The 288358-nt window shown below is 39.1% G+C and overlaps 2 protein-coding genes across 5 annotated transcripts; one reads left to right on the top strand and one right to left on the bottom strand.

The window, feature by feature from the left end:
- Positions 1–56016: 56016 nt before the first annotated feature.
- On the bottom strand, positions 56017–115384 carry TUBGCP3 (tubulin gamma complex component 3). 2 transcript variants are annotated; one of them, XM_072849854.1, is made up of 22 exons: positions 115062–115383; positions 103205–103312; positions 101331–101398; positions 97869–97946; positions 97017–97234; positions 90969–91141; positions 88148–88266; positions 85340–85465; positions 81699–81767; positions 76781–76913; positions 75265–75431; positions 72734–72844; positions 72226–72334; positions 67383–67572; positions 65950–66085; positions 65064–65132; positions 63693–63828; positions 61018–61106; positions 60752–60883; positions 60144–60284; positions 59453–59569; positions 56017–57148 (listed from the first exon to the last, which is right to left on the bottom strand). In XM_072849854.1, the coding sequence occupies exons 1-22, from the start codon at positions 115135–115137 to the stop codon at positions 56990–56992; spliced, it is 2724 nt and encodes a 907-aa protein (XP_072705955.1). In that variant the 5' UTR covers positions 115138–115383; the 3' UTR covers positions 56017–56989. The 2 variants fall into 2 exon arrangements, with proteins under 2 accessions (XP_072705955.1, XP_072705956.1); XM_072849855.1 differs by lacking the exon at positions 65064–65132 and having other exon boundaries at positions 115062–115384.
- Positions 115385–154307: 38923 nt separating this feature from the next.
- On the top strand, positions 154308–286180 carry ATP11A (ATPase phospholipid transporting 11A). 3 transcript variants are annotated; one of them, XM_072849853.1, is made up of 30 exons: positions 154308–154860; positions 216628–216750; positions 227984–228073; positions 229214–229294; positions 231632–231739; positions 235277–235405; positions 235891–235994; positions 238822–238872; positions 242424–242488; positions 244040–244121; positions 245453–245603; positions 246811–247008; positions 249973–250146; positions 251574–251737; positions 252057–252128; positions 253873–253946; positions 254196–254299; positions 256073–256254; positions 256951–257202; positions 259749–259923; positions 261186–261288; positions 261544–261689; positions 262670–262729; positions 264314–264441; positions 266178–266313; positions 272205–272270; positions 272594–272697; positions 274532–274697; positions 279431–279535; positions 281966–282101. In XM_072849853.1, exons 1-29 carry the CDS (start codon positions 154822–154824, stop codon positions 279518–279520), a joined length of 3417 nt encoding a protein of 1138 aa, XP_072705954.1. In that variant the 5' UTR covers positions 154308–154821; the 3' UTR covers positions 279521–279535; positions 281966–282101. The 3 variants fall into 3 exon arrangements, with proteins under 3 accessions (XP_072705954.1, XP_072705952.1, XP_072705953.1); XM_072849851.1 differs by lacking the exon at positions 279431–279535 and having other exon boundaries at positions 281966–286180; XM_072849852.1 differs by lacking the exons at positions 238822–238872; positions 279431–279535 and having other exon boundaries at positions 281966–286180.
- Positions 286181–288358: the final 2178 nt, after the last annotated feature.

Below are 288358 nucleotides of genomic sequence, written 5' to 3'. Positions count from 1 at the left end.
CAGTCAGGCTTTTGATGGACAGCACTGCTGCTCCTCCTGGGCTAGACAAACTGCCACCAAGCAGCACAATGTTGCCACCGTGGCCCAAATCGTTTCAGCACCTCCCCTACCAGAAGTAGTGCACAGGGAATCACAAAAGAAAGAGAAAGGTGGAAAAACAGAACCTACGCATCGTATACCTGGGATGATGATTTGTCCCGGTACATCCTGGACTTTTGACCAGTCTCGGAGACAGGCTCCTACAAGAAAGGTACAAAATAGAAATCTAGAACCAAAAAAGTGAAATGGAAAAAAAAATGAAGAAGCTCATCTTTAATTTAAAAAATGTTCATAATCATAAATAGGTATTTCACCTAAAGAAGGATGGCAACATTTTACTGGCATGAGGCGGAGGACTGCTAAGCAGCTGTGGAATCGCTGCACCAGAAATCGGGAACCTGAAGTCAAGATCCCCATTCTCCATAATTCATTTTCACACTGTGTTCAAGTGATGGTCCTGTGCATCCCCAGAAACCTCTTGAATAAAGCAGTAGTACAGAAAATTAATGCTGTGCTGACAGTATTTATCCTATTTGGTCAATATTTATTCTGTCGCCCTCATGTCTATCCCTTCTTTATTTATTGTGTGAGATGTCTGTGAAAGTACCGTGGCTTTTGCTTTCTTGTACAAAATTCTGTAGGAACATTTTAAGAAGTCCAAATACTTGTTAAGTGGATTTGTTGGTAATTTTTCTGATTACCTCAGAGGACTCAAATTTGAATAGCGCAATATTTCTTCAGGGAAACCATGCCAGGTTTCTCTATCAGTTGTCAGATATTAGACCTCTGGCATGATGTGGCCTGCCCTTAGCCATTGCCCTGGCAGTACCCTATCTGGTACTGAAGGAAGAACGGTTTACAATTCCCATGGCCCAGTTGAAAGGTTTTCTTAAAAATATATGCCTTTACCATTCTTAGATACATTTTAATGACAGAAAAGCATGGTTTGGTTACCAGCTCAGTTCCCTCCTGTTTTAGTTGCTTATGGTTGCTGAATGCCTGTTGAACAACTCTGTCTACTTAGCGTACTCCAGAATCTTCTCTTGACACCTCTTGACTTGTTTTACCTTTATTATTTGAAGAGGGGTATATTTTTGTAATATCTTCTGGATGGAAGGCAGATACAAACAAATTATTTACCTCACCTGAGATGTCTCCAACCTCCTTAGAAACCTTCCAGCTTCTTCATAAGTCCAGAAGATTCAGCAACTCTCTGACTACATTTGTTTGCTCAAACTTGAAGTAAGGTTAATACATTGTAAATTGTTTTTAAAAGAAAGCGGGAGGGTCTTGGTCAAAACTCCAGATACTTTACATGGTCCCGTAGGCTCTGAACATGTAAACATAACACCAGCCAAGCTGGCAGGGCTGGTGGTGCTGGTGGCACTGCTGCTTCCATTTCTGCTGTGCCTCATGCCACTCATGATTGTTTGAACTTAGATCAATGCGAATTTAGCAGCAAACCACGCCTTCCTCCGTTTACCACACTCAACCTCTGAAATAACACCTTTTGTGAGAGAGAACGAACAAAAAGCCCCTGCCACCTAGTGCGCCCAAGTGCTTCTCTAGCCGGAGGTGTGCACAGTCTGGCTACTGCCAGACTGAAGCAAGTGTGGGTGCTAGCATCCATGCGTGGGGTAGGCATTGGACACCTGGGTGGCTTGTGGGCCCTAATCTCACCGTAGGAGTGAATCAACACCAAAAGTCTCTGTAATGCCGGTATTACGTGAGCCCAGGCAGCCAGGCCCAGGCTTGGCCAGGCATCTGACTGCAGCTTCTGCAAGTCAGAGAGCCCCGTGCCAGCTGGGTCAGGGATTCGGGACAGAAGGGGTGCCTGAGCCAGCCAGGCCACAAAGACGGTGGAGGACAGCAGCCTCCATGGTTGCCACCTCCCAAGAAGACCATCTTTATGAAAAAGGGTGGGTTAGACAGACGTGAGGATGAGACAGCCCCCAGTACGCAGAGGCCTTCCAGGCCTGCACCGATATCTTCCAGTTTACAGAGTTTCAAATCCCTATGGTTTCTTCTGGTCAATGTACTCCTAGCCCACAAGGAAAGGAAAAGAGAGCCTGATCGTGGATGGAGGTTAACCACAGACGGTTAGAAGTGTTGATATTGGACTGATCTTTCTAGCCCTCTAAATCTGAAGAGAAACTAAACTAGACTTTTCAGACTAGTAGTACAAATGCAAAAGTGTATTATCAGTGTGCCAGGCTTGGCTGCGATGTTTCCCCAGTACCCTATTAGAAGGTGGAAAAGAGCTCCATTAAATAAGAAGCCTAGCATTTTTTGTAAATAAATTTTCCTATTGTAGGTTATTTCTGTACAATGAAAACTAAATTTTTGGCCACCGAAGACCACTGTTAAGCTGAATACCATGACACACTCCATTTCAAAGCATTAGGATAGGGAGATCCTAGGCCAGTGGATGACAACGTGACTAAGTTTCTTCAGGGAGCTTAAATGGAACATTGTTATTGAGATGTAGTGCCCTTGCTGAGGGACATCATGAAGGAGACAGCTCCAGCAAACAGCAGAAAAGACTGCAGAAGGTGCTAAGAAAAAAAAAAGACAAGTGTGGAAATACATTAAAAACAAAAATAAATAAAAAATAGGACGTGGAATGGGAAAGACAGCCAAGAGAAAATGTTAATAAAAGGTATTGGATGAAAGCCCAGAATAGACGTACAACAAATACAAACAACTAGCAAATGTACACATAACAGGGTGAAAATCAGAGTCCATCCTCCCCTTGCGTGCAGAACTGAGCAAATAGAGCTACAGGCAATTTTGGAGAATGGCAGCTCTGAAGCATCCAGAGTATAAACATTTATTTCAGGCCACAAGACAGACAGACACCAATGCCACCTGTGAAGTACTGAGAAAAGAGATGATGTACAAAATGGCGACACAATTCAAATATTCCGTGTGCCATTTTTGAGGATTGCTTGACACGGTGGTGTAATAAAAATCTCAAAACCAGCTATCTCAGTTATTAGTACAATGCCGCCTCTCTAAAAAGTTTCATGAAGCATGCAAGGACCTTTTACCCAAGATCACCAAAAGAGTATGAAAACAAGTTTCAGATGTTCTTATGTACCTCATGGAGACGAGTAATTCACAGTCACAATGAAATCTGTTTTTCTATTCCCTGAATATTTGCACTATTTCAGATTTATTTGAGAATTTCAACTAATAAACATTGAATACTATTGTTTACATTTACTCTCAAATATTTGTGAGATCTTTAATAAAATGTTTCATGTCCAATAGTCAGAGTTCGAACCGTGAGTTTTAGTTTGAGTTTGGTCATAAGGTTATAGCTATTTCCTGGCTTGATAAGCATCACTTCTGCAACTGGGCGAGATTTAACAAGTCTCTGAAGAGAGGGTGTATTTATATAGGATTGAAAGTTTTATATAATCGCAATCCTTCTTCTCCAAGCCTAAACTTTGTTTTTGCGAGTCAGAAGAGGTGTTTAAGAATAAGGAGATTATGTAGTCAATGGTAAAATGTATTAATTGAATGCTATTTTTAAAGTAAGTTTTCTCATTCAGAAAAAAAATAAAAATATGCTGATTCAGACCAACTTCTAAAGGATTCGTTACCCTTTTACTTCTTTCTGTCAGAGTTCAGGCTGGGGATTGGAATGCTGCTTCCCCTTGCGGGCCCAGCAATATTTCTCTCACTTTATAAGAAGTTCCACTTCCAGGGAAAATACATGAACAAAAAGTATTAAATTTTTTTATCCTCAAGTATTAAGATGGGCATGCTTAGGATTCTTAAAAAGTAATCTCGTTAAGTTCTTTAAGATACTTAACTTTTAAGTAAGCACACATATACAGAGGTAAATATTCCATCTCCAATTCTCATTGGAGATGGAATAGCTTTAAGTGAAAATAGCTTCTTTTTTCATAGTATAAAATACTTCCATGTGAAAATGGGAAGGGAGGGGTAACATTAAAATAAAAATGGCTAAAGGGAAAAGCTAAATAGGTAGGTAAACACCTATATTGAAAAGTAAATTTAAAAAATGTAGCAGAGAAGAGGATGCAGAAATATTTTGGAAGAGTTTCCTTTTATATTAAATAAAGATTTTAAAAAGCGGTAAGTGGTCCTGTTAAACAATTTTCTGGTTCCCAACCTCCTTCAGGTGTCTCAAATCAGAGAAGCAAGATCTGAGACACCTAAGATGAATCACCACTTTTGAGACACTGGGCCCGTGATAGAAAAAAATAGTTAAGTTCTTCCTACCTTGTTCAAATCCACATGCACTCTCACTGGGCAGCAAAAATCCCCCCTTATTCCCTGGTCATCTCTCATGACAAATTTCAAATACCTGCTCAAAACCATGAAAATGGTCAAAATTTACATAGAAGAGTTGGAAAAGTTCACAAAAACTTTTTCTAACTTTGTTCACAGAAAAGTCTTGCCTCTCTTTACAAACACTCGCCCAGGAAATTCAGGGACTGGCAGAGTGCAAGCAAAGAAAATGTCATCTCAGGTCACAGAAGCTTGACGGAATTATGGATGGAAGAAAATAATGTCATATAGTGGAAAGGATTGGGCAATCATAAGAGGTAATACAGACATCTCTGCCTCATTAAGTGGAATCTGCTCCAGAAGCTGAAACCTTTCTTCAGCCAGTTCCCTTTCCTAACCACCGCCTTCCTTTTCAAGACAGTTTGGGTTAAAAATAATGGCTTTGGGCATGTTTTTAGGCCTATGTAGTCCTGAATTCCCTTTCTTTCCAATCAAGACAAACAAGAGTCCCAAATCCTCCTGTCTCAGGGTTAAACCACAGACCCACTGGCCTTTGCCTGCTGGATCAAAGCAAACAAAATCCCAAATGTCGTTTCTGTTCCTCAAGCTGTATACAAACAGACACCTCCCACTCTTCTTTTCGTCTGGCTGCAAGGAGAGAAGCTCCAGGCATCTTTTCTGAGAGTTTTAACAAACTCACACGTGTCTCAGGAAAGTTCCTCTCAGCAGATATTTCACCTTCCTTCAAGAAGCCCAATAAACCTTGGTGTTGGCTACAGGGATGTTCCCATTAAAGAAAATTTCGTACTGACCTGATTGCAATTTTGGGAGGGGTGAGCTCTGTTTTGCAAAAAGCCAAACAAATGTAGCAAGGCCTTGACCAGCCAACAAGCAGAAGGTTGGCTTCCACTTTGCACAAGGCAACTCAAATACATTTTAAAAGAAATAAAAGTATTATATGAGGTTGCACAATGGGAAGGCCACTTTGAGTATGCAGCAGTTCTCCAAGCACAGCTGTAGTTTCAAGTACCTCGTAACAATGATAGATGTGCTCTCTCTGTATATATATAAGGTGCCTGGGCTTTAGGATCAGCAGATAAGATGGGCAATGAAGGCTCAGAGGCCTTTCAAACCATTTTTTGCTGAAGGAAGTGAAGCTCAGAAATTACAGAGAGGCTTAAAGAACTTTCCAAACAGGTCTTTTAGCAGTTTAAGGTAACATAATGGTCACCATGTTGTTACTGATAATCAAGTCAAAACTGCAGTTACAGAGTGCTTTAACAGAACTTTAAAATCCAAGATGTGGAGATATTTTACAACCCACAATGCCTTTACTACACTGTTACCCACATTTATGAAGTGCTCTAATGGCAGCTTTCAGAGGACTATGTGTACCAATCCTGCTGGTGTAAACCCCTCAACTCACTGAGGATTTAGCAAGCAATGTATGTGGGCTTAAAGGAATAGCACCCCTTTTTACAAAAGGAGACCATGTGTGGGTGTCTAAAACCAAAAGGGCTCTTGAAAAACACTGAGAACAGACATTAACTGATTAAATTTTCATACTGCATGAAGTTATTAGTCAGGCACGAATGATCATGTTCAGGATAAAAGATGATGACGATAAAAGGTTTTTGTTCTTTTTACCCAAAGAATTACAGAAAGTTAATACCAAACAGAGCAGATTTCACATGACTGGAAAAAATACAGATGTGAAAGGAAAAGCAATTATTGGTAAAGTGGTTGGCATGGCCTACTCAATGCAACAGCTTTGTGGAAGCAATTTAAAACTATGCCATTTAGATATTAGGCACTGCTGGAAGAAAATAAAAGCAATGAAAGTTTTAACATTCTTCTCTCCAGAAACATCATGGTTAGATTTTTCCTATAAAACATTAGTTCAGGTTTTACAAAGTAGGTAATTAAATGTTTACAAATACACTGCCCTTACAACTGGAGTGGCAGCAACAGTGAGATTCCCTTTCAAATTATACTCGTGAGTAAGAACAGGGTGTCTTTGGTGCTACTCTTTGACCTTTCAGTACTGATATCAACAAAGTTGTGCCAATTCAGTCTTTACATCCGAGGCCCCAGAACCCAAAATATGGCACATCACAGAAAAAATTATCCTGGTAAGACTAACACATTTTATACTGGTGATGAACAAGCCAATATCTTAGGTTACTCCCAGTTTGAACTATTCATAAATTTCCCTTTAACACAGTCATCACCAGAGGGTTAAACTTTTGGTATGATTGCATGGATGTCATAGGATGCAAGTCTGCGGGGAACTTCCCTGTAACCCTCACCCAAAAGAACAACCTGTTTGCCCTCACTACATGTGGAAATACTTAGCCTCCTGTGAGTAACAATACCATTACTTTTGAAATAAAATCAGACCAGATAAGATGCGTCTCATTTTGTTTCATAAAAAATGGAGAACCCATCACTCTTCTCTTTTTTAAAAACGTGAGAGGTAGTTGTTCCATCCTTTCACTCACCCAGGACATGAACGACATGCTTGAATTTCTTTCTTGGCAGCGAGGAAGCAAATCTATGTGTGACACAAGAGCTGCAACCTGGTAAGTGTCTCTCTGTAATTGAATCCAAGTCACTAGCATGACTCTATAACCTGCTGGCTATGACGCTAGCTTAAAAAGGAGTGTATTAAATAAAGGACAGTATTTTGACCCATATTCCAAGGACCGTAACAGGACACTAAACAGCCACAGAGCAAAATATAGTTCCAGATTAATCTGCTAAGGTTATTGAATAGTAAAGTGCAGTGGGCAGAAAGTAAAAAGTTTTCTCCTTGCCTGTTCTTCATGGAGTCAGACCTCTGATTCCTACTGATACTTCACACTGACAGGGCATAGTTCTTTGGGTTCAGGGGGTTTAGGGTGGGTTTTTTTGGTTCTGGGCTTTTTCTCTTTTCATTCTGACAACATATGTTTACAAAGCATACTTGTGTCTGAGAGGCAAGACCAGAAATAGTCTCAGGAAGGAACAGAAACCAAGTTATATAGGTGTGATTTACAATGATGTCATTTGCCTGATGGACTGTAAAGGACTATGAAAGGTCCTGGTCATTCTTTCCATCTTGCTTAGTGCTGCATTAGGTCCTTGTAAGGAGAACTACAGTGATGACTGTTGCTGGTTATGACTGGTTATGCTGGTTATGACTACTGCAGGTGTGGTCCACCATGACCAGCGCCAGCTTCAGTGGTGAAGTCACTCAGTTCAAAAGGCACTGATAACCACTCTTTAGTTTCTCCAGGTAGCACAAACTTCCTAAGGAGCAAAGACGACTGGCCAGATAACTATAGGAAGAATTCCTTTTTTTTTTTTTTTTTTTTGTCCAATCTACTTTTAGGATCCCTTTATGGCTATAATTATTTGTTACATGTGTTACTGTAGGCTTCCTACTTGTGCAGCGACCCTCTACCAGGAGCTCTGGTAGTTGAATCAAGCTCCCAGTGTCCATGCCTGAGGAAGCTGTATCACCCTGTATCAACTAGACACAGCTGACCATAAAGGAGACCTGGGCTCCTAGACCATATGTGGCACCTACACATATGGTCAAAAGTACAAATATCCTGATTCAGAGCTGAGCTCCAACCCTGCAAGTCTAGGAGAATACAATAGACATGAGAAGTGAATGAGGAGAGAGTGGTCATTTCTGCATCATCTGAGAGATGGTGGTTTCTGTACACCAGCAGCCTAAGCACTTTCAGGATCACTGTAGGCATAACAGAAGAGCCTCAAGAAGAGATCTGATAGAACAAGATGAACTGCAAATTTTTAGGAAGAACTTTCTTCTAAAGTGGAGAGATCAAGAAGATGCTTGTTTGAATGTTGAGTAAGTGAGTAGTAGAGGTAGGAGTTTTTCTGGCAGTGCCAAACAAGATGGGGAATAGCCCTAGAAGAAGGGGCAAGTCAGTGGAGAGACATCATGGTCCAAGAAGCCACCTTTTCAATAGACTGCATACCCTTTGGGATTCTTGCCTTCCACAGTGGGGAAACAGCTCACCTGTTGATACCAAGTCAGGATGTGAGGTTGAGGATGGAATAGCACGTAGAGAGATACTGAGCAGGTCAATCTAGAGATGGTTCCCATAGTGCACTGGAGGCCTCTGGAGGAAATATAGGAAAGGTCAGTAGAGAATCACAGCTGCTTGCCTGCCCTGGAGCCCCCTGGAAGTACAATGCATGCAGCTGGAGCCACAGAGGTGCCCAGCCTCAGACCACAGCCCAGAAAATTGCAGCTGGGGACAAGAACGAAAAGTACAGACTCCACCCCCTGTGAACATTACAGAAGTTTTTAAGGGATCTTTGGGGTGCACACTGGGCCCTGCCAGCCATCTCCTGGAAAAAGCAACCCTACAGAGATCCAACATCACAGCAAGTGCAGATTAGCACTCCCCAGGTAAGACTGCTCAGACTGTCCCCTCCACCATCACACAAGATTGGGTTGCACATCCCTTGCCTTCCTGAAGATTATCCTGAAATCATTCTGGTTCAGCCAGTGGCATTGTGGGGGCCAAACCACCCTGGGTGACATCCAGATGTGACTTTTGGAGGCACAAGCATGCACCCACGTAGCCACTGGCAAACATGCTCTATACGAATGAGCTCAGATGCAGGACCAATAACCACCAATGACCCAGCAGTCTCAGACATGGGGACTGAAGCTCATCTCATAGCTGAGGAGAGGCTGCCACGATGAACAGGAACACCTTGCTGGTGTTAGGCATACTGTCATGTAGCAGCAGTATCTCCATGAGCTGGTCTTGGCAGATGAGAAGGGAGCAATGCACAGCTGCCATGGGGTTTCCCAGAGGCTGGTACAAGCTGGGTGTTGTGGGGTTGATGAGCTGTTGCCAAAGCTCCTCTAGGAAGTGTTGTACGTGTCATTCATACAGGGACAGTGTCACGCACGCCTGACTTCATACACAGGGTTGGCACAGGAGTGAGGACGCCATGCATGCTAAGGACAGCCTAAGGAGGCCTCTGACCACCGATCTTTTGGGCCAGAGCACAGCACTGGTCTCATTGGTTTTAAGAGAACCCTTAGCTAATTAAATGAGGGTGACAGCATCTTGCAAGATGGTTCTGTGCAGAGTCAGCGGTAAGGAGCTCTGTTCTGCATTCATGGCAGCTTCAGGGACACTGAGGCTTATCTTAGCCTGGTGCATAATCCTGAGACAAAGTCCCTTGTCTTACTCTCTAATTATTCACCACTGTGCATTCCTTGTTAATTTGTATACGGAGTGATAATCTCACTGAAGATCCTGTGTCACAGGTAAATCAAGTTATTACTGTGACATGTTACTGTTACAGCTTATAAATTCCTGTAGTCAGTATTCATATTTGCTACACATAACCATTGTGGAATAGCATAGAAAAGAAATAGTTTTAAGATTAAACATGTCAAAATCCAGGATATTGTGTTGCCTATTATTTCAGTTTTATTTTTGCCTCCCGTGTTTGCATGTTTATACAATGCTGCAGGTAAATGCTCCCCCATAGTTTTTTTATCATCGTCGTATTATGAGGGCATGCAATATAATAACCAGATCTGTTAAAGCACCAGTGATGTCTCTATTGGCAGCCTTATAAAAGAGCTCGGTGACCTTGGTTAATTAGCCATGTAATAAACCAGAACTGAAAGAGCCTATTCCCACAAACCACAGCACAGCACCCCTCCACCCCCCGCTTGTCAGAGAGGCTCTGAATGGGAAGTCAGCAGACGCAATGCAAAGTGCAGCCACTTACCCTTAGAGCCCTTTGGAATATATGCAAAGATTCACAAAGACATTTCCTCCTAGCCACTGGTTAAGAAACAGTCTTTAAAACAAAAAGTTTTCTGAATACTCGTGGCAGTTTTTTCTCTTCTTTTACTGGCTAGTACTGCTTAAGTTGTATTTAGGTAAATGTGTATCTTTCTGAAGCCTCACCACACTTGTATTTCAAAAAAATCTTTAAAAATTCCTCTGTTTCAGAAATGTTTTCTATAAATTCTCTGATTTGTTTTCATGTTTATTTCAGATATTCCAAATAGAAGAAAACCCAACCCCTCAATTAATTAATAACTAATATTGTATTCTTTAAATGTAATTTATTTTGTATCTTTACAGCGCAGTCCTCTTGAATTGTAAGTAAGTCATGTTAGTACAAATTATACGGAAAACAGTGTTACATGTATTTCTGTTGCTCACTTGATTTGACTAAAAAGTAAACCTAAAAAGTTAGAACTATACTATAAAACTCAAATGGTTGCCCTTTTATCTGAAGGCAGGAAGTAAAATGAATAAAAATTTTTAGCAGACTCTTTGACTTTATCTTATCAAACTCTTTAGAAAGAAAAGCTTATTTAAGTACAAGCAAGAATCACTACAGTTTTAAATTCACCCAAATGTCAGTTCATAACAAGCATAACCACAATTAACCACACAGCCACAGAGTTGTTAGTATTTTCTTCTGCAAGTGCAATAGTTTTTCTGATTGTTATAGGAGTTAGTTATTTCTTAAACAAACTTACGTGAAGCCCATGACTGCTGTCCTTTCATGGCATGCTCCTGAGTTCTGGCGCAACACAGAAAACAAACAAAAAACCCCAAGACCCTAAGAGAAGCTAAAACTGGTTTTTGTATCATCAACTTCACTTCCTTACAGGACAGTGATTTTCATTTCATAGAAAAAAACCAATATCAGCATCAGTAGTTTCTTTAATTAAACTTATTTTTTGCTCCAGAATGTTTTTCATTTTCCAAGTAAAGATTAAAATTACGGTGTTCCTACACAGTGAAACTAATGAATATCACTCTGGTTTTAAATCCTGTACATCTGTTCATCCATTCAGGATTGTTTTAGCTGCAGTCATTTCTTTCAGTACTGCAGATCGTAGTAAATTCACATGAATAGAGAGTTTCACTGGGTCTGCCAAAGAGTCTCCATTATCCTGTCGAAGTTTTAGAATGTCAAGCACAACAACATCCTTGACAAATCTGAGATTACAGCTGGTTGATAGCAGAGTATCCAAGAGCAAACTTTTTCCTAGATATTCTTGATTGTTGAATCCCAAAGTAAAGTGGGAGATGTACTTTAGGCAAAATATATCTGCTAACTCATTCTCTGTGTTTTCTAATGTGATCTAAGAGATCTCTGGAATGTGTGTAAAGGCTCAGGAAGCTACATAGCTACATGGCTCAGCAGCTCATTCAATAGATAACGTGTGTGTGTGTGTGTGTGTGTGTGTGTGTTCACATTCTTATATCGAAGATTTTGATCCACGTACTATAAATAGAAATGTTAGTACTCATACAGGAATGTGAGCAATCCCCATGACTTGCGGTAAGAATATGCATAACCAGTTCAGGATCAGACATTTCAGCTGAATTTTCCATTCAGTGTTCAGCTTCTAGGGTGACTACAGCCATATAAAAAAAGCCTAATTACATAGGGAGAGGGGTAGGTACATGCTGATACAAGGGACCATTATAGCTTAATGTGAAGTTGCAGAAAATGCCAGCAAGCAGACAAAGAGGAAGAGAACAGGGAACTGAGTTAGTCACTCTCCTTAGATCCTGATAGTGTAAACGCTTCTGCAAGGCAAACCAATGGGACCCTTCCCAGGAACAAAGCTGGGCACAGGTTTAAGAGTTGGTAGGACCAGGGCTCTTACAATTTAAAAATGTTATGCTACCTAAGGTACAGTTTGTTGGTGGTATAACAATCCCATCAAGAACCACAGAATCACAGAATCACAGAATTGTATAGGTTGGAAAAGACCTTTAAGAAGACTCAGTAGATACTGAAAATACACGTGAACTGCGATCTCCTCTGGCAGGCTCTGGTCCTGCCACATCCCACATGTCAGTGCAACCACACTGAGGGCCCAGGAGCACAGTGGTGCCTCCCCAACTGCGATCCAGGGCATGGGGGAGTTGGGCTGGAGGTGTCCCAGCTCAGTCCAGCATATCACTGGGGAAATCCCAAGGGTGCCGCTCCAGAAGCCAGCTCAGTTCCCATGGGAGGCTTGCCACTGCTGCACAAGCATATACCCAGGAGCATGCTTTCCTGACTGTGTAAAGTGTCTGCCCCAGAAGAGAAAAGTTTGGAAACGTCAGCTGCAGGTATGCCTCTCCTCTCTGATTTCCAGCTCCTTCAGGTCTGCAGTTGCTAAGGCTGGAGGAGGATGCCCTCCTCTGGCTACGCATCCCCTTTTCATCAGCCTCGGAGGCTGAAGAGAAATCACTTTGAACACTGAGGCGGGGAGCTGGAGGCAATTACTTGTGATTGATAGCACTAAATATGAAACCGCATGTACCTCATCCATGAAGCATGGAATCAGCAGCATATTGTTAGTGGGGGAGATGAATGGGGCTTGAGATAACCTTGGCAAATTAGGCATATGTTAGCATTAAGCTTTGTCAGTAAGCAGGCTATAAATTACAGACATATTGTAACTCCATAAACTCATCTAATGAATTGAATGACAGTGGTAATTTAAGGCAGAATGGAACTGTTTAACCCTTTTAAGAATTTAGCTGTATTTCTATATTATGCAACAATCCAAACTGTATTAAAAGGTTGGTGTTTCATATATACTGCAAGATACCATAACCATAACAGGGAAACAATTCCTCCATGTTTCATGTACATTTTAACAAACAGTTGGCAACCTGTGAATTATTTTACTTATGAGTTGATTAAAAAAGAATGGAAAAAGAATGGAATAGCTGGGGCGGGGGCGTTCCTTGCACATTCTCTTACTTCATCATTATTTTTCTGTATGATCAAGCTAAATATATTTAAGCTGTAAGGCACAGCATGCCATGCATTTCTGGACTGCTACTGAACACCTCGGGAGGTGTTATAAGACACAAGGCTAAAGGGCAAGTGACTCTAGTCACAAGAGAAGTGCAATAATCCCTTCAAAATGCATGGCCTGCAGTGTCTTATTGCTATTCTGAAATGGAATTTATAAATAAAAATAAGTGGAAAAAGTCAGTCTCCTGCATTTACTGGCTGCTATTGACAGATTTATGCCATCAGTGACAGCTAATGCAGGATTCTGAAGCCATTTTCTATTTTACTGTGTAGTTCAGCCACAGTAACATTTGAAAATCACTGGCACATCAATGGCATAAAATGGCTTAAAGTCTAAACTAGAAAATTTAATGCAATATGTTATTAATTAAAATGCGTTGACATAATAAAAAAGTATTTTTGCTTTTATTCAGTAGAAGTAACTGAAGAAATGAGTATATCAACTACACCATAGGTATAGTCCACTTTTAAGGAAATTTTAGGAAAGCACACTTTTCCACACACTTGATCTTGGCACTCATACAAGCCACGGAAAAATTTCTCATCAAACTTTTGTAGGATTTGCCTTTATGCACATCGTTCCCTTTAAAAAGACACATCAGATGAAACAAGTGGGAGTATTTGTCTCAGTACAGAAATCGGGGGGCAGTCCTGTGGGATGTGAGGTTGGAAGGGGGCCTTGGTGGAAGGGACAGTAAGCAGAAAGTGAAATCCTCAATATATGTAATTTTTTATTAAGTAAATAATCATTACTTCTGCTGCCCACCCATGATAATAAGCCATATAAGAATTAAAATGATAGGATTCAGTGATAGCTCAGTGTGAAAAAAGGAGGGAGAGGTACAGATACAGATATTTTTTTTGTACATGACACTTTGCAGTTAGTCCTTCACACACATTTATTTTTCAAAAAGAATAATCTTTATCACAACATCAGGAAATACAGGTGCATTGCTAACTCTGCTTTGGCCAGTGAAGAAACGGAGCCTCCATGGGGCTCACCTGGAGTTACACAAGGAGTTTGCAAAAAACCCAGGAGGAAGCCTAGTCCTCATCAGCCCCCTTCTTTTAACACATGTAGTGTTAAGCCCATGCTTGGGAATGTGTCTGAGATCAAAGAGAGGCTTGCTGCTGCCTAGAGTTGCAATATAGTAAATTTGAGAGTGCAAGGAAGATAGCAGGATACTGCAACGGCCAACAGAGATGTGAACCCTGGCATAGGTCAGGGTAGAAAGGTGACCCCTGAGCAGCTGGCATGGAGAGCTTAGAGGGAGCCGAGGTTGTCATCCCCAGCTACATGCCCCTTCTTCCAAACCCAGGTGCCTCCTTTGCCTGCGATTCCTGTATGAACTGGGGTTTTCCCTTTTCCAGAGTTCCCAGCCCCACGTTACCCTGGAACAGAGGCAGGGGCCGTAATATGTAAATAAAAATGTAATACGGCTTGTCACCTTGCTGTGGTACCAAATGTAAAAGGATTTTTTTAAAATTTTCTTTCTTTTTTTCTTTCATACAGTGCAATTATAGTACACTTTTCCATTGACACATGTGGAGCAGAATTTGGGAGGGCTTCCTCAAGACCCTCGTGGTTATTACTTTCTTTAGCTCTGTCCATGATGGTTTTTAAATCATGTTTCAATAAATAGGACTAAAACTTAATGCTCATGGTTCAAAAATCCACTGCTTTTCTCTGGATTACTGCTTTCTTCCAAAGGAAAAAATTCTGCAGAAATCTCCATGACTTTCATATATATTTATGAAATATAGATATATTCTATTTTCTTATAATAATAGTGCACAAACTTTTCTCTGTGTTTTGTGAGTGTTCAGCGTGCTACGGGTTCAAGGTTGTTGGCACTCGGGACACAATGTAAGGAGTACAAGGAAGGATATCAGCATTTTGACTGAAAGTGAAAAGGTGTAAGAAACAGCTAAATGAGGCAAAGGGCGTTACACTCAGAGTGAAAGAATTTAAAGTAACAGCAAGTGGGAAATCAATATAATTCCTGTAAGACTGATGGAGCGAGATAGGAATTTACGCAGAAAATGCTCCATTTACTCAGCTCCATTTCTAGCCCTGGTAGCCAACAACACCTTGAGCTACTGGTGACGGATGACTTGTATGAGAGGAGCAAGTAAAATCATTCAGTAGCGAGCGGCCTTTTGTGCGGTACCGCAACAAGGAGGACACTTCAAATACTGCATGTTCTGTAACCACGCTTTGTTAATTCAGAAAGGCTACATCCTTGTCGCCAGAGGATAACAAGCTCCGCACTGTAATAGCTGGTGCTGCAACATCCTTCTTCTGCGTGGCATGGCTGGTTCCAGGCTTTGGGTGGAAATGGTTCACCACAACCTGGATGTGGCTGTGAAGCTCAGTTGCTGCTGATGTTTGAGCTGGTAATGAGATGGAAAGGGAGCTGCTGGCTGCGGCTGAAGTGAATATTGTCTTCTAATACAGTTGTCCAAACTCTGCTCCCGGTGTGGCTGCTCCCGAGCGGTGGAGCACACTAACAGGCAAATGGCTGTAGTTAAGCCTTAAACTAAGTGGATTCTGAAACGCAGCTTTCTGCACAGCCTGACCTCCGGGTTTTGACAGCTCTGACTTGAGGCCGCTTGCTCTCAGCCGTCCCTCGCCTCTCAGCACAGAAGCTCCAGCGAAGGCGGTGCAGGTCCCTCATGCCACCAGGCACCCTGCGCAGCTGAGACGTCCGAGAGGCTGACGGATCCGATCCAGGACCTACTGGAGACTTAATCTCGCCCTTACAGGATAGCTGGGGAGCCAAGTCAGGTACCCTGAGGCCATCTGCAGTGGCTCTAGACCCCTGTGTTTAGGCATCTGAATTTCTCCCAACATTTACATGCTAAGGTCTTTTCAGGCACTCAACAGTACCTTGTGGTTGTAAAAGCCATTCTTTTGTCCGAGAAACAAATATATAACTTTCATACTTATACTGCCTTCTTTTAAATGTGAAAACGCTTTGTTACAACACATTGAATATCTTTCATGTGCAAAAAGAAGAAATTTAAAATTAAAATCAATAAATTCAGTTTATCTCATATAGCAGAAAGTATTTCCTCTAAGTATCCCTGGAGGAAAAAAGTGAGTGCTCAGAAGAAAAAAGTGATTATTTGTGAACTTATAGGTATGTGTCTGAGCCAGATCCAAGGTCCTTCTCCACATCACTGTCAGAGATCACAGGGCCAATACAAACACCTCCATAGGATGAACAAGCACAAAAATGCCTACGGATGATTACCCTGCTTGCATAACGTGGGAAATTCACAACCCATGTGTGGAGGGAAAGAAGCTGCTTGCCACTTTTGCATCTTCTGTTGAGCAATGTTGTGTTTCATAAATGTTGTATATCAACAAAACTTTGTAAATGCTTAAATAATGACATAGTGTGAGTGCTTCAGATTTTTTGGTACAAATCTGACCTCTGAATAAAATTGGTTCTTCATTCTTCATTCCAGAAAAGATTACTGTGACCTTTACTTCTCCATTTTCCTAATGGTTTCTTCACTACAATGACAAAATTGAATGACTATCTATCTCAGCCATCTGTAAGATTTGGAATTAAATTTACCTAGTGCAAATCAATAAAGTGGAAATCAAAACTAAAAGCCTGGGGTTATTTTTGCAATACTCTATGTGTAATACAACTTTGCATTTAACCTCTGGACTAAATGGTGACTCCATAACTAAGTCAGTCACTGAACGCATGCTTTACATACTTCAGTGGGATCAAACTGTTTAGATCAGCAATGATTAATGAGATCTGTTAAAAGTGATTTAGAGAAATGATACCTACTCAATCCTGTGAGTTTGTTAGGCCACCAAGTCAGAAAACCTACTCGAGATATATATAAATACTCCTTTTCCAGTCCGTGGAGTTTCCATGGACTGGAAAAGGGGAAAAAAAAACCCCATTTTTAAAAAGGGAAAAAAAGGAAGATCTGGGGAACTACAGGCCAGTCAGTCTCACCTCTGTGCCCAGCAAGATCATCGAGCAGATCCTCCTGGAAACTATGCTAAGGCACATGGAAAATAAGGAGATGACTGGTGACAGCCAACATGGCTTCACTAAGGGCAAATCGTGCCTGACAAATTTGGTGGCCTTCTATGACGGGGTTACAGCATTGGTGGATAAGGGAAGAGCAACTGACATCATCTGCCTGGACTTGTGCAATGCATTTGACACTCGCATGACATCCTTGTCTCTAAGTTGGAGAGACATGGATTTGACGGATGGACCACTGGGTGGATAAGGAATTGGCTGGATGGTCACAGTCAAAGAGTTGCGGTCAAAGGCTCAATGTGCAAATGGAGACCAGTGACGAGTGGCGTTCCTCAGGGGCTGGTATTGGGACTGGCGCTGTTTAACATCTTTGTCGGCGACACGGACAGTGGGATTGAGTGCACCCTCAGCAAGTTTGCCGATGACACCAAGCTGTGTGGTGTGGTCAACAGGCTGGAGGGAAGGGATGCCATCCAGAGGGACCTTGACAGGCTTGAGAGGTGGGTCCGTGCAAACTTCATGAAGTTCAACAAGGCCAAGTGCGAGGTCCTGCGCGTGGGTTGGGGCAATCCCAAGCACAAATACAGGCTGGGCAGAGAATGGATTGAGAGCAGCCCTGAGGAGAAGGACTTGGGGGTGTTGGTTGATGAGGAGCTCAACATGACTCAGCGATGTGCACTTGCAGCCCAGAAAGCCAGCCATATCCTGGGCTGCATCAAAAGAAGCATGACCAGCAGGTCAAGGGAGGTGATTCTCCCCCTCCGCTCTGCTCTTGTGAGACCCCACCTGGAGTACTGCATTCAGCTCTGGGATCCCCAGCACAAGAAGGACATGGACCTGTTGGAGCGAGTCCAGAGGAGGGCCATGAAGATGGTCAGAGCACCTTTCCTATGAAGACAGTCTGAGAGAGTTGGGGGTGTTCAGACTGGAGAAGAGAAGGCTCCGGGGAGACCTTATAGCAGCCTTCCAGTACCTGAAGGGGGCCTACAAGAAAGCTGAAGAGGGACTTTTTACAAGAGCATGTAGTGATAGGACAAGAGGTAATGGCTTTAAACTGAAAGAGGGTAGATTTAGATTAGATAAAGGAAGAAATTCTTCAGTCTGAGGGTGGTGAGGCACTGGACCAGGTTGCCCAGAGAAGTTGTGGATGCCCCATCCTTGGAAGTGTTCAAGGCCAGGCTGGATGGGGCTTTGTGCAACCCGGTCAAGTGGAAAGTGTCTCTGCCCATGGCAGGGGGGTTGGAACTAGATGGTCTTTAAGGGCCCTTCCAGCCCAAACCATTGTATGATTCTATGATTCTATGATAAAATTATCTTTTCAATGGAAAATAGGGTGAATTTTTTTTCGGCTGTATAACGATTACATGGCCTAGTTCTAGTGAGGTGACGTGCATGGGGGAAGGAATCCCCATCCCAGCAGTGCCAGTGGAAAGTACAGTAAGACTGCAGCCACTTCCCCCCATTCCTGCTGTGGGAATCTCACAGCTGTGGGCTCAGGTCTTCTGGTGACAGCCAGCTTCTCAGTGGCATTCACGAGACCATCTGCATAAGAAACTCCCTGTTCCGAGGGCTACCATTGAGCTGTTTATCAGCAGACCTTGGAAAGACCTGCAAACATCTGATTTTACAGCTGGCAAGCTGTAGATGTTGAATAAGCTGAAATAATTTGCCCAAAATAATGTCAGCAGAGAAGCAGTGTCACTGGGAGCTGAACCCCACTTTTCCCAAGCTCAGGTTCCTGTGTCTGCTGGACCACAGTGCTGCTGCGCTGAGATGCTGGAGGATCACAGCAAACAGGCAGCAGAGCCGAGACCCTCCAAAAAGCCTAGTCTGTGGCACCAGCACTCACTATCCCACTGCTCTTTCACAGTGATAAAACCTCATTTACGTTAAGGGAATAGGGGTCAGGCCCAACAAATACTGAAGGACACCAGGGCATACTGGCAGGTACCACTTAATGGGACTATTTATTATTACCTTGCCGCAAGAGTCAGTAACCTGTCTGACGTTTTCTTCCCCAACCTAAGGTTTAAGTGCATTGGTAGACACTCAGCAGGAGCCAGGGCACAGAGAAGCGATGCCGTGAATCGCGTGACCTGCAATGCCTCATCCGCCTCCCCAGCAACCAACCCCAGTGCTCACTGCCATCCAGGCGCGGTGGCAGCCAGGAGCAGAGAGGTGCTCACCCTTTCGTGATGCTGCTGGGTGCCACGCAAAAATCTGTCTGTTCACCAGCCTCGGGCTGCTTGCCTCAAGCTGCTGGTGCCGGCTCTGCTCTGGTTCTTCAGCAGCACGGGCATGATACGGAGGGAGAAAGCACCTGTGCTCCTGCTACTGTGGCTGGGAGTCTCTCAAGGGCTCTCATCAGCTCACAGGGGCTGGGAGAGCTCCTTAGGCCAGGCAGGTAATGAGCAACCAGCTCCTTGCAGGTCTCTCCCCCTCTACAGCACCAATGTAATTAGCCAGTGTTTTGCTGGAGGTAAATATTAATTAACTGAGATGAGCTTTCTTTTTACCTTAAGATTTCAATTTAATTTTTCTTCTTGCATTCAGGATACGCATCATACAAGAAGAACACATTAGTGCATTAAAACTGAACATTAGTGGAGACTGTGAAAGGATAGGAGGTATAATTAACTTTCAAATAACATACAAGTGTAAGTAGGCAGTATGATAATATACATAACATAATAATATACATAATAACAATAATATACTTCATAATAATATATCACTACTTAAGGTAAAAACACCTGTTTTAACAAAGGACACAATTAAGATGATTTCTAAATATGGTTTTGAGAAGTGCCTGTTCATCCCAGCCTTGTCTGAACCAGCCTACAGGAATGCTCTTATGGTCCAAAGTGGCCACCACGGCCATGTCCCATGCCCAGTCAGGGGTAAGACCTAAACACAATGTCCTCCCTCATCCCACCACCTTCACTTTGGTTTCTCCTGGGAGCACAACTCAGGCAACTGGGTTAAAAGAAAGCCACAGCTTTTTGATGAAAATTATTCTGGTCTTAAGTCTTTGTCTTACTTTTATAAAGAGCTTAGCCTTATTCCCGCAAAATAATTTTTTTACAAAAATGGTGATCTGTGGCACCTCCTCAAGCACTGAATAGAAATGAAGTAAGTTTTTGGAAGTTCTGGATGAAATGACCATTTGCCCAAACTGGTACTGTGGTGTCAGTTTCTAAGCGCAGTTAGGCTAGGCGTAAATCCAAAAACATGATCGCTGACTCCGGCTGCCTTACTGCAGGTGGCAACCTAAGTTGGCTGAGTTTGGCTCTTCTCATGCAGTGCTGGAGTTAGAGGCTGATCAAGCAAAGGCAGGAAGCCTGACCAGATCCCATAGGTGGGAAGTTAAGCCCTGGCTTTTCATACAACTTCCTAAAATTTTTCTTGCATGCACTTTAGGAGTTCAGTCGTGTCTGAGGTGACATTTTGTGGATGGTCTCGTGGTCCCTGTGGACTTTGGTGAGGTCACGCTTTCATAGTGTTTCATTCAGTGAGGAGCAAAGTTAAGCCAAAACTGAGGAGGCATGTTCTGAAAAGTGGAAACAGTCTGTCAATCTTCGATAAGACAGATTTCAGATTACAAAGAGACAAATCCTCTAATTCAAAGTTCATGTGAGTTAAGAATGGTAAAGCATAAAAAAGAACAATATTAAGTAAGTGTTTGTATAGTTTCAAAGTGCTTCACAGGCATGAATTAATTAGCTGTAATATGAGTAAAAACACTAGATGTCAAAATGTTCATGGATTTCATTGGGGCCCAAATGTCATTACAGAGAAGAAAGCCTACAGATAGAATAGCTTGCAACAAGCTCTGACCCCATGGGAGCTTCAAAGGCATTAAAGGGGTCACATTTAGCCCCACACAAGGGAAGGGAAGGGAAGGGAAGGGAAGGGAAGGGAAGGGAAGGGAAGGGAAGGGAAGGGAAGGGAAGGGAAGGGAAGGGAAGGGAAGGGAAGGGAAGGGAAGGGAAGGGAAGGGAAGGGAAGGGAAGGGAAGGGAAGGGAAGAATGGCTTAAAAGCAACAGCACTTTTGAGCATCACAACCAATTTGCAGCATTTATTTTCAAGGAGACAAGTGAAAAAAATATTGCAATTGTTTTAAAAAATTAAGAGGAACAGATGCAGCTAATAACTCAGGAAACAATGATTCATTAATTAAATTAGGGATCAGAGTTCTTGAAACAGCATGTGAGGAAAGAAAAGTTGGTCTGATGGATGACATTAAATGTCAGACAATTAGGATCACATTTGACAGAACAGAGGTTCAGCAAAGAAACCTGAGGTTTATAAAGAATGCTGCAGTAGCTTCTGGAAACGTCTGTATTTCAGTAGATTTTCTTAGTAAAGCAGATGAGAATGGAACTCTATCAGCAAAGGCAAGTTTGAAATTCATACAAATTAATTTTCAAGACTGTTTTAACCTCACTCTATTAAAACACTTCCCATAACAACTTACTGAACTTTGACCAACACTTTCTCATTTGTCTCAAAATGTTTGTTGCCCTTTCAGACATAAATTGCTAGCCAAAATTCATAGACTTGAACGTTTGTTTCCATTATGGTCAGAAAATGATTGTATTTACAAAAAATGTTCACACAGGAGAAAAACTCCACAGCGAAGAGACAAGCAACAGTATTTCTGACCCTGAAACCCTTGTATTAGTGAGAACAGGCCTCAATGGTTCCTTTAAGTGTAGTACAGGCGTAGAGATGGTTTTTCTCATCACTTGAAGATGTCACTCTTTACACTTTCTCCTGTTTTCCTCTTACCTGTGATTATTGCAGCCTGCAAGCAGCATACTAGACCTGTTCATCTTGGGAGCAATTTTGGAGGTAAAGCTCCTGTCTGTTACTACCTCCCTTCTCATAGCAGCCACAGGGGCAAAGTGAAGAGGCAGATGCCATGACCTAAGGCTCTGTATTAGGGTATCCTGACTTCACCTCCTGAGCTCTGTCCCCAGACTTCATGTGATCCAGCCAATCCAACCCATTCTTTTTAATCTGGCCAGAATCACCTGATCTGAAATCACTGTGATAAGGGAAATATTAAAATCTTGCTCTCCGTTGAAAAGTTTTATCTGAACAAAGATTTCAGGCCAACCCTGAAAAAGCGTTCTACAGCAAGCCTTGAGATGTAAACAAAAGGGTCTGTCCAGCAATGTACTCAGTGCACCTTCGCTCAGTGTACCTTCACAAGAGTTCGAAGGGTCCAGTGCTCCACAAGTGCCAGTCCTAACATTTCTCCTTCACATGGGTTCCTAACAAACATCCAGTCACCTTGGGTGAATTCCTCACGTGATCAAAAGCAACAGAAGTCTTTCCACCAACTTCAGTGAGGTGAGAATTCCCCTTTTTGAGTGAAAATAAATTTTACTGTGTATGACAGCATCCCTGTATTAAATCTATCAAGATCTCCCTTCATTTTCCATCCCACTTGCTCCTTTTCAATCCACCTCATCAAATCATTTTAGAAGGGAGTTCCTTTTAGGCTTCAGTGCTATGTATAAAACAAGTGATATCTTTAAATGGTGAGAAAAGTGAGCTAAATGACTGGTAATCATTGAATACTCTAACTACATGTTGTCATGTTAACCATAGGGTGTAGCACCGCTTCTCTTTTCTTTGTCATAGAATGGGGCTGTCCCCATATTTATAGGTTGTGCAACCAAGTTGTGTGGCTTTGTATCCACAGACTGCTTCTTCTCTTGCTTGTGTCCTGTGGATTTTCCCCTCCACTTTCCCTGCCAGCAGCAATATAGCTCAACCCAAGGAGGATTTGTTGTTTGCAACTATGAACAAGTAATACTAGAAGGGAAACAAATTTTCTGGCCTCCGAGTAGTTGGTAGTAGTGTCTAGTAATTAAATACTAGAGGCTTCACTCAGGTGACATGCATCCTTCCTTGTGCAAAGCAAGACCTGAAACAAGGGCAGAGGAGATGAACTCTATCCTCACTGCCTTCATGGACGCTGCTAGCCTTTGATGGGTACCGTAGCAGGTGCCCTATCTCCCAGTATTCCCCCAGCAAGGTTATGGGCTCCTGAATCTGTATACTGGTGTGCTGATCCTTCCATTCTTGACAGCATTCCCTGCACTGGTCTGTCCAAGACCATCTCCACAAAACACTGGCTAAGGAAGGTTAGCTCCACAGGCAGATTGCTCTGCCAGCACTTCCACCTACACAGGGTCAATCCACCACCAGGCCTCTACACTTCATCCTTTGCTAGAACGATGGAGAGGAGCATATGCTTTCTCTTCTATAATATGTGTTTCCACATATTTTTAAAAAACTTTATGGTTTTAATTAAGTTTTGTTGGATGTTAGTAAATAATAACCAGTGTATATTTTCGTGTGTGTGTCAGGAATTACAATGTGTGCATGACTGGTGATCAACTGGGTACAGAAAGGTAACACTGAGGCAAAAATCGACGTCTATGAACTCCATGAAAGAAAGAAGGCAGAAAAAGAAAAGGAAAGTAAGAAGTCTACCTGGGCCCCGGTGCATCTATGCTCACGTCAATTACTAAAGTGCGTAAGGTGAGTCATGGTCTATAAATTACTGTTTTCTGCTGCTGACCATAAAGCAGCCTTGAGTGACTAGCTCTTCAGAAGACAGGTAAATGATATCATGTCCTATAAGTGTGTACAGCTAGGTCCCATCCTTTGTGCTTTGTTCTAATAGAACGATCAGCTTATTAAGAAAATCTGCCCATGCCTCCCTTCTGCACCAGAAATGTATAAGCACAGCAGAGTAGATTTACTAGAAACATGGAATTTTCTCCCTTTGGAAAATAAAAACCTCTGCTTGGAGTGAATATTTTTCACTTGCTTTCTTTTCATTTTTATTGTCTTTTAGAGGCATGGGATGGAAGCTTGGAAATTCAAGGGTTAGTACTAGGGTTTTTGAGTTTTTTTTAGTGGAAAGGCCTTTTCAAAGAGGAAATTTTGAAGAAATCCTCAAAAAGACAAACCTTTATTTGACTTGTCTTATTTGGAAGGCTGTTTCAAACTGAATTGCTTACGCTCATAAGACTTTGGTCTCACCTCTCACAGGGTTCATCCTGGATTTTGTGATGTGTGATGATGTAAAAGAATATGGCTGCATCAATGATTCACAGAAATGTGGTCTCTAGTATAGCAGGAGCTTTACTGGAAATTTTATTCCATTTTTAAGGTTAGAAGCAAAATCTTACACTATGGTCGCAGGCTGCCCAGGCAGAAGGGAGGAAAGCTGCAGTGATCCCAACCAGAGAGAAAGTGTAGGGACCCTTTTTATATCAGATTGCATGCATTACCCTTGCCTTTCCCTTCAGACCCAATCACTTAGTCACTGTAGTCCAGACTGGAAGTGACATGACACAGCTTTAGTTTGAAAGACATGCCACAAACACAATCAGAGTTCACAGAACAGGCAAGAGGGATACTTTTCAGTCAAAAAATAAAATTTAAAAAACAATCAGAGTTTAACTAAGCTTTGGTTCCAAAGAGAGGATGCATACCTACAAGTCAAGTAGCTGTGCATAACTTCAGGGTGCTGATTTACAGACTGGAGTTCAGAGGCCTTCCAAGGATTAGAACCATTCTTCTCATTTCAGATTAAAATAACTCGGGAACAACTTGTACCCATAAGGTAATATGCTGGTGCTTTTCACATTTTCCCTGTTATTTACTCCCCAAAAGGGTGATGCTGAGCACTTGGATTCTTCTCCTGGTCTTCTCCTGGTCTCCTAGACTAAGCAAGCTCAGTTCTTTAGGTCTCCTCTTAACCACACGAATTCTTTATCATCCAAGATCTTCCCTGGTCATTTTTTAAAAAGTGGACACAGATGCATTTGCAGTTACTGCGTCTTGTTTCAGAAACATGCTTAGACCACAACTACCCATTTAGGCTTTCCAAGGGATTTGGACAGAGCTTCCCCTGGAGCTAGATCAGACACAGGCAGGTAACAGGGCCAGGGCAGCTCTGGGTGATATGCAGCACAACTGCAGGTATCTAGACAACTTTCAGGACAAAGAAAGACCTAAGAGTTTGATGAGGAACAGAATTGGTTTAGGGTTTTTAAAGTAACACACCTGAAGTCTGCTTAAAAGTCCTCCTGACTTGTCCAGAACAAGGGCGGGCAATGTTGTCATCGTCATCTGCTGAACTCACAAATTCCCAGGGCCCAGTTTTGATTCAGAAAAACATCTAACACATGCTTGAAGCCATTCCTATTCAGGAACTGATAGGCAAGCTTGTCCCAAATACAGCACTGCAAATGAGCATCTGTCCTGCAGTAGGATGTGGGTCACAGAACTGGTCCATCCAGCCTACCACCTTTCTTCAGAGGAGACGGGAAGGCTGCTCAGAGCCATGGGCTGCCCAAAGTCCTCTCCTATCCCTGCACACAGCGTGGTGCTGAGAAAGCTGTGGATACCTCCCACCTAACTCCGAGCATGAGGCTGATGCCCTGCATCAGAAACCCCCTGAGCACATCCCTCCTCCTGCGCTGCATCCCTGCCCCTGCCCGGCCATGCAGCCGCTGACCCGCACACAGACCCCGACCCGTGGGCTGACCTTGGCCCATCCTCATCACCACAAACTTTGTGATGACCCAGGTCTGGAGCAAATGCTATTTTACCAAGCTCTTCTCTCACTCTGCCGTCACTGTTGAGCACTGGAGATGACTGGGGATGCCAGAGGTTCTTCAGTTTCCCAGAGGAAAGCTGATTAAAGCTCAAAGGCACCAGCTTGTAGCTGTGGTGCCTTCCAATAAAACAAGATAGGAAATAAGATTAATTCATATAATGTATCAAAAAAAAAATCCTGATTTTTGACATGGCTAATCTGCCCTAGTGACACTTTACAAACCTTTGTACAAGACAAAACTAGAAAGGACAATTGCATAAACTGCACGAAGACAAGAAATAGAAAGTAAAAAAGCCAACAACAATATATCACAAACAGCTCAGTAAATAATAGTGCAATTTTCCTAGCTAATAGAATGGTTTAACACCTGAATACACTCACATGGCTGATTAAACACTAACAACATAAACCCATGAAAGAAGATTATAAGTTGCAATATCTCTTTGCAAATAATAGCATATTAGCCACTCTTGCATACTTCTCCAATTACATCCCTTTAATTCTTTTCATCTGGAGAACGGTTCACATTATAATAGTCAGCATCATTTGTGTTTTAAAACAAGCGATTACTTTATACACAGTGTATATTGCCAAATTGCAGGTCTCTTTCTGTATATATCTAAGTATACTCTCGAAGCTAATAAAATCAGTAATTGGTAATGCAAGTTATCTTTAACTTGGCTTTCTACGAAAAAATGTTTAAATTTCAACAAAGTGTTACCCCCTGTCACACTGGCCACTTTTCCCAGGCCTTTTTCCTTTTTCTTACCAGAGGTTGTCAGGAGCATGAACGATACCTAACAGCAGCACCCTCACATTTACCAAAATGCATGAGCCAGCCCAGATCCACGTCCATACAGCTTTGCTTAGCTTCTGTTCAGTTGACTTGAAACAAGTGTGGGGTGGCTTGAAAAACGTGGGAAGCCAAAGCCTCTGGTTTCAGTCACAGCAATCTCTGTTCACCACCTTTTCTAATCAATCGCCTCTACCCCTTCTCTTTGCCATCCACCTCCAGCTATGCAGTTCACTGTCTCTTCTTGCCTAGACATTCAACAACTGTAATTTACTGACCTTCAGGCCTGCCCTCCTGCTTGAGTTACTTGGAAATCCCCACCTAACTTGAAAATCCCCCAAGTGAGGCAAGAGAAGAGAGCCCCTGCAGATTATTCTGCTCCAGAGATTTAAGCTAGTAAACAAGCTTTCCAACCCAATGGCAAAACACTGGAAAGGTGTAACTCAGGGCACTGGAGCATTTCTACTGCTGGAGCTCTTTAAGGACAGGATAAACAACCATTCCTCAGGAACGGTCTGGGTATACTCCATCCTGTTTTAGTGTGCTGGGTGAGACTCCATCATCTGCTGCATTTCTGTGATTCCTTTGGACCACCGAGCGCTGTGGTAAATGTAGCCAGGGGCTGAGCCAGTATGGCAATTTATGTGTTTCAGAGGGCGTTCAAAGTGAGGAGGAAAATCAGTCCAGTCTTTTTAAAGCATGCTGTTTAAAAAGAGGTGATACTCATTCACAAAAGGTAGCCTAGGTGGAAGTATCTGTTAAGAACAAGGGTAGTCTACTTTGCAGATAATTGCTTTCTCTTTTTTCTTGGGATTTTGTATTCCAGCTATTGAGGCATATGAAATGTATGGCCATGATTTATTCATGATCATACAGGGAAGACTGTATTTTGAGATTTTCTCCATGCTCTTCTAAAACAGCAGCTATTGGCTATTTACTGAGACAGACCAAGGATGTTCTGGAGCAGTCTTCACAATTGATATGGCTAACCCCATGCTTCCTACCAAGAAAGTTCAAATAGGTTAGATTTATATGATTTGTTTTCCCTTCCACTTTTTTTGACCCCTAGAACTTTACAATTTGCAGGGTCTTAATTGTCAATCTATCCACTAATATGTCTCTAGTTCATTTACTAATTTTCCGGTGGGTTTTATGACAACGTATTTTCAAACTACTCCCATAACTGAGCCAAAATCAGAAATTACATCCCTGCTATTTCTAGTAATCATTTTTCCTAGACTGTAAACTCTCTCTGGGGTAGATTATCCAGTATTATCCCAATAGCACCCCACACACCTCTTACCAAAGAGCTCTTAGTGTGCTAAAAAGCTTTATGGGACAGTTTCCTTGGAGATAAAGCAGATAAAAAAAAAGAAAGAAGAAGAAATGTAAAGCTCAACAGATTCGTGAATGAAATTAACATGTTTTGGTGGCCTGCAAAAGGGAATTGAACCTGACTCTAGTACACTACTACCACCTCTACAGGAATGAGAGCAATTATCAAAGGAGACAGATTAGCTAGTTTTTCTCTCTTTCTTATAGAGAATGACAGACACTTACTGCAAGTTTATTTTGCATTTTTGTTTTCTTGTGCAGAACACAAGAGATGGTGTTAGAATTGAAAAGCAGGTAATACAAAGGGACAAATAAAAAAAGAACTGAAAAAGTAGGATAAGGCCTGAAAATAGTTGCCTGGTGTATCCTCACACCCAGCACACATCTCAAGAGCAACAGCAACAGCTAACTGAGAGCTGGCACTGTCTGCCAGAAAGCTCGTCTGCCACAAACTTGTAGATGCTCTAGGTTAGTAGGTTAGGAGGGTCTTTTAATTCTTTATTATTATACTTATATTTTATATTCTTTAATAGGAGGGTCTTTTAATATCGTTGTTATTATTAAAATAAGTGGGTACAAAGATAAGACAATTATAGCTACAGGACCCCATGAAATTGTAAATTTTGTTCACTTTTTGCTACCTGCTCAGCTGAGAACTGTTTAAAGCTTCACATTTCTCTTAAAGGCTCTGGATGAATTTATGTTGATTGCAACCATCTTAACATTTATCAGGGTAAGCATAGACTATATACCAATGTACAGACTTCTGATTTAGTGCAGTAACTGAGGACTGGGAGAAGGATGTTTTAGAAATGTCAGTGTTGGGCTGGAAGGTGCCTCAAGAAGTCATCTAGTCCATTTCCCGTGGAGTGCTGTGAGATCAAGATGGGACTTCCAGGCAGACACTGCTCAGGCATGGCCATAGCATATATAAGTGAAGCGACAGCAGGCAGAAGTTTGAGACCGAGTGACCTACACCACTCCAGAGCAAGGTTCAACTCAGCTGTCCTTACCAGCAGGCCACAGTTTGCCAAGGTGGTCTGTTCTCAGAAAATCAACTTGCCGAAATTATTTTAGGAATCTTTTCTTTACAATTAGCCTATAAAGTTTTTATGGCAAATTAAGCTTCTTGACAACTTCCCACAGGACGGGTTAATCATCTGTCCTCCTAAGTACTGCAAGACCACTGTCATGGCACTCTTCCTTGCTTACCTCTTCCTTGAAGTCTAGGGTGCAAAGCCAGTCACGGGACTCCACTGCAAGCTTCACCAGCATCTTTCCACGTGTTACATTTGAGGTTTCTTCTAAGACAACCCAGAATTAGGTGCTTCTGGAAGAGGATCATGTCACTGATTTGATTAGGCTCCTGATCTCCTGCAGACTCATGATCTCTCCCTATGATGCTGCTGCTTTGAGAGATAATACATATTCTCCACATTTGTGCATTGATTTCTGCTTCTTACATGTAGTGTTATGCACTTTGCATTGAATTTTTTCTTTAACATCAGGTCATCTCTTCAGTTTGTCAAAATCATTCTGGATTATGAATCTGTCCTCCAAATTGCTTGACAGACTGCCCAAAATTTCATCTTATGAAGATTTTATACTCACATGATGTCTTTTAATATCAAGGCAGTTAATTGAAATATTGCATGAATGTCGGCTGTGAATATAATAACTGAACTTAACTTGAAAAAGCTGTGTATGTGTGTACTTTCCTTCAGCATAGGAAAGTCTATGATGTGTATCTGTCTGTATAGCTTTATGTAGCAGTATGCAGCATTTAGATGCCCTGAACATTTTCAGCAAATTCTAGCACTTTTCAAGTTGGACTAATTAGTAGTCACTGACATAGAAAAGATGTATGTGAACAGCTTTCATTGAAAAACTCATCGGGAAGTTATTAAATAACAGCAGTGAAAAGGTTAAACTGCTCAAAGATGTTAAACATGCTGAGTACTCACATCTCAGTGATCTGATTTTATCTTAGACCTGCAACCTGCTCAGGGCAAGTCTGTACCCTACAAGAAATCATTTCCTAAACAGGTCTAACAAAACATTTCTGTCTCAAACATAGATATTTAAGACCTGTTCAAAGCATATTGTTATGGTTGTGGCTCAGATGGTTCCTGATGTTGCTACTGTTTTCTTCTACATCAAAACTAACTTTAAAATATATACCTTTAAGATGTACACCTTTTTGTTCTTGCCTCTTTGCTGCACTCACTTGCACTTGTGCCAACATTGCTGGTAGCCTGGATAAGCTCCAAGGCAGATGACTGAAATGACCTGCATTGAAAATAAATTAAGAAAAGAGGTTCACCACATCATCCCAGCGATCTTTGTCAAGAGTCTCTGGAGGAGAGGGCAAAGACGGCACTTCCTCTGCCACAAAGACGGCAGGACCGTGAAGCTGCCAAGCCTTGCACTTGCTGCCAGAACAAGCATCATCCACCCTTGCTACTGGGGGAATGGAAATGCTAGTGAGAATTAAGATCCAGCTGCACCCCTAAATAGTCTTTTAAAAACAACAACATCAAGGCATGGAATCAGAGGCACCAAATAGTAAGTGAGCCGAAAAGTAGGATTAATGATTCTTAGTCTGGGTGATGTGGATGATGTACTCTAGAGCCATACCTGGGACCCAACCGCAGCATCTGCCTCTGCCGAAGAAAAAAACAAAAAAAGAAAGTGCAACCTTTTCCCTGGAACAGTTGCTCCATGGGAGTTACCCTGGGTACGTGGCAGAGGAAGAGTCAGGAAGCAGACCTGCAGTGTCTGAAATGAACCGCTCAAAGTCAATTCATTAAAATAGAAAGCCTCCTGGCATGTTAGCAGCTTCAGTTTTATTCAACTCATTCCTTACAAATAAGCTTTGGAAGAAACACAGTGTAATGATATAAAAAAGGAAAAATACATATCCTTTATTTTTCGTACGTATAAGGCATGCCTCCCTACTCTGGAGGTGGATACCAAGGGAAGGCAACAAGGTAACAGCAAAAATGTGAAGCAGTCACTGTTCACCCAGTGAGGATGTCGTGGTTTAGCCCCAGTTGGCAACTAAGCACTAAGCCCCACCCAGCCGCTCACTCACTCCCCCCTCACTGGGGTGGGGGAGACAATTGGAAGAGTAAGTGAGAAAACTTCTGGGTTGAAATAAAGACAGTTTAATAGGTAAAGCAAAAGCCGCACACGCAAGCAAAGCAAAGCAAGGAATTCATTCACTCCTTCCTATGGGCAGGCAGGTGTTCAGCCATCTCCAGGAAAGCAGGGCTCCATCACGTAATGGTTACTTGGGAAGACAAACGCCATCACTCCGAATGTCCCCCCTTCCTTCTTCTTCCCCAGCTTTATATACTGAGCATGACGCCATATGGTATGGAATAGCCCTTTGGCCAGTTTGGATCAACTGTCCTGGCTGTGTCCCCTCCCACCTGCTCCTGCACCTGGCAGAGCATGGGAAGCTGAGAAGTCCTTGACAAGTACAGCAACAACTAAAACATCTCTGTATTATCAACACCGTTTTCAGCACAAATCCAAAACATAGCCCCATACCAGTCACTATAAAGAAAATTAACTCTATCTCAGCTGAAACCAGGACAGAGGATTTGAGCACCACTTCAAACAGCTAGAATCTCTTGAAATGTATGGGGGTGGTTGCACGCTAGAAGATTGTTTTGCACATCGAAAGGCTGTGGTCCAGCCTACAAACTTCCATGAGCCCTGCTGTCTGCAGCTGTTATGTGCAACGCCAGAGCCCTGGTGACAAAGCAGTTGCAGGAGTGTTCGTGTCCTTCCCGTTCACTTATTAATATTTTTTTTTCCCAAGGCTTCTTATTCTTGCCTTCTGTTCACCCTCCCGCACCGCAGCGGTGTGGCTGGCTGGGATGCATTTCAGGCGTCCCCTCTGCGGAGGTGGGCAGGGCCCCTTGCCAGCCCCGCGTCCCCCTCAGTCCCCGCTCAGGGGGATGCCCTGAGAGCAGCCGGCCGGGAGCGCCCGGTGGGTGCCGCAGCAGTTGGCGTGGGACCGGTGGGGGGGTCAGGCCACACCGTGCTGCTCCCTGCCGCCTGGTTGTTGTAAAATAGAGATGTGTTACAGCGTACGCTCGCTGCCTGCCTCGCACAGTGTTTCTGTTGTAATTTCGGAAAAGGCGCGGAGTCAAAACAGTGTGTCTAACAAAGTGCTCGTGTGATGCAGCTGTATCCGCTCTTAATCCTTCATTAATGCCTCATCAAAAGAGTACTGTACTTTCCGTTTGTTTCATTTACCGAAGGTCAGCATACTTGGAAGCTATTGTCATACAGCATTGCAGACTTTTTACATATTTCTCTGGTATTGTTCCAAGCTATCGTATACGCAAATGAGTCAATTGGTATGCAGATTGTCTATCATTAAAACCATTTCAAAATCAGCTTTGTCGTTGGTTTAGCATTGGAGCTTGCATACCCTTCCTGAATGTAATGCGTTGTTCTGCATGGGTGCGGTGAGGTGGTTGTGCCAAACTCTCATGGGACCGGTCCTGGTTTTCGTATTGGCAGAACTTCCACTGAATTCAAGGGAAATTTTCCCCAGGGCCAGGCCTGCAAGCTGAAGTCCTCTGCTTACACCGCCTTCTCTTTGAGAACCACATAGGCTACATGTAGCCCTATCAGTGCCTGTGCCTTTCCCTCCTCTCCTCCTCTATTCACCAGGTTGTGTTTTGCCTCAGTGTCCGAATACGCTTATCTAAAAGGCTGCAAAAGCTTTTCCTAGCCACCTTGGAAGAGGTGTCAGCCCCGGCGCTGGTCCTGCGTTTCCAGCCAGCGGCACCTCTCCCGCAGCTACCGGCACCGCCTGCGCCAGCAGCTGCCTCGCTGCCGATGGCAGTGAACCCACACCGTCATCCCTACACATCCAAAGTTCACACACACCCATGGCAGAGTGTTCTGCTTTGTTTTTACTATTGAATTTCAGCTTCGAGCAAGAAGTAGTGCTTCAACAAATGAAGGCCACTTGCCTTTTCTATCTATTATCTTCACACAGTTATTTAGTGTCTCCTCTGGGGTTTTATCTGGCAGTTCGTATTCAGGTATCACAAGCCCTTGGTGCAGAACCTGGATTCATTCATCTACAAAAAACATCTTAATACTTCTATGTGAAAAAAAAAGAAGTATTTTTATTTGCAGCTGCATTGTAGATGTGTCAAATGGCATAAAAGTCTTCCCTCTTTAACAAGTGAACTATATAATCATAATCAGAATAAAATGAAAGTAAAAATTTAAAACTACATTTATATAAAAAGATTCAGTGACAGGAAATATTCATTTTAACAATGTGCAATTTATCAGGGGGTTTAGAAGAACAGGAAATGTAGATATACAATTCTTACCAATAGTGGAGGAGAGCTGAGTTAGGGACCATCTGTACAAACCCAGTATTTACAAGTCTATGGGACCTGATGAGATGCAGCTGAGGGAGCTAAAAGAGTTGGCTGACCTCATTGCTAAACCACTTTCTATCATCTTTGAAAGACCATGCAGATCCAGAGTAGGAGTCCCAGACAAGTAGGAAAGGGCTAATATAATGTTCATCTAGAAAAGGACAAAAAGGAAGATCTGGGAAACCACACACCAGTCAGGCTCATTTCTTTCCCTGGGAATGGATCGAGTCCTCATGGAAGGTATTTCCAGGCAAATGAAGGCGACTGAGAAAAGCCATATAGTGGGTGATAGCCTTCTATGATGAAACAACTTGCTTGGTAGATGAGGGGAGAGCTGTGGAGAATGCTATCTTGATTTTAGCAAGGCATTTGACAGCATCTCCCAAAACATCCTTGTTGACAAGCTGGAAACTTCTGGACTGGACAGATGGACCAGAAGATGGATGGAAAACTGCCTGAACTGCTGTGATCAAAAGTGGTGGATAATGGTTCAAAGTCAAACTGGCAGCCACTCATGAGTGGAGTTCCTCAGGAGTCAATACTGGGTTCAACACTATCTAAACTTTTTACAAACAATATGGATGAACAATCTTAAGCACACACTTGCCAAGACTGCAGACGACACCAAACTGGGAAAAAACCACCATACAGATAGACCTCAACTGGCCAGAAGATTGCACCAACAAAAATTGCATGAGATTTAAGAACAATAAATTTAAAGTGCTGCACCTGACAGAATAATCCCAAGCAGCAGTACAGGTGGGGGTCTGACTGGCTGGAGAGCAAATCTGCTGAAAGAACCTGGGGGAAGCAAGCTGGACGTGAGCCAGTAGTGTGCCCAGGCAGCAAAGGCGGCAAACACCCTCCTGGACTGTGTTCCAAGGATGTGATTATTCCACTCCTGTTGGCACCTGGAATATTGTGTCCAGTTTTGGTCCCCCTACTTCAAGAACAACATTGAAAAACTGGGGAGGGTCCAGCGGATGGCCACAAAGATTATTAGAGGGCTGGAGAACACGATATGAAGAAAGGTTGAAAGAATTGAGTTTTCTCAGCCTAGAGAAGAGAAAGCTCAGGAGAGATCTAATCACAGTCTTCCAATACCTAAAACAGAGTTATAGAGGAGATGGAGGTGGTCTCTTCACAAGATGCTCTCTTCACAGGATGAGAGGCAATGGACATGAGTTGCTTCAGGAGAAATGCTGTCTAGATACAAGAAAAAAGCCTTTGCTGTGAGCACAATTAAACATTGAAATAGGTTGGCCCATCACATGGTAGAATCTCCCTTACTAGAAATATTCAAGACTCGTCAGGGCCCTGGAAGACTTAACTGAAGGCTCTGCTTTCAGCAGAAGGTTGGAGCAGATGATCTACAGAACTCTTTTCCAACCCAGACTTTTCTGTAATTTCTATGGTTTCCACCACAGTAATGGCAAAGTAGCATGTAAACTATGCAAAAAAATCTAAGTTAGGCAAATGAACAGCCACTGCAAGTACCATCTTAGGTGACTTAATGGAAATACACTCTTGGAGTTGGAAACCACCTCCCAGTGTCCCCAAAAAAAGCATAGCATTACTTAAGGAGAAGGCTACGTGCAGTAGTCCAGACACCCAGTCACCACAGAGATTCTGTCTGGAGAGATTCTCTTTTCATCCCTGTGGGGGGAAATCAACCAAAATGGGCACATGCTCATAAAATACTGTGAAGGCTGAAGAAGTCATCACTCATTAAGCTAGGAATAATACAATATAATAAACCAATACAATACCATAAACTTGGGATGTTCTGGTCAGTGAGAAAGTATGGGCCGGTCACAGTAATTCTGACACTACACAGAGAAGAAGCTGTGCAAGTGATTTGCCCTGTGTGATGTTGAATAGCAAGGTCACCTGTGTCTTGGTGTCCCGGCTTCTCTCCCAGCTGGGTGCGTTGCTTCCCACACTCTGTTGCTTGCAAAGTACCACATGGCCCTATAGCACTGGAGACATGCTATGTCAGATGTCAGACCTTTGTAGTTCTTGCTTTTTGACCTCAGACACAGTCCCATTTCTTATCACAAGGTTCCATTTTCCTTACACTCCCAAATACCCACTTCAGAATCATGTACAGGGAGTTCTGTGCCATCTTGCCACTCTATTGCAAGCATTTTCACTGGTAATAGCTACCACATGCCCTTGCATTTTCATTAAGTAACATATTTTAGGATTTGCTGCTCTGTCACAGGGGTCTTCCAGATGTACAAGAGACCCATGATGTACCTCACACACATCCCTGCTGCTGTCAGTGTCCACGCTTGTGTTGTAATGCTATTCCTGTAACTGAGGAAACCAGGACGCCATTCCAGGACCATCAATGTATTCATAGGTATTCTAAAGTATCCTCAATACGGCACTATGTGAATATGCAGTCTTCTCAATTTCAGCATTGCAAAGACATTTTTATGCTGTACAATTTACTAAAGTAAATTTACACTGGGAATAATTTCTGTACTTATTTGACTTGGGGCAATTCCACGGTAAAGTAATAAAAAGCTATTTATTTGAAAGAATAAAAATTTACTTTTAAATATTTTATTCAGGTGAGATTTAACTTAAAATGTTCTCTTAAGACACCGAAAGAGCAAATTATGAAGATATAAAAGCAAAACATTCTGAAGTGCCAGCTGAAAGGATGGAGGAGTTCCTGTAGGAATTGGGGAAGGCACAATGGGTCTATTTCAGTCTGTGTGAACTGTAAGACTTTTAAACCTGAGCTTTTAGAAGCATGTATGGATAAACTGCTTACGCAGCAGGAAGGGATCAATCAGAGCTGTGCACAATGACACTCCATGTCACACTTTGTATTTGCTGGCGAGCCGCAGAGCTGTTCCAGTCCCAGTCCAAGCTGAGCCCCAGAGGCTGTTGCTACCCCAGCTTTACAATGACTGCTCAGAGTTGTGCTCTGCAGACATTGGCACCCAGATGTCAGGAACTGGTGAGTGTCATCAGCTCATGCACAAGCCCTTTCTGCAGCTGGGCAAGTTCAAGGCAGGAATGATGTTGAAAACAATACTGGCTGCCCTTTCCTAATGCAGGAAATCGGGTCACAATGCTGACTCTGCAGGCATTGCTGTCGGTGCTTAATTTTCAGTCTGCAAACTGTCATATGCCCCATCACCAGAAATGTGCAAAGTCAGGCGGGACAGGGCTTTGAGCAGCCTGATCTAGTGAAAGATGTCCCTGCCCATGGCAGGGGGTTGGACTAGATGAACTTTGAAGGTCCCTTCCAACCCAAACCCTTCTGTGATTCTGTGATCCTATAATTGTGATGGGACGAATGTGACTGTTGATGGTGATTACACCAAAGTGCACAGGGAACTTGATGAGGGGCCAGCTCCTTATTAGCTGTCATAGGACAAGCAGCCTTCCAGTTGCCAAGGGGAGAATGACCTTGGGCCTCGGAGAAGATGCACAGCCAGGTTTGGGTTGCTGAGACTGGCAGACTTTGCCTGGCCTGCAGGCAGTCTCCCAGCCTGAACGGGAGCAAGCCAGGCTGGCCCAGTCCCCTTCTTGTCCATTACCTCTGAGAACCTTCCACATCAGAACAGGATGCTACCCATGCGCCTGCACTGTGTGGCCCAGGTTAAAGAACCCTGCCATGTCAGAGACATGTGGTCCCCTGCTGTTTTTGTGCTTTCATCTTCTTCTGCATTTGCAGGGACCTTCACACTTCTCAGATGTGTGGTTGTCAGAAAGCAGTGGTTGCTAGAAGGAAATGTCCTACCCATTCCCCCAGTGTCAGGGTCCAGTACAAGCAAGAGAGACAGTCAAGCGCACAGAGCCAGGAGCTGGCTCACCAGACTGGGTCCTGCTCCATGACTCCGTGAAGGTTACTGCCTGCTAGCCTTGCTCTCCTTTTAGCTTCTAGCCTTGTTCCTGGGAAATTAGAGTGTTTAAAACCTGATAAAGTTAAGGGAAATATAAGCTCATGGTACAACTGAAGAAAAATTGATCTACGTCTTAATAAGCATGGAATTACAGTAGTTCTTGACTACTGAAACCTACTGCCAACAAGACATATCTTTCTATCATGGCTTCAAAAGACCAAAGTCAAAATAATAAGCACCAAGTAACTTTCCATTGCTTTTGACTCTTTGTTTTTTCAAGATTTACTGATGCAAGTCAACCATTCACACCGTATGATTTGTCAATGGTCTTTTTTTTTGCCACATCTGAAGAAATCTGTTAAAATAGATGCCCAATCCAGATTGTACTAAAACATTGGCTCTTAGTTGCAGAGAGACTGCTTCCGTCACTCTTTGGTGTCTGGGGGAGAGATGACACTCTTTGACATCACTGTTTGAGGTGCGGGTGGTGGTTAGATGCCCTTGGGGATGGTTTGCTAATATTCCTTGCAGGCAAAGTTTAGCCCAGCCTTGGAGCATGATTTGTGGTCTACTGCAGTTACATGAACTGGTGGTTACTTATCCCCACCGTTGTTGGATTTAAGAGCTATTTGTGCTTTCCCAGCAGAGTAGATACTACGTACTGGTTTAAAAGGGTACTTGCAGAAGCAGCATCTTTTGCACAAGTAATGTTTTGTCTTTTGATTTGTGTTTTAAAGCATAATTGCATAAAAGGAAATGATTATTTATGTTCTGAAAGCACTCTCTGCCCTGGTGTCAGTTAAATTCATGCCAGACAAAATCTTTCCAAACGAATCTTCCCACTAGAGAAAATGGCAGTGAGTTGTACATGGGCATGTGATGCCTAATGGTGCACTTCTTTGATGGAAACTTCAGGAGTGGATGGATGCTGAATGCTAGCAAAGTAGCTGCACCTAAACCATCATTTGAAAAAGGAGGAGAAAGAACTAGCATAATCTACCCTTTTTCCTCCATTTCGCCCTGACAGGCCTGAGCAGAGAGATCTACCTTCTGGTTCTCCAGGCATTTTGAACAACAGGGAGAATGCCTTCTCTGTTTCCCACCAGCAGCCTCTACCTCCCTATGGCAGGGGGAAGAAAGGGGCTGCTGGGAGCTTCTACTAGCTCTGCCTAGTCCTAAATAAAAGCAATTAGATCACTTCAGTGAGCAGCAGCACCCAAACAGCACCCAAACACACACCCAAAAATGTCAATTTATTATTTTCAGCTCCAATACGGCAACCCAGCAACTCTGGAGCCCTAGCATAATGCTAGGCACCTGCTGCTCCTCATCATCTCTTGCCTACTGTGGTGTCCAACCTCATTTCAGGTTTTCAGCTGCGGTATCCAAGCTAAGCAGTCACCAGAGACACCATCAGGTTAATGTGGAAAATAGTCACCTCCAAGCGCAATTCACCCCAACTAAAATACTGAAGTTATTCATCTTCCTTCTGTTTCCAAGGTCGTTCTGCTTGAAATATTCCTCACATTTCACTAAGGATTTCCCAAGGTCATCCAGTCAAGACTGCTTGCATACCAGTGTGTAGACTAATGAATAAACTGAGTCGGTGAACTTCAGTTTGCTCTTCCTGCCCACCTCTGTGGAATGTAGGGTTGTGCAGCTAAACTGAGTCTTACCTAATACAAGAGGGGTATCATTTTTTTGGCCTTGTGGTTCTGTATTTCTTAATTTAGTAAAATACAGCTATACTCATGCTGGTTTCGAACACTTGCTTTGGGCCTCACTGTTGGGTTTTATTCAGCTGAAAGACAGCAAACATTTTTCTATTGCTATATGACCTCAGCTACAGGGCAGATTTTGTTGTTGTTATTGAGTTGTTTAGAATACAAGGAAAAACTCTGGTTAGGCAAGACGTGAGATCAGAATGAGACATTGCACAAAACTGATGGTCTATTTGCTGCATTAATTTTGAAATCCAGCTACGCAAATTTGGTTTGAGAATTCATCAAACAGACCCTAAGAAAACCCTTTACAAATTAAAGCTCACTAATGGGTCTAGCTGAGCAATACTTTTGAGCTGAAATGTATTCTACAGAACAAAGAAAGTTAAGTAAGTGCAGTAATGCTCTTATAATAATAATAATAATGCAGTAAAAGCATATGATACATGATTCCCTCACGCAGCACATCTTCAGTGAGACGCGTACAGTTTTTAGTTTGTAGGTAGGAGACTATGGAGACATGGGCAGGAACAGTGTTTATTACACAGAGGGAGGAGGAGCGCAGGAATGCTGGATAAGCAGGATAAGCAGGAATGCTGATTATCCCAGAAGTCTCCCCCTACTGCATTGAGTTATCTTTGTTTATACTCCTTTTTTTCCCCATAGAGATCCATTTTGAAGCTGATTTTTGGATGCCAAAGTAATATGGTGTGTTGGGTATACATGGCAAGGGGCAGACAGAAGGGGGGCTGCAGGGGTGACCTCTGTGAGGGGGCCACCCTATGCCAGACACAGCCATTTCCAGCCAGCTCTAGTGGACCCACCGCTGGCCACAGCTGAGCCCATCAGTGAGGCTGGTGGTGCCTTGGTGATAATATATTTAAGAAAGGGCAAAAACCACTGAACAGGCAGAGGAATAATAAAAAAAAAAAGGTGGGAAACAGCAGTGCAAACACCAAGGTCAGAGAAGGAGGAGGAGGAGGTGCTCCAGGCAGAGGAGCAGATATCCACACCGCAGCCTGTGGAGGGAGGACCCCACAGCAGGGCAGCTGGGTATTGCTGAAGGAACCTGCAGCCCATGGAGAGCCCACACTGGAGCAGAAGAAAGATGTGGGAGGAAAGGAGTGGCAGAGAGAAATCACTACCTGCTGGCCATAAACACACCCCTTGCACCGCTCGTTGCCTCTGAAGGGACTGAGCGTATCTGCAGTGCTAACAAGGGCAGGAGGAGAGGAGTCTGAAGTGAAAGAGTGAACTTGAGCATGGGAAAGGGGAAAGGAAAGGTGTTGTTTTAATACTTGTCTTTTTGTTTCTCTCTACCTGATTCAGTAATTAAATATTTATTTTATTTGGCAATAGATCCATTTTCCACGACTCGAGTCTGTTTTGCCTGTGGCAGTAACTGGTTAGTGATCTCCCTGGCTTTATCTTGTCCCATAAGCTTTCTCATTTCTCCTCCCTCATCCTGCTGAGGGGGTGCGTGAGTGAATGGCTGCGTGGGATTTTGGTTGTTAGCTGTGGCTATCCCACCACGTATGGCTATTGCACTGGAAGTAGCCTAACAGACCCCCCAAATCTTTTTTTTGTGAGACAGAGTTAGTGTCTCAACTTCCATACATAGGGATTATTTCTGGAGATGCCTAATTCAGCAGGGAAGATCCTGCAGCAAAGTGAGTGCTATAGGTCTGTGTTGACCTCTTAAGGATAGTAATTAACTCTTAAAAATACTAAGAATACTAAGGGTAGTAGTTAACTCTTAAGGATAGTAGTTAACCCTTAAGGATAGTAATTATTCTTTAAGAAACACTTCAACCCAAGAAAAGGAGTACTATAAAGTCTCTCACTTCTTTCACTTTTGAAAGAGTTGAAAAGGGGAAAGAAGGCAATACCAAAATAACAGATGGCATAGAAAGGAACAAGAAAGAAGGAAAGAAGAATGAATTAACATGAAAGTGGAAAGGAGGGAACTTGTTACTGTAGTCTCTGGATTTGCAAAGGAAGGGTAGTGCTGTGTTGAAGGAATAGAAGTTGTACCAAGCTAGGTAGGAAAAGAAAGATATTCCCGTATTTAAAACTGTCCAAAAATGCTTTAAGGGACAAATGCAGCCCAAGGGTAACCATGGCTTCACGTGGTCCTGTGTGAACACAAGGAGGGAAGAAATTTATCCTTTAGTGTTGGCATAGGAACATATACATGTAGGCTGCCCATAGAAAAATCTCTTTTGATAGCTGTGATGTGTAACCATTAAAGTAATTCAGTGGCAGATGAGTCTTCCAGTGGGAGCAGTGGAGAGAAATGGCATTCACTGCTCTGAGGGTCAAGCTCATAGAATCATAGAATCACAGACTACCTCGACTTGGAAGGGATCCACAAGGATCATCAAATCCAACTCCCTGTTCCTTGCAGGACTACCTAAAACTAAACCATATGGCTAAGAGCGTCGTCCAGATGCTCCTTGAATTCTGAGTCTACTGATGGAAGAAGATCCTTTAACACGGCAGTAGCAATAGGATGGATGCACCAGCAAGCTCTTTCGAGATCTTTCCTCCTTACAGCCTCCCAATCTAGGTGATAAGGTCCCCTTCAGGGTAGCAGCTTTGAGCCCAGGCCTGCGCCCCAGAGCCCAGACTGCATGTGCAGAGATAAAAAAACATCAAATACAACCGTAAATTTAAATTGTTAGCAAGTATCCCTTGAATGTTGAAATTACAGCTGTCCCAAACAGTGCTTATTAAAGGTCCAGTTCCGCACTGTTTAGTAGGAAAGCTTTTAGCACCTGACACGGGAACGAGGTACGAAGGAAGACAGCGAGACTTCCCTTCTGTTTGACCCTCTCTGTAACTGTGTGGACAGGCTGTAAGGACAAGAGGGAATGTGGCTGCATCTCACTGAATCAGGTCATTAAAACAGTCAGAACTACCATAGCCGTAATAAGCGGTTCTAGAGACAGTCTACAGAGAGGCTCCACAGCACATTAATTTGCAATGACTTGTAAGTTCCCTTTGTTGCTACTGAAATCAAGAAAATGTTGCTGTTCCAGGATTTTCACTCATTCAGAGACACTAACAAAGTGAAAAAGAAAATTTCCTGTCAATGTCGAGACAGATTACACAAGATTACACAAGAATGTCAAACACTCTGTGAGATTATCAACAATACAAGATCTCCCCCTCTAACATACAGATTGCATGATTTCCTCCAGGCAGAAGGAACATGAAGGCTGCAGATCATGAAGACGTATGAAAACACCGTATAATAGTCTCTGTGGCAGTCTCTGCTTTTGTATTGGCTGGGACAGTGTTGACTTCAGTGGTTACTTCACTGATGAAGAAGAGAAAACAGTCGGTTGATTCCCCCCCCGAACATAATTCTTTACTAGATGGCTGATATTAGCAATTAAGTGTTTATAGTTATAGTATTCACCACTGAATTCTGGAGTGTGATGTTAGCTGTTAACAATGATCGACTGAGATCTTTGCTGTAAGGTTTTTTTTTATTATTATTTGGCTCCTTAATTTGTACCAGTGAGTGTCCTTTTCTGAAACATTTTTATTATTGCAGAGGATGAATACTAATACTGACACTGCCTATAAAAGAAAAGAATCAAAAGCAGAAGAACACAGACAAAACTCAGGAATATAAGCAAAAAAAGGATGTGATTGCCATACAAAATGTGAATCTCAACAATAACTGCAGTCAACTACCTGTGACTGCCAGCAGAGGAGTCCTAGGGCAATGGTATGGACTCAGCAGCTTCAGAAGAGCAGCCTGCTCATGAGACATCCTACATCAACTCAGCATCAAAACCAAATGATGAGAAGACCAGAACTTCTGCAGTTCTACTGTACCCCAAAACCATGAGCAGCTTTCACAAATACCTGTTGTCCACAGCTGCTGTTCAGAAATGAAAACTTACAAGAACCACTGTGCCTGCCTCACAACAGTGGAGAAGTTGCAATCTCACTTGATCATTTTAGTGCTAGTCATTTTGTACCATGAGAGCTTAGCATCTGTAATTTTACCTGGTGTGATTGTGGCTTGGTCCTATGAGTGCTGAAAATCAGATTTTCTTTTGTAATCATACTAATGGGGAAAAAAAAAAAATTTCTATTAGGCTTGGGTACTTGCTGATACTAGAACTAGTTGCATATTAAGAGCATCTTAAGTAGCAGTGAGGAATGAACTAACCAAATCTCCCTTTTCCTCTCCAAAATAAACATATCTGGCTAAAATGGAGTACATTCTTGGTGGCTGCAGTGATTTCTGTCTGGGTATTTGGGTCCACCAACATAGAACTTGTTGCAAGCATTGGCTATGTGAGATCAGTTGGCAGAGAATAAATATTTGGGGCTTCAGAGAAACTTCTGCAACAGTTTACAGTAGCACATACAGAGACCATGAAATTATTTAAACATGCCTGTAAATGAATATTGAGTTTTTAGAAATGGCCAGAGCTGATGTGGCAACACAATTACTGTAACAGTGATACACAGAAGGTGCCTACACTGGAGAGTGAGCCAGTCACCAACCCTGCGGGATGTTTGCCAGAGGTCTGTAAATGCACTTTGATTTCCAGAGGCAACTTACTTTGGCAATTCTTTAAACCAGAATCCTCTGAATCCTTCAACTTTCCCTTTGCACACAAAACAACACTTGCCGCATGGACCACATTTTGTTTTGGCTGAAATGATGCCTGCAAGTACTCCCATTAAGCTGCATTGGTCCCTTAAGTGGAACAGAAATAAAAACTTTACATGTTTTATTTCACAGGCATGAAGGATTCAATCCCTAAAACATGTCTGAACTCATGTGGACTCTGGTGAACTCATGTGAACTCTACTGAAGCCAGAGAGTTGCTGGAGGGGCTTAATAAAAATGCAGAGTTTTACTTAGTTGGGAGAGGAGAAGAGTGAGAAGGAGAAGGCAAAAAGCCTGACTTCTGGTTTAAAGGAGAAACATAGCTCTATAGCTAACAGGAACAAAACTAGACCCCAGAAGAGAAGGGGAAGTAAGACTTTCTGAAGTCCATCCCCAAGTCTCAGGTAAAAGGCTCAGGGAAGCACCAAGCAAGTCCCAGGCGCTCATTGCAGATCTCCAAGCGTGCTGGTTTTGGGTGAGCGGCTGTGTGGTGCTTAGCTGCCGGCTGGGGTTAAACCGCGACACCAAGGATCAGGGGAAGAGCAGAGGGCTGTACTGCTGCCGGGGGGAGGACCTGGCAACAGGTCAGTTAATGCTAGCTTAGTGAAGTGAACAGGGGGCAAAACAGAGGGAAGGGCACGGGGGAAGACGAGACAAACTCTCTTCATTAAATAAGCACAAGACCTGCAAGTGACGCTGAAAGACAAGACAGTTTGGTGTTACAGGTCTCCATCCTCCACACAGGTCACAATTAATTTTATCAAATACATTGCCATAATGGATGTTTCTGTTGCAAAACTTGGAGATTTACGTTTTATCTTGCTAAAAATAGCAAGTTCCAAGCAAAGATCAGAATCTCAGCACAGCTTACCTAGATCAGGACAGAGCTCAGTAATGCAGTGAGGAAGAAGCTACCCCTATGGGCAAAGTGAGGAGGCTGATGTGGGGCAGGTGCCTCTCCTGATAGTAAAATTGCTTACTGAACCTTAGAGGTTTACCTTTGACTGCTTCAGAAGCCTAATGCCAATGTAGCCTAAGTTTATACTACCCCAGACCTTTGCATCGTCAGGGAGCTGCTCCTCCCTGGCCTAAATCAGTGACTCAGTGCTGAGGGATTACCCTCCTCTGTGAGACAGCAAAATGACAGACAAATCGAGCAGACTGGTAGTGTAAATTGCAGGTCGAATAACCCAGATTCTTCTGGTGAAAAATACAGGGCATGTTACTCTGGAGCTGGGAGGAGACAAAACAGTGTCTTTGCCTCAACTACAGAATCTGCAAAGTCTTGGTCAGTGGATTTGTTTCAAGGGATTGGCAGCCTGCTAAGAAGTTAATCTGCCCCTTTTGATTTTGATTTAAAAGGCTTCCTCTTGAGAGTGATATGTCTAATTGTCCAGAAAGAAAATGACATCGCAGCTGAATCCCCGCCTCCCTCACGCTCTGCCACCCCCGTTCCCAGGACTCGCTCACCACCTGAACTTCTGTTCTTCTCTACAGGTCCATCCATCTTACACCACATGGTGCAACTGAAAAGTCCATGTCCGTCCCTGGGAAAGGCAGGATAACCTGCTAGGGAGCACTGCTTCCACCATCAGCAGTGTCTGGATGTCCAGAGGGCAAACGGCTCAGTCTGGACCTGCGGGTTTGAAGCTTCATCCCCATGAGAGTTCACCTCCATCATGACTCACAGCAGCCTCGCCTGCCTGGCCTGGCAGGTGCTCTGCTTCCCAGGGGTTCAAGCAGAGTGAGGGAAAGGGCAAAAAAAGGCTACAGACTTAGCTGATTTGAGGGCAATGGCTAATTAATGGATTGTACGCAACTGTAATTATGGTTAATACTAGTACCAAAGCCTTGTAATGGATTTGTTTGCTAGAGAGATCTGTAAACAAACTGCACTCCGAACTGGAGGCTTCTCCTTGCTTAGCCTGCTCAAAAATTAGTGTCTTTAAATTGCAAAAGGAAAAACAAGTGTTTGAAAGATAACTGGTTTTCTTTTTCTAAGCTTGTACTTCTGGAACATAATATATGGATACTTCAGTGACCTTATGTAATGCCATCCTTGCAAACAAAAAAAAGGATTCTCTCCCCCAATATCTGGACAGCAATATACAAATATTTACAACAGAAAAATAGGCAAGGAAAGAGAAATAAAGTAGCCTTGATTACCCAAGCCATTTTCTTTCTAACACATCAGATTTTGAAACACTGCACTTCCCTTTGACAGTATGGAGATTTTAACTTCAGTTCTTGGGATATTTCATATGCAGTAAGGTCACTCCTGCTCTGCTTCTACAGTTTGCTCCTGTACAGTAGCTGTAGAATTTGCCTGTTAAATTACTTTTATTTGTAATATTAACCTTGAAAACAAACACAGAACAAGTATGGAAGTTTGTCATAAATATATCACAGTACTGAAAATGAGCACAACTACATGCTTTATATAGCTTCTTAACACAAACATTAGGTCTGAGTCCAAAACTCTTGGCTTTAACCAAAGTGATTTCAAATAGAACAAGTATATATAGAAAAAGAATCCTATTTTCTTGTTAAAAAAGGAAATGGTGCTTTCTATAAACAAAAGAACATGTGATTTCCTGGACACAGACCCAAGTTATAGTGGGGAGAGCTCAGAAAGCTCCAAATTAAATATCACATTAATTAAGGATGATTTAAGAAGTTGACTGGAAGAGGTTCAATCAGCCCATGTAGTCTGGTAATTCTAGAAACGTCAGTGTAAAAAAACCCTACTTTTTTTGCTTTCTGCTATACAGTGTCACACAATCACATGACTGAAAACATGTCACCTGCAGAAATGGTAGACACCAATCACACACAATTTGGTTGTATTATGTCAACACTGATTGCCTTGTCCAACAAGAGGTTCAACATCCTTCGGATACCGAGGTGCAGCCCTTAGCAGTTGTTTCACATATGTGAGCTTCGTCTGCCTCTAGTGCCCAACGATACACGAAGCCTTGGCTCTCTTGCTTTGTAATGTTCATTGAAGTCCGATCTAAAGCTAAGAAACCGAAGGCTTTCATCAGAACTGGTTGTCAGCAGTTTTATCTTCAAAGGTCTGCCATGCACTTTAGTCTCCAGTGCAAACAGCTCAGTCTTTTCAACAGACCCCCCCTTGCCCTGCTGGCACTCGCCATCTGCCCAAAGGCTCCCAGGCTGCAGGGGAGCTGCCCCTGCACCACTGCCCCGGCCCTCCCAGGGCAGCCCCACCGTACCTGGGAGACCAACTCAGGATCCAATCCGTGCCAACAGGAGACCTCACCCTGTTTCCGTCTTACACGTAGAATGCAGGCCAGGCCAGCATTAGACCACTGCTTGCTTCAAAAATATGTATTTATTTGATGTAGGCCATACCTACAGCAGTGAGTAGCACCCCAGAACAGCAGAGCACCTGCCGAGCAGGACAGTCGGTGCTGCTGACCCAACCAGGTTCTACCAATTTAGACCAAAACCCAACTACAATCTAATTATTGCTAACAGCTCTTAAAAAAACTGGCCCAGGGAGGGAGAAATGCATTATTTGGACCCAGATGGCAAATTTCTCAGAGATTTAAAGTCCGCTTGTCAAAGCTCAGGATCACTACACCTCCAACAACGGCCACCAGTATTTTTTATCTGGGGACACTGTTCTCTTTTCCATAGACCTGAACATGAAGCACTGAGCTCCTTTTGACAGTGCAGCAGTTCGTTCAGCCAGGCTATAGCTTAGCCAGGTGGAAACTGGAATTCTTACTGATAGAAAAGGCTACAATATACTTAAAAATACACAGCTGTTACGAGCCCCAACCTTATATTAGAAAGCCATAGTACATAAACAGCACACATGAACACAGAAGTTACACTTTGTCTGCACTTTGAACCAGAACTCCTAATTCATATAAAAAAGCCCTGAGGATCCCGGACTATGAGGCCAGAGCTGAAAATGTGTCATTTGCAATTCTCCGCTGTCCTCTAAAGGCTGTTTCAGGAATTTCAGCTTCGGAGTTTGAACAGCAAACCTTCTGCTCTGTGTCCATGTACTAAAGCACAGGCCAGAGGGTCAAAGAGAAGTGGGAGGTTTATGCAGAGCTTCAGCTGGAGCTCTACGAGCCGCTACAAGAGGTCGGTCTGACCAGGGACACGGAGAGACCACGTCTGTGAGGTGCGTGACGCCGCACCGGCAGCATCACTGTCGCTGGCAAGGGATGGGATCAGCAGGATTTCTGTTATTCTGCATCCTGATACAGGTCACTCTGCTGGTGGGGCTTGGAAGTCCCTCAGCATGTCCGGGCGCCTGCTGCAAACAGTAACGCACAGCCAAATCAGCTTGCCAGGATGAACTGAAAAATGTGATCCGGTTTAGTACCTACCTACACCTTTCTAAGGTGCTCTTGAGGAGTTCTTTATTCATAACGGAGAAAGGTCAAGCCTTAAAATAAGCCTACAATTATATAATTGCCCAGTAAGAAACCCTATAGTTTAAGTCACAAGCGCCTGTAAACTTCTTCTACGCAGCTGTTTCTTCTGAGTCACAGTATTGCCCTTTAACGGTCTTAATTAAGGAAGCGGTAACATTTATTCTTTTCTTATACTTCCTGGCTACCATCCAATTACTCTTTTTTGCAATTATTTCCTATTCTGTTATTAATGTCTGGTTTGCTCTTTTGGTTTGCAGGAGCTTTGATTTATTTTAATTTCCAAAACTTTTTGCCTGTGAAATATTGGAACCTGTGCACATGTTCTAACTCGAGGATAAGTCTGGATCTGACAGGTACCATTCCTCTGCTGCTCCACCTCTCACAGCCGCTTTGCTGCTTTTCTCCTAGAAGATGGGCAGCTTACCAGTACAGGTGTCTCTTCACGATGCCAAAACTATTTTTTGCCTGTTTCTTTGGTGTCCCCTGAAGACTTTTTGAAAATGCCTATCTGTTTCTTTTGCCCACAGCGGCTTATAGAGTAGACCTAATCCACTAATTGCTCCTGTGGGCAATGAGATAACCTGGTTGATGGAAATATGAAAGACCTGGAGTATATTGTTTGTAAAGCCTGTAACCATATAATGCTGGAGTACAAAGGCAATCTAAGTAGAGGACTCTTCAGCATCTGAATGCTCTTAGAAGGGTGTTCTGGGCAATTCGGAGGGGGTCTTTGTGTAATGCTGTGGTTATGATTATTTGTTCATTTACAGCTTTCTAAAGGATCCACCTTTCCTGCAACTCTTGACTAACTCCATCTGTCAAGAACTACATTTATGAGATCCTTTCAACTCTCCTTCCTAATTGCATCAAGGATCCCAGACCTCCCCTAGACATTTGAAAGGGAGAAATGAGGCTGGTGGGCAGGGAAACCACGGTGAAAGGGAATTTGAGACATGACTTATTTTCAGAATGTATCCATCTTCTGTATTTCCCAGTCTTCTCTGAAAACAAGAATGATGAGAGGTTTGGGAAGTAAAGTCACTACACGTTTCCTCTTCAGTTGTTTTGGGAAACACTGATCTCCAATTGTTCTTGCAGCTAAGTTGCAAATGGCTCTTGCAGCACAGCGTTGGTTTTGTCTGCAGTGCTTATTGGAACCCATTTTCTGTAGTGTCTTAATGCCCTATCTGGCACTTTGGAGAGAAACAGCGTTGGCTCATCCATTCCATTGTAGCTGAGAAATCTGTATCATATCTTTTTCCTTAGCAAATAAAATGACATAGTAATTATATTCCTATTTGTCTGCTAGCACTTTTATTAATTATGTGCATGTATTATGTACATACATATATATGTACACAAAGGGTATAAATTTATTCTGCATTAGTCTCTTTTACAGGATAATAAACAAAATATTTCCATTTATTTATGGATGTTTTAATAACCTGGATCACAGCTGTCAAAAATATGTTCTGTTTTTGTCTTAAACTTTACTGCTGTTAATACAGTTGCAATGAGTGGGAACTCTCCTGCTTTTCTATCAGATACCATTTTCACCCCACATTTTATGTTCTCCTTATGCTTTCTGTTCTCCACTAAATGGTGCAATTTTACTCCTCTCCATCTGATGGTTCAATTGCTTGTTTTCTAGAGGATTCTATTTTCTTCATTTTCTGCCCATTATAATATGCTCTAATTCTTATTTTTACACACCAGATTGTTAAAGGAAACTTCCCATTTGCCTTTTTAGTTGCTGCTGTAAGCCCGTCTGTAATTTCCCTTAGTTTCTTTACGCCCTTCAGCACCGTTCATTAGAAACAAGAGGTAAAACTCAGTACAAATACCCTCGTTTAAAGACTGAATGCAGTGCCTTGTCAGAAAACAAAGCGGAAGACTGCGTTCTTTGCCTCTCTCTTGGCAATTTTTGGAAAATGTTTAAAGGGCGATGAAGTGGCCTTGACTAGTTTTGGGAATGTTCCCACTGTAGAAGTGAGAGGGATCCTAGATGCCTCACTACCTTGTTCTTGTGGCATGTATCTCAAATGCAAATTACTGGTTTTCATTCTCCATGGCACCAGAAGATTTCATACATGGTAAGATTTCATACACCTTTCATACAAGGTGATTACAAGGTAATCACCTTGTGAGAGCTTTTTCCTATCATATCTGTTAATATTCAGGCTGATGGTAACAATCACTCCAATTGCATTTTCCATACTCTAATGTTTAGCTAACCTAATTGCTGCTTTGATGACTTCTGGAGGAAAACATTTAACAGAATTTGTTCCACAAAGAGCTGAAGTAAATTAACTGTGTAGTGATAGAAATTTCACCTCCTACACTCCTCAGATTTTTTTTTTTAATGTTTTTCTTTCTCTACTCTTTCCTGAGTATCACTTTGGTCATCATTTGCTGTCTTTCAGGATCCCTTCTCTCTCTTTGCGAGTGACTATCCATCACCTTGGTTTCTTTAACTTTTGTGACCTCTGTATTCTCTCTGACCCCGTACACCTCTGCTCCTCTCTGTCCTTTCACCTGCACCCGAGTCGCTATTTCCACTTGGGTGCAGCTCAGGTTTTGGCCCAAGGATTTTATGAGAGAATGTACAATATTAGGTAGTTAAAGTGCTTTAGCAAAAAGCCAACTTTGGAACAAAAAGAAGGAAAACAAATACTGACTGAGGCACCTTTGCTGCTCTTCTGGCAAAAGAGTAAGTATCAAGTTAACCCTTACGAGTGATTCTGATGCCTTAAAGACTGCATTGCTCCAAGCTAACATAAAGTAGTTAAAATACTATGTCAGGGAGCCTGGCTAAATACTTTAGAGACACTGAGTGGTTCATATGTTAAATTCTTAGTATTCCCTGTCAACTTAAACCTAACATTGTTTCATTATATTTTAAAATTGCAGTTCAGCAAGCCCTCAGAGTTAGACGTGACTAGTTAAATCAATGGCTGCAGAAACTTTTCACTCTGAACAATTGCAGACTAAGAAAGAGAATATCTTACTTGTGACTGTTTATTGTTATCCGTGGCACTGTAAGTAATTTTGGTTAAACTGGGCAGAGCAGTTGATGGTTACAAAGCCCTTCTAGAAACCATACAGAATTATTTCCTCCAACTTCTGAAACAGCAAGTTCTTCTATCTGTCCCTGCTCTGCTTACAAATGTTTGCACATCTCTTGCAGCTCTCCCAACTCCCTCTCTCCAATTAGTAGAATCTTATTAGAGGTTAAAGTGATATTTTAGGTTTCAAGTAGCCAAAAGATGATTTTCAGAATGAATTAGGCACTTCTGAGAAGTCTCTGAGCACCTTTACATGTGTGTGAAATATGCTCTGTCGTCTACTGAGGCTGCTCATTCTGGCAAAAATTGAAATGAGTACAAATGTGTACACCCACAGCTGGTTTCTAAGTTCAGCATTAGGAAACATGCATGAAATGTCAGAGACAGCTTCAATCCTTAAGTCTAGAAGTTTTTAAATAAGCTTCAATTTTCTGTCCAGATACCTCCCTTTTTTTTAATCATTCATTACCTTCCAACTCTTAGTGTGTTTAAAAATTTACATGCGCATGTAAAGAGTGTCCTTAATACTGAAAATCATTATTAGATGTGGCATACTGGAAGTTATAGTTTTCACACTGACCAAAGGTAACTGGCCATTCTTGGCAGAAATGCTATTTTGAAGGGCTGAAAAAGTTCTTACATATGTGACAGGAGGATGACAGAATCCTCCCACAACTAATTTTAACAAAATAAATCACGTAGATTTAGGTTTTTTATAAAGAAAAGTATTCTCCTCTGTAGAGTTGAAGGACCTTGGCATTTGTTCACTGCATCTGGTGTAAGAGGAGAAAATCCACAGGGCCTTGAGTGAAAAATAGAATCACTAAAATAAAACCGGATTATTATTATATTCTGCCCTTGATCTCCTACCCTAAACCTTTAACTAATTCACTGAAAAACACATTCTATCCTGGGCTTCTGCATTTCCTAGTGGATGTTTCTAAGATATTAAATTGCATCGTACTGTACCCTGAGGCAGGCAAGCTGTTGTAACTTACAGAGGGAGATTAAATTTTCAGGGGCTGTTTTTTAACTTTGTCTTCTTCAGAGTTCATATTGGTTAAGGTATAATTTCCATGTCAGTTACCAGGACAAATATCCCTTGTAGTTTAAAAGAACAACACATAAATACTTTCCAGTTCTTTTCCTTTAAATGCATTTATGATACTGGTAGCACCACATGGATAGCCCTTCACCCCAGAAGAGTTTGGCATATTGTGTGACATCCTAAGGTGGGTGACAATTTTATTCTCAGTTTCTGCATTTCTGCTTTTTACTGCAGTTTCTCAGAAATTTCTTTAGTCCTTGGCAACTCTCTAAAGGAGGGGGCCAAGCATGCGGGGTCAGTTAGCGATGGCCCCGGGACAGGATGCAGAGAGCAGGAGGAGCTGGGCTGGTTTCAGCCTGGAGATGTGACTGCTCAGGCCCTCAGCTGTATTTATAATTTCAGACATTGTCGCTCCAACAGAAAAACATTGAAATTACCAGCCAGAAGCCTGCATTACATACCTTACAAATAAAGAATAGCCTTGAAAGAGCAACTGTGCTGTTAAGAATGATAATCTTTAACATTGATTGTAGTAGATAAGCATTTCAGTGTTAAAAAATGAAATATAAGGGTAAAATCCCTGTGTTTCTCTTTAGAAATGTACCTGAACAGTGCTGCAGCCCCCCACTGAAAGGTAAGCCACTTGTGCAGTCACAGCAGAAGGAGGTTGTCAACTCTTACACTAAGTATGCACATTTATGTAGAATTCAATATTGGTAGGAGACCCAACCAGTAGCAAGGGTCAGGATGCATCCCCCATAGGCACATGCACACAGAACACACGTACACACCACATACATATATATACATGGCTGGCCGCACAGGTCAACCCAGATGGACACAGCGCAATCACACGAACACAGGCAGCATCAACAGCCTCATCCTGCTCCTCTCTCTGGCTGAGCGGGATGGAGGGCCACTACTGGGAGATGTAGATAATATATAATATATATTATAATATAATACATAATATATAACAATAAGTAATATATTTTTATATGTAAGTACAATATTGTCCTGCACCAGGAGGTCAGTGAGAGAAAGAGGGGGTGCAAAGTTCTTTCTGGATCTCAATAAGAAAGGCCTGACAACAAATGGCTTAACAAAATAGCTGTTTTAATACAACACAATAAAAACAGGAAGAGAAATAGGATAAAAAGAGGAATACAGGTAGTGAGTAAAACTTATGCCCCTTCAGATGCTGAGCACCCCACATTTGTGGGGCACCAGATGGAGCCTTCATGGATTTTCCTGCGGTACGCTGTGCAGGTCCCATCCATGGAGGGTTTCCTTCTTCCCATGCCCTGGTGCATAGGATGGGCTGGCATGGGGCACTCCATCAGGTTCCCATACAGCGGCTGCTCGTGCCCCAGGTACGAGGCTCAGGAGAGCAGACACGTCTGTTCAACATCACTAACTCCTTGGATATACCACCTTCTGCAAGGCTCCCAGTACAGATGTGGCTCTCTCCAGTAGCTGGGCTTACACACACAGTCCAGACAGCAGCTGGCCCCTAGACCCTCTCACCTCCAGATACCTATGTCCTCTCATAGCAGTGTCTGCAGTTGCTGGCACCACAGGCACACCTCCCACCCACAATCCCACTCCAGTCACTGCACTCAGACCCCCATCACACACCCCCAGGAAAAGCGAAAGGGACTTAGTATGGAGACAGGACAGGCTGCACTGTTCAGGTGAAGAACAACGCTAGAAAAACATAGTGACCAGCACCCTATTTACACACGACCAGCCCTTTTTATGTGCTTATCCCACTATTTTCCCCCACTTTCTCCTTCCAAAATCACCTTTGAGTCACCTGGTTAAATCACTGCTGAAGAAGAGAAAAGGGTGAGTTGGTTTTCCCAATGTCCTTGGCTGGATGGCTGCTCCGCACAGTGAAGCATTTCTAGGGACAGCATCCTGGAGCGCACTTAGCAGCGGGTAGCTCTGTTAGCATTTCTGTTGCGAGAGCATTATAAAATCAGTGTCCTCATTCATATCGATGAAGATTCTTTCACAAAAGCCATGCTTTGCATTGCGGAGAAACAGCACTAGGTAATGCTGACAGTGCTCCAAAGAGGGAAGACCCAGCTGCAGGTGAAGGCAAAGCAGAAATCAGCAAAAGGAAAAAAAAATGGCTGAAATTGCCATAAAAATCAAAGATGACATTGCTAGCTCCCATCCACTTCCAGGGGATCTTCCAGCAGAGCTGGTCCAGTTACTCCGTGCCAGGGATTCAGAACCTTCCCCCCAGCCTGGTGGTCAGAGGGGGTCCGAGAGCGGTGATGGCTCTTCCCCAGGTACAGGCACAAGCAAAGCAATCTCTGAGAAAGACAGAATGGATGCCATTGCCTGAGAAACTGAAGATCTCAGGAACAGTTCCTGCCCACTTCCAGGGGATTTTCCTGCAGAGCTGGACAGGTTATTCTATGCCTCACCTTTTAAATATGTATCGCTGCGTCAAGTCTCAATTTTCTGCTCTGGTTTGAAGTGTTTGCACTCTCATATAATTTATTACAACAATGCTGTTGACATAGTTATTTCCAAGCCCAAAGGAAGATTTTAAGTATTTATTGGTCAACTTTTGATCCACTCCCTTGATGAGAACCTGGCCCTAACAGTATAGGGCCAACAGATGACCATGAAGATTCATCTTTTTGTCCATATACTTTTTTCATTGCTCCATCTTACTTGAAAAGAAGTCACTGGCTTCCTCAAGTTACACTTGTTACACCACAACTACTCAGTTTTAACTGTAGGATTGGAAGCTACAAAAAACGTGTAGATTGAAATAAACATGACAGCTTCTGGGTTAGGGGATAAAAGACTGGTCTCCACCCACAAAGGAGCACTGAGGACAATGGCGGTCCCCACTGGCCCAGGTATTCTGTGCCTTGAGTTCAAAACGTCCCCCTCAGCTTGGCAGTCGGAGCAACTCCTGCAGCAGTAAGGACTCTTCACAGATTGATGGATACCTGCAGAATCACCCCAAAATGATCATTCCCAGCATGGCCACTGCTGCGGGTTTCCTGCGTATTGCTGGATTCATTTTAGCACCGAAGGGAACTAAACCTTCCTCTGGAACTTGTCCTTTAGTTCTGACATTGATGCTGCCTCTCTGGCCTGTGGATTGTCTAATGACACACGCAACATGTCTCTCAAGGCAATGGCCAACACAGTGCCCATGCAGCTAATTTTTTTTCCCCAACAGTTGTGGCCAGAACACAATCACATAAGCTTTGTAGTTCTTTCAGACTTTACAAGAATAATATTCTCCCACCACACCCACAAAACCAGAGTACTCCCGCCTGTCAACTGATTTGCAACCTTGTGATGCCATGCTTGGCATCCTTCAGCTTTCCTTTGGCACACAGAATATCACTGGCTTCAGGGTCCATATTTTCGTACAGCTGAAATGCTGCCTGCCAAATACTCCCATGAGGGCAGCTGCACCAGCAGTCCTTTAAGGGCATGGGGTTAAAAGCCTTACATGTTTTATTTAACAAAAGCAAGGACTCCAAGGCCTGCACAGTGACGGGAATCCTGGTGTCCAGAGGGCAAACCTGCTCGTCCAGGGCTGCAAGTTGGTGCATCGTCCCCACAAGAGTTCACCTCCATCATGACTCACAGCAGCCTTGCCTGCATGGCCTGGCAGGTGCCTCTGCTTCCCAGGGGTTCAAGTGGAGTAAGGGCAAAAGGCAAAAAAGGCCACAGACCTGGTTGATCTGAGGGTAAGTGTTAATTAACGAACTGCACACAACTCTAAGTATAGATAAGACTAGTACCAAAATTCTGTAATGGGTAGGGATCTGTAAATCAATACACTCCTAACTGGAAGCTTCTCTTTTCTTATCCCGTGGGAAAAATCATAATCTTTCAATTACAAAAATCAAACCACTTGTTTGAAAGATAATTGTGTTTTTATTTTTCTAAGCTTGCACTTGTGGAACATAATAAATGACCTGATATAATGACAACTTTGCAAAAGAAGAATCCCCCTCTCCCCAACATCTGGACAGCAATATATAAATATTTACAATGAAAAAATAGGGAAGGGAAGAGAATGAAGTCAACATTAGCCAAGTCAGTTTGTTTCTACACATCCAATTTTGAACAATTATTTCATTCAATTCGATCTTAACCAAAACTTTCCTTTTACAGTACTGAGGCTTTAACTTCATTCTTTAGATCTTATGTGCAATAGATACACTCCTGCTCTGCTTCTATAGTTTTCTCCTGTACAGTAACCATAGAATTTCCCTACTAATTTATTTCAGTTTGTTAACTTTGAAAACAACAAAAAAATTAAATATAAGTTTATGTCTCCTGATACAAAGTTTCTCACACAGTCAAACACATCACAACACTGAAAAATCAGCATAATGAAATGCTGTATAGCTTCTTAACAAGGACATTAGGTCTGGGTCCTAATCCGTTGGCTTTAACAAAAGCTCTCTTCAAATAGAACAAGTATATATAGAAAAAATAACCTTCTTATTTTCTTGTTAAAAAAGGAAATGGTGCTTTCTATAAACAAAAGATGCAATTTCCTTGACACAGATATAAGTTACAGTGGAGAGAGCTCAGAAAGCTTCAAATAAAATCGGCATTTGTTTAAAAGGATGATTTAAGAAGTTGACTGGAAGAGGTTCAATCAGCCCATTTAGTCTGGTAATTCTAGAAACGTCAGTGTAAAAAAACCCTACTTTTTTTGCTTTCTGCTATACAGTGTCACACAATCACATGACTGAAAACATGTTGCCTGCAGAAATGGTAGACACCAATCACACACAATTTGGTTGTATTATGTCAACACTGATTGCCTTGTCCAACAAGAGGTTCAACATCCTTCGGATACCGAGGTGCAGCCCTTAGCAGTTGTTTCACATATGTGAGCTTCGTCTGCCTCTAGTGCCCAACGATACACGAAGCCTTGGCTCTCTTGCTTTGTAATGTTCATTGAAGTCCAATCTAAAGCTAAGAAACCGAAGGCTTTCATCAGAACTGGTTGTCAGCAGGACCAAGAACTGCTGGACGATTCCCTGAAGGAGAAAGAAAAACCCAAGAGACAGCTAAGACGACATCAGTAGCGTGTTTTGCACAGGGATGCCAGGTGGCATCCAGGCCTGGCAAGGAGGCAGAGGGAATTCGGGAAAGGGCAAGCACAAGCATTTATACCCAATTGTTAGCAAATGAGTTAGGCTGGATTCATTCTTTCTGAAAAAACCCAGAGCTTCATTTTATCTTCAAAGGTCTGCCATGCACTTTAGTCTCCAGTGCAAACAGCTCAGTCTTTTCAACAGACCCCCCCTTGCCCTGCTGGCACTCGCCATCTGCCCAAAGGCTCCCAGGCTGCAGGGGAGCTGCCCCTGCACCACTGCCCCGGCCCTCCCAGGGCAGCCCCACCGTACCTGGGAGACCAACTCAGGATCCAATCCGTGCCAACAGGAGACCTCACCTTGTTTCTGTGTTATACGCACAATGCAGGCCAGGCCAGCATTAGACCACTGCTTGCTTCAAAAATACGTATTTGATGTAGGCCATACAGCAGCAAGCGTACCCCAGAACAGCAGAGCACCTGCCAAGTAGGGCAGTCACTGCTACAGACCCAGTGGCTAGACTCTATGCATTTGGAGCGGTTTTTATGGGGGACTTGCACTCAGCATGCAGGAGGCACGCTTCTGGAGCCTGTCTTCCCATTCAGCCCTAGCCAAGAGACTGCTCCACAGCACGCAGGAAAGCAGAGGACTTTGGGAGGATGGGAAGACTCACTTCAAGAGCTCACTCCTCATCTCCACTAAATACTAATGTGGACAAACCCATAACTAGAGCACCCCATTACTTCCAAAGACGACCAAGGCTGGCCAGGGAAGTCCTGCATGGAAAATCCATAGTAGGGCTCAGCAGGCATACAGTCCAAGCAGGCAAAAGCTACATTGCCAACTTGGAGCAATCCTGTAGAGCACACAAACTACAGTCCATTCACAGCCTACTCTTCTTAAAGAATTCTGCTCCATTTTTCTCTGGGAGGGAGAACTGCAATATTTGTACCCAGGAGCAAATTCCTCCCAGATTTGAAGTCCTTGCATCAGAGCTCAGGATCTCTACAGCCTTCAACAAAAGCCACCAGTATTTTATAATAACCTGGGTGCCCTAGGTTTATAACCTAGGCGCCCTGTTTTCATTCAAACTTGCATGTAAACGGAAGTCTTCTGACAATGCAGCACTTCATCCAGGGTAGCTATAGCTTGGCAAAGCTATAGGCAATACAGAAATGGATCTGGTGCAAACCACCAGAGAGGACTGGGAAGTGCTCTGCACATGCTGTACAGGTGCTAAGTCACAACTATAATGGCTATAAAGAACCAACTGTACTCTTAAAATGTAAAATGAACATATGGGTAACAACACAGCAAAACCACTTCAACCTCATTCATTTACCTAGGGAAACAAGGCATGCTTACATGTTTAATATTTGTCTAATGTGTATTTATGGATATTAAAACAAGAAAGAAAGTTACAAGAAATATCAACAGCAAGACAGAAGAAAGCAGGCCCTACAGCTTTACGTCAAACTCAGTATCAACATCATTAAAAAAATCCTAACTTCAGGCATGCCAAAGGTGATAAATAAGAAAAGTTAAAAGGTACTCTTGATGTCATGTAGTGTATCTCATGCATCAAAGTCAAGAGATGAGCTGAAGCAGGGTTTTGGTCTTCAGTTGACCTGGGGTCTAATCCTGAAAGACTGCTGCAGCACATAGTGCTGTGTCTCTCCCTTTCAACACTTTCTGGAACGCTTTCCCTGAAAGCTAACAGCTGATTTTCCTGTGCAATGGGAGCTTTAGAATCAGATATAACAAATTAAGACAAAACCAGAATAATTCCCATCAAAGAGGAAAGCCTGTGCACATTCCCCCAAACAGCTTACCCATTGCCCATCTCAGTGCACCTAAAATCAAGTGTTAGGGCCTTAATAAGGGCCCTTTCTGCACTCTTTAATAGCAATGACTTGCAAAGATGGTGAGAAGAAATGGAATGCAGAAGGAATTTTTTTTTTTCAGGTTACACCAGAAGATAGCTATTACTTCCACTACTGGAGGAAGGAGGAGACTTACATGAAGAGACTATTCCTCTTTGTCAGGGAAACATACATGATCACAAAACATGCTGTCTACTGAGGAACACTGACTACAGGCTTCTAAGCAGAGAAGCAAAAAATGAAGACCTAGATCCACAAACTGCACACATGAATACAGAGGTTACACCTACTCCATCTTTGAAATGGATTTCTACATATCAAAGCTCAGCATTCATATTAAAAAAAATAATAATCTAAGGGGCACCTGGTAAAAGTGAGTGAGTATTCGCAGCTGTGAGCACATTTTGGGTATTGAGTCTTGAAATTCTTTCATCCTCTTGCTCTCTTCTTCATCTTCTGATGCAGTTACACCCCACTTGCCCTACACAGAGACCAAATGAGTTAACAGGTCAGGCGTCACATGATGAAAGTTGCTAATTGGGCCACCTTCTGCCCACCATGTTTATATAAACTGACTGTTGCCACAGAAAGCCAAACATGGAGCCTCTAGTATTGAATCTGTCAGTCCCCTTGATGGTTGTGCAGCACATGAAAGAAATCTGAGGTTAGCAAAGCAGGCGACTCTCACACCAGTACTGCATGTCCCACAGACTGACAGTAGGGAGGCAGGCACAGAACTATGGCATTTTTTGCAAAAGCATTCAGAATATTAAAGCCTCTTCCATTTCCTTCACTTAAAACAGACCTATATTTCTCATCCTCCAAAGCCCACTGCAGAATCTATTCATCAGGTTTTGGGCGAGACAGAAATGAAAAACACCATTCAGCAGTTTTGTATGAATTCACTAGCTACTGCTGATGACACTTACATTTGTCCCAACTACATTTTCCATTTTTGCTGTACCTTTACATGATATCTAAAACCCTCCATATATCAAAAGACAAGTGTATTTCCCTCAATTAATTTTCATGTTCTAGCAATAACCTTACTGTACCTCAAGCTCACGCTGTTTTTTCCTCTCTTCAAATTGCAATCTCAGCTGCAGCTCCTCCAAAGCAGCTCTGTACATTGCATCTTGGGCATTCTGGAGCTCAATGATCTGGTCAAAAACAGCTCGAAGCTGGTTGAGAAGTACCTGTGAGACAGTTAAGCAACAAAACAATGAAAGAGTGGTATGACAAAAGAGTTTTAAGTTACTATCACTCTTCAGAACATGAGTAAATTAAATCTTTTTACACACAGCTGGAGAGACTGTTTTACAAAGTCCTAAGTCAGTTGTTGCATGATCACACAGCTTCCTAGGGCCAAAAGCAACCGGCCCACGTTGTAACAAGTTTTATAATCAGCATCTGTCACTGTGCGTGGGGAGTATGTACAGAGCCTACCATAATATGGTCTTATATCAGAGGAAGAAAAACAATTTTCCCCTTGCTCCTACAACATAAGAGAAGTTGGTTCATAGAATCATAGAATCGTTTAGGTTGGAAAAGACCTTCAAGATCATCAAGTCCAACTGTTAACCTAGCACTGCCAAGTCCACCAGTTCCTAATGCGTAAGCCAAGATCACAAAGCTACAATTTAATACAAAGGAGAAAACTTACCCTGGAATCACTATCCAGCAAGCACCGAGCTATGATTGTGTCTAGAAAAACTTCATGAGCTGCAATGATGTGATCCAAGTCCTGTGCTTGTTGGACCTTGTTCCAGAGTTCATCCCACGAACATTCAAGCACCTGGAGCAATGATTCAGGATTGGGCTGTTTTGATTTGCTAGATGACAAGCTCTTTGAAATTTAAGACACACAACACATACAGAATATTAAAAGTACTTCATTTTTAAGCAACTAATTGGGTGGATAGAGTATACCTCAAATGTAATGTAATACTGCATTTGATGAATGAAATGGACCATTTCTGATGCCAGAACGTGACACTGATGCAGCACCCCAGAAAGCTCTGTAAAAAATCCAAAGAGATGGCATGTTAAAGACTGCAAGGACAGGCACAGCCATCAAACCATCTTGGTCAACTTTTTCTACCAAATCAAATACTTCATAAACCAGCCACTAGTCTTGGATGGTAGCAGCAATACTGGCTGGCAACAGATGAGCAAAGAACATTATCTCCTAGAAAATGTGAGCCAAAGATGACACTGACTGTGTGCTCAGACAGCGCTGGAAACTTGCTGAGTATCACAAGTGAAAAACACCCTCTCAGTCCCAAGAGACCAAAACACAGTAAACATCCCATGCATTCTTTTGGTTGAAAATCTGAGGCCACAGATTTACAGTTGCTTCTGAGGCCTCTCATCTCTTACCATTAGCCTTGAAACAGACAGCATATTTTGCATTACTTAGCTACACTGAGACCAAAAGAGAGAGTGGTTGTGACAGGGGTAGGGAATTTGTGGCTCATGTGGTCCAGGCTCAATTACCTGATCCACCAGAGACACCCACAGGTAAGTCAATCATGGCCCCAGCTGCTCACCTGTCAGAGAAGGGGTCTCTGTTGCAGAAGGGTATTATCAAGATTACCATCAACTGCAAAAATTCTCTGGAACACAGATACTCAGCCTTGTGGAATCAGGCAGATATCCAGACAGAGGAAGTAATTTCTAAAAAGCTGCCAAAGCAATTTGCCACTGCAGACAAGCTATGAGACTGCTACAAAAGGAATTCTACATTTTCGTATCTTGGGATGTTACAGAACCACCCAATGATTTGAAAGATATTACTATCTACTCTGTTCTTCGTTTCTTATGCCTTTGCAGGAAGGCTATCCCTAACACATGATGTTGCATCTACTTTAAATAGGATCAATGAAAAAAAACTCCAGGGCTGGCTAAACAACAGAAATTCCTCAACATTGGTGAGTTGGATACATCTGTGTTTCTTCTTCAAATTACTGATAGGAAAAGAGCGAGCTTGACGCTACTGTCTAGAAGTACTCCTTTAAAGCATTAAAATCCCTGGCTGTTAAAGAGTTTTTGGGAATTTTGAATAAAGCCATCCTTGAAAGTCAATGGTTGAAAAACAAAAGACCCTGCAGCTGCTTCCTCCTATCAGTTACTGTCTGCCATTTGGAGCTCTGTAACTGGAAGGGCAAGGTAGTGTTTTGGAGGGAGAGAGAGAGAAAATACACGCAAGTTCTACTACTTCTTCACAAATCAGTGCTGTGGGGGACTCTCCATGTATTTCAGAAAAAATTCTACTCACAGCTTCCAACTTAGACATGCCAGTGAGCAAGAAAGACTCCTGTCCCTCTAGGCAGAAGGCAGTACAGGTCTTTGTAAACATACTCTCCTTTGTCAGAGGCACAAACTGAGAAATACAACACTCGGCTCCTTCTGCCAACAACAGCTATAACAGTTTGGCCAGCATTTTTAATGTCTGCATTACTTAAAACATAGCCAAACCTAAAAGCAACAAGCAACTGAGCTTTTACTTACAGAAGATTGATCCATGGCAAAACATAAGATAGGCCTTCCGGGGGTGGGGTGGGGGGGGTGGGGGGGTGTGCAGGGAAACAAACTTCCTTCTGAGAACAAAGACCCTTAAGCGATGAGAATAAAATCTGTTAACTGCACCCTAGTCTCAAAGGGAACAGAAAGCAAGAATGCAATAGACCACTGGTTTTGAGTCAAACAAGCACTTATTTGGGACAGGGAAATGACAGTAAACTAAATCCTATCCCACAGAAACAGAAAGGAAACCTAGTCATCCCATACAGTTCCAGAGATCAGCCTTGTGCACTGGAGCAGACTTTACAAGATTTTGTTTCCCAGTGACCTTCTGAGGCCAAGGTGTCCACTCCCACCCACCAAGTAGTTCATAATTATAAAAACATAAATATAACTTTGAAACTATTACTATGCCACAAAAAAGCATAACCCTCAACAGCTATTTTTTACCGAGAGAAATGTAGTTAGGTAAAAAAAGTCAAGATTGAGCCAGTACAGATGCTCACAAATATGACTATATTCTCAGCTGAGAAGTAGGATCAAAAAATCCCAGTCCATTAAACATACACCAGAGCCACTACACTTCAGAGCTTTCCTATTTCTTCTCAAACATCTGTTTCTCTTATCTTTGCCCCTTCTGTTCTTAGCTAAACAAAAGCACAGGGAATGAGAGAAGGTATAACTAGTAAATTCAGAAGCGCGCATGTGTGAGACTTACTACTTCCAGCACAAGAAAGAGGGAGACACAGGCTACAGATAGGAAGGCATCAAAGATGAGTAAAAGGGGATGGAAGAGTAACAGTCTCTTTCCAGAGACATGGGATGTTTCATTTGCTCACTGCTACAAAAACTCACAGCCAAGGATTAAGTAAAACAGCAAACAGGAGACTTCCATTTACAGCAATGTTATTTTATCTTCGCCATCATCCACCATTAAACAGTCAGTCAAGAGGAGCAACAAAATATAAAACTCATCTGTCCCAACAGACTTTTTTTTCCCCTCTTTTAACATATAGTTTAAAATAAGATGCAGTCATCTAAATCCAGTTTACAAGTACGTCATCCATTTGGGCCTCTCTCACCTGGTATACTTTTCAGAAGCTTTGCGTTGCACATGTGCCCTTTCCATATATCAGTAAGAATATACTCCATTCGCTTTGCTCTCCAAAGGAAATTAAATACTCTTAGATAGTGGCTCATGCACTCACGTGTAAATACCTACAAAACAAAAAATATCAGTACAAATTTAATAGACATACCATATGTTCTGAAGGACCACGAAGGACACTCCATCTATTCTGACCCATGCAGTTTATTGGCAAATATTGTCTAAACAAAAAACCTGGAAACCCCAAAGCTTTTGGGAAGATTCTCCTTCAAGGGCTGAACTAAGTTACCTAACATTCAAGTAGGCACAGGGCACTGCTGAGGGCAAAGGTATAGCACGTGCTCTCGTTCAGAGTGCACTTCAACAGCACCATCATTTTATTTTTTGTATTTTAACACTAAAAGGATTCCCACATTGTCAATTTTTCCACATCATATCCTTGAGAAGACTGAAGACAATGGAGTAGAAATGCATTGCAGCTTATATGCTTCTCTACATATAAGTCCTCCACATAAGTATCTTTTCCATATTTAAAAAATGTTAAATAAAAAGGTTGTTTTGTTGGTTTTTTTTAAAATTCTAAGTACTGCTCTGATGCGTTTGCCAGTTCCAATTCATTGTAGGCTGAGAAAGTACAACTTGTTGTCCTACCAACATGCCAATTGAAAAAGCTTGGACCCACATGCTAGGAGGCAATAATTTCTTGGGAGGTTTTGAGCACTTCCAATCCCATATGGGAGGAAGTGTAAGAAGGGGTGAACAAAACAAAGCCTAAACATTTTCCTCTTTTAAAACTACATATGTACATGAAAATTCCTTCTGCTGGTCAGACTCACATTTTGATGCCCTGTTGAAAAAAAAAAAGTTCTTTACAAGTTCTTTATAGAGGCTAAATGCAGTCTGATCAATAGTGCAGCTATTTTCTCAGTAGTTCTAATGAACACTACCTATCAAATTTCATTTAGATAGCACAAATAGGTTCTCCTCAAATACATTCTTCAGTTCCTTGCAAATTATCTCAAATTAGCAGCTACAGCCTAGTAATAATGGAAGAAGAAGAGCACTGCATTTTTTAAGTACTTGCTAAAATCTCTGCTGGAACAAATGAATTACTGACTTTCAGTAATGATTGTTTTAAATGTAGCTTTTTAGCACTCACAGTTAATTGATAAGAATTGAAATTTTGGCTCAACTGTTTATACAGTGGGTGCATCCTAGTTGCCAAAAAAGAAAAAAGTCTCTCTGATCTTACACTCCAGAATAAAAAAGGTTATTTCAATTAAAAAATAAATTAGCAATTCAATTCGGTATCTGAGACACGTTCACAGCCAGTGTATGACATTACCGTTGCTATTGGCCCATCAACATGATAGTCCAAGCTGAAGACGTCCCATCCAGTGTCCCCAGGAGATACCTGTATTAAAAATACATGCTACTTTCCCTGTATAACCAGAGCATACTAGTGCTGAAGAGCAACTCTTGTTTACTCTTCCATTCTCCACACCCTATGAAAAAACAAGCATCCACATCTATACAGGATAAAGGAGGTCCTTGTCAAAAGTAGTAGATTAAGCAAAAATGAACCAGAGTTTGACACAAGGGTGGGATTTATCTCACCCAAATGTTGATGTTTGTAATGTCAATGCGTTTCTATTGGAGCCAGTAAATGAATTGAAGGGAAGGAAAAACTTCCCAGGCAGGACTCAGCCTAAGGTATACACTTATTTACATGACACAGTACATCAGTTAACTCCCACCTCTGGGAGTGAAGCTTTCTCATTAACTCAAGTTTCTTACCAGAGGTCTCCTTCATGAAACACACTTCCATTGCTTTGCTCTTTGGAACTACTGGCAACAGAGACCACCCCCCAGATTCTTATTCTTCTAAGAGCAACAGTAGCAGGAGCTGTTTGCAGAACCTCAAATCAGGGCCATCAGCATCAATTACTGTTAGACCCCAAATAATTAACTTTTGTATTGTCAATGGAACAGCTGTAAACCCACAGCTTGAAATACAAATAGACAATAGGCAGGAAATGGGAAAGGAAAAGAAGAGAAGACTTATTAGATGATGTTTACATAATTCAAAGTAGACTTCAATGGAAAGGGAAGGGGGGGTGTATTTACTATATACACATATGAAAATTTTTTTTCATATAGATAGCTGCATGTATAAACACACATAAAAAAAAAGATATGTTTCAGGTCAGAGTCACCATGATGCAACAGACCTCCAGAAGTCGAACATCCAATCGTTTGAGAATCTCAGGATTATCAAATTGGGCATTAGTTGCCCTCACTGCTGTTTCAAGGATTCCAGTTAGATTATGCTGATATAAGGTTGTAGCTGGTCGTGCAAGCTCTGGCCTGGTGGTTATGAAACAAACAGTCATGGCATATTACTGAGATATTCTGCAGCAGCATTTTGGTAGTAACAGCAGCACACAGTGAAACACTTTTCTGACAGACTTTCAAAACCTCCTGTATTACTCTTTCAGTCTTAACCACAAAGAAAATCAATGACCAAATATTTGAGCAGAATATGAGCAGAATATGTCTATTCATATGCAGCTATACACCTGAACATCAGCATGAAGAGTAACTTTATCCTCATTTAATGCCAGTAATTTGAAATTATCAGGATTGGTAGCATAACTATTCTGCAATTTGAGTTGCACTCATATATAAAATGAGGCAGATGATATCATTAACAAATCAAACCAATAATTTCATTTCAGTTTTGAGAGACTTACTGATAGCCATCTCATGGGCTTAGAAGTGCTGGCACAAGCACACAAACCTCTATAACTTAAACTTTCCAAAGAGTTGCAACATGCAAGTAACAAGCACCTTGTACTACTCCTCTCCCCCATGATCAGTACTGGAAAGCCCCTCACTACTTCTGCCTCAAATGTAATACTGACTCCACAAAACAACCTTACTCTGTTTCACACTAATTTTCACTTTAAAAAGCATGGTCATGTACAAATTGTCACCAGACGATGTTGATTTTGATTTACAAACAAGTTCACGGAAGTTCTATTACAAAGCCTGCCTTCTAGACCAAAGGAAAACTTTGTAAAGGATGTTTTTGGTAGACTAAGTTTAATCAGTAGCACCAGCATGTAAAAGCAGCGAGCTTGCAAATACATTTTAAGAACTGAAACTGATACTTGTGGGTGTACCTGAGTGCTTAAAACAGAGGCTGGTGAGGCATCAATTAAACTTTTAAAAAAGCATTGAGGGGTTTTGACACGATGTTTTGGACCAAACACCTCCAAAACATAGACGCCTAACATTCACAGCAACGCTAACTAGTAGCATCAAGAGCAACAGAACTTTTCTGCTTAAACGTGCTGACAGGAGCGAGGGAAGCGCTAACATCCTCGAGGCTGTCACAGGGTCACGTGCAAAGGTATCTATATTATTGCAACTTTTCAAGACATTGTGAAATGGTATTGTATATACCAAAAAGAAATAACAAAGTTTAAGCCTCAGGGTCAAAGAAATTAAACCCAAAATGGAATTTTAGAAGTTGTTCAATTAAACCTTTAAGTAATAAGACACTTAAAGGGTTCTCTTCCGAAAGCAATAGTTTCTGTACTGATCATGCACATTTGCAAGCATCAGAAATTCAACATAATTACCCTTCCTACTCTCTTACTTGAGCAAGTCCATTAAATGCCTGATAAAGTCTCCTTGACCAAGTAGTAAGTAGCGCCTCATGGCCTGCAAGTGTTCCAGTAAATTGTACTTCTTATTGAGAACATCCAGCAGGTATTTGCTGGTCTCAAAATAAGCTGCATCAATTTTCTCTTGAAATGCATTTTCCAAATCTGTGAACAAATCAGCAGCTAAAAAAAAAGTTAAAAGAAAAAAGTTAAAATTAAATTAGTATTTTTCCAAAACTGAGGCAGACAAGCTTTGGAATTGAAACATACAAGCAGAGAAATTGCTATTTATTCTGATCCACTATATTATACATTTGGCATAGCCAAAGTGAAAGAAAGCCTAAAGCAGCCCGTACTTCAACATTATTACTTTTAATCTGTGCCCAGCTTGTAATGTACAATAAGAGCTCATATTATTTTATCACTTTTACACAGAAAGTGAGGGTTTTTTTACATTGCTGAAATACTGCAATTTACAGAATCAAATAATTTGAAGGAGATCTAAAAGCTCAGAGTTAGGGAAAAGCTTTGTTCGGGGGGATCTAAATCGGAAGTCACTTCTATGGGGTGGGGGGGGAAGAAATCAAAGAATCAGTCAGAACATTCTACAGAAAATAGTTTCCACATATAAATCAGGATGAGAAAGGAGGGAATATGCTTGCATTATCTGGGGGACAGCCAGCAACCTGATGTTCTCCTCTCCACCATTAATGTATGGCAACCTGGGGGCAGAAAGTAGGACACTGCCCTTTAGTAGGAAGTGTATTTCACTCTTTTCTACAACTACAAGCTTTTTAAGAAAGGGACTGCAACAAGGCTGTTACGAGACAGCAAGAAGTGTGGCCTCTTCAGGCAACACAGAACAAAACTCCAAATACTGGACTGCCAGCTATTGTAAGATTCAGACCTTTCTCAGCATTAAAGGATATACTCCCACTTCCAACAATTTTTAATTACACAACTATTGCTCTAAAGGTAAAAAAGGAAGATTCAGGTACCAAATTAGTGTAAGACACTGCACTGCCTGCTCCAGGATTAGTTTCAACCTGTACTGCAGATAGGAAAAATTAAAGCCAACTTTCATGTTGTTTTGATGAGATTCAGCTTCAATTAATAAAATGCTTTTAAACTGAAGAAATAAACAGTGGTTCTAATAAAGAAGTCACTCTTTAATGAGGGAAACCTCACAATGTCTGGTTCAATGACATTCCCTGCGGTTTCCAACTTCTCATTCAGTAACCTGTGAAGCTCCCCATAAGACACCAAAAGTGCAAGCATATGCAGAGATGTCAAAGAGATGACACTTGTATAATACATTGCTGTGCTCAAAATCCCTACACTAGGAGAATACTACGTAGTCAAGTAACATGCATCAAGCTTAGGAGATGTAAGAATTAATACAGCGTGTAGCAAGGAATCCTCAAAGTGCCCTTTCCAGTCACTGACAGCAAACCAGGAGAGACAGCTCACCAAGGTCTCTGCTCACTCTGGGCAAGGCAGAGATCTGGTGTGATCTGACAAAGCAATTCTTGCATTGCTCAGGTGAGGAAGCACACAGCAGTGTTCCCACTGCTGGGAAAAAGGGAAAAATATCACTTCATGCAAATGCATTTGTCTCACTGGTACAGGGCAACAGGGCAGTGAGAACGCCCAATCAATTCTGACTTTCATCTAGTTTTTCCCCCATTAGCAGATCCTGTCCTCTTAACTGCTGTCTTCAAAAGATGGGTTCCAGTGTGGCTGCTTGCATGCATAGTGGTACCAGCCATCTGATCTACCACATGGCTTCACTGCTGGCTTTAGAGGAAGAAGGAAGAATTTCCAGAAGCGGAAAAAAGCTAAAAGAGGAGTTTTACAGACAGAACGCAATAAGTTACAACACCCCAACGATCTGTTCCTGCAAGTGTCTTTCCACAAGATGCTCTGAGCCTAACGGGCAAAGCAAAAGAGGGAACAAGCCAACCCCGAAAGAGTTATAAGCTAATACCTTCAGCAACTGGACACAGAGGTTGGGCCTAGGACTGGCTCAAGGCACAGGCAAAGCCAACAGGCAGCAGGGAATTGCCTAGTTTGCCTATGGCAAGCCTTCCAAGTCACACGCGCTGGTCCTGCCGCCACTCAAGTAGGAGTGAGCATGAGTAAGGCGGTATCTATGGCTGAGGACACACGGACCAGTCTCAACTTCTTGTTATCCCAAGCAGAAAAAAAGCCTTTCCTCTCTCCTTAGTACTGCCCCTTGTGTTGAGGGAAGTGCCACAGCCCATCCTCTCTGAGACTGGAAAATTCAAGTTTACATGTGTAGCTATAATGCACCATCTCTGCATACATGCACACCAGCATAGCCAATGCATCATCCCTGTTTGACATGCAAGACTACTAAAAAGGTTGCTTACATCAACAAACAAGAGGCCTAGGCACATGTTTTTAAAGCTGTGCAAAATTATCTCAGGATACTGTGAAAAGCCAGAAATGGGTCAAGAAAGGATCAGGCAAAACACACTGACAGACAGGTCCATGAGTTGCTATTGAACATAGTGGTCTCATGTCATTCCTGGTTCAGAAGTTCCCAAACTGTGGACAGCTCGAGATTGGAGTTGGGATCACTTTATCTGCCTTTTTTTACTGTCCTTCTTCCCCAAGTGACTGCTACAATTCCCTGTCAGGCAAGATGACCAATGTCTACACTGTTCGTCGTCTCTGACTTCCTGTTTTAATACATGTTCAGACAGTTTTTTTACATCATGATTACTTCAGCATCAAAAGGAAACTAGGGAAACATGAGAGTTAAGGTTCCAAAGCAAATTAAAGAAATAAAAAATACAGCCAAACCCATAAAACCCAAGAAAAAGCATCCAGAATTCAGGCTGGCATCCTAGCTTTCCATCGTCTTATTATAAGTAATTATCTGAAGGGACTCTCAGGATATTGTCAGATGGCACAATCAAGGAGGACAGGATGCATTTCCAACATCACTAACACAGAATGTTCTTTCTGGATTGAATGGGTAAAATGCCCTAAATACAAATGCAGTTTTGTGCAGAATTAAGGCAGTGCAATACTATGAGGCATTTAGGCTACAGACCATAAGCTCAGCATGCCTATCCACTGCAGGTATAGTGGATAACATCTATTTCTAAAACTACACTTCTGTCTGAAACGGGTATTCTCAGCACTTAAGATAATGTACTTGCTTTGAAGCTCTCATCCCATACATAATCGGGAACCTGTATTCGTGCAGATCTTCCATTCAATCAAGGAGAGAGAAACAAGTGCAAATTAAAAACAATATTGGAAAAGCATGGCCATAAATGCTGTGTAAAGTGGTGAAAGTAGTGTAGCCAAAGAATGTTTTTGCCTTTTTCAGGAGTAGCTGGCAAGATGATGGTTCAAATGCATTTTCATGCCCTTATTCACTTAACCCTGACCCCTCTCTGCACTTTGAGCACATCTTTGACTAGGCAAGCACTGCACATGGTACAAAAATCACATTATTAGCTGAAATATTATTGCAGACATGAAAGGGATTTTATTATTAGAATGTCTTTCATGGAGGTACTCATGCTAAAAGTCCATGTTGTGAAGAGTTAATATAAAAACTAACCCAAGGTTAATCTGGAGGAGAGAAAAAAAAAAAGATAATCCCACAAAACCAAGCTTCAAAGTTATATATAATAAAGTCACATTTGACTACAGGAATAACAGAAAAGATATTGTACAATATGTCAAAAAGCACAAAGAAGGATGTTCTTAGAAAACTAAGTAAAGAACTTGACAGAAAAACAAATGTTTAGATAATTCTTCTCTTGGCAAAGACTGGATATACTAGTAGGACATCATTATACTTCTAGAAACTATGTACAAAATAGCATCAGAGATATTATCCCAGTGATCTACATCTTAACTATTAGACTGCCTTTGGTATATTAAATGAGTTATAAAAAGAAGTTATAGTAGTAAAATATCACCTTCACCAGAAGAAAGCAAGTTGCCCTTTCTCCCAGATGTAGCAGCATCCTATGCATTACCTTACCTTCTTTGCTTAGTATTTACACATAAAGTCTCCTTGTTTTAGATGTTTATTATTTGCTATCTTTCATCATAACAATGTTAACTTCATTGCAAAGAATATGCCACCAAAGAATAACTGCAAACAGTATACAAGTTCTCATTCATTAAAACTGAAATCTCTTCTAAATAGAAATACATAGCCTGAAGCAATTCTGACAGTCAAGTTTTGGTTTAACGCTTAACAGCTGGCAACCCAAATTTTAAGTAATCTTCAAAAAGAATTTTCCTAACCTTCCACATACTCAATTTTCTTCAGACATATCATAGTGGTAGAGTGCATTTATAGAAAGGATTCTGTCCTGCCTGGTTTTACTGCTCATTCTCTTATTTACAACTAATGGATTATTTATTATTTTTTAATCACAGAATTAATTCAGTATTATTATGGAATCATATGATGAAGTATATGTGATGAGAAGTCACAACTACTAAACTCTTACTGCAGCACTCAAGAATATCTCTGCCCCCACCCCAGCCCTCTCAACAAAGGTCAGCTGAAGGCAGATTGGTTTCTGAATGGTTTCATTCAGAAATTCAGTACATTAACAACCATCCGGCAAACCTATCAAATTAAGAAAATTACACATATGCATCTTCATACATCTTTTGTAAAATGCAAGTACGCATTAAAATACCTATATTTTAGGGCCGATGGGACTTTTGTACTCCTTTCCACCCCACTATCCAAACTGCCAGTTTACAGTCTAAACCACATATTATACAGGGCTCAGTTCAAAGGGAAGAAACTGACTAACACTGATACTCTACCATCTTTTGAAGACTCTGCAGATTTTGCCACAGCAATCATCTTTGTGGATGGAGTTTGATCATGACAAACTTGATGCAAGAAGTTTATGGATTTTCCTATTAGGAGGACCTGAACAAAAAAGGATTTTTTTTCTTTAAAGTGATTTGCATCTAAGAAAAAAAAAAAGCACCAAACAAGAAAGCCACCCACAACCACCAGGACAATACGGTATTTTGTCATCTCTCTGTGCTCTTAGCTTCACAATCCCCACCACAGCAATCCAGAACTTCAGTGCTAACACAAAAAGGTTTTAAACAAACTTCTTTTCCCCCCTTGACATCTCCTTAAACAAAGTTTATCAGTTAGAGAATGGAATGGAAAATAGTCTTACAGTCTTCCTCAGCAAACAATTCTAAAATTCTTAAGACGACTGTTTATTGTTCAAGTTGGTCTCTATTTTCTTAATGGAAATCTAAACAGTAGCATAGGGCAAACAAATCATCAGAAGATTGACTTTTGAATTCATACCTTTTTTGATTGCTCCATTGTAATAAAAGAAGGGATCATTGATTTCCTCAAAGTGTATTTGTCATGCCATAACCGATCAGTTTTAACTGTAGGATCTGAAGCTACAAAAAACTGTAGATTGAAATAAATATTAAAAACAAAAGATGAATGTAAACTCTCTCCTCTAGCGTTTCATTTCTGTATTCAGAAAACTGTAAAAATATTCCGGGTTGTTCTTTTAACTAAAAAAGCAAAAAAATTTTTTCATAGCTAACACGCAGAGTTGTCCTGGCAATTGATATGTAAATTGTTGACTAATATGAACCCTGAAGAAAAAAGTTAAACAGCTCACATAATTTAATCTCCTCTGTACATTATGAAACCTTGACTACCTCAGGGTAAAGTGTACTATCTGTAAAACAGCCACTATGAAATACAGAAGCATATAGCATTTTCCCACAATTAGTTATACAGTTAGGGTAGGAAATAAAGTTCAGAATATACATATAATATGGTTTTATTTTACTGGTTCTATTTTTATTCAAGACTCTTTGGATTCCCTCCTATTTTAATAGATGCAGAATTGCAGAAAAAAAAATATCCAAGCCTCAAAACCAAGAAATCCTGTGATTGAACTGGTGATCAAATGCTAAGGTCTCTCAACTCCATGCAAGAGAATACTTTCATTTTGTGGTGGTTTAGCCCCAGTCGGCAATTAAGTACCACCTAGTCGCTCGCTCACCCTCCCCCCCCCGCCGTGGGATGGGGGAGAGAATCAGAAGAGCAAAAGTAAGAAAACTCGTGGGTTGAGATAAGAACAGTTTAATAATTGGAATAAAATAATAGTAATAATAATAATAAATTGTAATGAGAAGGAAAACAACAAGAGAGAGAGGAACAAAACCCAAGGGAGGGAAAAAAACCAACCAACCAACCAAAAACAAAAAACAAAACAAAACAAAAAAACCAAACAAACAACACCAAACAGTGATACAACTGCTCAGTGATGCCCAGCCAGTCCCTGAGCAGCGATTGCTGCCCCCAGCCAACTCCCCCCAGTTTATATGCTGAGCATGACGCCATATGGTATGGAATAGCCCTTTGGCCAGCTGGGGTCAGCTGTCCTGGCTGTGCCCCCTCCCAGCTTCTTCTGCACCTGGCAGAGCATGGGAAGCTGAAAAGTCCTTGACCAGCGTAAACACCACTTCGCAACAGCCAAAACATCAGCATGTTATCAGTATTATTCTCATACTAAAATCCAAAACACAGCACTATACCAGCTACTAGGAAGAAAATTAACTCTATCCCAGCTGAAACCAGGACACATTTGTAAGAAACTAAAGCTACATGATTAGTTTTGTTAAAGTGACTTGTGGATGGATTCTGTCCTTATCCTGTCAAACAAGATACCCATTTTTTGGACAAGAATGTTTTTCACTGCCTCCAAATACCATTTCCACCAAGACAAGAATGGCCAAATGTCTGTGTTCAAAAACTGTGTCTATGGTATGGAAATTGTAGCTTTCAGTATACCACATCCAACAGCGATTTTCAGTATTTCAGATTACAGTGCACATGTAAAATTTTAAACAAAGAGCTGAAAGCTAGTGAAAGATATAAAAACCAAAAAAGACCATGCCTTGCGTGTCTGAAGAGTAGCTGGAAAAACACTAAAGTCTATTTTACACTTCTAGCCATAAAGATTCATAGACTTTCACACAAGTCTCCTAATGCTGACCTTAAAGATCAGCTGTGGGTGGTATTTGTACTCATTTTAATTTTGACCCAGATGGACAGTTTCAGAAATCACACAGCATATTTCACACTCAAGTAAAGTTACTCAGATGTGTCTCAGAAGTGCTCAATCCATTTTTAAAAATGATTCTTTGGCTTCTTGGAATCAAAAAAATGTTACTTTAACAAGACTGTACTGATTGGAGACAGTAAAAAGGGTTGGGAGAGCTTAAAAAGGCAGAAAAATATTTCTAAGAAGAAAAGGGATGGTTACTAGAACTTGCTGTTACAAAAGTCAGCACAAATAACTCTGTAGAGTTTCTAGAAGAACCCTGGAACCATAAACCTCTTCTACCCAATTTGACAAACCAAAGTTATTTATGAAGCTGAAGATAACCATAGGTAGTCAGAGTAGAATATTCTGAACTTTATTCCAAATACAAGGCTTGCATTCTAAACAGTTACAAAGAACTCTGCATACGTTACTAGTGTTACACCAAGCAAGAAAAGAGAGATGACTTTGTCTCTCTCCAGAAGCAAGCATCTATTGTTAGTCCACCATTCTGCCTCTACTAAATAGAGCCAGGATATGATTCATTGAAGACAGTGTACTGCACCATTGCAACCTCCAGACATCACACTGTCTGAATCCATGAAGAGAGTCACATTTCATGTTGCTATTGTATATATTACTTACTCATATGTTATACATTTCCATCACAGTCTACTTTTCAAATTCTCCTCTAAGCTTCCCACAGATTATACTCCCACAAAGCAAATGAACAGAGATAAAATATTTATTGTATCGCATACATTACCTCATGGTATGTGTCCTCCAGCTCTCCGTCATAAATCCAGCGATAAAGGAAATTCAGTACAGGATGGGATACCAGGCCAAGAATGTGCTGAACCAGAGATCTCATGTAGGGATCTCCTGTTTTAGTATAGGCATGAACTGCTGAGGCTAGTTCACCACCTTTTCTCCCTGTAAGATCAAAGGGGAGAGGAACAGAAATGTATGAAGGAAAAATATATACAGCACACTTAAATTCAGCAGCCATTGATTTTAGCTAGTCATATGTCACCCAGAGCTTGCTGAAGAGCAATTCTAAAATGTAGCAAAAGTACATTTTTTAATGTTGACAGGGAATTCCTGCATTCTAAGGCATGACTCATTAATCTCACTGAAGCATTAAGCACAGTTCTCTGACACCATATTCTGTCTACTTTATGGTAGCTTGGAGGAATGCAAATTTCAAGGCATCAGATCACAAACAAAGGTTGACTTTATGCTTCTTTTCTTCACCACTGCCCCCACCAGAATAGCATTAAAGGAGCCTTAGTATGTTTTCCTTCTCTCCTGTACTTGACTCTTTCAGATGTTCTGTGTGCATACACACACACAAACACATCTTTCCTCCTTCTTAGTTATAGTTCCCCCCACAGCTCCTTTAGGCAATATCTCCTGTTTTCTTGCAATTGACAGGTAAGAAGCTGTCAAAAAAAAACAATTTAAAAAAAATTAGAACTAGTACTTGTTTTGCTGTTATGCTGCACAGCTTTAAGGTTCCTTGCAGCACAGGCTGTAGCATTCAAAATTTTCATGAATGTCTTAAAAGTAAAGCCCGCTTTCTTTTCCAAAATGGTTACCAATTCCAATAAACAAGATAAAACAGATGTTGTAAGCTTTTTTGGTTAAGATGCTCTTTCCAAAGGGCCACAATCTCCATTTATTTTCAAAGACAGCAAAGCTGAAGTACCCTTATGGAGGAGCATAGCCTATGGGTGAGTTACGAGCCAAAGTTTTGGCCAACTCCAACACCACTCCTCAGCATTTTCTTCTGGATTGCCAACACAGCCACGCACTATTTGCAGATTTGTAAAGGTCCATTGTTTCACATGAATCTGCAGACAAGTTGCAAATGACTCCTATATGCCATCATATATAGAGGAATAGCATACACTCATACATAATGAAGAGACTAAGCCAACCATTTCATAGTGTATCAGTGGGTTTTTTCAGTGTAACATTCTCTGAAAGATGACTAAAATTGAGTAATTGAAAATAGCATGAAAAGTGTGTGCTTAAAATTTGAAGGATTTCTCAAGCATGTTCTAGTTTTTTTTAAAAAAGGAGAAAGTGTAAGTATCAAAACAGCACTATAATTCATCAGTTTTTTGCTTAAACTAAAAAGAGAGAGAATCCTCTGGATTAGCCACTTAAAATTTTCTAAAAAAACTTAACAGTAATATTATTGATATGCACCTTTGGCATGCACAACCACTCAAAGTTACATAACTTTTCCATAAATATTAAATTCATGTTAAACAGACCTTGACAGTGATCAACAAGTGCTGCAAGGGTCTTTAACCTTATTTTAGGATCATATGTCCAGACTAGAAGACGGCGAAGTGTTAAACTGCTCTCAAGTCCCAAATTCACGCCCTGATCATCTTCCAATTGCAACTGATCAAATTAGAAACAGAAAGACATATCAAGAAACAAAACAGGCAAAACTGAAGCAGAACTGATGTTTCATAGTTTTTGTACTGAAGTTAGCTTTTTACTAATACACTTGAAATACTCAGTATTATATGTTCTCTCATTAAATCATTGGGCCAAAACCCGAGAGTCACACAAGTGGAAACAGAGAATCAAGCGCAGGTGAAAGGACAGAGACAAGTAGAAGTGTAATAGGACAGACAGAGCACAAAGGCCAAGAAAGTTAAAGAAAGCAAGGTGATAGATAGTGAATCACAAAAGGAAAGAAGAGCAAAAGGAAAAGAGAGCAGAGATCCTGAAAGACAGCAAATACCGGCCAAAGAGGTGCTCAGAAAAGAGTAAAGAAAAACATCGAAAGGAATGGAAGGGTGTAGGAGGTAAAATTTTTATTACTGCACAGCCAGCTTACTTAAGTTCAACACGGGACAAATTCTGTTCAATGCCTTCCTCCAGAAACCATCAGAACTTGAGTTAGGTATATAGCAAGATTAAGGAATTGCTACCATTGACGAAAACATTAAAAGCTACGATAAGAAAAACCTGTCACAATGTGACTAGCATGAATCTTCCAACACCACAGAAAATGAAAGCATTTGCAAATGCACATCTCGTACAAGTACAGATGGGGTAAGCAGGACAAGAACACAACCTAAGAATACAGAAGTAAGTTCCCTGAGCAGTGGAAGCAGATAAACTCTTAGGAAAGATGCTCTGTTTCTTCCTGTATGCCACAACCAATCCACTCTGTGCTTCCATGTCTAGCACATTTTTTTGCCAAATACAATGTATCAGTTAAACTTAAGACTAGTGTCATCCACATTAAGCTCAGCCTTAAAGCCAGTTAAATTCATTAGCTTCTGGATGTTCCTGGGTACATGTTTTTTTGTTTTTTGTTTGTTTTTAAGCTCATCTTGGGAAAAGATGGAACAATAAGAGAAATATATGAGCAAGAACTGCCGTTTGTCTTTAGGGAAGAGATGATACACTTACATCTTCATCATGGAAGTGAATTTTTAAAGGGGCTACCAATGTGAAAACAGTCCGGCAAGGAAAACACCTGAAAAGCTTACGGAATAGTACACTCAGGATGACTCTTTCAGAGGAAAAAACATGTCTGGGGGGAAGCTCTGAAGACATAATATACAGTTATAGAGAAAGACAGTACAGAACCCTTTGATGAGATTCTTGTTATGTACTACTATGCCTGAACTGCTAACTAGAACCGCAGCTAACAACTCCTAAGCTGGCAGCCTGTATGATCTCCTGAATACAAGAATGCAGCATGCACTCAGTTCCAAGACACAATTTTCTACATGTTTTCAAGCAACTGAAATGTACAGTTTTGTAAAGAAAGGTGTCTTTCAAAAAAGTAGATTTTTTCCATGACTTTTTAAAATAAAATTGAGAAGTCACCAAGCTCACCTCTGGGATAACCTAGCACAAGTCTTGAGAATGGTGACTTCTTTCTTAAAAATTTCTGCTCCATCAATTATGAACATAAGAAATGCCATCCTCTGTAAGAACCCTGGCTAGATGAACCACTGCTCTATCTCCAATAATGACAAAAGGAAGCGCTGTACAAGAAGAGCATGCAAAGCTGACCCCTCTCTGCAGTCTGTGCCCCTTAGGCTCCCTGCAGCCCAGCTGCAGCCTTCAGGACGTCAGAAGATGCATCCTTGCTCAGCCCTTCTAATAGTTTACAGATCTGCTGTCCCTCAATTTGTATAATCCCTTTTTCAACCTGTTGGTACCCCCTTTTGCCATGACATCCTTGAGAAACAAATTTTGCAAGCTGGCTACTCTTCTCTGTTTTATACCAACCTCCTGCTAATTGCACAGAGTGCCTTCTTTCCTCTGGTAGCCATTCACCAAATCCCACAGCTTTGTGTTTTGCTTATCCTTTGTTAGTTTGGAAGCCTCAGCCCTGTGCCTTTTCCTCTTCAGCCTCAAGAGACTCAGCCCATCTCCCCTCTCCCCACACAGCAATTGTCCCATGCTCCCGAGCATTTTAGCTTTCTTCCTCCTTAGTCTTTACCTCCTCAATGTCTGAGGCTGCCATCAGGACTGCACACAGTGCTCCAGTGTCACACCGACACCTGCCACCTTGCTCTCAGTGCCCATCTCCCTGGCACTCAAATGCACACCACGTCCAGCAGTGCAGACGACCACCTGCGAGGACACTAAGGTTTTTCCCAAATTGGGCCTGCTGATGCCAAGTTTGGCACTGAGAAAGCATGCATTAGATTAGCTTTCCTCCAGATAAAAAACCTTGCACTTCCCACACTGGGGCTCCCCAGCACTTACTTGCTCACACACTCTGTTTCCTGCTACTCCTTGCCATGGACAGAGCATCCAGAGTACCAATGTTAGCAAGCTTTCATTGACAGATTAGGAGATTTCACTCTGCCTTACCTTCTTATCAACATCAACTAAAATCAGTGCCAGCATCTATCTTTGGTGCACACTACTGACCCTTCTCCATCCTGCAATGTGACCTTGTGCTTCCAAGCCTTCAAGTCACAAGAGAATCTCTCCTCCACTGTTGGGTCTCCTTCCTTTCTTTAACAGCCTTTGGGAAGGAATCTTGTTAGGGGCTTCTTGAAAATCCTCTGGGGTCCCCTTCAGTCAGGTGCTGAGGGACATCCCCAGAAACTCCAGTCTGCTAGCGCAGCACAACTTTACATTGCAGACACTACTGTCTGTTCCCTACCAGAATGCATTTAATCGATGTGCTCAATACAGTCATAAACTCTAACACTGGAGATGAAATCTGGCAAGGAACATGAAGAGCAACAAGAAAAGCAGTAAAAGGAAGACCGGGAAAAATGTGGGTCCAACTACTGAATGGTGCCGAGAAAGTGGTGACAGGAAAAATGGAAAAAGCTGAGGTAGTCAATACCTTCCATGCCTTGGGTTTTTTTGTAAGATTTGCCATTGTGAATAGCAGATGTCACCTGAGATCAGAGGGGAAGTGTGGAACAAGGGAGCTTTACTCAGAGCGGAGAAGGATCAGGTTAGGAAACATTAAACAAACTGGATATACCTAAGTCTATGAGACCTGATGGGATGCACCCACGAGTGCTGAGGGAGCTGGCCAACATCACTGCAAAGCCACCTTCGATTATCTTTGCAACATCATAGCAATCAGAAGAGGTTCCTGATGACCAGGAGAAAGCAAATGCACTCCTGTCTTCAAGAAGGAGGATCCGTCGAACTACACACCAGAGACTCTCACCTCATTCTCTGGAATGCTGACAGAGCAACTAATCCTGGAAACCACTTCCAAACACATGGAGGACAAAAAGCTTTTCTCAGGAAGAAGGGAGGACATTTGTGGTGATAGAGTTTATCTTCCCAAGCAAGTGTTAAGTGGCCTGCCAGGAAGTGGCTGGACATCTGCCTGCTGATGAGAAGTAGTGAATGAATTCCTTACTTTGCTTTGCTTGCACACACAGGTTTGGCTTTCCTTATTAAAATGTCACTAACTTGATTGACTTGTCTTTTTGCCTTCCTTCTATTTTCTCCCCATTCCCCAAGAGACAGGGGTGAGCAAGAGGCTGGGTGGGTGTTTGGCTGCTGGTGAGGGTCAACCCACCACAAAGGCAAATGCAGTTTGAAAATTAAGTGATGCCAGAACTTTCCTTTTATTTTCCTCTTACAGGCTTCCCCTCTCACCAGACTCCTCTCTTCTTTTGAGAGGTTTAGTGGAGCAGGAAAGGTAGAGGAAGCTGCATTTCAAAGAACTCATAAATATTTTCATGGTCAAGAAGTTTTAGAAATTAGAATAAATCAAAGCTCCAGCAAACCAAGAAAGCAAACATATTTTGAACAGAGCAGGAAATAATCACAAAGAGTAACTGGATGGTAGCCAGGAAAAATAAGCAAAAAGTACGTACAACAGGCATTCCAGAAGTCAGGAATGTTAAAGAACTGCAAGTGAGTCAAAAGGAATAGATGCTTTGAAAACATTTACAGAAGACTATGACTTAAACTACAGATTTTTTTAAATTGGAATTTTAAATGGCATTTTAACTTTAAGTCAATTCTCAGAATAAATTTTTCTCAATTATAAATAATGAACTCCTTAAAAGTCCCATATAACAAAAAGTAAGCAGAAGGAAAAAAAGCGCTAATTTTTATTTTAGCGCTAGCATCTAGATGCACCTACTTATAAATATTTGTGGACAAACTGCAAGATTATCAGCACTGAGTTAGTCTATGTGTCACAGAAAAATAATAAAACACTGAAACATCTTACTCTCTCAATACAATGGAAGGGACAAGGAAAATGCACAAACTGCCCCAACAGAACAAAACGTTGGAACTGTTGTTACCATGCTGAATTACCACACGATTACCAATGCTGAACCATGCATTGCTTGAAATACAGAAAGATTTGTTTTCTCCCTTCAAAGATGTGTCATGCTGTTTGGGATTTGAATGATAGAGATATCACACAAGATGAAACTGACAAAAATGATGCAAAAAAGGGACAGAGGCTTAAGCAAGGAATATAATGTGTATTTCTATGTAACACATCAAATAACAGTGAATTTCTAAGAGAAAAATATTAATTGGTGCATATATCCAACGAGTAAAAAATGTACCAGTTAGAGAATTGTGTCCACTGTCAACAGTAACAGCTGTATGTCCTTCCCTTTCTAAAGCGACACCTAGGTAGACCTTTTTGGAGATATTCAGATAAGGCAAAGCAAAATAAGAAAGTTAAATAAGAACCACTTAACTTACCTGAGAATGTAAAACAGACAGAAGTCGGTAGTATTCTTTAAGTTCCTGATGTAAGGCTGCACAAAAACTCTATAAGAGAGAGAGGAGAAAAAGCAAAAAGAAAAAAAAAAGAAAAAAGAAAAAAAAAATCAGGAAAAAAATCTTTCTGGTTTAATCTAGAATAACTTTTATCCTATCACCACACTGTGACGGTAGTTAGAAATTTCCTAAAAGGAATCAAGCTACAAGTTTCAGCACAAAAGCCAACTCTTAGAAAACTGGCCAACATACAAGTGCTTCCCTAAGAGATGCACAGACCTTTTCCAAGAATATATACACATTGTCAAGTGATTTTCTGTTTCTTGCTGCCTTAATTCTATCAACAGATTAAACTATGACAAGTGTAACTCTCCAAATAGATATATCATCTCAATAAAGACATTAATAATTACCATAGGGCTGTGCAAATCATAACATTACCCAGACGAAATTTTCTTTAATAATTATGTAAAATACTGTATGGAGTAAAGTAATAGAATTTCAATTTCAGGAATGCCTCTAACAACAGAACACAGAAGTCAGGCAACCATCATTATATTTACAGTATAGACTATATGACATGAACAAGAAAACACAATGCTTATAGAATAATACTCCCAGTAAGTGCTGCTGGATCAAGTACTCTAAATTTTTGGCCTTTTATCAATTGACAGTCATATACGATTCTTCACTTGACGCGGAAGAAATGAACAACACTAAGTACATCCTAAGAAATCTGTAAAACATGCAGAATTTAAGAGGCCTGAACTAAAGCAAAGATTCCTCTTTGTAAAACAATTCTAAGCACAGATACTTTGGCTTGTTTAAAAATAAATAAAGGTAGATTCTAAAAACAATTCCTGAAAGAATACTTGTTTAGTAATGGATAGTTTTTCACAGTTTGTGGTCCTGGCATTTTGCTTTGTTTTTGTAATGTTCTTAACCTAACAAACATACTAAAAAAATTCCTGCAACACATTTTCTAAAACAGAATTAAAAATATGGCTCATTAATTTTGGACTGAGTTGAAAATTTTGGACTTTAAGCACTTTTTGGGGTTTTAAAAATTGTTTGGTTGGTTGGTTTTTTGAAGAGTACTTCCATGCACACAGAAATTTTTCAGAACTGATTTCTTAACCAATTCTCGGCTAATTATTTTAATACCTATTTTAATGGATTTTTTTTTTTTAAATGGGAAATTCCCCAGGATTTTCCCCTCAATCCCTTTTAAAATCATCACAGTCAAAGTAATTTGGAAAAAATAAGGAAAACTTCACATAAAAAGAACCCAAGAACTTAAAGTAAAATATTTATTCACTAGAGTATATACAAGGGAAAAATCATTACTACAACCACAAGGAGAAAATAAATCTTCTTTCTGCTAAGAGGCTAAGAAGCCTAGGAAAAAAAAAAAATTAATCTTGCCATTGTATTCTTTATAAGGAAAGAGGGTTCCTTTCTTCAACTCAACATTACAAATTGGAAAGAAATTTGAAATTCATTTTATTGCAGAGGATACTGAAGGGCAAAAAGAAATCCCCTTACATGTAACCCCACTTTTCATTTCTTCTCACTTGCTTCTTCAGTACATTTTTGAACCTATTGAAGTAGCACTTGCCAAGACAGAGAGCCGAGTAGAGCCTCCAAGAAAACATTCAAAGGCACTATACATCTACTCAAAAAGTGAGAACAGTAGTCATTGACTTTAGTAGCCAAAAGGATTTAGGATCTAACTGGCCAGCAACTTTTCAGAGAAGCTTTAGAAGTTAAAACTTACATCCGGTGCCAATTCCTGCATTACAGACTACAGATTTTTGTTTCCCAAACTGTTATGGAAAACTGGACATTATCCTAGAATTCTGATTTGGTCTACAGCAAAAGAGAATTCAGGAAGGAAACAAAATGATTGTTCAAGAGAAAAAAAAACTTAAAATGCCCACTACCTCAACTGGTTCTAAATGGGCAAAATGCCAAAATATAAGGCAAGTTATATTTCACTGCTGATTGTTCTTTTTGCTTTCTGAGGACAAAGTATAACTTAGATATTAAGCAGCAAAGGTAGAAGAATATAATGTTAAAGTGCAGTACATTGTTATATCTCTACTCCTAATAATTGTCAATACCTGAAATTTTGCGTGGTACAGTCACCAGACTGTCACCAGAATCATATAAAAGAGGTGACAGACATCTTATCCTATATGTGGTTTAAACAGGGGTTTACACAAGCATTCTTTTAAAACATTAAGCAAAAGATGCTTTAGAATGCACAATATATTCTAATGCTAAATTCTTAATGCACAGTGTGCAGCATCTGAAATTGTCAGCTATAAAAGCAATGAAGAGCAATGGTACATACACTTTTTGCCCAGATACTGACAGCAGGAGTAGAATATATGTTTTTATTTGTACACTTATGTCCTAGAAATATATATAAGTGCTTGCCTCAAGCAAAATTAACAGCATTAGAGCTATGCAGATTCAGCTAACTAACTGCACAGCACTCTGCACAGGATCTAAAACCTGCATATAATAGCTAAGATATTGCACATTTAAATTCACTGAAGAATTAAAGTTCTCCCCTTGCTGTAAACTTGAAGATTAAAGCCAGAGACAGTACAAATAAGCATAAGCAGGAAGCTGCCAGATAAAGAATAAGAAACTTCACCCATATATAAAGGGGAGAGTCTGAAGAAAATGCATATACAGTAGCACTACCATATAAAACATGGAAATCAGCATTGGATCACTAGAAAAATAATTATTTATATGTAACTAAAAGGGTTACTAGGAATAAGAGACAGAAGGGAACAGAATAAAACATTAGAAAAGTAGGAAGCACTACAGTGTCTCTACTGACCTCTTAAGAAAAATTAGATTGAAGGGAGAAGCACTTCAATTTCTTGGCAGATTAGGTAGGATGTTATGGCTAGAGGCAAGGATAACATTTCTGTCGACTCAGAAGGGATAATATCCAGTTTTACAGAGGGAGCAAGTGAGAGGAAACGGGAATGCCTTAGCAGTAAATGTGGTTTTGGGTATTACAGCAGCTGTGAAGTTACTGTAGACTACAAATCATGATGATGAAACCTATAAAAACAAAAATTAACATTCTTTTGATGCTGTATTCAAAAGAAAGGGCAGAAGATAATGGGGTATTTGCATTTTATGTAAGTTAGTGCAGTATTAACACATGAACATCAACATTAGCCAACAAGAGTGTCCCCTGCATAGGTCACCCTAGCAACTGAATTGGTGATTAATTAGCTCAGGGACACCACCATCCCATTTAAGCAATGTCTTTGTTTCTAAACATGCATGAGCAATTAAAAAAAAAAAACAGAATTAAAAAAAAAAGATTAGGAAAAGGAATCTATGCATGAGACTTTCCAGTTACAGATGACAGGGGCAACTCCTTCTTATGACCAGCAAGAGCAAACGTCTTTCCCTTGCCTTCAGACTATGACCCATACCAAAAGTGGCAATCCATAAAAGGAGTAAATCAAAGGATGAATGATCCAGGCTCCAAAGTTTACGATTCTTTCTAGTACTGCATTTTACTCAGTAGTTTCTAAGGGAAACAAGACCAAAATATTGTAGCAAAATCAATTTTTTAGCCAACCCACCTGTCCCACAAGTCCAAACGCACGATCCAAACTCCTCTGGTCTGTGTATTTTCTTATTTTATTATGTAGCCATCCCAACTCTGCAAGTCTACTTGTAGTATCTCTGAGAGATTTGGACAAGCTCACCTACAAAGTTAACAGAAACAATAACTTGCAATTTTAAGTCAAATCTACCATCATGCCAATACTTGTTTCTTCACGAAAGCCCCTCTTTCTCATAAAACAAGCCAGTTCAGGGAACAATAATTTTACATTCTATAGCAGAGATAGTGCCAGAAAAGCAGACAACCATGTAATTAGCATTAAATTTATACATATAAGCCTTGAAAAGGCAGCGTCAACAAACTACTGGCAACTTTGTGACCTTCCCTTTTGGAAATCTTAATATAACGATATTCATACACTCTTTTTACATTAGGCAATTATGGCAGTAACAAAAAGGTCTTCAGAAAAGAGGAAGAAATCTGAAATTTTATGATGTAGAGTCACACTTCATCTTATCGTGATAATCAGCAAGACTGAAAATATTAGAGCTCTAGAAGAGGAGTCAATGACTGAAAATAATGAAGAAACCTAGAGAAAATAATTAGTTACTACTAAATGTGAAACAAATCTTTAATAGAAGACAAATGATCCAATGCCAGACTAGGTATCAGGAACCAAGCCACAGCAGTGTGGGCTTGAACCAGGTAGCAGCACTTGGTTGTAGGACCAGAGTTCAGTCCTTGGCCCTTTTGCTTAGATATACAGGCACAGCTTTAACTTCTTGAACAACTTCTATAGGATCAATTCTAGCCCAAACAAGCATGATTGGACACAGTTAGAAACCCTACCTGCAGCTAAAACCAAAGAGATGACATAAGAACTATTTAGAATTCTACAACTACAGAGTGCTTGGCAAGCGTTACGTACAATACACATCTGCTGGAGTCAAATGAGGAATAAGCAAAATTGGTTTAGTGTTATTACATTTGTATCTCTTAGATCAAATCAGAAGCTGCTAGCTTATACAGTGTGGAATGTCACCAACAGAGCTAATATTGACATTAGACATTAGAACATTAGACATTAGAAAACATTCAGGCAAGAATAAGCTTGGCAAGTGTGTTTCTTTCTGGAAAAAAACAGACTGTGTACAATGACATTTTCTTTGCGCAGCTGAGGGAAGACTACATGCTTTGACTACTTTTTTGCCTAACATGCAGTCAACACAGCTAGAGGAGGTATGATCTTGCTCCTCCTTGTTCATCAGAAAAAGCTCCAGCTGCAGCTCTAGTCAGTCAAATAATTTCATCTTCACCGGGTCCAGTAGCTCAGTATGAGTGCCAATAAGAAAGAACAACGGAAGACAACTGACTTCACAAAAATAACTGAAGACACAAAGTTCTCAGGAAAAAGCATTACTGCCCACAAACCATCCGAATAATCAAACTCCCTGTATTAACAGAATTAGGAGTTGAAACTAAAACAGTTTTTCACCTCAAACTAGCCTATTTGATATGAAAACTACACATAAAACTAATGAAACCCATAGTGTCAATTTTGCAATCACTGATTAAGTTATCTCCACATTTCTCTAGAAAAATCTGTTATGCTCCCTTTGCTATATGTAATCTAACTTATATATGGAACATAATTAACTCAGTGCAGGTGTTGAGGAATTACAAACTTTGCAGCATCTACAGGTGCAGAAGATGACATCCTTAAGAATCTGTATATTAACAAGATTTAACCGATTTAAGAGGATTTAAGTTTTCCATTTTTTCCTTTACTAAGCAGCCCCAAATGTCATTGTAAAGTTATAAACAATTATAGATTTCACTTTTTGCTATTATTATGGAGGAGAAAAGGAAATTAGTTCAGTTACCATCAACGTTAAGGTAAGTCTACCGTGCTCTTCGCACATGAAATGGCCCAAAACCAATTCTCCACCATTTTAGGACTATGTCATATTGTCATAGTATAAAGTTCTTAATACAAGTGAAAATCGGAAGAACTATCTTTCCATTTGAACAAGAACATGAAAGCCAATTAGCAAGCTGAAACAGAACTGTGATGCAGTACTGTCTAAATACTGAATAAGGAGAAGCTGCTAAAGCAACTAGCGCCATTTTTTTGTTCTTTGCTTAGCTGACCCAATCTCGCCCCTGGTTTTTTTTCCACATTGCAAATATGCTTAACATTTCACCACCTTAAAGCCAGATCTTCTCTCTCTCAGCCTTCTCTCCTGTTCCTCTGCCCCCTATTTGACACCTTCCTTCAAATTCGCATCAGCTGGATTTTCTATCAACAACAGGAGTTGAAAGCACTCTCTTCAGTTCTATCACCAGTTGTTCCCTGGGTGATCTGCACAATCCCATCTGATCACTTGTAAATTGTAATCAAGCCCATAACATCAAGTGGCTAGCATCCATTCTACACCTCAGGCTGTTAAATTTAATCCAATAATAATGTGGTCAAAAGACTGCATCTGCTTTATATTCATTCTTATACACTGGGGAGGGAAAATGATAACAAAAATCCTCAAATTAAGCCATAACTTAGGAGTCTTTGTACTGGCTTAATAGTTGGGAGTGAAATCTTGTGAAATGCTATAGTTTTTCTGGGACCTAATCTACCCAATCAATTTTAAATTAGTACTGTTGAAACTACTCTGTTGTACTAAAAAAAAAAAAAAAGGCAAAAAAGCTGGGTGGAGGGAGTAAAGACTTGTGATAATATTTTAACTTTTTTTACATATTTTTCATGGCTACTTTTCCCCTACATACCTCTCTGCTCACATATGAAATACAAGTCACCATACCATACCTTTCCCTCCACTTTATAGCAATTTTCAGAATTGCACATTTTGATGTTTTTGCCATCTATTCCCTGGAAGACATACAAAACATCTCTTACAAGGTTTGCTTCGGTTATTTCAACAGAGCCTAGAAAGAAAAAAAAAAAAACAAAACAAACAACCAGTATTTAGATTTGTTGGGACAATTAGTTTTCATTACAACTTCAAAAAGCTATTTAGAAGCCTAGACAAAAAAAGAAGAGAGAAAGCCTGTGTTTATAACCTGTAAAGAAATGTTTTAAGTCCCATTAACAACCTGACAGGAAAGTCAAGAATTCCCTTTACCTGCCTCTACCGATACCTGGGATTCTCTCAGAGCAGGTCAGCTTGTATGACACAGGGCATGTTATATTTTAACCAACACTTCAGCCAGTTCTTAAACTTGTTATCTTTTCTGTTTCAATCACCAGTGCAAGTTCTGAGGCAAGCATCATAACAACGAAACAGCGCCATCTGCTTTTGTAACTTCATTTATGATATCAAGAATGAAAACATTTCCGTGACAGCTATCCAGAAATTGAGATGCTACAACATGCTTCTCCCAAATTTGACAGCACTCTTACTCTCATCAGTTTGCCTCCCCAACAATCCACTTTCCCAGAACAAAACCAACAAAAAATAAATTATATTCTTATTTTGGCAAAAGTAGTCATCACCTCAGATGCTGTTTAAAATTCAGACTCCTCTCATAATACTAAGATGCGCACGAGAGTAGCTAGTCCCTTTTAGGAACTCCTAGTGAAATGGTAGAAGATTCAAGTGCACGTTTTTTTAATTAGTAAATAATACAACAGATATTAATAACAGCCGTACAATGCTCCTGATTATACTATCTGTGCACATGTAGCAATAAGAAAACTCCAATTAACAGCAACCAACTTTAGAAGAAAAAAACCCCACCTTTTAATTAGTTAGAAGAATTTCATATTCATAGAAATATATCTTCTTGACAATAGCCTTTTATATTCTGAATGCAGCTCTATTTCTACATCAACCAGTGACTACATTTAAGACAACTGTCAGTCCTTCTACCCATCCCACATAAGAATCAAGAGACACAGCTGCTGGCTGGCTGACTGAAACAAGTTTGTAGTGCTCTTTACAGCAATTAGTACAACAAAAATAAGAGGCAGTGCTAGATTTTATGTATTTTTATACTTTTCTGTAGTTATAGATATTAAATCTATCATGAATATTAAAAGAATATATATTTATAAATATATTTTTATAGACATATGCCTCCTCTTGAGCATCAACAGTATTGTTAATTAGGTACTAGATGCCAAATGCTGCCCTTAGATATACCAGTACAACTCTGTTTGGTCTCTAAGCTGTTCCTTTGTGCATTGTTACTCATAAAGATGCAGGGGCTGGCAGACAGACTATATTTTAGCTTCTTTATATAGGAGTTATTAAAAAAACCCCAAACGTAAAAAAACACATCTCTTATCTTTCTTTGCCAGAGAGCAACAGCACTGTAGGATGACAACATCTGCCATTAGCTCTCTTATTCAGAAAAGTCTCCCCCTTTTACAGTAAAAGTAGAGAGGGTTGAAACTTACACAATTGCCACAGAGATCATCTGTTAAACAATTTCTCCTTAGTTACACTTGTGTAAATTCAGAATAGATCCTCTAGGCATCAGTTTCAAGTTTACAGCCACTTAATCAAGGAAATAAATTTGTAATTGTCCTGGTTTCAGCTGAGATTGAGTTAATTTTCTTTAGAGTGGCTGGTATGAGGCTATGTTTTGGATTTGTGCTGAAAACAGTGCTGATAATACAGAGATGTTTTAGTTGTTGCTGCACTAGCCAAGGACTTTTCAGCTTCCCATGCTCTGCCAGGTGCAGAAGCAGCTGGGAGGGGGCACAGCCAGGATAGTTGATCCAAACTGACCAAAGGACTATTCCATACCACATGACGTCATGCTCAGTATATAAAGCTGGGGAAGAAGAAGGAAGGGGGGACATTTGGAGTGATGGCGTTTGTCTTCCCAAGTAACCATTACGCATGATGGAGCCCTGCTTTCCTGGAGATGGCTGAACACCTGCCTGCCCATGGGAAGTAGTGAATGCATTCCTTGCTTTGCTTTGTTTGCGTCTTGTGCTTTTGCTTTACCTATTAAACTGTCTTTATCTCAACCCTTGAATTTTCTTACTTTTGCTCTTCCGATTCTCTCCCCCATCCCACCAGGGGGGAGTGAGCGAGCGGCTGCGTGGTGCTTAGTTCCTGGCTGGGGCTAAACCACGACAGTAATATTTATCTATTTTTTATTTTATTGACAATATTTTATGCCAATTGCTCTAAATACAACTACTGTAAACAGTGTGCTAATTAAAAAAAAAAAAATAGTTGAGAGCTCTATATTCCAGTGCACATTTCCAAGTTTTAAAAGACACAGTCGCAGAGGGATAAGCCTAGTTCAACAAGTTCTATTCATTGAGCTCTCTTTCTGACTTTCTAAAAGCAGTAGCATCTTCTGATCATCAAAAGCGTGATCATTACTCACAAACCACAACTACTTGATTCTGACAAACACTGCAATGAAGTCAGTCTTTCAAGAAGACCAGAACACATTATTAAACCAATCATTGCAAAAACAAATTAACAACCAGCCAAAGAGACTGTGGCCAAATATACTAGTCTTGCATATTTGCTTCTATCATTCTATCAAAACACTCCTCAAAAAATTCAACATGCTATAAAAGTATTTCAAAATCATTAAAAAATAATGGAGGATACAGATATCAATTGTAAAAAGTTATCTTTAACAAATGCATCTTTGCTCACCACTTGTATCCCCTTCTCGCCTTGACCTTGGCACACCACGGGAGACAGCATTTGAAAAGCCTTTTGAGGTAGTGCTTTGTAAAGAAGGCTGGCTTGCAGTTAGAGTCCATGCGAGACGTGACCCTAATTGCTGACGGAGGCAATCTCCAACGCCTGGAGCTTGATAGGATTGTCTAGAAGGACAAAAGGAAGGAACACCTTTAAAAACTTTGATTCTATACCCATCACCTGGTTTGGGGTATGCAAATTTTGAAAAATTACCCAAGCTTGAGTTTGCTTTTTGTGGATGTTTTGTCTGTGTTTTTGGGGGTTTTTTTGTTGGTTTTTTTTTTTTTTTTTAATAAAGAAACCTTAAAAAAGGATGCAAAACATACAAGCAATTTATTGCTTCCTATAAGCCTACAATTCAAAAAAAAAAAACCACTGTAGAAAAGAAAGGAGGTACAAATTTGACAAATATGATTTCATATCAAAGACTTTGTTCACACTGAACTGTGTAGATATGCTCAAATGGATTAAAAGTGAAGTCAACTATAATAATAATAAACAAGTCATAATAAACAACAATATTTAAGTTTTGTTATTACTTGAAGCTGTAGTTACATGCCAAAGAACTAAAGGAAAGTAGAGAAAGAGGAGAGAAGTTCACTTTCCTGCTGCTTTACTGTTTAGGATAGTTTGTATCAAGTGCCTGAAGATGTGAACAAGGAGGGAGCATCTAGACAAGCTCCAATTTCCCTCCCTTTCAAACTTGTCAATTCTTCTCACACAAATAGTCTTAAACATGAAAAATGTTAAGATTAGAAGTTAACTTTCTGATTATTTCTGTATCTTGATGATGAAAAATAAAGTTGAAAATATTTGCAAGGGATTTTTGCTGCTGACCATTCCTTCCCCTCCTGCAACTGAATGTAAACTTTTGGAAACATACACATATTTAAAATAAATAAGTAAATAAAAGAATTCCACAAAGCTGTGAAAGCACAGTTGCAGGGAGAGATGGAACAAGATTGCAACACAAATGTCGATGTAAAAAAAGTCGAGGAATGCCTTTCCTCTCTCAACCACCACATCATAACTCATGGGATGGTCACACATCGTACTTATACAATTGTAGCTAGTGAACAAGAACACAGCCCGCAAGACAGAGCAACTCTGTTGTGCTTAGCATTTGTAATGTCTCAACTAGAGCAAAACACTGAATTTAGGCTGTTACATTTCAAGAAGAATGTACTCCAGAAACAAAGGGAAACACGTATAAAGAGAAGTTGAGGAGCAATGAAGCTCACCAAAAGATCTAATTTGGGTTGCCTAGCTCACAGACTACAGGACTAAAGAGAGAGCAGTGAAATTGCTATAATTTTGAACAGTCTTAACAGGTCAGACCAAGAATATGTCAGGAACAGGGTAGGTTCTGCTGATATTTGTAAGCAAGCAGATATACAAAATAACCTCACTGACACACCTTTCTGTACTGTATCAGGAGTATATAATGGTTGAGGTTGCAAGGGACCTCTGGAGATCACCTCCTCCAGCCCTCCTGCTCAAAGTAGGGTCAACTAGAGAAGGTTGCCTGGTGCATTGTCCCGTCATGTTTTGAATATTTTCAAGCATGGAGACTACACAGCCTCTCTGGGCAACCCCTTCCCGTGTCTCACAACATCCCCTCTGCCCACAAACACACACCCCACCTCTCTGCAAAAGAAGTTTTTTCCCTTATGTTTAACTGGGATTAACTGTTTTGCCAGTTACCTCTTGTCCTTTCCCTGGGCACCACAGAGAAAAGTCTGGCTCAGTCTTCTCTACTCCCCTGGTCAGGTATAACCACATGGGTAAGATCCCCTGAGCCTTTTCTTCTCCAGGATGAACAGTCCCAGCTCTCTCAGCCTCCCCTCATATGTCAGATGTTCAAACCCCTTAATTAGTTTGTGGTTCCTTCTCCAGACTCTCTTCAGCCTGTCTGTGACTTTTTTTGTACCATAACTGGACCCAGCATTTCAGATGTGTCCTCACCAGTAATGAGCTCACATTCAACTTGGTATCCACCAGGAACCCCAGGGCCCTTTCTGCAAAGCTGCTTTGCAGCCAGTCACCCCCCAGTATGTACTGGTGCATGGGGTTATTCCTCCCCAGGTCCCAGACTTTGCTGAACTTCAGGAGGTTCCTGTCAGCACATTTCTGGAGCCTATCGAGGTCCCTCTGAATGGCAGCTGAATCACCTGCTTTATCAACCACTCCTCCCAGTTTTGTATCATCTGCAAAATTGCTGAGGGTGCACTCTGTCCCATAAGGTGGGATGAAGGCGTATAGGATCCAGCTCTGGGGCTACACCATTAGTGACCAGGCTCTAACTGGACTTTGTCTCACTGATCATAATCCTGTGAGCCTAGCAGGTCAGTCAGCTTTTGGTCCACCTCATTGTCATCTAGTCCATATTTTATTAAGTTTGTCAGTAAGGATGTTAAAGGTAGACAGAGTCAAAAACCTTACTGAAGTTGAAAGAAACACCATTCACTGCTGTACCCTTGTCCACCAAATCAGTCATCACAGAAAGCTATAAGATAGGTCAAGCATGTCTTCCCTTTCTTAAGTCTGTGCTGACTACTCCTAGTCCCCTTCTTGTCCTTCATGTGTCTGGAAATGCCTTCCACGATAAGATGCTCCTCCATCACTTTCCCAGGTGTTGAGTTGAGGCTAACCAGCCTGTAGTTCCCTGGATCCTTCTTCTTGAACAAAGTAGCAACATTTGATTTCTTCCAGTCCTCAGAAACCTCCCACAACTGCCATGTTTCAAACATTACCAAGAATGGCCTCACAATGAGACTGGCCAGCTCCCTCAGCACTTGTGGATGCATCCCATCAGGTCCCATGGGCCCTGATAATCCTCTGCCAAGGGCAAATTGGGAGCAATGAAAGATTTTCCCAAGGGTCTCAGGGTCCTGGGCTGGTCTTACCAGCACAGACCAAGGCAAAGAAAGCACCAAGTACCTTGGCCTTTTCCATATCATCTGTCATGACAGCCCCTGCCCCTTGAGCAGCAGGCCCATATTTTCCCTAGCCTTCCTTTACTGCTTATGTACTTTAGAATGCTTTCTTGTTGCCCTTCGTGCTCCTTGACAGATTCAACTCTAGGTGAGTTCGGGCTTTCCTTGCACCCTGGATGCCCCTCTGCACCTTCCCCTGCTTCCATCTTTTGTACACTTTTTTATGTCTGAGTTTTTTCAGGAGCAACTTGTTCATCCATGCAGGCCTCCTGCCACCTTTGCTTGAATTCCTGCTTGTCAGGGTGGACCATTCTTGAGCTTGAAGGAGGTGATCCTTGAATATCAACCAGCTCCCAGGTCAGGCAGTTGGACTAGATGATCATTGCAGGTCCCTTCAAACTGAACTATTCCATTCTCTCCTGAACCCCTCTTTTCTCCAGGGGAGTCTCTCATGGGATTCGTCCAAGCAGATCCCAGAAGAGTCCAAGTCTCCTCTCCTGAAGTCCAGGGATGGGATCCTGCTTTTTGCCCTGCTTCCTCCTTTCAGAATCCTGAATTGCACCATCTCACAATCACTGCAGCCAAGGCTGCCCCCAACCTTTGCCTTCCCAATCAGTTCTTCCTTGTCTAAAAAAGTCAAGTCTAGCAAAGAACCTCTCCTCATCGTCTCCTCAATCACCTGCATCATAAAGTTACCATCAGTGCCCTTCAGAAGCCTTCTGGATTGCTTGTGCCTGAAGCACTCCTCATCTCCAGCAGATATTGTGGTGATTACAGCTCCCCATGAACATCAGGGCCTGCAAATGTAAGGCTTCTTCCAGTTGTCTAAAGACCTCATCTACTTCTTCCTGATAAGGCAGTCTACAGCAGATGCTCACTACAGCATCACCCATGTTGGTCTGCCCTTTAATCCTAACCCATAAAGTCTTAGCTGGTACCTCATCTGTCCCTAGGCAAAGCTCCATACACTCTTGCTGCTTTCTCATGTAAACAGCAATTTCCTCTCCTTGCCATCCTAGCCTGTCCTTTTGGAAGAGCCTGTTATCCACCCTCTGCAACATGGCAGTGGTACGAACTATCCCACCATGTTTTTGTGACCCTAATGAGATCATAGCCCTAGTATTGCACACAGACCTGTTAAGTCCTCCTGTCTGTTCCCCATCCTGCATGTGTTAGTGTGTAGGCACTCCAGCAAAGTTGTGCTGATGTCTCAGAAAAGGTATGAGAGCTTCCCTTATAAGGCTGTCCTCTCCACATTCCTCATTTGTGTGCACACACTTGGGTGGACCACCTTCTGCCCTGCTCTGTTGGTTACAAGGTCCCTCTTGACCACATGGCCCTGCACCTTTTGCTTACTAACCTGGTCTACCACCTCCTCACTCAGCTGTGGGGCACAGTCCTCCCACAATGTTCCTAGCTTAAAGATATCCTCTACTTGTGCATCCAAGATACACCATACGAACCTAGTACTGACAAAAATCAAGAAAGTATTTGTATTGTAAACCATATTAATAACAATAAAATCCAGTTGTGTCAGCACTGGTTATTAGTTCCATAATATGAATTCTATAAATCATCTCAAATACACAATATTAAAAAAACACCTTCAACTCAAAATAAAGCTGTGGTACTTTCTGAAAATGCATTTGTTACAATTTTGTGTTTGTTTCCCGACTGTTGGGGGTGGGGAGGAGAATTAAGAGACAAAGATATGGTGTCCTCCTCTCTTCTGATTATGAGAAAGGAAAGAAATTAAAAGAAATTTCCATAAATTAGCCTTATATTAGGAATTTGGTCAAATCATAACCCATGAAGCTTCTGTTAGGACAAAATAATAGGGCTTTGCTCATTTCTGCATCCTTTAAGATGATTTTTTTTCCTTTGATTATATTCTCTTGAGTCTTTCTGACGTTAACCGCAGTTTCTTGAAAAGCGATATCTCCATTGCTTTTGGACAAAGGCTTTATTTCCAGGCTTTTTCATTCAAGGCTGAAACAGCTACGCAAATAAGTACAGTCCTCACTTTTACAAGTTTTGTAACATTCTGTTCACTTTTCCATGCTCAACTTCTATGAAGCAATGTATTTCCAGGTATATATTACAGAATGACCACTGAACTGCTCCCTCTCACAGACTATGAACATGTTCATTTTCCCTCCATGGAATAAACTCTGCAGTGCATCTCTGTCAGGCTTTGTAGAGCTGCAGGGGTAATACAACATAATATCCAATGGCACAAGAAGGGCTCAGATTTTGAGCATGTAACTGTCTGTGTTGGCTTATTTAACGAAGTCAATAATTGGGTAATCATCTTACAGCTTACAATGGCCAGCTTTTACTCATCAAAAAATCTGAACTATTTGGTATTTGAATGTTTCAGTTCCAAATGTAGGTTCATCTTGGTATGAACAGACAATTAAACCACTGCTGAAAAGTAGGTGGGTTTGGATTTTTTTTTCTCATAGGTGATTTTTTTTAATCAACTCTTGTATAATAATTTTTAAAAAAAAAAACCACACTTGTCTACTCAAGATGCAAGGTTGCTCTAGTACAATGGCCAACCTGCTGTGAACATGCTTTAAAAAGTCAGACCATGCAAGAAAGGTCACCCACTTGAAAATAGAGGATGGTAAGTCTACTAAGTTGACATTGGCTAGGGAATGCTTAGTAAAAGGAACTTGAGTGAGGACTTTAAATCCAAGGTGTTTACAGGAGAAAGACAAAGACTATTTTAAAGTGTTTCAGAGAACTGAGAAATTTGGAAAAGGACTTGGCACTAGAATCCAAAGGAGTGGATCCAGTGAAATATCAGCTGTTCAGCAAATAGCTAAGATTAAATTTAAGAATGGATACACTTGGCCAGCCATTTATGGCTTCACATGGTCATATGACAGCACTCGATATTTGAACTGTTCAGCTAAGGAACTCGGTTTCATATGCACCTACAGTGGAATTTCCAATGGCATACAAATGGGGAGGGTGGGGGAAAGGGAAAAAAAAAAAAAGAGCAGATCATCTCTAGTCTTCCCCAAACCTATTTGTAAGGTAAAACGGTTTAACCTACCCTGGAAGGAGTGATTGCGGAGTTGGTGTTGGCCCATTCAGGGCATACAGGCTAATGCTGCTGATCCCACTGCTCCCCATGCTGCCAGAACTCTGGGCAGACTGAGCACTGCGGTCTTGGTAATTCAACGGAAGGCTTTGAGGCCTGGCATAGTAGTAAGGGGTTGAGTGAGCATCCCGTGGCAATGCTTGAGCAAAAAGTGTGGCATAACTTGATACCTGAAAAGGAGAGGATTTGAAAAGAGAGGAATAAAAAGAAAAGATTTGTGAGTTGCTTTAAGTCATGTCTTTAGTTAACAGGACTGTAATATTCAAGAACGCAACAAAATAACTGAAGACCACGTCTATGCAAAGAAAAATTTGTTGTTACAATTATAATGACAAAAAAGCAAGACCCTTGCAGTGAGCAGAACTACTTTCAGCAAAATAGCTTATTTTTGCCTGTGAATTGTCATTAGCAATAGCTACAAAAAAGCACTTTTGTGCTAGCAGAGCTGCAACCAAAGGAGGAATTTTGCTCTCCCTACTCCATTTCAAACTCATTAACACATGAGCAGACATTACACCACCAAGCAGAAAGCCAACAAAAAAAAAAATCACCCATCTAATAAAGTCACTTCAGCTACAAAAGTTGGACAGCTCATATTTTTACATTTACTTAGTATAAAAAAATTACACCCCAAAAAGTTGCAGATACTTGTGTTAAGTGTGTTCTTTCTTTCAGCCTTACACACAAACACCACAAACACAACCTGAGGTGTTGGTTAAGTCTGGATAGTGATTCTTAATGACACCTAATATACATGACTCACATTTACTGTTTCTCAGAAGTAACAAAGGTCTCCTCACCTACCTTGTTAGACTGCTTACGTGGATCTTCACTAAGGCTAAGCAGGAGGTAGAGTACTGACCATTTGTTTTTCAAAATGCCCTTTAAAAAAAGATGAAGACAAACAGAAATTAGTTTGTTTTAACTCTTGATAACAACAGATTTTTTTTAATTACCCAGCCTACTAACATGTACACATATAAATCAATTTTTCACACAAATAAGACAAAATAAGAGCCACATTCTTGAGTAAACTGGGAATGTGCAGTGCAGCCTCTGTATTGCTAATTTTATAAATTTTCTCCACTGTGTTCAAATCATGAACTCTCACCTGCTCGAGATCAGCACGTACACTCAATTTACAATTCATAGCTACTAAGAAAGAGGTTTATATAGAGTTGAACTCTTACCAGCATTCACACACACACTCACCATTTAAAACATCTCAGATGCAGATGCTACTCTAACCTAAAGGTGAAGAAGGAAAACTCCTGGTACCATTTTAAGCAAAGAACTGTCTTTTTTTCACTTTCCCCTTCACTCTCCTTAAAAGGGAGGCTTCAAAAGTTTGAGAGTTTCAATTTCTACTACTTTAAATGCCATTTAAGAGAGCTACCAACATTTTCACAGCTTAAGACAGAGACACTGTTAACATTAAACTTGAGGAATATGCAATATAGTCTCTAGCAAACTGACAAATAGACAGATACATACAGACTGTTAGAATAACACTCTCAGCAGCTTTAGATCTCAGCAGAAAGCTTACCAGCAGAAGACAGAACAATGCTAAAGCCCAAGCTACAAAAAGAACACTTTGAAGAGAAGAGTTATGGCAAATATTAAAATTTTTATTTTAGATACACATATGTTTCTAGATATGTTACTCTGTAGTTCTGTGACAGTAATGCTTACACCTGAATTCATCAGGGACATAGAACCTTAAAATGGACATTAAGCAGTGGAGTAAGTCAAAGAAACTCATACAAGTTCCCTCCAATATTGATCAGGCTGTGGTCTGGAATACTAAGCAATGTTGAATACAAAGGAAACTTCAGTCAAACCAAGCCTCAACAAAGATTCCATCCCTTATGAAACAATGTAATTCAGTGCTATCCCTCTTACGAAAACCACTTTCAAGGTCACTTTGAAATTCTCTTTTTTAAACACATTTTCATTCTCACCTTTTTCTATTTTTCCTGTTTCTATGCAAATTATGCATTTTGTCTGTATATGTTACATGGTATAAGAATTTTGGCCATAGAACATTTATTTCTTCAGGACAGAGCCCACTAACCAAACCTACCGAAACTCTACATTGTTATATAAGAATAGAAGGAGACATTTATATTTTTATGTAGAGCAGAAGTCTATTACCTTCTGCTTTGATCTCAACAACAAGCAAAAAGTAGATGTATTGCATCTGTTGCAATTAACTAACCCAGCACTCATTAACAACTGGTGAAGAAGGAGCAGCAACATTACCACTTCTACTGGCGAGGACAGAGTAAGTCTAAGTGCCTCAAGAAGCATGGTTTGCTCAACTGGCAAGCTGCCACTAAAATGAGCACTGACCTCCTTTTCTCTTTAGAGTAATGGATGAAGTGAAGTTAGAACAGTTTCACACAAGGTTTTTTCTTTCTCGTAGTTGCTTTCAAGAGACTTGCTGGAGGAAGAAAAAGCCTCATTGATTCAGAAAAGCCATATTCCTTCTGTGCCTTTCCCTAAGGGGGAATTGTTTTCATGGGGAAAACAAATGATTGTCCACCATTAGTAATAAACCTAACAGCAGATTGAATAATAATTGGTAGAGTGAATTCTAAAGAAGGCAGTATTCAGATGATACCATTTCATGGACACAAGAGGCTAGCACAGAAAAAAAAAAAAAAGACAGAAGGTTAAAAGAACCTCAAACATTTGAGCAGACAGCAAAATATGAGGAGATAGCTGATGTAAGCTTGTGTTACATTTGGAAGAATAACCAAACTGATATGAACATAGACAAGGCACTTTGTTTCAAAGTTTACAGCCATCATGCTCTGCAGCTATATCGCTTGTCAAATGCAACAGTATGGCAACACAGCACAGAAGCTACAGAAACATGTTACAGAAAATCTGTATTAAAAGAGCAAGATCAGATAGTGTAATCCATGCAAGAAGAGGCTGAAACTAATGGCTGAGGTTATTGGAATGGGTTTCTGCAAACTACTGACACTTGCTTCACTGTACAGACCAATGCAAATAATACACAAACCCACAGGATAAGGAAAACAGGAAGAGTTACACAGTAACTTTAGCTCCAAGCACTAACAAACTAGTAAGTTAAGTATGGATGAGAGGAGAGCAGCACGAAGTTCTGACTACTCATACTCTCCACAGAATCACTTTTTTGTCATCTTAAAATCTTAGTATTATCCTTTAAAACTCAGCTATGATCTATACATAAATTTGTAAATGAATAAAAAGCAAAAGAACAGAGAAAAACATTTCTCCTAAATACAAAGAGCAAAATAAGGACAAATTTTCTGTTACATAGAAAACATCATGTTTTACATTAACTAATTTTTGTTGTCAAAAATCAGGTATGTGCAAATGACAACTGGGAATCTTATTTTATTACTGCCCACCATATTCTACCTTGCTAAATACTCAATGTTATGGAGAATCCAGAACAGATTAGCAGCAGTCATTTTTCACCTACCTCAGCTAAACTTCAATCCTCACATCTTTCCCCCTTTTCACCTGATCCATCTTCCTGCATCGTGGGCTTTCTATACACTAACATCTTTTGTCAGAATATCAACATGCAGTATTCTTTGATTAACACTGATGTTAGCAGAATCATCAAAGTCAGCAAACCCTTAACCTTCAACATTAAAGATCTGGAGCACTTTGAAATTCAGAAGCATGAGGACTGTTTAAACCCTAGATTAATAAAATCAATATACTTGCAAGGCATTGCTGTAAAAGAAATGACAATGAGAAAATTCATCAGTTTTACATATTAAAAAAATGAACACTTTCTTTTTACAGAGTTCCTTCCTTCATATGAAGTGCTCCTTTGTGTAACTGGACTCAAAATAAACATGTATCCTTTATTCTCTACTGATTTACAATTAAATCAAAATTAATTTCTAATTAATAGCAAACAGCTTGTAGTAAAAAAAAAAAGTAACTTGCAAACTTTTTCACAAAAATTACAAAATGGTTGAGGTTGGAAGGCACCTCTGAAGATCATCTAGTCTAACCCCTCTGCTCAAAGCAGGATCATCTATAGCAAGTTGCCCATGATTGTGTTCAGTCAGGTTTTGACTGTCTCCAAGGACAGAGACTCCACAACTTTCCCAAGCAATCTGTTCCAGTATTCAACCATCCTCTCAGCAAAAATACCGTTAATGACCCGAGTGCTATCCAAACAACTCTATAACATCAGAAGGATGCATATGTGTGCTTTCAGTTTCTTTGCTCTTTATACATTTATTACACTACCTGTGAACTGAGTTTTCTGTAGAGTTCTGAAAACAAAGCAGCATCTGCTTCCCTTCTTTGTCGTACAACTATTAAAAAAAAATATAGATTAAAAAATTGAAAGAAGTATAATAGTCATGTCTGAAATGAAATATTTGTGGTAAATTGGAAAATGTACCCAAGAAAGCATAATGATGCTTAACTGTTTCACTCTATTTACTCATACAGTTTTGCCTATTTTCATGTCATCTGCATTAGAGCCCTGAAAATTCTTGCATCAGAAGTGATGCAATGTAAGTACCTGTTTTTCTTAGCACAATAAAAATATACACCTTCTAAATAAGTGCCCTTTTAAAGTCTAGTCTGCCATTCTGTAGGTTTAGGGACTTAAAACATAACTGAAAGCAGATATGGGTTAAAGAATGCTATAAAGCCCTCCACAAAACTAAGTGTAATTGTTCCTATTTTAGACAATAAAAGCGAGAAACAAAAGTAGTAATGCCACTTGATCAAAGTCAAGCAAAATTCCAAGGTCACACAACTTTTATATATTAAGAAAAGTAACAGTCTTGATCACTGTAACATAACAGAAGTCTTTGCTCAGAGGAAAAACATCTTCAAGCTTTAAGATGTCTTCAGAAAAGCCATGCTACATCAGAAAGAGCCATGTTTAAAAAAAAACCATCTGAAGAAACCTTAATAATAAAATAATTGCTGTTAAATGTTAGAAATGTTAATTAGCATCAAAAGCCACTGCTAAGTACATTTTGCCAAATAAGTCACTTCCTGCACTGTAACTCCAAAATAAACGTAAAGTTAGAAGGATACATCCAATTACTTCTTACATGACCACTAACTTCAGCCTACAAGCTGAAGTTGGGGAGAAGGAAGATGAAGGAGATGCCCTCTTCAAAACTCCTGGCAATAGAATATATGCTGTGCTGGCTAGTACTAGCCAAAGCACATAAAAGCTCGTGCAGAAAGTGCATACTTTAGAATACTGTGTTTTGGAGTTGCATCTAGAGAAATTTTGATGGGCTTATTTGCCTATCAGCAAGCCATGGAAGCTCTGTGTCAGCAGTACGTACATATGTACTTTAAAACAGTTACAACCACTGACTTCAGTTACCCTAATTCAATCTCCCTGACTGAATATTCAAAGCTCAGATATGAAGCTTTAATTTAATTAGCATACTTCAAGTAATTGTTTCTGGACATTCTACTGTAGAGCACATCTGCTGAAAGCAGTATTTGGCTTTTCAAGAAGAATGCATCACATCCCCATTGGATTCACACGGTGCAACACGACTCAGAGCAGCATAGAGCACAATGGAACATAACTGCAACATAACTTACACTGTCACAGTCTAATGTTTTGGTTTTGAGAAGGTGGTTGCAGATAAACTTGTAGAGAAACTGAATGCAAGAAATACCAGGTAAGTCACAAACAATTCTATCAGTTCCCAGGGTGCTCATTCAGCAAGTTTCACACGGGTGCTCATGAAGTTAATTGTGCCAAAGTGTAACATTTCTGAAGTGCACATCACAAAAATATCAGTCTTCGAGAAAGAACTATGAAATAAAGTGAAAGTAGTGCAATATTAATTGTTCTTTATTTTCATGGTAGCTAAGATATGAAGTAAATGGCAGCAAGGGAAGTCTAAGCTGAGCATTCAGAAAAATCTGAGCTGTGAATACAAATAGCCACTCAGGAATACTAACTGGGGAATTAATGGAATTTCCGCCATGAGATTTTCAGGGGGTGAGCATTAGTAGCAGATTAGATAACTATCTGTGAGGCAGAGTTGTCCCATTTTCAGAGGAATAAACTGATCAGATAACTTCTTGAAGAACTTCCATTCCTATTTCTAAGAAAGAAACAAAGATGCACTTACGTTCTTTCTTGATTTTCTCTGCTACAAGAAATTCATCCCGTTCAACGGTGGGAGCAAAGTTGCTCCCAATAACTCTCACTGCATACTGAAACTGCTGGGCTGCATCAGCTGAAAGAAAAAAGGAAAACTCTCTCAGTCAAACAGCGTGTTAAAGTTCTATTAAAATAAATAAATTTTAAAAAGTTAGACATGAGATTGCATTGCTATGGCTGAATCTGGCATAAATGTACCTGGCTTAGATCAGATGTTATACTATAATCCTTAGACACATTTCTAACCAGAGGGCAGTAAAGTCACCATGAGCATATTATCAATGCTATACTTCAAACGCACTCACCTGTATACACTCTGCAAAATAATTGCACTTAAGTTTGTGAATAAGCCTTTCCTCTTCTGTGCTGATGGAAGAGACACTTAGGCCTACCCACTTACTAGAGAGCATTAGCACACTTCAGCTGGCTCTGCCCTTCTCCACAGACTGAAATGCTACAGGACTTGGCACAAAATCACAAATTCAGCTCACACATAGGAACAAGATGGCCATGTTCACCAGGCATGCTGTCTTACCAGGCACCAAAACTGGATTATCCTACCTGTGGATCTTTACTCAGATATCCACAACAGTGGTTTTACCAGTTTGTGTGTTGGTTTTAGTTTTTTTGTTTTGTTTTGAAACCAGTTTACATGGTTTCACCACTTAGGTTCAAAGCTAGCTCAGAGATATTGGCATCATATTCCAATGCATAATATTGATACTAATGGAGAGGTCACAAGCCAGTGACTTCCCTCCACTGCTCCTTCATCATGCAATAATTCTGTTTTTAATAGTGTTGCTGAACAGTATTGTTTTAGTGCAGGAATCTCTGCTTTTTGGGAAGATAACAGTCTGGTAACACTGAGATAGGGTCATCTCAGGATTAGTGCCTCTACAGCATAGTCACCCATTTATTGACCTGAAAAATCAATCAAATTGTAACCCTACAGATATGTCAAGTGCCCCTACAAAATGTCGGATAAATTTCTACTCCTCTTAAGGAATAACCGTAATAACATGAGCTGAAAGGTACGTAAGAAAAAGTAAGTGTAAATGCATGGTGGCAGCTACTTGAATCCTTACACTTCCTTACTTCAGGAAAAAAAAAAATCATCCAAGCAATTCTGCGTATTAAGTCTGTTCTGTATATAACAGTTTTGTGTGCAAATGCATCAGACTCCTCATGTGTTTTATTTAGTCCGTTAAGCAGTCAGCTTTCAGAGAAAATTGTAGAGTAATGCAGCAATGGTTCAGCCAAGGAAAAAGAAAGGATGCTGGCCTGGACAAATACGTACAAAAGGAACAGAAAAATTGAATAGGGTAAAGGTCCACTAAAAGTAGAGATATTTTAGGCGTTGGATCATCTCTTAAATTAACTAATATTGACAATTGAAAAAAATTACCTGGGAGATACTAGGAGTCAATTATTGATTAAATGCATTAAAATCTCCAGAAATTTATGGAACAAATAAATTTGAAATCAGAATGTGCTACATTATTTTTGAATGCCCGTTTTTGACTGTCTTGTGATATAAATGCCACCCACTAATCTACTAGAATACAACTGTAAACCAGCAAACATTAACCAGTTCACACAAAGCAGTACTTCACAAATTCAGGAAAAAAGTCTGCTCAGACAGAATCACTAATATTTAACAGTATTTGACAATATTGTACTACAAAAGGAGCAAGGGTATCGTTCTACTTCCACGGAAGAAAATGTCAATATCCAGACTACTGCAAGGTCACAAATCTGCATATCTTAAATGTCTCCTAGAAAGAATGGTTCTACTGTTAGACTAAGCAACCTCTCATTTGCATTAAGGACTTGAAAATACACATATAAAATAATTTAATAGTTCATCAGTTGAGTTTAAGCTACCAGTAGCTGAACCAGGTGGGAAGAGTAAGTATGAGGAAGTGTTTCTGAGTAATTCTTATGTATAATGCATGTCATTACAGAACAACTCAAGATTTCCAAAAGTACTCTGCAAGGCCAATTAAAGTCAAATACTGGCACTAAGTTATCCCAAACAACAGTAAGAATTTTGTTGTTCATTAATTCCTCAACTGTGTACCTAGGAGCAGTTAGGCAAGAGCTAGGTTTTTCTAGTCATTCTTAAATATTTTTGGTGTGTTGCTATAGTGACATAACATGGGCTACAAATTAAAAATAAAATTGCTACAAGAGTTCCAGGTCAAGCATCTTGGTTGAACTAAAGTTAGGAGAAGGATCAAGGGTTGATACCAAAGTACTTTATCAGTTATGACATGTATGTAGATTAAATAATGAACTCCCTCACTGATTATCCACTAAAAAGCAGGAGAGAATGGATCTCCAGTAAACTAGTTCAATACAAGTTATAGAAAAATATAAAAAGAAAGAAGCAATTACAAACCCCCATAAATAGTTGTCTTAAAAAACAAAACAACAAACACCCAGACACACACACCCCAACCACAACAAAGCCACAAGAACTTCCCCCTACAGTTCCTCCTCGCTCACTAGATGCATTACCCTGGTTTTCTAAGAAAAATTATATTCTGAAATTAACTTCTATGTCCACCTGCACCACCCTATCCCTTAGGGATTACCCTTTAACTTTTTTTTTTTTTTTAAATAAATTTGATAGAAGTCTCAGGGATACCAAGTTAAACAGCTTTCATGGAAACTGTGGACTGGTAGAACAAACACCCAAACAGCTCTCCCTGGGGGGAGAGATGGCAGCAAAAGTGCAGTCGTTAAGTATTCCCTCTCGTCTGTCTCCATCGAATTAGCAGTATCAGGTACCGCATCATGCCCGGACCGCAGCCAGCGAGCACGAAGGAACAGAGAGCTGGAGGATGAGGTAAGAGGGTTTTCTGAAGAGAGCTACAGGGAATAAGAGTACAAGCAGGCAGTATTGCACCTGAGGAATGCAGGGGGTTTACTGCACAGAAAACTTGCAACACAAATCCACAGGAAAGACTTATTTAACTTTACTGAATTAACTTGTTCCCTATACATTTATGATCTTGCAGTATATCACAGTATGTTTATCTTAAAAAGAGTGTTGAGTAAGAAAATATGCAATTGATTTTAAAAAACATAGTTCTGCTATATCTGGACAATTGGGCATTATTCATTCAGCTCCTTCTGCTAACTTCTCAGTAATGCTATGATTTATACTGTGATTATCAGTAAGCTTAATGCTTAGAGAAAAAAATTAAAAATCAGAGCATTACATTTTATTTATTTACACTGAACAACAACGCACAGTTTTTCCATGTAAGCAATGCTGTATTTACTGTGTTTATTCACTTTTTAAAAATTCTTTGGCTTCTGCACAAAATGTTTCATATCAGTGTTTCAAAAAGATTTAAGTGCTGTGTTTCCTCTCTGTTGTTCCCTATGATTTTGGGGGTTTAGATTAAATTCAAGTGAACCAAGATCCACACCATGAGAAACCAAGTGGGTTTACTGTCTTTAGTCACCTGATGAGGTAATTTAAAAAATCCAGCAAAGATGTGTACAAAGTGTCTAGAAACTCTCTGGAATTTCATTTCTCCGGAAGAACTCACTCAGAAAGACAGCTATATGTTGCCACAAGTTTGGGTGGGGTTTTTTTGGTTGATAATGTTGGAATAGGGATTTCCCCTCAAAATAAGAGAAGAAAATCATGGACTTTGCCATTTGTGTGTTTTCCAATCTGCCTCTGACACTAGACCTTTCAAAAGGCTACCCACGCTTCTAGTTCTGTGGTACAAGGGAATATTGATGGCAAGACTGAGAGACAAAGAAACACATGTGAAAGTTTCTGGACAGAAACCTTGAAGATTTAAACATAAGTCCTCAATCTAATTAAAAAACACAACAGATACATTATTAATAGTAAGTAGCAGGGTTTTTCCCTGTAATGGGGAAGTTTTAAGAAAGATATATAACCTTCCATAATAACCTTCAACACCAACGATAGCAAGACTAGTTAAAGCACAGAAACTTAGTATAGTCTTTTCCATACTGCCTTAACAAGGCATCTGATAGAGATCTCTAGTTGAAAGACTCCAATTCCATCAAAAAATTCTGATTATTAAACCTGTTACACTACTAACAATATGGAACAAAGTTATCTGCTCTTTACACATACAGATTTGCACTGGCAATTCAACAGCATCGTAGCAAGACTGTTTTTATATTATATTTTATTCAGATTTTCATGTTTTATTCATATCAAGTCCAGCTTCTCTTTTACAAACAAAACTCCCTGCTGTGGGATTTTCTTCAGCAGATTATTTCTTCTAAGTCTGTAAAATAACTTCAGCACCTAAAGTGATTAAACATAACTTAATACGGATATCTGTCAGTAAAAAAAAGATTCACATAGTTTATAACTAATAGACACATTTAATGGCTTCCCTCCTCAAAAAACAGCCATTATGACAGCAGACGGGCTTAAAATACACAGCTCTGTATCTATGTATGTGTACATCCTTCTTCATCAAAAAGCGATTACGGCATGAATCTATTATGTAAGAGCAAGCTCAACATATCTGATGCATGAAATTGATGCAGCTGTTTGTCAGGTAAGGGGGGAAAATAACACTGATCATGACTTGTTTTCCAGAGTCTGACCAGAGCAGTGAATGCAGATAGAGACACCCACTCCCCTTCAGACTATATCTCTTAAGTAACACACACACACACACAATTAATGATACTGGTAAGCAGCCATACAGCTGAACAAAGAAATAGCACTTGCGAATCACCAAAAAAAAAATTAAAACTCTCTCCTTTGAGCACAGCAATCTGTCAATAATTCAAAGATCTATACTCCACCCAGCCATTCAAACTTTCCTACGAACAATGCAGTATTAAAACTGAACTACTTCAAAAGGCAGATAACAGCATTTTAAAGCTGCAGAAAATACAAGTGTAGCACATGCAAACAATATAGAAACAATGCATAGGAAGAATCTGGTTATTAAAAAAGCAAGGAGAAATAGGACAAAAAATAAAGTTTAAAGGAAAAGTTTAAGACATGAAGAGACAATTGGCCAATATACTTCCAAGAAGCCAGTATTTCAGAGGAAATGCTGAAATTCAGCAAGTCTTTTGCTAAAAAGAAGCTTCTAACTTTACAGAAATTCACTTTACAGTCTTACACATTTCTTTCAACATGTCAGCTATGGGTCCACTGAAGTATCCAGAGGGGGAAAAAAACCCAATGTCCTGAAAAACTAAGTACCAATTGAAACCATGTTTCCAAACATTAATGTATCATAATTGTGAGAAACTTTGTTTCCTGGAAAGAAGATATTCGGTTATTTCAATTTGTCTGTAAGCATAATTTCTAAACTATAGGACAATTCTAAAGAAAGCTTATCTAAACCAAACAGTAATAACTTTCTTTCTCAAAAGACTTTAGAGATTAGCAAACTGTCTCCACTATCTCTTCTTCCAGTTAGCTGTCTGTCATCCCAGACAACAGTTTTGCTTAAATGCAGATGCGAAATTATTGTAAAACAATTACAGTTTAAACTGCGTTTAATGCTCTATGTGTGGCACTTACCGGCTAATAACTATTGCTGCAAACTACTTGGACACAGATGCTGCCATCCAACACATGCTGAAGAAAAAAAAACAAACTTCTTTCCTGTAAGAAAGTGTTTGCTTAAACACCCAATGTGCTACTGTTGCAAAACTAAGCCTGGAAGAAAAGCTGTAAAACTTGAGAACCTTCTCACATATACCGTGAGCAGATACCAAGTTTGTCAATACAGTAATGCTGCTGTATGTTCTCTGTTTTAAATATATCAGAAGTTCTACATCGGTATGAATTATTAGTGGCAAAAAAAAAGCAATTGCATTAATATGATGTCATATACTGATAAACTAAAATACTCGTCTAGAGTGTTACTATTAGTGTTTTTTAACTGTTTAACACAGCCATTAGTGTTACTATTTTGTTTTGGGGTTTTTTTTAAGAGAATCTACACACACTGTAAGCAAAACTGCTTGTTCCTCTAGAAAACATTGTGTTTGAGAAGTGTAATTTTAGGACCAGCGCAGTTATGAAGTATTCCTGAAAAAAATTAATTTTGCATCAGTCTTCTGCTTTAGTCAACTATCTTAAACTTCTCTAAGTTCATTTCTATCAGAAGGAAAAATAACAGTAAAAACAAATTATAAAATGTAAACATAAAAATACTGTGTTCATACAAGTTTTTATTTGAAGCATTTTAAGTTATTCCTAAATAACCATCTTTCCAGCCCCCATACTTCTCTCCTACAAAGGAAAAAACCCAGCAAATCCACAAAATAAAACTCAAACCACACACGCTCCCATGCCTTTCCTTACTTAGAAGTTGTCCACAAACTCTGAAGCACTGCACAGGAAACATAACTATTCTTTAGTTCTGTTAATATTGTTGGCTCTTGTTGTATTGTCAGTAAACACATTTATGTGAGGATGTCCCACTGGACTATCTGCAACTCAGTCACACAATCTTCTCAGAACTTTACCCTCACTGTGAATTTTTGCCTAACTTGTCAACTTTTTTTCTGCATTTGCAGAAGCAACCGCATTTTCTTCTGTTATTAGCATAGGTAAAAAACCCTCCATACCACCTTTTGAATGAACTCTATGCTTTCCCCTCACCATGAAAATTTAAGACCTATTCCAATAGTTCAGAGCTTAAAAAAAGTAAAATAAAAATTTAAAAAAAAAATCCCACACACAACAATAACAAACCCCCCACTGAGATTACAGAGATTAAATTAAAGCCATATGATGGACTTCAGGTAGCAAACTGCTCTCTGAAAACTGAAATACTACTTTCTAGAGCATGCACACCTCCAGAAGCACTTTGGCACACAAAAATCTTTTTAGGATTCAAAACCAAACAGATGTAGCTTGAATAGTTACAGCAATACCATTTGATTCCATTGGAGGCACTATGAGTTCTTACAACTGACAAGCCTGTACAGCAGTCTACAAAGTCTCTGACTAAGATTACCAAGAGGTTTGTGAAAGACCGCTAAGAACACGAAGCTTTCTGTCAGAAGGATTAAACTCACTGTCCAAAGAGAGGCATGCAACCCTGTATAACTGCTGGGCTCCACAAATAAGGGAAAAGAAATCATAGGAATTACTGCATAGGCAGGCAAGCTCTCTGCAAGATCAGGTGTGTTAGTGTAAAAGTTAGGTGGATAGCCTGGATAAATACAGAAAGATTGATAATGCAGAACTAGTACACTAGTTCTTTGACACTGTGAGGACATGAGGAAGAAAGAGGTCAGCAATGGCTCCAACTGCAGAGTGCAGAGATCCCCAACTAACCGCAGTGAGTGACTGCAGACGCAGCACCATGGGAAGCTAGCTTTAAGTCCTTAGTTGAGAACTGGCTAAAGCACAGGAACAGAGAGCTTTCAAACCTTAGTCCTACCAAAAAAAAAACCAAACCAAATGCTGAGGCAGATTTTTTTTTATTATTTTAAATAGAGTTCTTCCACCTAACTCAGCAGACCTCGTAATGAATTTCTCAGAAGCAGAGCTGTTTGCGAAGAAACAGTAACTAGGCCTATGCAGCTGACTGATTTTGGAAACTAAGCAAGCCATCCACTTAGGGGATGGTCTCAAAAAAGTGGGAAGAGAGAGAGGATAGCTCCACCACTGGGAGCCTCTGCAGTCACATTCCATCATAGCACAAATTATTTTCAACATAAATCTTTAACAAGTGGGGAAGGTGGAGGCCTTCTAAGGCCATCATGGGCAGACGCAAAAGAATCCCCAGCAGACAACAAGCTCCATCAGGTTTATGGAGGACTTCAGGCATGGCATCGCAGAATGTAAACACAGATGCAGCGTAAGACCACTCACCCCCCATTAGCTGTAAGTGCACTATTATGATACAGACATTATAAAAATGGAAACCTTCAGCTCCTTCTGAAACCATAGCTTCCTCACAAACATAATAAAACACAAGTGCTGAGAAGGAACATAGCCAAGTAGATGAAACCTTTTGAAGAACAAACTCAGGGAATGTACAGGCAGGAAGAACCATTAGGTCATCAAATCTTAACTGCTTTCTATTATATACCCATTACATTTCACCCAATTACTTCAGTACCTTGTATTTTACTAGAGCACTTACTCCAGGAAGGTATCAAAGGCTAGGATTTCAAGACATTCGCAGCGGGATAACTATACATATGGTTAAAGATGGCTGTTTGTACCTAACTTCATCCTCTTGTTACTAATTTTTACAAGAAATTTCTCTAATGAACTTAAAAGTCTCTTAAGGATCTAAGCTTTTTTCCCCCCCTAAACTCAGTGGAAATAATAGAACATTATAAATCACTTACAAAGACTAAACTGATAACACTTGTAAAGTCTTCTTCAAAAAAGAGAACATGTATATACAAAGCAGCCTAACTTCATCAGTATACAAGGAGGGGGAAGCTGCATGTAGACCACTAACCACACACAAATACCATACTTCAAACTTATCCTGTGCTGAAAGAGAATTAGAGTTACAAGTCTGAAAAACAGTGAGACACTAAATAACTTGTGTGGTGGTTTCCCTGACACCTAGGGATACATGAATCACACCTCAACACAAAGGATGCCATACACACCTTTCATCACCAGAATTTCTTCCACAAAGACTTTTTGATTTATCAGTCTCTATGAGCTTTATATCAATAGCTGAGTTGATGACAAACTAACACACATAATACAGTTGACTGTTTCAAGAGAAGTCTTATGTTAGAAGGGCGAGTCTTCAGTGCTAGAGCTCCCCATAACACAAAAATAAAGAGCAGGGTAAGGATGGGCTTCCTATCTGTCACATGCATAAAAATATGGGTGATAATAAACGTGGCAGACAACCCACACTGATTTTTTTAAAGTTGTTACTTCAAAGAACTCCTCAGATAACCCACAAGTGAACAGACACAGTGGACTACAGGTTGCACACAGCAGCTTACCATGATTTTGGGCAAAATTTCCCCTTTCATTAGTCACACACATGCAAGAGATTTTAGTTACATGAATAGAATCCCAGCATAGAGGAACAGGTTGAACACTTATTTTAAAAAAAACAAACCACAAAAATCAGAGTTCTCTTCCGTGGTTTTTTTGCCCTTTTTTTTTTTTTAAACACATACTGCTTGCAAATAAGCTTATTACTCCAGTCAGAAGAGAGGGAGATGTATAGAAACTATGATTTCAAAAAGACGACTAGATCCAAAGTCAGTAGAAATGAGGCAGCTCTCTTCAATACTCATAGCACGATCAATAAACACAGATTTCTGTTTCTATTCTAACGCTCTGTTTAAGTTTTATAAGTATCACAGACCTAGATAAGATACTCAATACCAAGAAATAAGCTTAGATTAAGTTTAGATCACAGCTCCTTTCAAATCTACAAAAAAGAGTCATGAAGAAAACCTCATGAGGTCTCCACTACTCTAATAAAAGAAAACAATTTCTTTTCCATTTTTTTATTTCTTTTTGGGAGCAGACCTAGCACAATAATTTGAGATTTCTGGTACTGAAAAGTTTTGAGTGCTCTTAAATAAGAACATGTACCAATTGTATCAGAAAAAAAATTTCCAAATGTTAAAAGTGAGAAACAACTTTAAAAGCAGAGCTATAATAGCACCCTAGAATTGTAGGCTGATGTGAAATACCCTCTAACACACAATTAAACCAGTTACTAAAAGAAACACATAGTTACATAAAAACACAGTAGGTATTAAACTGTTTAGAAGCAAACATGGATTTGGGGGAGGTAGGAGTAGAAACTTGCCACATCCTGATAAAATGTCACATCAGAAATTCTTGTCACAGAGCTATTACAGGTTGACAATTCTGGAAATGGGAAATTTATGGCTTTGCAAAAGACTTAAACATGCAATAGAGAAGGAAAGGATTTTGGAAAAACAAAACAAAAACCACAGCAATCAACAGCTTTAAGCATGTTTCTGTGAAGGGGACCCTACTCAACATTTCATTGAAGACAAGGAGATTCCAAGTTCTTCCCAACTCTTCCAGTATTCTCAGATGAATCACAGAATGGTTTGGTTGGAAGGGACCTTCAAAGATTATCTAGTCCAACACCCCTGCCATGGGCAGGGACATCTTTCACTACAACAGGTTATAAAGAATCACCTTCCTCAACCAGCTGACCATGCTTCTTTTCATGCGGCTCAGGATATGACTGGCTTTCTGGGCTGCAAGTGCACATTCACAGCTCATGTCCAATTTTTCATCTACCAGTATCCCCAAGTCCTTCTCTGTAGGGCTGCTCTCAATCCATTCATCCCCCAGCTGGTACTGACAGGGACTGCCCTGACCCAGGTGTCAGACCTTGCACTTGGCCTTGTTGAACTTCATGAAGTTCACATTGGCCCAGTCCTCAAGCCTGTCAAGGTCCCTATGGATGGCATCCCTTCCCTCAAGCATACCAGCAGCATCGCTCAGCTTGGTGTCATCCACAAATTTGCTGAGGGCGTACTCAACCCCACTATGTCATTAACAAAGACACTGACCAGGATCAGTCCCCACACAGACCCCTGAGGGACACCACTTGTTATTGATCTCCATTTCAACATTGACTGCAACTCTTTGGATGTGGCCATCCAGCCAGTTCCTTATCCATCAAATAGTCCATCCATCAAACCCATATTTTTCCAATTTAGAGACACAGATGGTGTGCGAGACTGTGAGGTGCTGTCTCCAATAGGTGGAAACATAAAGTCTGAGACACACAACGAGTATATTTGCACCTTGTCACTCATTTTCTAGACTTCTAAGATCGCAGTAATTCACTTATAGGCCATGTTTTAGTCAGTTTGAACCCAGTTCTCTACAACAGGTTAATACTCAAAATTATTAGTTACTGCCATTAGTTACTGCCTAAAGGTAACCAGGACAGACTTGTCAGAAGAGAGTGGCATGGAGGGAGAAAAGAACCCATAAAAGACATTACAGCTACTACTAATAGGGAAGAAAGCCATCTCTCACACAAGAAAACAGATACAACAAAAGCTATGTCATGAATTTGTCTGGTGAGCAATGCTTATAAACAGAGCAACTTAAAAAGGAGACTTAGCAGATGCACCTCTTCCTTTCCACCCTCCAACTGCTTACTAAAAACAGAGTCTTTGCCTTGATTGCAACAGATAGAAACTTACGCAAACAGGCAAGAGATTCATTCCCTTGCCAGAGGATCACAGCGGCATCAAGATGTAGAGGACCTGTAGAGGACCTAGTGGATGTCAATGGCTCAACTTGAGCAGACACCGGAGGAAGGCAGAGATTCCTGAACGTGTACATGAGCCACCTTTTGCCCCAAACACCCCGGGAGCGGTGCTCCCCTCCCCACAAGAGGAGGGCTCCGTCAGGAGCCAGCGAAGCGCTCTGGGGGAGGAAGAGGAGGAAGACACGAAGGCGCCGCAAGCCCACCCCCCTGCCACAGGGCTCCCCAGCCGCCCGCAGCTCCGGCTCCCGGACCGCTGCCACGCCGGCCGGCAGCAGAGCCGCCCGCAGGCCCGGGGCGGATGGCCCGGGCTGCCTGGCCCCGCCGCAAGCCCCGCCGGGCCGGGGCGAGCGCCAAGACGCTCCCCGCCGAGGGAGCCGCCCTTGGCGGCCGGTCTAGCGGGGCCGGCACCTCTCCACCCCCCGGCGACGGCGCCCGCCCTCCCCCGGCACCCCCTCGCCCCGCCGGGGCAGCCCCCCCAGGCTCGCACGCCCTCCTCCCCCCCCCCCCCGCTCGCGGGCTCCAGCAGCTGTCGGCGGGGGGAATGGCGGGGGACGAGGTGGGGGAGGAAGCCGTTACCTTCGCTTTTGCCCAGGATGCGGCAGCAGAGGTTCTGCAGCAAAACGTTGGGGGATTTTTGGTCCGGAGTCGCCATGGCCGCCCGGGAGGCAGGGGGTGGGGGGGGGCAGCGGGCGGCAGAGCCGGGGGCACGGCGGGATGACGGAGGACAGGAGGAGAGGCAGCGGCCCCCGCTCAGCAGCGCAAGGACGCGGCGACACCTCCCGCCCCGGCCGCCGCCGCCCGCCGCCTAGGGCGCCATTTTAACAGAACCCGCCGAAAGCCGCAGCGGCAGCAGCCCAGCACCCACAATGCCCCTGCGCGCGGGGCGGCATCGGAGCGCGCCACCACGAACACGCTCCGCCGCGCCGCCGCGCCGCCGCCCGGAGGTTCCGGGGCAGGCGCCGCACCCCCCGCCCCCGCCGCCCGGGGCCGCCGCCGGGCCTGGCACACCGGCGGGGGAGGACACGCAGGGCCCCAGGGAGTCCCGGGCGTCCTAAGGCAATGCGGCGGTGACCAGTAACCTGGTCTGTGATGGCATCAGGCATCACACTGCGAGGCCTGTGATGCGTGCCAGCCCTGGCCAAAAATGTCCTCCAAATTCCCAAAAATGGAAATAGAAAATTCCCGTTCTGCAACAGCTTTCCACTGTTGGAAAACGTCGTCTCACCCCTCCCTCAAAAACCCGGGGAGACCAGGCTCACTCATTCCTCCCCAGAGAAGAACAAGCTCGGTGCAGCCGTGGGGTGCTGCACTCGCTGCAATCGCTGCTTTGGGGAGCCAAGGCACGTCGGTAACTTTTCCACACAAAGTGGTTACAAATCGAGGCAGATCTGGAAAAATGTGCGGCGATCCTTGATCCACATCCTCCCTGCACGGCCCTGGTCCCGCGCAGGTCTCGGCCCCCAGCTGCCGGGCAGAGCGGGGTGCTGGGCAGCACCCTCATGGCTGGCCCGCGGCGCTGTGGGTGACCCGCTCCTCGGGCCTGCCACCCCCTCACGCAGACACTGACTTTCCAAGATGTCTGTCTGCCTTTTCTTTTAGTCAGTAAATTCGTGCTGAGTCCGGCCCCAAATACATAATTGGGGAATAATGATTCTCCCTGTGCTGCTGGAGCTCTGTGTCCAACCCACCTCTGCTCTCTCCTGTGGAGGTGCTTCAAAACGCTGCAGCAGCCGGGTGGGCTCGGTGCACCGCTGGCTGTAAACAAATGCATTCCTCTCCTCCAGAAAGAAGTGCCACACGCTTCTTTCTGGCAGCCCCTGTTGGCTTCGTTATCTCTGTGTAGCCACGGTTTTGTGTGTATGCCTTCTACGGACACATACATGCAGGCCTTTCATTATGGGAATATTATAGATGTAAAAGACGGCTCATCACTAGCATTACTGGTAGAAACTAATTACGGTGGCAGGCCAAGAACTGAAATTCATTGAGGACGTATGGTTTTTTGTTACTTGGAATATTGTAGTAGGACCATCATAGTCTTACCGCTCCCATTATAACTCTTCAAATCCTAGTGGTGCTTTCTTTAGACTCTTTTGAGAAGTGGAAACCCAGATTAATAAAGCTATCAGAACTTTATCCCATGCAAATAATGGGGGGTTGTAATATGCATCTCCAATAATTCTGAAGGAAAGACTTCAAAGATGGTGTGACTTTTTTTTGTACTGAGCAGCAGAAGATTATCTGTTCCATTCTCCATCTGAAGCAACCGCAGTCGTCGTCCTACAAAGAGCCGGTGACTCACTGCTGTGATGGTCACTTCAGATTTAGATTCCGTCACGGAAGGTGTTAATCTATCAAGCAGCAAATATGGTTGCTCACAAGGGAGAAAAAACCTTTGGCGATACTATCACAAAGGCGTCTTCCTTTATAGAATCTTTAAATTCCGAGGGACTCCATTCACTCACAAATATCCTGTTACTGCTTTTAAGTGGATATTACTAATTCTTTCTGGTCATGCTGGTTGTTTTACCTATGGCAATTGTGTCACAGTTCTGAAATCGGAACACATTATGGAACAGCAATAAGAACATGTCATTAAAATGGGCTCACTCGTGTGTGCCTGCAAGCAAAAGTACAATTACTAATCCCAGCTTTTCAACTTCAGCAAAACCACATCCTACGCTATGCTTCTGAAGTACTGTAATAGCCAACCATTCTGTTACATTACTGGGAATGTATTCTTTCATTTCTAGCCTCTTTTTCCTAAGGAAATGAGGCTTATGCAGTTACTCCATGTGTCAGTGCCTCCTCATAACTGTTGGATCTCTTCACCAATTTTAAACAAATTTAGTAGAGGGATAGAGTTCTTAAGGATATTAACTTAATAAAAATTTTATGGAATTCAGTGGCTGAGACTAAGGTCCAAGCTAGTGCCTCCTTGAAAAGAAAGGTAAGGAGAACTTAGTTCTCCCTGTTGTGTTTGCTGTTAGCAAACCAGCTGATTGGCAAGCACACCCTGCACAGCTAGCTGTCTACACCTAGCTCTGAACCAGCTACAGTACCAGCTACTTCTTGCCCGGCCTGATATATGGATGATGCAGGAACTGAAGGGCTAAGGGACAGAGAGCTCTGGAAAGAATGTGGAAAGTAGTCAGAAAGAGGCAGGAGGGATGCAAATTGCTGGGAAATAGAGGAAACTAAGCTTCATTAGTTCTACTGCTCACAGATCTCCTTGCTTTTTTCTTAATGAAAAGAATTAATCCTGCAATCCTGTTTAGAAATGCTAATTCTGATAAGTCAGGTTGCTAGCATATGGAGGTTATTGTGGTTTTACCAACTCCAGTATAGCTATGATCACTTAAATCAGCTTAAGATGTCCCCCAGCATTTTTATGGACATAAAGAATCATATCTTAATTTATTTCATTTTTGAAAAGAGAGAAAGAAAAAATATCCACTATTTTTTCTTACAGTATAGCTATAAGCTCAGTTCACCTTGCTGCTTGGCCTCTGAGCACTGGACAATAAAAAAAAAGTAATTGCCGTTCAGATTTTTCATAGGACAGAAGATCCATCAGTTAGCATAGTGAAATGCATGCTTTTAACAGTATGACAGTGACTTACAAGGAATTCAGTTTATCCATAAAAGCTTAGAGAGACTTGCGTTCAGAGCTGCTACATAAAGAACATATTTCTGATAGTAAATAGCTTTATAACAGAAGAATGTACAATGAGATCCAGCAGGAGATGGAAGCTGAAGCTTGCCAAAATAAGGCTAGAAAAAATTATGTTTTTAATTCAATAAGGATATTCAATCACTCGAGAGATATATTTTAAGAGCATGGCACTCTCTCCATATCTCAAACATTTAAAATCAGTCTTCTGTTACAGGCCGAGTGACCAGATACAAACTGAAGCAGAAGTTACTGAGTTGTGTGTATGTTGTGCACAATACCAGACTGGAAGGCATCATAGTCCCTTTTGGCCTTAAGCTTTCTAAATCTAAGCAATAATGCTAAGAAAAGATTCTTACCCTTATGAAAAACCTGAGGGTTAATTGCTCTGGTTTTCTGAAGTCCTTAATGGTTATGTCTACAGGGCACAATACCTTAGATAGCTCTAGCTGTTGGTGGGACACACCAAAATCAGTAGAGCATCATGCTGACACCTCCAGCATTTCACTGCGCCAGACAGACTTTTTTTTGTGTCATATAACCAATGTCAAGAATTATAGTGGCTGGAGACAGTGGAGGATACTGTCTGTGCCTCACTTAGCGTGTGGCAGCCCCGGAGGAGCAGCAGCTGGGTCTCTTCTGGCTCCAGAACCATTTGGCTTCTGTACTTAAGCATATATTTTCCACACAGGCAACCCTGTAATGGCTTAGAGCCCTGCTATGCTGAGTCTGCAGTATTAAAAGGTTATTAAAGCTGCCCACAGATCTAACTTTTGAAGTGCCATATGTTTTATGACGAGGCGTTGTGACTTGATTTCAGATAGATGTTTTCTCTGTGCACAAGTAGGGCTGAGATGAAGAGAGAGTTTGATCCAAACAGTTTAACCCTCCTGAGTGTGGTAGTTCCGCATTGCAGCCTACTTGTAACTTTCACAATATTACTACCACCTCTCCATTTTCAAAACTCTTCACTTAAGCTGTTCTTCTGCTGATAGAGGAGCCTGAAGTGTGTTCCATAATGCCATATACCTACAGAAAGTCCATTGAATTGACATGTATATCAAAAAAGAAACCTGTGTTTCGAAATACTTACGAGATGCCAGAAACTATGATTTAAGCTATATAAGGGCAAAATTAAGGACATTTTCATTTTTTATTTTGGATTTTTTTTCAGTATTTGCAGTAAAATAACAATTTTAGATGAATAATACTAGCTATCCTATAAACTGGAAGTAGTACTAATGTTTTGCTTCTCAGAACAGTTGTCTTTCTTCTGGTGGTGCCACCACTATCTGAGAAGTTTCATTTTTATCAGTCCAGTACTTCTTAGCCATAAATAGAATTCCTTTCCAACACGAAGATATACAGACACACACAAATTGAAGCCCACTCAATATTAATGTTATTGATTACACAGGGGTGGACAGCATTATATATCTTTCTAATGAATAGTATAACTGCAGCCAGCAAACAGGCATTCCAACAAGCTCCGTAAAACTACCTGACATTTTCTAAGTTCCTGTGCTGCCCATAGTATCACAGTCATGTTACATATATGGAGTTGCAGTAAAGAAATCATATCAAGTCATCTTTCTACCAGAATGTGATTTGGTGAAAACATTTTGCAAGAACACTTTTATTTTGTCAAAGCCCCCCAAAATGCTGTCAAAATATTTTTGAAAGTTAAAGCCACTTTGTGACAACTATTTCCTTTTAAAAAGCAGAACAATAATTTTGGAAGGGAGCCTGGAGAATGAAGCTCTGTAATAAAACTGAGTTAGTATTTCCAAATAGATGTTTCACTTTGTATACAACATGAGCTTTTCAATAGGAGCTTTGACCATATCTGGCTTCAGTATTTTAGAGCAAAGTCTTTTGATCTTTCTCAGCCCTAGACAAAGGAGGAGGGGAAAGTATCAAAATAAGACACTGAATACAAAAATGATATGTAGCAATCCAATAAAAAAAGATGTACTAATGTATTTGTGAGGAGATTATTTCTATAAATGTGGTAATATCACTAGGCAAAAGTAACTCATGAAATATAGCATAACTCAATAACAAAGCTCTACAAAGCACTGTAATACTGCGCAAGCAGGAATGACAAGGTGATTTTTAGCTAATTTCACTATAAAGCACTAAAGTCAGAGACATATTTATTTATTTATTTTATTAACCTTACTTTGTTTACTCATTTCCCCAGGTGCATATTTCTCATGCCAATAGCAACTCTCACATCTGTGTGAGCTGAAAGCCTCAAGGTCAAGGTTGGGGTTTTTCCTTATGTCACAGGGAAGAAGAGAAGCAACCAGTTGGCAAAGGAGGAACCAATTTTTCCCGTGCTTTTGTTTGAAATGTCAAAAATATTCATAAACTGGTAAGCAAATGTCATCTTTTGATTGTATTTGAACTAGCTGTATTTAGGCAGTTTTCTGACAGTGTACTCTAAGGGGTCAGTCTGAAGGTTTCACTCTGTAATGCTTTTTAAAGTGTTTATTGATTTTTCTGCTCTCCTCTCAGTGTTTGGAGACTTTTTCTGATACTCATTTTTTTCTTTCCAATGAACTAGTCAAGAAAATGATGAAACTAGCTATATCTCTAGCTGTGTTAAATGTATAGGGTAAACAATTTTAAAAATAGAGGAAAATATTTTCATTTTCTTTCCTGCAGGTTTATTTTGAGTATAGCAATTAGTCACTTTGTAACAGTATGTATACCATACTTTCAGACAAAAATGACTGTCAAGGTAACAATATCCCCTGCAGAATACATCTTGAGCTTCATCTTCCTGCAAGTATTGGAAGAAAAATTGCTATTCACTTTAGTGAACCATCATATTCATGAAGCTGATCATCCACCTCCTAAAGTCCACTTCATACCAGCCTGAGCTTTTTTCCATTACAATTCTTGAAGATTACTGACTTCATTCACAGTATTAGGAGGAGTCTCTGTATATTACTATATATTTGTAAGGAAAGACATAAACAAACTTCAATCCATAGCCTTCTTAAGAGAATAAGAACAATTCCTAGTGTTCCTGCCTGCCACATTCTAGCCTGATGATTAATATCCTGTGTATCTAAATTAGTGAATATGGTATTTTTCTCTGCTTCCTGCATTAAACTATTGAATCATTTTGCTATGCCTGGTTAAAAAGCTACCATATTCTATTAAGTTAAGAGGTACAATAAATTGGTCTAACAAAGTGACTTTTAAGGCCTGAATTTACAAAGGGATGTAGGAATACGTGTCCCCATGGCTGTTAAAACATTGGTGAGTTTTAGGCTTGTAGATGTCTTTGTGAATCCAAGCCTACGTTACACACTTCCAGATGCTCAGATTAGAGGGTGCTATAGAATTTCAAAGTACAGTTTATTATTACCACTGTTGAACTGGTAGCAATAGAGGGGCTATAGACAAAAAGAGCAGCACTGGAGCTACAAAGATTTGCCGATTCTTACGTGTGTGATTTATCAAGGGAATCATGTGTGGTTCCTAACTGCAGGAATGTTTCCTTGTTCTGTGGCAGGGTAGTTTTTCTGCAGGTAACTTCTTTTGTGTTATAGTATTCAAAGATTTCTTAAATATAATAGCTGGTGGATTAGAAACTAATCTCAACACTTCCTCCCTCCTGAAAATCTGAGGCAGTTAAAAGCATATTCTTGGAGAGTCAGGCTCCCAGCGACAGACATAAATACACGAGAGATACAATCAGATAGTAACTGGAGCCTTTGAGAATGAGGTTTGTTAACTCTATTTCTTTGGTTTCCTCTGTGTAATTAGATCAGCCCTTAACTGAGAGCCTACATAGACATATCCCGTGTTTCCATTTATAATAACAGTCAGATAACACCTTCCACCTCAGGATGTCTAGCCCTGCACAAACATTTTTAGTATTCTCTGAGGCAGAAAAGGGTTAGAATCCCCATTTTACACAGAATAAAATATGGAAATGTAGACAGGCACAGATGAAGCATTTTGCCCAAGGTTATAAAGGAAATATCCACCCAGCCCAGGAATATAACCCAGATCTTCTCTTTTTCTTATACTTTAACCACAGAACCATCTTTCCTTCCTACTTAGAATGCTTTCAATGTTTTTAAATGCTGCAATTACCCTTTGACTGCTTTCTATTTAAAGACAGGGATATGTATGCAGCACATCTCTAGAAGGCACACCAGCAGCATACATTTGTTATGAACAGATTGTTCAGGTTTCCTAAACCTGAAGAAAGAAGTCATTATTATCTTTCTAATGCCAAAAGCATTTTAAAAGTCAGAAAACCCTCTTCTCCTCAGTATAAGAAAAAATAGTGAACACTATATTCCAAATAATTTAGAAAGAATAGTTTTTCTCATGAAGATTAGAATTCACTGGATTATGATTACAGTTATCATTATTGCTTTATGAGGGAGGGAGTATAATAACAGTGGCATCATCTTTGTGTAAAAGATACACTTTACTGAATGGAGAAAGAATTTCAAGGACAGACCTTACGTGAGCTAATACTTGAAAAATCAGTGTTAGCTGAAAATCAGAAATTTTCCTGAATTGTCTAATATAACGTGAGGCATCTGCATTCAGTTATGGGCACCTTAGGATTCCAGGTACCTGGTTATGTTTGCCTAAGAGAAATGTAGTCATGTTTATTGTGGGAGGACTTCATAGTATCTGAAGCTGTTGGGAAAAAAGAAAGTCTGTAGCTGTGTAATTATAGACTACCCTGCATATGTGAGGCAGGAGTACTGCCGCACATTCAACCTTGGCTCAGCATTCTCAGTTTCCATTTGCTGTTACTACGTAAGGCCCTAAGTTATAGGGAGCTGTAGCAATTCTTTAACAAAGACAATACAACACCACCACTGCATTTATCTAGCGCATACCTATTACCTGTGTTGCACTGGTGTTGACTCTTTAAAAGGTTAGGTAAGTATGAGGAAAATACGTGTTTCCTCATGATGTACCACAGCATTACAGCCTTACCTGTGCTTATCCATTGGCATTTGCTGCAGCACATCTACAGAGCTTCCTGGCAGAGGACCCGGTAGTGCTGGTTACTTGGCAGTGCAGCATCGCTCACGCCTGGGCCCTGCGCGTTGCCTGCTCCTACGTGGAAAGCAGGGGCATAGGGAGGAGGCTACTGGGTGCCCAAGGCTTGTTCCAGCACGAAGTTGGGAACTTGGAGGCTTATGCTTGTGAGAAGTGACTCTGGGTCTTGTATGTCAGTGTAGCTGTAATTCCAGATGACAGACTCCACATGTCTTCATGCAGAGACTTATGGCAAGAAGTTCTGAGGGGGCTGTTTGAAAAAATCAATGTAATAAGGGAACTATCTATGTTAATAAGTACTGGCTCAGGTAATATATAGTGTGCATCTGCCAATCATAAATTTTCTCTCATTTTAATCACCTATTACATTTTAAGGATAAATTAATGATTGTTTGGAAATGAGCAATGTTGTCCAGAGAAAGCTAACATTTTTAAAACTAAAACTCTCAGCTGGAAATGATGGAAAGAGCAGATGATCAGCTAACTCTGGATTTCTGATGCCTAAAATGGAGTTGGTCTTCTATCATGTAATGTAATAAAAACATGAGGCCATTTGGCTGCATGATAAGAACAAGTTATAGACTGTTGGGAGAGATCTCCAGATTATATTTCTATCCAGGCTAGGTTCAGAAGATGCAGCTGAACAACTGCAACCTGAGAACACAAGAGTACCACAGCAGAGAGAAAAATGGGACAAGTAAAACATGAACACAGAGACATGACATTTGGTAAAACAAGCACCAGGATATGAATCTAATATCCTCCTGCTGTAGAAAACAGAACAACACTAAAACAGATCAGAGCTCACATCTGGTCGCACAGAGACCTTTTCTCTGTTTGACATGGCAACTTACAGTAAGCTGTGTTACAAACCTGCTGCTGCTTATCAGCATGAAACAGTGAAACTGGTAATGTTAATATTAGTATTGTTATAAGGAGCATGGCATAAGAACGTAAAAGCAGGTATATTTGGAATAGCCAGCTGAAGTTATCTGGCTGGCAGAAAGGAGGAGGGCTTCAGTTAGCAGGACCGTGTGCTTTTCCCCCAAACACTGGAGATCACTAGTTCTGTGTCTGCAGTAACAGAGGGAAATGATGCTTGCATCCATGCAAAAAGTCAGGCACGGCCGATCTTCTGGGCCTTCGAAAGATCTACATGCAAAAGATGAGAGTGCCTTGTGAAAAACAGTGTTTGAAATTAAGTTCCATTCAAGGCAGCGACGCCAGGTGGCACTACAGAAGGCAAAGAAAATGTAGGAAGTTCTTAAAAAACAAATCGTGCTCATCCAGGCAACCTGCGCCTGCGCCACCAGGGTCCTCTGCCAAATGTAGGGGCACTGTCTTAGTGGGACTGGCCTGCCGGTGGCCATCATCACCTATGTCATCATTTATCTCAAGTAGCTGTTGCAGATCAGCAGAGATGAAAACAAGAGCACATACTGTCTAGTTACTAAAGGGCCTGTATGCTTTTTTTTTTTTTAATGCACTTGGAAGAAGAGGGCTGCTCAGTTTTGCTTTGCTGTTACAGCATGCATTAACTATTCACCGCATATTCCTGGTTTCTGCCCACTGTCTGAGACTGATGCTGTTTGTGCGTACTCTAGAGACGGTTCAGACTTGTCCAGACACCAAACTAACCTCCCTACACACACCCCAGGGCACAGGCTCTTCCCAAAGAGTTTTCACTTCTGCTCAGGCAAACACCCCAGCAGCAGCTTAGCTCTGCAGGTTTGCACTTAATCATCTCAGTTGTTAAAAAAACAAAAAAAAAAAAAAAAGAAGTGTGGTGCAGCAGACAGATGCCTTTCTTTCCTTTCTACTATTGTTCATCTAAGGGAGGAATACGTGTCATCCCCTCATGACTGGCCCAGAAGCTAAGTCCCCTTCTTTTCTCCCAGCAAGTGAAGCTAGCCAGACAGAGCAGACTGAAGACCAGGAAAAGTTCTGCTAACAGCGAGACTGCCTCGACAGTTGGAGAAGAATATATTGGAAGGCGAAAAGGTCTTCTATCTCTACAGCTTGCTCAGGGTTCTGCATTACCCTGTCTCACCAGCCAAATCACTGCTTTTAAGGCAAAAGACAGATTTTATGCTGATCACTAAACAATGCAACAAAACCCAGGGACAAGGGATATATGAACATAATAAAGCAGGTCGTTATACAAAGTGTATTACTCTCAGCAGCTCTGTAAATGAGTACCTAGATTACATTGAAGTACATCTTCAAAGATTCAATATAGCTATGATCTAGTTTATGTATTATTAGTGCCCATCCACTGTATCACCCCCCAGCATGGGAGAAACAGGGAGGTGACGGTGTTGTCATGTTCACATGCCTTCTCTTCCAAATCTTCCCCAGCCTTCTGAGCAAAATCTCTGATTTACAAAATATCAGATTGAATGCTTCATAAATTCATAAGAGAACAGTGAGTTTTCTTGCACCAGGAGTGTGGCTTTTTGAGCTGTTTTTTCTATGTGACTCTCATTCTTGGGACCCTAGCCTCCCACATTTCTGAGGGTTTGACTTAACAGACTGCTACTGGACCACACATGTGCTCTGCATGCCCTTGCATTCTTTTTCTCCCCAAAGGCATTAAATATGGAGCAGTCCCATCTGCCATTCCGTTCTTTTGCCACGTATAATTCAGAATAACAGGACTTGGTAGCAGTGGGGGAGGAAAACAGGTTGTGAAAAGAGAACGAGCACAAAAATAAGATTTGAAGGATTAAGATTTGTTCAGAATCCAATGAACTATCAGTGCTGTTTCAGCAGGTATCTGAGATTTCAGCTTGTCATACCAGTCCTGAGAGACAATAACATTCAGAATTTACGTATCAAGAGGATGTTCAGTTTCAGACACTAGTAAAGGATTTGCAGAGGACAGATCTAACTATAGAAAATATAAAACTGTACACCTCCTACATCTGTTTCCTTAGATGCCTGATAAAATGACATCCTGCTTAGACTCTGTTGAGCCTTTGAGTCTATCAGTGCATCATGTCCCAGCCCTTTGGGGATCTGCAGGGGAGCTGCAAAAAACTGGTCATTTTTTTTTCTCCTAGATCAACAAATTCCCCAAGTACCTGAGAGGACATGACACTGTCAGGCATGCCAAAGGAAATATGTCAAATCAAAAAGGCGCAAATTCACATTAGGGTGAATAAGACGAGGTACGCAGGACACCTGCTTTCACTGCTCTGGTGCACGAGAGCCTGAGGTTGAGATGATGACCTTCAGGACATTCTGCAGCATTCAACTGCTTACCCAGCCCTTTTCTGCAGGTGTGAGGAAGGGTCGTAAGATTTATTGCATATATTTTGTTGAAGGTGGTAATTTTTTGGTGTGTGGAGCTCACCCACAGGATGAAATGGGTCTATGAAAAGTCAAAATGTATCATTGCTTTCAGACAATGGGTTCCATCTTGTAATTCATAGCAATTTGTTTTTGCTAAAGGTAAAGATATAAATCAGAAGTATGTTTTATAACTTTTTGGCTACTATTCAAAGATTTCTTTTTGTCTTATGACTTTTTGTACATATTTCTTAGAAACATGAATAAAATTGTGGAAAAGTCTTGATAATATATTGGAATAGAATTTGTAGGATCATACTTAAATTAATATATTTATATTTTTACTAATAATAGATGTGAGTTTGAATAAAAGCAAAGAATTCAGTTGGCTGCTGTTACTTACACTAATCTGTAAGTATTCAAAAGCAGTCACAAATACCAGAAAAATCATACAGCTTAATACAAATAAGGAAATTAATACATGAACCTAATGTGAAGATGCATTATTTATGATACACTATATTTTTTCCTATTTTGAAAGTGTATCATCCAGTCAAGAGGCAGAGTATGTAGCTTAGATGATTAATTGCATATACCAAAGAGTGGACATCAAGATATAGAATATAAGAATATTCATATACTAAAGCCTGTTTCGTGGGGAAAACAAGGCACAAGTACTAAAGAAAGTCTTTGATATTACAGCAAGATCTTCAGGAGCTTCCAGAGCTCATTGCAGGAAAGCACTAAAAAACAGTTAGCTTCATTAGCTCTACAATATAGAAAATTAACATTAATTTTGGATAGATATTTTTCACCATTATTCACTCAACCACATCATGCATTTTTGAAGACACAAGCATATTTAACTGGGACATTTCACACAGAATTAAATGCACATGTCAATTAAACAGTCCTTAAAACATCTTACGTCAGTCTAACTGAGATCAATTTTATGTACAGCTGTCAGCTAAATAAAGGAATCAAAATTATTGACAGGGTTTACTTTGTAGTTCATGCAAGTTCATTTTCCATTGACTTTGCTGTCATCTGTGCATCGCTGCTGCTTCTCTTTTCCAGAATAGGTCCATTCTGTTCCAGCATCTTTAGTTTTGTAAGATGCCATCGTAGAGCCTCAGTATTCTTTCCAGTAAACAGATTCCTCCAGCTCAATAACACTTTTCTCTTGCTTTGTTTGATGAGGCCAAGGTCAGGAAACAAAAGGATTTTGTTCTCCCGATACTGGATATTGCATTGCTAGAGTTGTTTTCAGCAGTCTATCCTGTTCTCCTATTTCAAACTCAGATGAAATAAAAACACTCCCACTGTCATTCGCAGTCACATTCTCCTCACTGGTATCCTACAGCGCTTTTCCACGGAAAATGTGTTCTTCCCTGATATCAATTTCCAAAGGTTCAGCAGGAGTTTTAATAATAAATGAAACAGGATCTATCTGGCCTGTACCAGAGGGGAAGCGAAGGCTGTGCAGAACTTCAGACCTTGTTTGGTTTTCAGTTGCTTCCTCCCTTTTGTCTAGTGACACACATTTCACAAAGGAATATAGACACCTCAGCCACCTTCTCCACCTTCAGCCCATGCAATTTTAAAGGCACTTTTAGGCTCTTTACCTCCCCTTATCATGGAAATACAAGCTTTCAGGAAAGAAGTAGTACAGCCAGATAGGGGCAGAAACTATTTAGCTATCTTACCATAATCTGCCCACTTTCAATGGTATCTGAACTCAGAGCTCCAGAGTGTGGGCACATGCTTCTGATACAGCCCAGACCATACCATAGAGAGGCCCCAGTATAGACTTGCCATCTAACTTTCTGTGATGCACAAAATGAAATCTATAATAGTTTTAAACAACATTTTAACTATATTTCCTGTACATTTCTTAAAAGACATAGCTTAATGCTAACTGGCAAAAGTGAAGGGCAACACCACCAACCACAGCATTTGTACCTTGCTTTAATTGTGTAAAAATTTTTGAATAAAGAACAATCACAATACTTAGTTTCTCTTCATAAATACCATCTTCTTTTCCCATTACAGTTTGACAAGGGATTACTGTGCTCTCTGCTGCAAGTAGTCATTGATTATATCCTTCTATCAGCTAATTGCAAGCAAAGCCTTCCTTAAAATTCTTGCCAGGAATTCTGGCCAGGGAAGCCTCTGTAGCAATCATGCCAGGTTTAGCTCCTTGCTAACAGAATTGTGCAAGGCAGAGTATGCACTGCATGCATTGTATGCATTGTATGCATTGAGAAACAGCTACATGCATATCAGCAGAGATCACAGAAAGACGTGTAGTTGGTCCGTATCTAGACAGCACAGGCATTATCACAGTGAGCTTCAGCAGCAACACTCACGCTTCCCACAGGCTAAGCGGTGGTCACATCCCAAACTGTTGGTACGGCCAAGGACTCTGACAGAAAACTTCCTTTACATTCAAAAAGCCTGCTATATATATGGACGATCTGGCACATATATGTTTCTGCTGCACCATTCTGTTGTTCATGATGTGATCAGGAGAAAACAGATTTAAATGAACAGTTACGATAATCCATTACTATTTTCAGAACTTTTAGCAAAGACATGTTTTCCCATAGGCTTTTCATGACAAAACGGATTCATAATCTTACGTTCCCCTTCAGGCAAAGACTTTCTGGCTGAAAAACTTCCCTGGCTTCCAATTGGAGAAACCAGCAGGAAGGAGAAGAACATTTTAGTTCCCTTTTGTAACATACTGTGTCCTTGTGTTAAGTCTTGAGATCTGCGAAGTAGTTGGAGAATATGTCCTTTTAGACCATCATCACCTTCTCCATCACAGGATTTCTGTTGGAGAATATGTCCTTTTAGACCATCATCACCTTCTCCATCACAGGATTTCTGTTCTTTCCCCTTCATCTCTACAGTTGAAGTAGTGTTAACCTTTTACACACATCAGCATATAAAAATGGTGGACAGATTAAAAATAATTTAGTTTTTCAGAAATCTAAGGGCACAACAGCAGCCTTCCGTCTTTCCCAAACCTTTCTTTTGACATGCATGCTAACCCATAGTGTAAATATCTCAGCATTCAACATCATTAGAAATGTACTTCTTCTCATGTGAATTTTCAGACTGCATTGCTGAATAAAGTAGGTGAAACGTTATTTTAAGATCTGAAATGCTCATGTTCTGAAGAGCAGTTGTGTGCACATACAAGAAAGAGCAAAAAAAGCTGACCGATAACGATACCATTGCAGATAAAAGCTCAGAAAGGAATTCTGTTGTCAGATCATCCCTGTAAAAATAGGAATACATTTTTCTGGATATGTATTATTTTATTATTTCAATGATTTATATATACTTGTTCCATTTCACTAATAGGAAAAGTAGGCAAGAATAAGGGCAAAGAGTTAAAAGACCTTTAATTAGAGGTCACCGACAGACAAGTTTTGATGACTCAGGCACAAGATGAGCAAGTTTATGTACTGCTGGGAAGAGGTTCTCATCTGTTTTGCATAGTTGAGAGCTGTTCTTAATAAAGTCCTTGGCCATTTTCCTGGGAATGTACAGCTGCTGCCATAAAGACTCTAGGTACATACCACACAAGTCTATTTTAAGTTTTTATGGCACTGGGACTCTACCTCATTTTGTTTCACAGTCTACATCTAATCCTGATGCAACTCCATGGCCTTCAGCATAGTTCTTCTCACTTATGCCAAGGATGGATATGGATCGTTCTGTCTGATTGAAATTCTGCTGTGACCTAGTCCTCCTGTAAGGAACACCTCTGAAGATACACATGTGTCCTGGAGTCTCCACTTCCATTCTGACCCCTGCAGAGGTTTCTCTTCTGCAGAACATGTGTCAGTGCCCAGACTGCACTAATAGGCCTTAATGACCCTGACCAGCCTCCCCTGGGACCTCCACCCACACCCCCATGCCCATGGGGCAATGGGCTCTCAGGGTTGGGCCTTTAGTCTCAGCCTGAATGATGTAGTTGTGCCTGTCTCCAGCTCTGTCACAGTCATGTCTGTGCCTGGTCATAGACTCTGTCAATCCAGACCCTGACCCACAAACTTCCCAGTCTGGCCTTGGACCTGCCTTGCCATCATGGACACTGGGCTGTGTCTGACCCTGGTTATCCTCACCAGACCTGGCCCTGATCTGTGGATTGATTTCCTAACCAACGTGCCTATTTTGGGGGCAGTGGGATGGCGCCCTGGCTGGTGAGATCGCTACCCTGCCAGCTGTGTTATCACCCTTGAATCACCATCCCTTAGGAAGCAGCTGGCCCTTGCTGCTCCCTGACAGTACTGATTAGGGGCTAGAAACTGGTAGAACAACACCATGGTTACCCCAAGGACAGTGCAAATGCTTGCAAAACTGATTCTGAATTATACGCGTGCTTGTATTTGCTGGGAATCCTTTAGAAAACAAACAACCTGAGAGCGGGCAGAAAGACACCCCCATCCCCCCAGCATTATGAAAGCAGCATCACACGATGTCAATGAAATATAAGACAGTGTATTTCTGGGATTCCTACAAATTGCTTAGCTGATAAACTATAGTAATGGTTTGTGTCTTGACAGAGCTAAGAAAAGACAGGGAGAAAATTACAAGTTTTGAGTAAATCAAGGCATTGTTATGGATAGGCTTTAACTGTCATGATGTGGCTATAGGAAAAACATTGTTGTACAGGTATGTTTTTTCACCATCATGATGAAGGCTGACAGTGCTAATGGAGTAGGCTGTGAGGACTTAAAAGTCCTTTAGCCCATCCCAATAAATCTGCCTCTGACAGATGACGAACAGATGATCTCTAACTTAAAGAATTAATAAAGCACACTGTAAAAATGCTTTTGTATTTACAACATGCCCTGCTTGCACCTGCAAACTGACTAAAGTCAAATAACAATTCAAACTGCCAACAGAAGAACCTTTGCTTAAGTCTCATTTTGAAACACATCTGAAAAGAGTCAGTACCAGCTAGAATTTCTTAACTCCCAGGGGTGACAGGTATCTATTATTGATGGAAAAGATTAGCTGTGACAGAACCATCTCTTAATATGGAAACACTGATCCACATTCCATTCATTTAGAATGAGAATTGCTCATATAAAATGAAAATGTCCTGCTCCAGCTGCTACGAGTCTGAAACTAATAAGAAAGATTTTGCATTAAATTAATTCTGAATGTCTTCCCATGACTATGATGATAGGATTTTGAAAGAACATATATCTGTTTTATATATTTTGGAAGAAGATATGTTAAATTATCTTCTGAAATAAGTATTCTTTCCTGCCCTGCCACACACAACCCCCCCCCCCCACTGTAGGCCAGTTACATTACACAGAAATACTTACCTCATTCTGAAAATACACAGAACAAAGCCTATCTGTGAGACTAACAGTATTTTATGATTAAAATGTAGAAGAAAAATGTAACGTGTCTTACACATTCCTATATGATGATCTCGCAGAGATTTTAGTTTTCAGTCCTTAAATGTAAAAATGTAAGTAATAACAATTCTTAAATTTGGAATGCTTTAATATTGTAATGCATCAGGGTTAACTTACCTTAACACCAGTATAGTTCCATTTTCTGAATGACTTTATTTAAGGTCACTGTAAATGTGGTGAAACCAGCTGTCAATCCAGCACAGCTGACTTGTAAGACAAGGTGGAAGTTCCCCAAAGGACCATGTTGTTCTTTTCCATTAAAGGAAAAACTCTGTCATGGGAGCCAGTACCTTGGGAGTTTCCCCAGGTTAAATACTTTATACCATTTTCTGAAGGAATAGCAGTACTGCTAGTAAGAACACAAGGTTCTAGCTCTCAGTTTCCACAGGAGTCTGTGGAACCCCACGGAGATCCTGTGATTTTGTAAGAGCTATAAGCCTACCTGTTGCTCTTCTACCCAGAAACACAGTTCAAAACTACCAACTATCCACTAGAGGTATCATCTGCATGACTGCATTCCTTTAAAAAGTTCCCAGTGTGGAAAAGGTATCAAAGAAAAAAAAATGCAGCATATGGTAATTTTCTGGACCATTCTCCACTGTGTACCAGGAGCAAGGTGAAAACACAGTATTTTTCTCCTCTAAAACCATACTCCCATGATAAATTTTTTTGCCAAATACAGATCAATTCAAGGAGTTAATTTGGACTTTGAAAAACTAGATTTAGTCACTTATGCAATTCCTGTCCAGTTAGTCCTTCACAGTATCTTGAGATTCAGTTTTTTATATTGCATCTATTTGCCAATAAACCAGTAGCAAAGTATCCATATTTCAAAGAAGAAAATCCACCGATTCAATATACAGCATTATTTTATAGTCTTAATAGTTCAATAGTTCAGTATCAGCAAATTGAATACATGTCATTGAATTTATTGAAGTCAAATGAAGGTGATCATAATTGTTACTATCCTAACTGTTGTGCCTAATGGTTCTAGCAAGGAGGGGGAACCCCTTTTTGGCCCTGTTGCCATAGAAAGTCAACATTTCTTGTAAAGGGCTTCTGATCCTGCAAAGTGCTATCTGAGTGCTCAAATTATGTTAATTGGATTTATTAATGTACTAAACAGGGAAAATGTGTAAGAGGGGAAAAGAGAACCATATCATGTTAATATTAAATTAATATCAAGATTCACCTGTTAACGTTAGCAGTGGCTGTCACTAGTAGTACATGTTAAATAATTCTAAGCAGAGCTATGTCTTGAACATTTAATTTACTTCCTCTACTATATTACATTTATGATTTCCTAATCACCTTCACACAAAGGCATTGCGAGGGTCAGTTGAGATGCTTCTTTGACATGACGTGCATAAAACAGGTATGCTATTGTAACACTAACATTATTTGTATTCCACTTTTAATCAAGATTTCAATAACTTGTATTTAAAAGATGTGTAGACGTGGCGGTTAGGTACATGGTTTAGTAGTGGACTTGGTAGTGTTAGGTTAACGGTTGGACTTGATGATCTTAAGGGTCTTTTCCAACCTAAATGATTCTATGATTCTATTATTCTATTACTTGATTACAGCTAGTACCATTCCAGGGTGGCTCAGCTGTACCTCTAGGAGTTACAAAGATTTACAGTAATTTTCTTGGATTGTGTTACTGTTTAAGCTAACCAAGATTTGAAGAGTTTCTCAGTGCAAAGAAATAAAAGTTGCCCTGGGGTGTCAGGAAGGAGCACTAACTTAGGCAGAATTGTATGATAAGTAGAATGCCTTAAATCAGGGCAATATCTTGAAGCTGTTTGATCTGTAAAACAACTTTTATGTATGTGACATACAAATATCTAGATCATAATTCTGTATGATTTTATGCAGCTCAGTGATATAGAACATGTGTCTTTAGGATACACAGGAAAACAAGATGTAGATTAGGAAAAACGCTAAAGTGGCAAATATCAGGTAAAACATCATGTAATAGCCGGACATTTAGCATGAATTAAAATGCAAGATAAAAAATTATCCTTAAAATATAGTTACAGCAGAGCAAATATTTTAAAGGCTGCTTTATATAGTACTCTCCTTTAAACACTTGAATGGATATTAATATGAAATTACAAGTAAAAATGAGTACTCAGTTAAAATGCATGGTCAAATTGTCACTTGTCATTGCATTACTATATAAAATGAATTAGCAGGCTCCATTAGTTTCACCATTTTGGCATAGCTTTCATAATTCCTAGATTTTTTTAACTGCCACAGATGTCTATAGAATATTATTCATGCTAGGCAGCTGCATATCAGCTATAGTGGACAGGACAAAAACTTAAATAATTTTACTGTATTAAAGTAAAATTATTAAAATTAATTAATTTTATTGCATTTGCTGTTGTGTTGGATTTCAAGTCTTTTTAAGGGGTATGACCAGATTTAAAAAATATATCCATAAAAGAAAAATAATACCATATTTCTCTCATGGATAAGGAATTCAATCTTTTTAGCTTGTTAAAAACAATATTCCAAATAACCATGGTTTTTTGTCCTTAAAAAACCCACCACTTTCTCAAATGTCAGTTTATATTTGATAGTCCAGGACTGGCCTCACTTTAGTGAAGAATTGTATTTGATATTAGATACAAAATTAATTTCACATTACATAACAATAGGTGTGGTTATTTCCTACTCTATTACATACCATAGCTTTTCAAATATAATCCTTTTCAAATATTAGGAAAATAAGCTTATCCATCTGAAATGTGGCTGGTTTCAGCCTTTACAATGGCCCAACTTATACATTCCTATAGCAACAATATAAATGCTCTCTATTAAAAAAAGATCCATGATTAATATAGCAGATAAAATCAAGATGCCTTGGTCCTAGACTCTATAGCAATACCCTGTTATGCATATTATAGAGCTTCTATTATGTGAAACTGATTTTAAATCCAATCTCCAGTGATCTAAACATCTATTGACTTCTGAGGTAAATAGAAAAATCAGTGCTGACAGCATGAAGTTACTTTGAAAATGGATTTAACCTGTACTTACCCTGTAGGTTTATACCTCTTTGGGATTTAGCTTCTTCCGAGGCAATGCCAGGGCAAATATGATAGACTTGGTCTTCTAATCCCAGACGGGCAAGCAGTCCAGGAAATAACAGTTTTTACATCTCTTTCTTTTGTAACTGAAGACAGGGAACTCCATGTTCCTTGTCCTAGGTGAAGACAATATTTCCTCCTGTATAAAAATCAGAAGACAGTTAGACTTGATTGTGAGACTAGGGATGCATTTATGTAAAGGTGCAGAAGAAAAAAATAGATATGATGAGAGGTTTAAAAGCAATACTTTTCCCTCTCAATAATTAGGGCATCAATATATCATTAAATGTATTTACCAAAGACAAAGCCAAAGACTGTTAAGAATGTTGACCTAAAATGCCCTTAAACCGACAAAGATTAAGTTTGTTGCACAGAGGATGCTGAGACAGGTTAACATGCACAAAGTGTTATTAGCAGGGGCAATTATTTGCAGCTGATGGCACACATTAGCTGTCATGTCGAATGTTACTCTTTGGGAAGGGGAGGATAGGGAGAAAAATAGTTCCCAGCAGCCAGCTGAGAAAAGAAGGGATGGCAGATCTTCCGATGAGCATCTTCCCCTGGACAGCTGGTACCGCCCACCATCCCGCTTTCCCTGCAGTAATGCTCCAGGTGACCCCAGGACCTGCCCCAGGCCCTGTCGGTTGTTTCGGCGTACGATGTTGTCAGCGCTGATTAGGGCGCACATTGAGTGCTGTGTGCTGAGTGCTTGGTAAGCTCTGTGCAGTCAGTCATGGGTCAGCCAGCCGCTACAACCAAGGGGTGGGAGATGGGGGCGTGAAGGGGTCAGTCTTGGCCAGTGCCAGTTGCTCCCCAGGAGGACCTGCCACCACCGCAGCAGTGGGTTTGCCAGGGTGAGGCCGTGGGCATAACAGCATGAGAACAGCAGCGTGGGGGCACCAAGGGAAAAGGAGGGAAGCTGTGGGGCAGCCTGGGGGCAGGGAGGGAAAGGCAAGGTCCAGAAGGGCCAACAGCTGGGAGGGAAAGGCAGGGTCAAGAAGGGCCAACAGGAGACCCTTAGCAATACAAAGGGGAAGGCACCTAAGGCACCGTGCAACACTAGGGAACACAGATCATGTAAAATAACACAAGTAGCTTCCAAAATCTCTCTCCACATTGCTGCACATTCTAAGGCAATGAGCATGAAACTTTTTTACATCTGCCTTACATAATAGATGAACTCATCACAAACCAGCCATGGCATCCTCTACTGCACTGAATTCCCAAGTTCCATTCACAGCCATCTATCCACACCCCTCCCAACCTAAGCCCTCCTTCTGTCTACCTATGCTACAACCAGGATACAACAACACATTGCCTTTTTTCCCTAGATGGAGCAAACTTAGCACCTTTACTCAGAGGCATAAAGAACATCTAATACCGGTCTGTCTCTTCTAATTATATGCTCCTGGAAGCATCAAAAAACCTATGCAATTTTGTACTCAATTTAACCTCAAGCACTATCCTTGATGCAAACACCATCCATGGTGTACACAGCAAACAATATGGCAAGACTCCTACCCTATACTTCCTACCTCTTAAATCAGAGACTGCATCTTTTTGTTTAGGAGGTCTTAATGGATTTTGCTTCCATTATTTTTCTATACACTTTCTTAATCCTTCCTGAATCACTTTTTGAATCTAAACTTTTGGTCTCTACATCAGCCTGTGATGATGATTTCCACACTTAAATTATACACCTTGTGAAAAGGTGCGCTTTGAGCATTGTTTTGAACTTGCTATTGGGTAATGTCATCTGCTGTCACCTAGTTCTTGTGTCATGAGAAGATAAGTCCAAAATTATTGTTGTCATGCATGATTTTTTTAAATTTTTACTACTCAGTCATCTGTCATGCAAGCTGAAGTGTCCTAATCTGTTTTCACAACCTCTTCCACACCTTGGATCAACCCTGTCATCCTTCTCTATCTTTTCTAATTCCACTATACCCTTTTTGAGATGAAGGAACCAGAAATGCATAATGTATTCAAGCCCATTTAAAATACACTTCCAGACTTGATCAGATAAGTAGGAAAAGGTACAAACATCACTGAGAACAAATCAGTAACTCCACCTTTCTTAATATCTTCTAAAGTTTCAGGTATATTCTAATAGTCTCCTGTTTAGGCACAATATAAAAGGGATTTTTCCAGTAGAAATTAAACTAGAACTGACAATAATTTTGTCTCTCTTCCCTCTCCCTCACCCACTATTTTCTTTTTGTGATAGATTGGTGCTCCTTAACAAAATGGCAGCATTCAAAATGATTCCTGGTTCAATGACAACACAGGTAAAGAGTTAACAGCCAGTGAAAGTTTTCTTAGTCTCATGTTGGTATATTAAATTAATGTACTTCAGAAAAATAAAAAATATTTATGAGGCAGTTCAACATAGATGATCTAGGTGTCAAAACATTAGGCTAAGATTTGAGATGCCAGAGTTTGTTTACATTTTGCCTCAAATACTTCCTACATAACCTGTAATAATTCATGCGGAGACAAAATCCCAGAGGAGTTTAGGGCCTGCCTCCCATGGGATCTGGTCTGAATCAGACTGTTTACATCTATATTATCCCATAGGGCAGCGAGTGGGGTAACGGCCAGAATGCTTCCTGACAGAGTTTCATTCCTTTACCTGTCCAGCTCAGTACTTGGCCTGTGACCACCTTGTTCAAAGGATAAGGCAGCCTGAGCTCCGGCTACCTACAAACCCCGCCTGTCTGTGCCGCATGTGATGTAGGGCCACTGCAACTCCCACAGTAGCCACAGACTTGTTGGCTGATGTGTCCATTCTCGATCAGCCACACGACGCACTGAAAAGGGCTGTTGCTGAATATTGTGATGGATTCAACCAGGACATAGTGATGCCCACGTATCCAACTGCACTTAGGGCTGCATTAAAGCCTAGCCTAATTGTACTTTTTTCCCCAGTTTGTCCTACAGTTTATGTGGGGCAGGGTTTAGCTTGATTGAACTTTAGGTGTCTGCAGTAGAAACGTCTGCATATAAACAGGTAAATCAACAAGCCAGTATGGTCAAACACATGCAGAGGAGAATTTATCCTATCCTAAAGGAAGTACATTTGGTCAACTAAAAGCCTCTCTGAGTTCCCCGCCTGTACTGACTAGCTCTCCATTGACTATAGTAGGAGTTTAGACACTTTGTTCAGGTGGAGATTCTTGCAGTGGAGACACTTAAACTTAGAGCAGGTCAAACTGCACTCCTAGATTTCATGCCATGGTGTACACTTGCATTTAAATAATTTGGAAAGTCTGGGCTAAAATCAAGACATTGGATGACGCATGAAATGCACCATGGATGTTTGTTCTCGGTTTCCTTTGGTAAGTGAGGAGAAAAGTTCTTTCTCTGCCTCACAGTGCTGTTCTAAGACAAAATACATTCCAGGCAATGACACAAAAAGATAAAATTATTGTGGACCATTAAAGTACCTCTTTATATATAAAAAAGACAAATATTTTAAGAAGTCATAGAAATTCCTAGTTTATTCTCCGAGTCTTTGCACGTTAAATAAAAGCTCATATAATATGGATTTGGATGAATACTGTTGGTTACCATTTATCGATTTTTCCATTAGAAGCCTATTCTTAGGCAGCTACCATAGAACCTAATATTATGGTGTTCTTGCTTGTCACTGCTAGGAGAGACAAAGCTAGCAGTCTAGCAAATTTCAAAGCATTCTTGAAAGTATTTTTAGTATAATATCCTGTGTTAGTGCTGGTTAAACCCTTATTTATGTCCTTCAGCCCATGCTCTTGTAACAAGATACTGAAAAGAGAGCACATTTTTGTCTGTTGCTTTCTTGTCTAATGCCAAGTGGGAGGCACCAAGGTTTAGCATCTAAGATTTTAAGATTTAATGTTTTAAGGTCTAACCTTGTTAGAAATTGAGTACTGTTTCGCCCCTGAAACTCTTCTACTTGTAAATCCAAAATACAAGAGTATAATTCAAATGGTTTGCTCAAGAGAATGCTTATTAAAAGACTGAAAATCTTGTTAATTTAGAAGAAACAGTAAGCGAAATATACATATTCTGGGCTCCATAGCAATTGAGTAGGTGGTTAAAAATTTGGATAATTTCTAACACAAAAACATTTATCTTGCTTCCCTGTGTGGTCTATCTTCCTCTTGGTGGTCTATCAATTAAAAAACCAGTCTTTTAGGCAACTTTCAGACTTAGTATTATGACCCTCAGACATCTAGTATCAACCAAAAGAAGGAGCCAATAGCCTGTGGTACCCAAAGGCCCTCATATCCCAGTCCTTTATACTCTGTGAATAATTTTGAAGTTGAAGTTGTGAGAGACTGCATCACCATATCAAAAATGTCAATCAAAGATTCTTCAGAATTTCAGTAATGCAATGTTGAATCAGAGATATCATTTGGGTGAGGAAAAAGGTGGTTAGTTTTTTTAATCACTGTGCTTTTTGCATCTTCTAACATTCTTGCCCATCTCTCTACTCGGGGTCCTCTCTGCCCTTCAATAAGCTCTGGACAAATTTCCCAATTTCCCCTCAATAAAATCAAAGGGTTTAGGGGCCTCTTTGTTCTTGCCTGCACCTGGCTGAGCATAAAAGAGCAAATGTTTTGGATCATGATTTGCATGTCAGCTATTCCAGCATGACATATCAGACAGTATCAAGCTCACTCTGCCGTTGAAGCAACAGGATTTGAATTTTTTTCATAGTTTAGCTAGATATGAACTGACAGACTAAAGTCTATCTGTCACAGCAGGGCAATGGTTAGGATATAAACATATTAGACCTCCTCTTCTTCTTTGTGCTTGGAGTGTCTGGCCTGATCGGCTTTAAGAATTCCTTCCAGTGGGGCCTTACCTGAATTAGCATGCAGTGGTGTGCCTGACTTCCTTCTGTGTTATGCTGGAGCTTTGCTGGGAATAGCAGTTCCTAGTCCTGCTTTTTCAGGCAATCATTTACAGAATTTCTCTCTTCCAAATTGTCTGTGGGAGAGGACAGAGCTCAAGAAAACGAGAGGCTCTGGCTCTCACAAATACTAGGCTAATGACAACTCTGACCTCTCCTGATTTCCTGTAGCCTTCACTGGGTACAGTCCATGATTTTCCCTCTCTCTGTCTGGGCTTCAGGCTGCTGCGTCCCATGCTCAACCTTAGCGACGTCAGCCTTTCTAACATGCATTTGGTTCCTCCAGTTTGCTTTTCTCTGGAAGATAAGACAGCAGTACACATCATCTTTAGCGTTTATAAGTAATGGAGCACAGTGGGAAAGGAAGTAGGTGAGAGAAAAGTAAATTTTAAACTAATGAATATTTTGCACAGGTCATAGGTATCTTCCCACATGGGGATCCTTCTGGTCTCCATCTTTTCTACATCTTTCAGACCCTCCCCCTGCTCAGACCCCTAAGGGTCTGGGCAACATAATCAGCTTTCTTAGCCCATAAACCAATTACCTCCCTATCAATGTAGACCAACAGGGTACTGAAAGAGCATTAACCCACAACAAAGTTAGTAATTGCATTAGTAGCTCTTTTGTTATTCTTTATTAAAACTAGGGATATTTAGTTATGGTAAAGAATACTTGTTAAATTGTTACTTGTTTAAGCCAAAGTGCAAACAGACATACAAATCTGATGAAATTCCAGGCAAGGATTGTTACCCTTAGTTTCTTGACGTGTCTCTGTCCTGCATGACATCAATTTAAACCTGGTAAACATATAAAATCATACCCAACTGAGAGAGGAATGATGTGGAGAGGTCACAAAAGTTTAAATTGCAGTAAAAAAAAAATTAAAGGAAGAGCCTGAATAGTATGCAGAGCAGTGAAGATAGATACACTCATTTTGCTGGCAGTACCAGCATATTTTTAAATTGGTGTCACTAAGCTGTAGTTTGGCTGAAGAAGCAGAAATTTCTGAACTGAATTCAGTGATCTAATTTTAGTCAAACATGGTTGAAATCAAGCCATATACATGAAACACAGCCAAAATTTGTGGGTTTGGTACATCTGGACTCGTGGATTCAACATGAGACACTACAAAATAAGTTACCTTGAAGGAAATGCTCCCCTAATAATCCTTTCTTGAACCTCAGTATCTAGGGTATTAGATAATACAGAATATGTGAAAGTTGCAGCTATATACGTGGTTTGAAATCTGTAGAAACAGTAGAAGCAAAACTGGATGCAAATATTTCCAAAACAATGGAATGACTGACAGACAAACTAAGATGAACAGAAACAGGCATGTTTTCTGAAGTTGCACAGAAAGGAAAAGAACTGACTGTCCTTTACGCTTATACATTCGCTGTGTTCTTATGTAGAACAATTATTTTTTTCATGTATTTCCTCTGGAAAAATAATTGCTTTTATGATTGCCTTCTCTAACCTCTGAAATCTTCCCTGATCCAGAGATTTTCATAAAGGAAAGGGCCTCAAATAAGATGGCAGACAAAAACTCACCATAATGAAAGTGAGTTCAGAGGTTAAAAAAACATATCTATTCCTGATACTCCTGTCTTCTTCAGGAAGACTGGCTACCTCCACTCTTCAGAGAACAAGTTACTTTCAGCTGTTTGTATTTTTAGCTCCAATCACTGGCAAAACCTCAGTAGCACCACACATGGAAGCAAGGTAAAAGCTTGTAAAAGCAAGGAAATTTTGTTTGTCTCTTAACTGTATGCTATAATATTCTTATCTGACAGCCAATATGCTGTTTAACTGCTTATCATTACAGCTGTCTCTTCTAAACAGGACTAGCATATTCATTCTGGACAAAGCACGGTAGCATTTTCCAGTGATCTTTCTGCACCAGCAACATCATGCAGGATTAATAAAATTCCATTTGTATTCCTAGAATATTATTATAGAACTGACTCTCTTTTTATTGGCTCTAGTATGTAGATGCATTTTTAATCTGCATTTGGCCTCTGCCTGTCACATAAGAATCATCACAACTTTAGCATCAGATTTTCTAGCATACAGTATCAATTCTGATGGCATCCTATAAATCACATTAGCACAAAGAACAATTTTTCCAGGGACTGTAGTGCCTACTAGATGCCAGGAGACTGTTTTGCCTCCTTAGTGTTTCCTTCCATCAGAGATTTACTTTCAGTAAGTGATTCTGTAAATCTGGCCAAGTCCTTTAAAGTTTCGTTGAGCTTGTATTCCTGGCTCTGTAATGCTTCTCAGGGCTGTGATCTCAAACTAAGAGCATCCTAGAAAGTCACTCCATTCCTTTTTCTACTGTGGAGACAGATTTTTATTTATAATCCTTTTTCACAAATAGGACCAAAATGGTCTTTTGAAGCATTTCTGGAGTCTCCTTTCTCGTTACCTAACAATTCAGATGATTTTGCTAATACAAAAGATGACTTTTATTGGACAGACTTAGGGAAGTCAAGCCATTTTGAGATATCTGATTGCCCCTACTTCCTCTTCCCCTCCCATTTCAGTTTACCACTGTAGATTGGGACAGACTAAGACTTTCTCCACCTGTTGAATGGAAGGTAAGAAATAATGTAGCACATTATGACACATTCTGCAGCTGCTACAACTGGAGTCCCCTACCTCCCCCTTATCAGTTTGGTGCTAAATCCTGCCCTGAAATAGATCATAAAAAAAGTAATCCGAGTGTGATTGACATCAGATTATGATAGTGTTGATGCCTACCTATCAGAAACAATACATCTCCAGAGTTTTAAATGACACATATAAGCGAGAAGAGTGCTATTATGCTGCTTTACACTATTTGCCCCTTACCATTAAACCCACGCTAAGTAACTGAAGCCTGCCTCCCTGTTTGCAATGAAGTGCTGTGCAATTCCAGGCTGTTTTGATTCTAAGATATAAATGTCAAGGACACAAAAACTCAAGCATGATGAATCAGTTGCCTCATATGTGCCTGCATCAGATGTATGAACAATCCACTGAGATCTGAGGGGAGGCCTTGCCAAATTTTCTTAGCTTTTAATAACAAAGCCTTGGCAGCCTATCAGTATAGGAAGAATAACATGCAAGCTTATTGAAGAAGGAAAGGATATTTCCTCAGAAAGCACTTTTTTTACCTTAGTCATGGAGAAAAGTTCATTGTCTTCACCTTTTCCTGGCAAACTTAGCAGGCTACATAAAAGAGACGACATGTTAGGTTTTGTCAGTAGTGGGTTGAACACCTGGAAACCGTATATAGTGCAGGATGTTATGCAGAACCATATCACTGTATCACAAAAGGAGGAAAATTGCTGGGCAAAAAGGAAGCACAGTTATGCTTTTCTCAGTGAAAATAACACTTAAGTAAAAGCAGCAATAAGTAGTATCTATTTCAAATAATAATGATTATGTATTTGGAATAAGAGCATATTTAGAAGTGTAATAAAAGTAGGGTGGTCTCATGCTATCTGCTCTTTGCTATTCTTTGCCCACTAATTAATACACAATAAAAATCCAGGCTCCTAAGCTAGGATTTCTAATGCATTTGTATAACATTATTGGCATTTACAGCACCCCAATACTTCTTTAGGCCTTTGAACATGACTATAGTTTTATCACTAAATGCTATTTTCTTGCATTATTCAGTAAAGTTATTTTTACAGTATTTTGTTTATGTGATGAACATAAGAATAAACCAACTCAATACTCATATTTCTAGCAGTTTCCAATTTCATGCAGTAAAAATGCCCAACCATGCTTTCACTGTAAAATAAAATGTTTCTTAAAAAAAATCCCATCAGAGTACTTCACTGACTCTTGCTGAATTCCAATTACCTGTTTACTTTCTGTATAAACACAGCTAAATATGTCCTGCTGATACCAGCAGATGCACAGCCATGAGATAAAATTCTGTTTGTTTGCTTTTTAAAATTTTCTGAGTGTAACATAGTATTCCCACAGCCTTCTTTTGCTCGCTGAGGATGAGACTGAATAGAAAGTACTATGACTTAACAAATGCTTTTATTATCCAGGATTTCGGTGCCATTAAGGGCTTGTCTACGAACTACAGAGCTGTAATGGGGCCATCCAAATTCTCTTTATGCTCACTAGCTTGGGCACTGGCAGCGCTCTCGTCATGAGACAACATATGTTGCTTCTTGACTAAAATTAGCTTATACACCCCATAACTCTAACACTTAAGGGATATGTAGTATAATGTAAATACAGTTTCAGCTACCACTGTATTCCAATTCTTTTTTAGCGGCAAGTTCTTCTTTATGAACAGTGTAATGCATATATATATGCATTGCATCATGTGGTATATATGCTATATATACATATATGTAATGCATCAACCACTGGGTTATGCATTATTAGAAAGGTGCCATGATTTTGTATCACCATGTGTGTGTATATACAGTGACTAGTACTAAAGGGCCTCACTGTAATCAAAATGTTAAACAGAAAAATGGAGTTTGTATGCATGTGGCTGTGTACACATTTATAAATAATTAGGTCAGGAATTAATTGATAAAATAAAGAGCTGTCAAATACCCATCCCTCCTCTATTCCATCTCCTCCCTTCACCTCGTCCCTCTTCTCTCTGGCTAGCAGTTACCCAGGTCTTGGTCAAATTTTTTCATAAGGCTTTATTTCTGTCTCTACCGCCACCACCCTTCACCCTCGAAGCAGCTCCTCAGAAATCCAAAAGGCCATTCAGATTGATAACGTGTGCTGAACGTTAAGAGCAAATTCATTTCAGTTACACCCATGCCAGCCCACTGACGTCAATGGGGCTACACAGTAGCAGGCAAAGATGGGAAGGGAGCCTAAGGGCTGAGTATTTCAAGGAAGGAATCCCTGACTCATGACCTTAAAGCACGGAAGCCTTCATAAATCACTTCTCCCGCTACAGGATTCTTCCCTTAATATCTTGCCTTTGATGAGTAGCCTGAGCCACTTCCCCTTTCCAAAGGCGAGGAGGGCACAGCAGGGAAGAGTGGAACAAACTGACATTTCCCTTACTCCCTTCTCTAAGCAATATGGAAAACTAAGGCAGAAATTTAAAATTTCTTAAAATATGCGATTGCTCTTTGCTCATGTAATTCTCAGTATAGAGGAGGCAAAGTGGTCGCTAATTGCTAGAATTAAATTTCAACAGCAGTATGAAAACATGAACAAATCCTCCCACATCCAGTCATAAATCAATACCCATTATACGACTCTTTCTGCCAGGATGATTAGTTCTAGAAATGTCACACATGCACATACACTTCCTGGCTCAGATGTGTCAGGGCAGGCCTGTGCAATTCAGGACAGCACTCGTACTTCATGTGGCTTCAAATCCCAACTGCACCTCTGTGTATAGGAAAATTCAGCTATATTAATTTCTCTGTGGTAACATTGAAGATAATTTCTAATGGTGGCCTAATTTGAAGTAGTAAACTGCCAGTAAACAATTATTTAAGAAGCAAAAGAAAGAGGCACACTCAAGAAGTAAGAAAGTTTGTATTCTCTCCTTTAACCTGAGGATGTTAAAGCATTAGTTGTGGAGGATACAAATCATGCGCTTGTCACACTTCCCTTCCAGCACCAGCCAGCTTTGCAGAGGCAGTAGAATCAAAATGGGACAGTAGCCTTGACTGTCTTAAAATCAGTCAACACTGAACAACTGCTGCAGGACTGCCCTAGTATACACATCTGTTTATAGAGCATCAAATACTGTTGGTGGTACTTAATCATAGTATTTAGCTTACTACCAGATACGTCCCTCTTAAATGGTTTCTGTTAGTATTATCCACCTCCACTATTAGTTCACTATTATTATGCATCAGTTCCCCTGGAATAATTCCCAGCTAAAGAGATTTTATTCTGTCCCACATTTCTGGACACTAGAAGGTCAAATCCCCTCTTTCAGCAGCCTCTGCCTGGGACCAGCAGAGACTTTCACCCACTGATGGGGTGGTAACTGTCTGATTTCCCTTTCCAGGACAGCCTATTCCAGCAAACAGATGTCTCAGGTTAGAATCAGTGTAAACACAGAGTCAGGAAAAGCTTTGGTTTGCCTAACCAGACCATAAGCCCAGTTACACAGAAACATGAGCTTCCTCAGAACAAGTCACCTCAGTCTGCACAGACTCAACATCTCAGAAGAAACTGACACTTTGCAAACCACAGCCTCTTGATAAAATCTATCCCTCATCAGGCTTTTCACACTGTGTATATGTCGACCGGCTCTCCTTCCTACTCAGCCGTACGTCAGGTCGGTTTCCAGCTTTCAGAACTGACAGCTTTGGGAAGTATCATGACAAGGCATGGATGTTGTCACCACAGTTTATTAATCCTTTTCTAAGTATCACGAAATACATATGCCCATTACATGAAATAAAGTAAGACACAGAAAAAAAACAAACTTCCAGTACAACAAAAGCACACACACTTTGTGGGAGCAAGCTACTTTCATAGTCATACAAATCTACCTCTGCACTCTCAGCAAGCTACACAAATTTCCTCTCGCTTATAAAATTTGTGAAGAGACCAGAAGATCTCTGTCGCTTCCTAGATTTGCCATTTAATACTTCTGTCCATAAAGAATACCAGCCTCTATACCAGCCCGGCTCCCCTTCCTGCTCCCCTCCACAGCATTTAAGTGAGTGGAAGGTTATAGGAGAACATGGAATTCAAACTTCTGTAATTATATATAATATAGAGATATTTTACAAGTCAACAGGCCATACTCTGGAGACGAAAGACAAGACAATGAAAATGCTAATATAATTTTTATTTTTGGCTTTTTATGCAACTGTAATTTTTATTTTTATAAGCCCTTTTGTAAGGATGTAAAGGTTTGTGTTAGTGCATCTCTGTCAGGAGGAAACCTTCTCCTGAGAATTATTGCCTACTTAAGTAAAAGAATTTCTAGTAATACACAAATAACAAGTTGGAGGAAACTTGTAACACCTTTAGTGCAATTACAGGCAAACTCCTGCAGGAAAAAAAAACCCCAATGGCTGTGGCCATCACACATTTCACAGCAAGTGACATGATGGAATTGAATGTTGTCATGGTTGAAAGCTTCAGGGATCTCATACACTTCATTGAGCCTGTCTACACAACACTAAGTCTCACCATGTTCCCTCACAGCAAGATTCCTAGTCCGCACAATGCTCACCATGCCAAGCCTCTGCAGTGCTCAAGAAGATGAGCCAGACATAGCTGCAGTAAGGGAAAACATAGCAGCATCTTAAAGAACCACTTCTCAATTGAATAAGCTGTGGCCGTAGCAGCAGGTTTTAATACTGGCTACGTAGATATGAAAAAGCCATGTATAGAGCATTAATATTGAAAACATCACCAAAAATTATTTTGAAAACATTTATTGGAATACTGGTATCTTTGCTAATCTGAGGGAAAATGCTCATGCCTTTTGGACAAGGGAAATTAAAGACGTGCGATCTGTGTCACGGTCATCTAGGATTTACCTATAGGAAAGAAAAGAATATGGACTGTATCCATCCTACTTCCATCCCTACTGCCTGCGGGGGCTCATCAGGAGGCCTGGAGGGGTGAAGAAAGGACCTCCTCCTGGACATCCTCCTCCCAACACCACTCCACCCCTGCTGTGTCCACTCCCAGCGTGTGAGAATGCAGCTTCTAAGAATAACCAGGAGTGAGGGGAAGAGCAGAACGATGCAGAGGTACGTGGGCCGTTCTCTGTGGGACAAGTGAGATTGCCCTAGACTGCAGTGCTGTGTCCCTTTCTTAGGCATTTGTCCTCCAGCTGGTTGTAACTTTCAGACTGGAAAATCTGATGACTGTATCACTGCATCATTTTTATCTAAGCAAAAAGTTCATTTTGGTAGTGTTTAATATTTCTGGTACTTTATGTATCGATTTGTAACTACTCATGCTTCCTAAATAAACAGTTATAAAACAAATTGAACACAGTCAGGAGAAAAAGCAGATATTCTTGAGAAACCTGAACCACAGCTTTTTTGAAGCCCAGAATGCTGATACTGCTATATTTAGTGCCTTATTTGGTGGGAAAGAACAAACCACTAAAAGATTTCTTTCAGCTTCGATTGAATACTACATCAGAACAAAACTAATTTTACAGATGACATTAAAGTAGCCAGAAAGTGATATCCTTTTTTATTTACTGTCCTTTTTGAGGATCAGCTGCTTGCCTTTATCACTAGAAAATATTGTCAAAAAGTATTTCCTAACCTGGAAGTATGTTATGATGAATACTAGTTGTACTATCTAGTCCATCTGGTTATTGTCATGGAATATGATAGGAATTTTCACATGCTTTTTTAAAAAGTAATCTCCTGTTTCCCGATATTTAAAAAAAAAAAAAAAAAGCAGCCCCAAGATGTTTATTTTAAATTTGACAGTTTCACAGTGTAGAACTCATTAAACAGTTAGACAGGCTGCTCAGAACAATGAAAAAGGTGAAAACATTGTATGTAAAGGTGGGAACCAGACTGTGAAGTGCTACCAAAAATAAAATGAAAGAGCAAAATAATGTTCTGTCCCTTTAAGATACCAAAAATAAACCAGAATACTCTCCTCATCAAGATCCTGATACTGCACTCAGCTCTACAGTCACAGGAGTCTGACTGTGGGGAGTTCATTGCCGGATAGAGGCACTGAAGTGTAAAATAGAGACATAAGGCAAGACTAACATTAATGCAAATCCAAAGCAAAGAGAACACAAAGTTCACACAGCAGCAAGGACAGAATATTATTCACAATACCTATAGATTCCAGCGCTTCCCTTTCTTCTGTTTATTTGCTGCTCATTTGTTATCTTTTTTTTCTCTTTGGCTATGCATAGCTGCCACTAATGAGGTTTGTCACCATTCCAACAACAAATATCTCTGAAGGTACTTGCGTGTGGTGTTTGAATGGGAAAGCAGGTGAGTGAACAAGGAGGTAAATGGAAGATCACATTAGTAACCATAGCAGCCAACAGCATTTCATCCCAGGAGAAGCTTCCTCTGCTGGAGGCTGGGTTTCCTTTTAATGAGTTTAATACAGTTTCACAGTGATGGGGCAAGTCTTCCAAATGGTCCATGTGACGGGACCTTCTACTGTTTTGCGTCACTAGTAAGACCTTCCTGAATGCTGTGCCTTTCCTGATGAAAAGGATTACTTTGCAGCAGCCAGCGACTGGATCTCTTGCAAAGATGTATTTGCTTATGACCAAGATTTCCCTGTGATTCATTAAGTTACACATACACAGGTAACGCAGATGAACAAATCTTGGTTGTAATTGCGGAGAACTGCCTGAGCTGGCAGAAGATTGCAGCCAAATTATTTTAACTGTTGTGCATTTATGTGATTGTGTTGGATACTTAGAAGCCAAACTCTGTTCTTTTAGAGGATTTTGTTACGAAACTATGTAAGAAAGGTCACCTTTGTTAGCAAGCATGTGGGAATTACATTTTCTCATAATGACAGTGCATTTAGCTTTTGATTATAACAGAAGTTATGCAGTATTGCCAGAAGTTGGAAACAGAGAGGTCAAAGAGTCAGCAATATGTCTCATTTTCACATGTACTTTCTGGAAAAAACAGATCTAGACAAAGAATGTCAAGCAAGAGCGAAGTGATCTTCCATCTCCAGTGCTTAATCCTCTGTCCTTCGGGCCATGCTACTTCTGAATAAAATCATCATCACAGCAGGTTGATGCTGGCCATTGTACTTGCTTTGGCTTCACACTTTGGCTTCACCTTAAATTTTGTTAACTGTCCTGGGCAGGTAAGTCCTCAGAGTACCACAATAACCATTAATTACATTCTTCTTCAAATGAAGTACATCTATCAAAAACACCAGGCAGTGAAATGTTTTTAACATAAAACAAAGACTTCAAAATTAGCGTTGGTATCTCTTTTCACAAACAATATTCAGAAGGATCTGAGAAAATACTATTTGCAATAGATCAAAGCACAAACATCTGTTCCACTGAGGGAATAATTTCCCTTTTTAATACAAATTAACTAGTTTAAATATATGGAGTAGAGGCCAGAAAGAGAAGAAGTTGTTCTTTTGGTTAGCTTGTCAGAAATACAATAGAGGGAGACATACAATTAAGAAGCAATATATTTGTAGGGGAAAAACCAGGAACACTGCAGGATAAGCGATTTCACTCAAAGCATACACCAGTTTCTCAAACAGATGAGCTGCATACAGTTAATGGCTTTTTGATCTCTGCCGTTTCCCTCTCCTCGCACTGTTCTCACATTGCCCAAATCAACTCTTGGCACTTACAGTTTTTTCAAGAAGTATTTAGTCCCTTTGGCCAGAACTACTAGAGGTACATGGTCACTAACGTAATAGGAAGTAGGAATCTAAAGAGATGTTAAACATCTTAAAATCCAGAACTCTAGTGCCTCTGATGTCTACCATATTACCAATGTATACTATATCACCATTGTGCCTGTGATAACTGTGGAACTTTATTGGGGCCTGGCTCCTACATAATATCTTAAAATCCTGCCTTCCCACCTTCTGAAGCTGAGGTGGACTAAACCACAGAGTATCACTGCCTCAAGAAGAGAATTCAGCATGAAGTGAGCTGCTGACCTTGGACCAGTCTCTCAACATTTTCAGTGCAATTATGAAACAAGGGTAACTCAATAAGGATCGCAAAGTAGCAGAAAATACAGCTTCTTATGTAGAAGAGTAAATCTTTTGCACACTGACATATTCACCTTGATGTCTAATGCTATTTAAACAATAAGTGGGATGTTTCTAGCAGAGCTGTACTGATATGGTAAGTAAATCAGAAGGGATGGGAGACTCTGTGGTAAGCAGTAAGATCTAGAGCATTTGGTAATTCAGCTGGGCAGGTAGGAGTAGGCTGAGAGGCCAGTAATGGATCAGAAAGAAAGAATCATTCAGTAAGAACAGGAAGGAGAAATGGAGAGCAACAGAACAGGAGGTCTAATCTGCAGTCAGAAGAGAAGAAAGAAATTTGGAAAAGACAGCTAGGTCACAGAAGGTAGAGACAGCATACAGGTAATTTTGGGAATTTATTTTTAAAAAGAGAAATGAGGAGTGAAATAAATGTAATGGCATATTCAAAGACAAAGACAATTAGTTTAATAAATTGCTTAAAAGTGAAACATTGCATAATAGGCAGAACAGATCCATGACCGATATGATCAAGGTTCCTCTTTTGGCTCGACTGTTAAGTCACAATGTGACCTTTAGCAAGTCACTTCAGGCTAGATCCAATAAAGGACTCAGGCACCTTAAGGCTGACTTAGGCAGATTTGAGGTACCTAAGTCCAAAAGTATGACCTAAACACCCTGCTCAGTTGCTTACTAACCCTGGAGGAGCTTGTCACTCCAAGAAGGCATATATATCTGCTGTTTAGTTCTCTCTGCACAAACACTGCTCAGTCGGCAAGGGCGTGCTGTGTTAAATTTCAGGGGCCTACCAGTGCTCTTTTCTGGGCTGCACATTTCGGCTTCCTTTTTGTGGAAATGCGGGCATAAAGGACAGCTAACGCAGGCTGGGATTTCACCTCAATATGTGCCCAGGATCCAGCTGTGCTCTGTTTCTCTCTTTTTCTTGGCAGCACAGTGCCACAGGTTCAATGGGAAGGGCAGAAAGATGCTGCTCAGCTTGGCAAGTGCGAATCTGAGCATGTGTGTCCCTTCCCCCTGCCCTTAACTGAGTCGGTGAGAACAGGAGCTGTGGTCCCCTTTTCACCTCAGAGAATATAGCCAACACTTGCATCCACATGGGACCTACCCCACCAGTGGGCTCCAGACTCTGGATCCGAGGAAACTTGTTTCTTGCAGCCCTGTCTTGGTTACCTAAGCTGAGGAGACAGCAAGGAGCTCAGAAACATCCCTGTGATGATCATGCTCAGCACTGAGCTGTTGTCAACTGTTACCGGCTCATCAAGTGAACTTCCGTCCCTTCAGAAACGCTCTATGCAGTGCACCAAGCAGCGTAGGCACCTCGTGCAGGTTCTCTAATGGAAAAAGGGAATAGATATTGCAGGTTTTAACCTGTAGGAGTAATTACCTGCTTCTATGAAGAAATGACACAATTATGTGAAAAATATATTGCGGTATTTGGATGAAAGAAACTACTGAAAGTATTAAAAGAAAGAAAACTTTAAAAAGCAATTTTCTGCATAATTCCAAAATTTGCTTTCATTCAAAATCTGGGTAAGAAGCAATGTGACTAAAGACATTGGATTGATTGAATGGCATTGTTTGACTAAAAGTGGAATAAGTTGTAAAGATATTACAAAATTTGAATATTCCATAGACTCTTTGAAAACGGAATGGCTAGACAGAGAAGTAGCCTAAAAATCAACTAAAACAATTTCCTATTTCAGCTTCACAATCTGTGTATTTTGACATTATCACTTTATGTTCATGAATTAGGTTCCTCTATGTTTTTTGTAATAAACTATTTCCCTAAAGAGTGATATGTACACAGAATATTATTTTAATATGTAATTGTTCATGTCAATAACCAGATAAGAAAGTAGTTTTGTGTTAACTCATGCAGAATTTCTAATTTTGAGAAAAATTCCTGTCGTTTCATAGCTCTCTAAATTTTTTTCCCTTTCAGTTTCAGTGATAATTTCTTGAAAGTGAAATGTATCTATAAAACCCTATGTTACAGAAGTGTTATGTCTGTAAAGAGGAGCATGAAAATGGGAGGTGCTGCAAAATTAATATAAATTATTAGTAGTAACCGAGATGAAGAAAATTGGGTTTTAGACCAACATCACTTTAGAGTTTGAATAGCAACATTAGCTTGACCACACTGCACTTACTGCACATTAAATTCTACATTTTGCAATCTAACCAGTAATAAAAAATGCTGAACATATATAATGCATCTAAATTAAAGGTGACCTGTAAGGAATCAGTCACATGTCCTTTCTCTTAACATTTATGTGATGATCTCAAATAGCGTAATCTCTATTTTTTCCGCATATGTTAGTTGTATTGGAAATTCAGGTACTTTTTAGGTTAGATTTTATGGTGTCCAGAGAACTACTGAACTGTGACAACAAAAAAATCAAAGGAACAAAAATTGCCTAGTTTTGGCCATGAGCTAGGTGATAAAGGACAGCTTACGTGATTGCTGCTGAAGAAGGGAATGGATTTTCATAAGTATAAAAAGCTTTTGATTTTGTTTGCTTTTGTTAAAATTAACTTTTTAAGTAAAATATTGACTTTTATGAAATTAATAAGTTCCAATTAATTTTGGAGAAAGTATTTAGCTTAGAGTCTTAGTTTTATGTTAAGTTGTACAGAGTAGTACACAAATTATCCAAGACTACCCACAAGATTCTTGCAAACTTGAGTGAGTCCTTTGGTATGAATGGCATGAAAACACAACAGTTGAAGAAAATGAAGGCCTTTAAATGTGTTATTTCACATATCTTTAAAAAAATGGAATAAAGATACGCTCCTACTTCTCTGTGCACATTTTGCTTATCCCTTCACCTACGACAAGTAATTTCTACTGTTTGCAGGCTTATTAGGGCTGTAATGTTTGGGCTTCAGTCGCTGGGAAGAGATCTCCTTAACTGGTTTTGCTGCGCTTTACAAGCAGGGGGAAGCTTCCACCTGTTCCACGTCCAGACACAACGCTGCGCCTCACCGCCGTTGTCTCTCTCAAACACTGCCCTTCCTCGGACGCCCGGACGTAAAGGAACACGCGCAGCGCTGTGCGAAGGAGATTTTGCCTTTAATACAATTTTGACCTGCCGCGTGGTACCGGTAAGAGTCATTGAAACGTATCTGCGGTCTAACAAGAGGCACGTCGTATGCCGAGGAACAACGGCCCGCCAAAGCAGAGGGAGCGTCCCCTCAACCGGGGCACCGACGGGAAGGCGCCTCACGCCCCGGCGGTGCCCGGGTCCCGCGGCGGGCTCGGCGCCGGCGGGCCGCCAACACCTCCGCCCCGGAGCTCCCCGGAAGGGCGCGGCGGCCGCTCCCTGTTGTTCTCTGTCCCTTCACCTTCCCCTCGCGTGGGGCGCCCGCCTCGCTTCTCCCACCCCGCGTCCCGCTCCGCCGCGACTCGCGGCACACAGCGGGGCCGGGGGGGAGCACCGGGGGCAGGTGAAGGCGAAAGGAGGCTTCTAAATGCTTTTCTCCTCTCGACAAGCTTTGTGCCCCCCCTCCGCTCGCCCCCAGGCCAGCCCCCGGCGCGGGCGACCGCCACCGTGGAGCCGTTAACCGCTGTTGGCGGCGGCGGGCACGAGAACACGCCACTCCCGCAGCCGCGCGCGACGCCTGTGTGTGGAAAAGAAGGGGGAGGGGGTACCAGGCACGCGCATGCCCGCCCGCCCCGCGTGACGTGCGCTGCCGGAGCCGCCCGGCGAGATCAAAGCGGGAGCGGCGCGAGCCGAGCTGGGGCTGGGCCGGTACCGGGCGGGTCCGCGTGCGTGAGGGGGAGCGGCGCGGGGGCGGCCCCCCACCCCCCCGCCCGATAAAGCCCTGGGCGGTCCGCGCGGGGCGGGCAGAGTCAGCGGGGGCGGGAGCCAGGCGAGCCCTTCACGGGAGCCGGTCGACTCGGCAGCGGTTGCCGGCGGTTTTCCTTCCCGTCTCCCCTCCGCGAAAGTGTTGTGGCGGCGGCGACGCCGGGGGGGTATGAGGGGCCGCGGGGCGTCGCGCCGCAGCGGCGGCGTCGAGCACATGGCATAGCCGGGGACGGGGGCGAGCGCCGGGCCGGGGTAACAGCGGTCTGGCGGGCCGAGCGCGGTTCCCCGCATGTGGAAAGTGAGTCGAGCCAGGGAGCCCGGCGGCACCGGCGAGCACCCGGCGGCGCGGTCCTGAGTGCCCGGGCAGCGGTGGCCGCCCGCCCGCCATGGATTGCAGTCTCCTCCGGACCCTCGTGAGCCGATATGTGAGTACCGCCGGCTGGGCCCGTCCCGGCGGGGGCCCCGCTAGTCCAGGAGCCGCCCCTGAGGAAGACTTCTCCGGAGCTTCCCCTCAAAGTGCAGCTCTTATCCCAACGGGTGGGAGAGCCCCCGCCGCCCGGTGAGGCAGAGGGGAAGCTGCGAGGCTGCAAACAACGGGGAGTCGTGCGAGTCTCTGCGGGGTAGCTGCACCGCGCTGTGGCCCCAGGCTTGCAGCAGGGGCTCGGTTCGGAGTTTGGCGGTCCCGTGACTCGCACAGCGGCCAGGGGAGCCTTGGGGGCCGCTGCACGTGATTTCCTCTGGAAACGGAGGATGCAGCGGTTGTGAATGGGCTCCCTGCAGCCCTCTCCCCCTGTAGCTGGCTGCGGGGCTCTCCTTCGCTAGACCAGAACGGTTTGGCCTAAGTTCAAAGGACTGTAATTTACAGTGTGCTGAGATACGTAGTTATCAGGGCAGATAAAACCTCTAGGGTTTGTTGTCGTCCCGTCCCCCCCTCCCCCGTTACATTGTTTCAGTCAAGCTGCGTTTTGTGGGATCGTCCAATTTAAATACGCTGACGAATGGTCGGAATAGTCCCAAGTTTTTGTAGACGTGCGTGGTAAGATTCAAATGCACTAAACGTGGTGTACTTTGGTGAGAGTTATCTTGCTTGTTGGTCAGCATGTTTTCCCCCGCTCGTACCGCCTGAAAGAGCAAATCAGTAGTGCATCGGAATGGATTCAAGTGTAGGTTGAGGTGCGTCAGTGAGTGCGAATCAGGTTTCATTCAACCCCTAACAAACGTTCAGGATAATGGTTTTAGTAAATTGTCGGAATGCCAGTAAGTGCGGGGTTACATGATACAAGGGTATAGACCTGTACCAGGAAACTGCAAACTTCTGCTTTTGGTGTAGAGGAAATTTAAAAAAGATGGGGAGAGATAGTTGGGATTTCCAAATACATACAGCTTTTTCTCCCATGCAGAAAGTACTGTAAGTGAGGAAACTTTAATGCTCTGACCAAGCAAAAGTAAATACACTTAGTTTTGTGCATGTCAAGAGCTATTGCCACATAATGCAGACTGAAGTCTTTCTTCTTTAAGTACAAGTGAAGAAAAATAGCAGAGGTGAGAAATCACTGGTTTTTTTTTTCTGTTTACAATAGGGTATTATGTGGGATGAGGAGAGAATGGAGAGGTGAGTACTGAGAGCAGTTATGTGTGTATGGATCCTTAGAAAGTGGCCCTGAGGGAAGGAGGAGAATACTCAAAATATAATGAGTTATAAGACAAGCAGTAGTCTCTGTGGATATGCAAAGCTCAAGGGACTGTGCTGAGCTCTGTTTGGAAGCAGGCAGGATCAGTTTGGGTGTAGTGATCTGTCAGTGCTGATCTAACTGTCAGATTCAGGTTAAGATTTTTTTTTGGTGTGTGTTTGTGTGCTCACATCTGGAGCCTGTACAAATAGCACATTCATTGTGCACAGAGTGTACTGTGGTCTTTTAAATCTCTTCTGCATGACATTGTTGCTAACCTCTCTTTCAAAGTAGGCTTAAGCATCAAATATGAAAGAAGCAGGCTTGAGGGTAACTAGTTATTTTAAAAGTAAGTAGTTATTTTAAAAGATTAAGATGTACATGAGAAGACAGTATGTTGAAAATAAGGCACTTGAGCTTTTAAGTTGTGGACTGTCATCACCTTCCTGCACTGCTGATGAGAGTGCAGTCTAAAAGCTAAATGAAACATTATTATATCCCATGTGAGGAAGTGTTCCTATTTCCTAGATCACGCTACTTTCTGTGCTGTATGTATACTAATAGGCTATGTCTAGATAATTGCCCAGCTGTTCCAGGCTGCCTTGTATATTTTCACCTATTTCTTCTTGCTCTTTTGCATTCCTTCAGTTTCTTAATTTTGAGTCCTTTCTTCCAAGGAAAGATCATTTTGAAAAAAGCTGCTGTAAGTAAATTTGTGTTCATTTCAGTAAGGCCATTAAGGTCTGGCAAGCTGATGCCTGTGTGTGTTGTGTGTTTTCTTTTTGTTTTTTTATCTCCATGGTTCAACTATTTTTGTACAGCTACAGCAGTAGAAATGAAAATTAATAGTTTGAATGCTGGGCCTGAAACTGACTGCTGTACATGAGTAGCACATGCACATGTCAGCAGTATTGCTCCGTAGTTGTTCGCCCAAGCTCTACACGCACCAGCTATGCCTCACAAGTGTGGATGTGCTTGCCTCTTTCCAAGGTGCTTTTTAATAAGGAAGACAAGGCAGTGACAATTCTGCAGGAGAGTCAGAGAGGATAGGTATGTCTTGTGCTTATATCAAAGTAAGCTCAAGCCCGGGTTTAGTTAAAATCTGTACAGAAACTATTCAATGATCAAGGTCTTAGAACTATGAATTTTTGTTCTGCAAATTGTGTCCTGGACTTGTTCAGCTGCAAGTCCTTCCCAGAGCAGGCTGGTCTCTGGATTATCCTGAGAACCCTGGCTGATGCAGGCTGGAGATATTGTTGAGGTAGCTGGGAGCTCTTACCAGTGGCATGGTATGATCTTGGGATAACAAACAGTTGCTATGTGTTGTACTAATGGAGACTTCTAATAGGATGGTTTCCAAGAGTTCTGCATCATTTCTTTTCTTTCCCCATACTATATGTTGTAGGACACAAAGGCATAAGTTAATACTAGAGCTCTTGTCCTGATTGTGAAGGTCCCCCCATTCCCCTTTCCCTTACTGTTGCTGCAGTCACTGTGCTGGAGCAATGCAAAATAGCACATATCTCCAAGGCCCTGTGGAAGCATAACGATGACTGGGTGCTGTCAGTTCAAGTTGAAGTCAGTTTCCTGGTTAGCATTTCCAAGTATCTGTCTGCTGTTTCACCTGCATTGAGTGTTGTCTTCATATCTTCCAGGCATTGGAACAGTTCAGTGACATGGGTTGAATAAGATACATGTTCAGCATGCTAGTCATATTGTAGTTCATACCTCTTCACCAAGAGATGGTGTAGCCTCTTAGAAGGACAGGCAGCGATGACTTTCTCTTACTAAATTTCTAATTTGGCATTCTGTTGTTCTGCCTCTTGATATCCATCCTGCAAGTTTCTTTTTTGTTTTCACTTCAGCTCTTATTTCCCTTTACCATTACTGCAGCCATACACAATTTACAGGACTGTTGGTAAAGAATAACTTTCTGTACAAAAGGTGCTTGTTTCACTGCAGCGCAGCTGACATGAAGTTCAGTGTCGTATTCTAAATGCTTCATGATCCTTCAAGCTGAAATACAGCAATGTAACTTTTCTTAATTTTGTCTAATGAGTTTATATATTTTACTGCTTCAAACTGTGTGAGCTATAGTAGAGGTATCTTTAAGTAACAAAATAGAAAATCTTTATATACAGCTTTTCCGCTACATGGAACCACAGAATCTGAATAAGCCTTCTACAATAACATAAATAAGATAAATTTTGACAACTGTATTGTTTAATTTACTTTCCCAAATGATGGAAATAATAGCTATATGGGGGTAGTATGAAAATTTTCTGGGGGGGTATGCTGTTTGCCACATATTCTATTAAAATATAACCTCTTTTTCTGGATGTTGCTTTTGCATCAGACAACATGCTTCTCTGTCTTCTCCTTGTGCATTCCCCAGAGGATGTGTGCTACCCGGGGAGGGCAGCCTCACAGCCTGAGAATATGGAATTAGTGTGTACTGTCCTGTAAGTGTCATGCAGAGCTTGCTGGGTGCTCAGTAATGAGAGGAACTTGTTAGCTTAATATTAAGCAGTACACTATTTAAAGGAAAAAACAAACATAGGATGATAATTAACACCATGTCCATACAAGATTAGCTTCTGTTTTACAGTTGGATTATTTGGGACACGGTGTGGATATCGTTAAGCAATGTGTTTTGCCTGTATAACTGCAGTTGCATTAATTTTCTCTGGTAACTAGTTCTTGCTGATCTTGGGCCTTACAAAGTTCTTCCTCTTTATAGTCAAGAGATGGCTAATAATCTTAAAACAAGTCTTGATGACATCTTATCTTTCATAAAATGAACATTTACTTTCTGTAATAAAACGTGCATATGTCTTTTGTATATTCACAATGGCTGTTTATGGCTGAATGTCGATTTGGATATTCCTGAATATTGTGAATTTTAATATATCTGGGCAATCTGGAAAAATGTCACTCTTTAGCATATGTTTGTTTGGACACTAAATGACTGCTAAACATCTTGCAGCCTATGGTGACAGTCTGTTCTGTATTTGTAAGACAGCTGGCCCTCATAGTAAATGCTCCTGCCCAGGTTGATGGCTTTGGGTTGTACATTAAATACTACTGGGTCAGAGGTCTGTATTACTGAACAGTTTTGCCTGTATTATGTAGTACACTTAGAGATCCTGCCACTTTATTGCTTCTCCTCTTTCATGTTCTCCTATTACTTCAGGATTACAAATCTGGATGTTAAGTATTTGTTGCCTGTGTAAATATCTCTAAATGTGTATAGCAGCAGATAAGATTTGCTTCCAGAAGGAACAATGATTTATTACAGCTCTGGCCTCTGGGAAGCTTCTGGCCTATTAGTTTTGCAGATATTTCCAAAAAATCTTTTTTTTGGAGGTTGGAATTAAATGAGTTTACAAATGGATGCTTTATTTTTCACTTTTATATAAGTGGGTCAACTTTAATCGTAGTTTGAGAAGGTGATTGACTAGCCTAACCAGGAAGTTGTATTATGGGTTTTAAGTAAGTTCTCTACTAAATTTCATGGCAGCCTGTGGCTTTTGGTCATCAGTTTAGACATTTTTGTTGTTTCTATTGGCAGTATAATTCTAAAACTGTTTTCTAATTAGATTTCCTAAGTACTTTGCTTGTGTATGTAGCCTTAGTAGAAATAAATGAATATCGAGCTTCCATGTGGTTTTTTTCTCATTTATTTAGCTTTGATACAGCAAAGGTTGATAACTGCTTTGACCTGAAATTTGGAGAAATTGTAAGCCTCAGTGCTCTGGAATTATTTGTGTCTAAAATGACAGTCCATTTATCAAGTCTTTCAGATGACCTACCATTTTTAATTGTAAGTTCAGTTAATACATATGAGAGTACCCTTGCACTCCAGTTCTTGCTTTTGCTCGTAGTCATTCAGCTTTCTCTGCACCCTTGCAGACTGGTATCAAACTAGTACTGTCTAGATGTATCTTAGTCAGGGTGCCTGTTAAAATAAACATAATTTCTTCTAGCTGTCACTTACTGTAGGTCAAAAGGTTTGTGGTGTTTTGTTTTTGTTTTGTTTTTTTTTTTTTTAGTTCCAGGGTTATAATTTGACAAAATCATAAGCAGTTTTAAATGTCATATAAATGTGTTTATATACTGACTCTTTGTCTGCAAACTGTCCTGGTTGTACAAAAGATCTTCTCAACAGGGGCTGTGTCTGTATTCACAGGTCAGCAATTGGTAACTTGCATTTCTGAAGTGTTTGTGTCTATACCTCGTATGTAATGCCTTTTTGTTATCTCTTGTGGAAGTCAGCATGTCACAATGTTTCCTGAAACCTGAGATGCTCCCCATCTCGCCTATCTGCTTCTCTGTGGATACCAGTTCTTTCTAGTGTGGAAGGTGTGACAGAGTGCGTCTAACTGCATGGGTAGCTTCTGAATTACTGTTTCCCCAAGCACCGTTGCTTTTTTCTATTGCTATTCTCTATTCTACCTTTTTTTGGGGGGCTGGGGAGAAAGAGCCTGTATGGTGTGCTGCCTGCATACTTTTCAGCCTGTCATTTAAAAAAGGCAAAGTTTGAAAGCTTTACTTACCTCAGAAGTTAATTCTGCTGAACATTGAGTGTGGCTGACAGGATTTGGTACTTCTGCAAATCTAACTAGCTCTCCTGTACTAGTAGTGACTCTTGTGTTCGTTCTGGTTTTGTAATGTACTCTTAAGATGTTGCAGTATAATCCGAGGCTCAAAAAAAACCCCAGACACCCTCCCTTCCCCCATCAATTATTTGTTACTGAGGGGCAATAAACATGGAGAATTGCATGGGCTTTGTTTTTCCCCCTCCCTCTACCCCATCAATTAGCTAATTTACACAAGAAAAACATGATTTCCTTTTTCTTTTGAGAATAAACGAATGAAAATAGGACATTGTGCATGTAAAACAGCTCACTTACAGGAAGCCAGAGTACATATTACGAGCTGGTTGCTATTGACTACAAAATAGTGCTCATCTGCACTCATCAGATGTTCTCCGATAGTAGAAAACATTGCTTTTGGAGCATCTAAATTGTAGAAGTATTTCAGTGACTTAAAATAGATCAAGAACTTTTAACCTTGCCATTTTTAGCATCAAAAATACTTGGCTCTTTTGAGATGAGAACTGCATAGTTGCTTTTGTCTTTTGATAGCGTGTTTTTTGATTTAAGAAAAAAAAAATTGTTATAGTTCTGCTTTTATGCCTTTTCTAAAGCACCACAGAGCATCAATACTGAAAGCAGGAAGCCTTTTCAAAATTATTTTTGGGAATGGAAGAGGGCAAGGTACAACGTAGCATATTTATAGCTTAACATCTCTGATCACTGTTTCTCATTCATTCTTTGCTCCTGTCATACAATAGTCAATGAAACAAGAAAAGTCGCAAGGTGGAATGGGATTTTCTAATGAGTCTGCTTTTTAAACCTGAAACACTTAAAAAACAGTAACTGGGCTGACAAGTAAAATGTTCCGCAAATATAGCTGGCTACTGCTTGTGCTGTCGAGATGGGGATAAAAAAACTTGTTTAATCTAACTAGGTTTAAGTGCAACTAGAAAACAGTTGTGTGTTTTGAGGAGCTGCAACCTGATTGATGGTGAGATGCATCCTCCATGTCATGTGCAGGTGTGGCAGGGAGAGGAAACCAAGAGAAAACTGTGCCACAGAAAAGACTGAGCAGATGTTTTAGCACCTGTTATGCAACTGGATTCAACTTTACTGTTTGGGTGGGTTTTTTTGAGCAAAATGGCCTGCCTCTCCTCATGTAAGTCTTTTAGTCAGATTATATTTTTGCAGAATAATGCTTCTTATTCTACTGGTTTACCATTGCACAGGATAATGTAGTATTTCTGTTTGTATAATTGTCAAGGGACATTTCAGTTGAAGTTCATCCTGAGCTATGAGGCAAAATGACAGTGGAATGCTATTATCTTCTCTGCTATAATTGCCATGGCAACAGCTGCAGGTAGACAAGGCAAACCAAGGATTCCTTTTCTATATCATACAGACACCAGTTGTTTTTTTTTTCCCTCTCTCAGTAATGACTCTGAGAAGCCTGTGGCACAAACATGCTCTGAGTCATCATGAAAAGTGTTTTGTTTTTTTTTTTTTTCAATTGAACTTTGATTTTAATTTTTTAAGCGTTGAGTATTTGTGATGCTATATTAAAAATGCACTCTTTCTATGAAGAAACTGGCAGCCTAGCCTGGATTATTCTAGGAGACTGAGATGAGCCAGTGGCTGGGGATTTTGTTTGGAACATCACAGAAGACCACAGTTGATAAGGCACCCAAATATCTTTGTGGATCTGGATGTTAATTTATCTGTGCATTAATCTTTCCTTAGGATAGGGATGACAGTATTAGCCAGCTTTTCCATAGAGAAAAGTTGTAAGGGTAGTTTAATGTTTTTAGGTAATAAAAGTACTGTGTCACAGGAAGAAAACTGGGTGTGGACATAAGCCTATAATGACTGTGTCTTTGGGTTGTTTTTTTGTTGTTGCTTAACTGTTCTATACTGCTTCTCCTTCTGCTACCCACAATTTACCCCTTTATTCTTCTATCTGCATACATGCATATGCATTCATGTGCAGATGTGTGCACATGTACTTCCTGAAATTGTATGCACTTCATTTGGCAATGTTAAGAATTATGCCAAGATTTACCAGGGATACAGATCTGTATTGGTATTTAAAAAAAAAAAAAAAAGGGCTTCATACTAGCTCTTCTGTCTGGTTACTGAGGTATGCTGTGAAACTGTGTTCTGGGATGCTTGTTCTTATTTATGTTATCATGGTAGTAACTACAAGCATGAAAGCTTAAGAATTTGGAGATTTTGTAGGGACACTTTTCCATTTATTCTCCTCTTCTGTGTAGCCTAATTTCCCATTTTGAAATAGGAGACTGGTTAATTTGTTTCTTCACTAATCATTAAACTCATCTAGATACGGGACAGGGTGAGGGGAAAATAGTGTTTCTCTTTCCTGGTGGCACTGACTAATCTCTTTGCTTCAGTCAAAAGAGGATTTCATCTAACCTATTTTAAATAGAGGATTAAGGACAATTAGGCTCTTCCTCTACTTCGCCACTAAGATAGGATGTTGTGAAATCCTCTGAAAAGCATGTCTGCTGATGTGCCAGTAAAGTTTTGCAAAATTAAAGTTAATAATCAAAATAGTTGTATGTAGAAAAAGAAGCTTTGTGTATGAAGTACTTGTCTAGAGAGAATTGCGTGGATGAACTGGGGAGGGGGAAGGAATTGAACCAGTAGTTTTTTGTCTCTAATGCTTCTAATTTACATTGTGAAGTAGACATGTAGATGAACTGAAATGGATTTCTTCTTATCTGAATTGCATTAGCAACTTGCAGTTCATGCTTAGCATTTTACATAGCCCTTCATGTCTTTTCAAAGTACTGTTAATGAGTTGTTTGCACAAATGTTTATAAGGAAGTAGAAACACCAGTATCCATTATCTGTGCCTGTGTAAGTATTTTATGCCACTTGTAATGAATATAAGTGGCCTCTATTGAGGTGGATCTGAATCAGCAGTGGCATTTGATAGCTAACATTAACCTGATGTACTTGTCAGGAGGTCATTACAAAATAAACCCATGAAAAATACTACTGTTATTGGAACATATATGATGTGCATAAGACAGTATAATGATTAATGTGAGGGAAGAAATGGCTGTGTGTATTTTGGAGAAGGTTTGGCTACCAAGTCCATCCTGTAAATGATAGAACTGACTGACTTCCATGAAGTGTGGATAGTACACTGCGAAGCTACAAGGAAGATAATTGAATGACACTTGCCTCTGAGAAATTGCTCTTGCAATCCTAAGTTTATTATTGGCAGTTGTAGGTAGGTTGCTGATAACCATAGTTTCTTTAGTTTTGTTTCCGCCAGAGCACTAGTCTAGAGAGTTCAATCTAATCTTATTTTTGGATGATAATACACCTAAAGAAGGGTGGTCCAGAAAAAGGTGAAGTCTATTTATTTAATCTTATGCATGAGGCGACTTAGAGTTGAATAAACTGTAATTTCTCAGACTGGCATATAAACAGTGTTTCTTGAATGAGTGGAGTGTTTGACTCTGGGGTGCCAAAGCTGACTTCAAGGAGGGTTGTGGTCTTCTGTTAAAATATACCTGGTTTCTTTGCCTATGGCCTTGGCTTGATGCTATGCCTTTGCATAGCATCTTCTATCTTCAGATGTTTTAATCCTGGTACCTCTTAAGCTTTCATTATGACTTTAGGTGTATAGATGGGCCTGGTATCAAACTTTACTGGTGAGTAACAGAAATGGCGTATCAATCACTGGATGTGTTTTGGGTAGAGTATAACAAATGTGGAGGAAATGTTGTTGGGAAAGTTGATGTCCTGCTTATTCTGCAATTTTTTTTTCCTTCAGAGGGAGAAGGCATTATTTAAAATTTAACTGCCATGAAAGCTCTTAAAAACCAGGCTGCCATTTAATCTTACTATAAAATGTCCCTATGTAGAAACAGACTCTTTCATTATGTGAAATGTGATATGTATGAGAGAGGATACTGCAAAGGTAGGCTCAAAACAGTTTATTGACCAAGTCATAACTAAAACAATAATTAACTTTTATGCTGGTGTTAGCAGAAATATAATGTAAATAAGTTCAGGCTGGACATTTTGCTTTGGTCAGAAAGACTCCTTACACTATAAGCAGATTTTGATTGATTAATGTTAGTGCTTTTCTTTAGTTTAATGCTCAGCATTTTCTCTGTAAACATGGAATGTACCGAAATGCCGTTGTTCATTGGTGTTTTGTGTGTGTTACAGAATAGTTGCAATCCTTTCTAGTAAATTATGTGTAGTTTCCTTTTCTTTGATTTATCAGTGGAATTACATTAACAGTAAGTGTGATCTTAAGAGTTATCTTAATCTCTTGCATTCTAGCCTCCTGACCACCAGTATGAACTTTGGAAAGCTTAACTCTCATAAAAACCTTCTGTTCATCTAGGCTTAAAAAAAAAAATCAAAGATTTCTTAAGTAACCTCAATTATTACAAACATTGTCAAGTTAATTAAACGTTAATTTAATCTAATATACAGATTTTAAAATGTCTTATACTGTCTCATTTTAAGAATATTTAGTATTTCTATCCTTTTGCACCAGATTTTCAACCAATTCCTGACTACCTTAAATTAAAGTAGTTCTAAGGATTCTAAACTAATCCACTCTTTCTTGTTGACTTTAAGCTCTTTGCAGGAATGTATATCCTCGTACAACAGATATATAGACACTTAAATGTATGTCTGGTCTTTAATATCATAGTGGGGAGGATGGGGGCAGGTGGGTTAAAACCAAGATAAGAATTTTAATGACAGTCATTGAGCACAACTACAAAATTCTTTCACCTTCTAAGATTAAAAAGAAAACCAAAACTAACCCACAGGTTTATCATAACTTCATCTGTGAATGCTGGAGTGTCGTTAATCTCTTAAACAATGTTAACTGACTGTTTACTATTTACAGTCGTCAGGTGACCAGATGGCCTAATTTGGTGCCTGTGTGTTGGCATTGGGGGTGGAGAAATGAAGGGAAAATGAAAAAAGCTCTGTCCTCAGCCCTGAACTGCATGATCACTTTAACATGATTCACGAATATGTTGACTTACTGATGCTGTAAGTTTTTGTCTGGCATAAGGAGGTTAAACTTCCATACTTAATGGCTGTAATGACATAGAAGCAATAAGAAAGCTTCACATGCTTTTGTGAAGCAGTGCACAGTGAACATGGGCAGGTATAAACACAGGTTTATAAAGGGCAATCTGGATTGTGGTTTTGCATCTCCTGTCTCTTTTCAGCTCAGGAGGTCTCAAGTTTGAAAGGCTTATCTTTTTTCCTTAAAGGAAGGTTCTTAAGTCCCTGACTTCCTTCCTAAGAAGTGAAAAGGTTACCTTGAGCATTTTTACTCTGTTAATGGTATCTGCTGTAACTTGTTCAAAGAGCTTTTATGTCAGCATATATATAGAATAAGTTTTTTTTAAAAAAAATGACTGGAGGCTAGATTTCTGGTGGGCATGTAGAATTAAAATATCAGTATTCCTTTGCTATTTTCCTGCATATGACAAATATTAAGGTATTTTAAACTGAAAATAATAATGCTTTTACAGATGCGTTTGCTTTTTTGTGTGTTAAAAATGACAAAAGCCAGTTTGGTTAGGTCATGGTTGTAGTTGAGTCATGAATTGAGACAACTGCAAATACTTCCAAACCTTTAAGGCTAGTAAGACTGTAGCATTGGCTTTTCTTCTTGCCTTCTCCCTCTGTCTCCAGTCAGATCACTTAATTCCACTTATAATGAATACTTTTTGTTGCAGAACAGCAGCTGCTTGGTTATGTGGCGCTTAGCTGATCTTTGAAGAGTATTATGATGAGGGGAAAAAGTGCCACTGCACTCTTCGCTGTCAAATTCGTATCTGTGTCTTGGAGATGCACTGGGGAAAAGCAGAAATGTGGTGTTTACAGCCCCTGGACTCTAGCATAGGGAGCTTCCCACCTGGTGCTGGGTGGTTAGGTCAGCACAGGAGTGGAAAAGCATGTTTGTGGTGGTGCTGCTGGCTGCAGGCAGCTGCATCATGTCACTTCTTCCTTAAACTGATTAAAGGTGTGATCTGGACTTCTCTTCAGTTTCTTGTAGTACGTAGAAAAGACCAAAGCAGAAATGTTAAGCAGGCTGATGTAGTGGCATATAGCTCTTGTTATCTTGTAAGAGTTGCTAGAAGGGAATCTGGCAGTGGAGACAGGTTTGCTCTTTCTTTTCCCTTCTATTTTGGACGTGCTGTTGGCTTGTTGATAGAGACATCTGTTTTATTTCACGCTCTGAGTGACAAACCACTGGGCAATCAAGTGTACGTGGATGCATTCTGAAAAAGGTAACTGTTGTTCTGGGTTTGAAGCTGAAACGGGTGAAGTAGTAGCAAGTTTTACTGTGAGGGAAAGAGTGCTGCCGAATGCTGGGGTTCTAGATAGTGCTTCTGACTGGGATGCATTGACATCCCAGAGCGATGACTGATGAGTCAGGGCTGATTTGACAAGTTGCTGACATCCATGGAACGCTGGCTTGTTTTGCAGGTAGCATCTGGCATCAGAAAAGGAGTAATTGGGAGAGGGGTGGGAGTTAACACTTCATATAAATGTCGGGAAGCCTTATGATTTATGAAATGAGGAGAAGCACTTGGGGGACTACATGCTGGAGGGAATGTTACTTAAAAACAAACCAACCAACCAGGAAATAACTCCAGCCTTTCCTCCCCAAACTAACCCTGTGATGTGCACTCTCTTGTAGCACTCTCATGTCATGTGGCTCAACCTTCCCACAGTTCTAAGTGCAATCAAAGCATAATGACTTGAGGGGAAAATGGAACAGCCATTACATGCTTAGCATTTCCTCCCATGTGTATATTGGAACATGTTTTATTGAAATAAGGATGCTAGCCAGCACAGGAATCCTTTGTTAAGATTGTGAAAGCCTATAGCACCTTTAACCCTTTCACAGGCAACTGTGGGAGACTGGTAAAGGAAGGTGTCTTTGGTTTAGTGTGAAGGCCAGTGTCAAATGCTTAAAAAACAAGGTTTTCTCTGCATGAAGACAAGGTATACATGATCTGTTTCACTAAGGATATTTGGAATTAATTTGTTCTGAAAATAATTATTTAAACTTGGTATTTCTAAAACGGGCAACGAAACATTTGTTAATGTCAGACTAGTCTGAAAATGCTTCATGTTTTTTAACTCTTTCCATAAAAAGTGACCAGATGATCTGGAGAGATCCCTTCTAACCTGCATTATTCTGATTCTAAAATAAGAATTGTTGACTTGTGCTTAATGTTAATTTAATGGAGAAAATACTCTCTTGCCTCTTTTGCAGCCATCTTGGTTTTCGTCTCTGAGCAAATGGTAGTAATAAGACATCCTAGTTTAAAACAGGCTCTGTGGATAAAGCTATATAACATCTTAAAGTGATAACCTACAGACTCCACAGGTTGTTATTCTGAGCAGTAATTATACCTCTTGGTGTGTTTGTTCATTCATGCTTTAAGATTGCCATAATAGAGGTTCACAGCAACTTCCCGGTGTACATCTGCTCAGTAAAAACTACTGTAGGCGGAGGTGAGGCTTTAATAGCTGTGGACCTGACCAGGTTAAAGTATTTCTCCTTGGCTCCCATTGTTACAGTTAAATAAAAGTTATTGCAGTCAGCTTATACCCAGTTATTGTCATCACTCCCTACTGGCTTTACTTGCTCATGTGGCTACTCTGAAACCTTTTCCCATTAAAAAAAAAAAAGATTTTTCTCAAACTACTGAGTAATTTGTTAAGCTTGACTGATTCATGTTCCTTAATCCAGATATTCATAATATCTGACGAAGCCCTAACCTTTTTGAAAGAGGATGGTAGTGAGTAGCTAGGCAGGTAGGGAGCTGTGGATGGGGAACTCTTCTCCTGGAGCCTGAAGAGGCTACATGCCTATAACTTAATTTGGAAGCTGCTGATGTGTAAGTGTGACCTGAGAGACTGGAAAAGAAAAGCTACTAGACTTTAACTAGTAACAAGAAGTGTGAAAATGCTTGTGCCCTTAAGACTTAAGCTGGCCGGTCTCAGCTTTCATGACAAGACAGTTGTGTCACCATGGAGCACTGACTGTGGGTGGATGTGCTCCGAGAGGTTATTCTGGAGCTGCATTTAGGTGTTGAAACTACATGTATGTTCAGTTTGGGGAGTGTGGGAATGAGAGGAAGATAGAAAATAGCATCAACTCTGGATGTCTGTGTAAACAGACTTATTTATTCAATGCCATTACCATAAAGAAATATTGGATCATGATAATGGGCTGTAAGCTGTCCTTGGAGGACTTCTTACTGGGTTAAGAGCTGACAAGAGTTCTGGAAAGGTTCTGAGGCCTTAAGTTGTGTAAAAGGTGGTGAAGATTATTTGACTGTTTGGAAGGAAAGTATGGAAGTAAAACCCCTTTGATCTCAGTGTACCTGACTTATCTTTTCTTAAAATAGTTTGGGGCACATTAATGCAATGGGTTTCTATCTCTGTTTTAAAATAGCAAAGAGGGAAGGAAGGTGAAAGAATATTCCATAGAAGAGAGGGAGTCCTTGGCTGAAAGAGAAGCTTGAGCACTTAATATCATGTGGTTGAAGTCATGTGTTGTAATATGTCCTTCTGTGGTTTTTGAGCTGGTGGCTTGAGGGAGAGCAAGCTATAAATACTTCTCTGTTCTCCACTTACGTGGTCAGTTGAAGCTTGCTGGAAATTTTATTTAGAACTTGACCACCAAATTGGCAAATTAGGCCAGCTTTCCTGCTTCTGATTGGAATTTGCTCTTAAAAAAAAAAGGCAAAGTGAATCTACCAGCTTAAGTGGTTTAAATTGTGGGATGCACTCTTAAAAGATGCAGGTTCTAAAAGAGGATCTGGAACCTTTGTCAGACTACTCTAGGAGGAAGATTTTTCTTCATCTCTTTGAAGAAGACTTCTGAGGGATTAATGATACTCCTTCCATACTGGGCTCAGCCTTTCCATCCATTTACATAAAACAACTGAGCTGTTGCTCTTTGCTAAAAATGTTTATTTTAGTTAGCAAATGTGATAAAACATCTGGTCTCACCTTGCACAGTTCATGGGTGTGCAGTCTGTTTGCAGCAGCCCTTTAAAACACTGGAGACATTCCTGAAAAGGCTTAAATTCTGAACCTGGGCTCTAGCTATAATTGATACCAGAAAGTGTACAACCCTTGCTCTGGGTGGTATCTAACAGCCTCACATGGCTTGCTAAAGCACTGTTTGTCCAGCTTTGCTTCCTCTGCAGGTGGTTTGGGATCCTCTGTTCTTCCATGCACGATCTCAAGAACAATATACTGGTCTTTAAGCCCAGATGCATCCTATTCCAGTGCCTCAGTTTCCCTTTAGTGCTGCCTTGGCTAATCTTACTATGGTTCCTGTTTCTTCTGAAAAGCCTTTCTTATAGGTCTTTTTCTGCTCAGGTCTCCTGGTTCATTGTTCCACTGATATCCTCCTTGAGCCTGTATTTTTATGCCAGTAGGGTTTCTCTGGGCTTCTTTGCCCTAGCTTGTCTATCTTCTCATATGCATCCCTTTTGAGAAGTTAGAGGAAATGGCACAGTTAAACTCCAAATGAGTTCTCCTAGCCTAACTGAGAAATTGCCTCCCTCCTTCCTAACAGTCTGATCTGGGTCATCTGATCCCCAGCTGAGCCAAATCAGCTGTTGCTGTGTGGTGGGCCTTGTGCAGGAGGGATAAATTGACCCTCATTTCCTTTGAAGATCCAACTGCCTTTGGTGCTTGGAAAACTACAGCCAACAAAATGTGCATTTGTTATCTCCCTCAAACTGAGCTGAAGCATATGATTGAAAGGATTATGCCATACTAGGTTACTAAATATATTTTTGCATGACTCTTATACTAAAAGGAAAAACACAATGATAGCCATCTCCAGTAACAATGGGAGTACCTTCTCTTGGTGGACATTGGTGCCAAAACTTTATTTTAGTACCTTCTCGAGTCATTAGTACAGAAAACAGTGCAGCTGTCTTGGCAGGCTATGCCAGGAAGAAGTGCAGTTCCTAATTTAGTGGGTGTCTGATGCATTTGAAAGTGGCAATGCAGACTGGCAGCAAAAGAGGATTGAAAGCTGGTGCTGGGCACAGTAGTGATTAGCTTCTGGTAGCTCAGGGCTACTTCGTTCTTTACAATGGGGAAATGTTAGTGTGTTCACCCTCTGCTCTGAGAAATGGTTTGCAGAATGGTCAGTGTTGCAGCCTGGTTGCTTGTTGCTAGGAAAGGGGTTAGAAAATAAAGGCATCTTTTGAAATAGGTGCCTTGCTGTCCTGAGAGTGCAGGCCTTGAAACTTTGGTCTGGCCTAGAAAACAAGCTTTGTACCTGAAAACATTCCCAGCCAGCATTGTTTTGGTCTTGTCCAGGTCTGTTTTGGAAGATTTTTTGTTTATCTAAATAACCATATGATGCTTAGGCTGGGAATTTTTTTGTGAGTGCACTAATTGCTACTGCATCACTGCAAACAACACTTAAAATCTGTAAGCTCGTTATCACAGGCATGTGGTTTGCAGGAGATTGTGATACTTAATATTGTCTTCTAACAGTTTTGTAGAGAGAGCAAGTGTCTGAGGGAAGCATGTTCCTTTGGCCTTTTACTGGAGACTCACTTGGAAAAACTGTTGCATTACAGTGTGTACTGAGTCCTGCCAGAAACCAGCAATTGTGGTGGTTATTGCTGCGGTGCAAGCTGTAACTCTGTCAATTGGGATAGGCAGTTGTGCTTTTAAATCTGAAAGTTGCAATGGGATTGCTAAGTCTCGTAGTTGTGCTGTTTACCTGTTGTGTTGAGATCTGGTTATATGGCTACTGCCAGGAGCAGTAAAAGCTTGGTGAAACAGTCTAAAACAATACATTTAACATAATGTTGAAGCTTTCTTTCTGTGACTGGGAATGGGATACTGAAGGTAGTGTGTTATTTTAAGGTCCCCGCATTCCACATCATCTTACAGGTTGTCTTGTGGATGTTACGCTCCTGGTTAGATTTGCTAGGTTTGCTTTTCTGAAGGTAGAAATGTTGCTGGCAGAGAGGGATGGATATACTTTTATTGCATGCATGAAGTTGGTAAACACTTGTGACCTTTCTAAGTGTATAACATACACTGATGGAAAAAGCCGTATGGGGAAAAAAGTTGATTGCTTCACTAAAAATGTTTTTACTTAATTTTTTTCAGGTAGTGACAAATGTCCATTTTATGAAAAACTACTTGATGCATGTTGACCTTAAAGCATGTTGACCTTAAAGCAAAGGGTTAAGCTGTCCTGTGTGGCTGCCTTTTGTCCTGGAAAGAATCAGCAGTGAAAGTTGGGCTGTCAGCTTTATTTGCATTTCCCAGCTATTGCCTGCTTGCCAGCATCTTTTAAATGTTTTAAATGTAGCTTTTGTATTTTTTCTAATGCATAACACTTGCATGCAGTGTTTCTTGTGATGATGCCAGAACAGCCATATAGTAAATATTTGATAAGAGTAGTAACGATTCCTTGTTCTCAATGGGCTGAAGTCCTGATCTAAAGGAAATGAAATTGCCATTCTAAATTATTTATGAAATGCTGCACATAATGAGATTGGGTTTGTTTGGTTTATGATACATAGATGGCAGGAGTAATGGTCTCAGTTTAGTTAAGACATAAATGGTGTAGGTGGGTTTTAAGCATGATAAAAATCTAAGTAATCCCACTTTTATGGCTGAGGGTGACATCTTTATCCAAGATGGTAGCTGTAGCACTAGTTGGATGTTGGAAATTCTCCTGTTGCTCCATATTTCAGCTGACTCAATTTTAGGAGAGCTTGCTTTGTAATACTTTTTCTGAAAAGCATAAATTGTTTGCTTGAAAGTCTTAAAAATGGAACTGTCACTTTTTTATTTTTTAAGATGATAGACATGGCTACCAACTCTCATAGGAACATGAATTTCCCTTGTGATTTACTAGTATTTAAAGATGACGATTATTGTTATAGCTACAACTTCAGTGGAAGGGGAAAGAATGTGAAGCAAGTGTGGTTGATGCTTTGAGCGTGCAACAGAACATGCAAAAAGTACTCTTTCCTCTTTGTTCAAATGCCAAAGGGAAGTATGCAGACTGGTTTAGACTAGGGAAGGAGTGAACAGAAATAGTGAGGTATATAAGGTAAAGGAGACCAAAGTTGTTACAGAAGGAAAAAAACAAAGTGCAGGTATCCCTGTGTCCTGAGACAAAGCTTGAAGCGCAAGCCCTTGGATGTTCAATTGGTTGAGACACCCTGTGCCTGGCCCCTTTCCCCTTCCTCACTATTACTGTTCCATTTCTGTTGCTTGGAATGAAGAGTGATAAAACTGAGGAGAAATGTGAAGACTTCTGAAGAAGGTAGGAGCTTACCTACTTCTCACAGCAAGGGCCAGCCATTTGAGGAGGTAGCTGTCTTCTGAGAATGTGCTTCCTTTCAGCATTACCATTTTCATAGGGAGGTGTGTGTGGGGTTTTGTGGTTTTGTTCCCTGCCGGGGACCATACCTCTCCTCAGGGATAATAAATCTTTTTCAGAACTGAGTCTGTGCTAGTGATGGGAGACATGTACTGAGATGGCCTTTGCCCAGCTCACTGTAGGCTTTTAAATGTAATCCTGGTCTGGTGAGAAGCCACTGTAGTTTTTAGAGCATTAAAAAAGAGAATGAGCAAGATTGCCTGGCAAACAAATAAGGAATGTGCCTAAGAGGAATAATCCTTTTTTAAGTCAAAAGCTCAAACACGCTTTCTTTCATGCCTCAATTCTGCAGTTTACTTTTGATGTTGGGATTTACTTTTATGTACTAGTATTAATTTCCTTTCTTGCTTATTATGCTCCAAACAAGAATATAAGTTGTCTTTTATAAGTCTGAGTGTCTCTGGAGTGAAAGCATATTATTCTCTTTAAAAATACATGAATGTGTCTCGCAACTTTTAACATAAATTATCCAAATTCACTTTTTTGCAAATGGGGAAAGACAGATCCAAAGTACACTCATGGAAGTTAAGCTCCATAAAAATGAAGTTCCTGCTTTATATTGCATATCAGTGGGATTGCAGTACTGTCTTCCTTTGTTTTCCTTTAAAATAAACCCATTCTAAAGAGTACATGTGTATATCTGGCTGTCTCTTTTCCACTTCTGTAGAACTGAGCTTTCAAAACAGTAGTTCAAGGCACAGACATTATATTGCTCTTCCAAGTAATACCACCTCTGAAAATGCTGATAGTTATTCTATTTTATGAGCCTGTTTGTATTTCTGTTTTGGGTAAGACAGGAAGATAAAATCCTTGCTATTGAGATTTTTTTTGTACATTTTAGAGTATAACCTGGTCTTAATAAATAGACATGAATACTATGAAATATATTCCAACAAGATTAAAAAGGTTTTAATGATTTCATTTTTTTAATGTGTTATTACGTTTGGCTTAAATCTACTGTGGTTTGCTTCAGAATGTGGTGGTGGGGTGTATTTAAGTGGTGGACATCATTAGATGCAAGAAATAGAATGAAATTCAACTCACCTTCTTCATGGTGATAATCCTTCAATAGAAGAGGCGTGAAAGCAACTTTGGCCAGTGGTATGCAATCTTTCTGCCAACTCTTGATGTCTCTTGGGGGACTGAAATAGAGCCTGCTAGTTAACCTTCTAACAGTTGTTGTGCATGCTGTATCCTTAATGAAAGACATGATAGCAGATGTGTGCATGTTAATATTGTTGGACTTGGAAAAAGTTACAGGACTGACTTTATTGCGCTCTGAAACATCCCATGGAGTAGATTTGAGAATTTATTTTAAGCTGTCTTTTTTGGGAGGAATAAAGATATAACTGTATACTGTGTGTGTATGTATGTGTATACACACGTATACATATAAAACTATTTTTGTGGAAACAAAATGCATGCTGTAGATACCAAGGATATAGATGTTCAGAGGGGGAAATGAAACGTGACCAAAACAGAGAAGCATCACCATTCCAAGTCTCCATATTCCTTCTTTGAGTAGCCCTTCCCATCTCCCTTACTTGAATGCACCAGTCCTTGTGCTTCTGAAATAATTTGCCCTTCTGCCAAATAACAAAATGTGTTTGGTTTTGTTTTGTGTGGGTTTTTTTAATGCTAGCTCCCTTGTCTACTGCAGAAAGCAAATGGCTTAACAAAACAGCCAATTTCTGACTCATGTCTGGTTGAATCCACACTTGGGTTTTCCTGCCTCTCTGTCTGAGCTTCTGAGAAACCTGTTTCTTTCCTGGGTTTCATGCTCAAGAGCCTTTTGGAAGCAAGTGTTTGCAGTTTTCTGCTGTCCTTTCCTGTCTGCGTTTTGAGACTTCCTCCTAGAAGTTCTTTTAGCGTGTTCTGCTATTAGTTTGCTCTTTTGTAGGAAGGCTTATTACTTCTTCCAGGTTGGAGGAAAATCCTGTATCTTATGTAGGAGCCTTCCTGTCCGGGGCTGCCTTCAAAGCCCATTTACCACTTGGTAAACTAACAGCAGAATTGATCTGACTTCAGCTCTTAAGTGGTTGGCACTCTGGAGCCTTTCCTTCCCCCCCCCCACGTAAGGAGGCTGATGTAAGAAAGGAACACTGAAATAAAGTACTGTTCTTGCTATGTTTAACTCCTTGAAATAAGGAGAGAGAAAAATAAGAGGGGAAAATTACGAGCTTAGATAGGTTTCTGATTAAAAAAGCATCCTAGAGAAAGGGTGATGAACCAGATTCTTCCAAAATTATTAATGCAAACCAAAGCTATGCTTTCAGTAGAAAGACAAGCTAGAAACAGGTTGTCCATTGAGCAAATGCTTTTCTTGTAGAAGGTCTTAATACTCTTGATTATTTTTGGTTGATTAGTTGCAGGGGCATGCAGACTTTTGTGTTGTCCTTGAACTCTCTCCATGCTTTCAGTGGTCTAATGTGGCTGTGGGTCCTGCAGTTTACCAATTCTGATATAATAAAAACAATTCTCATAGCAAATGAAGAGCTGCAATTTGGTGTGGAGGAGAAGCAGGGAGACAGTGAAACTTTAAAAGTGATGTAAAACACTCAGTTGTTTATCAGAGCATATAATGTTGTGGACTGGGACTTTAATTTCATACTTGGACTATTTAAAATGTTTGAAGCATTAAACACTTGCCAATGTTAATCAGTTTAAGTGTAAACTTAAAAATTAAACCCAAGAGAATGCTTAGACCCGGTTCCACAGGTTGGTTGTTAGGAGGCCTATTTTGTTAGGACTTATGTTAGGATGTATGTTAGGACGCCATCGTTAGGGAAAGATGGTGTTCCCTGCCTGAAGAGAACTCTTTCTGATATCTAGGAATCTGGAAGGTATCAGGAGTCAAGAAGTGTGAGAAACTAAGAGAAGTAAGTATTGTTTTTCTGGTTGTTTCTGCAGAAGTCCCTGAAGGCTTCTATTGCAGCACAGTTTGTTTGAAAGCTGCCTCCCTGATGAATACACTGTAAAGTATGTTTTGTTCTCTTGATTAGCAATATTACTGTGTACTGCAGTGCTAACATTACTCATCTACTACTATAGAGATATTGATAAAAGCCTAATCAGTAGAGGCAACTGCTCAGATAGTAATGACTCTTTCCTACAGTGCTATATTTATAACATTGATGACCTAGAGTAATGTGACTCTTGGTCTGATATTGCTGCAGTAGAGGTGGAAATAAATGGAGAAGGAAGAAGGTGTTGCCTGCATAAAGAATTAGAAAATATTTTCTAAAACCAATTTAAGGTTTCCTCCTCTCTGAATCTGGTGGTATTGCATACTACCATGCAATTTAGTAAAAGGTAAATTCACTCAAGTATGGTTAAATAAGTTGTATGAACTTAGAATGAGGCTTTGTTCACTTTCTTGGCAGTTATTGCCCTTTATTCAGTATTGTACTCTTCAAAAAGTTGTGTTTTAATATTAGAGGATAAATCCCTCACAACGTATTGTGATGGTACATATAGATGTTACCCTACTTCTATGTATTAAAAAAGAAAAAATTCCCTCTTTACTGTAGAGATATTTCAGGATGTGCCTCTAATGTAATCTCTACTCCTTGTGTGTGCATGTTGGAAGCTTTTATGTTGTAATGCATCCTGTATGCTGCTGTTACACATTGTGGATAAGTAACTTCATTCCCTCCATTATTGGCACAGCTTTCTAATGTTTTGTGGAATGGCCTTCTCTTTCTGTGTTCTCCAGTAGTCATACTGTCTGTGAAGCATTCTTCCTTCTAACTAGTATTACACACTATCTGAATCTGCTTCAGGGGAAAAGTTTTGCTCTCATTTCTCCAGTCATCAGGCCTGTTACTGAGAAAATGGAGCTTGACAGGTGTCTCCCAGTGGCAAGTAAACATTTGTTCATTGAAATTTTTGGTTTTGTATCTGAATTGTTCTTGAATTACTTTTTTTTTTTTTGGCTAAGACAAGTCTAAGTCACCACAAGTTAATGAAGGGCACTCAGTGGGGTCTGGCATGCAGTTTAGACTTCTCAGGAACAAGTCTGTACTGGTTTAAGCCCTTAAGAGTAAATGTCAAAAGCGAAGATTGAGGTATCCCATCAGGTCATCTGAGCATCTTAAAGCTGAAAATGGCATACAACTGATACTTTTACCTTCTCAAGAAAACCTGGTGAATAGGATAACTAAAACAACAAACTGTTAGACAGTCAGCAATTATGAAGCAAGTAGTTTTGTTATAAAACAAGATTATTAATCTTCCTCAGTTTGCTATTCTGGTTGTGTCACAGTTTGTGAACTGAATTGTAAGAAGGTAGCTATTCATATGCCTGGTTCTTAGGAGGATAAGCCATCATATATACAATTACTATCAGATGAATTAAAGCTTTTTAGAAACAGACACCACACCCCCCCCCCACACCCCACCACCACCACCCCCCCCGTACAGTCCAATATATCTCAGTTAATACATTCAAGAATTTTTGTAATTTTGACCTGGGAATTAGTTAGGTCAGTACTGGGCATGCTCAAAGACTTACCAAGGAATTAAGTGCTAGTGAATTGCTGTCTCTGTTTCCAGATCTGGGTGAGCTGGACAAGCTTATTTCATATGCAGTGCAAAAGCTGAGTTCTAGACGGGATAAGCAACTTGGCCAGGGTCCCTCAAACCTAGTGGCAACACGGAAAACTAGAATTCGCCTAGTGAGTGCTCTCAATAGGCTGGGCTTTCTGATAAAACTGGGCAACTAAAATGAAGGTTTTAATCCTTCAGTGCCATCTGTTCTGCAGGACACCAGCAGGTGATGTGGCCATTGACAGCACTGGCAGAAGTGGCCGGGTGTGCTGCAGGGTGGGTGAAGCGGTGATGGCACTGAAAGCACTGTGGAGTTATTTGCCTGCTATCACTTTCTCCCTACCTGATTTCCATTTAACCATTAGCCAGACATTAGCATTGAGAAGTCTGTACTTTGAAGACAAGTTAAGAGAAAACGTACATCTGCCTAATGCTTTAAAATGACTCTTAACCTGTGTTCAAGCTGAGATTTCAGATCAGCTGCAAGTAACAGTTTTTCCTGTTTACCACTGTTGCTTTAAAAGGGGAAGGTGAATTACACAGCTCAAGCTTAGGACGCCTAGTTTTGAATCTTAAGTCTTGAAAAGATAAATGATGTGATACTATAAATGCTTATTGCACTTGCATCAACATATCAAAACTACTACGCCATTCTAATCTCACATGTTCCTGGAGCTTTCAAGTTAAGTGTTCAAAGGTGAACAAAGTGCTAGTTTGTGATAAAGACTTGTCTGCACAGCCACAGAGGAGCGCAGAGAGACAATGGCAGTTGGAGGTGCCTGAATAGTACCTTGCCTGGCTATATTTGGAGGCTCATCCCAGGAGGTATCAGCCCCTCAAAGGCCCATCTCCACAAGCTGGTGGAGGAGCACAGAGGTGAAATGGTGGGCAGGGAGAACTCAAATTAGGGGCTTGGAGGAAAGGAAAACCCTGTCCAGGCCCCTCCTAGGGCTGTCCCAGGAGACCCTCAGCCCTAGTGTCCAGGAGTGAAACCCAGCAAGATGGGTCACTGCTTGAGCACCTTTTGGACTGAGGGTGAAAAGACCATTTCAGGATGGCACAGGACTTGCTATGTGATGTTTAGGGGACGAACCAAAGGCAGAGAAGGGAGGGATCCAAGTCATTTGGGGAGGAAGAAGTGTGGAGAAAACAGAGGGATAAGGGGATAAAAAAGGCTGGTTGCATGTAAATAGAGTGCTTGTTTGTAGGGTTACCTGGCCATGCCCTTCACCTGATTGGTGCAACCTGTCCTGTCTCTTTGTTAAATTACTCTTTCTTCCTGGGTGTGTTTGGGGTCTGAGTGCAGCAACTGGAGTGGGATCACACGTGGATGGAGCCTATGGTGCCAGCAACTGCAGACACTGCAGTGAGAAGATGTAAGTGCCAGCAACTGGAGCGGGACCTTGAGTCACAGGGACCCCTGTGTCTCTGGTGCCAGTGAGTGTGTGAGTGCTAGCAAAGATCAAGCCTGGAAAACAGGTGTGTCTGTGTCTCTAAGGGTGAGACCAGGGGAGGAGCTTGCTATTGGTGGAACCAGGGGAGTCCCACCAGCTGCCAGAGAGTTGGTGGGATCTGAGGGTCTCTAGGAGCGAGACCTATGTGTGTGTGTTTGTCTCTAAGGGGGAGACCATGGGGGTTTGGCTCCTGGGGGACTAAGGGGGTGCCAGCCAGCTGTGTGTGTGGGTGCGTGAGAGACAGTCTGTACCAGCAACAGGAGCCGGACTATGGCCTTGGGGGCTCTTATATCCAGGTGGCAGCAACTGGAGAGACTGCCATCCTGGGGATGGCTACTGGGCAGACTGCTGGAGGGGTCTGTATTGTACATATGTACAGATATATCCCCACTAGTGGACCTCCATCTTGCTCAGACTGGAGAGGGGAGCAGGATGAGGCTGTGGTGCTGCCTGTGTGTGTTTGAACACTCAGTGTGTTGATCTCTCTGGCTGACCATGGTATACGAGTATGTGTGTTGTGTGTGTGCCAACAGGGAGTCCAAGCTGGGCCTTGCTTCTCGCTGAACCTGGGGACTAGGAGCTGCAGCAGTCTCCCCTCTATTGAGCTGCTGGATTCAACCCTCTCTCTAATGCAGAGAAGGGAAGTATAACACTGTACAACATCTGTTTGTCTTAATTTGTGCAGCTATTCTTGTAAACTAATAAGTAGTGAAAAATGTCACACCTAGAATTTTGCATCTTCATGGCTTTTATTGTGGCTTACTAAAACTGAGCTTCTGTTATTACTTGTTTTAAAGCTCTGTCCAGTCAAGTGTATGAATTTAGTCCTATGAAAGAAAATTATTTTTAAATTTAACTGCAATCCTTCTGAAAGGAACACTTCATCTGCACTGAGAATTTATGTATTAAGTGAGATGTTACTTAAGGAGATAAATTAACATCAGCCAAGTTGGCCTTTATTCTGAGGGTGCTCTTGTCTGAAAAGCCTCTTAGAAAAGTCCCTTCCAAATGTATTTTGTAATCTTGTTTTTATCTCACTGTTGCAGAGAGGTGTTGATAATGATGACTTTGCCAAAACCCCATAGTATTGTTTTAAAAATCTGTATAGCAAGAGATGATAAATTGTATCTGCCCTTTCAAGAAACTGACTTTCATAGTGTAGCTGAGTAACACTGGGCGAGGAGTGAAACCCAAAGTGCCATCATGCAAGGTTATATACTTCAAATAACTCAATTCAGAGATTATTCAGGCTTGGTGTCCTACCTAATGGATGTGTTGCTCTAAGTGCACTCTTTTCCTAAATATCCTTTTAACATTTGCGTGTCCCTTTGCCTTCTTTATATTTTTATTAATATTCATGCCAGTGACTAACATGTTATTAGAACAACAAAACAAAAGGAGGTTATGTTGACTAAAGGGCAAGAAGAGAAGATGTGCTCGCAAGATATGCACCTAGGACCTTAGACATCTTCCTGATCTGTCTGTCTCCTGAAACTGTACTCAGTTCTCTGTAGTGTGATACCTGTTATGCTTGACAGTATGGTAATGCACAGAGTAAAGTATTTCATGTTAACAAGTGTTGAGCACTTAATCTCAGCAGCTCAACTGTAGCTTTAGGCAGAAAAAGAAATTGCAAAACGCAGTGAATGCTTATACAGAAAATAACTAAGTTTTCCCTTCTCCAAAAACAAGTAGCTGACTTAAATAAGCAAATTAAAGCAATTTCAAGCTGGCTTTTTTAGCTGTTTTTATTTGTGGGAGTGGGCATATCTTTGGGTTTATGGGTTTCCTTAAGAGACCTCCCTGCTGGGTGAGCACCTGAGGTTCATCTGATTTGTTCTTTTGATTTTAGTATCTACAGTAGAGGAGCCTGTGGTGGGTGGGGGAGCAGTCCTTTGCTTCCTCTCTGCTACAGTCACCATGTGGAGTTGGTGAGCAGCCTCTGACTTTGCTCGCCTGCTAGGTAGTGATATTCAGACTTCACTTTTTTTCTTGTTACTGTTCATGATTTCACAGGCTTGGGTGCAGGTTTTGTATGTTGGGGCTTGCCAAGGTGTGTATGGCACCACCTATGCTTGCAAAGGTATTTTTTCTAAAGGACTGGGGAGGAAAGACAGTACTCTGAGGAAAGCAGTAACTGGCAGGATTGAGCACAGTGTCACAAGAACAATGAAGCTCTTCTAATTTTGAACTTGAAGGCTCTGTTTGATTGCTTCCTAAACCTTTTAATACTCAAATATCTCTTCTAGTCACAATAGAAAGTTGAAATAGAACAAGAATGAAAAATTATGATCAAGCAATTTAATTCTGTTTAGCAGCATATTTATTAGAGGTAGTTTGCTACTCGTGATAGTTCTTAAAACAACAAAACCAAGAAGCCTCCAAACTCTTGGAAAAAATTATTACGCTTAAAAAGCTAGACAAAGACTGTAATTCTCTGCCCTTCTAGAAGCAAAGATATATAATCTGACAAAAAATGAGCGTACTGTAATCTAATATGTCATTATTAGTGTAATAAGAAAGCTATTCCATGCTCTACTTGCTTTCATGCTATTAATAAAAGGCTGCCATGTTGTATTACTTAGAGCTGTGACTTAAATTTTTCACCCTTCAAGCAGACCAAATTCAGTGATCTGATGCCCACTACATTATTTCATATACAAAGTCAGATGAAGTGACAGAGTAGCTGCAGGTTATAAAACTTTGACATTTCAAGAGGATGCAACAAAAGGCATCAAGAGACTCTGACAGCTAGTGAACTACATCAGAAATGCCTAACAGAATTGGAAGTTTGCACTGTAGTTCAATTTGATATCATAATAAATGGAATGCCAGTATTTCACTGTATGCTAACATTTTTTTATGGAAGCATACATCTGAATATGTAGAAACCATATCCCACCCAGAGAGCATCTGAGCTGAAATTAGCTCAAGACTAAGTGATGACTGTTTGCCACATTCTTGGTTGTCCTTAGGTGTTTGCTAATAGCTGCTGTTAGTGTAGCTAGTTATTTGTCTGCTATTTTGTTTTAACCAAGTCTAGTTTTCTCTAGACTGTTATGCTAAGACAAAGTAGGAATGTTTATATTAATGCCATGCTGTTAGTAATTTCAAGACCCAGAGAAGTTCAAACAGACCTTGAATAAGACAGACCAGTATGCAAACAGGTGTCGTGGCTTGCCATTGAGAAGGGTTAAGCAATGATGACAGAAGAGGGGAATTGAAAGAAAAATCTTGAACAGGAGCCAAAAATGAGCAAAAGGCATGCCTCAGGTAAGAAACCAATTCTTCAGGCATCCTCAGGAACAGTCTAGTAGTATGGGAGAAGATGAATGTAGAGTGCTCGGATGTAGCATGCTGGTGGAGACACTGAAGTGGTTAATGGAAAAACGTTTGGCTGAGAAGGAGCTGTTGTAAGGCAGTATTTGAGAGACTATTGCTAAATGAAGGTGTGCTGAGCTGTTAGACCTCCCAGGAACTTGCAAAAGGGCTGAATGGCTTTTCAGTGAACTACTGGGAAGTGTAGGAGGGGGCAGTGAATGGGCAGGTGAATGAAAAATGCAAGGATTCCTTTTTAGTCCTGGGGATTGGAGAGGCACTCTACCTGTTGTCAAAATCTGCTGTAATAAAATGTAAAAAGAATGCTAGTTTTATTGTAATAATTTTTTATCATTCCTTAAACTGAAAACAGAAAACTGTAGAAGAAAAGTCTCTTTGGATAATATTTCGCTGGGTGATGAAAGCCCAAGGAAAAAACTTTTGTCCCTTTTTTCTTGTTGCCTCTTTCCTGAATTTTAATGTATCAGCAAATTAAGTCCTCTTAAATGATGCATATAAAAATAGACAAGGTGATTAACTGCAGTCTTCTGTGCTTTTATCAAAATGCTGTGTGCCTTTTAAAAAAGGTAGTAGACTGAAATACCTGTTTTAAAATGAGCATACTGATGCTGTGAGCATTTTGAGAAACTTGATGGAAGATAATCAATGAGACTGCAGTATCTGGGTGCAAATATGTAGGAAGGGAGAAAGGTGCTGTATGATTAAGGAGAATGGGATAAAGTAAGATGTGTGAATTGATGTGGATTGAAATATGCCTTAAAAGTAGATGAAGGGGTTTAATATTGTAGCTATGCTGTTGCCCACATAATCACAATACTGACAATTTTGTAAAATGCCAGAAGACATGAAAGAATGTAAGGAAAAAGTTATGATAATAGCAGGAAACTTCACTTGCTCTCAAGAGGGAGGAGGAAGAGCAAATATCAACTGAATGTGATGAAGAGACAACATTTTTTCAACTGTCAAGGATGTTCTTTGATTATCTGCCTCAATGTGCAAAGAGGAAATTTTAATCTTAAGCAGTGCAGGAGGTGTGGTTCAAGATGTTACTCAGCAGTAATCTTGTAAACATTACCTGTGTTCTACTGTTATTTGGCATTCTTGTATGAACAAAAACACCTGCAAACTTTTTTAAGAAGACTTATCTTCACCCCTTCCCAAAAACTTAAGCAAGCCTCATAGACTTAGTGAAGCCAAATAAGAAGCAATGAAGAGGTGTAGCCGTGAAGGTGAGTCTTGCATATGTTATGGAGACCAGATAAAGACAGCAAATTGGAGACTTGGAAGTAACATGGATCAAAAAAAGGTTTAAAAAAAATACAAGAATCTCCTAGTTAAATAGAATGAGGAAAGCTGATGATAGTAATCCTTCAAAGAGCAGAACTTGTATCTAAGAAAATAAGAGGAGGAAGAGAGTGGCAAATTTAAAATTAAAACCCTAAGATAATATCCCTATCACTGACAGTGGGAAGCATGCGAGGAAGGCTGTAGTCCGTTAAGTGGCTGGCATGTCAGGGAATTCTCAAGAAAGGTGCTGCTACAGCAGGCAAGCCACAAGAGTTCTTTGCAGTAGTGTTCACTGCGGAGGACTGTAGAGAAATTCCCAGACTGAAGAGTTTTACAGGCATGGACAAGAGGAACTGTCTTAATTCATGTGTTGAGAGAGAATCAGTAAAATGAATAGGAAGACATAATGCAGACCAGATGATACTCACTCAAGTTGTAAAATACCTCAGATATGGAAGTGTCAAATTTTTTGTCATAAGTATGTAATCCATCCCTTACATCAGGCTGTGTTTGCCGGAGGAGTGAAGATGCAAGTGTGACACCATAGGGGCCTAGGAGGGAAGTAGAACTAGCAGTTTCAAGGCAGTAAAGTATTATAAAAATTCTGTAAAGAGATTATGGCTTTTTTAGTTAGAAGTCATGCTTCACAAAGCAGTTAGAATCCTTTGAGTGGGGAACAAGTATGTGGCTGGTATAATGCACTTTGATTTATAAAAAGCATTTGACAAGACCTCCTGCCAAAGGCTTTTAAAGGAAGTCAGCTGTTGTGGATCAAGAGGAACCACCTCCTGTTGTATTAATAACTGGCCAGAAGATGAGGCAACTAAATGATCAGTTTCCACAGAGGTCTTTCCAGTGGAATCTTCAAGGATATGTACCCTCAGCAAATTTATACATGTTCTGGACATAGGAACAAACTATGCTGACATTCAGCTAGGAATACAAAATCACAATCCAAAATTGAGACATTCAAGAAGAACTTCAAAATACAGAGAAACTGGACAATAAGTAGCTGCTGGGATTCAGCATTGCTAAATGGAAAGTAACGCATAGTGAAGAAAGAGAATGAAAACAGTTCTACTTATAAGGCTGCCTTAACAGAGTCCAACAGAGTCCTTGTAAAGCACAAGGCCAGAGTTAGTGAGTAATACAAACAAAAGAGAAGTTACCCAGTAGCTGTGGTACATAAACATCAAAACAATATGGACAGGGAGTGAAAACTGATAAATGCCGTGCTGTAAGCCACTGTAGAGAGACAGCTGGAGACAACTGCCATTAGACCCTATGGTCTGGGGTTATTTCTCCTCTTTGTTTTCACCTTTATATCTTTTTTGAGGGAGCTGTTTAGGGTTGTTTCTTGTTTGATATCAGTTTAGTGTTCCTCACTTTTTGCAGGATATAAAGTGATGTTTATAGTAAATGTTATGTTTTTTTTTAAAAAAGCTCATATCTTTCAAAATCTTGTTCTTTGTTTTTAGGGCCTGCTTTTAGGACAGGAGCAGAGAAGGGCAGCAAAGAATGAAGAGTTATATTTTGTATTTACATAACCTTAATGGGGTGAAAATGTAGAAGATGTCTTATTTGCAGTGCTTTCTGCAATTAATTATTTAAAGCAAATGCACTTAAATAGTTAACTTAATGGAAGAGATTTCTGAACAGAGCCTTTAGTGAAATGTATGAAGGGAGAGAAAATGGAGGTCACTATTTTTTTTAGTGAAAAAAAAGCTCTAAACTAAGTTTGACATAATTAGGGATAGTCTGGTTAAAACAATGGTATATTTAGAGCCATACACTACAAACTCAAAGGGAAATTGATACAAATTAAGGATTTTTATTTACTGTGTTAGAAATTGTATCCTAAGAGGACTGCTTCTGAAAGATTGTGTTTTTTCTCTCTCAAATTAAAATCTGTGAAAATAAATTAAAGTTATAGTGGAGACTTCTGGTATGCTTGAATCTGTTACAACTGAGGATAATCTGCAATTCTATGAAATACTAGCTTTTTTCCATATGGAATAAATTACGTAGCAATAAAACATAATTATTCAACCTGGGTTTTTTAATTTTGCATTTTTTAATCTTGGTATAATTTCCTGATCTAACTTTGAATTGGCTGTCTATTTAATGTTGTAAATGTATTTTTTCACTTTATTTTTTTGTTGAACTGAGACAATAGTCAATTTTTGTATATGGAGATGAGAATTGACCACCCTCCCCTCTGAACAACTGATGCACTGGACTTTGTACCTTAATAGTAAAAAGTCACCTAAATATTAAGAAAGCTAGACACAGCTATCTCTAAAGTTAAAATTTTTGTGAACTCTTCTGAGGATTATTCTATTTTTATCTGTTTTAAGAAAACTCAGTTTTTTACAAAAGCCTATGAAATGTTTCCTCTGTTAGTAATCATGATTGGACTTTCAGAGTGGTTGGAAGAACAGTACTGCCACAGCACTGCTCCTAAGCCTTTGAATGTATAGAATTTCTTCAAGGCTTTCTGTTAGAGGGGAATTAAACTCCCGTTTAAAACATAGCCTAATCCATACCAAGTCCATATTTTTTGAATAAAAATGAGATTTTGCACTCTTTGTAGTGGTTGTGTTTTCTGCAGAAGTGATTTACAAATGTTTCTAAGTTAAAATATTCATTGTTATTTTGCTGTTGCAACTTTAAAAAATCTTCCTATATGAAGATGATGTTAGTTTGTGCAAGAATTCATGTGGAAATCAGCTATGACAAGATTAAGATTGCAGAGGGCAGGAACAGGTTTGCCTTTGGGGACTATGACTGTTGGAAATCATTTATTTAAAGGTAAAAATGTTTGGCTTCATTTGCAGTTTGTGTGTGTGCCAGTCTTATCTCTAAGCAAAATGCTTCATGAAATCAATCTCTGATAATTCCTCATTTGTTTGAAATGCCAAAATGTGTCTGTTTAATTAGAAATCCTATTATTTTTGTTTTGTTTGTTAAGTCTGGCACTATACTGAAACATGACCACTAAATTGCTTCTGTTCCTTTTATCTTTTTTTTGTGGTTTACCATTTACACAGTAAATTACTTAATCCCTTTTCCTACTTAAGTATTGTTAAAGCAGCTAATGCTGTGTAATGTGGGTCACTGGCTAAAATGATGAATACAACTTAATTATTATCTGAACAGAAGGAATGATGTATGAAGAGGGGGAGATTGATATGCTTTATGAAAAGTAGGTTTTCAACAGTGTTTGCTTTCTTCATGCTTGGGGTTTTTTTCCTTACCTTATGGCATTGGATGCATTGAACAGTTGAGATTTAAACTCAAAATATCTTCCTGTAAGGACAGGGTTCAGATTGTCGTCGTGTCGTGTCCCCCCGTCGTCATGTCCCCCCGTCCTCCCCCCGAATAAGTCTTGGTGACTCTGTCACTTTATGTAGCTGTATTATCATTGGAGAAAGTAGGTTTGCATGACTTCCTGCTCATGACAGTGCAGTGGAAATTATCTGGAGGATTGTGTGGTTCACAGAAGGATTAGTATTTCACAGTTAAAGAATATCCTTTTAAAGCTGAAGTCATCATTATTCTCTCATTTAATGTGTGGAAGGAATGTGGGTTCATATTATTTTTGAGAACTTCTAGGGCCCCTTTTTAAAATCAAGATACAGAAACATCAGTGCAAGTGGATTGCAGTATTTGTAACAGTGCTTATAAAAGGAAAATCTTTTCCATTGTGGCAGAGATGTTGCTATCTGTTTACTGCCACAAAACAAAAAAAAGTCCTTGGAAAATGACAGATAATTTTATAGATGCTTATGGGATATGAAGTAAATACCTTATCTATGTATTATTTGAGTGTCAGTGACACTTAGCAATTTGCTAGTAGAGCACATTTTTCTTAAATGGATTTCTGTCAGGAATAGAATAGCTTCTCTCTGTGGTGTGTGTCAATTCTCTTTTTAATGTGGCATCATATTCACCAAGAACTTTAGTTCAGTGACATCTAAATGTGCCAGATTTAAATCAGAAGAAACACCATTTCTCAAAGGACTTCCATCTATTTTCCATTTTCCCTTTCATGACTCCTCCTTGCCTTTGGCAGTTTTTTTATCTTCATTCCAGCCTCTTTTGCTTCTGATATTCAGTAATATGGTGCTATCTCACACATACTACTGTTGCCTGTAAGGGCTCAGGAATTGCATGGAAAATGAGAATACTGGGCCTACTGATCTTCATATGCTCAGAGCACACTTTACCTCTTGAGATGATTCCCCTCCTTGACATTAGTTCTTTTGGCTCATTCTATACATGATGTATTTTTGTTCCTATGCCCATGCTACCCTATTTTCTTTGTTCAGAATATATTTCGTTGAAGCTTGATTTGAATACCATATCTATTTCTTCTTGTTTCAGAGTGATATTCTTCTCTCTGATGACTATCTTTGAATAGTTATGTCTGAAGAGTGCTTAACAGTGCTAATAAAATTAGGCAGCATTTTGTAAATGTTGTCTCAGTTGAGTACTAAATAAGCTTTTATGGAAATTTTTAAAGATAATGTTTATATTTATTGCCATGTCCTCACAGTAAACTTTCCCTGTGTTCTTACTGTCTTCCCAGCTCCCTTTGTCATGCACACTGGTATTTTATGCCTGTTTTTTGGGTGCTTTACATGCATATGTTCATGTGCGTAGTTAAGACATAGTTTAAAGCCTCATTTACACTTCAGGGCAAGTTCTGACCCTGCCACTTTGCAGAGAGGATGTGCAGTCAACCTCATGTTGAGTAATCCTTTGGTGTAAACCCACATTTCTTAGTCTTCAGGCCCTTTTGTCCACTCATTTGCTATGACCCAAGAGTTGTCTGCCTTTCAGTGTTGGAATGTAGTTCAATTTCTGCAGTACGCGGCTCACTATACCCAGGGAGCCATCAAGGATGCTTAGCTGTAATAATATTAGTATCATACTCAGTAACTGTTAAAAGTTTAGGGAATGCTGAAACCTTAGCTATTGTTGCCTGCAGCCACTAGATAACCAGGGTTTAGTGGCCTGTGGAACAAGTACTGTTAAAGCCAGCTATTTATTTTAAGCATACTGGTTATACCTCTCACTTACAGGTAGGCCATTATTATAGTGGAGGCTTGCGGGAGATTGCATGTGTTAATCTTGATATGACAAGCCCCCAAAATATTATCTATAGGTCTTTTCAAGGCTGAAGTAGGTAGCTTTCCATTAGCCACAGCTTAGCAAGCTTAGACAGGTATGCCATTTTTTGCTCTGGTTTACTTCACCAGAATAACCTGTTACACTTAGAAAATTCAGTGACTACAGCACACACAAAATGCCTCCTCCAAGAGGCACCATCACCTTCTGAGGCAGAAGAAAATTCTGTGGAATTGTCCTTGGCCTCTCATTCCTTATCTGTCTCTTTGGGCAGCAGCTGTGTAGTCAGAAGCAGGAGCACTTTTTTATCTGTACTGACTCCATGACACAATACTGACTTGATCATACAGGAGCAAGAACAGAAGTTGCTTCATTTATGTGTATTGCAGGCTATGAATGCTCTAGCAGGGAATTGGGACGGAATGACAGATTGCCTTACAGACAGTGATGAATGTTTTCAGGGTGCTTCTAGTTCGTCACCTTTTTAGCCCTGAAAATGTTCTGTAGAAATCCTATTGCAAAACTAATGTAATTACAATGTAAGTATAATTACAGGAAGATGTTTGAGACTTCTGACATTATACATCATCCCCATATGATACTATGGGATACTCCCAGTCTCAGGCATTGTTTTCTTAGGCAGGAATCCGCTGGTACCATATGCATAGCTTTATTCAAGCAAAGACAGGCCGTGTCACTTGCGCTCGTTTTTAACCCCAGGCTTTGTTGTTCAGTTGAATACTGCCACCTGTCCAGGAACTTAAAAATAATTTCTATAAAAAGGTTAAATTTAGCTGTGGTGGCCCTCATCACAATGGAGTATCCTCACTGGTAGCTAGTGATAACTTCAATAACTGTAATTATTGTTCTGCAGCTTGAAAACTTGAAAATTTTTGTGCTATTCTCTTAATGTATTTTGCCATTTTTCTTGGTATCCAAAGCTGTTCCATAGCAATTAGAAAAGGCTGTACAACTTCTTAGTGTTGAGATGGTTTTGAGAATGTAAGTAAGTGTACTGGTCTTCAGCTTTGAGGCTACAGCCTGCTAGGCTTAGATAATTGAAATAAGCAAAGTCTGGGCTTCTTCCATTTGTTTGAGGAGTGCATTAGTTTTCAATTCTGACTTACTGCCAGTTCTGTGTACTGCACAATATGTATATCCAATAAATACAGCTGTGTAGGTGTAGTCATCTGTCTAGTCATGTTTGTCAGCAAAAAGTCTTCTGTGATGAAAGAACATTTTAAGTATAGACTAGATGAGCAACTTGAGATGTTAGGTTTGGTAGAAATTTTCTAGTAAAATAGATGTGTGTCAGGTGATTTTTCTAAGCTGTCTTCTGAAATACTCTCCATAGACTCTCATTTCATAAAATAGTGTCATATTATTTCTAATGAATATGTTTCTGTAATGAAAAATATTTTAGGAGATTAACATTTTTCCAGTGGAAAAAATATGCGGATTGGTGGTGGCTTGGAAGAATTCTCAGTGAGAGGGCATGCGTCTGCAAGTGAATGATTGGCAGTACCTCTTCCCACCCCCCCCGATGCCTTTTGGCTTTTATTTTTTCAGATAAAGTTTCATATTTCAGCCAGCCAGCATTTCTTTGAGAATCTTCCAGGCATCTTTGTCATCAATTTATCAAGTTCAAGCTTAAGAATTGTTAGAACATTTTTCCCCTGTTGGAAAGAGTTTTTTGATCCCCCTCCTCCCCCAACAACCCAAACTTCGCTTCATTTGGAAGCTGCCTTTTAATTTCCAATTGAACTTTACAGACAATTTATACACATCTGTTCGTAAACCAAACTTTTACTGTTGCATAATATTGATTCCTTCTTATTCCAGTGTATTTTAGAGGACAAGCACACCTTTTTTCCCCACACTTAAATTTCCTAGATTCCTAGGTTTCCTAGATTTTCCTAGACCAAGATAGGTTAGTTTCTTCTCACTGAAAAGGCTCTCTGATTATTGATATAGCCCTGCTGTATGCCTGGTTTAGTTTGAGTTGATATTTTTTGAATAAGGAGGATCAGAATCAAATGTTTTTTAGATCTCACCCATGCCTTGTATAATGACATCAGTACAGTACTTTCTCTACAGGCAGTATCTCATCCTCTGGCTCTCTCCCAACTAATGAACTGCCAGTTTATAGCCAGAACTCTTGCTGTTAGTCCTTAGAAATACTTCAGCTTGTACTCTGTATGATTAAATCTTACTGCTTTTTTTACTGTAGTTTAAGATGTCCTGCTGCAATATCCCAGTCCTCTTTTGGTGTCCAACTTTGTGTTGTCATAAAAATTTACCACTACTCTGTAAAACATTTCCATAGTTATTTGTGAGTAATGGTGTGGATGATCCTCATTTTGCCCGGGCCCTAGCCTAGTTTAGTCTACTGCTATAGATGTAGCCTTTGTTTTGCTGGCCAGTCTGCATGCTTGCCATGCTCAGTGTCCACCAGACATCACAGCTTCCAGGCTTTCATTATCAGGCAGTTCTCCACAAAAAAGTGGATTTGTTGTTCTACTCTGAATTTAATTTGGTTTGCTGTAGTAAAATGCAAGCCTATGGGCTGTATTTCTCTTCTTGCTGTAGTTCAGAAGAAAAGATAACAGACTTGAGATTCTCTATTTGTGGAATAGGAAAAAAACCACACAGACAAAACAGTTCATGCAGCACTCTCAATCATTGTTGGGGACTGATAAAAGAATAGCACATCATGCTAGAGTGCAGTGTGTGGTCCTGCTGCTGGTCTGATTTTGGACCTAGCTTGTGGTTCTGTTACTCTTTATTAAATGATATCCTAAAGGCTGCGTTCTTGTGTTGACTCACTCTGATCTCTAGTGGGAAGATTCTCAAGGTAAAACTGTTCTTATGGTCAGATTTTTTTTGTTTTTTGTTAGAGTTGCATATCAGGAAAGGACAGAATGAGCCCACTTAGTTGCAAGAACACAGTGTGATACTGACTTTTTTATGGAAGCTTTTTGTCAGTATGGATGCAGAAAAATGCTTTCACAAGAGGAAGACAATAGAAAACTTTTAATAACTGAAATGAGTTATATAAACAGTGGAAGAGCAGAGGAGGACTTTATTAAAATGCTGGTACTCTAGGGGAAAAGAGAGATCTCGTGCGTGGCAGCCTTGAGAGAACAAAAATGTAGAGATGAAACTACAAGTAGTGTTTAGAGATCTTTTCTTATGTCTTACAAAAGAAACTGGTTTTCTGTTCAGGTTTTGTTGTATGCTTTATTTCCCTTGCCATATATCTAGGTAATGGGAATTTAAACAGTGTTAAAGATTGAGCAAGTGACACGTTGCATAAGAGGATGCTGCTTATTATATTATGTATGGGTGACTTAACAGCTTATGCTATGGCTTACTTCTTCATGAAAGAGGAACCATTTTTATTAATAAAAGTTTTTTCTTCTAGAATAATCCTGAATAATTCTCACCACAGCTGCTTAGATCATGTTGCTTTGAACACAATTAGGAATGAAGCTGTACAGGAAACTTAAAACCCTGATTTTTTTTTTAACTTGACACTGTGTAGCACTATATTTAATATGATCTGATTCAAAAGTTTTCCTTTCTAATGCCTAGAGTAAAACCTGCAGTATTTGTGATTTGTTTTTGCAGATAAATAGATTGTTTTTTCTCCCTTTGCAAATCTTTGTTATGGATTTATGCATTAATATTAGTAGATATTTTGTTTGTTTCAACAAGTAAGTCTTGTTATCTGTAACAGTTGGTGCATTGTTAACTTCTAATATCTTATTATGTGATTATTGACAGAACACAGAAACTGAAGTTTGAAATTCCAAGTGCTTTGCTTTCCCAAGAAGAAAAAAGCCAGCACAGTCCTGTAATGAATAATTTTTATTTTGTTTGTGTTAACATAGAGTGAAGGGGTAGAAAAATTCTTTCAGATTTCGAAATGGAGCAATATTTAGGAAATAGTCTGTACACAATAAAATAACACTGCCTCTATCTTGAAATAGAGAGGACGTGGGCTTTGTGCCTTTTTAATGAAAAGGCAACTGACTGAAGTGTCATGTGGACAACAAGAAGCCTTACAAGTGAAGGATGCATTTGCATGGGATTGTGGCAAAGCCTGCCAGAGAAAGAACATTGCTTTTTCTATATTATCAGCCTATATATGAAAATCAGTTACTACACTGTAGAAATTGTTGGTTATGAATTAAATTTTCCCCTTTGCTGCTTCAGATGTAGTAGTAGTTTAACCGAGGGAGGGACAAATCTACTCATATACATAACGAGTTAAAACCAGAAATCTGAGATGCAAGTTGCTTTTCATCAGTGTAGGTAAGGTTAGGCACACTGAGAGTCATTTACTCTTGTAGAATTTTTTTGTTTGTTTGTACATGCCATATTTAAATGAAGATTGTTACAGTTAGGAGTGATCGCATATTACAGAGAGAAAAGTAAGATGGTGGGGGAAGCTGATGTGGTCTTTTTTTGTTCTATATAAATGAATTGAGATGTGTAAGACTTCTGAAGTTCTTAAATACCTGACCTCAAAAGTGAAGTATTTTTGCTGATTGGTATTTTGCTGTTCATCCTAAAATTACTTGATTTCTGTCTCTTTAGCTTATAGACTTAGATATGATATGGCATGAAAATCATATCAGTTACATTGCTTGTTTTTTGCCTTTGTGCAGTGGAAAGCTGTCTATGCTGATTTGACTTGTGGAAATGGCATTACATAGATAAGTTGTTCTGATGACCTCTGGTCCAGTAAGGAATGAGAATTAATATTGTCTCATTGACTGGCTTTACAGTGATTCTCAGTGAAGAATATCAGATTTGTTTTTGTCCAGTGGTATACAGATCTCTAGTAGAAGATAGAAGTGATGCTGATAAATGTGAGGACCTTCAGAAGACTGAAGTGCTTTATCTGTGCTTGAGGCTACTTGTGTTTTGGGCTTTTCTTTGTTGTTGTTTTTTCTGGGTTTATGGTAACATGCCAAATAAAAGGACCTTACAGAAGTATGAACTAACATGTCCTTCCATCTGTGTATGGTAGGTCTTTATTCTTGATGTGTCCTGTAGAAAAAATTACCCACATTTTGTCAATTTCAGATATGTTTGTTATACCTAATGTGCTTCAGAACCTTCAAAACCTTAAGTAGAAATAGTCATCGAGCAGACAGGATTTGTGTGACAGCACAGTACTTAGTTCAGCGAAGTCTGACAACCTGCTGAATTTATAAGGTTAGCTGTGTTTCTGTAAAAAACTGTGGCCAAACAACCTTTCCCTCAGACACAATCTCCTTTCCTGTTTTCTGCTGGACTTCTCTTCTGTTTATGCTTGATGGTTGGATGTTGAAGGTCCTCTGACCTTGAAAATTGATCCACTTGAATTCTCTAGAGCCTGAGCTAGGGAACCTTTAGATCCTGCTCTGAGACGTGCTTGCTCAGCACGTATAGTTCTTTTTCTGTTTTGTTTTGACTTTTCATTTCTCTTTAGTTGGCTGTTTGGTTTTATATTGGATGTACCCTAAGGAAATGTATGTAACAGGCTTAGCTGTCCAAGTTATTTTTTGTTTTAAATGCCAGGCTGATGTGGCTGTTATAGGCACTCTCTAACAGAAACTGGATATGCAGTGTTGGTTCTTGGCTATGTCTGGTAGTGGGAGAAACATAGGAAAGTACCTTTAGCCAAATAAAAGTGATGATGAAATTGGTGAGGTTTTTTCCCTAGGGCAAAAAAGGTATTATGTTTGCTCCAGTCCCAGTAATTACTAAAGCTCAGAAATAGTTTTGATGTTTAAATGATCTGTAGAAAACACCTGTAAAAACTTACCTTGGGTATTGGTGTAATTCTAAGCAAACTGAAGTACCTTTTAGTGCTTTTTTTTCCTCTTCCATTTCTCTGAAAGGAAGAAGCAGCAACAGAGAGCTTGTGTGTGGAAGCACGTTTATGTTATCATATTTGGCCTACAAGACACAGTGCTGACCTGTAATCTTGGTGTATTGGTATTGAATGTCCATCTAGGGGTGTTTAAAGAGAAAGCTTGAACATTTCTAGAGGGCTTGAGCAGGGAAAGAAAAGTGTCTGGAGAGGGTGTGAGTTTCAAAATGTCCCAAAATGGACATCTAGTCAATTTCTCAATTTTGGGGCTTGGACAAGTAGTAATAATCTCTTTAAACCATCCTCGTGTAACTTCAGATTGATCTTATTTGCGTCACTGGAAGTAATTGTTGTAATTAGAGCTAACTTGCAAAAGCCATGATCTGTGCTCTTATTTCAATACAGGAGAATGGGAAAAAATACTGAAAGGAATAGATTTGATGTGTATTCATTCCTATTACTTGCTGTGACTTGAAGGAAAAGTGTTTAATACGGACCTTCTCATTTATTTATTAATTCTAAGGAATCACCAAGGTGATTTAGCCTAGCCTTGTTCTGTAACCTAGAGAATTTTTGAACTAAGGTGATGGGACAATCCAATAAATTTCATCATTTGTCTGAATTTAATGTGAGCTTCCTAGAGCGGAACTTCTCAAATCAATAGGTTTTAGTGCTACTTATTTTTGAAGGCAATGGCACCAACCAATAATGGCAAGCTAGCAATAAAAGAGGAATAGCCTTTTTGGAAAGATTTCAAAAGAATAAGAGTATTCTTAGATCTTTTGGTGTGTGATCATTTCAGAGGCACTGGAACTACTTAACTAATGTTGAAGAGACCGAAACAGAAAGCTGGCTAAATGTTGGCTCTGTATGAAATGGGAGAGATGTAAGATTTTTTTGCAAGATGATCAAAGATGCTATCCACAGTGAGATGTATAGTACTTCAAAGTAAAATACAATATCAGAAGACCTTCAAACTTTAATTTAGGGAGTTCATTAGCTTGTAGCAGTTTGAGTACCAGTACAAAGGTAATCTAAGAACAGTTTAAAAGGCCATGAATACAGGTTAAATGTGTTGTTTTAAACACCCTAATGAAATTGTCCAGTTGTCAGTTGACTTAACTGGTGATTCTGCTTAAAGGAAAGGACTTTCCAAGAGTAGGAGTTACTGATTTCTTTTTTTCCCCAGGATTACCATGTGGAATAGAAAGTGATGAAATCAGTGCAACATCTAGTATTGTCATTGCCTTTTTCAGATGCTGAGAGGGAACTGCATTGTTTCCTGTTATCCGTTACAGTATTGATAGTTTAACTGATACAGTGGTGTGAACTGATCCACAGTAGATCGCACATTAGCATTTTCAGCTTTGAACTGAAAACACCAGTAAATTTGAGAGATTAACAGGGTAGCAACGTGGGGCTAGATTATGTGTTTTGGATCTTTTGTGTAACTTTATACTAACTCAGTTTTAACAGAATACCTAATTTAGAGCAAATTTGGTCCCATAGATGGAAGTCTTATCAGTGACTAGAAATATTAATTTCAGCAAATTTAAGGCTGCCTTGGAAAAGATTAATGATTACTTTTCATTAGCTGCTTTGTGATGTCAAACATTGGATGACTTTTGCTCAACATTACAATTATTCAAAAAAAAGTAAACATATCTTTTGTTTCTGCTAAGATGTGTCTGTTTCAAATAATACATATATTTGTGTACCAGGTAGGAGAGGAAAAATTTATTCTCTACAGCAAGGGAAAATATCTGTGTCTTCAGAAGCCCAAAATAGCAAAGGAGAAGACCCTTTGCAGTGTCTTTCAGCAGCAAGAGGTTGTTGCAACAATTGTTCCACAAAACTGCGTCCCCAGTGCAAGTCAATATTTTTTGCAAAGATGGGACCGTCTCTGGTAGATGACTTTCCTATCTCCATGCCTGTAAATAAAGTTTGAAATTCATTAATCTCTCCAGTGCTGTATTTTTGTAGAAATTCTCTGTTTGTTTTCACAGCATCTTATGGAGATCTGTCTAAGAAGCTTTCTTAGCTGATAGTAATCTTCATCTTACAAGGTGTGGAATAAGCAGATTGTTTTGTGTATTGCTTGACCTTTTGGTGGTGATGGTGGTGGCTACCATGTGGCCATTAGCTACCAAAAGCCACTAAGGTGGCTGATGTACTGTCACAGGTGAGAATATTAGCATGTGCTCGCAGTTTTGTACTGAAGATGCAATTTTCCTGTGTCCATTTTTTCTCCCTGAGAGAAAGAGGCTTTATAAAATGAGTGTGCCTGTACACTGGCATTTGTCACATCTGTGAGGCAGTGGGGGCTGTTTCTTGGATGGCAGTGTTTGTTCGTGTGTGCCTGGGACAGCCAAACGAGGGTGAGATCACCTGTAGCGGGGTCGAGGCCAGGGTTTCAGCAGACTCAAAGTCATGGCTTTTTGACACTGAACAGCAATGGCTGCTGTTGTGGCCCCAGAGACTGAGAACTGTTTAACCTATTTCTTGTGTTCATTTGTAGTCTGGTCATAGTGATGTCGCATTTTGTGTGCCAGGCCAGATTTTAAGTAGCATGTGCTCTCTGTCAAGCAGGATGGCAGCTGCATGGGTGCAGCAGAGGTGGAACTCATTTGTTTTGCCAGACCTTCAAAAATACATTGTTGGGGTGTTTTTAACATCAGGAAACTGAGTATCATATGAACCCAATTCCTTCATCCAGATGTGTACACTTTAAAAAACACTTCTGTCAGTGAAACCTGAATGCTTAGAGGAAGAAAAAAGTGTGCAGATGGTCCCTTGTAAGATTAGAGGTGGAATTCACCTTTCTCATTTACTCTCATGGTTTCTTTGTCTTGCAATAGGGGCTTTTAACTATTTAAGGGAAACTACATCAGCTTTCTCTACATGCATCTCTGGTTTTTGGGGAGTGTGTGCTCTCAGGTGCTGCCATACCTCTCGGGACCCTTCCTGTGCAAGGCCCGGCAGCGATCGGGTGTTCACTGCCTCTTTCTCCACAGCATGTCTAGTTTGGCCGCCTCTCCACCACTTCCCTTGGTGCCTTTCCTGCCATTTTGGGAGCCCTGTTGTGCTGGTTTTGGCTGGGATAGAGTTAATTTTCTTTATAGTAGCTAGTACGGGGCTATGTTCTGGATTTGTGCTGAAAACAGTGTTGATAACACACTGATGTTTTAGTTGTTGCTAAGTAATGTTTACGCTAGTCAAGGACTTTTTAGCTTCCCAGGCTCTGCCAGGTGCATGGGAAGTTGGCTGTGCTCCCTCCCAAGGTAGCTGATCCAAGCTGGCCAAAGGGCTATTCCATACCATAAGATGTCATGCTCAGCATATAAAGCTGGGGAGGAAGGGGTTGGACACGGACATTCGGAATGATGGCGTTTGTCTTTCCAAGTAACTATTGTGCATGATGGAGCCCTGCTTTCCTGGAGATGGCTGAACACCCGCCTGCCCATGGGAAGGAGTGAATGAATTCCTTGCTTTGCTTGCGTGCGTGGCTTTTGCTTTACCTATTAAACTGTCTTTATCTCAACCCATGAGTTTTCTCACTTTACTCTTCTGATTCTCTTCCCCATCCCACTGGGGGGGGAGTGAGCAAGTGACTGGGTGGGGCTTAGATGCTGGCTGGGGCTAAACCACAACATATGTGTTAAATTTCCAAACAAGTGTTGGCTTTCTTACTGTGCTTAAAACCAGGGCCTGACAGGGCCTTTTGGAAAGCTCTGAGGGGCCTGGCTGCCCAGCCTGGTGGCAGCCATCACATGGCCAGCCCGGGACAGCCATGGTGAGTAGCTGCCATCTTCCCCCATACCTGCAGCCCTGAAGGCTGATGCCAAGGTGGGTTTATGCTGTTGCATGGCCTCCTTCGGTCAGTGCCTTAGTATGTTACTTGTTCTCCAAAGCCCTGTGACCTGTATGCCCCCCCACCCCCTTTTTTTTTTAACAGCTCCTATCATCTAGGATTTTTTTTTCTGTTGTAAGTACAAGAGATAGCATTGGGGAGTTTAACGTCTTTACAGATAGCAAAGCTTTTATCAGCTTTAGGATTTTTCCCAGGGACATGCATTTTTTTTTTTCTGCCTCCTATTAAGTAGGTCTAACCTCTTCAATATATAACACTCTGCTTGCTGGCTCTTCACTTTTCACCAGCCAGTCTTTAGTTTAATTTGCTTAGCAAATCCCATTGTGAATAAATTAGGAAAAAGTATGAAGTGCAGGTGTTACCCTTTCTTTGAACTGGAGAGTTTCCAAAGTTCACCAGCGTGAGTGGCCCCTCTGTGTCCTTTCCTCTTTGAGGTATACCTGACATAAACCAAGACTCTACCTCAAGACATGGAGGCACAACTATATACTTATCATGAGAGTATTCCTAACTATTGAATACTTAGCCAATCAAATGCTGTATTAATCTTTACAATATTTAGAAATGCCTAGGCTTTCAGAGTGGAGATGTCAATAAGGAGGTTGATATTAAGGTGAGGGATTAAAAGGGAGAAAATGCTCAGTTTCGTCTTGCAACCAAAATATTTATTAACAGATGGAATTTGGTTTTGTTTTGTTTTTTACCCATAAGGTTTCCAGCTAGCATCACATTTGAGGAAAATCCTTTCCCATCTGTCCTGTTTCATATTTGTGCAGATGTATAAACAAAGCACAAAAGGATTTATAAAATTTCACTTACCTCAAATAAGTATGTCACATTAAAATGCAAACATTAGGAGTAAGCAGACTTTTGTACCATTAAGAATGAAACTGGTATGCTATTTCTTCTTTGTGGTATCTACATTGTAAGAAATCTGTTTAAATGTTGGAGAGCATGCAATAAAAAGCCAAAGATTAGCATCTGAGAATTGTAAGGATTACTTTACGTGGATTAAATTGAGAGAAATGTAGAAACTAATATTTCATGTCATGGAACCACAGACTGCTGAGGCAGTATACATTCCATATAATGGATAACCTAAAGCAAGTAGCATCACAGTTAGGACACTGGTAAAAGTCACGTGCCATCTTTAAATCCAGATCTGACTGTTTTTTAGACATGTTCTGTGTTAATGTATTATGAGATTTGAATACCTTGAGAGTTAAAATCTATCTTCATAGTATTTGGGTTTTTTTTAAGATAACCTGTTTATATACTTACTATTCATCTATTGAATATGTTTTCAACAGTGAAATAATTTCGGGCCTTGATACAAAATATTGTTCGTCCTTGAAAGTACTTCAGTCTGCTAAGCAAATAAACTGTAGTTTGTCATGCCAGCTATTCAAGTTTATATTTTCTCCTTCTTCTGTTTCTGTACTCTTGATTGTTTTCTATGTGATGGGGTATCTAATTTTTTTAAAAAGACATAAAATGTGCTTTTTGTCACTGAATCGGCAATATTAACATTGCTTTCATCATTAACTTGAAAGTAAAACTAGTGATGGGAGACTCTCGCAGGAAGTGTTAATTTTAATGGACACCTCACCATAAAGTACAAAATTGGACTTTCTGGAGCATTTATTCAGTTTGCTGAAAATCAGTTAGCAATGATTTTGGTTTTTTAACAATTTAAGGTTCCCAAAATAGTTTGTTCATCAGCTTTGTTTAACCTCCTGCTTCCATTGCCAACTTTCGCCTACTTCAAAGAGTAATTTAGAATATAATTGTTCCCTGGTATTAAATCTGTTAGTATTGAAGTATGGAGACCCTTAAAATGGTCAGCAGCATATAACTTTAAATGATAACAAGGGGAAGGAAAATTATTTGCTTGAGCTTTAATTGGAAGGTATGGGTACCTGTTAGATGATAAGTTTTCCAGCATGAGTTGTTTCATGATACCTTGTCCCTTCCATCTCCATTGCCTAGCCTGCTTCCCTTTGTGCACACACATGAAGAAAAAACCTTCTTCTGAAGTTCATCCTATTTCAGCTCCCTGAGCAAATGCAGAAGAGTCCTCTCTGAGGGTTATAGTGTGGCATTTTTTCTGCCACACACTCCAAGAGAACATAGAGAATATGGTTGTAACTTCTGTGTACTTTCAATAGATCTGAAGCAAGCAGCTTCATCAGTTGGACATAAATAAGACTGTTGTAGAGAAATGGTATTTTTATTGTTTTTTGGTCTTGAGTGAAACATTAGTTATTTCACAAGTGCTCAAAATTCAGATGTTTTCTGAAACAGCCAATTGTGACTCTTACGTGTAACTACTTAAAGTGACTTTTAAGAAGAACTACTACTATAGAAGTTTAAGTAGCTTTCAAAGAAAAATACTACAATTCTTACAGGGCTGCTAGGTTAACGTAACTTTTATATTTGGGACAAAGCAAGCCTGCCTTTTCATAGTGTCTCCAAGTCTTCCAACTGTGACACTATGGAATAAGTGAAAGCATACAGTTTATTTTGTATTCGTTCCCTGTTAACAGTCCAATGTTAGCATTGCTCCTTACAAGGACAAACCTTTGCTTTTATCTAGTGCTAAGGCTTAATTTTATAGTGGTTTTTTTTATAGAGTATATGTGAGGGAAGATACAGGTTCTAATACAGATCATTTAACATGTGTGATTTACTCAGGCTTCATAGTTTTTGCTTTGTTTTCACTCAAGATGTTGACTAATGTATACAAGTGAAATCATGGGTGTTGTTTGACTGTTGGTATTTTAACTCTATTTCAGAGGTCCAGTGAGTCAAGAGAGGATGCTGTGTATGTTGTGTGTGTGCCTGCAAACAAAATCTGTCCTGGACTTGTCTCCAGAAAGTGTTTTTATAGCATATTAAGATTATTTAGAGGTATAGTCCTCTGATAGGACTTTTTCATAGTACTTTAACACTTTTCATTTGGAAGGATTTATATTAAGTGCAAATATATTTTGGCATAGCGTCTTTCCTATTACTCTTGTAAATGTAAAAAATTACCCTGCAGATGAATCCATTATCTGCTTAATAGGTTCTGTCAGTGTCCTCACAAAAGCATCTGGAGGTCTTGTTTCCAGAAGTTTGCAACTGAAGTCAGTTTCCTTCCTTCTATAATGCTACATCCTCACTGGAGGGGGAAAAAAAAAACCAAACCCCAAAACAGAAAAACAAAACAAAAACCCCACAAAACCCAATGTTTTCGACTGTTTGAATGTGGTCTGCAATACATCTCCTTAAGAGTTATAAGCTTTCTTTTTATTCAAAACAATAGCACATTTAACTCACTTGTGATAGAACTTGCCACATAATATCCTTATTCCTTGTATGCACCAGAACTTGTCAAACTGGTGTGAACATGACTTAACCTACCATTAGAAGGAAAGTCCAGTGCCATTTCCACCTCACAGTGCCCCATTGACTAGAGGCAGTGGCTCAGCCGAAGTAAAATGTTCCAGCTGCCACCAGATAGCCTCTTGCATAAGCACATAATCAACTTACATTAAGAAACAAAGTACGTAATTATCTCTTACAATCAGAATGCTTACTCCACTTGAATTCAACTTATAATGTATAATTGACCCCTTAGGAGCCATGTATACTACAAAAAAATTAACAGGATAACTGGTAAACTCGTGATCTTTCTCTGCAGTAGGCTTGCAGCAATGCACTTCTAGGGACATGGTTGTTGGATATGGTAGCTGATACTGCTGCTGTGGCAAGGCCTCAGATGCAGTCATATTATAAAAAGTAAAATAAGTGTCAAAGTATTTTCCGCTTTCCTTGGGTTTAGTCATAGCTGCTTATTTATATGACAAAATGGTGAGTTTCCTTTTTTGTTTGTACTCTGCCTCCTAAGAGAATTCAAGTCAGGATCTGTGCCTGGTATTCCCATCTGAATTTATTAAATGTAGTTGTATTTTTATTTCCAAGGAATTGTCTGATAGCTTTTGTCTGATTGCAAATTGTCTGATAGCATTGTCTGAATGCTTCCTAAAACCAAGAAAGAGTAATTGTTTCTAGAAGGCAAAAGTAAATTACTTTCCCCTCCTGAAATTGCCTCTCTTATTTATGGATTAAATCTTCTTATATTTAGGGGGGAAAAAAGGAAAGTATTAGGAAATAGACAGAAATAACTCCAGAAAGACATTATACTACTGACCAGGGCACTGCCAAGGATCAGTTATCTCATTTGTAGTAATACTCCTTGGGCTATCACCTGAAGTGTTATTTTTGGCACTATAATTTTGGTATCTTGCCGTATCTTCTCTGCCTGTAGGACAGCTGATCCTGCCTGTAGGATACATGTCCTGAAGTGTGCGGCATGTAGTCAGAACCATTTGGAAACATGCAGGTTTTAGGAAACTGATAATATGCTCTTCTGCAGGAGCCAAACATGCCTCATACATTATGAGTGTGTATTTGTGATATGGCTGAAGTAGGATTTGTAGAATCTTCTGTTATTTTACTGCTTTGGGGGGGGGGGGGGGATGACAAAAAAATGAGTCTAGAACAATTTCTGACTTGATTTGGGTTATGCCTTTGACTTTCAATGTTCTGAAAGGCTTAAGGTAAAAAAATTACCTGATAAAAGAAATGTCTTGAATGCTCAGGCCTGTGTTTACAAACACAGTTCTTACGGAAATTGGTCTGGTAGTCAGTAAACTCATGTTAGCTAGTTTTAGACGTAGCATAAAATTACTTCTCCTAAAATCACTGAATTGTAGGCATTTGTCCGGCAGTTTATGCAACCAATTAAACTTATCTGTGGAAGTTGTTTGCTCCAAACCTCTGCTCAGAACATGGACAGTTTTACAGTTCGATTGAACTTTGAAGTCAGATCATATTGCTCAGTAAATCTGTAATCATTTGAGAAGATCTATGAATAAGGAAGTGTGAATCAAAGTACAGAATTGCTATGGTAATGTGTTTTCCAAATAAGCAATATTTGGAATATATGTTACAGTATAATGGAAGTATTGAATATTCACTTTAGACTTCATATTCATTTATTTCCTGGACACAGGGATGTAAAAAAATAGCTTGACAAGCTAGTTCAGAATTCCTCACTGCTTTTCCTAACTGATTTGCAGTTTTGGTTTTTTTCCTTGGACTGAATCCAGGAATTCCTAGTCAAATAGGAAGAGACAGATGGGGGGGCACGCTGTTTTGTGGTAACAGATGAGTTTTATTGAGCATAAAAGCTAAATCTTAAAAAAAATTAAAAATCTGTCTATTAGACTTTTCAAAATATAACACAAAGGAAACAATCTATTAAAAATATTTTCTTCGATGTTGTAATAACTCAATTTCTTAAGTATGTGTATACATTTTAAATACAACAAAATGTTGCAAAAGGAAAAAGTATTACATATTTTTCCCTTTGTATTATTACCTAGCTGTTTCAGTTTGTAGGTTCTTTAGCCTGTCATACACAGCAGAATCATCAGGACTATCTATGTTAAAGAGGGTTTTTTGATACTTGTTCAGTTGAAGTAACATCTCTCGGGTATCTTCCTTCTATTTAACGATGAATTGTTTTTTCTAAGGTAATCTGTCACAGAGGCTATCCACAAGCCAGATGCTCTCCACTTGGTTCTTGAATGGCCCGTAGGGCCTGTGATGTCCTCAAGTACATATATGCTTTTTCAAGTTTCCTAAATAAAGGTGTTTCCTGCCAGCATGTACTTTGTACTGGGAGTTTACTTATGGTAGGGGTTCCCAGTATGTGGGGTATGGGAGACTGTCAACCTTCTGTAAGCTACTCTTGGCTAATGTTGGTTTCCTTTGTGGTCTTCTATTGAGAAGAAGATGTGTTCAGATTTTTTTCTTACTTTTTGTGTGCTTATTGTTGACAAAGGGAAGGGATGGCAGATCAGCCTTCGAAGACTGAGAAACACTTCTTTACAGAGTAGTTTACCAACTTGTTAAAGATGTGAGTTAATGCTGTGGGGTATGTTTGTCTAGGGGAAAAAGGGGGAATTTTTGTAGCTTGCTAGAGTCCTGAGAGAGTGAGTTTTGTGGCAAAAAGACTATCCCATCACAAGCTGTTTTTAGGGGGTGATGTATTGCAACTACTCACCTCCATCCCTCCCCACATCAAAGAAATCACAGCAGTAAATCAAACCCTGGAAGTAGGTGCCTTCTCTTGTGGTTTTTATGTATGCTTTTGCTGCTGAATAGAAACCCACAACATCAAGAGGTTGTTTAACCTTTTCCGTATCACTGAATGGCAGACATGTGGAGGTTGAGATTAGCTTTGTCTGGGATGAGACGATAAGTGAATATAACCTCCTTTGCCTTTATTCTGAGCTGCAATGTTTTTGATAATATATTAATCTCAATGTACAGTACAGTTCTAGACTTGATAGAAAACTCTTGCTTTAAAACTATCTTTGCTTTCCTGCATGAAGGACACAGAACAGCTTTGATACATTTAAGTGGAATGTGGACGTTTCTTCTTCCACATACAAATAAAAGGAGGTACATGAAGCATTGAAAGCTTTTGAAAGATGTTCCCCATGTTCTATAATTATGTTGATACAAGTCTCATGGCATTATTTAGGACCTTGCTTGCTGAGCTATAGGTAAATGCTGGAGTGTGTGATTTACATTTTAAAGTGGGAAGTAGCTACAGTTTTTACTAAAACAAAATAATTTGTACCTTCTCTACTTTTCATCAAAAGATGGTCATTGACACTGTACTGAGTATACTGGAACATGGCTTCACGTGTGTCGGGCATACAGTGTTGACTTTACTATGAGTTCCCTGGCTATTATTAATGCTTTTACGAGTAGTATTTCACAAGTATGGAATGTCTACTCAGGATGGCCAGTCATTGTGGATCAACTTCTAGTACCTTACAGGTCACTGAATATATGTGGAAAAAAGTGTGTTTTGTTTAAGTGTTCCTCACCTTTGTTATATCAGGCGAAGTTCCCTCTGAGTTATTAATGATATTTTGGTTTAAACTTCACCCAGTCTTCACTGAACTATTTAAGACAGTAAAAACCAAAAGTCCGTCCTTGGTTTCCAGTGTTCTATCTTGTTCAGCGATTAGTTAGGCATTGGAGTCTCTCTGAATTTAGTTACCAAAGAGTTTAGTTACAGAACTTCCTTTTCACAGGTTTGACTACTGAGCATTGGCTATTTTGATTTCTGAAGTTTGCTATTTAATTACTTGTATGTTCTGGACTTTTTAGATTTTTTTTTGAATAGCAACTGGCACTAGTTTCTAACTGACTAGTCAATTTCATTTATTTATTTTGTATTGTGACTAATTTTTTGAAATGTGGCTTACATTTTTCTGAGACTATATATGACAAAGGAAGTAGCTGTAATGTAAAATAATAATTTTGTATGAATATCTAACTTTTAAAATACAACTAATAGTAGCAAATACTGTTAGAGTTTACTTTTTATAAATATTTGGTTACTGTAGAAGTGTTTGTTCTTTAAATAAATCTTTTGATGTTTGTGAAAGTAAGAAGTTGTGAAATATTTATTGTACTTCATATTGTTCAGTTGCAAATCCTTAAATCTGTTCTTTGAGTAAAAGTAAATATTAAAAAGCTCAGCACATCAAAGGAGTTGTCAAGTAATATTTAATCTTCGTGGAATTCACGTTCCTCAAGTGCAGTGAAAACAAAAGGGATTCTAAAATCTTGTGGTTATTGGTGTCATAAAGCTTTTCATGCATCATGAGTAGGTTTACTCATGCTCCTGACATGAACACCTGAAGGTAATGAATGTCCTTTGTGCCATTTTATAAGTTTAAAACTCTTATTTCTCATCACTGTAGATTTTATCTGAAGTCAGATTTATGATGCTGATGCCTGCTACTTTTGGAAAACGTAAAAGTTCTTCACTATTATGCATGGGGATTGAATGTGGTATTTCATCAGCAACACCTGTATAATAGTAGGTAAAACTGTAAAATACTATTTGAGCTCTTACTTGAATCAGCACATGGCCTTTTCCCTGAAATACTTCATCATATGGCATTGCTTTGCAGTGTTGTAAGAAGTAATAGATTAATATTTCATATTCCTTTAGTGTGCCAGAGCTGTACTGGAATACTATTGTATAATTATCTACGAGTTTGAAGTTGGCTTGAAAGGAAGATTTTCGAATAGCTCCAAATAAATGTTTCATTAACCTTCATAACCATCTGTGTTTAGGGTCCTTTCTTGTACCAAAGTGTGTGTGTCTGTGTGTTCACGTTCACCAAACTGAACTTGCATACCATGGGATCTGGTGCACAGTAAAAAGTAAGGAGATGAAGGAAAATGCTAAGTAGCTTCTAATGATATATAATTAATCAGTTATTCTGAACAGCCAAGTTATTTTTTAACTATAAATACAAGATTTTTTCAAGATGAAGTATGGGTATGTTGGGATTATGATGTGACTTTTTAAATACCTCTCAAAACCAATTATATGTAAAAGAAAGTGAGATATATAATTTGCAAGTTGCACTGCAGGAAATATGGCAAAATATAATTACTCATAGTAGAAATTTGGCTATTAATATTGTCATTTTGACTAATGCCAAGGCTTCCAGGCTGTTGATAAATTTACCAGTAATGCAGTGAAACCTTGTCATTTGTACCTTCCCTGTTTACTTCTGTGGGTAGTTATGTAGACCAATACAGTCTGGCCTTAGTCAGGGGGAATAAATTGGGGACTGGAATAAATGGGCAAGATCTTAATTTGAAAATTTGTCAAAACATGACACCTGCTAATTTCGCTGAGGATTCAGGTTTCTCCTTATAGGTGTGGAAGACTAACAGGTCGTAACTACATTAGTTGTAGTTGCTTTCTGCAGCACCCATGTGATAGTTTGTTTTCCCTCTCTCTTTTTTTTCTTGGGGTATTTGCTTCTGATAAGGTTGCAGCCTGACCTCAAGTATGTATGGTAGCATAGCTACAGACATACAGTGGGAAGCTTATTTTTTTAATTAGTCTTCATGTAGCAAAAAAAAAACCTGAAAAGGTGTTAAATAGTCACTGCTCATTAAGAAACTGTAGTTCAGCATCAGCTAAATATAAATAGATAAATATGTAAAGCTATATAAAGATATAAATGAGTTTACAATAAATATTTTGGTAAATCTCCAGTACAGATATGTAACATAAGGACTAAAGCCCTAGATTATTATGGATGGAACAGTTCATGTAACAATGTTTGAACATTCTTTGGCCACTGACTCAGTGGCCTGCAATTCATATTTTATGAATTGTTAGACTTGTTAGAATATATAATGATACCACAAAGTAGCCCCACCTTCTCTCTGCCAGAATAATAGTTTTACTAGCTCTGTATCCACTTAAGAATAAAAATCCTTTTAAACTCTAACAAGAACTGACCATCAGGACAGTGAGTAGTTACTACTTGAAGTGAAGTTGTATTACAGATTTAAATGTGGTGACAAGGGTTAACAGGGAAGAAGGAAGATGTTTTCTTGGTGGGAAAACCGCATTATATTTCTCTAGTGAAAGTAGGAATAAGAGAGGTCTCTTGCTCAGCTATGTGTCAGTAGACTGCAGAGTGCAATAGTTAACTAGGTTTTTTTTTTTGTCTATAGCTTACCTGAACAGTTTAGAAACTGGCTAACATGTAGATGAGACATTTTGACAGCCCTTGTACTAAGTGTATAGAATCATATGAAAGCCCATATCTTCTAATTGTCTTTATTCTGGAATCCAGGCCAGAAATTTGACTATTCCTCTTTTTTCGTTCAGGAGTAGTCAGAGCACAATTTTGGCCCGAGGGTCTGGCAAGACTGCCACCATGTTGGAGGTAGGGTAGGTATAGTATAAAAACACAGAGTCTTGTTTAGTGCTTGCTTAAAGTAGAGCCGCACTCCTGAAAGTGAACAGAAGATAGGCAAATAAATTGAATATTAAGTTAATTGTTTGCTAAAATCCTTGTAGAAGGTGTGGTCACTCTGGCCAGTTCTGATCATGTCCACGTGAAAGCTGATGGTAGAGTAATTCACTGCTCTAAATTTTAAGTGTATTTTTAGAATATGTTCCCTTTTGAATAATGTGAAGCTCCAAGAACACCACTTAGGAATGACTTTTAGTTGCATCTGATTTTGTCAATCTTGCCAATGCATATTGTCCCCATATGCATTAACTTGTGCTTTTGAAAACGTTGACAGCAGGTATTTTTGCTTGATTTTTCTTAATCATCTAGTATCTTCATACAAAAGAAAACAAACAGTATGGTGTATCTGTGTTTTTATTACTTATTTTCAGATGAATGAAAACAATATGCTGCTTGCCTACCTCCATTCTCCTGTTTCTTTAGAATCTGTAAAAATAACTTTTTAAAAAAAATTTCAATTTTCTGACCTGAAAATTTTGATCTCTTTAGAATGCTTCTTGATGAATTATTGCAAATAGAAGTATTTCCTGGCAGCTAAGAGCATAACACCCTTGCGTTCCAAAATATCTGTATAGTGCTCTCTTTAAAAGTATCTCTTGTAAAAAAATATCTTTACAGATACTGAGTTTGACTGGCATTGCATGCAAATATAAGTGGTGTTTAGTTGCCTTGCAAGAAATAAAATTGCTCTTGTTGTTTTGCAGCTTTTGCTAGCACCTAAGGAAGCTGTAAATTTTCTCCACAAACCTTAATTTCAGCTGTTGGTCTGGAGCTACTTAGATATAAACTTGATTTATAATTAATTTAAGTGCTGAGGCTGCCAAATATCATGTGTCTTACGTGACACTTTCCCTTCTAGCTTCTCTTATCGCTTTTATTTGCAGTGTAGTTTGTTCCTCATTTGCCTTTCTAATTGCAAGTGATACACTCTTGAAAGGATTTCCATGTAGCAGTTCTTCTTGACTTGGGCCGAGGAGACATGCAAGGAGGCACAGTCTTCCTGTCCCACTGGCAGCAAGGAGCAAAATGTGTCAGAACTGGTACAGTGGGAGGAAGGGAAAGAAATGAAGCAAGAGCATTTTTCCAGCTGTTGAGTAATTCACATTTCACAGATCTACCTTTTTACCGTCATCCCAGTGATTCCTTGAAGTTGGTTGAAGATTGCATGTGTGAAAGGAATAGGAGACTTTTATCTGTATCACTTATTGCTACTTTTCATGGAAATAAACAGGGAAAATAAACAAGATTCTTTCTCTTGAAGAGAAAGTACAAGTACCACAAATAGCTATACCTAAATTAAATTTAGATAAAATTGGGACAGTATGTCAGCAATATTTGGAGTTGAAATTGACCATTTATGAAAGATCTTAATCTTGCTTGAGTAACTTAGGTTAGTTTTTATGTATTTGAAACAAAGAATTACTGTAACTCTCTTAAAGAGGAACACAGATCACTGGCCTTGTCATCCATGAAGTTGAATGATTCAACCACTCAGGTACAGAGTACGTGGAATTAGGTTTAAGTGAATTCTAAACTGGAAATCAGAAAGGAGAACTGGACTGTCTACAAAGTGCTATATTAGAATGTCCCTGTGTAAACTGATGTGACATGATTGGAATATAGCTGTATTAGGATAGCTTCAGAAACCTTTTGTTCCAAGTACAGTGCACAAGGAGGCATGAACTGGAAGGCCGAGATATAAATTTATATTAAGTACACATACAGAAATGTTAGGTATTTTACAGAAACTGGAATATTTGTTATTATGTCAGGATGTTTGTTCTAACTGCTGCTAATTACAGAACTTTTACATGATTCCATTGTCATACTTATGCATTTCCAACTTCAAGCAATTTCACAAAACTTTATGCAGCCTGTTGCTATGAAGCTATTTCCCCTTCTACCTGCATGCACAAGACCCTTGCAGTAGATGGAAAGCAGGATCAGAAAACCAGGATCCACCAAATGGTAAAGGTATGGCTTGGTCAGGAAATTTACTTGCGGACCTAGCACCATTTTCTGTAGTTAAGACATACCTGGCTTTGTTTCTAATCACATCCCTTACCTGAGATTCATAAATAAAATAACCTATTTGAAGTCAAAGAATGTTTCTTATCTTCTCTTTCTTCTCCCTCTGCATATACTTACGTCCAACACTTTGTGATTTGTAGGCAATTCTGTTGGGAGAGTTTTATTTTCAAATGTTATTTCTGATGAAAATGACCATGCAAGGATCTAAAATGCACTTGCTGAAAAGAAATGCAGTAGTAAATATTCTGTAGCTACAGTGTAAGGCAACAGATCCCATTACAGTGACATCTCACATAGGAAATGTGTTAATTAGTCGTAGGAGTTTCTGGGAGGGAGGAGTTCTTGTTTTTTTGAGGTTGCCTCTGAAGTGCTGCATTTTGGTGTTCCATTAAATTAGTGGTTTAATGGCATATGTCCATATGGCTTATAAGTGCATGAAATAATTTACTTTCTGTTTACGGTACCTAATATTGAGGCAGTCCTTTTTCAGATTATAAAACCTGATAGGGTATTTATCTGATAATTATATGTTTGAATTATTTTATCTGTGCCATTCTATATTCATATGAAACATATAAAAACAATCTTAACAGCTTTTAAAGTTATATATACTCTTCATTCTGAGCTTGGTTCATTAATATGGAGGGCTGATATAATACTGTGAACAAAACGTAAATCTTAAGTGCTCTATATAGGTCTTAATGAGTTTGCCTAACATTTAAAATCTTAAGATCCTGTAAATGCATGAGAATTTCACCCTTTATCTCCACAAAGAAATACATGTAAATTCATGAGATTTTTTTTGCAAAGTGGGCTATTTCACTTCTTAATCTCTCTTATTGGCTAGCGATTACAGGAAATAAAGTAAATCTACATTTCATTTATTTCTTTAGAGGGATTCTGCTCTTTATGGTTTATAGATCAGATCTACCTTTAAAAGGACAGTGGATTTGACTGGATTTGGAAAGGTTAGGTAAAAATTTGCACGCTGCACCACTGTTTGCATAGGGAGATGGCTGCACATTTACCTCCAGGATGGTGCTGAGTCAAGTGTAAAAGAACAGGTACTCAGTACATTTGACAAATGAAGACAAAGATGAGATTGTGATCTCATGGTTTGGTAAATAGTGTATGATAAATAAAGAAGACAGTTTGTTTAAGATATCAGAAAGGAAAATGAGTTCCTTTTTTTCACTTTAGTGAATTATAGCTTCCTGAGATATTGAAGTTGTTTCTCTCCACTGAATAAAAAATTAGAAGCTGAGGGCATTTTTTAGTGCAGAGCTGTTGTAATGTATCCAATTAGATATAAGCAAAATATTCTACATGTGAAAGTTGTTTTTCACACTGTGCACCATTAGTTCTCCATGCAGATTTTGAGTGATAATAGCTTGTCAGTATCTGTTATCCTAAAACTCCAAAGTGATTGAGCAGCTGTGTGTTTGGTGTGCAATTTTAACAATGGTGCTAATTGGTTTATTGAGATCAAATAGTAGAGTTTTATTGAAACAACAGGCTATTGCCAAAGCCTACCTCTACAAGTGTATAGTATTTCTGTGTGGAAGAACTTGAGTTACAACCTGGGCGAACAAGGCTATAGCTAATGCTGAGAATTCATTGCTGTCAAATCTGTGGTTAGGGTGTGCTGTCCATTTATGACTGTCTCTGAGAAAGTAAAAAAGTAGGAGACAATATTGTTCAACAAAGTGTACTTACAGCCTGGCCAGGGCAGATTTTAGCTGAGTTTTCAGCTGTACTTTAATATGCATTTTAACTTATTTTAGTAGTGTTTGTGTTTACATTATTTGGAGAGAGAACAGAATTTTGAACCAAAGACTGTTACTACTAATTATGCCTAAATTACTAGTTCAAGTGGAGAGTCAGGAAATGTCATTCAGTGTTTCCATTGATTTCCAAACCATAAGTCAAACCTCTTTACTAAAAGTACTTGGATATACTTGGAATCTTTCAAGGTCAGTTACTTTTCCAGGAGCTACTGCTAGCATCTTCCTGTCATCCTTTTGCTGTCACCTGTTGAATACTAACCCCCTTGTCTTTTCAGATAATATATTTTTATTTAAATTTAGATAAAAATTAGCAGAATAGCATGAAGGTGAATCTCAAGCTAGTTTCAGTTTGATTTTTAAATCAGAAAAATAAGCTGCATGAATACTTGAACTCATACATGCATTAAGGTATAATCCTGTTAACTGGCTCTACTTAGTCTTACGTAAAGATGACTTAGTCTTATGCTGGTCTTTGCTTTCTGTATTGCTGACCCTGCTTGAAAGAGTAAAAGCTAAGTAATGTTCTTCATTGGTGTGCCAATGAAACTAGGTCTGAGTACATTGAGCTTTATACTATAAATAGAAGCCGATAATGCTAAGGTTTATTTATGGTTTCTTGGACATATCCTTAATGGGCTTAAGTAATAGAACTTAAAAAAAAAGAAGTGAGTATAGTTCATTGTTCTGGCAGCGGCATCAGATTGCTTTTTTCAGTTACCCTGGTGTCATTCTGTAAATGATCTCTTATGTGCAGTACCGGAACATTAAAAGAATTGTTGGATCAATGTGTTTGGCTTTGTAGGTTAGCATTAACAGACATTCAGTTGGTGTGTTTTGATGTCTCTGAGTGGTATGCATCCTGACTTATAGTGTGGTTTTCCTAAAAGCAGCTTTTTTCTGCCTCATGCAAGTGAGTTTCTTTGTGGTTGTACTGAATATAGCCTTACTCTTCCCTGCTCAATTTTTACACTTGGACTGGGAATGTTTTGGGCTTTTAAAGTTGTTGAATTGGGTTAGTAAAGTGCATTTATTTTCTATTCTCTATTAACATATCAAAAAATAAAAAGTGTTCTGTGATAGCAGATACTTAAAATTAAGTTAGATGTGGTTTTGTACTTTTGTGGTGAATTTATCAATGTATGATAAAACCAGATCCGGTTAAGCTAACAGAAGAGATTAAGCATGGATATAAAATCAAGATAAAGTAAATTTTATAGAGCCTTTCTCTAGGGATACAAATTCCAGGTTGTGACATTAAGTTGGTTTACTTAATATTAACACAATAGTCCAGGGCCATCAGACAGGGCCATCAGACCTTTAAAAACTGGTAGTAATACAGGAGAATGCTGTTTAAAGCTCTGTCTTTTGTACTTCCTAGCTTGATAGGTAATTTCAGAGGACTGTTTTAACTGAGTCATGATAAACATCAGTTTATACTATGAAATTTTTAAAAAATGCTTTTTTGAACTAATAATATCCTTGTCAAGCTGTCTTAGTTTGGCTCATAATAAACATAAGAGATAAATCGCCAGGCTGGGCCTGTGTAGAGGGAAGGAAAAGCCGAGGAATTTCTTCTTGATGTTCAAAGATTCATGTGTTAAATTCCTATCAGACCTTCATGCAATCAGCTCTGAACTCAGGCACTTAACTGTATCAGGAGTCATCTTTGTGTTGCTTTTATGTCTGGAATGTCCTTCCTAATGAAAAATGAATAAACACTGTACAATTTAATCTACTACTCGGGAATCTCTCACACTCTTGCATTTCTAGGAGTATTACTTGGCACACATTTGTGTGCCTTGTACATTCAAGTGCACTGACAAGGTAAAATATATTGTGTTCCAATAAAATGATAAATGATACCACACTTTGTTCTTGGCATAGAAGGAAGGTGGAATATGGAAACATTTTCAGTGCTTTACTTCCTTCCAAAATACTTTGGCTTGCTGAAAGAATCCTACCTGGTCTTCAGAAGCGGGTTGAATGGCAGTTTGCTTTGAGTTGTGACAAGTCCAGTCAGTGGTATGGGAGGAGTTGTATGGCTGGAAAATCAGCGTAATTTTTAAACTAACCCACATCCTAATTTCACATCCACACTGGAGGGATCTGATATGTGAGAAGTGTTGTATGTGCACTCTCACTGGGTCAGGGATAGTTACGGAGTTTAGCATAAGCTGTGACTAGGCCACTGGTGTGTCTTACGAATGGCTGTCACTTTTATGTCCTTTATAAGTAGCTTGTCTTCATCTAATATTTAAGTGACTATTTCAAATTATTGAATATTGAATCACATATTAAAATGGCTAAGAAAAACTGGTTTTACCTTTATTTTTTAGTTTTATGCCTCGTCTTGTTATTTTGGCCTTTGGTAGCTTCTGAAAATAATGCCTTCAATTTTCTGTAATGTGCAAGAATTAGTAATGATTTAGGGTCCTTTTTAAGTAGTTCTAGTATAAATGTTTGGGACAGCAGAAGTTGCTTTTCTTTAAGCCTCTTATTTCACTTTACATTTTACTTCATGACTACTCAGCTATTCTATGGTTAATAGTCTGAGTACAGTAGGTTTTCTTTGTATATTTTTTATGTTCCCCCCACCCCCAAGAAAGTAATGCACATCACATACACAATTGTTTTGTAAGCTTTACTGCTCCAGGTTTTCAGCGTATTGTGAGATTTTATACATATATTTCAACAATAATTCATGTTGAAAGTTTGTTCTTCGCCTATGTGTTGCACTTAAGGCAGTGGAATAATCATACAGAAATGAATCAATGAAGGAAATGTTAGGGTGAATAATTTTTAAGTTTGAGAACTAAATTTTATTTTAGATTTACTAGCCATGTCTGTACTAGTAAAATAAATGGTCTAGAACTATTGACAGCAAGACTAGCTAGAAAAGATACCATGTCTATTTGATTAAACTCTCTTTTATTGTCAGGAACTGCACAGCTATATCCAGCTGCTTTGGGGAGTGATGCTTTGGCTGTCTTAACTACCAAACTGCTCCTGGTATTTGTTTGGTGTTAGTTTGTTAAGTAGCAGTGTGAAAGTTCACCCTTAGAGGCAGACAATCAAGCACCAGTGCCCAGGAGTGCTTTCAGGATGTATTTAATATATAAATAGATGTAGCTGTTGAAGATGCAGAAAAGAAGCTTCCATGTAATATGCTTAATGGAAGTATATGTAAATGCATCATTACAACATGAAGCAGAGTGTTTTAGTTTAATTTTATTACATATTTAAATTACCCCAGACTTGACCTAATGATCATGCTAAAAGAGCTGATGCCTGGGCTTCTCTGTGTAGGACAAAGTATTAGGAATGTATTCTGTACATGAGAAATATTTTTTCACATGGTAGATGGGAATTAGTAAGACTGACTAAAGGATGAGCGTTTTGTAATCCAGGTCCCTAAAAAAAAAAAATTTCTAAACAATAAAAAAAATATATAATTTTGTTTTTATGTAAATACTTCTCTACAGTGATTTGTAAATTTCTTTACAGTGAATTGAAAGCATAGAAGTGTTAATTTTGGACAGGCTGTAGTTGTGGGGTTTCATGATGCGAATATATGAACATTTTACTGTGGCTCACCTACCTTTTTTTCTACTTGCAGACACAGCTTTCATTAAAGAGCCAGGGGATCTGAGTTGACAAGCTGAGGTCTTTTCCTGGCAATCTAAGAGTCCCTAAGCTTGTTCATGTCTGGGGAAATCGTTATTGCTAGTACTTCAGAGAACAGAGTTTTGCTTTGCTGCAAATAAAATACCAAGTTATGGCTGGCTAGTCTTAAAAATGAGGTGTACTTGTCATATATATAAACATTTTAACTACCAGTGGTTTTATCAGTGGTAAAATGAGTAGCAATCACATAAACACTTAGTAAATATCTAATTTGACTGAGAAAATCTTAAGCCTTTCTTCTTTTTTTCAATTATAAAACTAATAAGTCAGAATAGTAATTTTCATGGATTCCCTTTTGTTGCCATAAGGGAAAGTGCAGTGCAATTAAGGCAGAGTTTTGACAATTGACTTAGTTTTATGTGTTTTAGTTGCCTTGAGATTATACAGAGAAGTGTGAGGGGTCACACACTGATGGCTATGTATGTGTTGGTTATCAGACACATGATTAGTTAATACAGTGTGTGACTTCTCTTACTGCAGAAATACTGAGTGAACTGACATGATGACTGTTTTTCCCTCATAGTGTGCTGGAGAAGAGAATTGGGTGGACAGTCGGACTATTTATGTTGGGCATCGTGAACCACCTCCAGGCACTGAAGCATACATTCCACAGAGATTTCCAGATAACAGAATAGTCTCATCAAAGGTAGTAGCATTTTCTTTCATTCATTTACATAAATCAGCTTAAGTTATTCTTTGTGTGTTCATTTATTTCCTTCAAGATTTTCTTCCTATACTTCCTATACACTTCTCCTTTACCGTGACTGGCAAAGGTAAAATGAAGGTATCTCAAGTTTCTTCCACAAAAACTAATTGCCAAATTGCCTCTAACATGAACAGGAATAGAATGACTTCTCCAGTGTTTACTATGGTACATAGTAAAGTCTGAGTGATACTGTGCTTTTCCACAAAGGAGTAAGAAAACAATTTTCATTTGGGGCAACCCTGGAGTAAAGAAAATTCCCAAGGGAAGACCACATCCTTTGTAATCTAAAGCAATGTCTCAACGTACTAGAAATAGTATGATCAGTATAAGTGCTCAACAAATGAAGCTATCTTCACAATAACAGTGCCATTCCCTTCAAAAGCTCATATTGACAAAACGCCATAGAAATAATATTCTTTGCTATACACGTACAAGTGAATCATTCTTAAACTCTTGATATTGTGATACATTTGTGCCCTTTAGAAACCTTCCAGTTGTCCCTCACTTTAAGTAGTAAATCTTTCCGTAGGCTTCAGCAGCTTTCTGTGAGCAGTTGGGTTGTTGGCACACTCCACCGGTTTACGCTGACTGGCTTGCTTTAGCCAAAAGTTTGTACTGCAATGGCATGAAAAACTGAACATTTGAAGCTAACTGTATGGCTAACACCCGAAGAACTTCAAGTTTTTAATGTGATTAGATTTTAATCTTCGTGAGCACACACCTTCAACCAATTACGAAATAATGAATTCAAAAGAATAGCTCCTCTACTAGGAAAATTTCTTCTTGAACAGTGGCTCAGATCCACACTCATTTTAAGAACCTTAGTAGCCTTGTGATCTCAAGGAGCTGAGTGCTTACCTTCATGGATCTGAACACTTGCCATCCATTAATATAATGGCAAAGCTGTAATAAACCCCACATTTTCTCAAACTGTGTCTCTTCTTACATGAAATCTTGTATTCTACTACCTTTCTTCACTACTATTTTTACTACCTTCTTTCTATACTTCATTCAAAGACAGTGTAATAACAAACAGCATAGTATCTAGGCATGTTTTATTAGAATGTTCAAAAGGTAATGCAGTAAATAATCCAGATGGAATACAGTCAAACTAGTACAGTTGGAAATCCTGTGCTCTACACATTAATTTATATTGCCTTTTGGATTGTTGAAAAATAAATACATTTTATGCAAATCTTTGTACTCCTGTGACACTTTTCTTATTTTTTCATATTGTACATCTCATCTGAAACATATGTAAATAAAGCCATTGAAGTTACTGCTGATACTTTTTGAAATAAAAACATCCTACTCAACTCTGCAAGATGTTTGACATCTTTTTGTGATGATGAAATCAGTGGAAGTTTCAAGTTACCATGCTTTGCAGAGTGAGAGTTTTAAGCATGACTTAAACCTGGATTGAGCTGAGGATCCCTGCAGCAATTAGTAAATATGTATGATTTCAACTAGTTCAGGAAAGAGACTTTACTATGTTTTTATTTGGATATAAAGCATGTTCAGTTAAATATTTTAGATGTTAAACTCCTTAGCTGTGAACTGTATCTGTAAACAGTTTCCACTAATAATCTTTTATTTATGGAAAATAATTTTTTATATATACAGTGTTTCTCAAACTTCTGTTTGTTGATTAAACTTCTCACACTTAAAAAAAAAGTCACCTTTGTGAAAGTAAACATGGTGATATTTCAGGAGGGAACAGAGTTCACATAAATGCTTTATGATATTGAACAGTTCCTTAGACTGCCAAAAGCTCAGTTTTAATGACAGTGGTCTTTATATGAGAACTTTCCATACAGTCTTCCCTGTACTGTCCCTTTCAACTAAACTCTGTTATTCACATGCTCCATCCCAAACAGCCTGGATAAAGCACCATTGTGACTTGACTTGCATTCATTCTGGTCCTGTAAGCTAGCTAGCTCTTAACCTTTCACTCTTGTCCTTGTCACTTGCTCCCTTATGAACACTCTGGAGGGGCACCTGCCACAGCTTAGGAAACACAGATGTAAGCTTCCTGAAAAATGATCAAATGTACAAAATCAAGATGGGAAATCCATAACTGTTAGAGTAAAATAAAGATACATGCACACAAGCACACCGTATAATGTTATGTCAACCATGAAGGATATTTCCTTCGTCTTTCATCAGTAAGACAGTAACTTTCAGCTGTGCTTTTATAGGTCTTTAATGCTTATATAAGAAAGTATATGATTGCTCTTCAAGGATGAGGAACTCTGAACTTCCAAGTACAGATTTTACCAATTTAAGACAAACTGAATTTCTAAAAAGGGTAGCTTAAAACCATGAGGAAACCTCATCAATTAGACTATCTGTATGCTGCTGTACTAACAAATGTCCTGTCATAAAGCCCTGAAAAAAGACGGCAGCTTGAAATAACTAGGAAAGTCTAAGGCTTATATTATTTCCTTCCAGAGGTAAACTTTACTGTGCTTCACCAGAGGTTTCCTGGTGTCAGCAAGATAATAATTTGATTCCAGTACAGAGGGATATTTCTTGTATATTGCAGTGTCACTATGGAATGTAGTTAATGCTCTGTCTGCTTAATGACACATTCCTAGTTGTGAAAAATGATATCTAGACAGACCTTGGCCAGACAAAAATGCTCTTTTGATTTGATGTGTTAATTCAATTATGATTTTAACAATGCATTACAAAAAGGCTGTGTTGAAATAATAAAAGGCAAAATGTTATGTCTTTTGGATTGTGCATGCAGTTTGCTTGTGTTCTAGAGGTAGTGACCTTTGTAAGGTGGATCCTTACGTTGATCTAACTTTTAGCTACTTCAGCTGCCTAGGGTGTTAGCCTTTAAAGTAGCTGTTGTGTACCCTTGATTGAATTTATCATATGACAGTGGTGCAGCATGGCAAAATATCAGCTGGTAGAAACTCCTAATGCTTCAAATGAGAAGAAAGAAAAAGTATTTGAATTGGCAGGGAGGTTGCTTGCTTTCTTCTTTAAAAATTATTCACGTTTTGAAATTATTTATTGATTAGTAGAACTGCTATGTCAACATGAAAGTAAGTTAAACTCTGCAGCAGTAGCAGTTAACATAACTTGGTGGGAAACAACTTTTTCCCTTCTGAAACAGGGCAAGAAAAGGTTTTTATTTTTTTAAAGACTGATAAATTACAAATTAACTTTTTAATATGAAACTTCCTTAAGGTCCAAACTTCATATTTTTGTGCCAGGAGTATCCCAATCAGTATGCTAAACAGTATCTGTACATGCATAGTAGTATGTGGATGTGCCTGACCAGCTAAGAATTGCCAGAGGTCCATCTGGCTCTGTTGTCACCAGCAGTAGAAGCCTAGGGAAGAATGCAAGAACAAGTAAGCATAGAGTGATACTTCCCCTGAATACTCTTAGTATTTGCTGATCTGTGACTTAGCCATTTGTGAGCCAAAAGTGATGATTTTGTATTAAATAAGTCTTTAATGGATTTCTCCTCTGTGAATTTCTTCAGTACTTTTTGAGCCCATGTAAATTTTCAGAGTACATAGTTAAGGCACAGGTAAACTGCAGAAATGTTTGCTAAAAGAAACCATGAACCTTCATTTTGAAACTCCTACTTGCTAATTTCAGTTCATGTTCTAAGTTCTTGAATCTGAGAACAACCATTATCCCCTGTTTATCTTCTTGATTCTGTTAGTGATCTTCCACCATTTTCCTTTCCAGGCTGAATAACCTTAGTTCAATAGTTGCTTGTGTGGAAGCTAGTTCATACCTTTGCTCAGATTGGTCTGTACCTTTTGCCAAGCCAGCTGTAGAGTTTTTAAATGGAAATGCACAGAGCATTCAATGTATAGGCTAGCTATGGATTTATACAGTGGCATAACAATGTTTTTAGTTATTTATTCATTTGTTAATAATTTCTAACATTTGAATTCCATTTCCTGACGTTGATCCAATATCCTTGAATGAGACCCAAGGATCTCATTCCTTTGTAGACAAAGTAGGGATTTGCATCTCCTGTTCTAGCTGGATCAATGAACTGAAGACTAATTGAATGTGTACATTTGTCTCTTGAACAGAGGGGAAAGTAGTATAGAAAATAAAATCTTTTTTAGGCATCAATATGGAGTTCTGTAAGAACATGTTTAATTACAGCTGCTTACTGCTTTTGACAGACAACCTAAAGAATGAACCACAAGAAAGAATTAAAAATTTCAGAGATGCTAGGATAGGAATAGCCTGTTGAATGAGAGATCAGAGACTTCCCGGTGTGTCAGAGGCAGCTGACAAACTTAGAAACCCCAGGAACATTCTGCAGGAGGACTGATTGTTTTTTCCATACCACCCACAGAGGAAGCTGGGCTAGAGAGACTTACGAAGTCTTTTATTCTTCTTTTCAGTTTGTGGGTAATCAATACATAGTATTTTGCCTTGATAATCCTGTCTAGCTGCAAACTTTTACTGTCATAGTTTCATAAAGAGAAATTTTTACAGCTACAAAAAACACTTGTGCCTGGTTCACTAACATAACTGGAAGCAGTGGGGCCTAAGCTCTCAGAAGATGATACTGAGGAGTAGCGGGATGTGACTCATAAGTGAAATGCAGGATGGAAGAATTTGCCCTAAAGTAAAGAGATTTCATTCAAGTTAATTTATGATATGAAATTATGAAATGCTGACTTGTACTGTAGCTTTATTTCCTGTGTAGGTTCTTACAAAGAAGCAATAAGGTGAACTTAGATGGGAAAACAGTACTATTATTAACTCCTGCTTTGCCATGCTGTATAACTATATTCATGGACCAGAAGTGCTCCTGGTTTTGTTTCACAAATAATATCTGCTGTTGTCTGCATGTTTCCTTGGGACTTCTCATCAAATACTGATCCAAACATTAATTTGTATGAGAATGGCCTGAAACAATAATGCTGCATGTTGAGAATCCTATAAATTGCAAGGGAAACCTTAGCTACCTTCAGTGCTAATCTGATTAATTGTGAGTCATTTCAATCGCAGTGACTTATAGTTAAATAAAGTTAAGTAATTCTGACATGTTTCAGTGGATGTTGTTGAAATGTTCCTTTCTTCCAGCAGAAATTCATGCCCTTGTGTTATACCTCTTCCCTGTAGCATTCACTCTTAGCATCATTATAAAAACACAAAGACTCGGGGGGGCTCTGATTTCTCATTTTGTTGCCGCGTTTAGAAGAAATGTTAATACTGAAGATTAAGGAAACATTAAAATGCATCCACCAAGATGAGCCACCTGCAACCCAGAGGAGACCTAGGCTGTCCCACACCTCTCCAAGGGTGATGCTTCATAACTGGAAGGATTTGTCTGGCCTCTCCAGGGCCATGACATGGCAGTTTCAAATTGAGGAGTTCAAACACAGCCCTAAGCAATGACATTTGAAAGTCAAAAAAGCATCTGAAGCCTGCAGTGGGAACTGGCATGGTCATGTGTTTGGGCAGCTGATAAATATTTATATGTAGCATGCCATGTGGGGACAGAGAGGAGGGGTAGACACAAATGCATATGGGACAGGTACCAATGCAGGGAATATTGTGCATGCCTTTTAGTGTGGACTGATCTGCTCTAAAAGCAGCTGTAACACGGAGCTCCCAGCTTCTGCTCAGGTAATCCACTGACTCACAGCCATACTGGCTGAAGCAGAAGGTCAGATCCAACGCTGCAAGGGTTAAATAGCCAGGTTTGCTGAGCTATGCCAAAGGGTGAGTGGGGCAGGAGCTGTTAGCAATGAAGAAGACAAAAGGGGCTTGATCAGCAGTTAATTTAAATGCTTCTGAATCAATTGGACTCTCCAAGGTGCCAGCTCAGGGATAGCAATACCTATGATGGGATAGGAATGCATGAGCGTGCAGTTCTCCTTCCAGGCATGATAATACAATTTCCTTCTGTGGACAACTGCCAGTGCCTAGAGGGAGCAAGGAAGAGCTGTTAGCTCTTGATGATCTGCTCAGGGTGGGATTTCTAGGGCAATGGCTGTCTGCAACCTCCTTTGTGTTCCCAGGAGAAGCTATCTACCCTTCCCCTGCCTCAGCCCAGGGTTAACAGGGATCTTCTGTTCTCTGCTGGTACTGCCCCAACCAGAGCTTTTAAGTTTTTCATATCAGTACGGAGTCTGCATGCAGCAAGAGAGAAGTGGAAGAAAGGAAAGAAAGCAAGGAGGTCCAAACCCAGTGCCAGGGAGGACAGGTGTAATTTTCCTCACTTTACATGTGTCAAAGTGAAGCTTGCTCACTCTTGCACACACTCTCTTACACTCTTTCTTTTCTGTTCCTAATGCTCTCTGTTACTTCTGTCTTTAGTCAGTCATCCTTGCTGTAAGTTTCTTTTTTTAAATTGTAATTAGATAATCTTCCAGATGCTGGGGGATGCCTTTGTCAGAGGAGTTCCTGGAGATATAGCCCCTATTTGATAAGATTGAGAATTGCAGAACAAGGACTACTAAAGATAGGCTTCTTTGTTGTAGAAATCCTGTTTTAGCAGCAACTGTTTTTAAGGAACCCTATGACAAAATCTGTATGCTTGTTCATTCAAAAGTGTAGGCACCATTTGAACTAATTCCCCCAAAGCAGTTTCATTTTTGCATGCTCTCTGAAGTGTACAGGTGGCTCTTAGTCACATGCAAAGGCCCTACATGTAACAGAGCTTACCATGATCCATGTGATGTGAACCAGCCTACATCATGTGGCGTGGAGAAACAGGGGCCTCTCCCTCAATGGAGTGAATAAACACTGTGCAGGTGATGCATGTGTTAATACTTTCATTAAAATATAGTTAACTGTGTATTTTTGTGTTCATTTCAAATTGTCCTAAACATTGCAAAGTGCTTTTCAAAATTTCATGCATATTACTATTCCAATTTTATTGAGTCATATATAAGCACAGAAGTCTGAAGTTTTTTGCTTGAAGAAGTTAAAGAGTTGAGACTGATTTAATACATGGTAGATCATAGATCAGTTCTGCTACAAACTTCCTGTGTGGCTATAAGCAAATCACTTGAGCCATACTCTTGACTAAGTTCTTAGGATTTCAGTTAATTGTTGATTTCCTTTTTTCACACCCTTTACTATGGTTTTCTCTGCCACTTCTCTGTTCTATTAGACTTCCACAAATTGTGTTTAAAAAAAAAGTAACATTTTTAGAAATAAAACTAATTTTGAAGAAGTTGTCAAACTTCTCATCAGACCTTTCTCAGCTGTTCTGTTGAAGGGGGATAACTATATGTATGTAATATATGTAATACTTATGATATTTTAATAGCATAATAATATGTATTATTATATATAAAATGTTATCTGCGCATATGTGTATATACACACACATACAGTCCAGTTGTTAAGCTGGCAGCTTTAAGAATATATTGTCTCTAGGTAATTGATAGGTACTATAAAAATCTGTACATTAAAAATACTGACATCACTATGGACATGTTCAAGTTTCGTGTATGTGTCTTGATCTGTTAAAAGAAAAACACTGAAAAACTTAAAGAAGTGACTGCAAGATTGTTGTTCAGCTTTTATCTGTTCTTCCCTGAATAAATTATCCTCAAGATAGATTCTATTTTGCAGAAGGGATGAGAATCAGCATAGCAAGATGTCTCTAAACCAGGGCTGAAGTAACATAGTAGATATTTTTGTTAGAATAGTTTTAAGCATTGACAAGAAACATTGGAAAAGGCTGAAGGAAAGGAGTGAAATCAGAGCAGGTTAGAAGAGAGATTGTGTCTATTTAAAACAAATAAGAAACTGAGGTGTTGACAGAACTCAATAATGCAATATGGAGTGCTTTTTTCATACAGCTTCAGCTTTTGATGTCGAGTGATTACTTAAACTCTCCTTTTACTTTACAAAATATCTGCCTCTTAGGATGGAAAGAGAAGCTTGAAATGTGAGCCAAAATTCTGACATACAGATATCAAATGAGAAGTTCAAAATACAATGTTTAAAAAAATTAAACCCTTGTTAAAAAAGACCTTATTTTATATTTTTGAATTCATGGGACTGGCTCTAACAAGGTGTTGGAGCTGGAAGCAACACGGCATTAGCGAAGAGGATGCAGGAATTGGTGAGATGGAGTAAGGGCATGAGCAGGAATACTGCGGAGGTGCGCATAAGTAGTCCAAGCACATGATTACAGAAATACACCAGCACTGCAGGTGCTGTTACAATTATAAATGGGAAGAAAATCTACTTGAATTACGCTGTTTGGACTCTAGACAGACTGATTTTACAGTTCCTTGCACAGTGCTTCAGGCGCATTTGTTCGCACAATGTGTTCATCTCTCGGATGAATACGTAACCCTACTACTTGCTGGCTGACGTATTACCTCCTGTATGTAAAAGGCATGTATGCGCTCTGGCCTCTAAGTTTTTTGCAGCAATTGAAAAAGATCAGTTAAGCCTTCCCCAACTTAAAAGCTTCAAGTGCGTACCTATTTGGATAACCTTATTTCCTTCAAGTGAGTTATAGAAAAAAAAAAAAAAAGGTAGGTAGACATACATAAACTGCTTTTCAGAGTTTACAGAGAGCATGACTAGAAATTATCTGAAGAAGAGAGATGGTATTAACTCTCTGTCTGGGCGAAGTAATCTGGTGTATTTAATACCTTAATTTTTAATGTCTTTTCTGCGAAGATTTTTATTTTGTTCCTGCCTAACTAGGTTAGAGAAACTGCCTTGAATGCAGTTATGAGATAAGTCTTTTTCTGAGTGACAGCCACTCTGTTGTTTCTCCTGGGAGTGATTATGGTGGTTAAACGTTAATCATCCATTTGTAGATACTGCTCTGAGCTACTGATGCCTGGGGCAGGGGGAGGTCTGTCTAGACATCTTAGTGGTCCTTCTTTCTTGCATAAGCTCCTTCAAAAATTGTTACTTCTCCTTTGGAGAAGAATGGGCAGAATAAGGATATACTTTGTATGTCTGAAACCCAGTGTAATAAAGTGCTAAAAGTCTGTCGGGTTGATTGAAAATAAAGTTTTAAGAAGTTCTCTGTGTTAAAGAAGCATCCATTTTAAGTGACACCTCTCAGACCATAAAAGTGATCTGCTCCCAGGTTATTCACATTTATTCAGGTAAGAGAGTTGCTAACCAAAGGTGGAGCTGCAGGAAAGACCACTGCTTGACAGGGAAAGCAGTGAACTGAGGTTGGAATATGAGGAGGATCAGATACTAAAGGTAAAGATGAACATTCAATCTTTTTATAGATTGTTGTTTAACTAATTTACTTGACTTCCTCAGTCAGGTGTTTTAAATATCTAGTCTGACAACAATATGCTATCGCCACACATTTAGTCAAATAACCCTCTAGGAGATTTAAATAGGAAGTTATTGCTTAAAAGATTACCTTTTTATTTTATGAATGGTTATTTGGGGAGCTTGTATAAATCATCAAACGTCACCAATGGTCAAAAAACCCCTTTAACATGGAAAAAACACTTGTTCTGTCAAAAGAGCTAAACAGAAAAATGTAAACAAAAGTTTTTCACTGAAACCTCTAATTTTTCCTTCTCAGCAGGCAGAGATTCATGAAGAAATAAATGTATAAAATTAGAAAACAGAGATAATTTGCCTGATAATCAAAGTTAATGATTAAAATAAAAAATTATTATCATAGAATAGAATCTATATTGTCACATATCACAATAGAAGCTTTGAATGATTAGGACTGTTGTGTAAGGAAAAATAATCAAGTCTAACCAGTTCTGTTTTGAAAGTCCATGATAAGGAGCTGGGTAGTGGGCAGTGCAAGCAGCATTCCAGTCTGATGAAAATTATTCTGATTGCAAGATGAGAGCACTTGATTTTCTAGCTGTTGCATGTATGCCTGCCTGAGTTTTGGCTTGCTCACAGGTGATTTAATATTGACGTAACTATTAAGCAGGGTAAGTGTTTACTTAGGGCATATTTAGAATACATACTGATTTTTGGCACATGATAGAAAAAGAACATTTCATTCCTATGTCCTACACATGTCCAGGCTTTAACCCCAAACAAGTAAAAAGATGACTGCATAGCAGGGGTTTCACATACAACTAAGGGCAAGGATGCTTCTTGGGGATCCTTTTCATCTGCAGGTGGAATAGACGCATTTTCCTTCTAGAGCTCTGGCTGTCTTTGCTTTTGGGGCCAAATTTGGAAGATGTATAACTTGTGGCATAATTTGCGTATCAGCAAGTATCAGTGTAATCTGCTAAGAAGAGACAAGGCACTTTTGTAGCAGAGCAAAAAATTAGGAGAAGCTTCTTAGCCCGTCTCCTTTGAAATGAAAGTTACATTACAGTTGTCATTTTATTATGTGTCAAATTATAATTTGGATAATAGAATGATACAATGTTAGTTTTCTCAAGCCATTTTTCACATGTTTTCGCACAGTTTTAACTGACGTTTTTACATGCGTTCCAATAAGCAATCCTTGCAATTTTTTTTGGACCTACAGAAATGAGCTGTGTAAAAAGAGTATATTTGAAACTGCTGCAGGGCGGGAGAAGGAACTAGGTGACATAAGGTCCTTTCTCACTTTTATATGGTTTTTTTCCTTTGAAGTTTTTGCATTTTCTGTTTGCACTTTTATGTACTGTTTCTTATGTAATTTTATTAAATTTTAGATAATTTGTAAGATCAGTAGAGAAAAATGCAGCCATATACTCTTATTCAGTGCTATAGTTTATTTTGAGGAGTATGCTTGTCTCCAGGCCAAGGAAGAGAAGAGGGGCTGACAACTTTTATTTGGTCAACTTGCTATGACTGCATTGTTCACTCTCAGAGTGCCACTTACCTCCTTAAGTGATGTGTACAAAAATGGAAGTGAATTAAAAGCGGCGTTAGAAGCCACTAGGATGTTTTTAAAATCCTTTGATTTAACTGAACTGTTCTATAACTAAATCTCGGACTGGTTGCTAGTCAAAAACAATTTCAGTCCCTAGTACCAAGATTATCACAGCTGAGAAAATCCTGAGGCAATTGATGTAATTTGAAGAATACGATTGCCAATTTAAGATTCTATTTCAGTAAATTATTAAACAAAATAACAGAAATACTACCACTTTTTGTTTAGTTTAATCTTGAATTGTGAATTATAAATTTGTTTGATTTTGGAACATAGAATGTGAATAATACTTGTCTCACAAACACTGATAATCTGTGCATTTGTTTTCAGTACACATTTTGGAACTTTGTACCGAAAAATTTGTTTGAGCAATTCAGAAGAATAGCCAACTTCTATTTTCTCATAATTTTCCTTGTTCAGGTAAGCTAATCCCTATTGTTTAATAAATTTCTGGACACTTCCTAAAAAACCAAGGAGTAGAAAAATGTTTAAAAATCCACTGGTTTTGAAGACTGGGGAGGTAAATGGTTCAGTTTGGATAGCCTTTTACATTAATGATGTGGCAAAAGGAGTTTTATTTAATTTCCTGGTTGTAAATGTGAATCTAACCTAAAGAGAAATTGACACCATCTCTGGTTTGATGGCAAGACATCCTTGATAAAATTGAAAAGAATGAGGGTCATTTTTTATTTTTATTTTGTAATAAACATCCAGATCAGTAAAACCATTGTTATAAATTATGTGGACAATAAACTTTTATTAGTTTTGCTAAATATTATATTTTTTATAGCAGGATGATGCCTTGGCGGAAATTTTCCAACTGTGCTGTCATCAAAGCCTGTAGAGAAACCAAAATGTAGATGCTTATACAATGCTTGCTTAGGGTGGTACATAAATACTTGATTTTGTAATTATTACCTCAGATAACTAGTTTGCTACTTGCCAGGTGTCTTCATTCTGAACCTTTCGCTATCGCTTAAATGTGTTAAACAATAAAAATCTTACTAAGTTAAGTGAAAAGCTGTATTACTTTGTATACCAGATTGTGCAGAAAGAAAAGCTATGCGGATTCCCAGGGTGGTTTTGTTATTATCTGAATTCCCTCTATGGAGTCTACCTCTTTGTATATAATTGCAGAAGCCACAGCTCAGTATTTCAGGATTTACTCCTTCCATGCGTAAGAACAGCTGTATTGTATAACGTGAAAATAGCACTATGCTAATTTCTAACACTGCTCAGTAATTTTGCCTCCAAAACTGCAGCTTTCCAGTCTGGTGCTTACTTAAACTCTTGCAAACATTTTTACTAGGCATTAACATCTGACTGTTAATGTGATCTAAATATAGTATTGTATCTTATTATAGCATATAGTTATTTTTCAAATTTTGTTGGTATGGTATATGTTCTTAAAATTGTATCAAAGTACTGTTCTTTTTAATTATAGTTCCTGGTGCTTTGTAACATATTGGTGAAATGATTACTTGAAACATCTTGCTTGAAACATTGACTGCTTACATTCACAAAAATATAACCAGAAAATACTTGTTCCTTTTGTTGCAGTTAATTATTGATACACCTACTAGTCCAGTTACAAGTGGACTTCCACTTTTATTTGTCATCACTGTAACAGCTATCAAACAGGTGAGTAATTTAGTGAGCAAAAGTAAAACCAAAGAGAATATTATTATTCGTTTTGCATTTAAATTTTCCCTGCCTTTTTGTGTTAGAATGTCTTAGGGCAATGCCTAAAGAATGATTGTGATTGATTTTGAGAGAGTAATTTTATTTTTGTTTCTGTAGTTTAAGTAGAATTGGTCGCTCTATGATGATGTCTCACTAATTCAACACAAGCGTCTAAATTATTTTACAATTTTGATGTCCTTGTGCTCCAAGGAATTATTTACATTCTTGTGTTAACTCAGCACACTTGGACTTTTGTTTGTTTGTTTCTAGGTAGCTGTCCACATCCTATTATGTTTTTCTGTAATGGCTGAAAATGAGTTAGTAAGAACTACAAAAACTTAAAAGATAAATCTGCTGTTACCTTTGAGGTTTCCTTAGCCCTTACAGTATGAACAGATAATAAAAATTATTTTGGTTCAAGTCTTCAGTATATGTTGATTATAATCGACAGTTCATAACGATAGCTGCAGTGCTTTCTACAGATTAGTATTGAACAGACATTATAGTATTCTCTCATTTTTAATGTGAAAATTAATCCATAAAATTGAAGCATTTTTTAGAAATCAGTTCTTGCCACATCATCAAGTATAAGAGATCCTAAGTTCTCTTAGTTGTTCTGTCGAAATAGAATTGCATAACACAGGTATGGAATTGTAAAGGTTTGCCATTTCACTTTCAACTTAGTAGTACCAAAAGGAAAAGATTAAGGTAGTTTTTCACCTGCTACCCTAATGCTGCAGTGCTACAGCTGACAGTTGAACTCTGTGAGTTCTCAGATTATCTCTGAGAGCATCCAAGGTAGTGATACTTTTGCTCTCCATTGAATTTTCAAATGTGCTCAAGAGAGTTAAATGTAAAAATGCTATGGAATACAAGTGATATTTTCCATCTCTTAACCACTGGTGTCTTTGTCAGTCCCAAACTTTATCCCATGGCAGGACCTTTTGAATGGAAAGTTGCAGATTCCCTGTCCTTTACTTTGTCTGTTTGTATAAAACAGAAATTCATAGGATAATTGAGCAATCAAAATAGGTTACTGTCCTGGTTTCGGCTGGGATAGAGTTAGTTTTCTTCCTAGTAGCTAATATAGCGCTGTGTTTTGGATTTTGTATGAGAATAATGTTGATAACACACTGATGTTTTAGTTGTTGCTAAATAATGTTTATGCTAGTCAAGGACTTTTCAGCTTCCCATGCTCTGCCAGGTGCACAAGAAGCTGGGAGGGGGCACCGCCAGGACAGCTGACCCCAGCTGGCCAAAGGGCTATTCCATACCATATGGCATCATGCTCAGCATACAAACTGGGGGGAGCTGGCCGAGGGCAGCAATCGCTGCTCGAGGACTGGCTGGGCATTGGTCAGCAGGTGGTGAGCAGTTGCATCACTTGCTTTTTTGTTTTTCCCTGAGTTTTTTTCCTCTCTCTCTCTCTCTCTTGTTATTTTCCTTTTCATTACAATTTATTATTATCGTTGTTGTTATTATTATTATTATTAGGGACATGGTTTAGTAAGCATGGAGGTGTTGTGTTGACGGTTGGACTAGATGATCTTAGAGGTCTTTTCCAACCTTACTGATTCTATGATTCTATTATTATTATATTCCAATTATTAAACTGTTATTATCTCAGCCCACGAGTTTTCTTACTTGTGCTCTTCAGATTGTCTCCCCCATCCCACCGGGGGGGGGCAGGGAGCGTGAGCAAGCAGCTGCATTGTGCTTAGTTGCCGACTGAAGCTAAACCACGACAGTTACTCTGCAAAGTCTCTTGAAAAAAAATTCTTCAGGACTATGCATATTGTATATAGGGTTAAAAAGTTTGACATAATTGTATGACAATCAGGAAATATGATAACCTTCACTTGTGTTGTCACTTTATCGTCTTTCAATATGGAGTCCCAGTCTTCCAAAATACATTTTCTACACTTTTATCTTCTCAGCAACTGCTTCTATAAGTAGTTTGCGCTTACTCAAGAGTCAATAGAGCATGAGCAAGAGATGATCACTTAAACACCAGAAATTGTTCTACACATTGTAAACATCCCTATTCATCAAGATGTCTTCATTAAAATATATAATTTTGTTGACTAATTGTAACTGTGAATGTTCTTTTTCATATATGTCTAACATGACTGTATTACTGACGTGTATTACAATTTCATTTGTTCTAGTGAGAATATTTTTTTTCCTTATCTTGATCAAGGATAATTTTTTAAATTTTTGTTGCAAGCTAGAGCTGTTCCGTGTCTTTATAGCCAAATGTGCATCACTGCATCATTCCATTTCACTGTTTTCTAGGGTTATGAAGATTGGCTTCGACATAAAGCTGACAATGCAATGAATCAATGCCCTGTTCATTTCATTCAACATGGTAAACTGGTTAGAAAGCAAAGCCGAAAATTAAGAGTAAGTAACTCTGACTTAACAGATTTTAGGAGTCAGACTTTACTTCACACTTCTTGTAAAACAAATTATACAGAAATGTAGTGTAGATGATGTTGTAGCATTTATTACATTTAATGGAGATTTGACTTACAATATAGTAATTTTTAATTTCATGCCTCTGAATAAAGTATTTTTAGAAGCTAGACATGTTTCTGCTTTGTCTTTGCTTTATTAACTTCCCTCATAACTGTTCCTTTCATTTTCCATTTTCTAACTTGGCATTTCACTCATGAGTTGTCTTTTCTCAATTTTTGGTCCTCTGTGGGTATACCCATTAATAATTTATTTAAGCCTGATTATGATAGTCAAACACTACTGATTTGTTGTATGTATACAACACATGTATATAAATACATATATATGCAACACATTCAGAATACTTTCTTTGTTACCCATCAAATCACAGCTTCTTTATTGGCCTTCTCAATGCTGCTACATTCCCTTCCTGGTGTTTTGAAGGTTATTTTCAGAAATTAATTTCTGCTTTCTTGTTGTTGTTGTTGTGAGCAGATCGACTTTTCATCATTATTCTCTTTAGAACTCAGAAAATTTGATAGGTATTTGTTTGTAATTTCCTTATTTCTAAGATCTTTGTTAGGGATATCTTTTTTCTGCTCTGCCTTGTTTGGGCATAAATGGCTCTACAGTCTGCACAGCCTTTCTGCTGTGACCTTCCCTTTGAGTGTGATAGCTTCTGCCTAGGGCTTCCCAGTAATAAAAAAAATTAAGACATCACATGCTGAGTATTCTGCGTGTGTAACTAAACAGTTAAATATTCCAAATAAAAATAATAAAGTACCACATAACTGGAATTTGTATTCCATTAATTAATTTATCATGTATATTTTCTCAGTTTCTCTCCTGTTCTTTGCCTTTCAGAGATTGTATTTTGAGCAACTAAATGGTAGGAGAGCCAGGCATAGGAAATATTTGCATGGAAAGGGATATCTGTATGTATGGGTAAATGGGTAAAATTCTCTGACCTGTATTACACAAGAAGACAGACTAGATTGTATAAATGTACACCTTTCTGCACCTGAAGCATGTGGACATTTGATTAAAGAAAGGAAAAAGAGAATTGCTGAAAGATGAGGTTTCTTTTTCACAGAATCACAGAATGGTTGAGGTTGGCAGGCACCTCTGGAGGTCATGTGGTCCAACTCTCCAGCTCAAGCAGGGCCAGTGAGAGCTGGTTGTCCAGGACCATGTCCAGATAGCTTTTGAGTATCTCCAAGGATGGAGACTCCACCATCTCCCTGAGCAACCTGTGCCAGTGCTCAGTCACCCTCACAGTGAAAAGGAGATGGACCCTTGCATGTTTCAGGTTGTGCCCATTGCTTCTGGTCCTGTTACTGGGCACCACTGAAAAGAGCCTTGCTCTGTCCTCTTGCACCTTTAGCTGTCGTGATGGCAAATGTTGTCAGAACACCTTTTAAATTTTGTTAAGAAGATGCTCTTTGCTAGTATTTTTAATTGTTTTGGGTTTTTTTCTTACTCCTGCCTTTTTTTCTTTGCAAATTGTTTAGATTGTTAACTTCTGTTTTAATAGACTGTTGTATTATAGATTGCTCCTGGCCTGCAGGGTGGCTTGTCTACCATGGCTTACAGAGAGAATCTTGCTAGATTAATTAGTAAATAATAAGAATCATTCAACACTACGATCTGTGAAAATCAAAAGTAAGAGGACTCTTTTGTCTTTATGAGTTGCACCTAAAAACTCACTTTCTGATGTGTAAATGTTTTCAGTGGCAACTTAAAAAACTCCAGACACAGTGGGCATTTTTTCTCATGCTTGTTCTTGTAGTGACAGTTCAATGTCGTTAAACTGGCCTCCCGACTTTCTCTCTGGCCAGATTCAGTGTTCTGAAGAATTCTGATTTTTTGTTTTATGGCATCTGTAGAGGTGATTAAACTTGCAGTAATATTGTTGTGTTTTAGGTAGCTGATAACTAAATTAATGTTGTTTTCAGTGGTAAAGAGAGCTAGTAAAATCAAAATAGTTATGTGGTGTTCTTACAATTTGTTCTAGGAATAGGTGGATTCTCTGTCTCCTAACGGTTTATTCAAGATAATTCCCTAACAGTGTTTTGTCTGGTTTTGGTAAAGTTCTCACTTTGAGGGCTTTATTATAATTTGTCCTGTCACTATCTTTCATAATTAATGATTTCATGGCAAAAAGGCAAGTTCTCTTGAAGACACATCTTGGAAGAATAAGGCAACTTGAGCAGTAGTCTGGTCCGTCAGGCTCCACTGCTCTTCAGGTTGAAGGCTCATTATTGTTCAGGCTGGCTCCAGCCAAGACATTCACGGCCTCCAGTTCCAAACCTACCCCTTCTCTGTCTCACTATGTATCTTCACTTCCCTGGGTCTGCAGAATGATATGTGAGAAGTCATTTAATCAAAAGAAAATACATGAGGAATTGAATCCCTTCCTAAATTTGAACAGCCTAAAACTTTTTATTATTTGTTAAAAGTGCAGCTTTTTTCCTCCCAAGAAATGAAGTAGCCAATTGTCATTATGCTGTTTTAATACATCTCTATTTATTTTTAGATGTTACTATTACTGATTGTTATCAGACTATTTTACTTAACTAGAATTTACAGATTCCTGCTAGACTGCTAAAGCTTTATAACTAAGAGAACAGTGACTAAGCTGAATCTTATAATAATGAATTATGACATAAAAGTATATTGAGCAGATGCTGAGCTATGTGAAAAATTGCAAAAATTACATATTTTGCTGGGATTTTTATTGACACTTTGATATTATTAAAACATATAGTATATCTTTGCCATTTGTTCTTTTTTACATATATATATATCTTCCTTTGTAAAAGATGAGCTCCAAAAATGTATTGAAGGCTGTTTTTCTCAAATGAATGCTTTACAGTAATCTTTTGAATTTATATTTGGTTAACTGTTCTGTGATGCTCTAACAGGCCTTAAGATATTATCTATGTTTACATGACTAAGAATTAATTTGCTCACTTTTAAACATGGATAAAAATAGGATGGACGTCTAGTGACAGATTCTGCTGAAAATGTATCCTGTTTTCATTGGCAGACTTGGAATTCTTAGCTTTTTCAGCTACCTCTAATTATAATATTCTGAGCTAGATGCTTCTCCTCAAGAGCCAACGAGAGTAGCTCACATCTCCAGCTGGTTTTGAAACAATATTTTGTTGTATTAGTCTTAAAACAAGGAGAGTATCTTGCATCTCTCAAATACTGTTGCAAAACTTAGTAAGACAGTACGTGCAAAATAGTTTGACATCCTGAGGAAAGGTAGTACGCAGTAGACCTCATTCATTCTCCAAGGTGTAATTCAGTTTTCAGAGATATTTCTGTAGTTCTTTACTCCTGTGGTAAAATCCTGATGTAAATAAAATTGATGACCTTTAAAGATATTTGAGTGAACCTAGGTTTTGGGTTTGAAATCTGAAATTTGGGCTGCTACATAAATGCATTTTATTTTGTTTTGTGTTTTTTTTCCCCTAGGTTGGAGATATTGTAATGGTAAAAGAAGATGAAACATTCCCGTGTGACTTAATATTTCTGTCAAGTAGTAGAGGAGATGGAACATGTTTTGTTACAACAGCTAGTTTGGATGGTGAATCCAGTCATAAAGTAATAAATGTTCTACATTTCCTTTTTAAGGCAAAGTTTGCATTTAATTTTTTACACAGATCACACTATGACTTCATGCATATATGTGTAAGCACGTAGACTGACTTGTGTAACTTTGTTTCTACCAGTTGACTTAATTTTTCTTAAAGTTTCATTATTTTATGGAAAGTTTTAAAACATATTTATTTGTGGTTTTGTTGGTGTCCAGTATAGGCATGCAGATTACAGAGATAATGCACAAACTTTATGTACTTAAATGCTTTTCACAGTGACCTGATTTGTGAGTACACTGGGAGGTACTTGCATATAATCTAAGAAGATGCCCAGTTAGGAGCATTTAAAGGTGCATCTTATTTGAACTATGAGCTCTTATGTAAAAGCTAGTAAAACTCTTTCACGCTGAACTGAAGTATATCTGCAGATTAATGTCTTGTATATCTGTCCTTAATTTTTTGATCTTATTTACACCTTTTTGTTCATCCCAGACTTACTATGCTGTTCAAGATACAAAGGCATTTCACAATGAACAAGAAATCGATGCACTACATGCTACCATTGAATGTGAACAACCTCAGCCTGACCTTTATAAGTAAGAAAAGAATTCTTACCTGTTTCATTTAAGGTACCCTACCAGTAAATTATAAGACTATCATAATGAAAAGATACTGGCTGCATCTGCATGGTTAGAGTGGGCCCCAGGGTGAGCTTGAAGTCAGGTTAGTCTTCCATGCGTGCTCTTTTCCTGCAGGTAGTTCAGTGGTCTGCTGTAGGGCAGTGGTCTCCAAAGGGGGGTGTGCAAGACGATCCATTGGGGTGCGTGACTAAAACTTTAGAACTTCTATTTCTATTTTTGTTTAATCTAAAAAATAAGAAAGAAAATAAGCTTTACTAATATTTAATATATTTATTGACACTAGCACCCTCATTCAGTCTGTATGTCAGAGGGTCCTGTGTTGCATACAGTTTGCGAGGTGTCATGGGGGAAGAGAGGGTGTTCCACAACGTGAAGAGGCTGACAGTGGCATCCTCACTCATTCCTTTGCTTTCAGCATATTGCGAAGTATTGCAATTTGTGTGTGCCTGGTTAAGTGGATTTACGGGTTATATTATCTAGTTTTAACTAAACTAACCCTCAGAAAATGGTCAAGTGGCTTAAAAAGGTTCCCGCAAAGAAACTGCGTATTGAAGATAATACTAACAATGCAAGCACAAGTGAACAACAAGAAAATGGCAAACACTTCCACTCCTAGTATGAGCTCTTCATCAGCCACATTTAGAGGTAAAAACAATGCCAGCCTAATCAGATCTGAGAAGAAGTCAGTCAGAAGCTTGAAATTGTCAAGACTATTTGAAAGATAGATTTACATCTGCTATCATTAATGATGAACCTCACCCTATGTGCTTTGAGATATTAGCTAATGACAGTATGAAGCCATCATGATTAGCAAGACATTTAAAAACTAAGCATCCAGAACATGAAGAAAAACCTTTACTGTTTTTTAGCAATGTTTGAAGCCATGCAATACTCAATATCTTACAGAAGTACTGTACAAAATTTCACTAAACTTAATGATAAATCTTTAGAAGCCTCTTTTGAGGTTTCTTTCTTAATAGAGAAAGATAAAAAGCCGCATACTATTGGGGAAACCCTTGTTCTTCCTGCCGCAGTAAAAATAACTGAAATAATACACAGAAAACAATACGGCGACAAACTAAAATGCACTCTTTTGTCAGCAAACACAGTTGGAAGATGCAGAGAAAACATTGCTTATTTCTGAGGTGTGGAGGTATCTCTTTTCCCTGATCTCAGTGACCGAGGAACTGTTCTAGAAATCTGCAAGAGAACAGATTCTTTAGAAAAGTGATTCCGTGAATGGCTTGATCCTTTTTTAAATACATGGCTCATGAAATAAACATTTGGAAGTTGAAGCTCACACCATTATAGGTGGTGGAATTTCCTGGGACAGCTGTTGAGACACAAATAATGAGAACACATTGCTAAACAGCTTCTATCTGATAATTTTTACTTGGCACTTTACCTCTCAACAAACCACAGTGGTGAATCTTTCTTTCCAAAGGCACGTGGTCATTTTACATCATGATGCATCATAACAAACTATATGGTGTCTTTAGATGTGGCTCTACTGTGTTGTATATTCTCTCAGCAACCAGGACACTGCTCCTCTGAGCCTGAGAGGTTCCCTTCCAGGGTAACAGACCCACCAGCTCCCCACAGTTTCCTCCTCCATCCAGAATGCTACCATCAGGCTTAATCCCTTTTGGTTTGAGGTTACCCACTTGGATAGTGTTATTGCAAATACAGTGTACTGGGTCTGGCTGGAATGGAGTTAATTTTTTTCATAGCAGCCCATGCGGTACAGTGTTTTAGATTTGTGACTAAACCGGTGTTGATAACAAACCAGTGTTTCAGCTGTTGCTGAGCAGTGCTTGCACAGTGTCAAGGCTTTCTCTGTTTCTCACTCTGCCCTCCCAGCAAGTAGGCTGGGGGTGGGCAAGAGGCTGGGAGTGGGCATGGCCAGGACAACTGACCTCAGCTGAGCAAAGGGATATTCTGTGCCATACAATGTCATGCTCAGCAATAAAACTGGAGGGGGAGGCACTCTTTCCAAAGTAACTGTTGCTTGGAGACTGGCTGGGCATTGATCTGCTTATGGGATGTGGTGAGTGGTTGCCTTTGCATCTCGGTTTGTTTTTTCCTTCAGTTATTAAAGTGTCATTATCTTGCTTTTGCTCTCCTGATTCTCCCCCTATCCTGCTTGGGGGGGGGGGGGAATGAGCAAGAGGCTAGTGGGTACTTAGTTGCTGTCCAGAGTCAACCCACCACATATAGATAAAACGTACTTAGAGATATTCAGAGGAAAAATTGCTTATTGGCTTTATGCTTTGGTTTTGTTTTGTTTTTAACTCAGTTGTAGGTTTTAAGTTTTGTAAAGGATAATAATCACACTGTTACTTACCTCAGGTAGCTTAGAGAATAAGATTTCTTGTCTAATTAGATTTATTCATAATTTTCTAATCTTTTATATCTTTTTATACACAGTTCTGTGTATTTTTGTATCTACATGTTTTAAATATACCCATATATATCTCTGTATTCTTGTTTACTTCCTGGATAATCAGAGCATGTTTAATTGGAAGCTCTTTGCTCACTGTAATAAATACTTTCAATAAAATACTTCTCAAATAATCTATTCTGACAGATACTTTTTAAAGATTTCAAAAGTGAGAGTAATTTGCTTTTTAAAATATGTATGTGTGGTATATATACATCTGTATATAGAGAGAATGACATGTCCTTGTAATGTACATTTAAAAAACTGAAATATTGGGACATATATACATAAGAATACACAAATTAGCAGTGCTGGTAAACTACTTGTGTATTTGCCTTGCAGATTTGTTGGTCGAATAAATGTTTACCATGATAGGAATGAGCCTACTGCAAGGTAGGGAAAATCCAGGGTTTCTACTCATTTAAACATTTTTAGGGTTGAATAAGTATCAATAATGAGAATTACCTTTGTTTCACCAACATTGTGCTGCCTTGTCTTACTGATAAAATATTTTTCTATTAGAAGTTTATAGACTGTAATTTCATATATCATAAATATTTCATATTTTGATCACTTAGATTTCTCTTATTTTATGTCTTTATTCAACTTAAGTTTTTATTTGACGTGTTTAGTTTGTAAATGATGTTGATAGGATTTGGGCGGTACTTGGATAATACTGTGCCATTAGCATGGGGTCTTGGTAGCACACCAAACAGTGTGAATAGTACCACTTGCGTATTCCTCTCATTTTTCTTCTTAGAAATTGAAGTTTGAACATGCCAAATATCATGTTTAGTTTTACTAAAGGGGGTTGTACATTTGTCCAAAATGACCACAATATTGTGTGTGTTCAGGAAGGCAACATCCCGTGAAATACATTTTGTACGTGGTGTAGGAGACAGCGATCTATTACCCTGGGTCTGGCACCTAGAAGGGTCTGCATCCTGTGCAGATAGGTTTCATCCTGAAGGGAGTGCAGTGCTTTCTGGTCAAGGAGCAGTCTGTAGCCCAGGACAGTCCTTGTCCAGCAAATAGAGAAGTAAAATGAGGCAGTACAAAAGAGGAACGAATATGTCTGTCTTTTCTGCCTAGGATATTCTGTCTACCCAGCAAGGAAGAGACTTGCTGTACCTGATTTTGTTCAGGACCTTGCCACAAAGAGGCAAAGCAGTAGGATGGAAAGGATTCTCACTCGGGTGATATCCTAGACCCCAGCATGTGGGAAGTTACTCCTTTCTGGCTAAGTGCCTTTCTAACCTGAATGTGTCTGTAGAGACACATTTTCTATCTCATTAAGCAAAGAGGAGAGGAAATCTGGCTGCTGAGTGTGTCAGTGGCATAGCTCCCTCAGGAAACACCTGTATAACTGCACTGCAAAACAGTGCAAAAATCTCTATCACCATCCAGAGTGACCATCTCTCAGCAGCTCTGGTCTGTATTCTTCCTGGGGTCCCTCAGATAAAGAGGGTCAGGCAGAACACTGGCCACGTGAGCTGTTCTAGCGACAACTGCCTACTTCCAGAGAGTAGGCATCCTTTCCTGAGGATCCTGCTGTCCTTTCCACGTTGAGTGATGTATCGTGTAATAGTAGATTGCTAGAGTCTGCTATGAAAACAGTCTTTTTTGCTTCTTTCACTTTAAAGATTCTTTTGACTAATAAAGTTGGTTGGAAATGGACTTGGGTGGGAGAGGAAAGGAAAGTAAGCAGAAAATATCTTTTTAATCTCAACAGCAACAGATTGATCTGTGTATAACACTGTGAATGAGCAGAAAATCTGTGGCGTTAAGACTTGTATTCCTTGGACAGCACTATTAGAGCAATTGGGGTTTTTTTACTACATTGGGGTATAACGTCTTATAACCCAAATCATTCATATAACATCACTCCACTGGTTTAAATGGAACTAGTTTGAGGTTATACATCATAGTTATGTCCCTGGGGTTTTTGTTTGTTTAGAGTTTCTTGATTTTTGGGGGTTTCATACCACAAGAACACTTTGAATAACATTCAAAAATACTGAACTTACTTCTTGTTTCTTTTCCGTTGCTGTACAAATAAGAGTCTGACAGTTCTGCATGCTGTCTGTCTATAAAGTAGTCCTTGGTTTTGCACCCATATGGTGATTTGTATTACATATCATGCTCCAAAATATTATTTTAAACTGCATGGGGATCCTTACATTAATTCCCCTACTCCTCAATAAATTATCTTTATGCTCTGAAATGTACACAGTAAGTATCAAACAATACCTTGTATGCCATTTATACTTAAAATAAAATGGAAGAATGTATTGTCCTTAGTAAGTAATTCTAACATGTGGACACTACAGTTTATAGAATCATAGAATCATTAAGGTTGGAAAAGACCTCTAGGATCATCGAGTCCAACCATCCACCCAACACCTCCATGCCTACTAAACCATGTCCCAACGTGCCACATCTACATGTTTTTTGAACTCCTCCAGGGACAGTGAGTCCACCACCTCTGGGCAGCCTGTTCCGATGCTTGACCACCCTTTCAGTAAAGAAATTGTTCCTAATATCCAATCTAAACCTCCCCTGGCGCAACTTGAGGCTGTTTCGTTTCCTCTTGTCCTATTGCTTGTTACCTGGGAGAAGAGACCAACACCCACCTCGCTACAACCTCCTTTCAGGTAGTTGTAGAGAGTGAGAAGGTCTCCCCTCAGCTTCCACTTCTCCAGGCTAAACAATCCCAGTTCCGTCAGCTGCTCCTCATCAGACTTGTGCTCTAGACCCTTCACCAGCTTTATTGCCCTTCTCTGGACACGCTCCAGCACCTCAATGTCTCTCTTGTAGTGAGGGGCCCAAAACTGAACACAGGATTCGAGGTGCGGCCTCACCAGTGCGGAGTACGGGGGGACAATCGCTGCCCTAGTTCTGCTGGCCACACTATTTTTCATAGAAGCCAGGATGCCATTGGCTTTCTTGGCCACCTGGGCACACTGCCAGCTCATATTCGGCTGGCTGTCAGCCAGCACCCCCAGGTCCTTCTCTGCTGGGCAGCTTTCCAGCCACTCTTCCCCAAGCTTGTAGCATTGCATGGGGTTGTTGTGACCGAAGTGCAGGACCTGGCACTTAGCCTTGTTGTACCTCATACAGTTGGCCTCGGCCCATCGATCCAGCCTGTCCAGGTCCATCTGTAGAGCCTTCCTACCCTCAAGCAGATCAACACTCCCGCCCAGTTTGGTGTCATCTGCAAACTTACGGAGGGCGCGCTCGGTCCCCTCATCCAGATCATTGATAAAGATATTAAACAGGACTGGCCCCAATACTGAGCCCTGGGGAACACCACTCGTGACTGGCCACCAACTGGATTTAACTCCATTCACCACAACTCTTTGGGCTCGGCCATCCAGCCAGTTTTTTACCCAGCGAAGAGTACACCCGCCTAAGCCATGAGCTGCCAGCTTCTGTAGGAGAATGCTGTGGGAGACGGTGTCAAAGGCTTTACTAAAGTCCAGGTAGATAACATCTATAGTCTTTCCCTCATCCACTAGGCAGGTCACCTGGTCATAGAAGGAGATCAGGTTGGTCAAGCAGGACCTGCCTTTCATGAACCCATGCTGGCTGGGCCTGATCCCCTGGTTGGCCTGCACATGCCTGTTATATAAGGCTAAAAAAGTCTCAAATCAGTATTTTTAAAAATAAGCACCTTACAATTAGGATGATGAGTCTTTATTTAGGTACCTACACATGTGGTTTTTAGATGCATTGGTTTAAGACTTGAATTGTGAAATTATGAGCTTAACTTTAGGCATCTATATATATTTTTTTAATTTTCACTTAAAAGCTTTAAATAGTGCCTGGTAATTTTGTTACATAAAAATATTTGAGTAAAACTAATTTCCTTGTTTACATGGCTTCCACTAAGGTCTGCTGTTTCTCTCTAAATGTTTATATTTTGTAATACTTATCTTTTGCAGGCCATTAGGATCTGAAAATCTGCTTCTTAGAGGAGCCACTTTAAAGAATACAGAAAAAATCTTTGGTAAGTATTTTATTTAGATGGACCCTGCAGTAATAAGCAAACATCAAAAAAGGTTACAACCCTATAGTTACTACTGAGCATATGATTTCTATTGAATCACTTGATTCACAACTTTTTAATAAGGTTTACTGTTGCTATATTGCAGTAAAGTAACTGTTTAAGACGTACAATGACTAGAGTTTTTTGGGAGGGGGATTTTATAGTTTCTTCAAGGGTTAGTGAAGATGACTCAACTTCTTCACGTAAATGGCTTCTGAGCAAGCACTGTGAATTAATGTTGTTGTCCCAAAGCAGTTAATGAGCCTGTTGAAAAATTTTAAATCTGTTTTGCTCATTTGTCAAAACAAACAGATACTCCAACCAGATATAAATATGGCTGATTAAAAAAAAAATCCACTTAAACGGTTCCTGATCAAAATTAAACTTTCTGCTAGCCAGTGTATTTTGTGTGTATTAATTGTCTTCGTTCCATGGAAAATTTTGAATATTTTAGCAGAAATAGGAAGCACAAACTGAGATACGTTTTTTGGAAATTCTTCAATAAAGCCTAGTGGGAGTAGTAGTTCCGTTGTAACTGTAACAAGCCACTCTTTGCTGGTGACAAAAAGGACAAGGATCCAAGTCATTTTCTATGCTATACAACTTCTGTACTCCCAGGAAAGAAGATCACAGATAGCCATGAACTGCTTCGCCTAAAATACCAAAATCTTGCAAGTTTTTCTCCAAAAAGAATGTAAAAAGTATATATTCATTTAAACTTGCTCTCTTTGCTTTTAATTGTAATCTAAAATAGATGAACTAATATAATTAGTTTGTAGTAAGTATTTCTGTAAACTTCAGAGGATGGTTTTAAGATTTCTGTTAACTTGTGTATCGGGCAGAGATGTTCCTAATATGAGTGGTTGTTTCTGGTCTGCCTAACACATGCAGTGTTTGCCATTACCCCAGCACAATCCATATCCTAAATTATTTTATTTTATCAATGTACAGGTGTTCTGGTTTAATAAGTACTTTAAATTCATCGTCTTGTTTGCAGCTTCTTTTAGCTGTTGTATTTAATCTTCTGAATTTTAGTCTCTCAATTTGTGTTATCAACAGGAAATTGATAATATCAAAAGATCACTCTTTTCATGAATTATTAAATTTTCCCGAAGCAAGCAGAATCAACAGCTGCTTTCTATTCTTTTTGGATGTATCCAGCCCTATCTGGATTTTCTTTTATGATGCATGACTTAGGTTCTAAAATTAAAGCTAAAAAACAAAAGGGATTTATTAAAAACCCAGCTTTGCTTTGGCTTTGATACATAGCAACATGTTAGCAAATTGGGAACTGTGACTCTGGAATGGGGTGTAAATGCTGCTTAAAATTTCCCTGTAAGAACCAAGGTATTAAAGCCATTTCTAGTTTTTGAGTATCATCCAAATCTTTATTCTTTTTCTTCAGACTACAGAGAATTAAAGAAATGACAGAGTATAATAAGCTAGTGAATTGTGCTTTTATTAAGTTATTGTACTGTGCAATCTTTAGTAAAACATTTTGTCTAATTTCAGGTGTTGCTATCTACACAGGCATGGAAACTAAGATGGCATTAAATTACCAGGCAAAATCACAGAAGCGATCTGCTGTAGAAAAGTAAAATTTCTAATATTTATTTTGGGGGTGGAAAACTGTATGTTTGAATGCTGAATAAAAGGGTTTTGTTTTTTTGGTGGTTTTTGTTGGTTTGTTTTTTTGTTTTTGTTTTTTTTTTTAAAGTGTGTGTTTCATTCATTTAAATTAAAAAAGAGGTAGAGGGGCTTAAAACTTGCCTTTTTTTGTGTATCATTTTTTACTTATAAAATGAGTTATATAACGCTGTATAAATGAGGTTCTCAATACTGAATTTTTATTAAATGTTAAATATTTTTAAAAAGCCACCTTAATATAATGCTTACCTTTTTAAGATATAATGTGTTTTGCTGTTCCAGAAGACTTTTCTTTCACTGGTTAGAGTACACCTACTGACAGTTTTCCCAGATTATGTGCTTCAATATCCTAAAATTCCTTTTCATTACAATTAAGTCTTGAATTCAGTAAAAATAACTCTTTTGATGCGCTTCACTTTGGATCAACTGCAGTAACACAAAGCCTGTCTGTGGCAGGTTTTCTATGGTTTAGCTAAAATTAAAAGTTCCATATATGCATATATGATGGGAAAGGAAGACACTGCTGTCCTCAAGGGATGAGCTGACATTGGTTGCTTACTTTTTTTAAAATAGAGAGGATTATTTTCTAGTCCTACTCTGCTATCTGAAATCATCAGCTCTGAGTAAGGTGTCCAACCTTGTGGGGAAAAAAAAAAAAAAAAAAAAAGTCATTGATTAAGGCAAGATGTACTGACCAGCTGATAGCCCTTCTCTTACGCAGTGACTGAGCAATGATGTTGTGTCTCTTTCTGTTGTTATTGATGTATAACCCATGGCTTTTAGTTCATGCCCATCATTAATGTAAATATAATTTTAAATGTGAAGTGTTCTTGCTCTTTCTTTTTTTAGTTCTGTATAGAAAGAGTTAAACCATTACAGCTACACAGGAAAATGTTCTCAATAGATTTATATTTCTATAAAAGTGCTTATGTGAGTGTTTTTATATTGGTTCAGGGAAATGGCATAAAAAAGTCTTCAGATACAAGCCCGGTAATTCTGTTATGATTCCACATATGCTATTGTTTTCACTAATATACTAAGTTTGGTAATGTGTTGTACGCATTTTGGAAACAATTATAGCAGTTAACATTTTAAATAGAAAGTGGTCCTCAGTAATATTATTCTTCATTGGGAAAACACTGTAGAGCAATTATTTAACATCATAGCATTGTTAGACTTGCAGCAAATATTAAGCTGAAGCCCAAGTATAACATTTTTTAATAAACTCTGTAGTTTATACGCTAATGGAATTTTTATCTTGCCTTTTTTTTTTTTTAGATCAATGAATGTATTTCTTATTGTATACCTCTGTATTCTCATCAGTAAAGCACTAATAAATACTGTCCTGAAGTATGTCTGGCAGAGTGAACCATTTCGTGATGAGCCATGGTACAATCAGAAAACAGAGCCAGAAAGGAAAAGAAATCTGGTATGGAAATAAATTAAAATACAAAAAAAGTTTCACTAAACCCTTAATGTATAAGAATCCTACTGAAAAGCATATACAACCAATCATAAATTGTTGCTTTTTTTGCTAACAGTGACTGTATGTTTGTAGAAATCTTGTATATTAAATTTTTGCACTTAAGTTGTATGTGTGACTTTAACTGATGAGAAAATGTCTGTTTTAATATAAAAAGCCTCATGAAAGTCTTTTGGAGTGTTATGTCATTGATGTGATTTACTGAAGGACTGACCTCTTCAGAGAAATACAGGACTGAAAGGAATCCCACAACTATTGGCAATCATGTAACAGACGTGTGTTCAAAAGAACGTGCTGTAGGAATCTCTGTAAAAATACCCCTCAAAAGCTTGGTTTCATATAGCCCTGTAACTCTGTCATGAGTACTAGAGACCAGCAACAGAGCTACCAGTGTCCAGTGTCCTTACAGAGCAAGGACATAGTCCGGAATGGGTACCCAGATGATCCAAAGTAACGAAGTGAACCCAGCAGTACAGAAAGCATAATATTATTTCACTAAATCCTCCCAATCAGACTAGGGGAAAATTTCCTTCTTTACCCTAAATGCCTGATGAGCACAGCTAGCCAGGCACGTTCTAGATTTCTCATTACCACCAGTAACGCTGTCTCAACCTGCTCAGCAGATTGACTATACCTTCAACCTGTCTCCACCAGTCAAAAAATCAAGCCAGGTTGTGTGCACACACTCTACTTGTATTGAGAGACAGAAGGGAAACCCTGTATTTATTAATGAAATGCTGCCTAAAAGTTATGTAATTTGATAATCCTTGAATGAGTTACTGTAGTTTTATCATATTTTTCTGGTAATTTGCGAATGTTCATTTTATTGTTTTCCTTGTTCTAATACAGGTGTTCACCACTCTCATTAGTTGCTCTAGAACTTTACAACAATGATGTGTAACTGTACTCTACACCTGTATGTCTGCAAAGAAAAATACAAATTTAAAAGAAAAAAGTTTCTTTCTTCATGCCAAATTAGTTGTGATGTTATAAATCATGAAGGTATACATCCTGTGCTGAACTGTGAGCTGTGAAGTGTGTTGCTTACTGTTCGAAAGTTATTAGAAAAAAAAAATTTGCAAATGTATGTAGTAATCTTTCAGTTTTTGATGGTACATGAAAAATTAATATTTTCATCTTGTTTCTTTGGCAGTTTCTTCGAGCTTTTACAGACTTCCTTGCATTCATGGTTCTTTTCAACTACATTATTCCTGTATCCATGTATGTCACTGTGGAAATGCAGAAATTTCTTGGTTCTTATTTCCTTACGTGGGATGAGGAAATGTTTGATGAGGACACAGGTGAAGGACCACTGGTGAATACTTCTGACCTCAATGAAGAGTTGGGACAGGTAAATTTCATCGAATGATAAATTTTTTTCAACTGTTTCTACCATAATTTTTTTTTTTTTTAAATTGTCACTTCAAATTTTATTGTGCAGCTTAGTGTGTATTTTCTTTAGTGCTGATTAATTTTAAAAATAAAATTTGAGATCTTCTGATTTTCAGAATAAAAAATTCTGTTTTCTCAGCCAGTCAGTGGAAGTCAATTAGTATTACTGTATTAGTAAAGGATAAACACTTTAAGAAGGTAATGATTTCTCTCCCTTGACTATAGAGGGAGATTATATAAGCACCTAACTTCCTTAGAGTAAAAGTCAGATGGAAAAAAAACCCCTTTTTGTCTGGCTAGACTGACACCAAATCTCCCGACACAGGTTTCATCTAGTGAAATGATTGACTGTCACTCATTTTCCAAAATAAATTCTATGTTTAGTATTCTGTGTCAAGAAAATCATCACCTTGACACATATATGCATGAATATTTTTTGAGAAAATATTAGGCATCTCTATTAATTAAAACTGTGTTCATAAGTTTCAAATAAATAAATCAGATGGGGTATTTCCTTATTTTTGTACGGCCTAACTAGTAATTAAGCTTTTAGGGACACCTATCTATTTGGATAAAAGGTGGTACCCAGTATTTTATTATTATGGGAGACAGTCGGCACTGTCTCCCATAAGATCCTCATAGAGAAACTGATGAATTATGGGCTGGATGAGCAGACAGTGAGGTGGATTGAAAACTGGCTGAACAGCCAGGCCCAGAGGGTGGTGGTCAGCGGCGCAAAGTCTATTGGGAGGCCAGTAACTAGCGGTGTACACCAGGGGTCAATACTGGGTCCAGTCACGGTCATTAGTGGTCTGGATGATGGGGCACAGGATACCCTGGGGGCCACCCAGCTGGAAAGCAGCTTGGCAGAAAAGGACTTGGGAGTCCTGCTGGACACCAAGTTGAACATGAGCCAGCAGTGTGCCCTTACAGCAAAGAAGGTGAACAGTATCCTCGTCTGTATTAGACAGAGTATTGCCAGCAGGTGGAGGGAGGTGATCCTTCTCCTCTACTCTGCACTGGTACGTCTACTCACACCTGTAGGTGTGTCTACTCACACCTGAAGTACTGTGTCCAGTTCTGGGCTCCCCAGTATGAGACACACGGGCATACTGGAGGGAGTACAGTGAAGGGCCACAAAGATGGTGAAAGGACTGGAGCATCTCCTATGTGAGGACAGGCTGAGAGAGCTGGGACTGTCCAGCCTGGAGAAGGGAAGGTTCAGGAGGGAATCTCATCAATGTATATAAATACCTGAAGGGAGGGTGCAAAGAGGATGGAGCCAGGCTCTTTCCAGTGGTGCCCAGTGACAGGACCAGTGGCAATGGGCACAACCTGAAGCAGGAGGGTCTGTCTGAACATCAGGAAGCCCTATTGTACTGTCACAGTGACTGAGTTGCCCAGGCAGACTGTGGAGTCTCCATCCTTGGAGATAACCAAAACCTGTCTGGACATGGTCCTGGGCAACCAGCTCTTGGTGGCCCTGCTTGAGCAGGGTGGGTGGACCAGATAACCTCCGGAGCTGCCCTCCAACCTCAACCATTCTGTGATTCTGTTATAAAAACTAACTTACTACTACTAAATTTAAAGTGTCGTCCCTAAAATGGGACCCTCATCAGTACTTGGCATTATTAGTATGAATCCAATGAACTAAATTTTGCTTCTACATTTTTGAAATATATTATACATCATATTTCTAATGAAGGCTTTGATTGCGAATCCTTATTTGTGGTTGTAGTAAATACTGTCACAGTGAGATACACGCTTTATTCCTTTTTTCATGTAATGGGTGTTGATCCGAAAGCAGCACACTGAATGAATAAAAGACCTTTGCTTGATAGCATTTTGTATCTTGTATAAATGTATTATGAAACTGAATATAGGACTTAAGATGAAAGAAATCCATATAAATCCTGGCCTTTTGAAAAAAAGTTGGATATGGGTATTTTGTCCACAGATAATAAACCATTGGAAAATTTGGAAACTTGCCTTTTCAGAGGAATGAATATTAGAAAAGTTAATCTAGTTAGGAAAGTTGACATATTTAATAACTTCTCTTATGACTGAGAGCAAAAATTTGGTTTTTGTTTTGTTTGATGCACTTGATAAATGTTGAAGTTTGTTAAACAATCTGACAAATACTAAATAATTGCCTTACTTCCAGTGTTTAATTCCTATCCTTACATAATGCTCTCAGTTTATCATGCAATATTCATGCAATCTGCATACAATACCTATATCCAATATCCAAAATTGAGCTTGTGCCGATCTAGCTGTTCTGGTTTATAGTTCAGGTTTTGGTTTTATTTTTGATGTTGTTATCCTTAAATGCTGGGGCTCATTGTAAAAGATAAAATTAATGAAAAATTCAATATTGAGACAAAAGGAATGTTTCCAGGGCAATAACAGTGCCCTTGTGTGTAACTGTATGTGACCATTAGTCCAGAGTCCTCATTTAAACTAACATAATTGTAGTGGGGAATTCTGATACTACCCTAAGGACCTTTCTGACAGTAACTGATCCAAATCCAGGCACGTACATTAAATAATGATCCCTGGGAAATGGAATTTGCATGCATTTTGTTTCCATAAATATCTGTCTTGCAGCAAGAAAGACATTAAAAACCAAAAAGGAGCTTGAGAGAAGAGTAGGTTAAACTTGAAAGTAGGTTAAACACATTATTTATATGTGCTATGAGGCAAAAGATAGCTTTGCTGATACTCTTGTAAGATAAAATCTTTCATGGCCCACATTCCTGTGGAAGATGACTCCCAAAAGAAATTGTTGTCTTGCTTTTCTGAAAGAGCCTGCATAAGGATCTTTAAAGGAAGGTGTAGTCCAGTAATAATCTCAGTTTTGTTTAGAGACCTTGGAAAATCTCTGTTCATATTCCTGCTGTTTTTAATTTGTGCTCATTTGCAGATTGAGTATGTCTTCACAGATAAAACAGGAACGTTAACTGAGAACAATATGGAATTCGTAGAATGTTGCATTGAAGGGCACGTTTATGTACCACACGTTATCTGCAATGGCCAAATTCTCCACGACTGTACAGGCATTGATATGATTGATTCTTCTCCAGGAGGAAGTGGAAAGGTATGATGTCTCTTTCTAGGTTCTTGTTTTTACAATGAAACATGAAAATTGAACTGTGCTGATGAAGGGAATATTAGAAATATAACATCCTTGAATTTCTCTAATCAAAGTAGATAATGGCAGGAAATACGTCACAACATAGACGTTTTCCTTTCCTAGTTTAGAGTAAGATTTAAAGGTTTAATAGGAAGTTTCCCAACTTACTGCAGGTGTAAAACTGAATTAAATAAAACCCCAAAATATGGAACTTTCTCTGGTTAATAGCTAAAGAAACGTAATAGCTGATTTCTGTTTAACATTAGCTACAGTAGGGAAAGCAAGGCAGGAAACTCCTCAAGGGGGAAAATGAATGCTCAATGCAAACACTTACTTAGTCATCACTGAGTGAAGATGTGGCCAGAGAATGGTTTATGATCAAATTAAATTACTTTTTAATGTGACTTAATATAGCCACATCTGAAATGTGCTACACACAGCATGTATGTGCTGTGGCTTTTTTGTTGTGTAAAGCAAAGTTAGTTGAAAATCAAGGAGACTTCACGTGTCAACTGATGAGCAGGGTGTAAATGGGCATGATAATCATAGCCAAAGGACAGTATATTTTTAAATATATCAATACAGTCTCAAATCATACTTTGGCCATACCCTTCACTATGGCAAAACAAGGCCTCTTAAAATATGTTGGTGTAATTCAACAGCCTTATGGCTCTCGCCCATGGCCCTCAGAATGTGGTCCCAAGGTACACTGTAGTTTTATCTTGGAATTACAATGACACAGACGGTTTGTATTGAACAGCACAGAAGAATAAGATTCAGACACAAAAATACAGGTAGAACACAGCCAGGTATCCATGAAATAGAAATCTCTTTCTGATGTCAGAAGCTGTCATTACCAAACCATCTGAAACTTTATAGAAGTTGTTTGCTCCAGCTGCCAAAATGTCCACGGTCCTTTTATTTTATATAGCTCTGAGAGGTGTTCAAGCTGCGTAAGAAATTGAAATCTGTGAAGCCTGTTAACGTTTGTGCTCCAGGTGCTGCGTCCCTCTGTCTGGACTCGGGACTCCTAAAATTGTACCGTGACTAGTATTTAATACAGGTCGTTAAAGTTTAAGCAAAAGTAAAGAAAAAAACCTTTAGCCACATCTAGGCACTCAGAGGAGGCAAAAGACGCATGCTGTCTTTTTTGGGCATCAGCAGCTTGACTTGCATGGCAATGCTAGTAGCGCTAGCAGCTATTAAGCAGTGGTGTGGTTACCACTGGGAAGGGCTTGGCTCCCCCTAAAGGGCAGGTGACTTGTGACACTGCCTTTATCTGATAATAAATAGTAGTAATCAGTGACTTGCTAACCTTCCAAAAGAAAAGGTTTCAAAGGAATACTTGAAAGTGATCACACGTAATGGCAACCATTCCTTTTATTTTTTAGGAGAGAGAGGACCTATTTTTCCGAGCTCTTTGTCTTTGCCACACTGTTCAGGTAAAAGATGATGACAGTGTAGATGGATTGAAGAAAAACCATCTCTCAAGAAGATCTTGTATATATATCTCGTCATCACCTGATGAAGTTGCTTTAGTTGAGGGAATACAGAGGTATGTATGTAATTAGGTATTCTATTTTTTTAATCTAGAGATCTAATCACTGAAGTTCAAAATTGTTTTCAGCACAAAAATCGTAGTAACAAACACCAAACCATCTAGAGCTGATGATTTCCTTAACATACAGCCATGGTTATTCATAAATCAACTAAAAAGTTTGGTGTGTTGTTTTTTGGTTTGTGGGTGGTTTTTGGGTTTTTTTTGTTTTTTTTTTCCAGAAGATAAGCTCGGTCTTAAATCCTTATGACGTGCTTAAACTAGACAATTACCTATTTGTTGTATTCATTCTCTTGATGTGTGTTTCATTTTACAGACTTGGTTACACCTATCTAAGGCTGAAGGACAATTTTATGGAGATCTTAAATCGGGAAAATAACATAGAGAAGTGAGTGGTTAAAAATATAACAAAATAGACTGATGAGTTTTTACTGATGTGTTTAATAAATCATTCTTTCGCTATACATTAATTTTTAATTCAGAAAAGTCAGAAATTGTACATTCTGGTAGAAAAATAAATTCTCTACTAATATTTATAATTTTAATAGACCCTATAGTTCTATATTTTCACTTGGTCTGTTAGTTTGACAGTATATGCAATACAAAATATTAATATAACAACAAAGGTGTAGTGTGGGGTTCATGACCTAATCTAATAGTTCCTAATAGTTTTAGGAACTATAGGTATTTTTCCTTTGTTACATGGTAAATAATATTTTCTTAAGAGAAAATGGTATGTACCCCATTTGTTGTTCACAAATAATCTATATAATTTACAGGAAGGTAATATCTGTAGAATAAATTTTCATAGCTGGTTCGAAGAAAATTTAAAATAGGTGCTGTTTTTTTGTCATTTTCCTTTGACATGTAGAGTAAATCTTCTAGACCATAATATGAGTAAAATTTTCAATAACATTTAAGTAGTACAGCTATTTAATGGGATGTACATACTTTTGAAAATGTTACCTTACACTTCTGTAGATGTCTACTGGTTAAGGCTATAGTATATCTGTGTCTTCCTGCATGTGTACTCTGCTAACTACACAAGAACTCGGACACAAATATAGTAACCCTGCTGTTATTTTTCCCCCTTTTAGGGGAATATGGAGGATTTTTCCCAAAGGTTACTTCAGACTTTTGTGGCTCAACTCATAAGAACTGGAGTCAGTATAATTTGGGGATTTATGAAAGCACTGTAATTATTAGGAATTTTCTCCAAAACGCATCACAGTTTGTAGACATAGGCCTGATCCCAGCTCCTTGTTAGAATCTGTTGTAGCTTTTAATGAAATAAACACTGTGGCCTTACACAGGTTTGAATCCCAGGCTGTTGTAAGGACTTACAACTGAATGATCTAATTAAATAAGCAGATCTATTTTATAAGCAAAATATTAACAGATGAATCCGGAAGAGATTGGGATTAATGACTGAGATGCTTATGTTTGTGCTGGAAAAAAGGGGGCTCTCTTAGATGAAGTGAAATCGCTAAGAGAGTAAATGATAAAAGTATATAAACTGATGAATTATACAGAAACAGTACAACAGGAGCTTGTGTTCATCTTTCCTCCTAGAAAGGAAAGGAACATGGGATAAAATCAAATCGTAAAAACAATGGCAAATGTAAAACCAGTAAAAAGAAATGTTTTTTCACTTGAATAACTTGTCAGTCAACACTTGAGCAAGATTCATGAAATTAGGTGAGCACTTTTGGCAGATAGGAATAGTCAAAATGAGAAAAATATTAAAGACTTCTGTGTCCACACCTTTGCATTTCAAGTTCTAAGGCTATGCATAGGTATTATAGGTAGGAATTTACTTACTTTATAAGCAGGATAGTGCTCTACTGCAAGGTTTCTAGTCTTCTGCTTAAATTATATTGACTATGTATCCAAAGATACTTAACGAACATCATGCAGACAAATTCTGTTTCAAGTAATGAGGAGCTGAGAGCCTCCCCTATTTATTATTTGTAACCTGCTGTTTCATTCTGTACTAGTTCCATATTCCATAGGACTCAACATAATTTTCATGTTAGAAGTCATGTTTTATTTGATATGCTCAAAGTCGTAATAACCAGTTTAGGGATCTGGAAAAGCGGAGTTGTTTAAAAAATATTCTGTTTCTGTTTCAGGTTTGAATTATTAGAGGTTTTGAGTTTTGATTCTGTGAGACGGCGAATGAGTGTAATCGTTAAATCTTCAACAGGTAGGGCTGTCACATTCTGTTTGTTCTTAGATGTTTTTGTTTTGCTTAAATTTATTTCAGGTTTATCAAAGAGTTAAGCATTAATCACAGTCTGTGTGCCTGCCTTTATTAAAATGGAGACCGGGTACCAGCATGAGTGCAAATTATAAAAAAGTTGTAAGAAATCTTTTTGAAGACTTAGTAATTTGGGTGTTTTTTTGAAGAAAGATATATTTGGCCATTTTGAATTCCATGTGCTGTCTCTTTTAGGTGATATATTTCTGTTTTGTAAGGGAGCAGATTCTTCCATATTTCCTAGAGTTAAAGAAGGCAAAATTGACCAAGTGCGATCCAGAGTTGAACGCAATGCAGTGGTAAGATTCCATTTTGTTGATCTGTTCAGGTGATGTCAGTGTCAAAAAAAAAATTAAGTGTCCTTACCTCCTGCTTGATCTGGTAACAGATTTGTCTTTCCAGGCACCGAGATTATTCTATGCCAAAGTGCACACAGGCTGTATGCGTAGCAATCTGTGTTACTCCCTTATTTGAATCTGTCCTCCATCTCATCTTCCACATGGCAGTTGTGGTGAGATATGAATGCATTAGATATGCACAACAGTATGTTATACCAGAGGTCATCAATTAGCTTTTTAGTATGGCATTTTCACAGCTGTGGTGGTTTGAATTAACTTTTGAATGAAAGAAAAGTGAAAAACTTCACTGAAAATCTCATCCTGGCTTTCAGTCCCCAGACTTAGCAATTGTGATTTGCTGCCTTTGATTGCTTTACAAGCTCTTAAAAGAGAAAATCCATTAGAGCACAGTGTAGCAACAAATGCGCTTCTCGTGGGGAAACAGTGCAGTGATCATCCTTATACTTACATTTTTGCTTGCTAAAAATGAACTATGAATTGCCTGATCATCTTTAAAAGAAATTCAGAATATAGTTTTACCTAAAAGGTAGTACTTGGAGTTCTAAAATACTGAATTCAGCCAAAAATATGCAGAACCCATTGCAATGGAATATGACTGCCAGTCTTATAAATAGGATAAAATTTGCTGGCATCCAGTACTCAAAGTGAAAACAAAGTATTATTACAGGTATGTGAAAAAAATACCTACAGTGTTACCTGCTTTTGTTTTGAACAGAAACTTCAAAGCTCTTTGCCAAAGTGCTTTGTTAAGCTTTACTATACGAAACAGCTGTCTCTGATAATTACAAGTGAAGGAGGCTAGCGAAACTGAAAGAAGTGTTTACATATCTTATCCATCCAATGTCTGCTAAGAGAGAAATCCAGACCAAGAGCTATTTCTTCATCCTGGATAATTGGAAATAGGGCTGGCTCCTACATACAGAAGCTTCTGAAAGAGGATACAGGCACCTGTCCTTATCAATAGCAAAACTCAGGGAAATTTTTTAATACTTAATCCTTCTTGGATTGGTAATAAGTAACTATACGAAGACCTACTGGATTAAAGTTTATGAAGATAAAGTGCCAGTTAAATGGTGTTGTAAGAGGCAATATATTTGAGGTGGCAAAGCTTCCTTTCTTTGTAGCAGCTTTTTCCTGCCTTACACAGTCTATACACTCCCTTTCTTACTCATACAGTCCAAAAGTCTGAAACACCCACAGCTAAATTCTGGTTTTCACTTGACTGAAATGCCACAGTTGGATTTTCACTTTCAACACTCTCTGTGATGTTTTGTCCCTGTCCCTGTCTCTGCTGCAAGACAGCATCAAAATCAGACTCTGCAGAGCTACTATTTATATGATTGTTATTTATTCTGACTCATCCTACCTAATTATACACATAGGGAAGGAAACCTTTACCTTGACTCTCCTTTCCCGGGTAATTTCATACATCCAGTTGGGTGGCTGAACTGTTTCTCTTCTGCAGGACTGAGGTTTGTCCCTCAGGTTGTATGCTTACAGAGCAACACAGAATCAAGCTGACCCATGTTCTGGCCTAGACTATACTGTACTAGTCTATACTACACTCACTTCACTATAAAAGTGGGTAGTAGGACTCTTCATCTTAATTCTAAAATCATTCCAATTTTTCAAATATACCAGCATAAACACCAGCAAGAAGTCTAAGAAGAGTTTTGTAGGAGGCATTTTGTTTCTTTTGATTACATTCTGTAGGAGGGACTGCGAACGTTGTGCGTTGCATATAAAAAGCTCACAGCAGAAGAATATGGCATTGCACAGAAGCTGCTTCAGAACGCAAAGTTGGCCCTCCAGGATCGGGAAAAGAAATTGGCAGAAGTGTATGAGAAGATAGAAAGAGATTTTATTTTACTTGGTGCTACAGCTGTTGAAGATCGGTTAGTACATTTCTTAGTTTCTTATGTTTAGTGATGTTACCAAAGTAGTTGAAGACTCTCTTGTAACTCTTTTTCTGGATTAGAGATTTATTTGAAAAACCCTTTATTTGAACCAATTCCATACCCTTAGCTTACTAAAGTTACACATGGTAACTTTATAATTTAGTAAGCTAGTAACAATAGTTAAGTGTACGAAAATCAGTATATTCAAACCATTTACATGCAGTTCATGTAATACCTTATTGAACAAATTGTAGGGAAAAGTTTTGGAGGAAAGAACTACAAAATGGGTATTGAGGAAATGAAGGAAGAATCTTTAGGTCTTAAAAAAAATCAAAACCTGTTAAAACTGGGAGGTAACTTTAATAACTCAGCAGTACTTCACTGTTTGATGCCATTAGCTGAAATGACTGAAAATGTTTTAATTGAAGTACCTGTCTGGGGAATGAAGCATCTTGTCTTTTAGGCTATATAAATGAAAGGTGAAACTTAAAGCACTTTGAAAGTGTCAAAACTAATTATTTATAATGTACTACTCCCCTAAACATCTTTAGATTCACACCTTGGGGAGAATTCTTAGATCTGATAACTTTTATTGAAGTTTTCTATTTGGTTATGGAAACCTTTCAATAAGGACCTCTGAATTTCTCATTTCCAAGCAATCTATCAATGTCTGTTGTCAATTGACTTCCACAGACTACAAGAAAAAGCTGCTGACACTATTGAAGCACTCCAGAAAGCTGGAATTAAAGTCTGGGTTCTGACGGGAGACAAAATGGAGACTGCTGCAGCTACTTGCTATGCTTGCAAACTGTTCCGGAGAAATACACAAATACTTGAGCTAACCACGAAGAAAATTGAGGAACAGAGTTTACACGATGTTCTTTTTGACCTAAGCAAAACTGTCCTAAGACACAATGGCAGCTTAACCAGGGATACTTTCTCAGGGTAAGGAAAAAGTTGAATTTTTAAGCCTGGGCTTCCATGCATTTCGTAAACAATTAAATAATTTATCATTTACCTTAAGAGCAGCAACATACTATGTTTCAGTTTCTGTTGTTAAAGTGTGAATTATTCTATGGCCATTAAGTATAAGTTTGTTCCATATAAGTTTAAATTTTCACAGTCATGGTTCTTTCTCTATCTCATTCCTGGTACTGCTTTAACTGTTAAAAGAAAAATCATAAATGACATTTTAATTATATCTTTTTCCACTGCAAAAATATTTATTCTTGCCAAAATTGATAGTAAAGCAAAATACTGTTTCTAACTTTTACAAAGGAAGCAGATATGATTTATTCCTGTAATCAGAGTTAGTATGTGATGTCACTTTTTTGATAAGACCAAGGCCTCAGGGAGCAACAATATTTGGCCCTACTGAGCTATTTCTAGGGAAGATTGTCTACGTTTACAGACAGGTAACAGGCAACAGCATAGTACCAAATCTTCTGGTGTGCATAAAAATACTTGAAGTGGCCTAAACTATAAAGAAACCATTGACTTCTGTGTATTTTGAATATGCAAAGAAGGATAGGTAGTGATTTCCTTGAAACATAACATGGAATAAGATAAAAATGGCATTAAAAAGCAAAAAACGGGTATAATGTAAATACAGGTAGTAAATTAGGCTACTTATTTGAAGCTTAGTAGTTGGTACATATTACTTGCTCTTTTTTCCCACTGCAAAAACCTAAGAATTAGATTCTAAAACATTTTTATCATCTTAAGATGTTGTTCAGAAAATAAGTTACTGTCTTCCAGACATAATGGTGTGTATTTGCTATGTTTTTTCTTTTCTTTTTAATATGGAACCAGCTAGCAAGTCCATTTTATATGCATTTGCAATAAGTTTGTAGTAAAGAAACAACAAGGTAACAATCAGTTGTGATATTTTAGCGGAGAGTTTCTAAAACTCTTAGCCTTACAGCTTGAAACTCTGAGCCTGAGCATTTTTCTCAGCTCTTCTTATACTTTAAACCCCATTGGTCTAATCAAGAACATTTGTATATTCAGTTAAATAAATCTTACTTCTCTCTATCATCTCTACCACATTTAGCTTAAATCCACAGGTCTTACAACATATGTTTAAACATGTTTGTTTAACTTTTTATGCAATGCCAATTTTCTAGACATTAAGACTAATCAGAATTTCTTGTCATTGGCTTCAGAGGTGCAAAGATAGTAATAGCAGGATTCTGCCTGGATGTTCAAATTCAGGCTGAAAATCCAAACATTCAGTGCATTGTCTGGACTTCATAATAATACATTTTTGGTTGATTTAATTGTATACTAATGGTGTTGCCCTATTTGTGCCAATGGTAACAAAGTGCTGAAAATATCTGTGAACTGTTATTAAATATAGTTTACAGTACTTTACACTATTTGTCAAAAATAGCTTGTGTTCTAGTAGTGAAGATGGAGAAGCTTAAAATATGTTAATATTAAAAATGTGGTGTTTTTCTCACAAACATTGGTCCTGGTGAAACCGTGTTCGTTGAAAACCCATGCACAGTAGTATAACTTTGGAGCACTGAAACTAGAGCACAAATAAACCTCAGTGTACGTTTATACAACTCTCACTGCTAAGCTGGAGCCTGATGCTGCTGTGTAATGCAGGCAAATGCAAGGGTGCTCTGAAATAACTAGTTTGGACACTGCAGAAAACTGCTCGTGTAGTGCGGCACTCGGTGCGAACCATCTTCCCCCCTTGTTCAGCATATGTTATTGTGGTAAACTGTGCTTCATGCGGCCACAGTTACACTTCTAGCAATGTCCAAATTATTACAGGTATACCCGCAATAGATTAATATATATATATATATATATATATATTTTATAATATAGTGTAATATTATAGATAACATATATAATAATTATATTCTGATATTATAATTACAGCTATACCTGTACTAGACTTAGCCACCACACTAAACGCAAAGTATACATATTGTAAATGTAGGCAGTGGTTTTATCTCCCCAGGCCAACAAGCCTCTTTTAGGCATTTCCTTCAAAGCATGGTTTACTTCCTTAAACGTAGACCCTTGAAAAATAAGGTTATTTTCTTCATCAAAGTAGCTTTCAGAGTACCAAAGGCCTTTCCCTTTAACTTTTTTCTCTATATTATGGAATGTGCCACAAAATTAACTTTTTTTCCTGCAACTCAGTTTACCTCACTGCAGTTCTTGAAGCCCTTTCAAGCCAAACTGAAAGGCCATTAATTATACACTCATACTCACTGCTGAAGTCACGGAGGTATCAGATTTCTGTCTTTGAACTGGTGAAGCACTGAATATTTTCAACATAATCTAGAAGTTTAAAATGTCATAAATAGCAGTCCTATACAAGGAATTTCCTTTAGAAGTATATTAATTTTGCAGTATTCCATACTCATTATTTTTTCATTAATTAATTTTCACAAATGAACTGTTGCCAAATTTAAAATATGTCTGAGAATTTTACAGTGACTCTTAGTTTATATTTTAACCCTGAACAGACTTTCAACTGATATGCAAGATTATGGTTTAATTATTGATGGAGCAGCGTTATCATTAATAATGAAGCCAAGACAAGATGGGAGCTCTGGTAACTACAGAGAGCTCTTTCTTGAAATTTGCAGGAACTGCAGTGCAGTGTTATGCTGTCGAATGGCACCTCTGCAAAAAGCACAGGTTTGTATTTCATTTCGTAATTGTTTGTTAGCTGTGCACATATGTAAATATTGAAAGTTAATATTCTGTATGATTTACTATGATAGCTTAAAATGTTACCATTCATTTTTGTATCTTCTAAAATGGAAAAAGCAAAACAAAAAAGGGGAGGGGGAAAATTTCTACTGGCAAGCAATTCAGATAATGGTATGCTAAAATGGTACCCAGCTGTGCACCTGAATTGATTTACGTACATATTGTGCAAATTTTATGGTTGGTACATGCTGATAAATGAACATATTTAATGAACTGAACTAATTGCTTCCTTTTTAACCTAACAAGCTTTGAATAGTCTACTATCTGTTGATACTACAAGAACCTGCATTATTTATTACTGTAAAGTGATATTTCTTCCCTATTTTTAACATAAGTGGGAAGCCAAGAAAGAAGAATCCAGACAGAAAAATGCATGCATTATCATTTTTAAGTACTTCTTGACTGTTGTATATTAGTTTGTATCAAGTAAAAGCATATCCTGCCATTACTGAAACATCTCAATATAGCTGGAGAACTTTTAAAGGAAACAAACATTAGAATATATGCTTCTTTTTTCCTTTCAAACTGTCATGTCTTTTTCTCAGTGCTCAGGTACAGCATAGGTACCCCTTACTCATTTTAACAAATGTATTTAGCCAGCACTTTTAACAGTCTAGAAGTTTGTAGAAGTTTTTAGTTGCAGCTGTCTTGGTACCAAATTTACAGAGATGATATTTTGTAATGGAGAGATTTGAAGTCAAATTTTTGGACAGTTTCTATGTCAACAGTGTTTAGATATATTTACGGAGTCCTATTACCTTTTCTTAAATAGTAAGAAAAAATTTCAGCACAGTTAAGAAAGCAGAATCTTTCAGTCTTTAGTTTCAGGATTTCTCTGAAATTGTACGCTCTGTCTCTGGAACCCTTTTAATTTATTAATGCACTTATGCAGCATTAAGCAATCTCAACATCATCTTCCTTTCTTCTGTACTTCCTTCCTCCTGTCCATCTCTCTCAAAATAGTTTGGAAGTATTTGAAAACTGTTATTTTATATTTGGAACAAATACTTTCAATATGAAGAACCTACTGTGATCTTTATGCATAATAGTTGCATTGAGTAATATTGGTTTTGTGTCCCTTCACAGAATTTCTCATATAACTGTGTCGGTCAGTTTAACTAATCATACACTCGTGCAAAATAAGCAAACCATGACAGAGAAGAGTTTTTAACACTATTTTTTTCCAGATTGTAAAATTGATTAAGTTATCAAAGGAGCATCCTATCACACTAGCAATTGGTGATGGAGCAAATGATGTCAGTATGATTCTAGAAGCACATGTTGGTATAGGTAAGTGTACTTTTTAGAATATTAATTCAAGCAAAATGACAAAAAACATTTCCTTCTTAAAAACAGGCAGTCTCAAAGAATCAGGTTATACATTTTATAGACAACTTGTAGTGAATTTATCCCAGGAATTTTATGAGATACAGTGGTGATCTCTTACTAGATCAATGTCATAGAATTAATATATAATTTTTCAAATAATTGTATCTTTGAAATAGTTCTTCAGTTATTAAACAGCTTCATCACTTTTTTTTAAAGGAATCATTGGCAAAGAAGGTCGTCAAGCAGCGAGAAACAGTGACTATGCAATACCTAAATTTAAACATTTGAAAAAAATGTTGCTTGTTCATGGGCATTTTTATTATGTTAGGATATCTGAACTTGTGCAATACTTCTTTTATAAGGTAGGAGAATGCTTATTCTAATTACATAAATCTCAAAAACTTACGTGGTAATATCTAACTATATACAATTTGTGCAGTCAACGGTACAAAAAAGCAGTAATTCTATAAAGAGATTTTGTTGAGTGCCAGATGCAAAGCTGAAATGGGATTATTGTTTTTATCCAGACCATGACGTGAAATAGCTTTTATATAGATATATTCTGTAATCTATGGTATGTTTAAAAGCAAAATTTGCTTTGCCTTTTTGTTATTTATTTCTCTCTACAAATTCCAACACAGACTGTTCTACTTATTTTCAGTACCTTCTGGGTTCTCTCTACAGTGGCCTTTTAAATCAAGTTGGAAATAGTATTTGAGAACTTAGCATAACTTAATTTACATTAGTTTCTAAATTCATTACGGTAGTGTAGGTGGAGAAAGTTCATAATGTGCATCCCCCTGTTTAGACACTTTTGTTATGTCTAAATGTTGTGATCCAATCAATTCTTTCAGTAAGCAATGGAACATTATAGAAAAGAACCTTCAGAAGATTATTCAAGGTCTTAGTGCTTGACTATATGTATAGTTAGGAGAAGATGAAGTTTGGGGTCACAGCTAGAAACATCTTAAAATTATTTTGCTGGGAAGCATGCTATCCAGAGTATCCATGCTTGCATATCATAGTTTGTGTCCTCCTGTGGATTGTACCTTATTTGCCTTGGCCTAACTGAGCTATGCTTCTGGATCGCAAAATTCATTGGCCTTGAATTTTGAAACTGTAGCCTTATAAGTTTGCCTTCAAAATATTTTTAGTATTTTTCTTAACAGTACTACTGTAAGATGAGAATGTTGATGTTTAATGTATGCAGCTCTTTCTACTGTTCCTGCAGTGTTTACTATTACTAGTGTTATAAAACTATGATACACATAGCTATAGCATTGTACAGCATATAAAATAGTGCTTATATTTCACTTGACGACTGTGTCACTTTGTCTTTCAGAATGTCTGCTTCATTTTTCCTCAATTTTTATATCAGTTCTTCTGTGGGTTTTCACAACAGGTTAGTTGTTCTTTTTCCCTCACTGCCACATTTTATCTTTGGCATTTTTTTTTTTAAATTGATTTAAATCCTTTAATACTGTGCCTGTTCGGCTGATAAAATTTCTAGGTTAGTTTACACATTGTAAAAAGAAGAGCATCACTTTTGGTTCATATGGTTTTCAGTGGCACTGAATTGCAGTTAAGTTACAGAAATCCATTTTATGAATTATCATTAAATCAATGTTTATTTTCAAAGTCAAAGAATACAGGAAACCAAAATTTGGAAATGACAATGCAACGTGAAATGTCTGTTAGGTTTAGGCTTATTGAACATGGATGGGGGCAGTCCCAAAAGATAAGTAATTAAACTAGTTGTTCATTTTTAGAATTTAGAATGAAAATGGAAGAATTAAACTAGTCTTCTCTGGGGTGCGCAGGTACGAATTGCAAACTTCAGAAAAATAGCGGCATTCAATTAGTTGAAAAGGAAAAATAAACACAGAAGGACAAAGGAAAAGTGAACTGCTGCTCACCAGAAAAGTGCCGTCATTCAGGAGAGGATTCAGTATTCTCCTTTCTAAATTTTTGTTTATTTGCTTTTCCCCTTTGCTCTCGTCTGATTTGTGCAGAAGAATCTACCTCTTCTTTCTTCTGAATGAGGGAGCAAAAACCAAAGGAATGAATGACTGGACTTAGACAAAAAGAGGATTAAGCTTTCAGGATTAAATTGGACAAGAGGAGGATTTAATTAGGAGAAAATATACTGTTGCTTTGAATTTGTGGAATGTCTCAAAACAAAGGTCCAGCAAAAAAGACAGAACTATTTTTTTTTGTCTGTTTTGGTTTTAATTTCAAATGACCATTGAAAACTTTGTAGGTTTTTATCAAGCATTATTAGGATTTAGATATGAAAGCAGTGTTGATGAAAATTTAATTGTAAAATTTCCTGTTCTTCTAAGTGCTAAATATAATTCTGAATCAAAAAGGGGGTTTTGACAGCAATTTTTATGGCATAAATGATCAACAAATAGGTTTTGGGAAATAACTCTTTTTACGGGGTGATGTGGTAAGTTTGAGTGCTAGTTACAATGATGATACATACACGGAAAAATAGTTCAGAGGGAAGAAGAATCAAAGATATGGGGAGTTTCTTTGTACAGCGCATTGCAGTCACCCACAGCTGAAGAACCTCTGGAGTACTCCCGATTCGTCCCCGCATGTCTCCATGTGATATAGACATGGAGGAGATAAAAGCGGGGCTGGATGTGCCAGAGAATTTTTGCCTCTACAGGAATGTGCTGTTGTTCAGTTTGGATAGTTTAGAGTTGGTCTTACAGTTGAAACGATAGGAGGGACGGATATGTGGACCAGACTATTAAATCGATCTTTTAGTTGACCTTTTGTTCTCCAGATGAATGGGGTACAAGTGCAGAGTTGTGTCTTATATCAGTTAGCAGCTGTTCAGGGATATTTGCCTCCATTGTGAAGGGATATAGTTTTGTTTTTTCTGAAGAAGTTGACTCGTTAATTTTAAATCAAGTGTCACGCAGTGGATCATGTTTTAAAATTAAAACTAGCTGATTTAATTCTTTTCCATCTACAGACTTTATACGACACTGCGTATCTAACACTGTACAATATCAGCTTCACTTCCCTTCCTATCCTCTTGTACGGTCTAATGGAACAACATGTCAGTGCAGACACACTCAAGAGAGAGCCTTCCCTATACAGGTAAAATTAATACATTATGCCCCAAAGCTTGACTGTTTAATTGTGGAATCTCTCTGTTATAACCAAAGTCCTCAGGATTTCTGTACAAAGTTGCAGTAGAACATTAGATACACTGCAACAGAAGGGTTGAAGACCACATGCACAGTCTATAAACTATAATAGAAACACATGTATATTTACATACTGCAATCCACACCATTCATTTGCTACATTAGTGAGTGAGCAAAATAGAAATTACTGTTCTACAAATCAAAACAGGATTTATTTTAGTACTCTATTTCCTCAGAAGTATTTTAAAAAGAGAAAATGCACTGTTTCTTCTATATACATGTTTTCTTCTGAAAGAAAAGAGGACTGAGTGGTAGAGTGTTGTATCATAGGATGTATTCTGTGTGGTGTCCAACATAGTCCTCTGCCCATTGTTGACTCACTTCTGTGCATTGAAATTGTGATTGGTTTAGATTCTTAGCCACTTGAAATACAGGTCTTGCCAATTAACTGCATGTGGCCATCTAAATTAGGAACAGTGCCCAGTTTTTATTGTTGTAGCTGCAAAACCAGTACATTTTAGAGAGTGGTAACAGTAGATAATCAAAGGGAAAACATTTTTCGAGAGGTAATATTAGAAGCCCAAAAGTTAATCAATGCAGTGATGTGTTTTTACCTATGAAACTGAAGAAGAGTACAAGATACTACTGTTGAAACCCAACCCTCCCATTTTTGTTTTCTCTTCTATATTTTAAATGTTTTCAGTTTATAAATGGTCATTCAGAAGACCTTTTTGGTTTTTGAAAGCTAGCAGAAGTTATTTGGTCTCAAACATTTGGTTTTTGACATCTAACAGAGTCTATCGCTAAGCTGTTTTGGGCAACAGTGCAGTTGTTCTGGGCCAGATGAGGCTACTGTTAGCCACATATGGTTTTGCACTGTATGTTGGTAATCCACGGGGAGAAATTACTTCATATGGTCATCAGACAGTTTTTAAAGTGCATATGGTGAAAGTATTCATCGGTAGTAAATGTTTCTGTAATTCAGGGGTTTCATTTACCTGTGTTCCGATGTACTCTGATGTTTTTTATGATATGTGCCAAGTTCGATATATACTCATTCTGTGGGCAAGAACTGAAGCTGTAATATTTAAATTTTTCTGTAATAAGAAAATGCATGCTAGTGAACAGTTCTATTGTTGACCAATCCTTATATTTTTTGTGGGAAAACATTCAAGAAATCCAATTTGACCTGAAGCTTCAACTCAGCTGCAAAATCCTTGGTTCGCATGTTCCACATAAAATTAATGTTTTGTTTTGTTACAATATTCTGTATAAAAATGCCCCATGGGAAATAAAGCAAAGTCTCCAGAGACCTCTAGTGTTTCCATTTAAAATCTACAGTGGATCATCACACGCACAGCAAATACTGGAAAAAAGATATCTTCTGTAAAAAGACTGAAAAGTAAATGGGTGCAGCACAGGAGAATTTACCATACAGTTGAAATAAGCAGAATTACAGGCAGCAGTTAAATGGGTTTAGTGAAAATGAAATAAAAAAAAAAAAAGAAGAGGAGATGTTCAGGGAGGATTAGGATGTGAAGTGGTAGACAGTTGTCATGTGGAAATGTGGTGGTTTTGCATGCAATCTCTTAATTGTTTTTCCTTCAAAAAATAATATGAGTGACATCATTTGCCTAAGCTTTTTGAACACGCTGATAATGAATGCATATATCTTGTTTTACACAGAGATGTTGCCAAGAATGCTTTGCTGCGCTGGCGTGCATTTATTTATTGGACATTCCTAGGAGTGTTTGATGCTGTGGTATTTTTCTTTGGTGCCTATTTCTTGTTTGACAACACAATTGTGACCAGCAATGGACAGGTTAGTGTTGGATTTGATCAGTCAGTCAAAGGTAGTTTTTTTTAATGTCTAGTGTGCTATGAACATAGTTTTAATTGTTTTCTTCAAGATTTCCAGCATAGATGGTAACTGTTTTATGAGTTATGGCAAGATAGATGGGTTATCTGTTTAGCAAAGTCTGAACTATGCAATAGGAATTTTGTGTCTCAGTAAACAGAAGCATAGGACTAGATACAACTTAGGAGAAATATATATCGTAAATTCCCAGTATTCCTTCAGACTTTACATAGTAACTTTTCTGTTTCGTGCTTAACATGCATCTGAAGAATATCTGATTAACATTTCAAAAGACTCTTGGTAGTTATGAATGATCATAAAAGAGCTTAAATGTAACAAGCTTTTTAATACTTTAATTATTTTTTACGTATGGCAGCTTAAAATAATCTATCTCTACTTGCTTTGCAGTCACATGAATGCAAATTTTAAGAACTTTTGCATTTTATTTATTTTACCCATTGATATTTTGGTCTATTTTATTTGTGTGCTTTTTTTTCTTTTTGCTACTTGCTTCTCTTCCTATCCTCAGCTAATGACAACCAGCACTCACATGGTAAGACTATTGTGGATTTGTCATGATATCCATTTCATCTTTCACTGTTCTTTAATTAAACTGTTAAAGAGCAGTTAAGTATTGCCTATTATTATTTCAAAATATCAGTTAAACCTATAGGTAGAAATGTTCTTTATTGCTACTTTATAAATACTTAAAATATAAAGAACTTATATAGACTATAAGGTATATTAAAGTATATGTGATGTGGTAAAGAGCCATGAACTTTAAAAAATAAGTAGGCTTTTTGCTTCCTTGAGTTTTGTTATTTTGTTCTGTGCTTTTCTGTGACCTACATTTTGTTGCTGACTCCCTCCGCTATAGAAAATTTATTACAGTTTATGCTATAAAGTGCTTGAATGGCTTTAGAAAAGACTCTCAAAGTGAGAGAAAATGACCTGGGCACAATTTTGTTGCCTATATGTAACGTACATATTTGCAAGAAATGCAATATTCAAATATCATTAAAATACCATCTTTGTGACATCTATCAGGGAAATGAACTTCTAGTGTGTGAGAGAATGCTTGTTAGAAAGAGCTTTTCTAAGGACAGAATGAATTTCCATTAGACATAACTGTACACTGCAGCACTTCTTTTTCTGGTGCCATTATGTTCTCTGTTAGATTTTCAAAACTGTGCATCAGCTTATATTTATAGTCCTGAAAATTATACTTCTCATACCTGTACACATTTTGTAAATGGTTTGTATTGCAAATATTCTGACTGGGTTGCTTTTTGAAATTTTAGTCTACTTCTTTTGCACATATTACATCAAATTCTTCTTGATAAAGCTCTAAAGCCAGACTAGTGCCTAATTTCCAAATTTTGAATGCGTACGTCTACAACTAGATACCCATGTTAACATTTGATGATAAAATATATTGCTTGATGAGACATTTTGACTCTTGAGTGTCAGAGTGGGTTAGAAAATTCATCATCATTCAGCGTGCGTGCTTATGTCTGTGTATAAAACTTACAGATTTTGAGTTGCAATTTTAGATTTAAAGGCTTGAAAATGTTAGTGTTCAGGAATAGTCAGAGATACATAAGAGTTCATACATACATGAATGCTAGTTGGTGTTGATGGTTATTTCCAAATATTTAAATTATGTTAATGTCTGGAAAAAAAGTCAATGAAAGATTTGAAGATTTGAAAGGTTACCACAACAATATGTTATTATGGAACAGGAAAAAGGTAGAAAGCAGGAAAGGGGATAAAAGGGCTGAAGGTAACACTAATACTATAAATGATATAAGATGATTCAAGTTAGGTTCCAGATTGTTAAAATGGGTGCTGAAGCAAAGATTTTCAATTCTTCTTTCCCTCCAGAAATGAACTAACCACCATTGTTGCAAAACTAGTAAAAAGTGAAGAAAGTCAGTGTCTTTCACTTAGATTTTAGCCTGTGTCAGACTGAAATTTACATACCATTAAACTTGCTTCCAAACGTAATCCTCCCAGGATGTTTCTCAGTATTTAGAAATTTGTTTTAAACTGTTTGCATGCTGTAGAGTGATGTTACTAGAATAATGGAAAATTGTACTTTTAATTGCTGAGATTTACTTTATAAATGCCTGCCTCAGTCATTTCCTGGTAAACACAACTAAGATGCCAAAGATTTATCTCTTACTAATTGTTATTAATTTGTGATACTGCTTTGTGTATGGTGTTCCACTTTGGATATGACATGGTTGGTGTTGTAAAAACATATAGTCAGAGACCGAGTACATAAGGAAGGTAAGAAGAAAAGAAGGCAGCACAGAATTAATTGCAGATTGTAAATGTCATCTTAGTTTACCCATATAATAAAATGTATTTCCAGTGTGATTTTTTTATTTTAACATTTGATGCAGCGTGGATTAAATATAATTGTTAAGCTGGATTCATAGATAGGTAGGAGAAACTAAGTTAAAAGGAGTAACAGAATGGGAAATACAAAACAGCAGGAAGGAAGAGAGGTGAGTAGAATGATGAATTGGAACATGGAAGGTAGAGCAAATAGAGTCGCGGAAGGAGGAGGGGAAATCTTGGATAGGCTGGGAGCAGAGCATAGAAAAATATTTGTTAATAAACTAGATGTTAACAGACTTACAAAAGAATGCTCCGCAGCCTGCAGACATGACTAGTATCTCCAGATAGCCAATGCTGAAAACACATTATGAGTTTTTGTAACTCACACCGTCCCATATTGCTTGCTTACCTTTCTCTGTGCCAAATTAGCAGCCTTATGGAGTCCCTGTGCTATGACCTTGTTTTCTGAGCCAAAAAGATGGGTAGGTGATGAAGGGTTTTGTTGCAGTCCGATGCCTTCTTTCTAGCCTGACAAACAGAGACAGGGGAAGGTTGTTTCAACCTTTTTATTTAATCTAGCAGCTTTTATTGGAAATACGGACACAGCTGTTCAGTATACAGAAACTTAGACTGACACTAGGCTTTCTGAGAGATGCCAGTTATGACATGAGAGTAAAATTTAGTAAAATAGTAAAATTTAACTGCAAGAAGAAAGTCAGTAAACGGCATAATTTGAAGTTCCTGAACCAGATTCCTGTCCAGTTTTAACTGCACTGATTTTTTTTTTTAGGGCACACAAAATATTGTAGCAACAGCATGACCCTATGAAATGGTTATATCACATATCAAAGTAAAACGTCAAAATGCTGATGATTTTCTGCACTTCATCTTGTGTTCTGTACACTTGGTCACACATTGAGTAATTTTAAAATAATGAAATGGTTACTCAGAATAATAAATCTTTCAGCCAGTCATTTGTTTATTTCTTAAATGATTTTCCAGTTGATCAGATTTTCTCAGCCTAGTTTCCTACAGATTTCTATCTTGTGGCTGGCCGTGGTCTCCATTCCGAGTTTTTCCCACAGCAGCACATTTGTGTGATCACTTGCCCATGTGGATCCCTTGTCATCTAATATTGGACGAGCTCATATAGAATAATGTAGATGGGAGGGGACCCTGGCGGTGATCCAGTTCAACTCCCTGCTTTGTGCAGTTGTGCAAAGCTTTGTCTAGTCTTTGTCAAGTTTTGAATATCCCTGAGGATGGAGATTCCATAACCTTCCTGGGCAACTTGTTCCAATGTTTTTCTGCCTTCATGGGGAAAAAATTTCTCGTAATACCTAAGCAGAATTATTCTTGTTGCTGAAGAGAGGTCTGTTCCAGTTCTTCATTTTTGTAATTGTTCTTAAATACTTGTGGGCAGCTACTAGGTTGTTCCTTAACCTCCCCTCCACCAGACTAAGTCCTTCAACGTCTCCTCACAGGAGAGCTATAGACTACTAACCATGTTGGTTGCCTGCCACTTGATCCTTTCCAATTTTTTTCACATCCGTCTTGAACTGAGAGGCCCAAATCTGGGCATGGTGTTCCAGGTTAAACCTCACTATAGCTGAGTAGATGGGAGTGATAACTTTTGTTCAGTGGCCGTGTTCCTCCCAGTACAGCTCAGTTTGCAGTTTCCCTTATGTACAGAGAGAGGACGCTATAGGCTTGTATTCAACCTGGAGTCCGCTGTAACTCCACTGCAACTTCCTTTTCAGCAGGGCCATTGCTCAGCCAGTCAGTTCAATATATGGTGTTACTCCTCCATAGCTGTAAAACTTTGCACTTTTCCTTATTTAATTTCATAAGATATCTGTTAACCCATTTCTCAAATCAATGGAGGTCCCTCTGGATTGAAACTCTGCCATTCATTATCTCAGCTATTCGCTATTTTTGTATCACCTGGCAATTTGCTCATGATGCTCTCTGTGTCACCATCCAGGCCACTGACAGAGATATTTAGCAGTATCAGCCCCAGTATCAGTCCCTGGTGTAGTTCACATTACCAGCAGCCAAGCAAACATCAAGGACATTTTTCACTAAACTTTTGAGTCCAGTGGTTCAGCCAGTTTTCAACTCACCTAGTAATCCATTTACCCAGCCCCTGCTTCCTTATCTTCCAAATGAGAATGCTGTCCACGTCAAGTGTCAAATGCCTTCCTAAATTCAAAATAGATTGCATTAACAACTCCTCCTTAACAACTCATTAACCTGTTGTTCCCATACTGTTGGCTGCTCCTTTCCTCCCCAAGCTTTGCTGTTAAAGTGCAAGGAGCAAGTTTTGCTCATGAAGACTAATATCCAGAGTATGGAATACTTCAGCATTTTCTTTAACACCTTCCCACTAGGTTGTCTTATCACTCCATTGGTGGACTTACATTTTCCTTTTGAAACAAGGATACCTGCAAATATCCTTTTTGTCACCCTCAACACCCCTCACTAATCTTAGTTCGAGCTGGGCTTTGTCTGTGTCATTGTGTTCCTCTGTACCCAAGTAATGCCTTTATGCTACCTGTTTGCTGCCTGCCCATATTGTCATCTCTTGTATGCTCCCGTTTTGCCTTTTTGTTCATTGAGAAACGTCTTGCTTGGTCAGCTGGGTCTTCTGCTGAAATTTCATGTCTTCCTGCAGAAGAGACTTCATGAGATGTCAGCAGTTTTCTCTTTCAAAATCATTCATCTCTCTTGGGCATCCTTCTCTTTCATGAGTGCAATGCTCTGAATAAAACAAGTCTCTTCTCTTAAAATAGAGTTTCCTAACTCTGTTGCTTACTTTCCCAGCATTTCTCTGGATCCTACACTTGGTCGTCTCATAGCTGCTGCAGTCCAAGCAATCCTCTGTGACCATACTCACCACCAGTTCTTTCCTCCATCAGCATTAATGATCATTTCTGCCCACTCAAAAAGCTAAAGTGTTTTTCTTTCATTATGCGGATGAGGAGAAAATCAACCACAATCCAAAAGTGTTTTATCTTAAAATGTATGTAGAATATTTATGTACTTACATGGCTTTGATGGTTATCACATCCTTTCTTGTACTGTTACTCGTCTGTATAACATGCTCTTGAACCTCCAAGAAACTGTGGGACATCAAAGACAGCAGAGAAGAGAGATCAGAGGAAAGATGACATCCAAGAAGATCAATGAAATTATTGCAGTTTGTTTGTAAATCTCAGTGATTTGTTAACTGTGCTACACTTCATTTTGATTAAGAAACATACCTGTGAACTTCAGGTTGAGTGCATTGATTGGGGTTTTTTCCTGTCTGTATGAAATCTGAGGTGTGTACACACAAGGGCAAGAAACCAAAGCAATTTGCACTGGATAGATCACGTAAGAATTCAGTATTGTTGCTTAAGTGTCAGTTCCTGATACAAAGCAATACATAGCTTTAAGAGGTTTATTCTGGAGAATTCCCAAAGTAGTGGATGATATTACCTATAACTGCTTTGGACCATTTTTTTTAGATGTTTGGAAACTGGACCTTTGGAACACTGGTGTTTACTGTGCTTGTATTCACGGTTACATTGAAGGTAAGGCTGTATTTTATCCATTGAAACTTTCTTAGAGCTTGTTTTCTAAGTGCTGCTTACTTATATGGGTTTCTCTCTATGACCACACATTGTTGTATTAGTTTAAATTAGTTTAAATACAGATTTAAATTAGTTTAAATACAGATTTTGCTATCTGTGCCTTCTTAACAGTGCTTAAAATTGAAAAACATTTTTTAGCTAATTCTGTGTAGAATCCTTCCCTTTTTTCAAAGGGTCTCATTTTATTTCATCTCCTGCTGAGTATTCTGTTGCTGCTAGATAGTAGTAACACCATATAATCTCGTTTGTTTTTTTTTTTTCAGCTTGCACTAGATACACACTATTGGACGTGGATAAATCATTTCATGATCTGGGGATCACTGGTATTCTACATTATCTTTTCTCTGCTCTGGGGAGGAATTATTTGGTATGAACCCTAATATAAATTGCATCACAAATATTATTTCAGAAACAGTTGTTATAAGGTTGTTATATATTTCACTTTTTTGTCCCAAACAGAATTAAATTTAGCTTTTATGTATTGGAGAACTCTCAGTAGCAGTCACATTTTAAACGCATCAGTAATGGTAATTACAGAGTGCTCAGCTCTTCTTTCACTGAATGGCTGCTAAAATATTCTTAGAGAAGACTATGAAGAGAAGAATATCAGACCTCAGGCTGCCACTGGGGCTATCTCAGTAGTATCAGTCAAAAGCAGTCCAAGGGTTGGTTCAAGTAGCTGAGGCTGTCTGAGGCAAAATGTCACAGAGTAGGTCACCTTTATGCAGTTTGGGGCTAGCCACCTATCTGCTAGGCTTGTCTTGGAGAGAACTAGCTTTAGCAGTCTAAACTAGGGCCAGGGAGTGGAACTAACATTGAAGTTGTGTGGATGACCAGGAATCCTGTCTTTGAGCTCGTTATTTGCCCCTTATTTAGCAAAGTAGATGTACTGTAGATGTCTGAGTGCCTACTTGTTCTACTGTTGATAAGAAGCTTTTTAAGAACTAGTATAACTCTTGTACATAGCTGATTGAAAGTAGTGTTTGGGGGTTTTTTCCTATTAAAAAATTCTGTGTACTTGAAACTGAAATTTTTGGGAAGGAGATCAAGTTGAAACAGGTTCAAGTTCTTGCTATGCCTGATTGCCATCAGGAACTTGAAGTTGCATTTCTCACCTGTAGAGTGCCCAGTTACAAGGTTATCTTTTCTAACCTCTTCTGCTGGAACTGTTCTACTTTGTATACATAAGTAAACATTTTGAGAGAAAGTAGAGCCTAACTGTTGCATGGTGATGAAGGTGCCATTTAATTTGGAGTAAGGATTTGTATTTCAGTGTGTCTTTTGCAAATGAGTAACCACCTATCAACTCCTTGGATATTCAGTAGCCTCCTCTTTTTTTCAGTGAGATCTCAGTTTCTTCAGCATCAGAATTAAAACAGTTTGCAGAAGTCACATTTTCCCTGCTAATATTTTCCAGCCAGCCTTGCTGTGCATTAGAGGTGTGACTATTTACGTGCAGCAATGTATTTTAACTTGATTACCTTTTTAGATTGCGAAGATTTCTATCAAATTTTGGAAACTAGCAGAAAACTGCCCTACTGGTAAGAGGGCTTTACACTGCAGTGTTGCTACAACCTGTCTATTGATCTTTGCTCTCAGTAAACATGGCCTCTGGTTTCCATTACCATACAGTGACATTTTAATGACCAGACAACTGCCATGGAGATACAGCGAAACATGGAAGTGAAAGCCGGGCAAATAAAAGCGTGGTGAATAGGTTGGGGAGCATAACATGAAACCATCAGAGGAGCTTAGGGGAGCTTGAGAGATATGAAGAAAGGTGTGCTCAACGAGCCTTACTTTGAGGATACATACAAACAAGTGCGCAATGGGAAAGAGGAAGAAAGTAATAGGTGGGACACTGAGAAGAAAGGTGGAAAATATCTGGGGCAAGATAAGGAGTAGGTGGAAGAGCATAAACAGGATAAGAATGTAACTTATTTTAGCTTTGCAAGGGAGAGGCAGCTTGGGAGGGAGGACAGCATGGTATTTCCTACAGCATGGAAGACAAGAGTAAGGCAGTTCTCTCTAATCAGTGAATGTTAGGATCTCCTTTTGAGAAAACTGGGATGGATGAACTCCCACAAACTGGGAAGTTGAACATGCAATATTTCATCAGTGTTGTAATTTTTATATTTAACACTGCCAGTTTTTCTTTTGTGTGTTGACATGTAATATCTGTTTAATCTTTTTCCTACTAGGCCTTTTCTCAATTATCAGAGGATGTATTATGTGTTCATGCAAATGCTGTCTAGTGGTCCTGCATGGCTGGGTATAATTCTGCTCATAACTGTCAGCCTTCTTCCAGATGTTCTCAAGAAGGTCTTATGCAGACAGTTGTGGCCTACAGCAACAGAAAGAATCCAGGTAACAATATTTTTCATTGTGGAACTAGTTTTTTGTATCATAAATCTCTAATAATTAGACCCCTTTCAAGCTTAGAGACAAGACTAGAACAGAGGTTCCCCATCTGTGGCATATATCACTGGTTGTATACCAGCTACTTCTGAGCAGTATGGTGAAAAAAGCTGCCTATTATTTACATGGTGGTATTTACCTGAACCCTGGGGCAACCTCTGTGCCTCCCTACCAGCAACCATGGGGAAATCGGCTGATGAGGATGGTGGGAGACAGGTATATAGCTTACTTGAGGACATAAGAAGGGTAAGGGGATTGGGATCTTGGTGAGGGTAGGTAAGGAGGCACTTACATCGGCCTGGACAGCAGTTGTTCCTGCTGTTGTGGAGTATTCAGAGGCACTGCCCACACCCCTGCATTGAAGTAATTATCTGTTGTACCAAGTCATTCTGCTGCATAAATGAGGCTCTAATGTGGACGTTTTAGCATTTACCATGCAAACTGAGCGTAGTTATCTAAAATGGAAAACCAGCTAAAATAAGCTAAACTCAAAATAAGACCGGTAGGAAGGGAGCATGTGATTTTATTGAAATCCCCTTTAAAGTAGGGATTGGCACAAGCAGTTGCAATCCTATACCAAGGGACTCTGCAACTGCATGTGTATTTATTATTTATTTAATAAATTTAGAATTTATACACTTAAAATAAATGTGATTAATATATAGTATGTTGGTAAGGACTATGTAGTAAATTCATGCCAACATTTATATTGCATGATTTTCTTTAGCAAACTATTTTGTACTGATGCTGTGCCTGCTACAAAAACATGTGTATTAAAACTTATTCATATTCTATTAACAATTTTTTCCTCTTTTATGTTTTGAGTTATGTTTTGCCTGTTTTGATACATTATCTCTACATAAATGTGCCTTGCTGTGCCAATGGGAAGAGTATTTTAAAATCTATTGTCAACTCTCTTCTGATAAGCCCAAAAGGAGAAACTATTGTGTAAATAAAGACTTGCTCTGATGAGGCTGAAAGGGAAGTCAGGTCCTGTGGGATGCATGGTACTATTCTGTGGCCAACAAACCAACCCCAATAGAAAATTTTACCTGTATTTTTGACCCCAACAAACTTTCCTATATTATATATGTTAGAAGGCGAAGGACCGTAGAGGTGTTGAACATGAAACTTAATGCTACTGCCCTTTTTAGCCCATCAACCGCCACTCTTAGGTTAAAATAATGAGTTACCAGTGACTGTGTGTGTAGCGATGAGTTAGTATTTTGATGTTTATTTGAGAAGATACTTTGCATTAAGAGGAAAAGGAATAAAGGAACTTTACTTCCCAGGAAAGTAAATTTCCCCTTTGGCAAAGGTAAAAAATTCTTCTCTCATACCTGCAAAGTAAAACCCCTTGCCATTGTTTTGTAATCCTTGAATGTACAGTTGTGAAAATGCCCCACTTCAGGAGGATGGGAAAGGATAAAGAATAGCAGAAAAACATTCCCGAGCAGATCAGCATTTAACATCTTTCTATTTTGATGTCTTTAATAGATGTCTCTTTGCCATACATGCTACTTGTGGAAGAAGTTGATCTCGGTATAGGTTCTGCATGCTTAATTTAAGAGTCTAAAGAGTGAGAATGAGGGTGGGTTAATGCAAAGAAACAAGCTAGCAAACAAAAGCCCCCAAAAAATATATTAGCACATTTCTTATAGACATTGTATGTTAGTGCTGGAAAATGAATCAATTGTAAAGCAGACTTTGGGCCTAACACTGGCAATATTCATTTTTTAATATTTAGTAGAAAATTTTTGACTTTTAACCAGATATATCCCTTGTGTTTCTTCTTCCCTCTCTGTTTCTTCCTGTCTTCCAATCCGCTTTGTCTAAATAACTGCTACCTTGCTTTAAACATAAATGATGTGCACGGTTACTTCCTACAATCTTCTGGGGAAATCAGACTAAACATCAGTGCCTTTCTGTTGAGCAGTCCACCATCTTTATGCTTTCTCAGACTTCAAGCAGTCTAAGTTTCTAATGGAACAAAAGGTGACTTTTTTCTGCCTTTCTGCATGCTTGGCCATTTCATTCAAAGGACAGTAAAAAGTTTATCATCAGAAGTTATTTACCATACTCATTATCTCCATTCCTGACTCACGTCAACTATATTTTGAAGAAGAATACTTTTTAGTATAGTTTTTTTCCTTCTTCTGTTTGTTTATCTCAAAGACTGTGTGAATTGTTGTCACAATCTGTCACTGTCATTATCATTTTTGTCACTGTTGTTACTGAATTTTACATAATGTTTCTGCCTCAAGAATCTAGGATTCTTAGATCCTCATTTTAATCATTGGTCTATCTGTAGGTGAATGCATGTCATGCTTGCATTGTACCTGAGTAAATGGAATAGTTGCCACAGAAAGAAGTGATAATTCTGATTATGCTGATGTTACTAGCGTAATACAGAAAACGTAGTACTGGAAGTCATTTAAGCAATCTTTGGAATATATTAATATATCTGCTCTACTGTGATAGAAGAAAATCCAACTTTTTTTTTAATGAGTTATTTCCAGCATGCATTTTGAAACTGAGCTCTCTTTATATTCCATTTTATGAAATTCTGTGCTCTTTCTAGAAAGAAAACCAATCAAGATCCAGAAGTATATGACATTTAACTGAATATAAAAGTAGAAGAAATGCTAGTAAATCTTGGCTTCCCTACAGTCTGCAAGAAAACTCCTTTTGACTTAATATTACGAGACTGTTGGTTTTCACTGCAGATTTTATATCTTTATTTCTTAACTGGTTAAGATTAAAAATACATTTCCTCTTTCTTTCCCCCTTCAAGAAGGTACAGTCAATAAAATTGACTGTAATTATGTAAGTCACAGGGAAAATATACAAAGTTCTTTTCACTATTGAAAATTCTGGCTAAAATTGGCTTTTAAGTGCCTTAGGGTTGGTTTGAACTGAGTTTTTAACTAATTATTTTTAAACTTACTGCATAACAATAAGCTATATTACTTTCTTTGTAATAAAAGGGCTTCTGGAACAGTTGAAAAGATTAACATAGGACTAGCAGCCACCTCCCAGGTGACTAAATTAGTTCTTCTCAGGCAGTAAGATTGCATAAAGCCTTTGAAGCAATTCTTATGCTTCTAAATTTTTCAATTATTTGAGTCACTCCAGTTTGTGGTGGGTGATTGTTTACCATCATTATCATTCAGAGGTTTTTAAACATTCCAGATCTAGCTCTGAGGTTTTTTGAGAGCACTTTTCAGTTATATATATATACACACACACATATATATGTATGTATGTATGTGTGTATACACACACATATATGTACATACAAGTATATGTGTATATTTATGTGCATGTACATTTATATATATATACACACACACGTATGAACTGTTGTCTTTCTTGGGCTAAAACATTAATTCTGCAAAAGCTTTGGAGGAATCTGTTGTCTTTTGGTAATTTCGGTCAAAATCTGCTCATGTCTCATACATGTCCCAGTGACTTTTAGGCTCAATGAAGCAAGCTGAATTTTGTGCTTTAACTGGAAATTGTGCAGCTGTGAGGTTTCTTTCAGCTTTACTTTTAAAAAGCAGTTGGGTATTTTTTAAATATATCAAATCTACATTAATTGATTATATTTCCTTTTTCTTTATTCTTCTTTCATTAATAATAGAAGCTCGGCAGCTCTGTTAAGGAAAATAGAAATTAGCTTTAAATTATCCTCTTTTCATTTTTATAATTGTCACTTTGATTGACAGTGTTTCAGCAATCCCAAATATTTTGTAGCTGAAATGCCAGGTGTTTTGATTCTGAGCTGTAAATAACTTCTGTGCTTTCATCCCTTTTTAAGACATATTTTTCTTTTTCTCTTTGCTTCTGACTGATGGTTTTTTACTTCACTTTCACTTCAGTCACAAGATTGGCCCGTCAGCCTCGTTACGAGATCTCTACCCTTTGCTGCGCTTGGGGAAACCCAAAGTGGTACTCTTGCCTGGGGGAGCCTCTGTGGGGATTCGTCATTCTTCTGTTCCTCAATGGGCTTAGCTGCTGTTGAACAACTGCACAGGGCTCTTAGAAAACCGGTCCCCAGCAAACTGTTGCCTTTGTCATGTGTTGGGCTCCTGTTCTATGGAAAACAAAGAAATGGATCTTGCTGTTGCAATATTTGCATCCTATGGAAGAAGTTACCTTGGTAACTCCCCTGCCCTCTCTCCCCATGGCGTAATGACTAAGCTGTACGTCAGCCTTCGTTACCGCTGGCCCCACCGCCTCCGTTTGTAGCGCTCCCTTCAGTGTACCAGTTGTTCTGGGGAGTAGTGAAGCAGGACGTCCACTCCTTCATTTGGAATCGATTTGGCCTCATCGTATCACGGGGACCTCTCCCATTCAGTATAGGTTATTGTTAGGGGGCAGGACACACAGCCCATAGTACTTAGCCGTGGTACAGTTTAAGTGCTTTTGAGAGTAATTAAGTATTTTTAACGGAGTTTGAAACAGAATTAAAAAACATCCTCAGAGTGGCTGAAAGGATTAAGCTCAGGATCAAGAAACAGAAACCTTGTTTTACAGTGGATAACCTTTCCTTTTTAAATCTATCAGAAAATCTGTCACTTTTACAGGACTTTGCTACAATAGTTACATTTGTACCAAATTCATTCACATTTCCATCTTGTATTCAGCAAGAGTCTCACTGTTTTTCCTCATCCTTGCAGAAGAGTATGAGACATAAAACAGCCCTAAATGCACTGGCGAACAGCGATGGGCCACTTCTTGAAGGAAATCTTTCAGCTTCCGAGCCATAATTAGATCAAAGCTAGGTAACAGTACTGTATGTGTTGCCAGTTTGAATTAATTTCTATTGGTGAACTGTGCTATTTACAAATCAACTGTTTCCTCCAGAGTTTTTGATGTACTGTATCAATATTGATACAAAATCATTATGTTTTACTTGGAGAGCCTAGTTTTTGCAAGAGATGTTCCATGCCACAGGTAAGATCTTTTTGTCTCAGACACTTACTCACCTAAGGCAAAACAATGAATCAATATACCCATATTAAAGCCCTATAAATACATTGTGTTATGTATAGGTGTTGTGTGACACGTCTTCCATAAGAACTGCAGTCGTTATTGCAGAGTGTACTCACATTACACCGTGGTGTAGAATACATAAAGTCACAAGTAATTCTCACACATTAGCGGTTTGTCCATCATCTCTCATGCTCTTGAATACATATATAGACCAAATGCAGACAGTAAAACAGGAAGATAACCACACAAATGGAAGTGAGTTACTTGTGAATAGGACCTTGGGTCAGGAGACTGGGGCTGTATGTCTGACAGTATTTACCATAGTAATGTGTTCTGTATAGACCAGTGCACTGCTATATCACTGCCTCAGATCAAGAGAGAAGCGTGGTAGTCTTGCCAAATACCTGAGACAGCAGCATGAGTGGTGAGCTCCTAAATCCTCAAAACATTAGGGCAGCAGAATGAAGTTCTCTGCTTTACATCATCTCCTTGCCATCCCTCTAACATGTATAAGTAAGAAGGCACACTTTTTACTCAGATACATTCCCACTTGGCTGCCGTGTCTGCTCCAGTCCCTTCATGCTCTCCTGACCCCAGAAGCAGCATGTGAGGAACTAAGTGAAGGTGCAAAGTACCAATATGTGAAGAGGACAAATGCAATGTAATGTGCTGGTGTGGGCTGTAGGGCTTAAAGGTAGTTGAGGGGTGCTTTTGGTTTACTTTTAATGACTGCTAGACTAGTAGTAGTAGAAAACCCCAGCTTTCTTGAGTAGCTTCAGGCATGGCAGATGGAAAGTGCTTGCCTTGGAGCTATGTGCAGAAAAAGAATCATTTTATTTTTAGAAATATGTATGGTAACTGAAATACTTCACTTTCTAGCTGGAAGAATAGGAAAAAGTTACCGTACAGTGTATGACTACTCCCTCTGACATTTCCAAAACAAAGTCTGCTGATCTGTTACCTGATTATCTACATTTTCCTGTATTAATGTTGGTATTTGGTCTATATGTGTGTTTAAAAGAATCCAGGCCTCCCTGTTAGTGAGCAGTTTGGTATAGTTTGCTGACTTTTCCAAGAGTAACTGTTGTAAGAGAGCTTTCCAATTGCTCTTGGTTATGCAAGAGTAGTGTTTCCAGCTTGTGATTGGCGTTAAAAGTGTGATATTAAATCTCAAACGTCTATAAGCTACATCATTAATATTTATTTTGCGATTTCATCCCTTTTGCTACTGTGTTGATGTTAACAGGGAAGGAGGAAGGGGATGATTAAGAATAAAGGATTAACTGGTTTATATAGTATTCATGGAGAGAGTGATTTATAACATTGATTTGAATCATGCTTATAATGCATTTATATCTTAAATACTGTCACATAACCTCCATACCTCTATACCTGGAAATTATATGTGCATTTAGTGAGTAGAGTGAGATAAACTCATTGGGGAAAGTGCTGTGCTTCTTTTTTTTCTTTTAGTTTGTGCACATCTTCCAGGGTCTTGTCATGCCACCTTGGTGTTACTGTAGTCCTGAGTATTTCCTGAGTGGAAGTGCCAATTCTGCCAGAGTGTGGAGTGATTATGTGGTACAGATAAATTTTAATGGACAATTAGACCAAGATAGTATTGTGATGTGTAGCATAAATTGCCTGTCTGGATGCTACATGTAACCTAAGCAAGTCCAAAATCAGATACTGCTTAGAAGTACAAAGCAAGTGCATTAAACCTCTGGAACTTTCATCTATTAGCCCAAACCGACTGTAAAGAATTCCCTCTCTTTGGAAGTATGGGGCGAAGTACTTGAATCTGTTCTGTCTTAAAATTCCCTGTAAGAAATTCTGACTAAAAAAGCTCAGAGATAAAAAGATGTGCCCGGAGAGATTGCAAAATGAAATATAAACCTGATTTAAAACAATTCAACTTGAAAGCAGTCCTCTGTGTCCTCATCTGTTCTCTAAAGAGCCCATTGTCAGGTTTAGAGATTCTATGTAAAATTATGCCTGGTTCTGTAGGTCTTAATATAAAACTAATCACGTTGAAAGTGGCTGATTGCTCAACAACATGAGGGGTTATACCTTTACATGAAACAAATAGCCAGAGTGGTGATCTAGTGAAAGGTATTATCATACGAAGGGCACAGTGGCCCTATGAAAGAACACAAGTGTAGACTTTTAGCTCTGAAATAATCTATTTACTGTGTATTTGGGTTTTGTCCTTCTAACAGAATGCATCGAGGCACTGTCGGGAGCACGTCTCGGAATTCACACCTCTTGCCTGTCTGAAAAGCCCAAGATACAGGAGCAGTGACTGCAGCAATTCCCCAGCAAGAAGGTCTAATTCTCATTCTAAAAAAATGATGTTTACGCACTGGAGAGGCGTTGATTATTCAGTACTTCCATCTGTCTTTGGCTATTCAAATAAGCATTGCCGTTCCAGTGCAGGCTACCGCTACAGTGGGTCAGGTTTGGAAACATCTGTATGACAGAACACCAAGTCAAGCCTTTAAAAACTGTGGTTTTGTTTATTTCTTTTTTCAGGAAACAAACATGTCACAGAAATATATTAAACTATATGTGGCTTTTGCTGTCTGAGGTAATGTTCAGACAAACAGGATCAAGAGCTAGAAGTATGAACCCTTCCAGGCCAATAGGCCTCTTTTTATGTTTTGAACTATGGGAGCAATGAACAATCTGCACAGTCTGGTACTGTGAGACTGGTAGCACTAAAAATTCTCTTCATCCTGTGACAAGACTTTTGTGCATTTACTGCTTCTGTCATCTTTAGTCATTTTCTTTGTTACTTGAAGTGTATCGTTTCAGTCAGTGACCTACATTTTGAGATCAACAGTTTTAATTTTCAGCCAGAAGCAATGACCTCAGTTATCTCCAATGAAAGTCTCCTAAAGCATATTTAACAAGTGCTGTTTCTGATTTTCCTCTGTCCTTTTTCTTTCTTTGCTCTTTTTGTAGAACAAACTGGTGTTTCCTCTGTGCAAATCTGCTTTCAAGAAACACTCTCTAACGTTCACTTCCTTGTAAGTGGCCAAATCAGGGCTATGTCTGGTTTTCAGTTGGTTTTCCCCCATAGAAAGATAAGCAAAACAATCCTTGTGTAGAGTATGTACACACTATATGAAGTCAAGTTGGCTGTTAAATAGGTTAAATCAGCAATGTTGAAATCTACTGAAAACCGGAATGTAAGCATTTTGCCTAAAAGGTCTTTGTGAATTTGTCAAAGATGCAGATTACCCGGTGTTCCCACTTCTATCCCCGTGACTGTAAGATACGCATGGCAGAAAGTATTATATATTAAGCTTTTTCTGACACTGTTTTTTCCTTAAAAGAAGAAAGGCTGTTTTTCCAAATAAGCATCTGGATTCATCCTCTTAAATTTGATTTTTTTCTTGTGTGTATGGTTAAATACTGGCTAATCGGCTTGGTAGATGTATTACAAAGCGCACAACTGTTAACTTTTGCAAGCAAACCACGAGGTGGCACACAGCTGTTTACTAACAGTTGAATCATAGTTGCAATATAGAAACTAGTTTGACTGCAAGGATTCAGTTTGAATTACTTTAAGAATGACAGCCAACTTGCACTTCTGTTTTCTCTGCTACATTTTATGTTACCTTGCACTAATTCAACTATTAGCTGTGTCCTTGTCTTGTTTCTTTAGTCCAGTGTTTTATTTTGGGGTGCAAAAATATCTGAAGGAGTAATCTGATTTCAGTCAATTTCAGCCTGGTGGTTAGAACTGGTTAATAACCATAGTCATTAAATACCTCTGGGAGGACATTAGCTAAAAATTTATTTCAATGTGAAAGCAAAATATTTGGAATCAGAGCTGCAACCTTTATTGGAAGACTTGGCCAAGACATTGTTAGTTGGCTTTCGAATTGACTAGGGTGGCAGAGAAAAACCATTTCCCTTTTTGTGTTTAAAAAAAAAAGAGAGGCAAAATAGTTTACTCAATAATTTACTTTTTAATAAAAGAAAAATCAACTTACTAGGAAATGTTCCTCACAATATTCCAAGTGATTTTCACATGAAACAAGCATTGAAATATTATTATAATGCCCTGGGACAAGCAGAGATTGTAAAGTGAGTTGTGAAATTTTCAGTATACCAAAGATAAGAGAATTTTAAAAAGTCTAATGGTGAGCACCACAGATGAAAGTATTTTTACCATTTAACATGTAGCATTTTTAAGTTTCAAAGAATGTCCTCATAGCAGTAACATTTTGAAATACATACATACGTGTGTGGGTGTGGGTGTGTGTACATATACTTGCCATTGCAGACTTGAATGTTGGTCAGTTAGAACTGTCCCCTACATAAAACACTGGTGTATATATTTTTAAAAAGTTAATATGGGTATAAATTTTATACCAGTAGCAGTGACAAATTTCTTGTGTGTAGTTAACAAATTATTTGTAATGTATTTTTTAGAAATCTTAAAATTGCCTTTGCACTGAAATATTTTTCATACTGTAGCTATTTATAAATCTGTTTTACGCATACATTTGTTAACACACCATTTCTATTTTTTTTAAGTATATGTTTTGAAGGCTTTTTTTATACCTATGAGTTTTGGCCACTTAAATTTATCTTAGAGTGGAGTTGTGGCTGAATGTTAAAATTCTAATGAATGTCAAATTAGAAATATAGGTCTATTGCTCCGTCAGTCTCACCCAAACTATTGACATTTCGTTGGTATTTGTGATAGCGACGATTAGAGTGCTGTACTTTCAGTGCTAGACTATTACTGCTAGCTTTTTTACTCTATAAAGCCTCCTGCTTTTTTACTTTTCTGAGTTCCATCTTTTAGCCTTAAATAAGGAGATTTTTGCGTGATGTTTTTGAAAATGCTGCATTCCTGTTCTGCCTACTAACAAAGCAGTTCATTGCAGACTTCATGTCGCCCAGCACTTAGAAATTATTGACAACGTTACTCAGGCTGAAACACCTATATACGTGCTTGGGAAATTTTAGTTAAACATGTCATTTTTTGGAGGAGAAAGAATGCTTGAATTTAAGTGGAAGTTTCTGCTTTGATTTAGCAATACTTTTACCTTTAAAAGTTGGTACTGTTTGTTTGTTTGTTCAAATAGACCGTTTAATGGAAAAAGCATGTAACATCAACTCGGTTTCACTTGATGTGCTTTTGCTTCAGGCCCTGTCACTATTGCCATGCAAACCTAGTCCACTGCAGCAGGTGTTAACTTGGAGTTTCGCTGTAAATGGATCAGACAATACAAAGATGAAAAAGTAGAAGTTAGATCAAAATGAATTAGTGTTTTATTATGGATGGGATGCTGAAAAGAGACAGATTTTTATGTATTTAAAAAAAAGAATTAAAGGGGGAAAGTATAAAAATCTATATAACTTCCTAACTTGCCTTGTTTAAATTCTTGCAGCTTTAACAGCATAGTGTCTCCATAACTGCTTCTATAAATGTCTTGAAACTGGTAAGCGCTAACCAAATGTATGTGAAGACTTAGAAAGTATTTCAAGCTTTTCGGCCGCTGAAGTTCATATATTCCTGCAGTGGCTTGTGGCAAAAGATCTATTTTGTTTTACCATGTACAATAATTGTTTGTTCAACCACTTAATGTAAAAGCTTACCATTTACTTTCTTGCTTGCATTAGCCCGTTTGTCTTGACCCAGCTGGCTTGCAAATACAAAAGGAAAAAATAGCTTAATTGAGCAACTGCACTACTTTTCTTTTGGAAGCCAGTGGGTTCATTGTGCTCATGCTACTGTCTCTGTTAAAAAAGCTTTAATGGAAATTTGTGAAAGTATTATGAAAGTGAAGAAGTATGTGATTCTACTTTGCAGAATAATCTAAAAATCAGTTGATATAGCTTTAATTTTTTACCTTATGAAAATTCACAGAATTTCAATCTGTGTTGTCTCTGACTTAAATTCTGTGCTATGTACACATTGCATTTTAAATGTCCTTTCATGATCTAATGTAAAGTAGAATCTGCGAAAGTTGCTGTATGGGGGCTGGGGGGTAGTTATCTGTGCATTAAAGATGTCTGTAGTCATCAGCACCAAATACTGACACTTATTTTTAATTGTACAATTATAGGTGCATTTATTTGAAAATAAATCAGCCTTCAAATCTAATGTTTAGATTATCCTATACCACTTCATTTACTTGATTTGAAGAGACAGTGTGTGAATACATTACTGTAAAATTTATTTTCAGTGCTATTTTTAACTTTTATTTCTGTAGATAACCAAATATAACTTGTTTATATTCAGTCACATTTTGGATCCTTATGGAGAACATATAAGCAGGAGACATGAATCTGCTTGCAATAAATAGAAACATTCAAGACTGGTTTAAGTTTGCTCACGAGTAATTAAAATAATTCTAGTATGAATATGAGATGGTTTCATATTAGTCTGTAATAAAATGTAAGTAGATAACAGAAAATGGAATGAGTGTGTGATTCTGTTATTGAATATGGTTGTAGTCACATTTATTTTCAGAGAGTATATGTAGCCAGCTAAAAAAGCAAGCTAACAAAAAGGGAAGTTCAGAGAAAGCTGGAACATGAGCGGTGTGGGGGGGTTTTGTTGCAAAGCTAATAGAAACTGGTACCAGTCCAGGAGAGCTTTGTTCGTCCTGCGCAGATTGGCTGAGTGCTAAAGTTCTTTCCAAACTGAACTTGTAAGCTACACATGAGAAGATCTGGACTTCCTTACGGTTCTGCTGTGCGGGGTGGCCAGAGCTATTTCTCCTTTCTTTTGCAATGTTGGCAATTTAAAGAAACGGAATTAAAAGAGAAAACCATGTGCTTTGCCATCTGAGTTGGTAGCAGCGTTCACAGATTCCTACAAAAGAGGCTGAGTGCACAGAAATACCATCGTTTTCTTTCATTTGGCGGTACAATATTATGGGACTTTCTGTAGTTTCACAACCGTTACAGACTATACAGTACATTGACACAGTCAGACTGAAGGGATCCTAGACAGCCTCCACAAAGCAAGTCAGAGCATTAGGTTAGGTGCCGTCCTCTTCCACTCTGAGGCTACGTAGAATGCTTAGGCACCTTGTTTGTATATTCATTTTGTACTTCCCATAATACAGATTTTAGAGTAACGGGTTTGTATTTATATGAACTTTTTATCCAAACAATACAAGTGCATGGTACCCATCTTCCTTTTGTATGGCAAGAAATTTTGTGTTTCTACTGAATGAGCTTCTGGAGAAGGTAGTTTAAGGGGAAGAGGTAAATATGGAAGATTTTTTGCCCTTTCTTCATGTAATGAAGAAAAAATGCACAAATTACAATTAGAAATATTAAATTGAAACTGTTTTTGAAAAAAATAATGTGATGATGCATATGGATTTCAGGAGGAACACAGTAGCAAGAGGAACAAATTACCTCGTAAATAAGTAGACAACTTTATTTTGCATGTAAAAATATGTTTCTGTATTTAAAGGAAAAAAGGATAGAAAGTCAGTGGTTTCTGAAATGTATTCTAAATTGAATACCTTATGTTTTCCTTTAGCTCCTTAAATTATGCTCTTTTAGTAAGTTACATTGTAGAATTAATTGAAAACTGTTTCTTATATTCTACAATGAGACTGCATTTTTTTCTGCAATATATGCAATACTGCTGTACAAAATCTTTCCTGAAGGTTGTTTTGGTATGAAGTGAGATAGGTTGGAGACAGACTGAAGTTTCTTGGGTTTGTCTTCTGCATATCCTGATTTCCTCAGGTGATACTCTACAGGAATTTAAAGATAGTATTTGACGATTCTAGTAAGGCTTTGTGTGTTTCCATTACACATACTCACAGGTCTTTTCATCTTAATTTCATTTACACACTAAAGCAAAAATCATGGCCATTCAAAGGCTTTATTTACACTGTGAAGTGATAGGACAGGGATAAAAACAAATATAGCCATTAACTCATTTCATTATACACAATAGTTTATCCCCTGATGTCCCCCATATAAGTTTAGGTGTGTTTATTGGAAAATTACAGTGTGTGATCAGCTCTTTTTTAACTGGTGAGTCTGCAGTAAATTAACAGTGGTGACTCTTAATAATTTAAGTGTTTGTTTTCCATTTAAAGGAGACAAACAGGAGTAGTATTCAATTTTAAACCACCAAAAGGTTTGTTGTTGTTTTCCGTTACTCATTTTGGTTAAGAAATCTCATGGTGCATTAAGCTTTTAAAAATACATATGATGCAGTGTCCCACTAGGTTCAGAGACTCCCTATTCAGATTGTATCAGGAAGAACTGTTAACATCCAGTCTCCTTATTTACTGTGGGAAAAACTGATATGCTTCTTGTTCCTAAAAGGGAAAGCAATGTTAATAGTTGTTCAAAAAGCACATCAACACTTACCTTGAGATTTTAAACATATTTTGTAAAGATACTTCACACTGAAATGTTAACCAAGTTTGAAAGCTAGATCTTGCAATCCAGTAAACACTGAGCTTTCAAAAAGAAGGAAAACAAATCCTGGTTCAAGACCATCAAGTGGTATGTCGACTTTTATTTCAGAAAATACTTCCAACCAAGTAGCTAGCCTAGGAGAGTATTCTTCTAGGATATGCTGAGCAGCTTGCTTCTAAGATGACTATAAA

This window comes from Ciconia boyciana, chromosome 1 (assembly GCF_034638445.1).
Source record: "Ciconia boyciana chromosome 1, ASM3463844v1, whole genome shotgun sequence".
NCBI classification, from domain to species: Eukaryota; Metazoa; Chordata; class Aves; order Ciconiiformes; family Ciconiidae; genus Ciconia; species Ciconia boyciana.
Note: the sequence above shows the minus strand (reverse complement) of the source record. Positions and strands in the feature narration are given on the sequence as shown.

Excerpts from the sequence above, each read along its gene's own strand:
- TUBGCP3 (XM_072849854.1), bottom strand. The coding sequence starts at position 115,137 with ATGGCGACTCCGGACCAAAAATCCCCCAACGTTTTGCTGCAGAACCTC. Across the intron at positions 103,313-115,061 it reads CATCCTGGGCAAAAGCGAAG|CTGATGCAGCCCAGCAGTTT; the intron begins GTAACGGCTTCC and ends TTTTTCTTTCAG. Across the intron at positions 97,947-101,330 it reads ACAGAAAACTCAGTTCACAG|GGCATTTTGAAAAACAAATG; the intron begins GTAGTGTAATAA and ends CTTTTTTTAAAG.
- ATP11A (XM_072849851.1), top strand. The coding sequence starts at position 154,822 with ATGGATTGCAGTCTCCTCCGGACCCTCGTGAGCCGATAT. Across the intron at positions 256,255-256,950 it reads GCTACAGCTGTTGAAGATCG|ACTACAAGAAAAAGCTGCTG; the intron begins GTTAGTACATTT and ends TGACTTCCACAG. Across the intron at positions 264,442-266,177 it reads AGAGAGCCTTCCCTATACAG|AGATGTTGCCAAGAATGCTT; the intron begins GTAAAATTAATA and ends TGTTTTACACAG.